The sequence below is a fragment of the Pristis pectinata genome, chromosome 4 (genome assembly GCF_009764475.1).
Source record: "Pristis pectinata isolate sPriPec2 chromosome 4, sPriPec2.1.pri, whole genome shotgun sequence".
Taxonomy (NCBI): domain Eukaryota; kingdom Metazoa; phylum Chordata; class Chondrichthyes; order Rhinopristiformes; family Pristidae; genus Pristis; species Pristis pectinata.
In genome coordinates, this window is record NC_067408.1 from 67,657,175 (window position 1) to 67,945,532 (window position 288,358).

General features: G+C 43.9%; 1 protein-coding gene across 2 annotated transcripts; it reads right to left on the reverse strand.

The window, feature by feature from the left end:
- Positions 1-71,930: 71,930 nt before the first annotated feature.
- mid1 (midline 1) lies at positions 71,931-231,006 on the reverse strand. 2 transcript variants are annotated; one of them, XM_052014851.1, is made up of 10 exons: positions 230,796-231,006; positions 185,487-186,202; positions 127,746-127,841; positions 115,189-115,296; positions 111,404-111,552; positions 101,788-101,915; positions 95,761-95,904; positions 93,664-93,825; positions 81,416-81,623; positions 71,931-76,397 (listed from the first exon to the last, which is right to left on the reverse strand). In XM_052014851.1, the coding sequence occupies exons 2-10, from the start codon at positions 186,144-186,146 to the stop codon at positions 76,049-76,051; spliced, it is 2,004 nt and encodes a 667-aa protein (XP_051870811.1). In that variant the 5' UTR covers positions 186,147-186,202; positions 230,796-231,006; the 3' UTR covers positions 71,931-76,048. The 2 variants fall into 2 exon arrangements, with proteins under 2 accessions (XP_051870811.1, XP_051870812.1); XM_052014852.1 differs by lacking the exon at positions 230,796-231,006 and adding an exon at positions 198,119-198,166.
- Between the last annotated feature and the right edge of the window lie 57,352 nt (positions 231,007-288,358).

Here is a 288,358-nt window from a genome sequence, read left to right on the forward strand (position 1 = left end):
CTTATCAGTACCCCCTTCGTTCTCCTGCCACACCTCTACACATCAATTTATAGTGCCCAATTAACATACCAACCAGGACGTCTTTGGGAGGAAACCAGAGAACCCAGGGGAAACCCATGCTTTCACAGGGATAGCGTGCAAGCTCTACACAGACAGTAACCGAGGTCAGGATTGAACCCGGATTGATGGAGCTGTGTGGCAGCAGCATTATCTGGTACATCACACCAAGAAGAACAAAGGCAGCAGGTGCCAGGGAACGCCACCACCTCCAGGTTCACCCTCGAGTCATATACATCCTGGCTTAGAAAGTAGTGCCTGTCTTCCACTGACACCAAGTCTAAATCCTGGAACTCCCTACTGATTAGCACTGGGAGTACCTTCACCAAAATGACTGCAGAGGTTGAAGAAGATGATTAACCGTCAACTTCTCAAGGGCAATCAGGGATGGGCAATAAGTGCAGGCCTTGCCACTGATGCCCAGATCCTGAGAAATGATTAATTATAAAGAAGAAATATCCACATTCATTCAGGACCCAGTCTTGTACATGCCTCCCTGGATGAATTTTAGGGAGGCAAGTGAAGACCAGCATGGAATGTGAACTGTCAAGACAATTCCCAGGAAACCTGCATTAAGGCTTCAGGTGCCAACTCTGACTCAGTGTTGGCATATTTGTCCCTGAGTCACTAGGTTGTGTGTTCACGTCTCAATGCAGAGACCTAAGTACAAAGGTTTACTGCTATGCAGTACTGAGGGAAGGCTGTACTGTCGGAGACACTCTCTTTCAGAGGAAATGTTCAACCAAGGCTCCAACTAATCTCTCAGAAGGATGCAAGTGACCCTGCCTGGATCTATTTTGAAGAGCAGAGTGTTATTCCTACAATCCATGGCAATATTTATTTATTTCTCAAACATATGGTCATTTTTACATTGCTGTTTGTGGCAACTTGTTATACACAAATTGATTGACAGGTCATCTACATCACAATGGTAACTGTACCTTTTAGGTGTTATGTCATTGGTTGTAAAGCACTTTGGGATGTTGTAAATTCTTTTGTCTAATTAGTATCCCCCAGTTGACAACAGCAAAAAAAGGGCACAGAGAGAGGGAGAGAACAAGACATCTAAGAGGGAAGGAGAAGGAGAGAAAAAAATAGAAGGGGGTACAGAGAAAGTGAGGGGAGTGGAGAGAGAAGAGAGAGAAAGAGCGAGGCAGAGAGACATATAGATGATGAGGCAGACAGAGAGTAAGTTTGTGCATTTGCATCATCATGTATGTGTTGGAGGAAGGCCAGATTACAATGGTGCATTCTTCATTTCTCACAGAAAGCTTTCAATGAAGACAGAGATTATCCTTTCCTCAAAGACCCAGTAAATCTCCATTTTCCACCACCAGCCTTTCAATAGGTACCCAAATGTCTGTTCCACGTCTCCATGGTAACCATTTATGTTAAGCTTCACTGGAAGCCGTTTCTCAAATAAAAAGCTTTTTCAAAAAAAAAGTCTTAATTGTGGTAATTCAGACTGAGCCACACAACTGCAAGTGGCAGAGCTATAAAACGCGCTACTGTTTAGGTACCAACATCAAGAATCGGACGGGATTTAAATTTTGCAATGGCGAATTGCCAGTGGAGAACTAATTGGGAATGCTTGCAGCTGAATAGGTTAAACTGTGGTTTCAAAGTTTTAAAGACTCTTTTCACGTTAATTTTCTGTATTTTATGAATGTTTCAGTTGTAAACAGTGAAATAAATTGATGGACTGGTAAAATATCAGAAAGTGTTCATGGTATCTGAATTTAACATTAGGGTCAGAGGTTTGGTGTTGGGGAGAGATGAGGGCAGGATGGTAAACAAGAGTCCAGAGAGGTAGGCAGAAGAGGAGCAAGCAATGAGCCCCTTTCTCCATCAACCTCCATGTGTATTTCAAAGATCAATGAAATCTGCTTCTCCCCAAGCAAGTTTTGAGAATGACAGTGCAGCTTTCTTTAACCACAAACATTTAAGAGGAATCCTCTGTGGAATGGACAATTGTCCTTTCTAAACTTCCAGTACAACAGCAGTGGAAGATAGATTATTTCCATTTCTGTTCTATTAACAGCTACCAGGAGTAAACTAAAAGTATCCAGACTTTGGGCTAATTTTCCATCTTGCTGCCTGTACAGAAATCTGGCACACAATTTATTGCCTGGTTCCCATTACTTTCAAATTTTGTGACACCCAGGCAGCAAGTGGAAATGGAGCCCAGTTAAATTTTCTTCAAAGATTTCACTGTTTCTTATTTTCCCTCTCTGGGTATCTGCTTCCCTTGTTGAAGTGATCACAGTTAAGACTGACAGCTAGGTGGCGGGCCTTTCTAACGCTTGCACAGTTTTTAAGAGATTTTTTGAAACTTTATTGGGCAGATAGGTGGCGGATGAAACGTAATACTGAGAACCGTCAAGAGTAACATTTCGGTAGGAAGAGGCAATATAAACTACGAGGCACCATTCAAAAAGAACAGAGACATCTGGCTGAGAGAGTAGTTAAAAAGCACAGGGGTTCTTTGGTTTTATATGTAGAGGCATGGAGTACAAGAGCAAGGAAGTCACGATAAATCTCTGTAAAACACTGGTTCAGCCACAGACAGAGTACTGTGAGTAGCATGCTTTAAGAAAAGAGTAAACTTTTTGGAGAGGCTGCAGAAGAGATTTACTGAAATGATTCCAGCAATGACAGACTTTGGTTAAGCGGGTAGACTGGAGAAGCTGGGGTTGTTCTCCTTGGAACAAGAAGGTTACAAGGGGAGGTGCAGGAGATTGCAGATGCTAGAATCTGGAGCAAAAGAACAAACTGCTGGAGGAACTCGGCAGTACATCCATCCAGGAATGAAATCAAGGTGCAACTTTTCACACAAAGTGTAGTAGGAATATGGAACTCTCATCCTAGGAATGTGGATGCTGGAGGACAATGAAAATTTTCAGGATAAGATAAGATAAGATAAGATCTTTATTAGTTACATGTACATCGAAACACACAGTGAAATGCATCTTTGCATAGAATGTTCTGGGGGGGCAGCCTGCAAGTGTCGCCACGCTTCTGGCACCAACATAGCATGCCCACAGCTTCCTAACCCGTACGTCTTTGGAATGTGGGAGGAAACCGGAGCACCCGAAGGAAACCCACGCAGTCACGGGGAGAACATACAAACTCCTTACAGAGAGCGGCAGGAATTGAACCCGGGTCACTGGCGCTGTAATAGCATTATGCTAACCGCTACAACTACCATGCCTGCCCCACGAATGAGTTCAATGGACTTTTGAAGGAAGAAGGGTATCATATCCTGGGACCTGCAGGTGATTAATTAGACAATCTCACCACTGCACCACATAGAACAACTGGCTGCTTTGTTACAACACCCAAGTGGAAATACACAGCATTCTTACAAAGGAAATGTGCTAACACAGTATAACAATGTGACAGGTGTCATGAGTTATGGAGCAGAGACAGGTAAATGGTTGGAGGTCGAATTGAATAACAGAACAGGCTTGATACTCAGAGGTTATGATCGAGCTTTTTTAAAACCATGAAAGGTATAGATAGATAGAGGGAGAGAAACTGTTCAAATTGACAGAGGCCTCAAGATTCAGGGGACATGGAATAAAGGTGATTGGCAAATGAAACACAATTGAGACAAGAAACAGTTTTTTTACACAGTGAGTGGTTAGTGTCTGGACTGCACTGCCAGGGGCAGTAATGGAGACAGATTCAATTGCAGCATTCAGAAAGGAAGTAACTTGCAGGGCAACGAGGAGAGGGCAGGGAAGTTGAGCTGGCTGGATTGCTCTAACATTGAGCTGATACGGGCTCAATGGACCAAATGGCCTTCTCCTGTTCCGTGATTCTTTGTTCACCCCTCTGGTTGGTTAAGTGTCAGTGACCCCATGACCAGAACAATTTCTCCTGTGTTTTTTTCAATATTTATCCCTTGATCAGTGCCTCCTCATAAACTGGTCCTATATCTCATTTGATCTTGCTGCCTGTAAATTGGTTACTATAGGCGAAAATCATCATGAGGCAATGAAAAGTGATCTTATACACATCAGTTCTCAATCCAAATGTGCAATAAATGTTGAGAGGTCGGTTCTGAATGAAAGTTATATATTTGTTTTAGAACGTAGAACATAGAACACTACAGCACAGTACATACCCTTCGGCCCACGTTGTTGTGCCGACATTTTATCCTGTCGTAAGATCTATCTAAGCCTTCTCTCCCACATAGCCCCCTATTTTTCTATCATTCATGTGTCTGTCTAAGAGTCTCTTAAATGTCCCTAATGTATTCGTCCCCACAATCTCTGCCGGCAGTGCATTCCATGCACCCACCACTCTCTGTGTAAAAGACTTACCCCTGACATCCCCCCTATACCTTCCTCCAATCACCTTAAAATTATGTCCCTCGTGTTAGCCATTGTCGCCCTGGGAAAAAGTCTCTGACTGTCCACTCAGTCTATGCCTCTTATCATCTTGTACACCTCTATCAAGTCACCTCTCATCCTCCTTCTCTCCACACAGAAAAGTCCCAGCTCACTCAACCTATCCTCATAAGACATGCTCTCCAATCCAGGCAGCATCCTGGTAAATCTTCTCTGTACCCTCTCTAAAGCTTCCACATCCTTCCTATAATGAAGCGACCAGAACTGAACACAATACTCCAAGTGTGGTCTAACCAGAGTTCAATAGAGCTGCAACATTACCTCATGGCTCTTGAACTCAATACCCTGACTAATGAAAGCCAACACACCATACACCATCTTAACAACCCCATCAACCTGTGCAGAAACCTTGAGGGATCTATGGATGTTTTCTAAGCTTAGCTACTAGTGTACTTTATGCACTTGCATTTCCTACTTTATTTTTAGATTTTTAGTGCTCGCGGTTCAATTTGCCGTTTAATATAGGAGTCTAAGATCTGACCTCCGTGCTGTCTGTGTGGAGTTTTCACATTCCACCTGTGAGCGAATGGGTTTCCCCTGGATGCTCTAGTTTCCTAGATACGCCTACTCAGACTCATGTTTAACATTCGCTGGTCGTAAGCTCTGCTATGTGTCAGCACAGGAGTCAAGGAGGAATGAGCTTGGGCTGCAATGTGCTGGGTCTGGGTTTAGACACCATCCCAGGGAGATGAACCTTTACAGGAGAAAGACCAAGCTACTTCTTAACCTAAATCAAGTCTAAAAAAATCTTGGAACCTTGAGAATTGGAAGAACATGACTGGAAGGGGCTCCTTATCAGGGAATTTCCCTCCAGGGCTTCTCCTCCCACATAGTGGGAGGAAGTACAGGAAGGAGATAGAAAGCTTTGTGGAATGGTGTCATGACAACAACCATTCCTTCAATGTCAACAAAACTAAAGAGCTGGTCATTGACTTCAGGAAAGGGGGCGGTGTACACGCACCTGTCTACATCAATGGTGCTGAGGTCGAGAGGGTTGAGAGCTTCAAGTTCCTGGGAGTGAACATCACCAACAGCCTGTCCTGGTCAAATCACCTAGATGCCATGGCCAAGAAAGCTCACCAGTGCCTCTACTTCCTCAAGAGGCTAAAGAAATTTGGTTTGTCCCCTTTGACTCTCACCAACTTTTACCAATGCATCATAGAAAGCATCCTATCTGGATGTATCACAGCTTGGTACGGCAACTGCTCTGCCCAAGACTGCAAGAAGCTGCAGAGAGTTGTGGACACAGCCCAGCGCATCACGGACACCAGCCTCCCCTCCTTGGACTCTTGTCTTTACCTCTCGTTGTCTTGGTGTAGCAGCCAGCATAATCAAAGACCCCACCCACCCAGGACATTCTCTCTTCTCTCCCCTTCCATCGGCTAGAAGATACAGGAGCCTGAGGGCACGTACCACCATACTTAAGGACAGCTTCTACCCCACTGTGGTAAGACTATTGAATGGTTCCCTTATGCAATGAAATGGACTATGACCTCACGATCTATCTTGTTGTCACCTTGCACCTTATTGCACTGCACTTTCTCTGCAGCTGTGACACTTTACTCTGTACTGTCATTGTTTTTACCAGTACTACATCAATGCACTCTGTACTAACTCAATGTAACTGCACTGTGTAATGAATTGACCTGTACGATCGGTTTGTAAGACAAGCTTTTCACTGTACCTCGGTACAAGTGACAATAATAAACCAATACCATTACCAATACCAATACTGCTCATCATGTCTGCGATATCCTGGGGCTGAATAAACGGGTTACATTAGCCACTTTCAGCAAAGTTATGGCAGATGAGGAGAACTTGGAAATTCTCTCATTGACCCACTCCACCATCTCCAGTTCAAAGAGTGGGATTGCAGTCAAATGAAAGTCAGAACAAGGGTAGGACTCCTTCCATGGAGAGTATCAGTAATACCGATGGCTTTTCACAACAGTCGGAAGATTTCATCGTCAGCAGGCTGCCCTCAAAGGACCAGATTTATTTAACTCTTGTCGTGTTTGTATTAGCTGGGGTGAGATACCTGATTAATGCTGTGACAATGGGGCTGCCAATCACTCATAACTGTGTTTACAAGCACACTGAGCTCCTCTGTCTTAGTGTTCTCCCTGAGTGCTAAACTGCACCAGAGTTTTGAATTGTTAATCACTCTGGATACTCAAGTACTGAAGCGCAAGGTGAAGGAACTGCAACACCCGTCCTCACGCCCAAACCACTGCATCCAGTGGTGCAGCTAGTAGAGCTGTTGTCTCACAGCTTCAGTGACCTGGGTTCGATCCTGACCCCCGGTGCTTTCTGTGTTGAGTCTGTATGTGACTGCGTCCCAAAGACTTGCCACATTCCAAACATGTGCAGGTTAGTAGGTTAATTGGCCAATGTAAAATTCCCCAATTGTAAGTTGGTGGTAAAATTGTTGGGAATGTGAGGAGAATAGTTTGTGGGCAAAATTAGTGAAGGAATGAGAATGGGATTGTTCTGAGAGCCAGAGTATCCTCGATGGGCTGAATGGCTTCCTTTTATGTTGTATGGAATTGTTTAGTGTCACTTGTGTGTTTCAACATGCATGTTCTATTGCACACATCACCTTAGGCTTCGATTATAAGTACTTGCTGTCTCACACAAAACTGGATGGTAACTTTTCAGGTACCATTCAATGTCTAATCCATTATCTGCTCCCCGTCTCGCTGCTGTTTGTGGGTCTTGCTGTCTGAGAATGTGTTGCTGTGTTTCCTGTATTATGGCATTGTAGCATTTCAACAAATGATTCATTGGCTTTAAACCATATCGGGACTTCTGAGGCAACAGTTTTTTTCACTTTCCCCCATGCAATAAAAGCCACAAGTGGTCTTCTCTATAGGGAGGGGCGAATTGGTACTTCCTGTGAACTATTGAGTGCAGGAACTGAAAGACAGTGGGAGACCTATAGGATCATATCCAATTTTTTCTAGCTGTCAAATGTATGGATGGGTTCTGCTCATCTCTGCTGTGCTCTTCATCCATGCCAGCTCTGTTTCTGCTCTTCTCTCATTGCACTGTCAACTGAAATCAACTTCCATCTAAGGAACACCACCATTTGTTCCCCTGACCTTTCAACAAGCCTCTTGCCGGGGTTAGGTCTTGTAATAGAAAGCCTTATGTTCCCTTATAATACTGACTTGCACATTGAGGGCTTTATGTGTCGAGGGCTCCACATAAATGTAATTCTTTCTTTCAGTATTAGGATATTGGCTCCAACTACAGCTTTCACCATTATCAGACCCTATAAACAACCCTTGGGGATGATAACTATGGAGGTAGAGCATAAACAGATTGCCTTGAAATCTACTTATCAATAATTGAATTGCACTGTGGGATGGAGAGAACTTTATGTCCTATTGACAGTCTGGAGGGCAATAATACTCATTAATAAGAACCCTTGGTGCGTTTTATTACTGTAGTTGGGAAAGAGATTTCACAATTCAACAATTTAGCGTCAGTTGAATCCTTTGAGGACTGATGAACTCCTCAGAAAACAAAGCTTCTCTCAACTGAAGTGGGCTCTCTTTTACTGCACTGAGATCCTGTAATAAGATTGGAGATTGTTATCTTAACTATTTTAAGTCTGCACCATTGACCATAAAGGAATAGACCTTATTTTATTAGAAATTTCTTTCAACTGGATGCACTTTGATAAATTTGCAGATGAATTTAAGAGGATCCTTTTATAAAACTTAATGTTTACATGAAATAACTTTATTACCGCCTTTGAATGAAAACACATGACTTCTGATCAACATGGAACCGGAATCTCTTCGAAATGTCCTAAACTTGCTGGATAAATGTCTGTCCTTTACTTTTTCTTTCTGAAATTGGAACTGTGGGCATATCTCTCAGAGTCAAAGCTAAGCCTTCCAGGACAGAGAAGAGAAGGTGTGTCTTCACTGAGAAGTTTGGGATCTTTTGGAATTTCCTGGTCTGGGAGGGAAATGGACATGTGGATGGATTGAGAAAGGTGAATTGAGGTTGATGGACAGGATCTTACTGAGGAGCATTCGTGCCCTGTTCCTACTTATTATGGTCTTATGAATTCATTCATTCTAAAATAACCCTTTATTCATACCCTGCCCAATTTGCACTCCTTACCTTGTTGTCTTTAGATTATGCACTGAGGTTACCATTCAGCTTCTGGTGAAGCCCTGGTTTTAGCTGACAGATACACAGCTGGTTCAGGAGATGGGGATGGGGGATGGTCAGATGGCTTTCTGGTCGAGGAGGGGGAGATGGGTGGTCAAGCATCTGGGAAGCGGAGGGTTGGTGAATGGTGAGGCACTAGATGGCCAGGAGGTAGATGGATGGGTGAGGGGTGGTTGGATGTCCCAGAGGTGAGGGATGGGCAGCTGGTGGGTGGTCACATGGCTGCTTTACACAGCACCATTTTTTCATGCTAATCCCCGTGGTGTAAAATCAGGAGGGACGCAACATGAACTTCCAACCCCAGACCCAGCCCATTCTAACCTGATGGCTTCTCCCAACATCCAAGCTGCACGTTCTTCAGCAGTGTGTCGGCATTTCACCAGGACAAGAGCAACAAACCTCCTGAACATGCTGTGCCTTTGCTTCCTGGGCTGCTTAAATATGATTAAACATCAATCTGCAATTACTCTGCAGTTATTCTGTCAGGCTTCTCTTCAATGTATCACAGATAAATGGCCCTCAACTAAGTGAGCACCACTTTGGATCGTATAAATCTACTTGGGTATAGCATCAGCACCGATTAGAGAGGCGGATATTTGACAAGGTCTTTAATCACCAAGTATCTGATATGGTTCACAGCAGCTACATGGAGACAGGCTTGCCCTTAAAGGGGCAGAGACTGCTGTAGTTACCAACACCCTTACCTCTGAGTAAGGGAGGTTCTTGAGTTCAATTCCCCCACCCCATCCCAGAGACTCGAGGTGAAAAATCCAGACTGATTCCTACATTGTTAGAGAGGCTACTTTTCAGATCGCCAGTTAAACAGAGAACCTGCCTACTTCATTCTGTCAGGGAATGGAGACGTTACCCTGAATGGCCTGACCAGTATCTGGCACTTACTCCAGATTACTAAAGGAAAGATCATTTGGTTATTATCACCTAACTCTTTGTAGGATCCTGCTGTGTGCAGACCCAGTATTGTGTCTCCAGCATTGCAACAGCACTGGTCATAACCCCCTCTGACATATGCTGAAGGAGATGTGAAAGGTGCTATATAAATGCACATCTTTTTTTTTGCAGAGTTACACAATATGTCACATGAGACACGTTCAGCCTTGCAGGCTAGAAATAAAGATGTCTAAATAAGTAGCTGCAAAGCAACTTCATCATAAATTTTTCATGGAAGCATTGATCTGATGCCCTTTTTTGAGCAGCAATATTAAATCCAAAGTCAGCAGAGGAATCATGTGCAAGTTGTATTTCCTTGGAGCTGATTTATGGTGAGGAATTAAATCTCTTTTGTTGTTGGCTGTCACACAGCACTGTCAGAGTATGTTCACTAAGCAGATCCTGAAGGTTTGCCATCACCTTCTCAAGGAGCAATGAAGGATGGTTAACTGAGTGGGAGCCTTGCCAGCAGCCCTCATGTCCTGCGCACGAATGCAATAAAAATCTTCCATTGTTTTTTTAGGAAGGTTGTTCCAATGAGCTCCTATTGATTTCTCGTGCATCAGTTACCAATGACACAATGAATTTCTTTCTCAGTGTATGATTTACAGCAAAGGCATGGGAGAGCTACAGTGCCGGCCATTGAGAAGGTTTAAGCTGGCTTGCCTGGCACTTTAATTGGGATGTAACACATGTTGCTGGCACATGAGATGCTGCAGTGAGTGGCGTAACAGGGAGATCTGCTGCCTCACAACCCCAGCGACCCGGGTTCGATCCTGTCCTCAGGTGCTGAGTGTGTAGAGTTTGCACGTTCTCCCTGTGACCATGTGGGTTCCCCCGGGTGCTCTGGTTCCTCCCACGTCCCAAAGATGTGTGGGTTGGTGGATTAATTGGCCACTGTAAATTGCCCCTAGTGTAGGTGGAAGGTGTGTATTGTCTGTGCCTATATGTCTGTGATGCTGCTGCAAGCAAGCTTTTCATTGTACCTGTACCTCACTGTACTTGTGCACATGACAATAAACTCGACTTGATTTGATTTGGATACTTGAGGCCAAATCAACTTCTGTGCACTGTCATTCCTGACATCTCCCTGTGTTCTGGGGAAGAATCCCCCACATTAGCCCAGTGACAGGCTTGGTGAGGAAACTCTAGGCCTGCCCAGCTGTGCTCCCTGTCCCCGGGTCCCCAGCACTGAAGCACGGATGTATCGGGCCCCATCCTCCTGCCAATTTGCTGCCCTTGCATGCAGCCCCATGTCAGTCCTGGGGTGGGAAGTGAATATTTACTTGAGGTCTGTGAGTTTGAAAGGTTTGAGCTTTGAAGCGAGTATCTCTCCTGCCTGCATCATTTGTCCCAAATCTAACCTACTTCCCCACATCCCACACCCAACCCCCAAAACCAACAGCCTGGTGCCTAACAAACTTCCAAAGGAAGTGGAATTTCTGCCTCTTCTAACTTTAACGTGAGGGATTAATTTAAAGAAAAAAGCAGTACACTTTTCCTGCCCTTCTTTCTCCAGCTGTTGTCTTACCTGGACATTTATGGGCTTCCCTGGTTTTGAAATTGCACCCCTCCGCTAAACAGTCGGGTCAGGTAAGAGGAAAACAGGAAGGTCTTATGAACCAGTGATGGTGTTGTTGTCACCTCTGCGCAGCAGACTTCAGGGAAGGATGACAAGGCCTTGGAAAGGGTGAAGTGGAGACTTACTAGAATAAGATGAGATAAGATAAAATATCTTTATTAGTCACATGTACATCGAAACACACAGTGAAATACATCTTTTGCGTAGAGTGTTCTGGGGGCAGTCCACAAGTGTCGCCATGTTTCCGGTGCCAACATAGCATGCCCACAACTTCCTAACCAGTACTTCTTTGGAATATGGGAGGAAACCGGAGCACCCGGAGGAAACCCATGCAGACATGGGGAGAATGTACAAACTCCTTACGGACAGCGGCCAGAATTGAACCCGGGTCGCTGGCGCTGTAATAGCATTATGCTAACTGCTACACTATTATGCCTGCCCACTACTGTGCATGTCCACTAAGGTTTTCAATCTTTAACTCTGTTTTTCTTTCCACAGATGCTGCCTGACCTGCAGAGTATCTGCAGCATTTTCTGTTTTAATTTCAGAGTCTCAGCATCTGCAGCTTTGTGCTTCATTTTTTGGACGGGTGCTTGGGTAAGATGGGGGTTACTCATGGAGAAACTGATGAAGCTGAGCTTTCCTCATCAGGGGAGGGGAGGTTATGGGGAGATACAGAGGCGAGCTGTGCAGGTCGGGATGGCATGGAACGCAGTGCCTGATGGGCTGAAAATTCAATAGTTACTTTCAAAAGGGCCAAAAGTAGTATGTACCTGACACAAGGGAAAGAGCAAGGATGTGGATGTGATTGGATGATTCCTTCCTTGAGTCAGTACAATCGCAAAGGGACAAAGTAGCCTCTTATTGGGCTCTAAGATTTAATGATTTTGTGAGTTACAAAGAAACATCCTTGGTTAAACCACCACAATTCATCTGAATGTAAGTCAGTGGAAAATGAATCAGGCCAACTGTTGGAGGCTGAGGCTGGGAAAACAGCTGGAAAAAACAAAAGGCAGGAAATCTGTATTGTGTTACTTTTTAAATTACTCTGTCAGCTTCATAATTTGAAGAGGCTGAAATTCAACTTGCTTTGGAGTTCTGTCAGCAACAGTGCTTTCACAATAATATAAAATGCAACTGTTTATTATTTCAATGGAAGCATTAACTCTTCACACTATGCCCACACTGAGGGAGTGATTCAGTTTGAGAAGTGGCAGGAGTTATACACCCTAATGCATGCCCTAATCTCAAGATCTGTGGGATCCATGTTAACAAGTCACACCACCCACTATTTTTATTCCCATTACTGAACATGAAGCACTTTTAGGGGTGACCTGTTGACCGTTCATTTTTTAAAATTTTGTGATCACTTTGACTGATAATTTCTTTCTAAACTTGGATCCAAATTTTCCAATTATAATGGAGTGATTGGGAGTGAACTTTAAAAATGGTTCTCAAAGGCATTGGCAAAGCTGGCATTAATTGCCCATCCCTGGTTACCACGTGAATGCTGGGGGTGCACCAGGTTCATAAAGAGCTGAAACAATTTGCTACAACCTGCCTGACCACTTCAGAGGACAATCTGGATTTCAGGGTCACTTTGCCTCAGCATCCTTGCAGGCTGTCCCTGCTGGGAAACTCTGCCTTTTAAACCCACAGAACTCAAGTAAATATTCATTTCCCATCCTATGACTAACATGGGGCTCACACAGCACTCTGCAGCATCATTGGTGGTTGGGAGAAAACCCAACCAGCAAAGTGGGGAACCTCCAACTACTGAAGAATGCGACTTTTGCAATCACCCTTGGAGGGGGCATTTGGCTGCAATGTAGAGCTCCCAAAGATAGATGCATATATGAAGGGTGCTCTTGGAAACTTCCTGCCATGAATGCTAACTCTTCTGTCAGCTGCTCAACTGCTGGTTTTTGCCTGTTTCTGACTCATAAATGAGGAACCACCTCTGCGCTTGCAGGATTTCTTCGGGCTTTGTGACCCCTTTATTTTGGGAGGCCACCCGGAGATGTGTGCTCGGGGTCCTAGTTTGGGTCAGACTGCTGGAGATATGCTTGGCAGAGATATGTTGCACTTAGCCTAATAAGAGAGAAGCACCCAACCCTTTAAGTAATGCTTGATTTGAGCTGTCAATATTATTGAAAGCTGATTCTTCAGTGAGAGAGCAGTGCTAGTCATAATGCAGGCAAATCTCAGAAGAAATAGGCAAGGCATAGAAGATGGGATTGGTGTAGATGGACAAAAAGATTGTTATGGCATGGTGGGCCGAAGGACCTGTTTCCATGCTGTACAGCTCTATGATTCGAAATGAATTTTGGACATGACACAATTGCACCAGAGAAACAGGCAGATATTTCCCCAACAGCTAACACGAAGACCAACCTAACCAGTGAATAACATTGCTGATTTTGTGGGAGCTTACTATGTATAAATTGCTTCCTCCTTCCCATTAATAAAGACCCTTGAAAAAGCACTTCACTGACTGAAAAACAATTTGGAACATCCCGAGTTTGGCAAGGATTTCTTTTTTCTTGTCACTTGCATGAATTCTGAAAGCGATTAAACAAATTAACATTAAAACTGTGCAATGTGCCCAATTTATTTACAGATTCGACAATCTGACCACAACCTTGAGGATACTGGATATAAAAAAAGAAAGCAGTGGAAATACTCAGCAATGTCTGTTTTTCTTGGGTATTGCACAGACAAATTTTTAGACCATTGATGTGAAGTTGACAGATGCCTCCACAGCTCCAGGGAGCCAGGTTCAATTCTAGCCTCCAGTGCTGTGTGTGTGCAGTTTGCACATTCTCCCAGTGACTGTGTGGGTTCCCCCAGATGCTCTGGTTTCCTCCCACATCCCAAAGGCGTGGAGGTTGGTAGGTTAATTGGCTGCAGTAAGTTAGAGTAGGAAAGTGGCAAAAGAAGCAAATGTGAGTTGATGTGTATGTGAGAGAGAATAAGTTGCAGAGCTACAGGGAAATAACAGGGGGGATGGGATGGATGGGATTGTTCTGCAGGAGCAAACATGGATAAGATGGGCTGAATGTCCTCTTCTGTCCTATTCAGAGATAAGTCCTCTGCTCTTCTCTGAAGTAGTTGCATGCACCTGAGATAGCCTCGGTTGACATAAGACAACAGGTCCATCAGTGTAAGCACTCCCTCTCTATTACCGTGGAAGGTCAGCCTAGATTTTTGTGTTCAGGTCTCTGGGGTGGGACTTGGACCCAGGGACTTCTGACTCACAGGCAGATGTGCAGCCAACTGAACCACAGCTGCCATGAGTGCTACAGTCCCATGGAGAGCTTATTTCAAACATTAAATAACACCATCTGAATTCAGTTAAAATTATTAATGCAGTCTGCAGTGACAGTGCATCACAGAGTGATGTTTTTTAAATAATATCATAATTCATTCCCCTTGAACCACTTTTCAGGCAGGCCCATGTGACCAAGAACAATACAATGGAGACATCTATCCCATCATTTAACTCACTGCATTGCTGAGCTGATGTCTCTCTTCTGCAGAGCTCGGATTTGTTTGGTCAGCCTGTGCAGAGATTACGTAGTCCAAAGTTGACACCATGCAGAAAGGGGAGTGTCTTCTTAAATGAAACATACAATCCCTGGGCCTGACTTTGATCACCTAACAAGCCATCACACAGGAATTTTGTGTGTTTTTTTCTGATATTGGCCTTGTGTTCTCTTCCCTTTGGCTTCTCCCTGGCGATTCCATTGCTGGAGGAGAGAGTGTGGTGGAAGGCACAGAGAAATTAGGAAGTGGTGAACACGTTGTGCATAGGATTGGCTTGATAGACCAGCAGGTCTCATTGTCCCTGTTAATGTTACATATCAGTTGGTATTGATTCAATGATATAAACCTCTATTATTAGACCAGTGAGATGCTGGGTCCTTGGAATAAAATGATTGCACTTGGATAACATAGTTAATTCTGACATTATTCATTATTTCAGCCAGTTTGCTCTCATGGAGATGAATTCTTCTCTGCTGCTGTTTGAACATATGTTGCAGCTGGTGTACGTCATACATCTGTTATTACTAAAGCTTGTCGCTGTCCTATTTTCAGTTCGGCAAGAGTTCAATGAGGGAGGAAAGAAAAGAATGAAAGGTTATGGCTGAACCTTCCACTTTTACTGGTGTTCCATGTCCTGCAAAGAACTTTCATTTGTAGTGGCTGCCATTTGCTGCATTGACTGCTCTTATGATGCTGCCTATTCTGCTCTTTTTATTTGCCCTCTACATAGCTGTAACCACCTTCAGTCTTACAACCCTCTAAGGTCCCTACAAATCCTCCAATTATCCATTCTTGGGTGTCACTTATTTCCTTTCCTCCACCATTGGCTGCTCTGCCTTGAGTTGTCCAAACCCTGGAATTCCCTCTTTAAATATCTGCGCTTCTATCTCTTTGTCCTGGGTCAACTTCAGATGGGAAGCTGCAGGGATCAGTGCTGCGGCCTCAGCTGTTTGCAATCTATTTCAGTAATTTGGATGAGGGGATTAGAAACCAAGCTTGCTGATGACACCAAGCAGGGTGCAGAGAGGCTTCCGGGGCTTATAGACAAGCTAAGTGACTGGGCGAGGACACGGCTGATGGAATATGATGTGAAAACTGTCAAGACAAACATTTTTAGTACAAAGAAATAGCAATGTAAAGTATTGTTAAATCATGAGAGAGACCTAGGTGTCCATGTACATAAATCAATGAAGTTAACCTGCAGATAGAGCAAGCAATCAGGGACGCAAACAATATATTGGCTTTTATGGAAGAGGATTTAAATATAAGAACAGGAATGTCCTACTGCGATCATTGATTGAACTACATCTGGGACATGAAGTAGAGATCTATTCTCCCAACATTTACCCCTCAGACAATATTACTAAAAATAGGTTTTCTGGTCATTGTCATGTTGGTTCTTTGTGGAGTCTTGCTGCGTTAAAGTGACTGCTGTATTCTCTGCAGCACAATACTGAAGAACCCTCCCATTTGTCTGCCATTCACAGAGCTATAGAGCCACAGAGTCATACAGCATGGAGACAGGCCCTTAGGCCCATTTATACGAACCCTACACCAATCCCTCTCTATTCTCCCCACATTCTACCACTCGTACAAGGGGCAATTTATGGTGGCTAGTTAACCTACCAACGTGTGGGATGTGGGTGGAAACCAGAGTACCTGGAGGAAACCCCAGTGGTCACAGGGAGGATGTGCAAACTCCACATAGACAGAACCAGAAGTCAGGGTCGAACCAGGTTGCTGGAGCCATGAGGCAGCAACTCTACCAGCTGCCCCACCGTGCCGCCCAGTATTAATCTTCATAACAGAAGACGTCGGACCCAGCAGCAAGCTCCATGTTCCATAAACATTCTTCAAATGCATTTCAGATGAACTAACATGGTGATGATGTATCAGCTGGTATGGGCATGGATGATGCCAGACATTACTGCAGGAATGGCGGCCGTGCCCTCCTTGAGCTGTGTTAATCTCAGTGTTGGGATTGTAACTAGAGGAGTTTGGTAGTACCGCATTCATTGTTTGGGCATAAGTGTTGCAAAACACGCCAACTTAACAGTAGGACTGACTCAGGTCAACTTGCACTTATTGCTATATTACCAAGAGCTTTAGGCACTACCAACGTAAGCACCTGAATCAGACATCCAGTCCCATTACCATGTACATCAAGGGTGCAACCTGCACCAGGACTGAGAGCTGCTGCTTTTCCCTTGAGTGAACTAATGTCCTCCTGCTGCTGACAGCTCCCTTCCAGTACACTAATTGGGCTTTAGCACTGATCTCCATCCCATTCTCCCACTCTGGGCCCAAAACCAGGTCCCTGGAATCATTAGCAGAGGAGGCCAGTTGGGCTGCTGAGCACGTGTCAACTTTGTGGAAGAGCAATCCAGTTCATCTCAACCCCAGGCTCTTTTACATCACCCCGTTTTCCGTCTTTGCTTCCCCTCCCTGCTGCTCTATTCTGATACACTCTGCCCTGCACATGGTGTCTTCTCACTTCATGCACAGGAGTTCTCATTGGTGGGTCAGAGGCAGAGAGAGTCAACAGCTTCAAAGTCCTGGGTGTTGACATCTCAGATGACCTATCCTGGGCCCAGCACATAGACTCAATCACGAAGAAGGCTCGCCAGTGCCTCTACTTTCTTGGAAGCTTAAGGAGATGTGGCATGTCACCAAATACTTTGACAAACTTCTGCAGATGTACTGTTGAAAGTATCCTGACTTGGTTGCATCATGGCCTGGTATGGTAACTTCAACGCATGGGAACGCAAGAGGCTGCTGAGAGTAATGGACACATCCTGGATCATCATGGGCACAGCCCTCCCCACCATTGACAGCCTCTACAGGAGGCACTGCCTCAAGATGGTGACATGGACTTGTCTCTGATTGTATCTTTTTTTTGCACTAAGGTCTTGTTTTTGCAGTCTTTTTTTCTCTCTCTCTTCACTATCTTGTATAATTTATGTATAATTGATATTCTGGGTGTTCTTTATATTCCGTTCTATAATTTATATTTCATTATACAGGTAATTGCAGCAAGAGTTTCATTGTACCTGTACCTCACTGTACTTGTGCACATGACAATAAACTTGACTTGACTTGAAAAGTCTACACCATAAATTAAAGTACACTGATGTGTGTGGAAAGATAAATGATAATCTCTCCTGGTCAGATCTTCTTACCCATCCATTTTCTGGTGGACGATATCTTTATTCTTCTCTTTCAAGATGTGGGTCTTAATGGCAGGGTTAACAATCCTTGTCCATCCCCTAATGTCCTTGAGAATATGGCAATGAAAGGTCACCTACATGGAACTGTAATAGTTTCGTTCTCCACAGATGATGCCTGACCTGCTGAGTGTTTCCAGCATTTGCTGTCTTTATTATGGCATAAAGTGACTACCTCTTGATCTTTTTCCTCTTGTGGAAAACCTATTGTTCATTCTACAATTCAGACAGTACACGTTGAAGCATTCATGCTGAACCTGATTGAGGTAAAAATGAAATCAAGCATTTTATCTCCCCTGGCTTTTTGACTTGAGTCCTTTGGGGAGTCCTGAATATATTACCAGTACATCTTCAAAGGACCATTAATTCATGGGACACACATGCCAGATTGGACAACAGCAGAATGTCAGCAAAAGGGTTAACATTTCCACATCATTACAAACTGCTTTGCATTCGTATAACATAATACTTCTTGCTATTCAGATGCTAAAATTTCTAACACACCCCTGGATATTTTCTACCTCCTTCGGGTAATTTGCCAAACCACAGAGACTGGTCCAGATCAGCAAAAATCAGAAATTCTATCTTGCATCCTTGCATTCTCATCTTTAATGAGAATCTTGTATAACTGCCAACTAAAGCCATATTTCCTGGGGCTTCATTAACAACTGCCTCCCCAAGCAGAAAAACAATTTTTATTTGGATCAAACTTTGTCAGTAATTACAAATGTTAAATTGATTTTAAACAAAAGTAAATACATTAGGAAAGTAACAAAGACATATCTCAAAATGGTTTTCAGCAAATGAATCTCATTTGAAATAAAGTCACTGTTATTATGTTGGCAGACGTGACCATCTGTTGATGCAGAAGAAGGACTGACAAGCAGTGAATGAGATTAAAGTGCAATGAATCTTTTCTTTCATGCCTTGGTGTTACTTGAGGGATGAATGCTGGTCAAGGCAATGGAAGAATCTTTTGTCTTCCACCGATCTCTTCAGGTATCACTTATATCCATCTAAGTAGGCAAACTGAGCTTCAGTAAGAAAGATCCAATGTGCAGACATCAAGCTCCAACAAGCAGCAGTGAGATAATGATCTGCTTTTGGAGTGGAGATAAAACCTCTGATGTTCTTCAAAAGAACATCTGCATCAAAGCAAAATTACTACCTCAGTAGTTGTCACTACTGTAGAGTTGTAGAAGCAGAGTCATAAAAGGGCATTAAAAAAGGCCCTTTGGCCCACCATTAAGTTCTTATCGACACTCACCCCATTTACCAGTACCTGCTTCGTAGCCTTCCATGCCTTGGCGATTCGAATGCTTGTCTAGAATGGTGTGAAAATACCTGTCTCCACCACCTTCTCAGGCAGTGTGTTCCAGGTCCCAACCCCCCTCTGGGTGAAAAAGTTTTTCCTCACATCCCCTCTAGACCTCATATTCTGGAACCATAAACCATAGAACCTGTGGAGATTGACACACATTTAAATTACAAAAGGGTCCAAGGGTATAAGGAGAGAGTGCAAGGTGGTGTTGAGGCCAAGGCTGGACCAGATATGTTCTTTTTGAAACGATCTTCATGTATCACCAGCAATCCCATCTCCCTCCAGGTGGCAGGGGTGCCAACTCCTGGTGCCTAAGCACTCAGGTGTCCACTTTCTCCCTGGCTTAAAGACTTCTTGACCCTGATGTTGCCTTGAGAAGGATGTTGATAAGTCATGAGGTGAAGGTTTGGTGAGAATGGAATGAGAGACCTGAGCTTTTGTCTTTTCTCACCTGGTTGTCTCCAGTTGGCTGTCAATGAGTACAAGGTGAAATATTTTGCTTTCCATTTAGTTCAGCTCCTTGGACCAGTTTTGTACCTGTTTTATTTCAATGACTAAGCAGCTTCAGTTACACCTGAGTGTAGATGTTGGTGCACTGAAGTAACACAACATTGGGGTTATCATATCAGTGTCCAAGCATTGGATCACTGATCTGGAGAAATTAATTTAAATTTTCCAGGGCATCCAGGGAATTTAAATTCATTTAGTTAAATAAATCTGGAAGAAAAGTTTACTACTGACAATGGTAACTACTGAATTACCATTAAAAACTAATTTGGTGTACTAATGTTGTTCAGGAAAGGAAATTTGCCATCCTTACCCAAGACAAACTATAGGTGACTCCAGACCCACAACTATGTGGTTGACAACCAAAAAAAATACAGAAGCTGGAAATGTGCATTAAGGAGTGAAAGTGCAGGAAACACTCTGCAAGTGAGGCAGTGTCTGTGGAGGGATAAGCAGAATCAACCTTTCTTCAGCTTGTTTGGTTGACTCTGCCCACTAAAATCTCACTTATTTCTGGATGTGAATAAATGCAGCCTGGCCTGCAACACTGACATCCCATGAATAAATTGAACAGAACAGTTGGGGGTGGGGGGCAACATGAATGGAACAGTGGTGTGGCTCACTTTGAGAAATCTCCCACCCCTTATTAATGCAAGGTTGCATCTCCATGTGGTTGAGCTTTAGTGTCACTGAAGGTCATAAGTTGCCAAGCCAACAGGGGGCAGCACCATGCAGACAGGAAGCATGCAGCAGCTCTGTCCAAATGTCACCGATCTCTTCAGAATCAATTATAACCTGGCTCTGTGAACACTGACTCGTTTGTCTTTTTCTGGCGCGGATATTGAAGCAAAACCTTCACTACATGATACCAAGAGGGACGCTTATCCACAATTGCAACTGCTCAACCTTGCAGCAGTAAGTGGCTTGTGAACAAAATAATTTACCATGCAACTTTACTCTCCTAATCGTTACTGCACAAAGTAAATGACAGAATTGTGCTGTGATTGGAGTTCTCTAGATACCACCTCCACTGAACCTTGCCCTCTGTTTAAGTCGCTGGGGACAGAGGGGAGGTAAATGAGAACGAGAGGAAAAATAATGAATTTCTTTTGCAAGTGTATCACCACACTCAAAGCACCAAAAGAACATCTCTTAAAGCTGCGATCATGAATACAACATTGTAAAAGTGTAATAGCAAGCATGCTAACTGATTGCTGAAGTTTTAACTATTCATAGTGCACTCTGAACATTATGAAACAATAAATCTTAAGTAGAATATTTGTTTAAAGTCTACTTGCTGGATATTTTTAGAAGGTACTAAAAAGAAACGGTGTTCATCTAATAAAATTAAGCAGCAGAACTCAACTTTTATTTCTCAAAGCACTGCTTACTAATGTCTATATTTTCCTGTACTGTGCATACTAAGCTTTGTTTAAAGCAGTGAAATTATAAAATTTAACATTATTAATGGAATAAATAGGGTTCAAACAGAAATTGTTTTTTTATTATTGATCACATAGGAGGAAAATGAAATCATTTTAAACCCAAGGAACATTTTTCCCTAAAGATGGCCTCTTGGTTTGCTTGGGGAGGATAGGAAATGGTGAGGTGGGGGTATTATTAATGTTGTAGAATGACTTATGCACCAGACTGACTTTAATTCCTCATTCTGCAGTATATTATTCTCTTATTCCTCTGAGAACTTAAAACATTTTCCAATGAGTCAATAGTAGTGCAACAGCAACTTGTGTTTACGTAGAGTCCTTAATAGAATACAGTCTTCCATAGGAACATAATCCAGCAGAATTTTGCACTGAGCTGTAAAAAGAGTTTGTGACCAAAATCAGGGTGACTAAGGAACTTTAAGGAGCACCTTTAAGGGGTAATATAGAGGTGGGGGGTGCATGGTAGAGAAGCAGAGTGGTTCAGGGAGGGAATCCCAGTATTTTTCAGCTTGAATTGCTGAAGGCTCCAGCAGCAATGAAAACTAGAACTGGTAACCTAAGGATGAGATTGTCTAATACTCAGTGAAGCAACAGAGAGGAATTAAAAGGCACTAGGGCCCTTGTTTGCAGAAAGAAAGAGGATTGGAGAAGACTGATTTATTAATGCATAAACCGAATTTTTTTCAACAATGTGTTCTGACAAAGCCTCATTTAATAACAATATTTTGGAGACACAAGAGACCGCTGGAATGTGGAGCAGCGAACAACCTGCTGGAGGAACTCAGCAGGTGGAGCAGCATCTGTGGGAGGAAAGGAACTCAGCATCAGCCATATCTTATTGCTCTGACACCTTTCTCTATACCTTGGGATACTTCACTTGCAGAGGTTCTCCTGATTGCCCACCACTGGTTTGATGAGATGGGAGTAGGATTACCACTGGTCGTTTACCGGTATTTGGAAGGTATATTGGGAAATCCCAGTCTTTTAACTTAGATGTTAATGCAGCCACTCTTCAGGTTGGGAGACTAACTTCCCATTGGTGGTTGCAGGGGGTGTCGAGCCCTGAAGATTCACCTTTTGATCTCCATGACTTGGACCTGGAACTGTTCCTTCAACACATGCAGCAAAAGAAACACAACGTGAAGTGTGAGAACTCATTAACTCTGTTGGGAATGTTATTCTCAATTGCAGTATAGCAACTATTGCCATGGATACCATCGTTAACCCACAGCCACTGCATTATTGTGCATTATGCTCTTTTTCTCTCAGCAGTAATTCATAAGGCAGACAATAAATTTGACCGCATGTCCTCTGTCTTCAATTTGCTTTTACTATAAAATCTCACAGTAACTTTGAGCTGCAGGCAAATAACAGCAAAGAGTTGAACCTTAACTGTAAAGTTTGTGCACCAGTCAAGTTCCTCTCTAATGTGAAATTTGATTTATTGTCTCCAGTGATTCATGCAAAAAAAAATACCACTTTGACGTGTTACAGGAAAGCGTGGATTCACATAAAAATAAAACTCTGCAGTTGTTATCTAACTTCTCAAATTATGCAGGCGTTATTGTTCAGGCATACAAGCTGGCTGCCCCCATATACTGAATGAATCCTCCATGCATAATGATGCAAGTGGACATGTAACCTCCTTGACAGCTCTTCTTATAATGTAATTTAGGTTTGCAGAGATCCTGTTGCTTTCTCGGGTATTAGGGTGGGGGGAAGGAGGGTGGATGGCTGTCAGTGTGTGATGGTTGGTGGGGGGGGGGAGGGCTGCATATGTCAGGGGGGGGAGGATGGAGAGGTGGGGCAAGGTTATGGAATGGTGACGGTGAGTGGAATTGGTCTTGGGTAGACAATGGCAAATTGCCCGTTCTAAATTCATATTGGTTAAGGGAAACAGCTTTGTCAGGGTACCAGAGGAAATACCCGTGCTCTTGGCTGAAATAAGACCTTTAGCACATCCACCTGAAAGGGTTCAACACTACATCCAACAGATGCCACCTCCAACAATGAACCAGCAATCCAGGTAAATGATCCATTACTTGAAAGCAACAATGACAAGCAATCAAAAAGCAAAAAGAAAGAAGATTGGAGAAGTCTAATTAATATCTGCGTAAACCTAATTTTTTTCAACCATGTGTTGCCTCATTTATCAGCCACATCTTATTGCTCTGATACCTTGCTCTACACCTTGGGGCATTTCAATTGCTCTGCACAGAGTTGCGGTCTTAGGCTGGATTGTATTTCTCTGGGATCTGAATTCTCCTCTTCACATGGGGGTGAGACCTCTGAACTGCAGTTAGCAAAGGCTTTTGAGTTGTGTGAGCATAATTCTGTTGCTGACTATCCGGTTTACATATTGTCAATGGGATTAATCCACCAGATATCACTTTGCTTAGAGTGGACAGTTTTCTATTTCTTATCAAGCACATTAGGGTCTTTATGACCAGCACTCTTCATGAGTTGTGCTGCAGGCACCTCTTAAGTGTGTTCACTCGGAGAGCAGATTATACTTTCCATTTACAGTCTGTGAAAAGGCAGTTACTTTAAGAGGCCGATGAAAAGTTTGGTTTAAGCGGTGTTAAGACTGTTTCTGTGTCATTGGATACCTTTAACCTTGAGGCTATACAATGCTTTGGTCCCGATTAGCTTCACATTAGTTTTATGTCCTACAATTCCTCAGTAAATAATTATTCTGCCTTCAAGGCTGGATCTTGGCAAGGCATTTTTACAATGCTCTTATAAAACTGTTTTTTTGCTCATTTATCAGATGGTGCAAGTAGAGAAAGAGTAGGCCAGTTTTCACTTCCATTGAGTGTGAGGATACTGATTAAGCAGAAATCAGCAGTTTTTCTGAGTTCCCTCTGTAAAGGAGTCTCCAAAAACCCCACAAGCTTTCGCTCAATTTAGAGCAGCTAATTGATCTCAACTGAGAGAAGTTCGTTTTAAACTGATTTGTTTCAAATTGTTAAATTGCTATGATGACATTTGAGTTCTGATTCTCTGAACTGTGGTCCAAAACATAGTGTTGTCTGTTCTATAATAGTCTCTGCTTCAGGTGTAAACAACAGGAACCTCCTTTGTCTTGTCATTTGCATAGATGCTCTTGTTGTGATTCTTCCATGAACGCATAGGATTTCACTGGATAGGATGGTTGTCTGGACCTTTGTCATAATCTGGCATGTTGCCCTCAGTCAGATTATGTGAGCTCATGCCAGTTCACCTGCTGTGGCCACTTAGACAGAGATAGAGGCACTTCTTGGGCAGAATATGCAGGATAGGGAAGGCGCTGCAGACCCCCACATTCCAGGGAGACACTGCTAGTCACTCCCATTGGCTTTACATTGAGAAAGCTTTTACAGTACCTGGGGTGGTTTAAGCCAAGATCCTGGGCTGGATCTCCAATTATGGCCACTTCTAACAGACCAGGAGAACACCATCAAAATTAGGTGCAGGATAATACAATAGTGACTGCATGCCCCACTCCTGGGTCTGGGACACAACATATTGTAACAGTGCTGATGGACAAGCTGCCTTACTGCAATGGTTTTAAACTACTACCTTATTTGCCTTCTCAGGTGGATGTAAAAGATCAGAGGAAGGGCAAGTTTTCAGTGTCTTGGTCAATATTTATCCCTCAGACAATAACAATAAGAAAAAGATTGCTTGTTGTCTGATTTCTGTTCTGTGTCCACACAAAACAGGGACTGTACTTCAAAAAGTACTTAAGGAATATGAATTGGTTTATTATTGTCACATGTACCAAGGTGAAGTGAAAAACTTGCATGCCTTTCATACAGATTAATTCATTACACAGTGTATTGAGGTAGTACAGGGTGAAACGATAATAGAATCCAGAATAAAGTGTAACAGGTACAGAGAAAGTGCAGTGCAGGTAGACAATAAGGTGGAAGGTCATAATGAGGTAGATTGTGAGGTCAGGAGTCCATTTTATCGTATTCCTGGTACGATAAGATGGACTCCTGACCTCAGCACCACTGATGTAGACAGGTGCATGTACACCACTCCCTTTCCTGAAGTCAATGACCGGCTCTTTTGTTTTGTTGACATTGAGGGAAAGGTTGTTGTCATGATACCATTCCACTAAGCTCTCTATCTCCTTCCTGTACTCCGACTCATCGCTGTTTGAGATACGGCCTACAACGGTGGTATCATCTGCAAACTTGTAGATGGAGTTAGAGCAGAATCTGGCCACACAGTCATGAGTGTATAGGGAGTAGAGCAGAGGGCTGAGGACGCAGCCTTCTGGGGCACCAGTGTTGAGAATAATTGTGCCAGAGGTATTGTTGCCTATCCTCACTGATTGCAGTCTGTTGGTTAGAAAGTCAAGGATCCAGTTACAGAGGGAGGTGTTGAGTCCTAGGTCTCGGAGTTTGGTGACAAGATTACTTGGGATTATTGTATTGAGGGCAGGCTTTTGTATCTTCTGCCAACTCACCAACTTTTACCGATGCACCATAGAAAGCATCCTATCTGGATGTATCACAGCTTGGTACGGCAACTGCTCTGCACCAGACCGCAAGAAACTGCAGAGAGTTGTGGACACAGCCTGGCGCATCACGGACACCAACCTCCCCTCCTTGGACCCTGTCTTTACCTCTTGTTGTCTTGGTGAAGTAGCCAGCATAATCAAAGACCCCAACCATCCAGGACATTCTCTCTTCTCTCCTCTTCCATCAGGTAGAAGATACAGGAGCCTGAGGGCACGTACCACCAGACTTAAGGACAGCTTCTACCCCACTGTGATAGGACTATTGGACGGTTCCCTTATACAATGAGATGGACTATGACCTCACGATCTACCTTGTTGTGACCTTGCACCTTATTGCACTGCACTTTCTCTGTAGCTGTGACACTTTACCCTGTATTGTTATTACCTGTACTACCTCAATGCACTCTGTACTAACTCAATGTAACTGCACTGTGTAATGAATTGATCTGTATGATCGGTATGCAAGACAAGTTTTTCACTGTACCTCGGTACAAGTGACAATAATAAACCAATACCAATACCAATATCATTATGATCTTGCACCTTATTGGTGAGGGTCAACGGGGACGTGCCAAATTTCTTTAGCCTCCTGAGGAAGGTCATTGACCTGAAACGTTAACTCTGTTTGTCTCTCCACAGATGCTGCCTGCTGAGTATGCCCAACACTTTGTGCTTTAAATTTCAGATTTCCACCACCCACAGTCTTTCGATTTTCCAGAAGCACTGCAACGATCATAGGCACTCTGATATGTCCTGATGTTGAGGAAGGGGTTGTTAAAGTGGCACATGGGAATCAGGGTCCTGATGGTTGTGGCCTTACCTTTGGTCTGTGCCTGTGTTTTATCACAGAATGTCACTTCACATCTTCTCATTTGGGTTTTGAGAGCTCAGATACCCAGCACTGTATTTATATAATTCATATAGTTTGTACAGTTTTTATATAGTCAGCCTACACATTACACAGACCACACAACATTAGCAACCTATTACACAGACAAAGAAGATTAATCTTATCTTAACTGCCACATTATTCCATCCTATCAGAACAATTGCCTTTGTTCTGCGCATCACGGTCCCTACCCTTTCTGCTACCTAAACTGACCTGTTTCTCTCACAGTTCCAATGAAGGGTCGCAGACCTGAAACTTTGACTGTTTCTCTTTCCACAGATGCTGCCTGACCTGTTGAGCTTTTTCAGCATTACTTGTTTCTTTTTATTTCAGACTTCCAGCACCTGCAGTTTTTTTTTATTTTCAGTTGACATTGCCTCTAGGTTTGAGACAAATGTGGCATCTAGCTAACTAGCCATCTTGAAGAATGGTTCCATTTCCCCAGGAGGCATGAAGTCTAATGTTAATGTTACTGAGGTTCGACGGACAATTATTTTTGCATTAGGTCGATTGGATACTTTCCTAGTTTGCAAAGCTAATTTCCTACCTTTGGCATTCTGCAAACCTCAGTAGGTCAGATACAGGATTGAATCAACCGTAAAAGCGATTCCTGACAAGACCATTCATTATTTTGGTGGTGAACCAGATTTATTGTTGGATTAGTAAAATTAAAAATGAATTGTGACAGAGGAAATGCATCTTAGAAAGTCTGCAAATTAAAAATATACTGACTGTGTTCCAGGCAGAAGGTTTGCAGGGACATGCCAAGTTTGTATTTTGTTAGTTATCAGATGTGGCCAAGGCAGAATTAGTTTAGACTTGGAATGCTGCAAAGAGGAACTCACCGTCAGACACCGTCTAGTCAACAAGGCAAGTGTTAGGGGTGCAAGGCAATGCTCTCTGTTCACCTGGAGGAGAGCAGGTTCAACAAACGACACCGTCCAGGACAAAGTGGCTCTATGGTTGACAACTCAGCTGCCACACTCAACCCATCCAATGCAGGGGGGTGGTGGGTGTAAACCAGAGCAACAAACCAAGGGTTCCTCAACAGGACCCACAAGCCTGCAGCCTTCAGCCCCTCCAAGGACAAGACCTTGAGTGAAGGCTAGGACTAAAGGCCACCTTCCTCCATCCTCTCTGCCTCCTCCATCCACATTGTCTCCTCTACCACACATCCCTCCACACCCCCCCTCCAACACCCCCTCCTCACCCTCCACCCACATGTTCCTGCTCTGCCACTAATTCCCTCCCCACATGTTCTCTCCTACCTGGTTCAATACCCATATTCATATCACCACAGAGTGTTCCCATTCTCTGCCCCTCATCCCCTACGCTACACCTCCCTCTTCTTAACTGTCCCTCCTACCCTTCACCGCCCCTCCACTATCTCTCCTTCCCTTCACCACCACCCTCCCCATCATTGCCCCTCCTCCTCCTTGCCCCTCCCTTCTTCACTGACCTCCATCACCTTCACTGCCTCTCCTCCCCTTCACTATACCTTCACTGCCCCTCTTCATCTTTTCCAACCTCATTCCTCCTCTCTCCCTCCATCCTCCACCTCGTCCATCCATCAGCCCCTGCACGCCTGCCATCTCTTGTCCTCCTCCAACATAACAATCCCCATCCTACCTCACTCCACCCAGAACCACCACCTCATCAACTCCCTCATCCCCCATCCTGCTTCCTCTATTTCCCATCCTCCTCTCCATTCTCCTCTCTTCACCAGCAACTTCCTCCCTTCTTCCCCATCCTTCCCTGTCCTCTACCTCCATTCAGTCTGTCCACACTCCCATCCTCTCCCTCCATTCCTTTCCAAACGTCCACACCCACACACCCCTACTTCATTCACATCCACATGTCCGCTCTGGATTCATCATCCTTCCCCCTTTATCCCCTGAATTCACTCCTGCACCTTCCTCTTTCCACCGTTCATAAAAAAAACAGATACCAGGATTTTGTTTCAGTCCCCACAAGGATCTAATTATCACTGGTCAAGTTGGGGATTGGTGGGCCAAGTTTATTCCTGTATGGACTAATAGTCCCCAGTCATCATTGGAGCAATGTGACCGACTGCTTGCGAATCATTTATCAATGCTGTTACTTTGTGATTGGTTCATTAATAAGGTTACATTTTAATGAAGACAGCAGCAAAATTACAGCTTTTTATCAGTATTTCATATTTTGTTCCAATGCACAGATTAGAGCAGGTGCACATTAGAATGACTTCCTTCCAAGTTCACTACTTTGTTATTAGTTCTACAATTGCATTGATCCAAGCAGCAGCTACACTGATAAAGTTGCTTCATAACCACAGGAGGGGAGTCAGAGACCACTGCTTGGATTTCCTGTGAGATTTCCAGCAGAACCACTCCCATCCCTCCCACCTAACTCTTGCCCCACCCTTCCCAAACCCCACCCTGGACAAAGGTGTCAAGGAATGTGGCACAAAGGTGGTTAAATAGAGCTGAGGCCATGGGATTGAGTAATTGGATGGATGAGCAGGCTCAATAGAATGAATGGCTTACTTATATAAATACTAGCTGTGGCTCAGTTGTAACGCTTTCACTTGTTAGGATGTAGATCCAGCCTTTTTACCAGAGAACTGAGCGCAAAAAAAACAGGCTAAACCTTCAGTTCAGTATTGAGGGAGTGCTGCATTGTGAACGGTGCTTGTTTTCAAGATGAGATCTTAATCTGAAGCCACATCTCAACAGTGTCAGAAAGGTTCTGCAGGCAACATTCGATGAAGGGCTAAAGGGTCCTCCTTGTGAACCTTCATCCCCCCACCGACACCAAAAATAGAGCAAAACCCAGTCAGTTGACTTTCATGGGAGCTTACTGTATAAATTGTTTGCTGTATTTCCCACATTGTAACTATGACTACACTCCAAAATCATTATTCATTGGCTTTGGAATGCCTACTGCTGGTATGCAAAACATTCTCTTTCATTTTATTCTAGTTCCCATACGTGAAATGGATCGATGTTTATGAGGACCCTTCAGCTGGACTGGTTACCGCTGGCTGTGAATGTTACAGCCGACATCACTCACTCACAACAACCACAATTTAAAATATATATTAAGTGCAAGAACTTTATCAACTGCAACCCTTCAGTCAGTGCCAGAAACCATTAACTCAGCAGGACAAACAACAAAAAATGAGGTGTGGGTCTGGACTCTGTCATGCAGAAGGGTGCCATGTTTAGTCACATTCCCTACGATGTAGAAGTGCAGATATGGAGACAGATGTTCAGCTCTCAGAACAATGCTGAGATTTAGATGATTAAATTGTGATGACAGGTATCATTTGCTTGGCTTGTATTCCATTGAGCTTAGGAGCTGGGGAAATGATCTGATCAAGGTGTTTAAAATTTTAAAAGGATTTCTTGAGACAAATGTAGAGAAACTGTCTCCTGTGGAGGAGGAATTCCTGGGAGCTCCACTGGGCAGTGCAACATTCCTGAGTGCTGTCTGAGAGAATTTTCTGAAAAATCGATCACTTGAAACTTGTTCCCACATGACACCAAAATGCCGCCAGGTTTCTGCATGTGTGGAATGGTTATTCATAGAGGAAACTGGACGTAAGTGGCCCACGATTGCAACAGGATGTTGGTGCAGAGGCACACCTTCACTACGACAGTGAGATTTAAAGGAGCTGATCATGACTTGTCTGAGCCTGGGGTCTCTGATGCTTTCAGAACCCTTATGGTCAGGACCCTTTTATGTTTTATACTTACCTCTCATTCCAGGTGTCCATGACCAGCGTATGATAGTGTAACAGTTAGTGGAACGCTATTACAGTGCCAGCGATCGGGATTCAATTCCTGGCGCTGTCTATAAGGATTTTGTACGTTCTCCCTGTGACTGCGTGGGTTTCCTCCGGGTGCTCCGGTTTCCTCCCACATTCCAAAGACGTACAGGTTAGTAGGTTAACATGGGTGTAAACTGGGCAGCACAGCTTGTTGGGCTGGAAGGGCCTGTTACCGTGCTGTATAAATAAAGTTTTTTTGAGAAGTATCTCAACCCTAACCCCTCCACTATCTGACTGTGACACTGACCCCACCCCAGCTGACCGTGACCTCCCCTGTTATGACCCATGACCCTTAAACTGGGACCATCCTGAGTTCCTCACTCCAGAAGGGAGGGAAGGCCATTGTGCCACTATTGGTCTACACTGTTGCACATAACGCATTGGATGCTGCATGGGATCGTGCAGAGAGTGGCCCACGCACAAAACATGCACTGGCCCATTCTGCATGGCCAGGTTAGCCCACTTTGCCCAGCGTCCGCCAACTTTTGGGCAATAATCTTAAAATTATAACCAGACCTCTTGGGACAGAAGCCAGGAAGCACTTTATCACACAAAAGTTAGCAGAATTCTCTTTCTCCAAAGGCTGTGACTGTTCTTAAGCCTGCATGTAATGAAATTTTTGTTGCGAGAGCTTGTTTAATGATTTTAATTTGAGCCTATGCATTCTTTTTCTCTGGAATTTCAGAGTAATTAGTCTGCTTCGTGTCCTGGCACTCTTCTTGTCTCTGCATTCAATCCCCCTCACTTATAGAGGTGAACGTAAGCCGTCTGTGTTCCTTCACCTGAAGCAACATAAGGGTTATGTTTATCAGAGTGAGTGTGACTTCAAACCAAGCATCAAAGCTCAATTCAGTTTCATACAAAACTCTGGAGATAAATAGCTGGTACCTGGAAACAGTTATAGTGAAATGGCAGTGAGGTGACAGGTGTGAAATCCAACTGGTTCCCTAATCTCCTCACCACCCTGACCTGTCCCGACTCCACTCCCGGCAATAGCCTCTGAACTGCTCCCCAGGTGTGTGCAAGTTATTGGAGCGCCAAGTACGAGCCTTGCCAGTGATCCTCGTATCCCAAAGATTAACTTCTTCCCTCATAATTCCCGAAATGAACTCTTGATTTCACAATCTACCTCGTCATGGCCCTTGCACCTTATTGTCTACCTTCACTGCACCTCCTCTGTAACTAACACTATATTCTACATTCTTTTACTGCTTTTCCCTTGTACGACCTCGATATCCAGTACTTATGTTTTGGAATGATCTGTATGGATTTTCACTGTATGGCTTTTCACCGTATCTTGGTAAATGTAACAATAATAAACCAATTCCAATTCCAATTCCAATTCAAACTCCACAGGTTCATTTCACTGTTGTTTAAGAGTATGAAGAAATACGGAATCGAAGTGGAAGGATTTGGATCAGCCATGATCCAACAGATTGTCAGGACAAGTTTGAAGGGCTCAATGGCCTCCTCCTGTTCTTACTTCCTGACACTAAAAGGAGCCCATTCAAAACAAATTCCTTGTTTTGAACATCCAAGAGCACTGATGTTCCTTGAGAGCCAAAGTCAATAAAATTATTGCTTGTCTTATATAATCTTGTTACTTTGATATTTTTCTTCCTCCTAATCACTCTCCATACGTACTTCTCACCCCAATGAGCACGATGAGACCCACCGGATGCATAATGCACGTACTACAATAAATGAGCTAGGTCTTACACAGTCAATGTACTGGCAGCGTCTATGCCGTCAAGTGGAAACAGCCCATTACTGTCATTCTAGGGTGAGTGCAGGCAGTAATTATACCCTTCTGATCAAGTCACAGTCCAATGCTGCTGCTACTTAATCTTACCTGTGCGTGGGGAGCAGCTTTGTTTTAGTACCAATTGTGTAAATAACTGAAGCAAAATGTGGTGAAGAAACAGGACTGTTGACAGGAAAATGCACCCATGGCGTTTCCCTTGTGAATTGTGCGCAAAGGTATTAATCATTAGGATATAAGGGTCTTTTGGGTAATGCTCGTACTTACTGTTGCAGCACTTCCTCAATAGTTTGCACTCACACACACACACGCACACACATTTGGAGGCTACCTGTGGGAATGGAGTCGGAACAGACCAGAGTGGTGACGTTAGTGAACAGGTTGGATTTCACAACCTCCAACTCCACTCTCAGTTTTTCCCAGATATCTGTTATCTATTTCCAGATTTCTTCACAAAACTGAATTGAGATTTTATTTTGAACCAGCATGCTAGCATTTGGAATCACACTCATTGGATTATTTTAGTCTAGCCTTGTGCTACTGCATGCAAGTGAACATATGAACAGAATACATTCACCTCTGTAAGTGAGAGGGATTGAATGCCGAAACAATTACGCTGCGGGGTCTGGATGCAGACATCGCTGTGTGTTAATTACCCTGACATTCCAGAGAAAATGAATGCACAAGCTCAGATTAAATCATTAAACTAGCTTTCACTAGTTTATTATCTGATATATTGGAAGCTTTTATTAAATTTCACACCATAAATTAAAACTAAAAATGGTGTTTATTAAATAAAGACCACATAATGATTTTGCCCACCAGGGCAGCAGGATCTAAACAAGGTGCCAAGTGGGAAAAAAAATTAGAAATAGTTAATTAGCTGTAAAATGTTTTGGGCCAAGCTAGCTGATGAAGGACAGTGTACATGGAATTCCTTTCTTTTCTCAGACCAATGGTTGACATTGAAAACTCTGGGAAGATCCCTCCTAAGAAACCATCTCCAGTTATGTTATATAATTATGGCAATGCATCATGTCTGTCTCTGAAATTTGTTCCATTGAGGCCAATGGAATTAAATTTGGAAGCGGAATGCAACACATGGACGTGAAGTTGGCTAAGTAACAGACAACAGAGGGCCATGCTTTATCAGGCTGGAAGAAGATGAATAGTGGCAATCCCCAGGGATCTGTGTTAAGGCCTTTGCTTTCTTTGATGTTTATTAATTACTGAGCTTGAGGGTGCAAGCCAAGATTTCTAAATGATAGTATTGTGAGCTACAAGGAGTAAAGTTGGATTACAGCAGGATATTAACAGGCTGCTGGAATGGGCAGGCGCATGGCAGATGAAGGTTAATGCAGAGAAATATGAAGTGATGCACTTTGGTGGGAAGAATAAAGAGAGGCAATATAGAATAAAGGATTCTGTCCTAAAGGGGGTGCAGGAGCAGAGAATATGTATGCAAAAAGCATTGAAAGTGACAACAAACAATCTGTCGGTGGAACTCGGCTGGTCGACAGCATCTAGAGAAAGGAATTGTCAATGTTTCGGGTCAAAACCCTGAATAGGGACTGCAGATTCCAGCATCTGCAGTCTCTTATGTCAACCCTGTTCCCCCTACAGATGGTGCTTGACCCACTGAGTTCCTCCAGCAGATCGTTTGTTACTCCAGATTTTAGCATCTGCAGTCTCTTGTGTCTCCTTGAAAGTGACAAGGCAGGTTGAGAAAGCATTTCAGAAAGGCACACACAGTTCTGGGCTTTATCAATTGAAGCACAGAATATAAAAGCATGCAAGTTGTGCTGAACACTGTTCCAGCCTCAGATGGAATAGTGTGTTCATTTCTGGCCACTACATTACCGCAAAGATGTGAGGGCATTAGGGAAGGTCCAGAAAAGATTTACAAGAATGTTTCCTGAGATGTGGGACTACAGTTACACAGATAGAGAGACTGGGACTGTCTTATCTGGGGAAGCGAAGGCTAAGGGGAAATTTGATAGAAGTGTGCATAGTGATGAGGGCTCTGGACAGAGCTGTTTGGTACAAGGGTTGAAGAACAGATGTCAGAGGTTAAACTAAAGGGGAAGAGAGTTAAGAGTGACATGTGGAAAAGCTTTTTTACACGGCTTGGTTGGACTCTGGAACGGACTTCCTGCAGGTTCAAGGAGGGGGAATAGATAAATTGACAAGGCAATGGAAGTACAGAGCAGCTCTGGAAAAGAGCCATCACAGACATAATAGGCTGAATGGCCTCCTTCAGTGCTGTTGTAACTGTTCTATGATTTTATTTATGTGACTATGCAGTATATTCAGCACTAAGCACCAGGTATGGATTTCACGACTTCCTTCTCACAGATCAATAAGTCCATTGAATACTCTGATGGAAGTTACAGCTCAAAAGCCAAACCTGTGCTCCTGCCGGTATGCGGTAGTGCTTGTGCTCGACATGAGCCTCATCCCTTCCTTCTTCTCGTTCTTCCCCCTCCCCCCACATGGAGTCACACATCTGCTCCTTGTGGAGGCCAGTCCCACATCATAAGCCCTCTCTGCGTAAAGAAGTTTCTCCCAAATTCCTTACTGGATTTATCCATAATTATCTTATAATTCCGCCCTCTAGTTTTGGATCTCCCTACAGGGATTTGCTCCACTTCCACCAACACCTTGCAGGATTATAAAAATCCTTCGCCTCTTCTGCTTTAGAGAAAAAGAAGTGCAACCTGTTCAGTCTCTTTGGTTGGAATTGAGTCATTGTGTACTGGCTGTAATCTCTACATTCATCCTGGGCAGTTAATGAATGAAGTTTAACCCTATCCCCAAGATCAAGATACAGGACAGTAATAGCTGGCTGTCGTTTGGGACCTATGTTGTTTGTCATGTCCCTTTTACTTCAGTTATATTCAGTTAAATGACAGGCTGCCTTTTAAATTAACCATACCAATTTGAAGTTGTAACACAGCAAGTCAAAGTGTTAGGAATTTAATGCAGGCAGCAGAACCATTTTCCTCACTTCATGCAGAGGTATACAGGCCTATTGGGTGTGTACAGTTGTATACAGGACAACAGTGGATTAGTGGTCTGGTTTCCAGTTATATTCCCATTATCTTCAACATTAAGTAAGCTGAGGATACAACTGGGATGGAGCTGGCAGTTGGCCCGCCTCCTGAAACACTGCGGTAGAGATTGAATGTCTAGCTACTTGGGTCGCTGATGTGGGACTAGAGTCACGTAGAGATGAGGAGAGTAGATATCCTTCCCTCGGGGGACAGAGTGAAACAGCTGCCACTTTTGCTTATGCCATATCTGGATATTTTATATTCCCATTCTCAATCTATCACAATGGGATTTAAAGCATTCCATTCTGCTCTAAGATTGCTAATGGAATATATATAACTACTACACTGTCTATCCACTGACCAAATGGTAATACATAGAACATAGAACACTACAGCACAGTACAGGCCCTTCAGCTCACAATGTTGTGCCGACATTTTATCCTGCTCTAAGATCTAGCTAACCCTTCCCTCCCACATAGCCCTTCATTTCTCTATACATTTGATATATTTTTGAGCTTTCTGAACACCAAGAGAGGAAAATTAGTCTTTGTTCACCAGCGCTAAATGAAAGCAAGTATATTGCCTGCCAGTTAAACTTAGCTCTGCACATTTGTTCCTCTGACCTCAGCAACACTGGACATACGGACATGAATACAACTGATGGCTCATACTCAGGTGTGTGTTTAACATTAGGGAACAAAAACAAATTTCCACCTCCCCAAGTTTCTCTTTTTCAGCTAATATCTCCGAGAAACTGAAAATCAATCCCCACCAGCCTATTCTGAAGTCAGTTAATAAAGCTATCGACAAATTTGCGAAACACAAGCCTGCAAGAGGCTGCACAGAGACCAACAGAACCAGTTTCCCTTGGGAGCCCGTCGTAAAAATGTTCCTCCCTTCTGTCTGACCCACATCAAAACACAGGTCCAGGAGCTCCTGAATAATTTAAATGCATGCCACTGCGGCAGTACCTGGTAGACATTTGTGTTAAGTTATACCATGTCATGTTGCATAATAGCAGCTAACTCTGTCCCTTATTGCTTCTGCTAAAGGGGTTGCCAGATAAATCGCACTGACCATCTGCTCCCACTGCATGCTTAACTTTTCTGTCAAGGGGGAATGAAAAAATAATAAGTTCTGAATGAGCAGATTATCCTGCACTTTGCATTTTAATCCGTTGCACAGTAGTGCACCTTTAAGCATGGCTTATGTAAAGCAAGTTGCTTAAAAGCATGGTTGAGGGAACATCGGAGAGCGGCGTGCAGATAATTACAGTCAATCTTCAAGCACTTCTGCAATGATTTTGATTCTTTTGCGTTAATTCTCAAGCCCTTTGATTACTTTCCTTTGTGCCGCAGTGGCAGAGGTTCGGTTTGGCTGAGGTACACTGAAGTGCTCGAGGAAGTTAATCTGACACTGCGAATGTGCATGACTTCAATGGCTGTCGGAATGTGTGCAGAGCTCCTTAAATGGCGGGTCAAGTGCTGTCTTCACTGAGATTCTTCTTTTTCACTGAGCCACCTTCATTTGCTTATCCATCCGTGTAGCAGGGTATAATACGGGTGATGACCTCTTGCATTGCTTGATGTTCCTGTGGCAATGGGTTGCTTTTCGGTACCAATTTTTCCTGCTGTCTGTTAGTTCTGGTCGTAAGATTTTCTTGGCACATTAGACTTCCTGCAGTTTCCCCCCCATTTTTCTCTGACTTTGTGGAGGAGACAGAGTCTGCTGTTTATACCATGTGCTCAGAGCTTCCCTACAAGTGTTTTCTGGTTAGCCAGTGAGCGGTGCCTGCATGGTTCTGAGACTTAGATGACCTACTGTAGGTACCTCAAGGCATTGGAGAGGCCCCACCAATTCCATCTCTGCAAAATCTCTCACATTCACTGGCAGGATCAGCAAATCAATGTCAGTGTCATCTCCTCAGTCAACATCCCCAGCAACGAGGCCCTAAGCCAAGTCAAGTCAAGTCGAGTTTATTGCCATGTGCACAAGTACTGTGAGGTACAGTACAATGAAAAACTTGCTTGCAGCAGCGTCACAGGCATGTAGGGTACAGACAACACACGGGATATAGATTATACATAAAATTATACCATACAGTGAAAGAAGAGCACTCCTTAATTACATTCCTTCAGCTTTGTCGGGCAGGCCAAGTCATTCTCATGGCAATGAAAATCAAAAGAAAAACTGCAGATGCTGCAAATATGAAATAATCTGAATGAAATAAATGAACATTCCCAGTCCCAAACCTCAAACATTAACTGTCCCATCCTCTCACCAAACTAGTTTAACCCTGTTCAAAAGCACCAGCCAACCTCCCAGTAAGGATATTGGTCCTGGCCCTGTTGAGGTGTACCCCATCTGGATTGTACAGGTCCCACTACCTCCAGAACCACTCCTGATGTCCCAGGCATCTACAATTGCTCCCTCCTGCCCCATCTCTCCAGTCACACACTCAAATGCACACCTGTGCTCACCACCGCAATGCATAGGGAGTAATTGGATATTATTAGCAAGAGACATCTGACCTTGCTATTACCTGCACTCTGTTCCAATATCTCCTTCACACATGGAAATAGGGGGATTGTTTTTTAAAAAAGAGCATTTGAAGATATAGTCCAAATTCTAATTCATCTTCATTTAAATTGAGATTTATCATGACCCTCGGGGAAAATAGCTTTCTTATTCATTTATTGGGGGAAAATTCAATTTTTCTGGTCTGTTTCCCTGACTGGCCTGAACATTTTGCCTTTTTTACTTCATTTGAAAGAGCACATCATTTTCATTGTTCTTGCACCAATTTTTGAAAAAATATTGCCGTAGCCTCAACAAGTTCTCTTTTGCAAACTTATCAAATTCTTTATGTACATAGCAATTTCTAAAATGAAACTTTATGAGTCCATTCTTTGGGTATAAAAGACTGTGCACTTCATTTTCCTCGAATGTGGTTGTAAAGTGTTTTCTTTCCCCTATTGTCTACCTAAATAATTCTCCCCCTCACCTGCTCTTCAGGATAAAAACATTCAAAGCACAATGGAGCGCATCCAGAAAAAACTCAGAATCAGACCAACCGATCAAAACTTGGGATCTGGCATATAAATGAATCAGTCCGAGAAAGTAGGATGTGAAACTACTAAGTAGCCAGACCTGGCTAAGAACCACATATGGTTAAATTGGAACCATGAGTTTGTTAATCTTAGCAAAGATATTGGAGAATTCTAGGTGAAATTTGAACGGGAGCGACACTCAGTGGAAAGTATGAGCCAACCACCTAGCCTGAGTTATACCCACTAATGGCTGGGTGGAATAACTAAAAAAGGGCTGCAGCCTACACTTGGAAGTGGATGGCTACCTTAAGGTGAGGGGCTGTGCACAGGGGAGAGAAGATGATGGGAAAAAGGTGAAACTCATGGATGAAACTCTCAAACTCTATCTACACTTTTCACTGCCTCGTTAAAGCAGCCAACATAATCAAAGACCCCACCCACCCTGGGCATTCTCTCTTCTTCCCCCTCCCCATCAGGCAGAAGATACAAAAGCCTGAAAGCACATACCACCAGGCTCAAGGACAGTTTCAATCCCAAAGTTATAAGACTATTGAATGGTCCCCTAGTATGGTAAAATGGACTCTTAACCTCACAATCTATCTCGTTATGACTTTGCACCATATTGTCTGCCTGCACTGCACTTTCACTGTAACTGTAACACTTTGTTCTGCATTCTGTTATTGTTTTCCCTTGTACTACCTCAATACACTGATGTGATGAAATGATCTGTATGGATGGCATGCAAAGCAAAGTTTATCACGGTACCTTGGTACATGTGACAATAATAAACCAATTTACCATTTTAATTTACCAATGATGGGAAAAATGTTGGTGAAAGGAAACTGAGTTTCTGGAATTGAAAATGGTTCTTCCTAGCTGATAGCCTGAGGCTCGAGGCAACAGAAATGCATTTGTTTACACTGTGTGGCACTTTCCCCTTTGAGTGACTATACAGAACACCTGGGTCAGTTGGGTCACCTGGAGCAGGGTCAGTTCTGGATAACAAATTCCCAAACTTCCTGGAGAAGATGGCAGATCCTTGGGAAAGTTGCCAGAGAATGGTATCTTACACCCATTGAAGAAAGAAAGGACATAGAGCATTTCTCTGTTCTTGGAACATACTATGTGGTTTTGCAAAGTGCAGTCTCTGATGTAGAATAAGAAATATGTGGGCAATTAACCCAACACAAGCCACTAGTAGCAACAACAGAATAATTAATAGATGAGCCTGTGAAATATTTTGCTCCCTTCTGCAGCTCTCCCACAGTGACTCCGATAGTAGTTCCAAAAAGGAATTCCTTCCGTAAAGTGTCTCAGACCCTTTTTGAAGTGTGCTTTTGTGGTGATATTACACTAATGAAACTACTACTGACACTGCTGGAAAGAATTGATAACGTTTTGTTGTGCAAACCAATTGGACCAGTTCTTGGACAATGGGAATGGCTTTTCAGTGGAATCTTGTACTGCAAATGTTGCAATTTCAACCAGCAAATTGTGCCCAACGAAAGCCATGCTCTCCAAACTATGCATTTATAACTGAGATGATGTCAAACTCAAATGAGTACATATTTGACTCTGAAAATCTGGTCAGCTGTTCAACGATGGAAACATTTTGTTGAAGCCTATTAATTGATTTCAGTGAAAAAAACCTGGCCAAGTAACAAGGGAGCCAACTCCTTGGCACAGACTTTCTGGGTCTAACCAGCTACAGGGACGTGGCATAGAAACCAAACACATGGTCCTACTTCTGCAAGTATATCAGTTGCAAGGCACACAGCCCGCTACAAGTGTTGGAAGAAGTGAGCAGTGGGCCAACTTTGTATCAGTCAACAGGTGGAGGGAGGATTTTATGGGATCCCACAATCCGGTTGATGAGACTATGAGTGCCCATTGGACAAGCATCCCACTAGAGGACAACACAGAATTCGGAGCTGCAACTCTGTCCTACAACAAATGAGGCTCTCTATCATGGGTTCAAACCCTGCATCATCGGAGTCAGAAGCACTAAGCTAAAGGCTTGAATCAGCTCTAATGACATATATCAGAAATGAAACCATGTTCCAAACACGGGAACAAACCACGGGCAGTTAATCTCAGTTTCCTCTTTGCACCTCCATTATCTGTCGGGACTTTTGCGGACAAAATCACTTTTGTGCGCAATTTTATCATATAATGCAGTCTGTATTACAATGGTGTAACCCTATACATTGACAGTGGAATCTAGAATGGGGCAGCACGATGGTGCAACTGATAGAGCCACTACCTCACTGCTTCCAGCAACCTGGGTTTAATCCTGACCTCCGGTGCTGTCTGTGTGGAGTTTGCACATTCTCTCTGTGACTGTATGGGTTTCCTCCTGGTGCTCCCGTTTCCTCCCCATCCCAAAGATGTTTGGGTTAGTAGGTTAATAGGGTGCTGTAAATTTCCCCTTGTGTGTGGGTGAGTGGGAGAATCTGGGGGTAGTTGATGCTAATATGGGGAGAATAAAATGAGTTAGGATAGGATAAGCTTAAATGGGTGGTTGATGGTTGACATGGATCAATGGGCCGAAGGGCCTGTTCCTGTGCTGCATCTTTTTATGATTCAATGACATGAGATTGTGAATTCTCCTTGCAATCAGAACAAAAGCAAGGTAATAAGATTCAACGCAGGCGAACAATGTTTTGAATCAAAGAAACATAATTTGTCTCTCTGATTTGAACAGTCAATGGGTATGAAAGTGTTCTCCCATAGATGGAGAACAATATACCTTTTAACATGAAGCAACAGAAAGCAAAACAGATTGTACTGTATACAATTCTCTGTTATAATATTTTCAATTCATTTAAATTGTTTCAAATAGAATACTTCTTGATTTCAATCGCTGTGGGACAGATGAGGGTGTAAGGTTCATCAGGGGTTATAGAAGCCTTCAGGCATCTGAGGACCATTATTATCCCACCACTGTGCATCAAAAGTAATGTTTTACCCTTTAGCCTGCTGTTTTACAGTTTCTTGTTTAGTCTTCAAATATAGTTCTGTTGGCTCTGCAGCAATTTTGGATTTCCAGAGGTGATGAAATGATGTAAATAACTTTCTTTCTCTTGAATTTCATGAAGGTGTTTCTCCTGATGTGGAGGAGTGTTGGAGTCTTGTCTGCACTGAATATCCACAATGCACAGTGGAAATGTTCCTTTCCATTTCACAACAGGCATTTCATGGCTATTTGTAATAATGAAACAGCTAAGCAAAGCAAAATTGACGCCAGTGGGAGATCTTGCAAAATCAATCGGGTTCTATCAGTCTGTCGGAAACCATTATTTCAACACACTGGATAAAAAGCTGGATCATGGGGTGTCAGACAAACAAAATGATCCTCTTCCCGCTCTGAGACTGCTGTTCCCAAGGTGGGCGTAGACTCATTTTCTGAAATTGTTTTGACAGCTCGTTCTATCCAGAGCTCGCACGATAGAAGGAGTGGTGCAAAGTGTCCGTCTCTTGCGTGAGGGCATTCGAGAATAGACTACGGTTGAGAAATTCCTTGAGGGGACACTGGCTTCAGGGAGGCCAAACACAAGCTCCACTGTGCCCACACCCAGAACAGGGCCAGGAGATGGGAGGGGGAGGGACATAGTGGTGCACTGACCACGGCTCCAAAGCTAACAGGTTCCTTCATCACCGACCTTCTCCCCATCACTGACCTTCTCTCCCCATCACTGCTCCTCTCCCCATCACTGACCTTCTCTACCCATCACTGACCCTCTCCCCATCACTGACCCTCTCCCCATCACTGACCTTCTCTCCCCATCACTGCCCCTCTCCCCATCACTGACCCTCTCCCCATCACTGCCCCTCTCCCCATCACTGACCCTCTCCCCATCACTGACCTTCTCTACCCATCACTGCCCCTCTCCCCATCACTGCCCCTCTCCCCATCACTGACCTTCTCTACCCATCACTGACCCTCTCCCCATCACTGACCCTCTCCCCATCACTGACCTTCTCTCCCCATCACTGACCCTCTCCCCATCACTGACCTTCTCTACCCATCACTGACCCTCTCCCCATCACTGACCCTCTCCCCATCACTGACCTTCTCTCCCCATCACTGACCCTCTCCCCATCACTGACCTTCTCTACCCATCACTGACCCTCTCCTCATCACTGACCCTCTCCCCATCACTGACCTTCTCTCCCCATCACTGACCCTCTCCCCATCACTGACCTTCTCTCCCCATCACTGACCCTCTCCCCATCACTGACCTTCTCTCCCCATCACTGACCCTCTCCCCATCACTGACCTCTACCCATCACTGCCCCTCTCCCCATCACTGACCCTCTCCCCATCACTGACCTTCTCTCCCCATCACTGACCCTCTCCCCATCACTGACCTTCTCTACCCATCACTGCCACTCTCCCCATCACTGACCCTCTCCCCATCACTGCCCCTCTCCCCATCACTGACCCTCTCCCCATCACTGACCTTCTCTACCCATCACTGCCCCTCTCCCCATCACTGACCTTCTCTACCCATCACTGACCTTCTCTACCCATCACTGACCCTCTCCCCATCATTGACCCTCTCCCCATCACTGACCTTCTCTCCCCATCACTGACCCTCTCCCCATCACTGACCTTCTCTACCCATCACTGACCCTCTCCCCATCACTGACCCTCTCCCCATCACTGCCCCTCTCCCCATCACTGACCTTCTCTCCCCATCACTGACCCTCTCCCCATCACTGACCTTCTCTACCCATCACTGCCCCTCTCCCCATCACTGACCTTCTCTCCCCATCACTGACCCTCTCCCCATCACTGCCCCTCTCCCCATCACTGACCCTCTCCCCATCACTGCCCCTCTCCCCATCACTGACCTTCTCTACCCATCACTGACCCTCTCCCCATCACTGACCTTCTCTACCCATCACTGCCCCTCTCCCCATCACTGACCTTCTCTCCCCATCACTGACCTTCTCTCCCCATCACTGACCCTCTCCCCATCACTGACCTTCTCTCCCCATCACTGACTCTCTCCCCATCACTGACCTTCTCTCCCCATCACTGCCCCTCTCCCCATCACTGACCTTCTCTACCCATCACTGACCCTCTCCCCATCACTGACCTTCTCTCCCCATCACTGACCCTCTCCCCATCACTGACCTTCTCTACCCATCACTGACCCTCTCCCCATCACTGACCCTCTCCCCATCACTGCCCCTCTCCCCATCACTGACCTTCTCTCCCCATCACTGACCCTCTCCCCATCACTGACCTTCTCTACCCATCACTGCCCCTCTCCCCATCACTGACCTTCTCTCCCCATCACTGACCCTCTCCCCATCACTGCCCCTCTCCCCATCACTGACCCTCTCCCCATCACTGCCCCTCTCCCCATCACTGACCTTCTCTACCCATCACTGACCCTCTCCCCATCACTGACCTTCTCTACCCATCACTGCCCCTCTCCCCATCACTGACCTTCTCTCCCCATCACTGACCTTCTCTCCCCATCACTGACCCTCTCCCCATCACTGACTTTCTCTCCCCATCACTGACCCTCTCCCCATCACTGACCTTCTCTCCCCATCACTGCCCCTCTCCCCATCACTGACCTTCTCTACCCATCACTGACCCTCTCCCCATCACTGACCCTCTCCCCATCACTGCCCCTCTCCCCATCACTGACCCTCTCCCCATCACTGCCCCTCTCCCCATCACTGACCCTCTCCCCATCACTGCCCCTCTCCCCATCACTGACCTTCTCTACCCATCACTGCCCCTCTCCCTATCACTGACCCTCTCCCCATCACTGACCTTCTCTCCCCATCACTGACCCTCTCCCCATCACTGCCCCTCTCCCCATCACTGACCTTCTCTCCCCATCACTGCCCCTCTCCCCATCACTGACCCTCTCCCCATCACTGACCTTCTCTCCCCATCACTGACCCTCTCCCCATCACTGACCTTCTCCCCATCACTGACCCTCTCCCCATCACTGACCCTCTCCCCATCACTGACCTTCTCTACCCATCACTGACCTTCTCCCCAGCACTGACCTTCTCTCCCCACATCTGAACTCCTCTCCATCATGAAGCCACTGATCCATATTTCCATATATTCTTAGGACTTGGAACGAGACTATTCAGCCCAATGGCTCACAAAACTATTTGATTGCCCCACTAATTTTCCCAGTAAACTATTCTCCAGACATCACGCCTACATTCAGGGTTATTTACAGTGACCAATTAACCTCTAAACTCACCCATTTCAGGGATGTGGGAGGATAATAGAGCACCCATGGAAAACTCATGTTCCTCACAGGGAGAAAGTGCCAACTCCACAGAGAGCAGCGGAGGGCAGGATTGGACTGGGATCACTGGAACTGTGAGGCAGCAGATCTACCTGCAATGCCATCCATTTTGTGTTTTGTCTAAGTGCCATCAGAAATCAGATTGTGTGTCAGCCTCTAGTTAATGTGAAAGTGAAAGGTAAAGGAATAATTCCATTTCCTTCACACCTTCAAAAGCAACTTAAAATGGATGAAGGTCTTAAGAACGTTGTTCCTGAAGTTGGCCTTACAATCTTTGGACTCAGAGTGTTTTTCTCTGAGCCAAAGCTGACAGCACAAGGACCAAAAGCGGTAATCAGCTTTGTTCTCTGAGAGAAAAAAAATCAGTGCCACGCAAACAATAAATGAATAGCATTGATGCATGTGAATGCAGTAACCAGAGACTGCACAGTGGTGGGTGAACAGGAGCTATTATCTTCTGCCCTCCTCACCGAACCCTGCTTCAGTAACATATTAATAGGTCCCCACATTCAGGTCACACCTCCAGGCAAGAAATACACAAGACAGCTCCTTTATTATTTAATTATTTCATAACACGCTTACAGTCTATGGTGTGTAATACTGATGGGAATAGGTTAGGAATACCCATGGGGACTGGTTGGCTGGAACAGCCGACATGCTTTGAGTAATTGCTGTCAACAGTAATTCAGCAGGTGTAAAAGCCAATACACATGTGACATCTATCAATAATAAATAAACTGGGAGTTATTCTGTGGCAAAAATTAAAACATATTTCACTGTCTGATCAATATTAAGTGGCTAGTTCTTGGTATATTCTGCAATGCCAGAATAAGAATTTCTGGCGACTGGGCACCAAGAGTAGTAAGGATCCTCTTATAACCTGCACCCCTTCCATTAAATAACAGGCCTGTCTGACCTCTCCACATAAGACAGCACACCCTGTATTACCAAAGGGTATACCTTCAGGGATGTAAAGAATATATCGAGGAGGGTGTTGAAAGCCACAGATTTGGGGTGCTGGTAGACAGGAAAGGTTGGGCTCATGTACCTTTCAAAGTTGGTCTGCAAGTAAAGTCACGGTGGAATAAAGTAATGGTACAAAAGTTGTTGATAACAGAAGAGTCCGTGGAGACCACCCTGAGACTGAGACACAGGCCTCCAAAATAACATAACAAGCTGGTTGTAGGATCAAACCAGGGTGCAACGTCCCAGCAGAGAAGGTGGTTCAAATCCAGGGCCAGCCCACCTTGAGTGGTCCCATTCAGAATGATCACTTTGACAGAGATATGGCAGTTTCAGAACAATGGGTCCATTCACTAACCTCAAGCATACTCAGCTCAGAAAAAGAGTCTGTAATCAGTGTGAAGAGCAGCAAAGAGCCAAATTCACAGAAGTTTTAAAAAAGCAGCTGTGCCATGACAAAATTCATAAAATTTTGAGAATTTTAGTAACAAGAACATCGGGCTCAGTGAGGTGACCTTGACTGGATCTGGCAAAAATCGTCACGGACACAAGAGTTGAGACTGCATGTGTTCTGGGGAAGGGCTGTGCCTACTGGACTGTCGCTACTTACAGAATGGCCAAATAGACTGAAACAAACTGGGCGAGATGCTTCGAGACAGGACTACATTGTAGTTCCAAAGTTCTGAATATCATCTGTCAGCCCAATATAGTGTGACTGGACTGACTGAAGACCAGCTCGTCAGAGTTGGAAGTCTTGGTGACAATCCAGAAAAAGGTCAGAGCTAGTGGCTTTGTGACTTCAAAGTGGCATCAGGAAGAGGAAAGGGCACAAGAGACTTCTGGAATCTGGAATCTGCTGGAAGAACTCAGCGGGTTGAGCAGCATCTGTGGAGAGAAAGGAATTGTCGACATTTCAGGTTGAAACCCTGCATCAGTCCTTGGGTTTAGATAGCCTTCTCCCCAAATAAACTGGATCCTCAGGTGTCTCATTTCTTGGATAGGATTCTTCCATAAATATAGAGTTGCTAGTTGGTCCTCTGACACTGCGCCAGCTGTTGAAGTGGTTGGTTCCCCAAAGTGTTTCCACCGTCTACAAGGCACAAGTTGGGATTGTGAAAGAATACCTCTCCACTTACCAGCACAAGAAGCTTGACACCATCCGGTACAAAGCAGCCACCGGACAGGTACCCCTCACACAGCTCGAAACCTTCACTACCTCCACCACCAGTGTATCGAGGCTGCAGCACATACCACCTACAAAATGCATATCCTGGCTTCTCTGACAGCACCTCCCAAACCCGTGACCTCTGTCACCAAGATGGACAACTGCAGCACCGCCACCTGTAGTTTCCCTTCCAAGTCCCACGCTATCCTGACCTGGAAATATACCATCAGTCCTCCATGATCACTGGGTCTAAATCTTGAAACTCCCTACCCAACAGCACTGTGGGACCATCTTCACTAGGAGGACTGCAATGGTTCAAAGAGACAGCTTCCCACCATCTTTTCAAGGGTAATGAGGGATGATGATAGATGCTGGAGAAACAAAGGACTGCAGATGCTGGAATCTAGAGGAAGACACATGAATGATAGAGAAATGGGGGGCTATGTGGGAGGGAAGGGTTAGATAGATATTAGAGCAGGATAAAATGTCGGCACAACATCGTGGGCCGAAGGGCCAGTACTGTGCTGTAATGTTCTATGTTCTAACACGACGATATTGGAGGAAATCAGTAGGCCAGGCAGCATCCATGGAGAAAAGCAGGCGGTCAACGTTTCGGGTCAGGACCTTTCTTCAGCACTGAAGATAGGAAAAAGGGAAGCCCAATATATAGGAGGGAAAAGCAGAGCAGTGAGAGGTGGACAAAAGAGGGGAGGTGGGGGTGGGCACGAGGTGGTGATCGGTAGATGCAGGTAAGGGATAGTGATAAGCAGGTGTGGGGGAGGAGGGGAGAGCAGATCCACCAGGGGATGGGTCAAAGATAAGGAGAGAAAAAAAGGAGGGGGTAGAGAAAAGAGAGAGAGGCTAGGAAAGGGAAGAAGAGAAGAAACATGGTGGGGTGTTGGGGTTGTGGGGAAGGGGGTTGGGGATTACCTAAAGTAGGAGAATTCAATATTCCTTCCATAATATTCATGCATAAATGCTGGTCTTGTCAACAAAGCCTAGATCCGGTGAAAATTAATTCTCAGAAGTGCTGTTTTCCCACCACCAGTCTCCATTTCACCACATACAGGATACCACTGATTGGCATCATCACTTTGGTTAGTCCAATATCTTGATGGGGTGGTTGCCTAGAATGGCCACAGTCTCTACATGTTTGTAGTGTTCAGTTTTCTAAAGAAGTTTGCCTTTTAATGCAACAAGCATGCGGAGATCATCAGGCAGAAGAATGGTTGAAGTAAATGAATTTGAAACATTTGGCAGTGTAGGGTGTTCTGAGCAGCACATCAAGATGATAAATGGCAAGAGTGGACCACACAGTGCTTTATAACTGGGAAAGCACAATGAGCTTTTCCCCATTAGTTGCCTATAGCTATTTCTTGATAAATTGCAAACACTTGGCGTGTCCAACTCTTGATCATTATTTGCAGCCTTTGGCCCAATTGGAAAATGCAACATCAATCTCACTTTAGAAAACATTGACACCCATTCATAATACAATTGCTCCTGTGTTATGTGATGTTGAGTGCATGATTAAATAATACAACATGTCATACCTTGAGTACAATGGCTGTCACGGGATACCAGCTTTTATGTTCATTCTTTAAGTATATTATTAATGATTTCAAAAACAATACAGGAAGCTCCTCAAGGGTTTTAGGTCTGGGAATAGAAAGGGGTAACAATTAGAACTGTCAGTACTCTTATCAGAGATAAACCTATGACACTGAGTTTTTATTGCAATTAATTAGGAAAACTGCTTCAGTATTGAAGAATGTGGGCTTTTGATACTGGGGGAAGATTGACTGATCTGTTGGTTCATCCCACGTTACCTCTAATCTATGAGCAGGGAGACGGGTCACAAAATTCTTTCTGCAATGGAATTATAATCCAGGGAAGTTCGAGCAGAGGGGAAGGTCCTGGGGACAGGATCACTTTCTTTTCCTCAGTCCTATGACTGTGAACCAACCACCTCATCCCAAAGTCAACTTTTGTGGCAACTTTGGCAGAATCTGGGGCTTTCCTTCAAATGGAATTGTAGAATCATTGCAACAAGAGTGTGGTCAATCTGCCCATCGAGCACATACCTGCTCCTTGCAGACCATCCACTTGGTCCTCGGGCTCAGTAATATAGCTTGTCCTCACATCCCCCCTGTACATTATGCCTTGTCCTGTGATCATGTCCCCTGTAGGATCGCCAACAGATGGGACTGGTGGTGGATGGGGCTTGTTTTTGAAGGTGAGGCTTCTTGCTGGGAATGGGGCCTGTTGTAATGGGCAGGGTTTGCACTGCCTTTTCCAGGAAGGATTCTGGTATTCCCTGAATTACCTGCTGGGAGGATCACTCCATGGGTTGTCTCAGTTAATTTGGGGGGTGTCAGCAGTAACCCAGCAATGTCACCAACCACAGAATCCTGCACCCTTGTCTTCATTAGGAGATATGGAACAAATAGTATCAGAGTTATTCAGCAGGCATGGTAGTGTAGCGGTTAGCATAACACTATTACAGTGCCAGCGACCTGGGTTCAGTTCCCGCCGCTGTCTGTAAGGAGCTTGTGTGTTCTCCCCATGACTGCGTGGGTTTCCTCTGGGTGCTCTGGTTTCCTCCCACATTCCAAAGACGTACGGGTTAGGAAGTTGTGGGCATGTTATGTTGGTGCTGTAAGCGTGGCAACACTTGCGGGCTGCCCACAGAACATTCTATGCATAGATGTATTTCGCTGTGTGTTTTGATGTAGATGTGACTAATAAAGAAATCTTATCTTACCTTGTCAAAACCCAACCAGGATCCAAGCCTTCTAGGTTGGCTATCCAGATTTGGGAAATTATGTAGGAAAATGGGCATCCTATACAGATATGTGGGGCAGCCAACTTCCCACCTAAGTACTGGGCATCCTGTCCAATATGGGACTGTTGGTAACCCCAGTCCCTGGGTCCTTAAATCATCCGCTAATGAGAACAGCTGTTCTCTTTTTACAGTATCTAAATCCATCACAATCTTTTATAATCACAGCAGTGAGGAGCATTTTAAAATCTTGTAGCTTAAGGGAAGACATTTGGCCCATCATTCCTGGGCTGATCCTTGTACAGACCCCTTATCCATTTGACCATGTGTAAGTGCCCAGCAACTGTTGAACGCATAATTCCTGCAACAAAGACATTGGTACTTAAAGGGCAATGTCTTCTGGGGAAATAAGTAAGTAAAGCGGCAAACTTGCCTTATGCAAACCGATGATGAAAAATGTTCAGATAGAATGAGTTGTATCCCAAGGCTGTTGAAAAACATTAAAGCTTTAACTGTTAAAGAACATTTGAAATTGGAATTGTACAATTAGGCTATGATTCAGAATCACACTGAGCTCCATGGAGTCTTGACTGACTCATGAACATTGCTCAGAACATTATAAATGCTGCATTAAAATAGATAAAAATACTGGGTCTGAAATATGCAAGAAAAAAGCAAAAAAAATTGGAAAAACAGCAGAAGCTAACTTTAAAACATTAAATATGGAATTTACCCAGATCAAGGTAAATTAGGTTAGATAAACTGGGTTAGAAAACAGAAAATGCAAAAATACTCAGCAGCTCAGGCAGCATCTGCGGAGAGAGAATCAGAGCTAATGTTTTAGGTTGATGACCCTAAGTTCTGAGTTGATGATGACCACCCATTTGCTAACCCACTTCCGATGGTACCCATCTGTTTTTTCTTTGCATCCTTCAGGTTATTCAACTACATGTAGATTGCATGCACTTAAATAATGAATTATTATTAGAAGTCTTACATATTGGGATACAGCATGTTTATTTTTGTTCTCTCATCAATATAGGCACCTTTGGCATTATTATCAGATGTCCAGTTGAAATAATTCAGAACATTATGTAAGAACTCTGTGCACTTGGTAAGGATTCCCAATAATTTTTATTAATTGTAACAAACAATTTGTGTTAAAGATTCTCCTTTGTTTCAGGAATTGCACAATGCTTTACCTGAGTTTATAACTTTGAAGAGCCAGTGATTCAAGGCAACGGAGAGGGACAAAGAGGACTTAGAGAGTAAGATGGGAGCATAGTAGGGAAATCTTATTTGGATACACTTTCATTGTATCAAAAGCTCCGTTCCAAGGGTGAGGTGAGAGTGACTGCCCTTAATGTCAAGGCAGCATTTGACCGAGTGTGGAATCAAGCCACCATGGTAAAAATGAAGTCAGGGGGCATCAAGGGGAAAACACTCATAACTGACAATAAAGGAAGATGACTGTGGTTGCCAGAAGTCAATCATCACAGCCCCAGGATATCACTGCAGGAGTTCCTCAGGGCAGTGCCCTAGGCCCAACCATCTTCAGCTGCTTCATTCTATCATAAGAATATAGAACATAGAACAGTACAGAAACAGGCCCTTCACCCATGATGTCTGTGCTGGCCATGATCCCAATTTAAACATCCCATCAGCTTGCACATGGTGCGTATTCCTCCATTCCCTGACTGTTCTCGTGTCTGTCTAAATGCCTCTTAAATGTTGCTATCGTATCTGCATCCACCACCTCCCCTGGCAGCGCATTCCAGGCACCTAGCACTCTTTGTGTTAAAAAACTTGCCTCATAAATCTCCCTTAAATTTTCTCCCTCTCACCTTAAACCTATGTCCTGTAGTATTTGACACTTCCACTCTGACTCTCTATTATCTATGCCTCTCATAATTTTATATACTTTTATCAGGTTGCACCTCAGCCTCCAACACTCCAGAGAAGACAATTTAAGTTTCTCCAACCTCCGAGTATAGCCAATTCTCTGTACTGCATGCAACGTACTGGTGAACTTCTTCTGTACTCTCTGCAAAGCCTCCACATCCCTCCTGTAATGCAATGACCAGAAATGCACACAATTCTCCAAATGTGGCTGAACCAGTTTTGTACAGCTGCAACATAACCTACTAACTTATATATTCAATGCCCCAATAAAGATGTTAAGTACCAGCAACAAAAGAAACGCACATGAACAAGTGTTAAAAACTATTTTATTAATAACTACTTATGATAATAAGAAAAGTAAAAATGTTAGATATTAAACATTAACCCCCAAAACTAAACTCGAACTGTGTGTGTGGCAAATTCCCAAACTCCAAGTCCAGGAATAGTTCTCAAAGTTCAGAAAGTCATAAGGTGAAATGTGAGCAAAGGCTTTTGCAAAACCATTGTTGACTAAAGAGAAAATGTAGAGCGAGAATAAAGAGGAATTACGAAATCCAAATGTTCCACAATGGAGCCCATACAACACCTCAATCACTGTTGATCTCCACTGCTTTGTTCCGAAGTATCTGCCGCCCCGAAAGGCACTCGAGACGTGGCCACCCACAGAAATACCTGTTTCCCTCTACAAGTTAACAACAAAGTGGACTCCACTGGATTGCTCCAATAATCCATACGTGGATTGTAGTGACAGACACAGTTATTGTTCTTCATCCATTGTTACAGAGACCAGCAGTCAGTCTCTCTCTTTCTCTCTCTCTTCTCACTGACTCACTGAGCAAAAAACGTCAGCACGTTATCTTTCTGTAGTGACGACACCAACACACACACTACTACCCTACTGTACTATATTTTAAAGGGACATTCACCAAATAGCAACCTGATCCGTAACCAAGGCAAGTATACCATATGCCTGCTTTACCATGCCATAGGCAGGGATTTTCACTGATGATTGCAAAATGTTCACACCTCAGTAAATGAAGCAGTTCATACCTGCATGCAACAAGACCAAGACAACATTCAGGCATGGGGTGATAAGTGGCAAATAACATTTGAGCCACAAAAGTGCCACCCAATGATCATCTCCAACAAGAAAGAGTCTAAACGCTTAACCCTTGGTATTCAATGGTACTACCATCATTAAGTCCACGGCCATCAACATCCCAGCAATCGCCATTGACTGGAAGATCAGCAAGAGCAGCAGGTGAGAGGCTGGGTATCCCGTTGGGAGAATCTCACCTCCTGGCACCCAAGGCCTTTCCCCCACATTCAAAGCACAAGCCAGGAGTGTGATGGGATACGCTCCATTTCGCTGGATAAGTTCAGCTCCAACGCCTCTCAGGAAGCTCAACACCATGCAGGACAAAGCAGCCAGAGTAAAGGGCACCTCATCCACCACCCTCAACATTTAAACATTCATTCCCTCCACCACTGGTGCACAATGTCTGCAGTGTGTACCAACAACAAAATGCACCACAGTTACTCACCCAGATAACTCCGGCAGCACCTCCCAAACCAGCAAGGTCAAGGGCAGAAGTTGCATGGGAATACCACCACCTCTTAGCTACACATCATCGTGACTTGGGAATAAAAAAGATCTCAGTTAAAATAAATCTAAAACTGAAAGGCACCGTTAAGAAACGAGCGGTGGATGAAGATTGACCAAAGCATTCTTTAAAGCAATCTGTCACAGGCAACAACTGGAAATTTAGTTCATGCCTTTCAATCCCAAGCATCAGTCATTCTAGGTCCAAAGCCACCTGCTCTTCCCAAGCCTGCTACCCTTAGCACAAGGCTCAAATTACTGGTAATTCATATTCTTGTCCTAAATGTTGGTCCAGTCACTGTCTCCCAATTGGTTCTGTGTTAAGGAAGGTTGGATATTTGCAGTGCACTGCCAGATTGACGTTAGTAGTAAAGTTGTTGATGATTAGCTCCAGAGGGATTTGAATTGACCCTTGAACTTGGCTGACTCTAGCACATCTGCAGGAATTCGGATTTTATCCTTTCAACATAAAGCCTGTATTACTTACACTGTAAAACTGCCTTGTGGCTAATCTATTATAAATCCATTTTAATATATCGTTAATAAAGAATGATCTATCTATAAATCTATCTGCTATACATTAGTTATAGCTACACTGTACCTTATAATGTATTAAATTGATGTGACATTTTGTTCTCATGAAACATCATCTAATCTGAGTATGTCTAGACCTTAAGCTTTGGAATTCCCTCTTTAATCTTTTATAGCACCCACCTTTCTAGCCTTTATTAAGTCTTATTTCCATGATCAAGCTTGTGCTGGTTTGTCCGAATACCATAACACTATTTGTGCTTCCAAGGTGAGAAGCTGCTCTGTACCTCCCACCTCTGGTCTGCTAAGTATCTCTCAATCTCTTCTCTGCTGAATGTGACTGTTCTTCTTTCTCTTTCCCTCATTCTCTCTCTTGCCCTGACAGCGAGACCTTGCCCGTTCTGGCCCTGGGTTACAGCTTGTCCCAAAATTGCGACCATTTCCAGGGATCGCCAACTGTGTTCTCCTGCTGTTTGTTTTCACCCCGGCTGGAGAGGTGCAGTGATGCAATTGTGCTATTATATTCCTCAGGGATGCCTCATTTCAGCCCTGCTGGAGACCCTCATTGCTCCATGCTCCACCTCAGAGCCTGTGTGAACATGGGAATTGATTTATAATGGATCCTGCGAGACAAACAGGAAAAGAGACTTTAAAATAGAGACAGCAACAAAATCTGGGCTGTGGTCAAGAGCAGCAAGGAGGATGGAAGGGAGGGTCAGGGAGTCGGGGTGTTAGTTACATAAGAACAAATGTCCCACTGATGTGGGACACTGAAGCACCTTTACTATTTTTATATCATATGAAAACAAGATGCAAGGCTAGAAATATGAAAAATTACATAGGGTTCTGGTAGAGGAAGATAAGAATTTAAGGAAGAGAAGCATAAGAAGACCGTTCGACCCTTCAAGCAAGCTACACCATACAGTAAGATCATTGCTGATTTTTCTTAACCACAGCACCATTTTTCTGCACCAACCCCATATCACTTATTCGCTTAATATCCAAAAATCTATTGACCTCTGCCTTGAATATGTTCAATGGTTCCACCTCCACAGCCTCTTGGGTCAAGAATTCCAAAGATTCACAAGCCTCCAGTTGAAGACATTTCTTCCCACCTTAGTCCTGAGTGGGCGACCCCTTATTTGGGGGAGATACAGAGAACGTTTACAAAGGAGAGACTAGGAATACGAGGAAAAGTCACACAGGTTACTTCTCTTGAGAAAAGGCAGCTGAGGGATGACCAGATGGAGGAATTCAAACAATAAAGGTTTTTGATAGGGTGGATATGGAGAGGATGTTTCCACCAGTGGGGAACAGTATAACTGGGGGCTCGTAATCTAGGTTGATACCACTGTGGTATATGAAAAATTGTTCTTGTTAGCAATGAGTTTGAAAAGCTATCTGTACTATTTAATACTAATACCGCTGTCAAAATTGAAAATTCAGAAGAAACTTAGTTCCCCAAAGAGCCCCAAAGAGTGGTGAGAATGTAGATCTTGACACCACATGGAATGGTTGAAGGATATGGATACATTTAATGATGGCTGGACAAGCACATGAGAGGGAGAAGGGAATGGAGGGTTGTGCTGATAGATGGTGAAAGATGAGAGGAGATTTGAGTAAAGCATTAATAACAGCATGGACTGGTTGGGCTGAATGGCCATCTGTTCTCTGTAATCCCATGTAATCTTGTGTGATGATTCCAGCTACCTCTATGTTCAACTGTTCAGTAGTTTCAGTGTGGAATAAAGAGGTTAGCCACACTTCCAAGAAAAGCGGAAAGAGCAGGAGGCAAGTGTGAAGAGAGAAATAGAGTTAATGTTTCAGGCCCATGGCCTTCTATCAGAAATTGCATCTGCAGTTTTGTTTTGCTTTTTAATTAGCAGAACGTGTCCCCATTTGATGATAATCTACCTCTACAGGATGGGAGAAACATATACAATAGAGTTGAGTTTAGTCTAGATTTCAAGGGTCACATTTCTGCCTTATGCTATCACATCAGATAAAAAGCAGTGTGAGTCAATTCCTTTAAAAAGTACAAAGCTTTAGGGCATGATTAACTCTACTATGTCCATGAAGGCATCCAGGAAGCCTGAATATGAAACCTTTCAAACCAATGATTGGGTTTTACTGAATTGTATAATTGTCATCAGTCAGATTAGTATGAGAAATGAGAAATGAGAAATCACACATCATTCCTTGGGTAACATTGCACAAGATCCATCACATAACACCTCCAGCAATGGTTAACCTTAGATATGCACTTTGAAAGCTGATATGTTCTTGTCAACAGCTTTTCTCATGAACTTGCACTGAGATTTGAATAGCTTGTCAAAGTAAGCCACTTCATCTTAAACGTTCTCATTCATTTTTGAATTTGACAGCAACATCCATACTGAAGATGGTAAATAATCTGATGAGAGAGTCTTGAGCTCATTATGAGCAGGGTCAGCTTTTCATAAATCACTGCTCCCCCATCTACCGCAATTTCCTGCCTTGGGACCTTTCTTCCAGCTAAGCCTCAGCCTGATGCTTTAGAATGTATATTCATATCCTGGGCATCTCGGACAACTACCGGTGAATCTTCTCCAAGCTTCAAGTCCCACGTTAGTAATGAGTTCCAAACACGGGGTCAATAATCCGTCCTTTAAGAGTCACGAACAAGGGGACACAGCTTCAAAATAAGGGACCGGTCATTTAAAACTGAGTTACATAGAAAGTTTTTCTCTCAGAAGGTAGTGAATCTCTGGAATTCTCTGCCCCCGAGGGTGGTGGTGCAGCAGATAAATTTCAGGTGGACATAGATAGATATTTGAGAGATCAAGGAATAGAGGGCCATGGGGGACTGACTCAGAAGAGGAGTTGAGGCCAGTGTAGATCAGCCACGATCAGATTGCATGGCAGGGTAGGCTTGCCTCGTGGCCTACTCTTGCTGCTATTTTCTGTGTTCCTGTGATGACATGAAGTTTGCTCTCTTGCATTATAGAGCACTGAGCCTTAAACAACAGGGATTTGGACCCAGTGGCTTTCAGAGAGAGCTGGGTTGGCAGTAATAGTTGCTTAATGAGGAGTGGAAATAGTCTGACAATTGACGTATGTCCAAAGTATTTTGTGCTGGATCCTGACGGATGTGCTGCGGGGAATTAACATTTTCCTAAGAAATGTAGCCTAATCGTGGGAAGAATGCATGAAGCCTCACCAAAGATTAAATCTTGGAAGCAAACGTGCTGATGTGTTAAGTGCGATTTTTGGGTAAGTGTGCTCTTGTGCTAAGTGTGCTGATGGAGTAAGTAAGCTTGTGAAGTAACTGTGCTGTTGGGTTACGTGTGCTCAAGGGGCAAGTACATCATGAGGTAAGCATGTTCATGTAATAAATGTGCACATGACATAGTTTGCTGAAGTGTAAGTGTGATCATGGGGTGCACACTCCAGGGAAAGGCGTGAAAGTATTTTGGTATTTCTTTACAACACAGAGTAGGTCATTCAACCCATTGAGTCCAGTCCGGATCTCAGAGAAATTCCATCAGTCGCAATCCCCCACTAATTTCCCCCATGACCTATTCTCTTCCACAGTCCCATCAACTCCCCACAGACTCTACCACCTAGCTACACACTTGGGGCAATTCACAGTGGCCAATTAACCTACCAACCCACACCTCTTTGGGATGTGGATGGAAACGAGATCACCCAGAGGAAACCCACACGGTCACAGGGAGAACGTGCAAACTCTACAGAGGCAGCACCAGAGGTCAAGATTGAACTCGGGTCACTGGGTCTGTGAGGCAGCAGCTCTGGTGATTGTGATGCCCAGGGCCATGCGGTAAGGGTGATCATGTCTAAGTGTGACCATGGGGTAAGTTTGGTCATGGGAAGAGTATGTTCATCTGCAAAGTTTGTTCATGGAACATGGACTTATGAGGGACAGGGAGAGTCCAATGAAGTTCACCAGCTTTTGTTATAATACAATATTATCAGTATTAAAGAGATCTTATTTTCTTTGCCTTTTCTCTCCTCCAGCAACTCAGAGTGACCAAATATGTTTACAGATTTGGTGTATTTTCTCTCTCAGCAAGTAATGAATCAGAGTTTCCATTTCTATTTAACACAACCCACCATCCCACTAACAGGGACACCACAGCACAAAGACTGACAATGCTCCATTTAGGAATATAAACTGGGAGGTATCCTTATAAGATAAGATAAGATATCTTTATTAGTCACATGTACATCGAAACACACAGTTAAATACATCTTTTGCATAGTGTTCTGGGGGCAGCCCACAAGTGTCACCAAGCTTCCGGCGTCAACATAGCATGCCCACAACTTCCTAACCTGTACTGTACGTCTTTTGGAATGTGGGAGGAAGCCAGAGCACCCGGAGGAAACCCACGCAGACACGGAGAACGTACAAACCCCTTACAGATGGTGGCTGGATTTGAACCCGGGTTGTTGGTGCTGTAAAGCGTTACGTTAACCACTACACTACTCTGCCTGCCTGTGCTTTGAAGGCTATCAGCTGGAACTGAAGTGGTGGCACACTTGTCTTGGAGTCAGAAGGTCACAGTTGAAGCTCAGACTCCAGGAACTGAGTATATGCACATTTCAGTGTGGGAGAACATATCCAGAGTGGGTTCTTTCACGCCCCTGTGTTCTTTATCAACTGGAAGGAAAAGATTGCAAGGCAGTGTTCAATATTGGAAGAGCAGGCGATTTCCTCCTGGAGTCCTGAGCAGTGGATGATCTGGTCTTCACCTCGCTTGCTGAGCCTTGCCACTTGCAGACTGAGACCTGAGATTGTAAAGGATGCCACATGATGACATTTAAGTAATTCTCCAGGGCAATGCTGCTGACCTTCCTTTATGGGTTAGTATGGAAAATGCTGCTGAAGTCTGTACAGTAACACTTAGCACATTCCTCTGAACGTACCAGGCAATGCCTTGCTCCTTGATGTCTTTGCATTGACCTTTCCAGTCTTACTACAGGTAACTGTCAAACTGACCTTCAGAGTTTCCCCACTAAATATTTCAACAGGTTTCTTGGAAACACAAGCAAAACAAACAGTGAGCGGGTGAGCTACCAATCAAAGGAAAAATGGAAAGAATCCAGAGCTGCAAAATGCTCACTGATCTTCTGCAGACGCAACTCTCCCTTTATGAGTCTGCACCACACCCGATTGTTTAACGTTCTCGGCTGACACTCTGTAAATCCTAACCCACAGGTTCAGGATGGGGTGGGGAGGAGGGATGTGAACAAGATCCTTTGTACACAGGAAGTTGGACTACAATTGGGAAGACATAATCTCTCATTACAGCCAGAATTATTATAGTCATTTTCATGTTGTTGCTAGCCCAAATCCCCGATTGCAAATTGCCTCCTGAATTTGCTTTGCACCCAATGTCACACTCCATCCACTGCCCCCACCATAGCTGCAACACCTGCCCCTACATCACCTCCATCCAGGGACCCAAACAGTCCTTTCAGGTGAGACAGAGATTCACCTGAACCTCCCTTAATATCATCCACTGCATTCGGTGCTCCAAGTGTGGCCTCCTCCACATTGGCGAGACCAAACACAGACCAGGTGACCATTTTGCAGAACACCTGCGCTCTGTCTGTAGCCGCGATCTGCATCTCCCTGTTGCCAGTCACTACAACTCCCCCTCCCACTCCATCACAGATATGTCAGTCCTCGGCCTCCTCCACTGCCAGGAGAATTCCATGCGCAAACTGGAGGAACAGCACCTCATTTGAAAAGTTCCAGAGGAGTTACCTGGTGTTCTGGCAAATATTTATTCAACGATCAACATTGCTGAATATCAGTTGTCATATTCATTCAGGCAGCTTGTTGTGCACCAGTCTGCTGCCGTCTTTCACTAGATTCCAAGAGAAACTACCCTTCGAAAGTAACCAATTGGTTGTCACAGAGACACAAGAGATTCTGCAGATACTGGAAACCTGAAGCAACACACTCAAAATGCTGGAGGAACTCAGCAGGTCAGGTAGCATCTGTGGAGGGAAATAAACGGTCGACATTTTGGGTTGAGACCCTTCATCAGGACTGGAAAGGAAGAGGGCAGAAGCCAGAACAAGAAGATCGGGGGAGAGGGAGGAGCACAAGCTGGCAGGTGACAGGTGAGTCCAGCTAAGAGGGGGAAGGTAGGTGGGTGGGGAGTGGGGAGATGCAAGAAGCCGAGAGGTGATAGGTAAAGGACTAGAGGCAAAGGACTGAAGAAGATGGAATCTGGTAGGAGAGGACAGTAGAGCATGGAATAAAGGGAAGGAGGTGGGGAACAGATGGGCAGGTCATGAGAGAGGGGGAGAGGAAAGAGAAGGGGTGAGGGGGCCACAGGAATGAGGGAAAACAAAGAGGGGGGAAGGAGGAAGTAGAAAAAGAAGGAAAGGGGGGGAAGGGGAAGGGTTACCGGAAGTTGGGGAAATCGATGTCAAGGCCGTCAGGTTGGAGATTACCAAGGCGGAATATGAGGTGTTGTTCCTCCAACTTGCGCCCGGCCTCAATGTGGCAGTGGTGGAGGCCATGGATGGACATGTCAGTATGGGAATGGGATGTGGAGTTGAAGTGGCTGGCCACCGGTAGGTCCTGGCTGTTGTGGCAGACAGAGCGAAGGTGCTCGATGAAGCAGACACCCAATCTGCGTCGGGTCTCACCGACGTACAGGAGGCCGCACCAGGAGCACCAGATGCAATAAATGACACCCTCGGACTCACAGGTGAAGCGCTGCCTCACCTGGAAGGACTGTCTAGGGCCCTGAATGGTGGTGAGGGAGGAGGTGTAGGGACAGGTGTAGAACTTAGTGCGGTTGCAGGGATAAATGCTGGGAGGGTTATCCGTGGGGAAGGACGAGTGGACAAGGGAGTTGTGGAGAGAGTGATCCCTGTTGAAAGCGGGGAGGGAATGGAGATGTACCTGGTGGTGGGATCCCGTTGGAGGTGGCGGAAGTTGCGGAGAATGATGTGTCGGATGCAGAGGCTCATGGGGTGGTAGGTAAGGATAAGGGGAACCCTGCCCCTGTTATGTTGGGGTGGGGGGAGATGGGGTGAGGGCAGACGTGCAGGAAATGGAGGAGATGCGGGTGAGGGCAGCATTGATGGTGGAAGGGAAACCCTGTTTACTGAAAAAGGAGGATGTCTCAGATGTCCTGCAGTGGAAAGCCTCATCATGGGAACAGATGAGATGGAGGAACTGGGAGAAGGGGATGGCATCCTTGCAAGTGACTGGGTGGGAAGAGGTGTGGTCAAGGTAACTGGGAGTCAGTGGGTTTATAAAAGATGTCTGTGGTTAATCTGCCTCCGGAGATAGAGACAGAGAGATCCAGAAAGGGGAGAGAGGTGTCAGAGATGGACCGAGTGAATTTGAAGGCAGAGTGGAAGTTGACGAGCTCAGCAGGGGTGCAGGAAGCAGCCCCAAAGCAGTCGTCAGTGTAGCGGAGAAAGAGTTGGGGAGTGTTACTGGTGTAGGCTTGGATCATGGACTGCTCCACTTAGCCAACGAAAAGGCAGACATAGCTGGAGCCCATGCGAGTGCCCATGGCTACACTTTTGGTTTGGAGAAAGTGGGAGGAGCCGAAAGGGAAGTTGTTGAGGGTGAGCACCAGTTCCACCAGACGGAGGAGGGTGGTGGTGGAGGGGAACTGGTTGGGTCTGTTATCGAGAAAGAAGCGGAGAGCCCTGAGGCCTTCCTGATGGGAGATGGAAGTGTAAAGGGACTCGACGTCTATAGTGAAACTGAGGCAGTCAGGGCCGGGGAACTGAAAGTTGTTGAAATGATGGAGGCCATGAGAAGTGTCACAGACATAGGTGGGAAGGGACTGGACCAAAGGGGACAAAATGGAGTCAAGGTATGAGGACACGAGTTTAGTGGGGCAGGAGCAGGCAGAAACAATGGGACTACTGGAATAGACAACAATTGGTTGTCAGATGCTCTAAACCATCAAGTCATGAAGGTATTCAACGCTCTTTCTTGGATTATTTTGGAATCCCATCAGATGTTCTTATCACAATGGTGTAGGTCACATGAGCATTCATACTCCCAGGAGCATTCAATGTGAACCTGCACTCCCCACTTCTGTTCAGATTATCTCTAGGCATCAATGATTAACCTCTCCAAATCTGTTGCACGCATCCAGAAGCAAACTAAAGAGGCAGAGTTTAAACAAAACAATGATTTCATTTTCTTGACTCTTCTGTTTGTTAATTGCAAAAATATGAAAGGAAAGATTGCTTGACCAATTGTCAAGAATCAAATTATTTGGGCGACAGAAGGTTGATTTTCTTTCCAAAGGTCGAGGGAACTCAGAGTATGGTCAGGATGGACAGATGGGATGGAGAGCAGCAGAGAATGTGTGTTGGGGGGGGTGGGGGGCGGTGGTTTAGTCTGGCTGGAGGTGGGAGGCAAGGTGATGAAATCTACCCAAGTACCTCCAAACAGATTCAGTATCCGTACTCCCACTATGGCACCTTTCCCATTGGGAGCATCTATCAGTTAATCAGAGGACTCCTGCAGCACACACCATCCACTATATAGGACTGCAGGGGGAATGGTGGGGTGTGGTAGGCACTGAGGGGGGAGGAGGTCTTTAAAAATGTATTCTCAGAGGTGAAGGAGCACTGTGACACACTAAGAAACACAAGCAGGTGACTTCTGCTGTAGGAGCTGAAGCTATATAACTCACCCAACAACACTCAAACCAAGTAATTCCATAACCCTTGCTTGACCCTCCCCACCCCCACCTTCCCTGTTACTGAAAGAACCAGAGTGGGTACTCTGCTTGTTTTCTCTCTGTCCCGGTAAAGGGCCTGAAATATTAATTGTTTCTCTCTCCGCAGATGCTGCCTGACCTGCTGAGTGTTTCCAGCATTGATGTGTAATATTGCAGCGTACAGTTCCTCGTTCAGTCTCTGTGTGCCTCATTAAAGATTCTTCAATCTGATTTGTTCGCATTTCACCTAGACCCTCAGTGAACTGGAATGCACCAAAATGTCTTCCAGTCGCAGTAAGTTCCAGCGCTAATCACAGTCTGTAGGCCAGTGTGAATTTAATGAACAGTCATCACTGATACCAATATATTCCTCAGTCACTGAGCTGGATAATGCTCACACCAGCGATGAGGTTAAGAGCAAAAATATGTTCAATTAGTCATGAAATTGTGCAGTACAGAAATGGGCTTGTCAGCCCAACTTGACCATGCCAACTGTGCCAACCTACACTAATCCCATGTGCCTGTATTGGGCCCATATCACTCTATTTCCCATTCCTTTCTAGGAGGTTTAAATGGGCATGTCGAATTGGCATGCATCTTTGTATCAGCTGTGGTGTAGGTGGGAAAATGCTCATCACTGGGTCACTTGTCAAGAGTTCATATTTCATTCCTGTAACCCAAGCACCTCAAGAAAGCTGGAGCTATCAGCAGTACAGTCTTTCAGACTGGAGGTCAAACCAAGGCTTGGGAGATGGGATGACACCATGAAGAAGTGCAAGTGAGTCTGTCCTGGTATTCTCGTCCAATAAGACATGCTCCATTGATTATTTATCTCATTATTGTTTCTGGGAGCTTTCTGCAAACACATTGGCTGCTACAGTTTCCTCCAACAGTGGCCACACTTCAGCAGCTGCCACAGTGACTGCAGTGAAGCATTGGGGCATTCTGAGACTGTGAAAGTTGCCATATTCTTTTCCGCCATCACTATTGGAAGTGTCAAGCAGACAGGATGTAAAACAATCAGTTTTGCATGGTCTGTGTGACAGCCAAGATCAATTTCTATGCCACAATCTGTTTACTTTAACATAAATAATGGTTCAAAAACATTAATCAGCAAGTGAGTTTGAATTTGTTCCCAAAGAGCTAATCTGCACAAAAATAGCAAGTCTAAGCCCTAGGTTTGAGGGAGCCAGCCTTGCATTGACTTTCCCACGTGTAGCTGCCAGCTCTGAATATAGAAATCCAAGGAAAATGTTTGCCCTTCTACCACTGTTGGTCCTCCATCACCATGAAGGTGCTTCTCGAGGGAATAGCCACTCACACCAACAGAGTGACTTACATTGCAACAATTACTTTCCCCATTATCAGGGAGAAGTACCCAGTGTAGAGTCCAGCGAATTCAGTCAATGTGTTGAACTATTCTGCTGAGACCTTTCCGGAGAGTTAGCGGAGGAATATCCTGGGAAAGCAAAGGTCCCTGGAAATGAAGAGGAGGTAAAAGATCTATCTGTGGGACCTTCAACCAGAATTTTGAGGTCCAGACAGTTGTGTGTGTGGCTCAGTTATTTTCCACATTTCCTTAAACAGAGAAGGAGGCCATTTGGTCCATCATGCCTGTGCCAGCTCACAGAACAATCCCACCCCCCCCCCACTAACCTTTCCTGTAATCTATTCTCCCCACATTCCGATAAATTCCATCACCCAATTTTACTGGGGACACTTTACAATGGCCAATTAACCTACCGACCTGCACATCTTTGGGATGTGGGAAGAAACCAGAGCACCCGGAGGAAACCCACAGGGACACTGTGCAAACTCCACACAGGCAGCAGCTGAGGTCAGGATCGAACCCGGGTTGCTGGAGCTACTTAGTAACAACTCTACTAGCCAGGTCATTGTGCCACACTGTTCATTGCTGAAGGTGTGTATCAATGACAGTGTGCTGTCCACACCTGATGGACCCTTAGAACATAGAACATAGAACGTTACAGCACAGTACAGGCCCTCCGGCCCACGATGTTGTGCCAACATTTTATCCTGCTCTAAGATCTATCTAACCCTTTTCTCCCACATAGCCCTTCATTCTTCTATCATTCATGTGGCTATCTAAGAGTCTCTTAAATGTCCCTAATGTATCTGCCTCCACCACCTCTGCCGGAAGTTCATTCCATGCACCAACAACTCTCTGTGTAAAAAACTTACCTCTGATATCTCCGCTATACCTTCCTCTAATCACTTTAAAATTATGCCCTCTCGTTTTCACCCTGGGAAAAATTCTCTGACTGTCCACTCAGTCTATGCCTCTTATCATCTTGTACACCTCTAGCAAATCACCTCTCATCCGCCTTCACTCCAAAAAGAAAAGCCCTAGCTTGATCAACCTATCCTCACAAGACCTGCTCTCCAATCCAGGCAACATCCTGGTAAATCTCCTCTGCACCCTCTCTAAAGCCTCCACATCCTTCCTGTAATGAGGTGACAAGAACTGAACACAACACTCCAAATGCTCCTTGAGTTGGCTGACCTTCTGGGCCATTTCAGGGACAAGCTCATCAATGAATCTGGAGTTACATAGGGAGCAGACTGGGTAAAGATGGCAGGTTCCCTTCTCTGAAGGAAAGCCAGATGGGCTTCCACAAAAACATACTAGGTTCCTGGTTTCCATTACTATTACTTATTAATTCCAAATTTATTCCATTAATTGAATTCACACATGCCTGCTGTTGTGATGAGATTTGAACTTATAACTCCAGGTCAGTTGTCCAGTTTCTGGATATTAGTTGAGTTACTTAACCATGAAGTTACCATACATTTAATTTGCTAACTTGAGCAAGTGGTTCAAATCAGCCTTTGAAGGAAGAAACCCAATCTGGCTTGCACTAGGCTCCTAGGCCAGGATAATGTAGTTGACTTTACACCTCCCTGTAGTGGCTTAGCAACCACCCAGCTGCATCAGAAAGCAGCACCAGTTGTCACCACAGCTCCAGCGACTTGGTCTCAATCCTGACCTCTGGTGCTGTCCGTACGGTGTGTTTGCGCATTCTCCCTATGACCTCATGGGTTTCGTCCAGATGCTCCAGTTTCCTCCCACGTCCCAAAGGTGTGCGGGTAGGTGGGTTAATTGGCCAGTGTAAATTATCCCGAGTGTGTAGGTGTGTGGTAGAATTAGGGCAAATCTGAAAGGAATGTGGGAAGAATAAAATGGGATTCATGAAAGATTAATATAAATGGGTGCTTAATGGTCATTGTAGGCTGAGTGGGCTGTGTTAGAGTCCATGTGCGTGTGAGTCTCTGTGCGGGTGCTTGTGAGCTTCACCTTGCAAGAGTCTAAGTGAGGCACATTTGCAAATTGCTACCAGTTGATTGGCTGATTAACAGCAACAAATAGAAGGAAGGTAGGTATGGCCATTTTGGGAGTGGTCATTGTGAGAGTGGGCCAGTGTTGGAGTGGGGGGATTGAGGCTTTGGCTCAAGAGACTTCGGCGAGAAGAGGTGAAGATAAGTCTCTGGTAAGTTCCTTTCTTTCTTGCTGTGGTGTTTCCTTTAGTGCCAGGCCAGAGTTACTTAGAATGTCTCCAGGGTCAGTGGTGTGTTCATCTTGCAAGATGTGGGAGTTCTGGGAGACCCTCCAGTCTCCCTGATAACTACATCTGCATGAGGTGCATCCAGCTGCAGCTCCTTACAGACCACACTAGGGAACTGGAGCTGCAGCTGGACGACCTTCAGCTTCTATGGGATAACGAGGAGTTCGTAGATAGGAGCTACAGCGAGGCAGTCACTCCTAAGCTGCAGGTGGGTGACTGTCAGGAGAAGGAAGGAGAACAGGCAGGTAGTGCAGAGTTCACCTGTGGCTGTTCCCCTCAATAACAGGTATACTGCTTTGTATACTGTTGCGGGGGGGGGAGGGGCGCGGAGGAGCGACCTACCAGGAGAAAGCCACATTGACCAGGTGTCTGGCACTGAGCCTGGTCATGTGGTACAGAAGGGAAGGGGGAGAAGAGGAGAGCAGTAGTGATAGGGCATTCCATAGTAAAGGGGGCAGACAGGAGATTCTATGGACATGAGACTCCCGGATGGTATGTTGCTTCCTGGGTGCCAGGGTCAGGGACGTCTCGGATCAGGTCCACAGCATTCTGAACGGGGAGGGTGAACAGCCAGAGATCGTGGTATATATTAGTACCAATGACATAGGTAGGAAAAGAGATAAGGTCCTGAAGAGGGAATATAGGGAACGAGGTAGGAAGCTGAAAAGCAGGACCTCAAGAGTAGTAATCTCTGCATTGTCGCCTGTGCCACACACCGGTGAGGGTAAGAATAGGATGATTTGGCAGATGAATGTGTGGCTGAGGAGTTGGTGCAGGGGGCAGGGTTTCAGATTTGTTGAGCATTGGGATCTCCTCTGGGGATGGTACGACCTGTACAAAAGGGATGGGTTACACCTGAACTGGAGAGGCATAGTGTCACAGCTGTAGAAAGGGAGGATGTCCTGGGGGATCGTCTATTGAGTCAGTGTGGATGGAAGTTAGAAACGGGAAGGGAGCGATCACTCTATTGGGAGTATTCTACAGACCCCCCAATAGCAGCAGAGACAATGAACGGATCAGGAGGCAGATTTTGGAGAGGTGCAAAAATAACAGGGTTGCTGTCATGGGTGATTTCAACTTCCCTAATGTTGATTGGCACCTCCTTAATGTAAAGGGGATAGATGGGGCAGAGTTTGTTAGGTATGTCCAGGAAGGATTACTGACACAGTATGTGGACAGACCGACTAGAGGAGAGGCCATACTGGACCTGGTACTAGGCAATGAGCCTGATCAGGTTTCAGATCTCTCAGTGGGAGAGCATTTTGTGGAGAGTGACCATAACCCCTTGACCTTTACCATAGCCTTGGAGAAGGATAGGAGTAGACAATATTGACAAGTATTTAACTGGGGGAGGGGGAATTATGATGCTATTAGGCAGGAACTTGGAGCATAAATTGGGAACAGATGTTCTTGGGGAAGTCCACAGTGAAAATGTGGAGGTTACTTAGGGAGTACTTGCATGGGATTCTGGATAGGTTTGTCCCATTGAGGCAGGGTAAGGATGGTAGAGTGAAGGAACCATGGTTGACGAGAGGCGTAGAATACCTTGTCAAGAGGTAGAAAGAAGCTTCCCTAAAGTTTAGAAAGAAAGGATCAGAGAGGGCTCTGGAGAGTTACAAGTTAACCAGGAGGGAGCTTGAGAATGGACTTAGGAGAGCTAGAAGGGGGCATGAGAAGGCCTTGGTGAGTAAAATTAGGGAAAACCCCAAGGCATTCTACATATATGTGAAGAATAGGAGGATGACTAGAGTGAGGGTAGGACCAATCAGGGATAAAAAAGGAAACGTGCCTGGGGTCTGAAGAGATAAGGGAGGTCCTTAATGAATACTTTGCTTCAGTATTCACCAGTGAGAGAGACCTTGACATTTGTGAGGATGGCGTATGACAGGCTGATACGCTAGGGCATGTCAACATGAGGAAAGAGGATGTGCTGGAACTTTTGAAAAACATTAGTATAGATAAGTCACCGGGGCCAGATGGGATATATCCAAGGATATTACAGGAAGTGAAGGAAGAGATTGCGCCGCCTTTGGCAATGATCTTTGCATCCTCACTGGCCACAGGAGTAGTGCCAGATGATTGGAGGGTGGCAACTGTTGTTCCTTTGTTTAAGAAAGAGAGTAGGGATCACCTTGGGAATACAAATAAGTGAGTCTTACTTCAGTGGTGGGCAAATTACTGGAGAAGATTCTTAGAGACAGAATTTATGGGCATTAAGAGAAACACCAGCTGATTAGGGACAGTCAGCATGGCCTTGTGAGGGGCAGATTTTGCCTCACGATCCTGATTGAATTCTTTGAGGATGTGTCAAAGCAAATTGAAGGTCCAGCAGTGGATGTGATGTACATGAATTTTAGTAAGGCATTTGATAAAGTTCCTCATGGAAGGCTCATTCAGAAAGTCAGGCGGCATGGGATCCAGGGAAACTTAGCTGTGTGGATTCAGAATTGGATTGCCCATAGAAAACAGAGGGTGGTGGTAGATGGAGTGTATTCTGCCTGGAGGTCGGTGACCAGTGGTGTTCCGCAGGGATCTGTTCTGGGACCCCTGCTCTTTGTGATTTTTATAAATGACTTGGATGAAGATGTGGAAGGGTGGGTTAGTAAGTCTGCTGATGATACAAAGGTTGGTGTTGTGGATAGTGTAGAAGGTTGCTGTAGATTACAACAGGATATTGATAGAATGCAGAGCTGGGCTGAGAAGTGGCAGATGGAGTTCAACCTGGAAAAGTGTGAAGTGATACACTTCAGGAGATCGAATTTGAAGGCAGAATACAAGGTTAATGGCAGGACTCTTAGCAGTGTGGAGGAGCAGAAGGATCTTGGTGTCCATGTCGATAGATCCCTCAAGGTTGCTGCGCAGGTTGATAGGGTAGCTCAGAAGGCGTATGGTGTGTTGGCCTTCGTTAGTCGGGGTACTGAGCTCAAGAGCTGCGAGGTAATGTTGCAGCTCTATAGAACTCTGGTTCGACCACACTTGGAGTATTGCGTTCAGTTCTGGTCGCCTCATTATAGGAAGGATGTGGAAGCTTTAGAGAGGGTGCAGAGGAGATTTACCAGGATGCTGCCTGGATTGGAGAACATGTCTTATGAGGATAGGCTGAGTGAGCTGCGGCTTTACTCTTTGAAAAAAAGGATGAGAGGTGACTTGATGGGGGTGTACAAGATGATAAGAGGCATAGATCGAGTGGACACTCAGATTTTTGTTTCCCCAGGGTGAAAATGGCTAACACAAGGGGGCATAATTTTAAGGTGACTCAGTTCTGGGACCTCGACTTATCATGATATTTATTAATGACTTAGATGAGGGGGTGGAAGGGTGGGTTAGCAAGTTTGCAGATGACACAAAGATCAGTGGTGTTGTGGATAGTGTGGAGGGCTGTCGAAGCTTGCAGAGGGATATTGATAGGATGCAGAGCTGGGCTGAGAAGTGGCAGATGGAGATCAATCTGGAGAAGTGTGAGGTGGTACACTTTGGAAGGACTAACTCCAAGGCAGAGTACAAGGTTAATGGCAGGATTCTGGGTAGTGTGGAAGAGCAAAGGGATCTAGGGGTTCATATCCACAGATCACTGAAAGTTGCCTCCCAGGTGGATAAGGTAGTTAAGAAAGTTTATGGGATGTTAGCTTTCATAAATCGTGGGATTGAGTTTAAGAGCCATGTGGTAATGATGCATCTCTACAAAATTCTGGTTAGACCACACTTAGTACTCTAATTGTGTCCAATTCTGGTCGCCTCATTATAGGAAGGACGTGGAGGCATTGGAAAGGGTGCAGAGGAGATTTACCAGGATGCTGCCTGGATTAGAGAGTATGGATTATGAGGAGAGACTTAAGGAGCTAGGGCTTTTCTCTTTGGAGAGAAGGAGGATGAGAGAAGACATGATAGAGGTGTACAAAATATTAAGAGGAATAGATAGAGTGGACAGCCAGCGCCTCTTTCCCAGGGCACCAATGCTCAATACAAGAGGGCATGGCTTTAAGGTAATGGGTGGGAAGTTCAAGGGAGATGTCAGAGGGAGGTTTTTCAGCCAGAGAGTGGTTGGTGCATGGAATGCGCTGCCTGGGGTGGTGGTGGAGGCTGATACGTTGGTCAAGTTCAAGAGATTGTTAGATAAGCATATGGTGGAATTTAAAATAGAGGGGTATGTGGGAGGAAGGGGTTAGATAGTCTTAGGAGAGGTTTGAAGGTCGGCAACATGGTGGGCCAAAGGGCCTGTATTGTGCTGTATTGTTCTATGGTTTTATAGTTCTATGGTGACTGGAGGAAAGTATAAGGGGGATGTCAGAGGTAAATTTTTTACACAGAGTGGTGGGTGCATGGAACGCACTTCTGGCAGAGGTTGTGGGGGCAGATACATTAAGGACATTTAAGAGACTCTTAGATAGCCACATGAATGATATAAAAATGGAGGGCTATGTAGGAGGGAGGGGTTAGATGGACCTTAGACCAGGATCAAATGTTGGCACAACATCGTGGGCTGAAGGGCCTGTACTGTGCTGTTATGTTCTATGTTCCTATAACCCACTTCCACCTCATCAGAGCACAGGAGTTTGGCAGCAAGCCCTAGCCCTACCTGTGAATGAACTTTCCATCTCAAAGTTTAATTTTCAAAATAACACCATTCCTTATCAGCCCTCGTGAACTGCACAATACCTTAAAGAACAGGATGTTACTTTGAAACAGCATGTTGTTAAATACAATGCCTCATTTCCAGATTGCCCAACCAGAAGTAAGACTCACATTCGACCATGAGAAAAACTGAACCATTGAAATCAACACAATAGCCAGCACCCATTCACAGAGAGGTCAATTCGAGGTAAAAAGAATAAAGCTTTTTTCATCTCAGTCCAGAAGACTTCGGCTGTGACAAATCAGGTGACATTCTAGCTATTTTTCATTCATACGGCCAGGCTTCTGGATCCAGAGTATGGAATTTTCTTAAAATTAGACAGCAAGCCCTATTTTGCCAAAGGCCATGTATCAAATAATCATTGGTGGGGGAGTGGGATTGTTCTGTGAGTGAGCATAAACTTGATGGGCTGAACGCCCTCCTCCTGTTGTAGGGAAATATGCAGTTAACCAGAAATTGAACTGTCCATTAAAAAGAGGTTCTTAGGATTGATAATAAAGCATTGCTTTGGAAGTGTAACAAAGAACTTAGAAACGAATATCAAAAAACTGCAAATCCTGGAAAACTGAAGCTAAAACAGAAGTGCTGAAAACACTCAGCAGGTCAGGCAGCATCTGTGGAAACAGAAACAAGAGTCATTGTTGAAGGTCCTTCAACCTGAAGCATTGACTGTTTCTTTTTCCAAGGGTGCTGCCTGACCTGTAGAGTATCTCCAGCATTTTTTGCTTTTATTTAAAAAAACTTTTGTAATCACTTTCCCAAGCTTCCCAAAGCACTTTTGCAACAACCACAATATCTTAAAGATATAACAATCTTGATGAAGGAGAAATCTCAGTCTATTTTACACACAGTTGGAGTCCACATACAGCAAAGAGAAAGTGATCAAATAATCTATTGTAATGATTTGGGATCACCTACCCCACCACCCCCCCCCCCCCCCACCTTGACCCCACCAACAGACACACACACACACACACACACACACACACACACACACACACACACACACACACACACACACACTTTTCTTCAAATTGGTGCCTTGGAATTCTTTTTGTGAGGGCAAAGAGGGTCATAGCTCACAGTGCATCACTCCTTCAGGTTCCACTTGTTCCTGAACTCCTACAGTTCAGGGACAAGCTGACAGTTCAAGACTTCAATTCAGTGTGGCTTCAATTAACAGCTCTCTGATTCTGAAACAAGTTTGCCACCTGTGATTCAAGAAATGTAAAACTGCACCTTCCTCTGATTCTAATCCTATCAGTAAAAAATCCTGGGTTGCTGGTTCAGTGTTGAGAAATAAAACCCAACACGAAGAAATGTAAAACTGCACCTTCCTCTGATTCTAATCCTATCAGTAAAAAATCCTGGGTTGCTGGTTCAGTGTTGAGAAATAAAACCCAACACGAAAGTCTTGCTTGATGTGACTAGTTCTTTATTCTGGAATCAGGCATTGAATTCAGTACTGCAAAATATTTTAAAAAAAACAGGCTGCTTCATTAAAATCATAAAAGAACAAAAACAAAGTCAATAGCCAGGGTTGGAGAGGGGTGGTGATATGTGGTGGTGTCTGTCAACATTAATACAGTACATAGAAATGTCCATCCATCACTGCGCATTGCTTCCATGCCGATAACAAGGTGAGGAGCAGCTTTAACAGTTGAACTGTTGAATGTCGACTGAATGACTGACTATATTCATAAAAGCAATTCTTAGAAAGGGATGGACTGGCTCAAACTGAATGGCTGACTTCAGAGTCCAACTCTTGCGCAAAGTCACTCTCCAGTTTACTTTCCAGAGGTAATATGTGATAGTGAAGGATAATAAGTCTTTAAGCAGAGTTACTGACACAGTTCAACAGTAGTCTCTGTGGCACTGTCCTTTAACAGATCACATTACCTGTTCCCATGGCATATCAGAATGCTACAGTTCATTCTCAGGTGTTCAATGACATGCAGGATTTGTAACTGGATATTTGAAGTCATTTGCCTTGACCTTTTGACACCAGTTTGTAAAGAGTTCTTGGACTCCAAACAGCCTTTTCTAGTGTCCAAGTCACTTGGCAGTCTTCCTCAGTCCAAAAATCATTAATAAAGAACTACCATCTTCGAAATGTTGTCAGCATTCAATGGTGGATGTACAGCTTTTAATAAAAACTGTTCTCTGTGTATTGACGACAACAAAACATTCCTCTGATCAGAATTCCTTGTGTGGCATCTCAGTCCCTGACACCACCATTCTGGAGTTCCATTTCGAATTAAGTACCTGCGTGCTGGAATCAATATCCATGGTCCGTAACGGACAGGCTTAGTTTTACTAAAGTCATAGTCACCAGGCTCTTGTTGCTGTTTTTGAAACAGAGAGATCATAAGGCACAAAAATGTGCTTAATTCTCCAGTGAGGATTATTGCATTTTCATGCACATTCTTACTCCATTTATTAACCGGCTCATTTAAAACAAATTCCTAAATGAAATGAAAAATTATCTGCACATGAAACTAGCAGTAGGGTTACAGGTGAACATTGGGCTGATTTAAGCTGATTGAAAATCTAAAGAGACAATACCCCTTCTTAATTTCTAGCTGAACGGTTTACACACCATATCCAGTTACAATTTTCGAAGACATTGTAATAATGTATTTAATGTACATGAGAACTGGAGAGAACCAATTAGACCCTTGGGCCTGTTCCCCCATTTGGTTAGATTATGGTAAATCCATACTGTAACTCCATTTAACTGTCTGACAAAAATCTATTGATTTCAGTCTTGGAAATTTCAACTGACCCCAACATTCGCATCCCTTTAGCCCATGAATGAGAGAATTCTGGGTTTCCGCTGCTTTTTGTGTGAAAGAAGTACCTTCTTATTTCACCCTTAAACAGTCCCAGGTCAAAATTTCAGATTGTGTTTGCTTGTCTAGGCATCCTGACCAAAAGAAATAGATCTTCCAATATCTACCCTGAACTGGTTACCCATATCTACCCTGAACAGATCAAATCCTGTTATCTTAAAAGTCACCATATGAGCATCCATAGCACTCTATATTCCTAGGGAATACAGATCATGTTTGTTTAATCTGTCTTTTACCTTTTCTGAGGTCCCAAAATGACTAAGTGTGCCTGCAATAGCAATGAGCTGACTTACGGACTCAGGAAGTAGATTTCTTTTTATTCTTGTCCCTTTCTCATGTAGTTAGCCTTCTGCGTCACAATACAGCTATTTTACCATCCCTGTGATTACCTGTTCCACCAGTCCTCATCTAGATTGAGGCCTACTGAATTTGAGATTGATCGTGTTCCTCACTCAACTTCCAAGGATCATGTCTGCGATAAAGCTTCCATTCACACCTACCCACATTTCCACTTCTGGTTTGTTTTTTATCTAATGCATACCTATGGACGGTTTACCACATTGAAGGGGCTATGTAAGTGCACCCTGGTGCAAAGGCAATAAGGTAAAATGGGTGGAGCTGTCAGAAGGAACAAGAAACTGCAGTCAGAAAGGAAGGCCACAATCTGCTACTTTCCAATGATACTTTAGGAGAAATACTATTGCAAAGTTAGAGGTATTTGGATCTGATTGACTAACCCCCATTGCCCATTGGAGAAAGGCTGGTGAAATACTAATGTCTTATTGAAGGACAGCTTCAACCCAGTTAAGTACTCTGGTCCATGAGAAGAAATAACCATTTAAGTTTCTTCCCTCTACACAATTACACTATCAAAGTCCATCCGCTATGAGCAGTTGTATAGAAATGGGATGTTGTCTCCTTAAACTCAGTTCAGTGCAGTTTACTTTCTATTTAGGGTAGATAATTTACACATCAACTGAACTATACAATTCACTGCACAGTCTGTCCTCAACAATAGCTTCTTAATCAATAAGATTTCTTAATAGTCCTGTTGGGAAAACCATAACTTTCTCTTTTTTTCCACATATATCTCAACTTCCCAACAAACCACCTATGCATAAATACAATAGTAAACATTGAATGTGCAAAAGCAAAAGGATTCTAACAATTTTAGTTAAAAAATCATTTTATATAAATAACTTATAAATTCCCCTATATAAGAAAGAGTAAGTACAATGCAGAAGAGAGTTAGAGCCAGATGATGAACACTAACAGGTTTATCTTCCTCTGGGTCTAAAGTGTAATGTAAAAGCAAACATTAATGTGCATATGGCCAGTACAGGTAGGTAACTGGATTAGACTAAGGGGTAGATTTTCATGGGGCAGGGTCAACGTCCACTGTCAATGGATGACCGGGATCTGAATGGATATCAACCCTTTCCCCAGCCATTTTACAACCTGATAGCTGTGCACGGAACTGTAAAGAGTGAAGTCTCATCTCTGCATGGAGATCGAGAAAAGCTAAAAGGACTTAACAAGGAGGAAAAACCTTTGCCAGGACATATTACTTAGTAAGGAAGCTATGTTAAAGTCTCAGTGTTGGCACAGCTGCAAAGACTTGTCAGGCGACCAGTGGGGAAGGAAGTGTGATTTCAGAATTATCAGTTAGTATAGGCAATTGGTCTCATCAGTGAGATTTGGACAGCCCAGCCAATACCGTTCCCAAAAGTAAAGATTCAAGAAGTACACGAATTAAACTGAATTCAATCCACTTTCTCACTTACTTGTGTGCACTTACAGTTGACAAACCTAGAGATGGCGAGGTGCATGTGCAGTGGTTATAGTGGTCTTCCCCCCACCCCCCCAAAAGGAGATGAACAGAATAAATAAAAACAAGATCGAAACAAATGCACTAAACAGCAAGAAGTCCACATGGGTCTATGAATGGAAGAGATCACAGGAGAAGATGATCTGAGTTAAGCTGGGAATGGTTCAGGAAAACAGGATTTAGTTTGGATCTAGCCTGTGGAATTTGAGATCAATTGGGACCCTACTAATGTATTGGAGCCATTGGGAAAAAAAAGGAGACAAACTATCAAACTTCAAATTCTAATCCTCAAAGCCAATTTCCCAAAATCCTCAATGGACAATTGTGAGTACAGCTTAGTGCATTCCACAACATAATCGAATATTCACATTTACGATGAGCACAGTGAACTCCGTCTGCCCAAAATGGCTGAGGGGACCCTTTAGCAGAGCACAGCAGCAACCGAACAGCTTCCTCTTCTCATCTTCTGGCTTAGATCAGCCTGATATCGATCAAGGCATGCATCACCTTAAGTGGTGACTGAAACCATGTAGAAATAATGAACTTCTTTTGATAAAAAGAAGAAAATACATCGACAAACTTGGCTGGTGTGGAGAGGGAGGGGTCCATAAAATATGGAGACACAAGAGAATGCAGATGCTGGAATATGGAGCAACAGACAATCTGCTGGAGGAACTCAGCGGGTCGAGCAGCATCTGTGGAAGGAAAGGAATTGTCAACGTTTCGGGTCGAAACCCTGCATCCATAAAATATGTTTTAATTCCAGCTCAGATTGGACAGTGAGATGAAGTCTGATTGGATAAGGCAGTTCCAGTCAGCTGTGCAAAGCACTCCCACTGTAAAGCCAGGAGCTGAGGTCCTCATTTCCCCCTCCCACATGCTTCTTAAGGTATCTGTTCTGTGCAATCCAGGTGGTCCGGTATAGGGAGACCAGTTAAGACTGTGAGGGCTTTATTCCACACAGTGAAAGTGGGGCACACAGGCTGAACAAAGGCAATGTCAAAGGTGTACAGCTGCTGAGCATTAACCGCATCGTAGAAGGACAGCGAGCCATTGTCGTAGTCCAGCAGGAGGCCCAACCTTCGGAGGTGAGGGGACGGCTCCACCGGGATTTCCTTGCTGTTGTGCCTTGCCACCCAGCTATTGTTGCATCGGCAGAATACCCAGGAGAAGGCATTCTTCCCAATCCACTCGTGCTTCGGTGCTGACTTGTAGGCAATCCCGATTGCATACCTAGAAGGAAACAGTAATTATTTTACTGCCTACACCCTCAACTGTATGAATCCATATTAAGTCACCTTGCGTAAAAATCACAGTACACAAACCAGGCACTCATCACACAGACCTCACCTCAACCTTACCTCCTGCCAGGATTTACTTAGTTGGTAAATGTGTTAATGAATATGGAACCACAGGGATAAATTCTACAGCATTTTACAGCTGGAATATTTGATAGAATGACTCCTGGACATCAGGAGTGATATAGGATCAGAGACGCTGGAGTTTAGAAGAATGAGAGGAAATGTCAGTGAAACGTATGAACTGACAGGGCTAAACAGGACGATGCAAGGAGGATGCTTCCCCCGGCTGGTGGGGAGGGTCTAGAACCCGGGGTCACAGTCTTAGGATATGGGATAAGAGGTTTCGGTCTGAATCAAAGAGACATTTCTTCACTCAGAGGTGCCTAACCTGTGGAATTGTCTACCACAGAAGGCAGGGAAGGCCAGGTTGCTGAATATACTTAAGATGGAGATAAATAGATTTTGAGACACAAAGGGCGTCACGAGGGATGGGGAGAGAGTGGGAATATGGTATCAGGCATTGTTGTATCAAATGGCAGTGCATGGTCAAAGGGTTGTATGGCCTGCTCCTGCTTGTATTTTTCTATGTTCTAATGTTTTGCTACAAAAGAATAAAATCATACATATTAGAGGCAGGAATAGGCCATTCGGCCCACTGAGCATGCTCCATCATTCAGTGGGATCATGGCTAATCTAACTAGAGCCACAACTCTGCATTCCCACTTGCTCCCAGTAACCTCTTACCCACTTGCTTATCAAGAAACTCCCTCTGCTTATTGTTATAATAAAACCCCGGCTTGCCCATGTTTGGAGAACCAGGCACAGCTCTGGACACTATATTTCAGGATGAATATACTGGATTGTAGGAGGCACAGAGCGGTTTACTATGAAGTGTCCAGAGCACCAAGGGTTAAACTCTGAGCAGAGAATACATGAATTTGGCCTGTCCTGCCTGGAATGCAAATTCGATTTGATTGAAGATATTTAGGATTTTGAAAGGTTTGATGGACGCTTTTTCCGGTGGCAGGCAATCTAAGACAAGGGGTCCTAAATCATAGCTAATGTTATTCAAGTTAGAAAGCATTAAGCAAAGGACTGAAACACAGAACTCCTGACAAAGATTAGTTACTTTGATGGATTTCTGTGAGGCAAAGATAATATGGAATTTGGAGACGAGGCTTTTTTACAGAGTTATGACACAGATTAGCCACAATCTTGCGGAGTGGCTAGATTGGCTCTAGTGACTGAATTAATTGTAAAATAAATACAGAGACTGGGATGACATAGCTGGGTTAACAACTCAGCACTGCAGGATATCAGGCACAGAGGCCAGTGGAATCCTTTGGTTTTCCTGCCATGAACTATGAGGAATGATTGAGAAGTTGTGGGACCACCAATGTCAGGACACCAACTCTGAGTCAGACAGGGAGCAGAGCTTGCCTGATGGAAAGCCTTCTCTATGGTGCAGGTTTTCCCATAAAGGGAAAGGAGCAGATTCAGAAGAAGCAGGCAGATCGTTATCTGCTGGAAGAAAGCCTCTTCCAACATCAGGACTCTAGTTATGGGGAGAGATTGAATAGGTTGGTTTTGATTTTCCAGGAGGAAAGGAGACTGAGGGGTGACCTGATAGAAGTGTGTAAAATTATGAGAGGCACACATGGGGTAGATAGTCAAAATCTTTTTCCCATGGTGGGGATATCAAAAACAAGAGGGCATAGGCTTAAGGTGAGAGGACGAAAAGTTAAAGGGATCTGAGTGGATGAGTTTTTCTACACAGAGAGTGGTTGAAATCTGGAACACGCTGACGATACATAAATAGGCAAAGTATAGAAGGATAAGGTCCAAATGTGGGCTAATGGCATCAGCGTAGATAGGCGGAAGGGCTGGCATGGACGTGGTGGGCTGAAGGGCCTGTTTCTGTGCTGTACAACTCTATGGCTCTATCAGCTTGCAAACTGGAAGTTGTCCTTTTAAATTGTTCACATCTCCCTTCAGTGCTGTCCATACAGGTCCAAAGAAAGCATTGTTTGTGTTTATATAGCACCCATAAGATAGTAAATCACCATAAGGTATGTCAGCAGATAACATCTGACACTAAGCCAAAGGACATACTTGGTCACAGTGGCATAATCTTGATCTGGGGGCAGATTTAGAAGAGACCCTGTGCCAGCCTGGGTTTCTACTCAAGTCTTATACCCTCAACCAGCTTCTCAGAGGCCAGAGGGGCACTGCTGTTTCATGGCCAATTGCGCACAATACTTAGGAAATTAAGCAGTAATATTGAACCCACAGTCATTAGTGAACTGTCTAACTGAAGTGGTGCGGGAGTGGAGTAGGGGTGGAGTGGGTCTTGGAGAGGTACAGTAGGGGATGGTCAGGAGCCAAACGTGATAAAACAGCTTAACCAAAACCCTTTGGATTACACAGGAATGCTGAAACTGGGCATCAAAAATGAAATATACTTTTAACAATCAGATCTGGAAAATGCGTAAAATGAAAGGACTAACTATCCAGGACTGCTTTGAAATCAGCCAACAGACTGAGGCAACGCCACCAGAGGCTGAACCAAGCCTCAGAGGCATCGAGTGGAACATGTAATGTTCCAGCTGAAATTCCATCAGCTGCAACACAGCAATATGCAACAATACTCCAACAACTCCCAAACAGCAAGACTGGTGTGTGCCCAGACACATTGGTGGGAAGGTGAGGGGAAGAGCCTGAGGAGGTACTCTCATGTTGGCCCGGGCTGAATTCACACAGCAGCTTTCCTACCTATCCTGACAGTTGTGTAACAACATACTTTATCCAGATTAGACAGGTTGGTATCCTGAGACAATATTTTGGGTCGGTCAGATAATCACAACTCTCATTTCATGCACACCTGTCCCCTTAAGGGATGGGTTACAGTTTCATAAACATGAAAGAAGGAGCAAAGAGCTTTTCAAAGGCACTTGCATTGTTTTAAGGATCGTCATGTATTGATACAGCTGTTTCCAGTTATTGCAAAGGCATTTTATGTTCTTGGCTTTATAAACAGAATCTGCTGCCCAGTTTTAGCAAACTGCTTTTGGTCCAAGTCCTTGTTACTTTTTTGGATCCAACTAGTTATATCCTCAGAACAGAATGTGTATAGGTCAGCATGATACCATATAAGTTAATCTAGTATACTTCAATTGGTCTCAACCTGACTGAGGTCAGACCTTGTCATGACCTAATGACTCATGGTTCTTGAGGCTGGCTGGAATGGGGCAGCCTGAAGAGGAGATTTGGATTCGTAATCCCTCACATGGTCAACTAGCTGTCAAGTATGTCACAGTGACACAGCTGGGGGAGTGCTGCCTCACAGCTCCAGTGACCCCAATTCAATCCTGACCTCTGGTGCTGTCTGTGTGGAGTTTGCATGTTCTCCCTGTGACTGTGTGTGTTTCCCCCAGGTGCTCGGGTTCCTCCTGAATCCTAAAGAAGTGCAGGTTGGTAGGTTAATTGGCCGATGTAAATTGAATCAAACCCTTGGGAGGGTGCTGAGTAGCATGCCTGGAGAATAGGTTACAGGGGAAATTAATGGGGAATAGGATGGCTCTGTGAGCCAGCACAGGCTCAGTGGGCTCAAATGGCCTCCTATATTGTAAAGAAATATAGTAAATATATCTGAGACTGCAGATGCTGGAATTTGGAGCAACAAAACAATCTGCTGGAGGAACTCAGCAAGCTGAGCTGCATCTATGGGGTGGAAGGAATTGTTGAAGTTTCTGGTTGAAACCCTGCATCAAGTCTAGGTGCAGGGTTTTGACCTGAAGCATCGACAATTCCTTTCTCCCAAAGATGCTGCTCAACCTGCTGATTTCCTCCAGCAGGTTGCTTTGCTGCTTGTAAATACAGCAACATGAAAACGGTTAAGGGGGCTACCACAGGATTATACCACTGTGTCAGTCAGTGCACTCAGTGAGAGGAGGAATGGGATGGGGTCAAGGTCAAGGCTGGCTACTGGCTTTGTCAGAGAGAAGTAATGAGTTTGTTTCCATGATTATCAGGAGCGGGAGTTCATGTGTTTTCTCATTATTCCTCTTGGAGGACTACAAGGCAGTGGGAGGATTAACAATCTGTCAGGCCAGATATCCCTGGAACCATTTATGGAGCAGCTGACAGAGTGACTGGTCCTCTGCAACAGGAGGGGATTACGGGATCTCAGAAAGGATGACAAGTGGGGCCATCCACACCCACTGGAAGCAAGTATCCCAATGGAGTTGAAGGTGCCATCCTGGTTTCCACTCACCAGAAGAGTCGGAACCTTTCGGTATTTCTTTAAACACTTCCTTGTGGGCAGGCTGGGATCCCCCACCAAGCCCCCCAGATCTGGGGCCCTTCCTGTCCTTGCCTTGCACCAAATAACACTACCTCCCTTTCTGTCAACTGATTGTGCAGAACCTCAATGACCTGGGACCACCCGCACCTCATCTGAACCCCCTTGCCAGCCCCACTATATCTCTGCCAGTGAGACCCAGCAATGCCCAGGCCCCTGGCTTATGCTGTCACGGGCACCCCTTCCCGCCTCCCCCCAGGTTAAGTTACACCACATCTTTTATATCTTCCTTTGTTTGTGATGTGGTTGAGGGGCAAGGGCATCATTCATTGCCCATGTCTAATTGTCCATGAGGTGGTAGTGATCCATGTTCTCCCGCAGTGCTGCAGGGTAAAAGAGTCAGGAATTTCATCCAGGAGATGTATCACTTTCAGGAATTTCATCCTGAAAGTGATACATCTCCTGGACCATGTTACTGGAAGGAAACTTGTAAGGAATGGCATACGATTGCAGTATTGTGCCCCAGCATCAGTGAATGCATGGATCAGTCATCTTGAAAAGTGAGGTCGAACCTGTTATTGGATTTCGGCAAAAATATGGAAGAACCTAATTGCACTCTTGATCTAACAGGATGTAAGTCCTCCTCTCACCATGTGCTTCCTCCAATGAGGATCTCCCAGTAATGTCGGCCACTGTCTATGTAGACATTGCCAGTTATGCCATAGCTCCCTTGGCTGGTGAAACGTTCTGGGGTGTGGCTCTTCTTCGAGGCAGTCTCATCCCGTTCCACACTGAGGTTGTCATGAGAGACCTTCAGCTTCCTGTGTGCAGACTTGGGATCCAGCTTGAAAGGCTGGCCTAGGATTGAAGGCACAAAGAACAAAGTTGTCATCGCTGCAAGAACATGGAAGTGAGGAACAGCTGGGATATAACAGGCAGCCAATCCACTTCTCCCACACTAACCTCCACCCTACTCTGGTTTCTCTCAGGACATATGAAATACAAGCATTGGCTGATAATTGAATGGGAGGCTGCCTAGCAATGGTAGGCTGACCAGGAATGCCAGGAGCTGCAGAATTTCTCGAGCACCAACTCCATGAATGGCATTCTCATCTGTGAAGCAAAACAGACAAAGCATCTGGAATGAGTCTGAATCTCAGACACTTGAGCTCAAAGTCTACGCTGTCACTTAATGCAACACAGAGGGATTTGGGCATGCTGGTTTTGTGATAAATATTAAACTGAAATGTCTCCCCTGTCAGGTTGACACAAAAGATCGCATTACACCATCGGAAGAAAACAGTGGAGTTCTCTCTGGTGACCCAGAAAGAGCCAACCTGGAGAGAACTCCCAGGCCCTTATTGCTTCTAAATATTGGATTAACTGGTAACTTCCTCATTGCTCTGAATGTGAGTTTGCTGATTGTAAACTGGCTGCAATATTTTCCTAAATTACAAGGGTGACTCCACTTTCCTCATTGATTGTACAGAGTTTTGCGGTTGTGAAAGGTATTGCATAAACATGGTCTTCTTCGATATGATGAAAAGCATAAAGCTGCAGATGCTGGAAATCTGAAATAAAACAGAAAACGCTGGAAACACTCGGCAAGTCAGGCAGCATCCGTGGAGAGAGAAACGGTTCTAATGAAAGATCATCGACCTGAAGCGTTAACTCTGTTTCTCTCTCCACAGATGCTGCCTGACCTGTTGAGTGTCCCCAGCATTTCTGTCTTGTATTCGCTGATATGTTGAGTTTTACTGCTGGCCCACATAAACTGCAGGTAGCTCACCAGATAAAAGATGTGATTAGCAGCAATTTTATCACTCCGGAGGAACTACATGATCAATAACTTTCACTTGCTTATGTTGCAACAAGGCTGTGCCATTGACTGGAAGCCTGTGGGCACCAAGAAAAATGGATCAACAAATCTCTGTCAGGTGGGGGTTGTTGGGTGTATGGAACAGAGCAGGGAAAGGAGTAGGGCCTGCTGGAACAGAACTGCTAAATCTGATCGCAACTTATCACAATAAATCAAACAAGCTACTGGCTTCATCCTGCCCATGTGATGACTAGGGTGGGTTGGCGCAAGGGGGAGACACTATGTTCCCAGTTTTATTGGGATAGGAGGATGAGTATTTCCCTTCTGATATCACAAGGAAAAGCCACAGTGAGACAGTTCTGGGGTCTTTCAGAACAGCCTTTGTATACTGTTGGTTTGAAACCCCAGCACCCACCCACGCAACAGGGACCATCCACAGTCGCCAGTCAAGCCGTGCTGGGAATGCGTAGGTTAATTGGCTGCTGGTGTGTGGGTGAGTGCTGGAGTCTGGGGGAGCTGAGGGATGTGCGGGCAGTAGGTAGTAGGATCAGTGAAAAAATGGCTGCTTGATGGTTGGCATGGACGCTGTGGGCCGAAGGGTCTGTTTCTGCACTCTGAGAATCCTGCACATTGCAAAGGCTGACTCGTGCAAACCAAGTTAACAATCTGTCCGAAATCACCAGATTATTGCAATGAGGCTGTGCTTATCCCAAGACACCAGAGCCATATGAAGAAAGCCCTGACCACTTTAGCCCAAATGCCAGCATCAGTTGGGCAGCAAATGGTTAAAATTGGACCTTTTTGAAAAAAAATGAATAGTTCACTCACTACAGAATAGTTTTATTATTTTCTTAACTAGCTCTAAACACACGGACTGGCTGTAGTCCAGCAGAATTAGAAGCACAGCTGCAGATACAGGAGAAGTGGGCTGTTTCAGATAATCCTGGAGATGGCTGAAAGCTCTCCGTCAACAGGTGGAGAGTTCAGCTTGTCGGAAGGCTGGTTGGAAACAGTTCCACCTTTTTGCTGCTCGGATCCTGGATGAGGGTGAATGGAACATCAGGTGAGATTGTGCGGTGATGAAGCTGTCAGTTTTATACTCTGCCACAAACTTTGTTCCCTCATCACCAGCTCTACCTATCTCCCCAACCACCACTCAGGGTGAACTGGACTGTGCCAACCTCTTAACCCAGTGTTGAGTTATTCCCTCTAATACAAATTCCTCCATTCGCACTGTCATCCCAGTCCATTTGAAGCTGAAACCCTCAGCTGTATTTCCATACATCCATACTGAACTATTCCAATATTCTCCTGGCTGACTTTCCTCCTCCACACTGAGCTCATCCAAACCTCTGCCACCTGCATGCTAACTCGCCAAGTCCTGTTACACTGTTCCCACTGGCCTTCCTGGGGCCAAGGGGTCGATCCTCTCTATCTCTTGCCCTACGACTCCAGCCTTCTCCCCTCAACCCAAATTCTCTGATTCCCTTATCCTGGCCTCTCACGATTCCCTCATTCCCTTTGCTCTGTGATCGCTGGCTTTGTCTTCAGCCATTTTGCCTCCAGGGTCTGAAGTTGTCTCCACGAACCTTCCCCACCCTGTCTTCTCCTCCTGCTCTCAAAAAAACCCACACCTAATAAAATTGGAAGGAAGCAGCCCAAGTCACAGGGTGGAGCTGTGCTCCGGGATGTGGAGGCAGTACATGTATTCTGATGTTTTACGGTCAGCTGGGGGAATCGTCTCAGGAGCCAGGTTGTTGTTTGGTTAGGATTCTAAACTTTGCAAGGGTCTATACACCACAGCGGGAAAACAGTTTTAATCCTGGAATGCGACTGGGAATTTGATTCCTGTTTTCACTGGAGTTCACCTTGCCGTGATACTGCCCACGTACAGCTCTGAACCTTGGGTTAATGCAGCAGTTCCTTTTTAGTTAACTCTCTGTTAAAAATCTATTTACTACTTCTTTCACCCTGCTCCGCCATCTGTTCTCTCATTTAATCTCTCTTGTCCTCAGCCACTTCACAGGCCTTCCCTTCAGTTCTCCCGACCCCTCCCCTTTCTCTGCTTGCTTCACCTCTCACTCTTCCTAGTTCTAATGAAAAATGCTCAACTTGAAATGGTAGCTCTGTTTTACAGATGTTGCCTGACCCGTTGCTTGGACTTTTGAGTATGTCCTAGTTTCATGTTGTTTTATTTCTGTGTCGGAAAGGTTGTGGGTGGTTAATGGATGGATATGTCCTCTGCATGAATCTGAAAGCCAGCAGACACACAGCACAGGGCTGGAGAGCTTTCACTCTGGACCTCTGACTATGCCCTTCTCCCAACCTACTACGCTGCATGATATCCAGGGCTTCTTGCAGCTTGTTGGGTGGTTGGTGTGGTTTGGGGAGAAATATCAGGAGGGAGGTGTGTCTTAGCAATGGTAAAGGGAGCACTTTAACTGAGATGGGATGGGGTGTTGGTGGCCCTCTCACCTGTTCAGTAGGATTTTTGTCAACTGAGGGGTTGGTGTTGGAATCCTTCCAGATGCTGGCTTTGGGCAGCTGGGAGTTGTAATGTCTTTGCCATTGCTCAGGGAGACAGGAACAGGGAAGGGTGGGGTTGGGGGTCGAGGGTGAAGTGGGTATCAGTGCTACCTGGGCTGCACAATGAGCTGAAAGGTGAAGGTGAATCCAGTGCAGGTCAGGTACACTCCACCTAACAAACGTTCAGACTCAGGGTCCCAATGAAAACCACCAACAAAGAATTCCCAAAATAACGGAATATGTGTGCCTACCTGAAAGAGAAGAAAAGGCCTTAGCTTACCATCTTATCCAAAAGACTACCCTTCTGTCAGTGAAGCCATCCTTCAGTACTCCATTGGTGTGTCAGCCTTGATTGTTGGCTCATGTTTTCTGCCTTAAGAACTCATAACCTTCTGGCTCTGAGGCCAGAGTACGACCACACCATGACTGACTCAGTATCAACCCACAAATTTAAGATAGAGTGATATCAGGGCTCATGTCTGGTAATGTGGAAATAAAAGCTGCTCAGGAAGTTAAGTAAGAACATCTCATTTCAAATCCCAGTCCAGTTTACCATTGAGCCAATGTGCCTGTATTGCTATTTGGCAAGCTTGCAGTATCACATAAGTATGTCACACCTGGAAGTTTTATTCCCCTGGTTCATTATAAGCAACACAGGAAAGCAAAATTCCCATCTGTAGCTTCAATAAGAATGAGATTGGAATGTATGTCATACTATTGATCAATCCAAATATCTGGCTGCCAAGGTATATCTAACTTTGCTGCAATCCTTCAAACAAACTGATGGCAAGAGTTTTGATGTTCAAATATAATAGTGTTTGAAAATGAACTCTGCCATTAGTACAAGCATTTACATGGGACACTTGCCAGTCACAAGTCTTGAACTACAAGTGATTTTTAATTTATATCCTGAGAAGAGTGATCCTATTTTAGTAGTTCCACTTTCCTCTATCTGTATCCAACTTGCAGGCTGATCTCTGGATTTAACTGTCCACATGCCAAGAATAGGGTATTTGTATTGTCGAGTTCTTCTGGAAGGAAGGTGCAACGTAACACCTGGGTAAGATCAGCTACAGGCTATAGTTATCGAATTTTCCAGACTTCCATGCTCTGCAGGAGTGAGCAAAAGTCACTGGGAAGTACATGGGAGAGACAGTCAGAACTAACATGCACAGAAGTTACAGTCTGGAGACAGACCATTCAGTCCCACTGGGCTGTGCTGGTGTTTACATTCCACAGGATCATCCTCCTACAATTACTTATTCCCACTCTGCCCCAATGTCTCTCTTTCCTTTCTCCCTCACGTAGGATCCCCTGAACAGATTATCTGGTTATCATCCTGTGTATATTTGTGGGACCTTGCTGTACACAAAATAGCTGCCCCTTGTTTCCTGCAAAACTTTTACCCCAAAATTTATTCTATGTTGCAAAGTGTTTTGACATATCCTGAGGTCATGAAAATTGCTATATAAACACATTCCTTCTTTTGAGAAAATTCTTGCTGCAAAGGAAATCCTTTATTTGATTGATTTGTACATTCTGGTTAATGCTCCATTGTTTCAGACACAAGAGGAAAGAGTTTCTCTATTTCTGTTCTATCCAACCCTTTCATAATTTCATAGATTTATATCACATCTTCTTGGATTTCTCTCCCCAAAGCAAAGCATTCTCTCAGTCTCTTGTCACATCTATGTAAATCTTTGTTGCATCAAAACTTCAGGGAAAACTGTAACTGTGGTCTAACCAAGGTTCATGTGTAAACTTGACATTATCTTTCTAGTTTTACAGTCTAATCCTGGAAAGATAAATCCCACTCTTTATAGCGTCATTAACATATGTGGCTCAATGGACCAGTATTCTCAGATTTTTTTGCTTCTCTACCCCATTTTGACTTTTATCTTTCAAGGATCGTTCCTTTGATGAAAATGAACCAGCCAAATATTTCCCAATCCTGAATTGCATTTAGATTCATAGAGTTACACAGCATGGAAACAGGCCTTTCGGCCCAACTCATCCATGCCAACCAAGTTGCCTACCTGAACTAGTCCCATATCCCCCTCAACCATTCCTATCTATATATCTGTCTAAGTGCCTTTTAAATCTTAGATTTGTACCCACCTTTACCACTTCCATCGGCAGCTCGTTCCACACACCCACCACCCATTTGCTGCTGTCCATCCACTCATCCAGGCTCTTTACCTTCCCATTCTTTGGTGTCCTCCTCAGTTTTATTTCAGACTCCAATTTGACACCCCCACAAATTTCAACATCTCTAATTTCTCAGCTTAAATCATTTACATATTTGGTGAACAATTTGGTTCCCAACACAAGGCCAATTTTCTCTAGAGATCTGATGAAGGATCAAGGATCTGAACTGTTAACTGTTTCTCTCTGCATAGATGCTGTCTGACCTGCTGAGTGTTTCCAGCATTCTCCATTTCCATTCCACTTTCTCCCAGTCTAAGAAGCTTCCTTAATTTATACACACCGACTTCTGTGCTGCATTCTTATTTCAGCCTAACCTGCTACTTACTGCAAACTCCACATGAAGCTCTTATGAGAGTCCTTATCAAATTTCTTCTGAGAGCCCAGGTAAATTCTATATTTTATCCTTTACCATATTTTCTGATATGTCTTCAAAAAAATCATTAAAATTGGTTAAAAATAACCTTTCAGGAATCCAAGCTGATTAATTTTATTATTATCTCCAGCTCAAAAGATTTTATTATTTCAGTCTTCAGGAAAGTATTTGTCCTACCCTGACCTAAAGCTAACTAACGTTTACTTCCCCGGATTAGTTCTATCTCCCTTTTTGAATGTTGGGATTCACTTGCCGACCATCAGTTTCCTGGCACTTCCATTTTCTGTTGAATATTTGTGTACATTTCCCTACTCCCCTCTCCCTGGCCTTTTTGCACTCATAGATGAATTCCACAAGGACCCAGGGCCTTGTACTTCAATTTGCCTCAGTTGTCAAGTATGTCCTCTCTCTCTGTTGACTCTTTCTATTGTCATTTCCTCTGTCAAACTCCAGTGAAAACTGAAGCAAATTAGTTCTGCAATTTAAGTATCATTTCCTGTCAGCTAACAAATTGCAGATACTAGAAATCTGAAATAAAACCTGAAACTGCTGGAAACACTCAGCAAGCTGGGCAGCAGCTATGGCGATAGAAACAGAGTTAACGTTTCAGGCCGGAGACCTTTTGTCAGAACTGGAAAAGTAACAAAGCAAACGTGTTTTAATGTACATCTGTAAAATGGTAGAGAGCAAGCTATTGCAGGTGACACAGTGCTCTGATTTCATCTGTGGATACAAACAGGCCAGGTGGGGGAGAGCAGGGAAATGTGGTTACTTCTCGCATTACTCATGTACCTGTGGTACATTTTGCTAAATGACAGCTGTAGCCCAGTTGCTTGTACTCTCACTGCTGTGCCATAGGATTATGGCTTTAAGAACAAATTCAGAGACCTGATTACAAAACTCTAGATCAATGCATCAGTGCTGCCTTCACTGGAAAAGGTGTGCTTCTGCAGGTGGATTTAGAAGATCCCATAGGACTATCCACAGAAGCGCAGAGAAATTAGCCCTGGGGTCCTGGCCAATGTCTGTCCCTCAATCAACATCACAAAACCCAGCTTCTCTGGTTATTACATGGTTGTTTGTGGGAGCGTGCTGTGAACAGAATGGTTATTATGTTTCTTATGTAATAACAGTTCCTACACTTTAAAAGCACTACCTTGGATATAATGTTCTTTGGAACAACCTGAAGTCATAACATTGTGACAACTTTGATCACTTTGTACTGAAATAGACTTTGTTTTTTGTTGTTCTAATGTGTTCTTTCTTGTAAAAATTGTGTATAATTTATGTTTAATTTACGTTTTCCTTGTGAATTCTGTTTATACGATGCTGTGCCTGTGATGTTGTTGTAAGTAAATCTTTCATTGCAGCTGTGACTACATGTACTTGTGCATATGACAATAAACTCGACTTTGACACGACTTTACATAAATACATGTTTTAATTTCTTTTAATTCTATTTAATATTTTCATTTCAATCTCTCTAAGAACAGCAACCTCTCTTGTGTCATCGCTTCTATTGTATATGCACGTGACATATATTTGTCCTTTGACATCACCTTTTATCCTCCTCTTTAAGTATAGCCCGCTGTTGCTCACCCTCTCTGACCGTCAATACTTCTGTCCATTTTGTCTCCCTTAGCTTCATCTTCATCCTCTCATTAGTGGCTTGCCCCAAAGCAAATGAGGCAACAAAGTCAAAGGGCACGTGTGCGCTGTAAATTCATGATGACATCTGTTTCTCTTTCTTTGCCTGTCTATAGGACCACACATGCCAGTCAGAAAGTTACATCATGAAGACCTTATGTTCCTCCATATGCCGCACATCACACATCCTTGCTCCTCAGCTATTTCCTCTAGTGAGGAAATCCTGAACAAGGAGGTACAATATTAACAATAGAGCCAAACCATTTCAGAGAAAACGGCTGAGAATTTAAATATCTTAACCCTTAAGGTTTTTGTTAGGTAAGAGCAGTTAAAATGCAGACTAATCACGATCTGATAGAATGACATTGCAGTCTTGAGGTGCACTGGCAGTTCTTATATCTTTTCCCTGTGACATAGAAGGAGGCCATTTGGTCCATCAGGTCTATGCCAGGAATGCCATTCCCTTAATTACTTCCCCGTAACCTAATTTCTTACACATGCCACTGAACACCCCCCTAATTCTCCCACATTCCACCTACACTAGGGGTAATTTTTACGTCAGTCAATGAACCCACCAATCTGCATGTTTTTGGGACGTGGGAAGAAACCAGAGCACCTGGGGGAAACCCACGCGGTCACAGGAAGGATGTACAAATTCCACATGGACAATGTTGGAGGTCAGGATTGAATGCGGATCACTAGAGCCGTGGGAGATCTGCACTATCCGCTGCACCTTTGTGCCATGCAGGTAGTGCTGAAGGAATAATGGTTAAAATTAAAGATAAGGAGCTCCTCATGTAGATAAAGGTATTGGAAGAATTCAGCAGATCAGGCAGCATCCCTGGAGAGAGAAGCAGTTGACCCTTCATCAGATTTGAAATATTAACTCTGTATCTCTCACCACAAATGCTGCCTAACTTGCCTAACACTTTCATTATTTTCTGTTTTTGTTTCATATTTCCAGCATCTGCAGTGTTTTGCTCCAATGGATCAAAATAATGGTTGCTTTATTACACACTTTTTTTATATTTCTTAATAGTGTGCAGATGACGATTGAGAGGATGAAGGACCTACTCCTTCCTTTTATTGGTTACACAATGAGGCAACACCTTTTCTAGTCTTTCAGACTGGTATAGTTGTAAGAGGTACATTTTGCATGTGAACTGTGTAAAGCCATGGGCTCTTTAAATAACCACCTCAAGCCCCAGTGACTGCATTAACCATTTGTTGATCACTACAGCTGAAGCCTAAGCTGGAGAGTTCTACGGGGTCACTGCTTTGCTAGACTACCAGCCAACTGAATTCAGGACCAGGAGAAACCCAGGCAAGATGGATTCAGGGTCAGGAGAGGGTTAGGAGTGGAATTTCAGCCTCTTGTTGATCAACAGTAGGGACAACCCTGGGAATTACAGGCCAGTGAGTCTTACTTCAGTGGTGGGAAAATTACTGGAGAAGATTCTTAGAGACAGGATTTATGGGCATTTGGAGAAGCATAGGCTGATTCAGGACAGTCAGCATGGCTTTGCGAGGGGCAGGTTGTGCCTCATGAGCCTGATTGAATTCTTTGAGGATGTGACAAAGCACATTGATGAAGGTAGAGCAGTGGATGCAGTGTACATGGATTTCAGTTAAGGCATTTGATAAGGTTCCTCATGGAAGGAGGCATGGGATCCAGGGAAATTTGGCTGTGTGGATTCAGAATTGGCTTGCCCATAGAAAACAGAGGGTGGTTGCAGATGGAGCGTATTCTGACCGGAGGTCGGTGACCAGTGGTGTTCCACAGGGATCTGTTCTGGGACCCTGCTCTTTGTGAATTTTATAAATGACTTGGATGAAGATGTGGAAGGGTGGGTTAGTAAGTGCGCAGATGACACAAAGGTTGATGGTGTTGTGGATAGTGTAGAAGGTTGCTGTAGGTTACAACAGGAAATTGATAGGATGCAGAGCTGGGCTGAGAAGTGGCAGATGGAGTTCAACCTGGAAAAGTGTGAAGTGATACACTTCAGGAGATCAAATCTGAAGGCAGAATACAAGGTTAATGGCAGGACTCTTAGCAGTATGGAGGAGCAGAGGGATCTTGGTGTCCACGTTCATAGACTCCTCAAGCCAGGTTGAAGGATTGCTGCACGGGTTGATAGGGTTGTTAAGAAGGCGTATGGTGTGCTGGCCTTCATTAGTCAGGGTATTGAGTTCAGGAGCCGCCAGGTAATGTTGCAGTTCTATAAAACTCTGGTTAGACCACACTTGTTGTGTTCAGTTCTGGTTGCCTCATTATAGGAAGGATGTGGAAGCTTTAGAGAGGGTGCAGAGGAGATTTACCAGGATGCTGCCTGGATTAGAGAGCAGGTCTTATAAGGATACATTGAGTGAGCTCGGGCTTTTCTCTTTGAAGCGAAAGAGGATGAGAGGTGACGATAGAGGTGTACAAGATGATAAGAGGCATAGATTGAGTGGACAGTCAGAGACTTTTTCCCAGGGTGAAAATGACTAACATGAGTGGCATAATTTTAAGGTGCTTGAAGGAAGGTATAGGGGGGATGTCAGAGGTAAGCTTTTTACACAGAGAGTGGTGGGTGCATGGAATGCACTGCCGGGAGAGGTGGTGGAGGCAGATATATTAGGGACATTTAAGAGACTCTTGGATAGCCACATGAATGATAGAAAAATGGAGGGCTATGTGGGAGGGAAGGGTTAGATAGATCTTAGAGTAGGATAAAATGCCAGCACAACATTGTGGGCCAAAGGGCCTGTACTGTGCTGCAATGTTCTATGTTCTAAAATGCTGCTCCTCTCCATGAACCAGGCACTGATTTCTACTGGAGACACAAGAGAGACTGTGATGCTGGAATCTGGAGCAAAAAACAAATTGCTGTAGGAACTCAGCGGGTGGAGCAGCATCTGTAAAGACGAAGGGATAGTCGTCACTTCAGGTCGAGACCCTGCATCAGGTCTGAGAGTGTAGAGGGAAGATAATCAGTATAAGGGCTATCTTCCCTCTGCCTCCACAGATGCTGCTCGTCCTGCTGAGTTCCTACAGCAGTTTGTTTTGTTTTGCTCCAGGTTCCTGCTGGAAATGAGTGAGAGCCTAACTTTCCAATTTAAAAGTAGACTTAGAACATAGAAAATAGAAGGTAGAACAGTACAGCACAGGAACAGGCCCTTTGGCCTACAATGTCTACGATGACCGTGATGCCAATTGTTCAGGCATAGGATCAGACAGGGGATGGAGTGATATGGACCTGCACATGTTCATGTGTCTGTCCAAATGCCTCTTAAATGTTGCTACCGTATCTGCTTCCACCACCTCCCTTGGGCAGCACCTTGCAGGCACCCACTACTCTTTGTGTAAAAAAATTGCCTCATAAATCTCCTTTAAACTTTTGCCTCTCACCTTAAAGCTAAGCCCCCTAAGTATTTGATATTTCCACCCTGGGAAAGAGACTCTGACTATCTACCCTATCTATGCCTCTCATGCTTTTATATATTTCTATAGGGAATTTATATACTTCTATTAGGTTTTATGTATTTTTATCAGATGTGAGAAGTAAGCATCTCACTGTGGCTCCCAAGGTGCTGGGACAGGATCTTGCTGCTTGTCCCTCACCCCAGTCCCATTTCAGTTTAAAAATCGGTTCCAGGTTGTTCTAAACCTGATTGTAGATCTGGACTTTCTCCTTCCATCACTCCACACATACTGATTTCTCCACGAACGTGCTTTAACAGCGTGGTGACGTTATCAGCGTTCAATAGAACAATGGATCAAATTGCAGGCTTCACATTGCTGTAACAGGGGTTACTGCTCTGGGAATTGAGGTTTCTTATAATGGGGAAATGCAAACATAATGCAAGTGCTCTACTAGAATCCCAGCAAATCAAAGTGCAAAAATATCATTCCAAGGGAATTCTGTCATTGCAAGACTTTCCAAAGCCAACACGACTTGCTGTTTTCAAAAGCAACTGCAGTGCTTTATGTCCCACAGCATGTACATCTTCTACAGCTCCAACAGTGTTTTTTTCTCTCTCTCCTCTATCCTCATTTGTCTTCTATTTGCACCTTCTCAAGACAAATCAGCTGCGATTAATAAGCCTTCACCGCCCTCTATTAGGCAGCGTTATCACCACTTGCGTCATCCATTTTCCCTTGGTCTCCCCCCTCTCACAGACTTTGGTTCTCATCTTTCCCCACCACTTCGCTACAACTTAAAGCATGTCTGATTTCTGATGGTTCCTAGTTCAGATGAAAGGTCGTTGATATAAAAGGTTTACTGTTTCTCTCTCCACAGCTGCTGCCTGACCTGCAGAGTGTTCTGTTTTTTACAACTTACTGTTTGTCTTTAGCCTGGAGGGTTCACTGTTTTGGCTGCCAGCTTGGTTAATGGCCTTGACCACGAAGATATACTTGGTGCCACTCTGTAGACCATGCACCGTGTAATGGTTCTGCTTGATGTTCGGGACAATCATCCAGCTGTCTGCCGAGCTACACAAACCTGCAACAGGACCCCAAGGAGTTCTGTAAAGGTCTTCTGCATTCACATCAAAAACAACTTAAACACTTATTGTGCAGAATAAATGTAACGTGGCTCAAGAAATGGTAAACGGGAATTTAGCAATTACTAAAGAACAGAGAGAACAAAGCTGTCTTGAATTCATTCTGGCTACGAGCCTGAGAAAACTCTGATTCTCAAACAATGCTGTGGAATTATTGGGATCTAATGGGTGCCTGGTGGCTCAGTGGGAAACACTCTCAGGTGGGAGTCTAAGGTTTGAATTCCCCTTCATTAGATTTAATAATTGAGTGACATGCTGTTGAAAATGCAATCTTTCAGCTGGGACATTAAATCACCAAGACCAATCTTTGGCCAACATAAAATAATCCCATGGTAATATTGGGAGAAGAACAGGGGAATTTGGTCATGTGCTGGGGAATATTCATCACTCATCCAACAACAATTGAACATGATCTGGTTAATATTTCAGTGATATTTTATTCCTTCTAGCTCATGGATTTTTATCTTTTCCACCTTTCATATATTGAGGGTCGTTACTCCTGACTGAGGTGCAGCCTGTTGGGCACCAGTTGCTTTGAGGTAGTCATCCAAACGTGCGAGCCTCACTACAGGTAATGAGACCACGCTCAACATGAAACAATACTCTTACACCTCTCTACTGGGAATAGACACGCTTGTTTAGAAACTCAACTGTGGTTGGTAGCATATTCGTGTGTAGTGGTCACAACTGATCATGGTTCACAGGGTAATGAATTGTGAAGTCAGAAGAGAACACACTGTCCCTGGTGCTACCAACTGCGGATGAATTTATCAGCAGTAGTGCCTCTTTACCCTTTCAGAGGTGCACTTCTGACAAAATGCTGCAGATTTTTAACAGAAATTTTGTGTATGCTCAACGAGCTTTGTGAAGGTATAATTAATGTATGGTCAGTGAGTTGGAAAGACATAAGGGAGGGAAGGGAAAAACTGAAAGGAATACAGAAATAAAAATCAGGCCAATAATGTGAAATGTATGGATAGAGCAATGGAAGCTGAGCACCATGACACATGCAGAACCCAGCTGAAGCAGACTTGGGCCTAACACATTAAACACAGTCTTCACATGGAGGCTTTGGTAGAGAACATCCTTGTACAAGCATATCTTAAAACAAGTGATCATAAGATCTTGCCATGTCAACTTTAACACATGGATCCTCTATCCACAAGTTTGCCTTCCCTCAGCAATTTGTAGATTCTTTCCTCCTGACTGGGCGATTCTTGATGAACAAGCAGCCATTCTTTACCCACCCTGCCCCACAACGTTGTTTCTAATAACCTTGTAACTCATAAACAATAGTGTTCACTGTGAGTGGCAGAAATAATCCCACAATTACCTTAAGTGCCCCTCTGATTTTTCTCCAAAGGCTGCTTGATGTATTGTCCAGGGAAATTTATCTTTGATTCAGAGAGACTCCGGGGCAATTTTGGAGGGTGGGGAACCTTACTAGGGGCCCACAACTGCATAAGGAAGCCATGGGGCCCATCAGGTCCATGCTGGCTCCCAGTGGAGCAATTCCATCAGTCCCATTCTCTCTCTCCTTATTCCCCTGTGGCCATGCAACTTATTCTCTCTCACACCTGCCCATCAACTTCTCACAGTTTCACACGTACACTTGGAGCAAATTAACAGTAACCAATTAACCTACCAGTTTGTTTCTGGGATGTGGCAAGAAACCCACACGATCACAAGGAGAATGTGCAAAGTCCAAAGAGACAACACTGGGGGTCAGGATCGAACCCAGAACCCTGGAGTGGTGAAGCAGTAGCACTAACCATTGTGCCACTCTCTACTTGCAGGACATAACCACGACTGCATTTCTCCTGAACTCTGAAATGATAACATTCAACTAACGCTACCAGCAACTGTGGACTTACTAACTACGTTGGCGAGTCCAGTGAAAATGGTGTACTGCAATTCATAGGATACCACACTGAATTCATCGTCAGAAGTCCAGTGAACTGTGATGGTGTCATGCGATGCGGTGCACAGCTCCTCTCGGATTGCTGGTGGATTTGGCGCTGCAAAGGCAAATTTAGGTAAATGCTTGACCATTCAGTTAGCTGCTGAAATAACATTACCGTCCACTCATCTCCCAGTCCCAGTGATCACTCAAAGTAGAAATCGTTTTAAGCAGTAAGTAAATGTGCAAACTGGAATACCTTAGGATAAACTTACTCTAAAATTTTCTGAAAATAGTGACAATTCATCATCATTCAAGTGATTCAGAAAGCTGAACACGTCACTATTAATCAGTACATTGTTGGGCATAGAATGCAGCTGTTGTTTGAGTTTTAGGAGAGATGATATGATATTTACTTCTTTTTCAATCTTTTTATTAGTTTTCAAATTAATACAGATTAACATATAACATCAATGTTTGTACAAGTAATACAAAGAGATCAGGAGAACAATCATGGCATAGATAATCATAAAGAACAATAAAATATAAAAAAAATCTGTAGATCCCATGATTTCTCAGTAAATGAATATAATATAAAAGAAAGGAAAGAAAAAGATTCATTATATATATGTAAAAGAAAGAAAAAAAACCCCAAATCCATAAGAAAAATTATAAACAATATATCAAAGCAAACTAAACAGAAAAATTTCAAAAAAGAACAAAAAAAAAGAAAAAAAGACTGGACTGAAATTTCTTAGTAAAAACAGAGCAATATTATGTCATCAACTCCGATCCTTTAAATCAGAAAGTTATTGAAAGGGAACCTATATCATGTGAAAATATTGGATAAATGGACTCCAAATATCTTCAAATTTAAGCGAAGTACCACTCCTGATTTTTTCCAAGTTTAAACATGATATAGTTTGAGAGAACCATTGAAAAGTAGTAGGGGGTATTAGATCCTTCCATTTAAGCAAAATGGATCATTTGGCCATTAATGTAACAAAGACAATCATACGGTAAGCGGAAGCAGATAAATGGCCAGACTCTATCCTTGGTAATCTAAAAATTGTGGTGGTAGGGTGAGGTTGTAAATCAATATTCAGTACAGTTGTGATAATGTTAAAAATGTCTTTCCAATATTTTTCCAAAAGAGGACAGGACCAAAACATGTGTCAAAGAAGCCACATTCGATTTACGTCTGTCACATATAGGATTTATATGATGATAAAAATGGGCTAGCTTATCTTTTGACGTATGGGTCCTGTGAACTACCTTAAACTGTGTCAAAGAGTGTCTGGCACACATTGAAGATGTATTAACTAAATGAAGAATTTTCTTCCATGTCTCTGTAGATAAAGATGTCTGGAGTTCACTTTCCCATTCATTCTTAATTTTGTCCAGTGATTCTGGACGTATTTTCATAATTAAATCATAGATTATTGCTATCAAGCCCTTCTGATAAGGATTAAGACCTAAATTTTTTTTCCATAATTTCAGTTTTGTAAGGTGTCGGAAAAGAGGGTATAGTAGCTTTTAAAAAATTTCTAATCTGCAAATATCAAAAAAAGTGTGATCTGGACAAATTGTATTTGTTAGACAGTTGTTCAAAAGATGAAAAACAGTTATCAATGAATAAATCACGAAAACGTACTATTCCCTTCCTTTTCCATATGGAAAAAGCTGAGTCAACTCTGGATGGATGAAAGAAAAAATTAGATTGAATGGGACTTGACAAATTAAATTTATTCAATCCAAAAAATTTACGAAATTGAAACCATATTCGTATTGTATGTTTAACAATTGGGTTAATCATATGTTTACTTAATTTGGTTAGTGCAAAAGGGAGTGAAGCTCCTAAAATAGAAACTAATGAAAATCCAAGTACTGATTGGTGCTCAAGGTGTACCCAGTTGGGACATTGAATTACATCTGAATCTTGTATCCAAAAAATTAAATATCTGATATTAATTGCCCAATAATATAATCTAAAGTTAGGCAGGGCCATACCACCATCCTTTTTTAGTTTTTGTAAATCTTTCTTACTTAGCCTTGGGTTTTTATTCTGCCAAATATATGAAAGAATTTTAGAATCAATGGTGTCAAAAAAAGATTTTGGGATGAAAGTTGGAATTGCTTGAAATAAATATAAAAATTTTGGTAAAATATTCATCTTAACCACATTAATTCGGCCTACCAATGACAAAGACAGTGGGGACAATTTAGTAAGTAATTGTTTAACATGGTCAATTAAAGGCAATAGATTAGCTTTAAATAAGTCCGATATGATACTTAATGTGCACCCTTGCATTCAGTCTCGAACAGCATCAACAGTGTGAGTCATCAATGCAGACTTAATGGGAAGGACATTGGCACGTGAGACGTTGATACTGGCTGCATGTTTTGTGAAGCAGGCAGATTATGATGCCAGTCAGCTTGCATGATAATTTTTGCCTGTGTTGAATTTTTCGAGGTAAATAATGCAGAAAATGCCATGTGTTCAGACATGGAGGATCCAATAAAGCACTAAAAACTTCCTTAACTCCACCCGTGCTACTTAAAGCGATCCTCAGGCTAGATAATGGTTGATTGCCATTGCTAATATAAAACCAACCTCCCAAAAGGTAAGCAATATCAAATACCCTGTATTGTCAAGTAATCTCCCTTGTGCACACCCTTGGTGCTTTTCTTCTGTGTGACTTTTGCTGTCCTTGTAATTTTACAGCATGCTATCCCAGTGGCTGTAACAAGGCTGTGACATCTGAATGGCTGTGACTTTGAGCAACCCTGGATCTAGAAGGCTTGGCTTAGGACAGCACCCTTTTGGCATGAGCGGTGGCAGTCCGGGCTGATGGGTGACAGGGAAGGGACTGGCGGCTGCTGTGAGGATTTCACACACACTGTCATCCTGACACCGAACAGTGGAATCATTCCCCACAGCGCCACAGCCAGTCCTCTAGAGGGTCACCTCGGCAATACTGGAGGACGGGTCACTGTGACACCCGGTTAGCTCCCATGCACAACGTAATCTACAGCCATACAGACACTGAATGTCTTTGCATGATAATTGTCTGACCTTCTGTTGCACGTTGGCTGGCTGCTGGTTTTACTTCGATGAAAGCTGCCACATTGGCTGCCAGACACTACCTGATGATGGGGTCCGTTAGTGTGCTATGGTTTATTTAGTGACCATTTACACTGTGGTGAACATTGTCTCCAAGCTCTGTGCAAAGGCCTGTGCAAGGCTGGGGCCCAGCTCCCAAACAGCAGCTCCTGACCGCCTGAAAAGAGAAAGGCTCGAGGGCACGGAGCAGAAGTAAAAGGCACCAGCAGCAGCTTGTGGATGAAAACAGGCCAGTGGATGTGAGCAAGACGGCCAGGTATGAAGACACCCTGTCACATTCATAGGTCTCTTTCCTTCCTACCACTGATTCTGTAATGACTGATACAAACACACAAGCTCTTGCTCCTTCACTGGAGTAAGGCCATGCCAGTACTCTGCTAGGTACCCACTGGCTCCATCTGTCCACCAGAGAGAGAAATCTGACCATGGGTGTTGTGCAATGAATTTGATTGGCTCGGGTTACAACCAAATAGTTAGGAGTGTGTTCATGCTACGAGATAGGAGTAGTGATGGGTGTGTGAATGTCTACTGAGCATTTACAATGAGCCTTGATTGATAGAGTTTATTGGTGAGGGAGTGATGGGGATTTATTGCCTTGGGCTGTGTGTGAGACCAATGACACACTTGCTGGGATTGGCTGATCTATGACATGTGTGAGGGCACTGAACATCTGATACAATGTGTCCAGGTCCTCGGGTGCTTGACCCCTGACACTGACCTCCTCACATTGACTCTGCACTGTGTGTTTGGAGAGCCTCCTGAGGATACAAGTTATTTCTTGCCTCCTCCTCTCTCACCAAAGTCTGCCATACCTGCGTGTACTCCTCCCCCTCCCCCACCTTATTCTGGCTTCTGCCCTCTTCCTTTCCGGTCCATTGAAGGGTCTCGGCCCGAAACGTTGACTGTTTATTTACTTACATGGATGCTGTCTGACCTGCTGAGTTCCTCCAGCACTTTTGTGAATTGCTCCAGATTCCAGCATCTGCAGAATTTCTTGTGTCTCCTGACTGACATATCTGCTCTCTCCCAGCTGTGCCACTTGTTCCCTAACAATTCATGATCACCTTCACAACATCTTCCAGCACTTGCTGAAGGTGAAATGGCTGCCCTTTACACAGTGCTCACTACCCTTGAAGCAAGGCTAACCTTCCAAAGACAGTGGCTGATCCATCCTCCTCTTTCATTGTCTACTGAGCTCCATAATGGAAGTCAGGACGGTAGTGAGAGACTGTGTAGTCTGGAGACTCTGAGTTGTATCATGCAAGTCTTGCTGGCCCTCCTCCTGTCAGACCTTCCCAGGCTACTGATCACAGAGCTCCCTCAGTGCAGTTTCTGCTCCACAGAGCGGACACCAGACCGGAGGATGACCTCAGAGGGCTTGAAGACCCTCCATCTCCCCACATTCCTCAGATGTTTGTTTTATATCTCTGTCACCTTTTGGAAATGGCCCCTTGCTGGCATGGTAAGGAAAGATAGAAGACTGGCAATGAGCAAGCCACAGGAATATTTCATGATGCCTGTGCCTGGTTGTACAAACATGGGGTTATCCCACATTGTGATACCCATGACTATTATCAGGAGTTTTCCTGTTTAGCTCCCATAGGCGTGCAGGAATAGACAGCCAACCCTTCCATCACTGGTGAACTAAGGCTGCTCTGTAGTAAAGGACAAGGGAAGTAAGTGCATGGAAACAACAGTACTTTCAAGCACCCTCCCAAGTCACACACACTGTGTTGACAGGCACATCGCTTTCTTTAATGGCTGGACCAAAGTACCTAGCAGCACTATGGAAATACCCTCACCACACAGATTATGGTTCTTGACTTGCCAATTTATTTATTTAATTTTCAAGATCTGGACATTGCTGGTAAAGTCGGCATTAATTGTCCATCCTTAATTGCCCATGAGCCACCTGCTTGAGCGGCGATATATTCCCAAGTCAGCATAGTGCGTGACTTGGAGGGGGGCCTGCAGGTGGTGATACGTCTAGCTGCTACCCTTGTCCTTCTTGGTGGTAGAAGTCATGGGTCTGGGGTGGGGGGGGCAGTAAATTTCTCCTATTTAGTGCTAAATAATGCCAAAGTAAAATATGAAAATTACAAATGGAAGCTGAATTATACGTCGTGATTGTTTTATCCACATGTTCCTAACACTGCTTCTAGTGAAAGCTAGAATTGACTGTGACTCATGACTCTCCAATGTGAAAGTCTGAGATCAACAGATTGTTTTGAGGGCTTTAAGCCGGATAACTGGAGTCATATTGAGCTAAATCTAGCTATAGAGAGCTTATATCTACATATAATCATCTCAACATGTTCAACAGCTTAACAGGTGCTTAATGTTCCTGACTAGGGACACGCATAAGGGGTGGAAGACAAGTTGCCACACAGTCCCAGCCTAATAGTCATCAAAGATGTGCAAATAGTGAAAGTTCGTGGATGCCACCCATATGTTCACTCCATAATATTAAGGATCTGCAAGTGTTCCTCCAAAAGTCAGCAAATTAAGACATTTCATGTACTTCTTGTTTCTAAACCCATGGGAGAATGATCAATACCTGTGAAGCAGTCATGAACAAGAATTACTATTAGCTGCTCGAAGCGTACATGATGACCTGCAGAAGAGGTGGCAGAGATGAAAAGACAGTCCGGGAGACTGGATTATCAAGATCAGTGAAAGAGGAAGCAGCATATTTCTGAATTTGATTTGACAGCCATCCTGCCATGGGTGAGGAAATTTGGAAGGGATATGTCTCACCACTTTTCCATTGTTACAAACCCAATTTCCACTGATGGGAAAAGAAGAGTGGATAAGGCACTCCTAAACTCACTTCTCAAGGGTGAGACTCACTACTATGAGACAAAATTCATCTCTTACCTGTGAGGTAATCGAGGTTTTCCAGCATCTTCTTCTCCCGGGAGAAGTCCAATGCAAATGTGTCAAAGGTATCGGTAAGGTTGATTTCTGGAATGAGCACTTGAGAAGATGCTGTTGCCATGGAAACTCTGCAAGCAAAAAAGAGCAAAAAGTTTTTATTAATTTGATTTCCCTGCTGATTTCTCAAAACTACATTTAAGAAGAATGTATTCTGTTGAGTGTAACATGTTTGGATAAACTGAGATTGTGTAAGTCTTTCTTCTCTGGGAATTGGAGATTAGAGGGCTACTCTTCTGAGGTAGAGAAAGTCTTCCACATCTATAACATCTTGCCTCACCATAATTAAAAGCCAACAAAGTTAAGGTGAGAGGGGAAAGATTTAAAGGGGACCTGAGATGCAAGTTTTTCAAACAGAGGGTGGTGGGTATATGGAATAAACTGCCAGAGGAAGAGGTAGAGTCAGATACAATTACAATGTTTAAAAGATGCTTGGACAAGTTCATGGATTGGAAAGGTTTAGATGGTTATGGGCCAAATGCAGGCAAATGGGACTAGCTCAGGAAGACATCTTGATCAGCATGAACAAGTTGGGCTGAAGGGCCTGTTTCCGTGCTGTATAACTCTATGACATCATGACTCTTAAATCCTTTTGACGATTAGTCACAATCATATTGCAAGGAAACTTTTGGAAATTGCTTAATCTGGAATCTATGCCATTCTGAATCTCCATGTGAAGCATTGTTGATGTTTATTTTATATTTTATTACAACAGCAACCCTCAGATTAATTGCTGAAAAGAGTCGGAAAAGATATTAGATGAATAAAAGAATGTGTTTTATGTTCAACCATTTCAAACCAAAGGAAACATTTGCAGACCTCTGGAGAATGAGGGAAGTGGGTTTAATCTGTTAGCTGAATGGATCCTTTTGCATCATAAAATGCTATGAATTCACCCTTATGCACATAAGTATAGGTGTGAGGTCTCCTGTTATTTTCAGAGAGATGAATTATAGTTGTTGTTTAAGTTTCATGCCGAAGAGAATCAAACTAAATTCCCCCTTCGGGGTTATTCTGGATGTATTACTCTTTGAAGCAGCCTTCCATCAGACTACTGGACATCCTGTTGCAGTTGCCCAAGTGATAGACATCAATGAGTCGGAAGTGGAGTCAGGCAACTTGCAGTAAATTCGACTTGACATTAATTTGTGGCTCCTTGTGACTTCAGGCCTCTTCACATAATTATGCCTTGTTATAACTTGCTGAAGAAACCAAGAACTCCTAATTCTCTGTGACACATCGCTATCCTGAAAGCGCACTGACAACACACATCTTCTCACTTTGAAACATGAAACAAAATGAGAGCAGGTTCAACAGTTCATCATTAAAACTGTGAGGCTTCTTTCTCCTGACTCAGCAGGCTAATTTCCATGCTGACATTTATTGTCCAACCCCAAATGTCCCCTGAACTCACTCCCTTTCTAGGATGGTCTTGCAGGCAGCAACAGGTGCATGGTCGGCATTACCAATAACTGGAAGTCAATGACTTCAGCTCGATCTGCTGAATCTCCTCACTGATCAAGCAAGTGTTTCAAGCCTTCCTGAGATTGAGAAAGGACCTACATAATTGCATGGTCTCTCCTTCCTTCATAAACTTTTCACTTCATTAGCAACCCCTCAACAGTATGAGATGCATGTACTGTGGCAAAGGACACATTCATTCCACACTGCAAGTTAGACAGCAATGTTCAAGCAAAGAGGAGGGTGTGATGCTTCATTTATAGGTACTTCCTGCTACAGTCCCATCTGCTCTTAGTTTAGGACACCTCACTTTGAAATAGATAAACCATCCTTGGAGATAAGACCACACAGAGCACCCAGAGTTTATGTTTTATATTTATTAGTTCATGGGATGTGGATGTTGCTGACGTTTATTGTTCATCCCAAATTACTTATTGACTTATTGCTTAATTATTTAGTGACTTGTTATGATGGTTGAAAGGGCAGCTACGAAGAAACCACATGAATGGGTTGGAGTCACACATAGGCCAGACCAAATGAAGGCAGCAGATTTCCTTCCCTGTAGGATATTAGTGAACCTGCTGCATTTTCATAATCCGGTAGTATCATGATCACCGTCACTGGTACCAGTTTTTTAATTCCAGATTAGTTAATTTACATTTCTCAGCTCCGCCAGTGGGATTTGAACTCGTGCCTCCAGATCAATAGTCCCAGCATCTAAGTTAACCACTGGGCTACCTTATGCTATGGGCAACTTGGCTACTGCATTTCCTATACTACGAGATTTCAACCCTCTTTAATTCCTTCTCTTCCACTCCCACTCATTTTCCCATTGTTTCCCTACTCTGCACCAACTGTTTGTCCCACTCTCTAACCCTGTCCGACCTCAATACCAAACTCGTCAGTAACTCCACAGCTAGACATCACCCAAAACAGGAGACAGCTACTAACAAAGCACCAACAGGTACTGGTGGAACAGGAGTAGCTAAGTCAGCCTCTCCCTTTAAACAGGAGTGTGTTGAGCCCAACTGTGAGAAGATTAATAAGGAAATCAATGTCTGGTGTTGGTGATTACACATCCGCAAATGCTGATGCAATGTCACTGCCTAGCAGGCCAAGACTGCACAGCAGAAAGTATGCACAAGAGACTGCAGATGCTGGAAACTTGAGCAACACACAAAAAGCTGGAGGAACCCAGCCCCTGTCACCCCGTTTCTTTCCGCTCCTCCGCCCTCTCCTTCTGTCCGTCACCCACACACTCCTCCCACTGGTTCCCTGCCCCCACTGCTCCCATCTGCCCTCCCTATCTCCATCCTTTGCTCTATGCTCCACCTTCCTGTCCTATCAGATTCCATCACTTCGTTGATTCCACCTATTACCTCCCAGCTTCCAGTGTTGTTTCCACTATCACCCCTCCCCATCGACCGATCAACACTCTCACCTGGATCCACCTATCACCTGCTAACTCTTGCTCCATCCCTTCTCTTTCAGCTTTTTATACTGGCTTTTGCACCACTCTGTCTTTCAGTCTCAACCCAAAATGTCGACTATCCATTTCCCTCCGTAGATGCTGCCTGACCCGCTGAGTTCCTCCAGCTTTTTCTGTGTTGCTCAAGACTGCACTGCAAGCTATTAAAAGGTTAATGTGATTTTTCATAACTGTTCAGGTTTCAAAATGGCATTGACAGTGGATGTGTGGATGTTCATCTAGGGCCAGAACTAGCCATAGTTTCTCTAGCAGCTCCATCGTGAACTCAACCTTTTTACGTGCCTGTGTTGTCCTTTGCTTTTGAGAAACTATTGGCCTGTTGCTCTACATTCTACTTTTTAACTGTGGTTGTTATTCCGCGAACAGGTCATTAGCTTATTGACTGGCTTTCAACCAGATTCCACTGGTGCTGGGTATGGTTACCATGGATGTTCCACCTCATTTGCAGCAGGCAATACTTGATTGAAGAACAAATCTTGGCTTCATGCATCAGTCACTTTAAAGCAGCCTGTAACTTTTCTTATGAGCCATAAGTAGTTTTAAAGTTCCTTTCACAATTTCAGCACATACCAAAGGATATTGATGTTCAGCACACAGACGGTGGCTTGAAGGTCCTGTTTCCATGCTGTGTGACTTTATGACCTATGGCCAATGAAGTGCTATTTTGCTTGAAGCAGAGCAAATGCAGGAACCAACAGCCAATGTGTGTACAGCAAGCTCCACTCAACAGCAAATGACCAGATATTCCCTGTTTTAAACACAGAAACAGAGGACAGAAGGCCATTCTGCCCTTCATCCCTGCTCCACCTTCACCACCATCATGGTGGATCATCCACTACTGTACCCTGTTCCTACCTTCTCCCCAAATCCTTGATCCCTTTAGCACTAAGAATTGTATCTACTCCTCCTTGAATATGTTCAATGACATTGTCTTTTCCACCTTCTACAGTTCACTACTGATTGGGTGAAGGAATTTCTCCTGATCTCAGTTCTAAATGGATACCCTGCACCCTGAGTCTGTGACCCTAGACTCTGGCCTCTCTAGCAAGTGGCAACATCCTGCCTGTATCTAGTCCTATTAGGTTTGTTTACAGTTGCTATGGATCCCCTCTCATTCTTCTGCAGTCCAGTGAAAAGAGGCCTAACTGCCCAAGTCTCCTCACACATCAGTCCTGTCATCCTAGGTTTCAGTCCACTGGTATTGGTCGAGGGAAAAACATCTACTCCAACAACCACACTCCATTAAAGCATCAGCTTGGACTATGGGCAAGGCTCTGGAATGGGATCTAAGCCCACAAAAATCTGGCCCAGAGGTGAGACTGAGACAAAAGTTGCCAGGAAGTATGTTAGTCCAGCCAGAAATTTCATTATCCTTCTGCTGCTCCATTTGAATGCAATCTCTCATGGTGTTCTTTATGAAATGAGGAGGTGTGGCTGGCAGCAGGATGGCTGAGCATGTTTGAACATTTAACTTGCATTACTGTAAGCCTGCTCTGCCAAATGGATTAGAGGCAGCTCAGTTCTCCAATGGCTGATAATCAACAGCCGTTGGAGTTCTGGAAATCGGATTACAGGGATAAAAGTGCTCTTCTAGTTTCAAACTGGAAAGGATTGCAGTGGGATTTTGGAAAATTTAGCCCACTGTTTCTCCAAAGCCCTTCCTTCCTCATCCAGCTGGGTGTAGATTGGTTGGGTTGTGTTGGTTTGAAGGTGGGTGTGGGGATGGGGTAACTCAGTTCTCCAGTTTCATGCCAAGCTATCCAAGTAGAACAGACTATCCAAGCCTGACCTGCAGAATTTTCTATTTTTATTTCGGATTTACAGCATCTGCAGTTTTTTTGATTTTCAATCATCTGCTTCTCTTGCTAGTCCTGTCCCATTTGGAGTCTTCCAGCTCTTAAAGCCTTCCTATTTCTCGCCCTTGGCAACAGCATCAGCATTAGTTTCTCACACATACGTTGGCAGCACCTGGCCTTCCCACCTCACTGCCACCCCCTGATCCATCACACTGCTTCCCTGACATCTGGGTGAGGAGGAATTTGCTCCAGTTAAATATCTGGAACACCAAAGATATTGTTTTCAGTCCTGCTACAAATTCATCCCCCTGGGCACTGACTCAGGCACAGCCCGTGGCAGCTATCCAAGGCTGAAACCAGACTGTTCACGGAGGGAAATGAACAGTCGACGTTTTAGGTCGAGACCCTTCATCAGGACTGGAAAGGAAGAAGATAGAAGCCAGAATAAGAAGGTCGGGGGAGGGGGAGGGGGAGGAGCACAGGCTGGCAGGTGATGGGTGAGGGGGGAAGGTAGGTGGGTGGGGGATGAGGGATGAAAGGGAGTGATGTAAGAAGCTGAGAGGTGATAGGTAGAAGAGGCAAAGGGCTGAAGAAGAGGCAGACATAGATGAGGCCCATGCGAGTGCCCATGGCTACACCTTTGGTTTGGAGAAAGTAAGAGTTGTTGAGGGTGAGCACTAGTTCTGCCAGACGGAGGAGGGTGGTGTTGGAGGGGAACTGCTTGAGTCTATTGTCCAGAAAGAAGTGGAGAGCCCTGAGGCCTTCCTGATGGGGGATGGAAGTGTACAGGGACTCGACATCCATGGTGAAAATAAGACGGTCAGGGCGAGGGAACTGAAAGTTATTGAAGTGATGGAGGGCATGTAAAGAGTCACAGACATAGGTGGGAAGGGACTGCACCAAGGGGGACAAAATGGAGTCAAGATATGAGAACACTGGTTCAGTGGGGCAGGAGCACGCAAAAGCAATGGGCCTACCAGGACAGTAGGGTTTGTGGATCTTGGGTTGGAAGTAGAAACAGGCAGTGCGAGGTAGGGGAACTATGAGATTGGAAGCTGTAGAGGGGAGATCTCCAGAGATGATGAGGTCAGTGATAGTGTGGGAGACAATGGTCTGATGCTCCTTGGTGGGGTCCAGGTTGAGGGATAATTAAGAGGAGGTGCCAAGAGTTGACGTCTGGCCTCGGCAAGGTAAAGGTCAGTCCGCCATACTTCAATAGCACCACCCATCTCTGCAGGTTTGATAGTAAGATTAGGATTAGTACGAAGAGAGTGGAGGGCAGTGTGTTCAGAGGGGGTGAGGTTGGAGTAGGCGAGAGGAGTGGTGAAGTTGAAACAGTTAATGTCCCATCAGCGGTTCGAGATGAAGAGATCCAGAGCGGGCAGAAGGCCAGGACGAGGTGTCCAAGAGGAGGAAGAGGGCTTAAGGCGGAAGAAGGGGTCACCAGTGGGGGGTGGGGAATCCTTGCCAAAGAAGTAGGCCTGGAGACGGAGGCAATGGAGGAAGAGCTCAGTGTCATGGCGGGCAGGGAACTCGTTGAGGTGCGGGTGCAGGGGGACAAAGGTGAGGACTTGCTAAGGACGGAATATTCTGCCTCAGAGAGGGGAAGATCGGAGGGGATAGTGAAGACATGGCAGGGGTTGGAGCTGGGGCCAGGGCAGGGTAGAGGGTTGAAGCTGGGATCAGAGGAGACGGGAGAGTTAGAGGGGTCAGGGAAGGTGGGGTGGGAAGAAGATGGGGGCTCAGAGGAGTGAAGGGGGGACGAGGGGTACAGGGAGGCTTGAGAGACCGGGGGTGGGTGGGGAGTAGTGGTGGAAGCAGAGGAGTAGTAGGACCAGCGGCGGTGTGAGAGGTCTCGGCCTGGATGCGGGTGGGGCTGAGGTCGGAGGCAGCGGGGGGCCGCGGCCTGGAGGTGGGGGGGGGCCATCGGAGGCAGCGGGAGCCGCGGCCTGGAGGTGGGCAGGGCTATCGGAGGCAAAGGGGGGCCACGGCCTAGAGGTGGGCGAACTTCTGATCCTTCCTGGAGATGAGGAAGGTGAAGAACCGGCGGTTGAAGTCATGGATCCAGCGGAGGACGAAATGTCAGTGGAGGTCCGTGGCAGGTTGCCGAGAGCGAGGCCCGGAACTGTGGCGGAGACAGAGACAGGGCCCGCAGGTACCTGCGCATGGTGCAAAGGTGGCGCATAGAATCTGGTGGGAGAACCGGAGAGAGTGGCATTCAATAGAATGCAGGTATCTGGGATCCTTGTTGGGGCCAAACCAGGAGGCCTGGAAACGGAGCTGGAAGCCACGTAGCACAAGATGGCGGCAGAGACAAGTGCCCAGGAAGGACACATGGCTGTGGTAGTGAGTCTGGGTGAACACATGGTCGAATAGCTGGAGAGCAGCAGAGATCACAGAGGGGAAGCAATGTGAGAGGGTCTCACAGAACTCCCTTTGAAGAGAGGAGGAAAACTTCTCCAGGATAGGCATACCACGCAGTGGAGCAGCAAAACAGAGAGACAAGAGGTTCTGCGGATGCTGGAATTTGGAGCAACACACACAAAGTGCTGGAGGAACTCAGCAGGTCAGGCAGCATCTATGAAGGGAAATAAACAGTCGAGGTTTCGGGTCAAGACCCTTCATCAGGACTGGCAAGGAAGAGGGCAGAAGCCAGAATAAGAAGCTCGGGGGAGGGGGAGGAGCACAGGCTGGCAGGTGACAGGTGAGTCCTGGTGAGGGGGGAAGGTAGGTGGGTGGGGGAGGGGGATGAAAGGGAGTGATGTAAGAAGCTGAGAGGTGATGGGTAGAAGAGGCAAAGGGCTGAAGAAGAAGGAATCCAGATGGAGAGGGCAGTAGACCATGGAATAAAGGGAAGGAGTGGGGAATAGATGGGCAGGTCATGAGGGCAGGGGAGGGGAAGAGAAGGGGTGAGGGGGCCACGGGAATGAGGGAAGACTCTGACTCTATGCATGCGCTATCCACAAAATGTAATGCAACTCCTCCAACAACACCTCCCAAACCTGTGACGGTTTGGAAATGTATCGCCTTCATCATCACTAAGTCTAAATCCGGGAACTTCCTGCCCAACAGCACAGTGGGAGAACCTTCACCTGAAGGACTGCAGCAGTTCAAGAAGGTGACTCGCCATCACTTTCTCGAGGGGGTTTAGTGATGGGCATTAAATGGTGGCCATGCCAGCGATGCTCACATCTTGAAAGATGAATCGAAAAAAATCTCATGCCTCCAGCTCTAGACTCTTGTGTGTCTCAGTTCTAGAGCTCCACCATTGGTTGCCCTGGACCCAAAGCCTTGGAAGTCTCTTCCTAAAATTTCCTAAAATCCATTCATGAGATGTGGATATTACTGGCCATCTCTAATTGCTGAGGAAGCTGCATTTGATTGCTAAGATTTCTAAGTGACAAGATTATCTGGGTGGAAGTGCTGACCTGTCAAAAATGCTGTACTTCAGGTGAGATTCTGACCCTAGGCCCCACCTCACATCGCAAGTAGACATTTAACTTTCCAATAACATCATCCGAAGAGTTCTCCCGGTATCCAAGGGCGTAAGCAGCTGCCGTATCCCTCTGGTTGGAGTATACTGCCCATTCTTAGTTGCCCTGATCTTCTCAATGATCTGTTGAAAACAATGAGTGACTTGCCAGGCCACTTCAGAGGCACTTGAATCACCAAGACATACAAAGCGATGGGCCAAGTGCTGGAAAATGGGATTAGTATTGGGTAAGACTTTGATCATCCATCATCTGACTATTTGGAAATACCTTTGGTTGAGCATCTGACTCACTGGGGCCCCAAGTCCCACACTCCCTTTAAACTTACTGAGTTCACTGCAACATATGTTATTCTACCATGTAACATCTTTAAAAAGGTGAACTAAAAGTGTGTTGAAGTATTAATAGGATAACATCCGATAGTCAGGAAAATCTCCTTGTCTGTTACCACTGAAGTCCTGAGCCGCATTAATGGAGTTTTACTGTAAATGGGCATTTGCTGTTCAGCATGGACATGGCAGCCTGAAAGGCCTGTTGATGTGCTAAATGACTCCATGGTACTTAAGTGCCAACCACACTGGTGTGGAACTCAAGTCACATGTAATTCAGACCAGACAATGGTAACAGGTTTCCTTCCCCTAGAGAAGTCATTTGAGATCTTATGACAATTTCCAGAAAACTAAAATTTCTAGAAGTAAAAAGCATTCAGCTAAATTCAAAACTTACAAACTGGTGACGTGGGATTTGAACTCGAGGCATCTAGATCACTACTATAGAACACATAATCTTTAAACCACTGCAGGCCCTCCCCCGGGTTACAAACGCCCGACTTATGGACATTCATACATACAAACAAGCTGCAACAATCGGGGGCTGGGTTGAGCCAAGCAGAGCTGGGAGCGCTGAGCAGACTCACTCACTGAGTCAGTGAGGCCGGCTGGCAGCCACTCTCCCATCACAGCTGTTCCTGTGATCCTCTCCCACACACTGTTTTTATTCATTTACGACCTACAAAAAATTTGGGTTACAAACAGTTCTCAGGAATGGAACCTTTTTGTAACCCAGGGACTGTCCATATAGCCATAAGGAACTGGGGAGGCAGTACTAACCTAGAAAATGAAATCCTTTCAGCATCCAACACTCAACAAGAAGATCGCATTATTATAATGAAGACAAGCAGTTAAGATCAAGGCTTGTAAAGGTGTGAGAGTTCCCCGGCAACGATAACAGAATGCTGTTGGCGTTGTGAGTCTGTGAGGTACCAGTCAGTCATCGGTCATTAGGAAGCCAAATGACAAGGGACTGGCACTGTGTTCTCTTACCTTTCAGAGATATTTTTAGCTGTCTGCAAGAAGCGAGCGTGATCATTCTCTTTCAGCGTCTGCTCTGCTTGAGTGATGAGGGACCCAGATCGTTCAATAGACTGCTTGCAGTTGGCGATCTGCTGGGCCAATTTCCGCAGCCGCACAACCTTCAAAGGAAGTAAAGGAGCTCATGCAAAGGGACATGGGAGTGCTGCACACACACAAACACAAACACACACACACACACACACACACACACACACACACACACACATTTTTCATTGCATACTCTCTGTTCAAACAGGGCAGGATGGAGAGAAATCTTTATCCATGACAAGTTATGTCAAACCAGCAAGGGTGATGCAAGCAGGTTCAATAATGGATCTCATATGGGAACTGGAGAAAGAGTGAGGGAGTGGGGGTGGTGCAGATCTTCTTCACAGTGCTGGCACAGAGCAGGTGACAATGTGCCTTCCTCCCCTGACCACATCATCAGGAACTGGATCCTGGTAAGGGAGGATTTTGATTTATTTTTGCTTCCCAGTGGGCGAGGAAGATAACCAAGCCTCGGGCCTCCCTTCTTCTGGCGCGTTCCTCTCCCACCTCAGTCTTTACATTCCTTCCCCACAAGGAGCAGAAGCTGCTCGCAAGGCTCACACTGATTGCCTGTTCCATCAGAGGGTGATTGCAATATCATAGATATGGACATGGGGGATGGTTGCTTGGCTCAAATAATAACTAGCGTGGAATTTCCAGGGCTGGCTTTCAGTTTTCCTTCCTGCTGGGGAGCTTTAATTCCCAAAACCTCTTTTTGCTTTTGAAATCATTTGCTCCCCCTAACCCCAGGCATGGACCAATCCCACGACCTCAGGGCTGGTAGGTCTTGATGAGGGACCTGGAGAGGAGGCAACAATATGAGTGCCCAATGACAAGGGTGGTTAGGGGAGGCTTTAAACAGCGTAGGTCAATATTGTGATCAGGATGGGTTTAGTAGTGACAGCGGCCGCCAGTAGATTTGTGGTGTGGCTGGAAGGAGCACCCTGGGTATGAATGGGTGTTTGACGGTCAGCATAGACAGGGTGGGATGAAGGGCCTGTTTCTGTGCTGTGTGATGAGCAGTGGTGCCTGTGCCAATATGGTGGGTTATGTGGCCCTTTAAAATGGGAATGATGTCAGGTCTCCAAGAGAGATGATCTTGGAATACTCATGGATTCATAGTGCAAAGGTAGCATCATGCATGTGGGGTTTTTTTGTGATGTGGAAAGCAACAAATGGCAAACAAAAGACCCAGCAAAAAATCCATATTACTTATACCCTTTCACCCATAAATTACAGTACGTTAACCTCTTACAATCAAATCATTTCCACCACAAACTGCATTGCAGCAGGGAAATTGTCATGTTTTGGGATTGCTCTTTGTTGTGCTGCTGTTCGATTCCTTTGGGCAACAACCATTTCCTTCCTTCCTGTTCCTATTACTAGAGCCCTGGACAGGGTGGGAGGTGTCACAGCAGAGAACTATGTAAACTTAGTTCCAAGGTGCGAGTTCAGGAAATCACCCATTAGCTTGCTGACAGAATAATCATAATTTGATGGCATTGATTAAAGTTTCTGAGAGGCCCCCAGCTCATAACTCATTACGCATGGCAAAAAAATACGCCTGCCTCATGTGTCAGCATGTCCAACTGATTTCAGCAAAGTGTTTGGGCTGTCGTGGTTCGCTCTCTGCCTCCCCAAATAGTCTCTGGCCTGGAAGCTCAGCTGCACAGCTCCTTCAATGTATGGGAAGAGCTCAAGCTGCCCCTCAGAAACCTGCCTTCAAACCACCTAATGTACACCAAGCCTCTCCAATGCCCCTATCTCCACCCAGCATCCAGAGGGATATTCTTCCCCTACTCCATCCCAATCAGAATAGGAAGTGCAAATCTGAATCTCCCCTCCCCCCCTCAAAAAAAGCTGGGTGTCATTTGCAAATTTTGTGATGGGGAGATGGAGCTGAGGCATGCATCAGCCTTAATCTAAGTGCATGGCAAACAGAAGCTGAACAACCTTTGTTCTAATAGTCATCTTAACCTCTCACCTTCTAATTTATCAATATTAGGAAATTATCCTCCTATATTAATCACTTGTGATATATAATTACTGAATTAGCAAGTTGAATGGTCAGACTTGTACACTCATCAGAACCTCACAAACAGTGTCCATCCGCAAATACTGCTAACGTCGACCCCAGGCTTTTGTTTCTAGCTGCAGGGATTTCCTGCTGCACTGTTTTAGCACATTCCTTTCCATTAATTAGGTTTAAATTAATTAATTTTCAACTCATTTCCTATTCTCACTCTGCTGTGGCCCAGTGGCAGTGAGTATTCTCAGCACGAGGCTGTCCTCGGTCTAGGCTGCTGACCCACGCAGTCATGGGAGTGGCTACCTGAAGGTCTCCTCCCACCTGGTGCTGGGCACCTTCAGTCAGCTTGCTTCTCCCGGTCTCCTTTGGATATGTTGTGTTTCTACCTTTATAACAGTGTTCTCACTTACTCAGGACCTTCCAATCCATCAAACCTCACCTTGTCTGGCCCTACTAATCTCCAGTGTCTGACATGTCCACCAGCAGCTGGACTCCCTCCTCACGAATTTTGATCAGGGTCTGTCTGATTCAATTCACACCAGAAAGCCATCAAACTTTATGGAATGGACATCCTCCTAACCAACTCTTTCCCTCTTCTGGAACTCATTACCAGGCATATGTCCTCTTGTTACCCCATTCAAGTGAACATTATTCAGGTACGGCTCTTTGACAATGGGTCTGGCAGGCAATTCAACCACAGAAAGTGTCACAGCAGCATTAACCTCCTGCTATCCCATCTCCTTTGTCTTTACTACTTTCAATGGGGATCACCAGCAAACAGCAAGAAACCAGCCAATTTGTAACTTGATGATTAGTTTCAAGTAAATCAGTGCAGTCTGAGAGTTGAACCTTGGTCTGTCTAGCTCCGCCCCTCATTGGTGGATCCGGATATTGATGTGTTATAACTAGTCCCCAATCTGTATACTAGTCTCGAGGTTTTACCACATTTAATGTAATAACTTTTGTACGTCAAGGTATGTCCCTCTGTACAAGAGCAAGGGAGCCACTGGTATTTTGTGTGATCTCAACCTGCACACAATTAGCAATTAAGGTAGTACTACTGCTGATCTATGGAAAGAGAGACAGGATAGACCACTCAGATCCTCAAGCCTGCTTTGTCAGGCATGCCATAGAAAGGACCTAGTTGTCATAGGGGGAGTACAGTGAAGACTGGTTCCGGGGCTAGCAGGTTTGCTGCATGAGAAGAGACTGAATAGACTGTGACTGTATTCCCTAGAGTTTGGAAGAATAAGAGATCTCACTAAAACTTACTGAATTCTTAAAGGGCCTTACAGGCTGGATGAAGGGAGGATGTTTCCCCTGGCTGAGGAGTTTAGGAGCCGGGGGGGGGGGGGGGGGGGGGGGGGGAAGGTCACAGATTGAGAATAAATGATAAATCATTAAGATTGAGATGAGGAGAAATTTCATCATTCAGAGGGTGGTGAACCTTTGGAATTACCTACCCTAGATAGCTGTGGATGCTCAATTGTGATGTTCATTCAGTGCCTTGGGATTAATATTTTTCTGGGCATTAACGCAATCAAGGGATACGGGAATGGTGCTGGAAATTGGCACTGAGTTAGAAGATCAGCCATGATCTTGATGAATGGCAGACCAGACTCAAAGGGCTGAATGACCTACTGCTGCTCCTAGTTATCAGTAATGGTCTGGCTCTTACCTTTCCTTCCTTGATTTGCGTGCTAATGATTTGTCTTCGTTGTTGAATGATTTCAATCAGTTGGTCGCATTCTTCTGTAAGTTTGCTTTCTTGCCTTGTTGCATTCACCTGTAAACAGACAAAAAAGTCTCCTTTAGTACTGTGCTGACACCATCAATTTCTCAAGGACTTCTATGGATCAAGGAGGTTGGAGGAAAATCACAATAGCTGAAAACTGGAATTGGATTTCCATTTGGATTGCAGGCATATCCAAAAGAAGACTGAGGAAAACTAACCACAGCTTTATAAAAGCTGTCACCAGCTCAGATATCGAACTTCTTGGGGCAGAATCTGCTGGAATCCCATAGACCATGTCTGCCTTGGGTACCGACAAAGCATTTTTGACTCTCACAAGGCTTGTGGATCCTACAGATCAGGCCTGGGATTTAATGTTTCCCTCACCTTTTCTACACCTTCTCCAAGGCAAAGTCAAGGCTTAGATTCAAGAGAAAAATACTGCAGTTTCTGGAAATTCCAAGGTAAAAACAGAACATGCTGGGTTATTTGGCAGGTCAGGCAGCATCTGGGGAGGGAGAAAGCAAGTTAATGTTGCAAGTCAGTGACCTTTTAGATCACTGAAACATCATGGATCTGGATTAACTTCCCTCTGTAGACGTTGCCTAACCTGCTGAGTATTTCCAGGGTTTAATGCTTGTTTATAGATCAGGAATGAAATCTTTGTGCAAATTTTCTTTTCCTAAAGAGGCATGCATGTACATGTATGTTATATAATATGTCCGTATAATTATATGTGTAAGCTACCAGGCTGAGAGAGAGCCAGAAGAAAACATGCTTTATTGAAGGTAGCAAATTGCAACTGAACCAGTGCCTGAGAACAGCAGTGTATCAAAATCATATCTTGTAGCACACTCAGTTCTGAAGTGTACCCACAGAAAAATACACTACATTGAGCCATCTTTAGAAGGAAATAACTCCATGGAATCAGCTAAACTATTTATACATGAAAAATTATACAAACATAGAAACATTGAAAATAAGGGCAAGTATAAGACATTTGGCACTTCAAACCTGATCCACCACTCATTGTGATAATGGCCATTACTGTATCTCAAAACCATATTCCATATATTTCCATGGTTCCTTAAGATTTATTCCTCTCTCCTCATACCCCTTGAAGCTTTTGCCTAGAAATCCACCTCCTTCTCAAATATATTCAGTGACTTGGCCTCCACTGCCTTCTCTAGTAAAGAATTCCACAGGTTCCACTGGAATTTCTCCATCTCAGCCCTAAATGTCTTACCCAATCTCCTTGTTCTAGAACCCTCAAGCCAGGGGAACTATCCTCCCCACATCCAGAATTGTCCAGCCTTGTACATTTCCATAAGACCATAAGGCATAGGAGCAGGATTAGGCTATTTGGCCCTTGGAGTCTGTTCTGCCATTCGATCATGGCTGATTTATTTTTCCCTCTCAACCCCATCCTCCTGCCTTCTACCCGTAACCTTTGACACCCTTACTAATCAAGAACCTACAACCTCCGCTTTAAATATACCCAATGACTTGGCCTCCACAACCATCTATGGCAATGAATTCCACAGATTCACTACCCAACAAGATCCCTCTTATTCTTCTAAACTTTAGTGAATAAAGGCCTATTGGCCTGATGTCTCCTCACACAACAGTCCTGCCATCTCTGGAATCAGTCTGGTGAATCATTGCCACACTCCCTCCATTGCAAGTATATTAAGAGAAGGAGGGAACTACCCATAATACTGCAGGTGTTGTTTCACTGACACCCAGTACAAGTGTGGTTAGACAACTTTACTCCTGTACTTGAAACCACTTGCAATGAAGGCCATTTGGTTTCTTAATTGCTTTCTCTCTGCTAATGATTTGTCTCCCTGTGATACTCTCTCTGCCTGCGGCGCACTCTCCCCATGAGAGTCCTTCCTTGTGATACTCTACCCTGCAATACTCCTCTCCCCTCACAATACTCCCTCCCCCTGCGAGGCCTGAGAGACTGTCTCCCTGTGGTACACTCCCCTCATGGTATTTGCTCCCTGTGTTACTTTCCCCCACAATACTCCCTTCATCCCCCAGTGATGCTTTCTACCTATGCAGAAGCAGTGAAACTACTTTTATAGTGGGTGTGTAGAAAGCCATTTAACAAAACACTAACACAGAAATTGCTTCTTTCCTGGGTTTGCTCTTCCACTCCCTCTACCCTATTACCTTGGTCATGCCTGCTAATTCATTTCTCCACATCCTCCCCCACCCACTTCCCCATGTGATTCTCTCTGTCTGTCTGTCTGTCTCTCTCTCTACCCTCCTGCCTGAGACTTCCTGAACAACCTCAGTCAGCACTCCTGTTTGCAACCCCGACAATGGCAGCAGCTTGTGGGGATGAGGCCAATGTGAAAGATTTCTTGTGCATCAACTTACAATTATTCTTTGTGCACACATGCATAAGTAAAAATATGACGTCATTGAATGTACAATGTTTGACTATTTATAAAACTGAGGTTAAAAAAAAACAAGGACGTCTGACTAATATGCTGTATTGATGACATTTCTGGAACACTTTCCCTTTACTTTGAACAAGGTCCAAATCACCATTATCATTGAAGTCAGTTTTCCTTCTCATTTACACTCCTTGTTAAATCCCCTGTCAGACGTCCCAAATGGAGTCTAACATTGAATTGTACACTACAGCAAATTAATAAAAAGCAGATGGACAAAACTAGTTACCCACAAACTGATTTCATGGTCCAAAAATAAGTAAATGAAATCTTCCAGACCCATGGGCCCAGTAAAGGAGGTGATTGCTATGGTTACTGGTGCCCAAATAGTACAGACCCACTGACATGTTCCTGTGCTTCTGGGCCTGTTCATTGCCTTTCCTTCAATCACGGAGGAAGAAGCAAAATTGCAAACCTTAGTGCAAAGCCAACGACAGTTTGTTCTGGTTGCTATGGAATCTGACCTCTGACATAACCTGGGAGGTTCTCACAGTGCTGGGTTCAGAGGTTGCCATGTGCTCACTCTTAACAAACCCCCACTTTAAACAAGTCTCACTATTTTTCAGTCTAGGCTGCTAGAGCAAAGTATTTAATCTTCAAGGGACAAACCTTCATGTCCTTGATAGTTAGGATTTGTTGCACATGGAGGAGAACATTCTGTCAGAAAGATGGTCACGATTGGAGATGGGTGGCGTGCTGGTGGTGGGGGAAATAATTCAAAAACATTCATCTTTCCGAACCACACACAAAAAGAAAAGCATAAATCACTTCAGTTCAGGGTAATGAATAGTTTCCACACCACCGGTGGGAATAATGGTGCAGTGGGCCAACAATAACATAACCCCACCTCTAACTCATCTGGCCAAATATGCCTGAGCAGAGAGGTGTTAGCAACGTCGGTGGACCCCATCCAACATTAACACTCCAAGCACTACACCAAGCTTCCCTGCTCTAATTAAAGGCTTTCTTAAGGAATTTGACAATTAGAAACTCTGCTCGGGGCTTAATATTGACTCATCCTGCCTCTGAAATAGTAAGTCACATGTAATTCCTAGCACTTTGCATATGACACTGTTCCGAAAGAGCTTTTAGGCAGGTGCCGGGCATTGATCATAAGTTATTAAAGTTGACCTCCTGTCAGTTGTTGTTAACTGCTGATCTCCAATGGAGGTGTGCTACTACTAGGCTGGAGATGAGCATGGGTAGATGCATGTTGGACGATAAGGAAGAGCCAGTTTTCTCACCTGACAGTCTCCAGCATGCAAACTGAGCCCATTGGAGCTTGCATCACTCTACAGACATGTTTAGGTGCAGAAACTCAACAGGGAGTTTCCAGATTAATACAGACTGACAGAGGAGCCTGTTCCTACTTGGCCCAACTACCAGTGGACTTACCTTCCAGTCGTTGCAATCTTAAGCACGTCTAAATCCCTCTGCCATCTTCTAGCTCATGCCAGGCTCTATACACCGATCGTCCTCTGCTCCCTGAACTACTTTAATTCCAGGTCCAGGTCATCTCAAACTCTAAAGCTTTCACTCTGCTTTCAAATCCCTTTGTGCCCTCACTGCTCCCTAGGTTTGTAAGCTCCTCCAACCTTACAATCCTCCAGAACAAGCACTTCTCCGCTTTATGCACCTGTACACTGATTTTAATTGGTCCACCGCTGTTGGCTGTATGTTCAGCTGTCATTCATTCCTAAGTTCCCTGCTTAAGCTTCTCTCCCTCTCATTAGCTCTGTGGCCAAGCAGTCCTAATATCTCCTTACGTGGCCTGGTATTGAGCAGTCTGATAAAGTATTGAGAAGCACCTGGGAGGTTGTATTATGATAAAGGTGTTATGTAAATACAGATTGAGAGCACACTTCTCATTTCAGAGCAATCCACTGTCGTTCAAAAAAAATACAACTGGCTCACTTGGGATAACCAAACTCCAGGAAAAGTGGTTCACAAATGATTTCCCAAGAAATAAATCGCTGTGGGAAGCCCAACCAGATGTGTCCATCTCTCTGCCAACAGGATCAGATGTGGTGCACATCTGGCCACCATGTCCAGCACAGTTTCAGGAGGAAATGCTGACACTCATCAACTTATTAATGTCTCCATATTGGAATTTTTAGTTCCACCAGGAGCAGACTTTTAATTTATTGAATAATCAAATAAGTGAAAGGATTGTTGGGAGATTTTATTTACTATTTGCTGCCTGCTTCCATTGAGTCTCACATGACTTGGACTAAGCCAGACTGGTAGATATTTCAGAGCTAAAGGTAAAGGTAAAAGGTAAAGGTCCTGTAAAATATTTTCCATCCTTACTCTTCCACTGCTGTGAGTTACAATGAAATGTATCAGTTATACATGAGCACTTATTCTTTGAAATCTCCTGCCTCAACTTATCCGTCAATGAAAACTTCATGCACATCTGTAACCTCCAGGGTTAACTCCTCCAATCCTTGACTGACCGACCAATCATCTTCCACTACCCATTTCATCCAAACCTTGCTTCCTGATTTCTGTCCCCGCCATGTCTCTCTACCTATGCTAAGTAACAACAGAAAATGCTGGAAACACTCAACAGGCTGGGCAGTGTCTGGGGTGAAAAAGAAACAGAGTTAATGTTTCAGGTCTTTCTCTCCCCACTGATGCTGCCTGACCTGCTGAGTGTTTCCATCATTTTCTATCTTTGTTTCAGGTTTCCAGCACGTGCAGATTTTTGGATTCCCTTCACTCATCACCCTTGTGTTTATTGGCCCACACTGGCTCCTTGTCCAATTTAGAATCATCAGCCTTATGTTCAAATCCAATCTTGGTCTCACCCTCCCCCATCCCTCTAAGCCAAACTTCCCCAACATCTGTGCGCCTCTTGTACATGCAGGATTCCTTTTGCCTCCCAAATGCCCGTGATATCTTCAAGTACCTTGTCCTAATGTTATGAACTCCGTTAACTTCTCTGTCCTCTTCTGAAATGGCCTTTAGAACCAACTCCTCCTCTGAGCTTTAGGTCACCCATTTTATGTTCCTCAGTGTCCATCCCAGTCTGATTACACTGATGCCAAGTCTCTTGTGACATTAAAGGTACCCTATAAATGCCGGTTGTTACAGATATAACTTTGTACTGAAACAGATGATCATTCCTACTGCTGGTTAAGCATCCATTAACCACCAGAACATCCTTCATCTAATTTCTAGGTTTTAAGTTTGATGCAGCAAACTGCAGCCATGCTTACAAATGCAGTTTTTGTTGTGCAGCTTTGGGATTGGTTTCACTGGATCATAAGGCAGAGGAGAAAATTAATACACATTTTGTGCCAGTTACCAAGGCCTTTGTAAGAAGCTGTTGTCTCAGATTACAGTCGGATCCTGCATCCCTTCCCACATCTGCTTTACACATTGCATAAAACTAAATTTTACCAAATGTCTGGGTTTTCTTTTTGGATTTCAGGTTAACCCTCAACTGTGACTCATCTGTGGAAAATCAGTGGTGGTAACTGTTGAAACAGAAAGAGGGTGATCACTTTGCTGGAGTGTGTGTTACAGGTCTCCAAACGTTCAGTGGTAGACAGATGAAGGCAAATCACAGAGAACTGTAAAAATATTTGGGTAACAATAGCCAGGGATTTCAACCTCCTCAATATTAACTGGGACTGCCGTAGTGTGAAGGGCTTTGAGGGGGAGGAATTTTTAAAGTGCATCCAGGAGACCCTTTTATACCAGTGTGTAGCTAGTTCAATTGGAGAAAGTGCAGTACTGGACCTAATCTTTGGGAATGTAGCCAGACAAATGGTGGGAGTGTCAGTGGGAGAGCATTTTAGCAACAGTGACCATTAATGTAAATTTCATTGTCGTTATGGAGTAGAACAAAGAGGGCCTGAATTGTGGAAAGGCCAATTTCAATATGACAATTCAGGACCTGGCAAAAGTAGACTGGGAGCAGCTATGTGCGGGTAAATCCAAACATGACAAATGAGAGTGATTCAAAAATGAAATCATGAGAGTTCAGGGCCAATGTCTTTTCATAAGAGTGAAAGGTGACACTAATAGGTCCAAGGCACCATGGAGGTCAGGAGATATGGTGATTGGATTCAAAACTGGCTTGGCCATAGAAGACAGAGGGTAGTGGTGGAGGGGTGTTTTTCTGAATGGAGGTCTGTGATCGGGGGTATTCCCCAAGGATCAATGCTGGGCCCTCTGTTGCTTGATATGATTTGAACAAAAATGTAGGTGGGCTGATTAGTAAGTTTGTAGACAACACAAAAATTGGCCGAGTTGTGGATGGTGAGGAAGGATGTCAAGCAATTCAGCAGGATATAGACCAGTTGGAAACGTGGGCAGAGAAATGGCACCTCGAGTTTAATCCAAACAAGTGTGACATGTTGCACTTTGGGAGGTCAAATGTAAGAAGAAAGTATTCAGTAAATGGCAGGAACCTTAGGAGCATTGACGTACAGAAGGATCTTGGGGTGCTAGTCCATAGCTCCCTGAAAGTGGCAACAGGGTGGTATAGAAGGCGTACACCATGCTTGCCTTCGTCGGTTGGGGTGATGGGAATAAAAGTTGGGAAGTCATGTTGCAGCTACGTAAAACTTGGGTCAGGCCATGTATGGAGTGTTGTGTGCAGTTCTGGTTGCTGCAATACAGGAAGGACGTGGAGGCTTTGGAGAGGATGCAGAAGAGATTCACCAGGATGTTGCCTGGATTAGAGAGTATTAGCTATAAGAAGAGGTAGGACAAACTTGAATTGTTTCCTCTGGAGCATTGGAGGCTGAGGGACGACCTGATAGAATTATATAAAATTATGAGAGGCAAAGACAGGGTAGATAGGTGGAGTCTTTTTCCCCTAAGTGGAAATGTAAAATACGAGAGGGCATTGATTTAAGGTGAGAGGGGGAAGCGTAAAGGAGATTTATGAGGCAGATGTTCTTACACGGAGGTAGGTGCCTGGAACACGCTGCCAGGGCAAGTGTGGAAGCAGGTACAATAGAAATATTTGAAAGGCGTTTAGACAGGCAGTTGAACAGGCAGGGAATTGGTCGATATAGATCATGTGCAGTTTAAATTGGCATCATGGCCAGCACAGACATTGTGGGCCAAAGGGCCTCTTCCCATGCTGTACTGCTATACTATGTTCTAAGTATTGAGGAATAGAGGGACCTTGATTTTCATGTTCAAGGATCCCTGAAGACAGCAGCATGGGCAGATAAGGTGGTTAAGAAGGCAGACAAGACACATTCCTTCTTCAGCTGGTGGATAGAAATAAATTCAGGAAGGAACTACATTCCTTATCACGAACTGTGTAATCAAATTCCAGCAGCAAGTACTTGCATTGAAATTTCTTTCATTCATCATGCCTTTATCTACTAATGGAGTGTGACATCGAGCCATGTAATAGGACCTCTTTGAATAAATATCAGTGCCAATAGTTTCTGCCTAGGGATCTGCTGGGAATGTGCACTGCAATCTAAAGGAAGGCCGGGACTGATTTCCATATGTTGGGGAATATTGTTAATAGACTGACTATTAATGCGCATTAAGTTATGCTAAAAATTCAGTGTTATTCCAAAGAATGCTACAGGCCTACGAAAGGTCCTTATTCCCAATTTGGTGCTGTCACCTCCACAAGTTCAACCTTACACTAGAGAATTCCTTCGGTGCTTCTCCTCCCCCACAACCCACCAGACTGTCACCCCAACTCCTGCAAGTGCTGGCTTACTCACGGTGGGGTTACCCCTGCCCTGAGCAGTACGCACCCTCCCTGATGTTGATATTAGGGCTGCCAACAGTTCTGTGTTGAGAGTGATGCTTAATACTCAACTTGACACGATCACCCTACTAACACAAAGCCCTAGGGCTTTGCAGTGACCCCCAAAGTAAGCAGAAAACTACCCTGGAGTGACGTTCCAAGTGCAAACACCTGGGAAGCATAAGGCACTTACAGTGAACAATGAGGTTGAACCAACCCCACCTACAAGAGCAGAGGTAGCAGCTGACATTACAGGCCCCGATCCCAAGCTCCAGTGGAGGTCCCAATCACCAGCAGCCTTGCCACAAAACACTGGTCTCTGACCATAGAATCTTCCATCCCAGGCCCCGAGCGGCCTTGGAAATAAAAGCAAAAAAATGCTGGAAACACTCAGCAGGTCAGGCAGTGTGTGTAGAAAGAGAACCAGTTAATGTTTCAGGTCGAAAACTCTTTGTTGGAACTGAGAGAGAGAGGGAGAAAGCAAGTAAGCTTTCAGTAGCACAGAAGGTGGGGAGGGATGAGTAGGACAAAGGGAAGATCGCTGATAGGGTGAAATCAAATGAGTTAATGTAGCAGTTAGGACCAGGTTATGCTGCTTTGTCTGTGTAATGTGTTGCCAACAGCAAAGCTGTGAGAGGTTCCCAGCAGGCCAGACTAGACAAATAGAAAAAAACTAAGCCAAAATGATGAAGGACAGAGATGGCCAGTTCTGATACAGATAGAAAGGAAGAGTTAAGGTGTTGTTCCTCAAGCCTGCAAGTGGGGGCTAAGTGATTAAGACCACATTATCCTGGGAATGAACTACAACAGGAACATGGAGGAATATGTGCCCCTATTCCCCTGCACTGCTCCATCAGGAATATTGTGTGGTGCATGTGGAAGTCATGTGAGCATAGTCAAATTTTTGATTCACTCGAGGATGGCTCAGTGGCACATTTGGAAGAGCTGCTGTCTCACAGTTCTGACCTCCAGCCCTGTCTGTGTGGAGTTTACACGTTTTCCTTGTGACCATGTGGGTTTCCTCTGAGTGCTCCGGTTTTCTCCCACATCCCAAACTCATGTGGGCCGGTAGGTTAGCTGGCTGCTGTAAGTAGCCCCTGGTGTATGGGTAAGTCATAGAATCTGTGATGTGCCCATGGGAATTTGGGGAAACAAGGTCACAGAGGAAATTAGTGGGGGATAGGAGTGCTCTGTGAGCCGGCATGGACTTGATGGTCAAATAGCCACTTCTATGTCATAAGGAAATATGGATTTGACTAGGAAATCCTTGTAAATGTGATGTATTCCAGATTAAATGGATGTTCAATTGCATATTACTGAAAAATACAGGGCTGTGCCATTGAATTTTTAGGCAAGCATAGGTCTGGACACCAGAAATAAGTCTTGCTTAAGTCTGAGAAAGACAACTAAGAGGGTCCAGATCAAAAAATAGGCGGGAGCCTCAAGCAAGAGAATAAGTGGTAAGATGACGGGGTAAAGTTGAAGAAAGAGAGAAAGGGTCAGGACACTAACTTTGAATTCCTGCAGAAAGGTTCCCTGGATGCTACCTAGAAGTCTGCAGAATGTGCCCAAACAGGAAATGATCCAAAAATAATGGAAGATGCACAACTGCTTGAAGCTTGCTGCTTCTATTAATAGCCATAGAAGGTATACGTACGTTATACATCACTTATTGGTGCACTATTCACCAGTATCTGCCAGTTAGTAACCAATTCAAGTGACCTTTTAGCAGAGAATGACATGACATAACTCTCTCTAACTGTTGTCATTAACCTATCACCAGATAACTTCATAATAGATCATCACACGGCAACCCTGGTCCCACCCTATCAGAGATATTCCTTTTGTTCCATCCATACCCTCCTCTCCCTCTCTGCAACAAAACAAACTTGTTTTCACTCTTTCTCAGTTCTGATGAAGAGTCTTCAATCTGAAACAGTTCACAGATGCTGCTAGTCTTGCTTCCAACATTTTCAATTTTTGTTACTGAAATGTGAGCCTGTTTATAAAGTTGGCTGGGTAATCTCAGATGACATGTTCAGACCTATTTATTCAGAGAGTATTGACACATACGCGTTGTGTCATGGGTTACCACACTTGGAGATGGAAAGTGAACAGGCAGCCCAGAGGTCACTGCAGATTTTACTGCAGCCCTGACCAATACCAGGCAATTCCCCACTGAGAAAGACAGCTAAGAGGGTCCAGATCAAAAAATAGGCAGGCGCCTCAAGCAAGAGAATAAGTGGAAAGGTGACGGGGTAAAGCTGGAGAAAGAGAGAAAGGATCAGGACACTAACCTTGAATTCCTGCAGAAAGGTTCCCTGGACTCTACTTAGAAGTCTGCAGAATGTGCCCAAACAGGAAATTATCCAAAAATAATGGAAGATGCACAACTGCCTGATCAGGCTAAACCAGAAATCAGACAGCAGAGGTATCAGCTGACAGTGGAGACCCAGGGAGGCGAGATTGTGGAAAGCAAAGCACCAGAACTTGAATAAGAGTTGAAGCTTTAGAGTGTGTAAAAAAAAAACAAATGCTTTAAGCACAATGCAAGTTTATCCGGTTTGGCTGGAAGAATAGAGAAACAGAGTATCATTGAACTGGAGAGAAACTACGAAAATAAACCAGGGATCTGGGTGTTTTCATGTATGGGAACAGGGGGTTAGCATGCAGCTCTGGCCAGTAATTAGGAAAGCAGATGGAACGTTGACCTTTATTGCAAGGGATTGGAATATAAAAGTCAGTAAGTCCTGCTGAAGCTGTACAGGTCTTGCGTGAGACCACACCTGGAGTACCGCGGACAGTGTTTGTTCCCTTATTCATTGAGAGGTATAGTTGCAATGGAGGCAGTGCAGAGAAGGTTCACTGGGTTGATTCCTGGGACGAAGGAAGGTTGAGCAGTTTGGGTCTATACTCATTGGCGTTTAGAAGATTGAGAGATGATCTTATGAAACGTATAAGATTCTGAGGTGTCTTGACAAGGTAGATGCCACGAGGATGTTTTCCTTCAAGGGATAAGTTAGAACCTGGGTTTCAAATTAAGAGGATGTCTGCTTAAGGCAAATAAGGAATTTCTTCTCTCGCAGGGTCATGAACCTTTAGGATTCTCTGACCCGGAAACTGTGGAGGCGGAATCAATGCATATATTAAAGACTGAGATGGACAGATTTTATGAGGGAGTTAAAAGTTATGGGGAACCAGCAGGAAAGTGGAACTGAAGCCAAGATTAGATCTGCCATGATCTTACTGAGCAGTGGAGCAGGTTTGAGGGGACAAATGGCCTACTCCCGTTCTTAGCTTTCATATTCATATGAACTGTAGAAATGGAGAATGATTATTGGAAAGTGTGGAGTAAAATGCGAACTCAATGTATTTCTAGCCTATGCAGAATCAAGATTTTGATTTGATTGTTTGGAATTTATATTGTAAATTTGAAATCAACTATAGAAAATAAAAATGAGAGAACACTAAAGAAAATAATCGATTGAAATACTACTTCACATGCACTCATGCACTCCTTTCACACTGGAAACTGGATAGATAAATTGGACAGAAAACAGGCCCTTCAGCCCAACTTGTCCATACCAACCAAGTTGACTAACTGAGCTACACCCATTTGCCTGCATTTGGCCCATATCCCTCTAAACCTTTCCCGTCCATGTAATTGTCCATATACACACCACTCCCTGCGTGAAAAAGTATCCTCTCAGATCCCTTTTAAATCTTTAGTTCTCACTTTAAATCCATGTTCTCTAATTTTGGACTCCCCTATCCTGGGGAAAAGGCTGTGATTCTTCACCTTATATCTGCCCCTCATGATTTTATAAACCTCTACAAGGTCATCCCTCAGCCTTGTTCGCTCCAAGGAAAAAAGTCCCACCTTATCCAGTCTCGATAACATCCTCATAAATCTTTTGTGCACCCTTTCCAGTTTAATTATGTGGAAGATAAACCATTTTTTTTGGTAATAAACACCACACACTAACATAAAACAGATGAAACCTCCAATCTTGTGATAATTTTTACACAACTCTTTAATACTTGTTAAATTATGTGAACCTGACAGCTCCTGTTACTCAGCATTCCCCTGTGGAATCCTTAAAAGCTTAAACTATTTGTTTGCCTCCATCACAGAGATCACATTATCAAAATACAAAACTATTAATACTTTGTGATGTATTGCAAAGCTACTCTTTCTATTATCTCACACACTATCTTATGCTTTGAAATCCCATCAGTGCAGACTTTATTTAGTGCCGCTCTTCACACACTTATTTCTTAATGTTATTGCAGAAGGCACTCACCTCGACATGCTGACAAGTCTGGATTAGTCTACCCATTAGTGTTTCCAGCTCATTATTCCTCTTGATTAGACTGGCCAGGTTGGTCTCCAGACTTTGCTGTTGGAGGAAGAAATGCAATGCAGTTACAGGCATAAGGCATTTGGCTGTCAAGTTGAAAATGAAAATTACGAAGACATTGCAAAGAAGATTTGGATGTTTGAAACTACGATTGTGCTGGGTAGCTTTATTCATAATGGGCTTCCTGCTATGGATGTTGGGCTAGAGGCCATACTTCCATGTTTCCTTAAGACATGGAAGGAGTCCATCGAGTCAATGCCAACTCACGGCAATCCCATCAATTCCATTCCCCCACTAATTTTCCCTGTAACCTATTTTCTCCACATTTTCAACAATTCGGCCACTCACCTACACACTGGGGGCAAGTCAAAGTGGCCAACTAACCTACCAACCCACACATCTTTGGGACATGGGAGGAAACCAGAGCTTTCAGAGGAAACCCAGGGAGAACATGCAAACTCCACACAGACAGCACTGGAGGTCAGGTCTGAACGCAAGTCGCTGGAGCTGAGAGGCAGCAGCTGAACCACTGTGCCATCATGGCCACGCAGTTGATGCCTGCCATCCTCTTCATACTGCAAAGTTAAAGATGGATGAATTCAATCTACTCTCTGCCCTAAATGTTTTTGTAGGATGCCTCACCAGAACTTAACGCCCCATGACTCACCACTGTGAGGCACATCGTCTTATTCTGGATAGATGAAGTGAGTGGCCTTCTTCATCTACTAATACTTTGTATCTTGTGAACAGCATTTTGGGGAATTACTAGAAGTAAAGGGGTGAGTTTTTATTCATTACTTGCATTATAATTGTTGATGCATTTTTCACAGGTACGTTTGTAATTTTATTACACACCTTGATGTATTTTCCCCAAGGGCATTTCAGGGGTGCTTCAGGGTCTTATTACCTCTGAATATAATTGGATCAGTCCATTAGACAACTCCTACGCTAGAATGAACATAGCTCCATGTATGGTAGAAATTCATTCACACAACTTTGTCAATAGCAGCATGTGCTGTTGAGAACTAACTTAACCCAAAGTAAAGCGATTTTGTGCAAATTTCTGGGCATCTTATTGTCTGTTAGGGAATTCACCTCCACATTTTTAAGTGGGAATATCATTCTCCATATTTAGTGTAAGGCACTCCCTAGTGACATAAACACTAGTGGAACTCACTAAATTCATTGGTGGTGACATATTCAACTTTACAGGTCTTAAAAACAGTTCTTAGTTAATTGTAGAACAGAAAGGTTTGACTGAACACAACAGAAAATGCTCAGCAAGTCAGGTGGCATAGATGGGGAGAGAAACAGGGTGGACATTTCGGGTCCAAGACCCGTCAATATATCTGGAAAAGTCCCAGGTCCTAAAGATGTGTGGGTTGGTATCCCAAGGACTGTACTGTGCCCACAGTGTTTCAAGTTGCAGAGAGGAGGCTTTGGAGAGAACAGAAGGAATATCTGTGGTAGGATGCAGAGCAAAACTATCCACTTACAAGCCATCCCCGAATAATGAATGGGTTCCATTTTTACAGACGTCCCATGTGTTGATTTTGTCCGTGTCGGAAAATACACAAAATCACTCGATATATAACCATACCTCCACAATATTGTAATGAATGGCATCAAAAATAGATAAGTGATAAGAAAGAACAAGTATTAAAAGTGGAGAGAGAGGGGAAAATAGTTCTGCCTTTGTCCATAACCCAGGAAGGACCTGCATTTTAAAAACTGACAGATGGAGACAGCAAAGAAAATTAAAACAAACTGAAACAAAGAGGTACAGCACATCTGTAAAGAGAAAAAGAGGGGTGGAGGGGCAGTCAGATATCTCAGGGTGTTAAATTCAAAATGAAAAATCCAAAATGAATTCATTTTAAATTAAATTCAAAATGATAGCCATATGAATGATAGAAAAATGGAGGACTATGTGGGAGGGAAGGGTTAGATAGATAGTAGAGCAGGATAAAATGTCGGCACAACATCATGGGTTGAAGGGCCTGTACTGTGCTGTAATGTTCTGTGTTCTATGAAGTCCTGAGAGTTGTACTGTGCCCAGACAACACAAGTTACATTCCTTCTGCAGCCACTGATCTTCACCGGGCTGTGCAATTGAGAGCAGTCTCCCTCCCCTTCCCTTTGAGGCAGTATCCATTCATTTAGCAGCAATAACCCCACCCCTCCCTCCCGCCCCAGTATCCTGGGTAAACTGTTGCATATATTGTGCTACGTCCCTTTCAGAGCTAGCTGCCAAGACTGCGACGTCACATGGTAACAACTGCAAGAACTTGCAACACATCAACTTAGCAACATTCTTCTGCAAACCCTGAAGCTAAAGGTCCTGCTCTTTATGCCACTTTCTTAAACAACATTAGGGTGACTCACAATGCTCCCTTCATGCCAAAATAAGGGTGAAACAGTTTCTGAGTGACTGTTTTATTTGAGGCAAAGACATGGCCTTAATGAAACAAAAAGAGAAATGAAACAGGAAAATCACTACATTTTTGTATAGTGCCTTTTGCAATTTCCAGGTTAGTTTCAGAAAATGAAGTACATTTGATGTGCAATGCTTGCTGTATTATAGGATTGAAATCATGCTGGACAATTTTCACAGAGCAAGATCCCACAAGCCGCAAGTAAATAAGCTAATGGAAAGGAACTCGCGGGTGTACTCCGGACTGTGTCATGGTTTAATTGCAACCACCTGAGAGGGTGGACAAGCCCTCAGCTTTACCTCATTCGAGAAACGCCGCCCCCAACAGCGTGACAGTACTGAATAAAAAATCTAGCTCCCACGGAGCTGTCTATATTGGGCATTGTGAGAGAATCAAATTATTGAAGAGATATTTCATGTCTGCAAAGGGAGCTTCAAAATATAGCACCAGAAAACATTTTCGCCATACTCAGATACTCGCAGATGTGACCCAAAAGCTATAGTGTTACTTATTCTTTTGCCTTAAATTCTGCTTTGGATAATCTGGAATGTATTGCAATGATGTTATTTACTGCTTGTTAACAAACAGGGAAAGTCTGCCTTAAATTTTGCACCCAAATCTCTGCATTAGGACTTGAACCTGACATTTTTTAATGCGGATATGTGAGAGCACTACCATCTGAGTCAAGACTGAAATAAGGAATAATAATCTCTGATGTTTGCATCAGTAGAGAAGACAGCTACTGCTGTAATTTAGTCAGATGGATTCACTGAATCAGATAGTCATACAGCAAGTAAAAGAAGGCTGGCACTTTGAATGAGCTCCATTCCCCTGCTCAACCACCTTCGTACAGCAAATTTGACCTTTTCCCAATTTAGCAGCACTCCCATATCCCAATTCTCTATTGAAAGTTACTGTGGAACTAGTCTCTACCATCCTCTGTGGCATTTCAGATCACTTGACCTGTTGTATAAATCAATTCCTCCCCATTCTCATTTTGTTCTTGTGCCAGTTCCCTTAAATCTACCAAGACCCCTGCCAGTGAAAACAGTTTCTCCTACTACACTCTCATAAAATCCCTCAAAATACCACATAAACTGCTCTTATCCTCCTGTGTTATTGGGTGAACAAGTGCACATCCTCCTAGTTCCCCAAACTGCAAGACCCAGTGCCCAGACCAGTTCTGCTAAATATAGTGATTGTGCTGAAATACAACAATCCTGATTGGCACCAAATTGGAAAAGAATGGTGGCCATTTATCGTGCTTCTTCTGAATTAAAATTATTTTATATTACATATAATATATAGATATATATTATAATATTTATGCACTGACCTTATAATGGTAGGGGAGCTACACTCTTACAGTTAAAGGGAACATAGTCCCTTTAACTCTAAGGGTGTAGATCCCTTCCCATTATAAGGTCAGTGCAAAGTACTGTTGCATGCACACACTGCAAACAGATCGTAAAGGCAGCCTGAGTCTGGAGTAGGGTCCAGATAGGATACTGAGGGGAATAAGAACATGGCGTTAACAAAGTGGTGCATCAGGACGGATGCAGGGTTTCAACCCGAAATGTCGACAATTCCTTTTCTTGCACGGATGTTGCTTTGACCTGCTGAGTTCCTCCTGCAGATTGTTTCTCCAGATTCCAGCATCTGCAGTCTCTTGTGTCTTCATTAACAAAGTGGTAATGGCCTCGCAAAAAGTTATTGCCATCCGCTGCAGTAATACCTGCTGCTCGTATGGTCGCAGCTTGAAAAGGGGCAACTACTCCGGCTTTTGGGGCACAGCTCAGAACAGAATTGAGAAGGAGCGCATTTGGAATGAGCTGCCAGAAACAGCGGCTGAGGTGGGCACATTAGCAACGTTTAAAAGCCATCTAGATAAGTACATGGATAGGAGAGGTTTAGAGGGCTATGGGCCAAATGCAGGCAGAGGCGACTAGCTCTCTGGACAACACAGACAGTGTGGACAAGTTGGGCCAAAGGGCCTGTTTCCATGCTGTATAGATCTATGACTCTATGAGAAGCACAATTTGTGAATGACAAAAATGTGATCCCGTGCTTTATTTGAAGCTCACTTTGCTGACATTAAGTATCTCATCAATAGTCTGACCCCCTCACAATGAACAATATGGATAGCTTCCAGACAAGAAGATTCTTTATTTCTTGTGTGGTCCCTGTGCACAGCTGGGGGTGCCGTTCCTTGGATGGGATTAAATTTGTCTGCCCTCTCGGGTAGTTGCAACTAAATCATGTTCAAATCTGAAATAGAGCAGGTGAGTTCCCTTCATCCCTCAAGCATCTCCAGGCCATGCACTTAAACGCTGCTTGTGAGATCCTGCTAGTCAACCACTACTTGCACTCAGCAAGTTGATTGATATCAAAAACTCTTTGCACGTATCTGATGATAAGCTGCTTTTAACTTAGAGCTCTGGATCCTTTGATGTTAGTATGCCTCGATCAACATTTTGAGTCTGAATTGGTCATGGTCCAGAACTCTAGATGCCCTGCATGTGAGATTAAGGATCCTGGCTACTGGGCACCAAAGCTACAGATTAGAAAAGCTCAAGCTAAATTTGCAGGTGCTATGGAGGTGTAACAGCCATTTTCCATGCAGGAGCAAGACAGGAATAGCAATGAAATAAACTATCAGATGATTCCCTTTCTGATGTTAGATGATGGATGGACATTGACCAGAACAGTAGGGAGAACTTCTCTGCAGATTTGTGTTGTTGGATCTTCTGCATCCAGTTCAGATGTCACATTCAATGGGTGGCACCTCAGATACAGCACTGGGTCAATGCAATAAGTCCCAGCCCCTGGAGTTTGCTGACTTTGCTGCAGGCCTGAATGCTTTTTATTATGTATATTTGCACTATTTTATGGATAAAGTATATAGTTTGAGAGGAAAATGATCCAGAGGCAAGAAAGTTAACAACTAATCAATCTCTAAAACAGGTCATCTCCAATTATTTTGATCAAGGCATACAAAGTTGGGAAAATACGCCTCTAAAACTGAATCATTACAAAATCAATTTATCAATCAATCAGTTTGACCCTCTCAATGTGGGTGCAAGAAGGATTGGGAGGGGTTTTAAGCTACAGAGGTGGGTTTACTAATTAGAGTATTTAAACAAGGCTTCGTGTCTCATCGATTTGGATTTAATGACTGTCACAATGCTGGGGAACTGTGGTGGCAAAAGGAAACTAGAGCTGCTGGATTCAACTATTAGGCTTCATTTCCAGGAAGGTTTCTGGCCAGGAAGTGTGCTTTGACCAGTCCCCTCATACAAACCTGCCACAATATCTTATCTGTCTTATCTCTCTCTCTCTTTCCCTCTCCCCTGTCAGTTTTTCTTTGCACCACCATATCTCTTCCCTCTGCATCTCCTCTTTCTCCAATATCCCTTTGACCCCACAATCTCCCTTGCTTTCACAACTTCCCTCTTCCTCAACTATCTCCCTTTTGTCTAATAATTTATTTCCCCTATTATCTCTCTTCACCATGCAAGCTCTCCCACTCACACACTCTCTGTCTCTCTCTCTCTCTTCCATTCCCCCTTCCCTTACCTAGCCCTGATCCTCAGACTGTAGAAGACTCTCCCTGGTGATCTTATACTGTAGGTATCACTGCTGGAGCCCTGCAAGCCTTCAACCAGGTCAGCTGCTGGGTAGCTTATGGTCAGGATTTTTACCTCATGTATGCCCCTTTCTTGTGGCAGCAGGAGGGGAGAGTGTGGGGAGCTAAGAATATAGCTACAGCTCAGTGACAAAAACTCACTTCAAAAGAAAGAGTTTTGTCCCTCACAGTGCACCATCCCCAAAGCTCACTTGACCCAGCTCCATTGCATTTCTCCTTAGGGAGAACTGGAGCAGATGAAACATGACACAAGATAGCAGCTCAGAAAATGGGTGCATGAACACAGGCTTGAGTAAAACCTCTCTGCTTTCCTTTAATTCATTCTCAGCGTACAGAGTCACAGGTAAGATTGATGTTCCTGGTTTTCTAAGAAGGTGATAGTGCCACAGTTTGTTATACTTTCTCGCAGATTGATTAAGCAGTCAAAAGCAAAATACATGGAACTCGGAAATTAAAGAAAGTGTAGTTAATGCCATCAGGTCAGGCACCAACAGTGTGGAGAGCAATAGATTTAATGGTTCAGGCCAATGACTTTTGTCAGAAAAGATTTCATTGATCTGAAGCATCAAATTTGTTTCTCTCTTCTTGGATGCTGCCTGATGTACGATTTCAAGCATTTTATGATAAATCTTGGCTTCTGACCCACAATTAAGACTGAATCTGTTTCAGGTGATACCGAGGCCATGTAAAGAGCCAGGTTAGAATTTTCCAATGGACTTTTTGAACTGGATAAGTTTTTAATGACAGCTTGACACTATCATGGTCACTTTTACTGAGATGAGCTTGCTTTTAAAACAGGAATTCACATTCCTCGACTGGCTCCAGCACAATTCGAATACACTTTCTCTGGATTGGTCACATAAATGCTATTATGAACTAAGCAAAAGAACTAAGAGAATTAATAAACACCTCCAGATGAGACTCAACACCTTCCTTTGCAACTGGATCCTTGACTTCCTGATCAACTGACTGCAATCAATAAGGACAGGCAGCAACACCTCTGCCACAATTATTCTGAACACTGGTGCCCCACAAGGCTGCGTCCTCAGCCCTCTACTCCCTATACACTGACGACTGTGTCGCCAGATTCTGCTCTAACTCCATCTACAAGTTTGTAGATGATACCACCATAGTGGGCCCTATATCAAATAACAATGAGTCAGAGTACAGGAAGGAGATAAAGAGCTTAGTAACATGGTGTCATGACAACAACCTTTCCCTAAGTGTCAACAAAACAAAAAAGCTGGTCATTGACTTCAGGAAGGGGGGCAGTGCACATGCTCTTGTCTACATCAATGGTGCTGAGGTCGAGAGGATTGAGAACTTCAAGTTCCTTGGAGTTAACATCACCAATAGCCTGTCCTGGTCCAACCATGCAGATGCCACGGCCAAGAAAACTTCTCACCAGCGCCTCTACTTCCTCAGGAGGTTAAAGAAATTTGGCACGTCCCCTTTGACACTCACCAATTTTTATCAATACACCATTGAAAGCATCCTATCTGGATGTATCACGGCTTGGTATGGCAACTTCTCTGCCCATGACCACAAGAAACTGCAGAGAGTCATGGACACAGCTCAGCACATCACGGAAACTAGCCTCCTTGCCATGGACTCTGTCCATACTTCTCACTACCTCGGTAAAGCAGTCAGCATAATCAAAGACCCCACCCACCCGAGACGTTCTCTCTTCTCCCCTCTCTCATCAGGTGGAAGATACAAGAGCATGAAAACACATACCACCAGGCTCAAGGACAGCTTCTATCCCGCTGTTATAAGACTATTGAACAGTTGCCTCGAAAGATAAGATGGACGCTTGACCTCAAAATCTACCTCGTTATGACCTTGCACCTTATTGTCTACCTGCACTGAACTTTCTCTGTAATTGTACACGTTATTCTGCACTCTGTTATTGTTTTACCCTGTTCTACCTCAATGCACTGTGTAATGAATTGATCTGTATGAACAGTATGCAAGACAAGTTTTTCATTGTACCTCGATACATGTGATAATAATAAACCAATACCAATTCTACCTTATTGTCCACTTGGCCCTAACCCCAAGTCTCAGATATTAAAAGACTGCATTTGATATGTTTCAAAGACTCAGTCAGAGGAACGGCAATATTCATTGGATTAAGACTACCAGCAAAGCTCACATGTGTTGATCCAGTGTGCTGCTATTAGCAGAGCTGCTATCCTCCTGTTGGGTATTGGAGACTGAATTGTGAGAATGGCCAGACCTGGGGTGTCGACTTTCTTGGCCTTCCCAGTATCAGTTAAAGACAGGAAATACAGCCAGTTCCTGTGTACCTTCTAGTCAGTAAAGGATTACTGAGACCTAAACAGGAAATACCAGAGACTTTCAGCAGGTCAGGTGGCATCCAAGCAAAGTGTTTGAAAAGGAGCAGAACAAAGAGAGGGGAGCCCATGTACACCAGGAGCCACACAGATGCACACAAATAAACAAAGGCACGTTCAGCCACACACGTACATACAAATAGGAACACAGACACATAGACATGCACACATAGACGTACAGACAAAGACACAAACAAGCAGACACCTAGAAGTCATGCACAGACATACATGACTAATGTATGGTCATGGTGAAGGAAATTATACATTCCTCACTTATTCCAGCATGAAGGCAGCTTGAATATATTATAGAAATATTCATCAGCCCAGACAGGGTCTGTTGGGAGAGAAACAGAGCCAAGGCTTCCAGCTGTATCACTTCACAAAACCTACCTGATGACAGGTCACTGACCTGAAGCATTGACCTCATCTCTCCCCACAGATGCTACCTGGACTCTTATGTATTTCCAGCTCTTTCTGTTTTGTTTTGGCATTTCCAAAATCAACCATATTTTGCTTCTGAACAATTTTCTCCTCAGTAATAGTTTCTCCTCAGTAATATGGATTCCCATGCTTTTGATCCCACAACACAAATGCTGTATCCCCAGCAAACTGCTTTCATAGGAACAGGTTTGGTCAGTGGAACTGTCACTGACTTGCATTTGGTCTACTTGAACAAAGCTGAGATGGATTAGGCTGGGAATACTCAGGGACAGGTACAGCCAGCTCCTCAAACTCCTGTGTCATTTAGTTAGACTATGGCTGATCTGTACCTTCCTTTACTCTATGTCCATCATGGGCACAACCCTCCCCACCATCGAGGACATCTTCAAGAGATGGTGCATCAAGAAGGTTGCATCCATCATTAAGGACCTTCATCTTCCGGGACATGTCCTCTTCTCGTTACTACCACCGGGGAGGAGGTTCAGGAGCCTGAAGACCCAAACTCAACGATTCAGAAACAGTTTCTTCCCCTCCATCATCAGATCTCTGAATGGTCCATGAACCCATGAACACTATCTCATTATTCCATTTTTCTTGCACTATTCATTTATTTTTGTAATTTATAGTAATTTTATGTCCTTGCACTGTACTGCTGCCGCAAAACAACATACTTTATGTCACATAAGTCAGTGATAATCTGATTCTGATATCTCATGTTACCCCTATCCAACAAAAATGCATCAATCTGTCTCCATTCTTCCATCGCCCTCTTGCTATATTTTCTATATTTAAGCAACAGGTGGGCTGCAATAAAGCATGGGGTTGGATAAGGAGCTAGAAGCAGCTAAACAACTACTGTGGGCGGACTGATTCCTGGAATGTGGGTGGGTGGAAAGAATGGTTCCATAAGGAGAGATTAAGCAGACTTGACCTGTACTCTCTAGTGTTCAGAAGAAGGAGAGGTGGAAATGTGGAAAATTCTTCAAAGGTTTGACAGGGCAGATGTGGAGCTGATGTTTCTCATGGCTGCATGCCTAGAACCAGGGTTACACGCTCAAAGTAATGGGGGAGCCAGTTAGAACAAAGTTGAGAAGAAATCTCTTCACCCAGAGAGTGGAGAATCTTTATAGTTCTCTTTGAGGATGGCTGTGGCGGCTTGGTCACTGAGTATTTCAAGACAGAAATCTACAGATACTGAGTTATTAAGAGAATGTCAGGAGATGGGATTAGTGCAAGAAAGTGGCACTAAGGTAAAAGACCAGCTGCAATCTTACTGAACGTGGTGCAGGCACAATGGTCTATCCCTGCTTCTATTTCTTTTGTCCTTATGTGCATTGGTCCCTGACTGGACAATTTTTTGATGACTGTATTTATATTTAGAAACAACCATTTCTTACTAGCATTATTTATGTGGAGGACAATAGCTTTCAACACCAGCTGGGGAGTTAAAGGGTTAGAAATCCATCCTCAGAATGTAATTGCACAATGAAGTAGTTGTATTCAGCATCAGAAACCCAACTTCATTAACTTCAATGGGATCTCAGAAGTGGATATTAATTTTAATCACCACTGTTAAATATTGAAAATATAACATTACAATGCCCTTACCAACCTTTCCCAAAGACGTGCTTCCAGCTAGGCAATTTTGACCCTCAGATGTGGGACCGCAGTTGTGTCAAGACAGGAGAATCTGGGACTGGTCTCCTCAGAACAGGGATGGTTAACGGGGCACTTAATAATTCAAAATTAAGAAATGTTTTGATAGAATTGATAATGTTGAGAGGGAAGGCTGCTTCCATTGGGTCAGCATGTTTGCAGTCATTTAAACTACTTTTGGAATTGCACTTTAAACAAGTACAAATTATGTCGACATATGTTTCCATATTATTGGTGGGGAGGTGTGGGGAAGTCATGATCCTGATGCCCCTCTTGGTCCCCACCCACCCCGGGCAACCCACAAGCATGCCCCATCATAGGGTCTGTAGCCACAGGTTTATGATTATTGGCATAAGAACCAGAGAGATGATGAGAAGATATTGATGAATACAACAAAGTTGTTTTGAGCTGAAAAGGACTGCCCTAATAATGCAGCAGAAACAGACTAAAGAGCAACTTTCAGAAGGGAAATGGGCGTCGGACAGTTGCATAGGAAACATTGACAAATATTGTAACTGGCCAGCTCTTCCTCAGTTTTTCATAAAAGCTGGAACAGTTGCTGACTGGAGCCCATGGTGATGCAATCCCTCTGCTCAGCTGGAACCAACCCTGCTCCAGTTTCTGTCCCTGCCAGGCCAATGTAAGACAATTCATCCTGCAAAACCCTGCTGACTGCCTGGCCCCTGGGCTGTTACATGCTTGAGAATTGCTGAAGCAAACAGCAGCGAGGCTTGTTAGTGAAACACAGCTGGGATAACATTAACAAAAAGGGAAGGGCAGATGATCAAATCAACCCAGATAGCTGTTGTCAGCCAGACAGAACGTTTAACAAGACAACACTTCATCACGCTGCAAGTGTTAAAACACATTCTACATAACGGAGATTCTGCAAGCCTAGCCTTTGCCCGCAGTGTACACATTACCCTCCAGAGCTTCCCAAACGTGGCAGCATGCTCAAACTGAATGCAAGGCTAATTCCTGGGATGATAGCATTGTCATTTCACGAGTGGCTAAAGAAGTTGGGTTTGTATTCTTTGGAGTTCAGAAAAACAAGGGGTGATCTTACTGAAATGTATCAACTTGGAAGCATGACAAGGTAGATGTTGAGATATTTTCACTAGTGGGAGGAGAGTCCTGAACGAGGGGACTTTAGGCGACAATCATTTAAAACTGAGACACACAGGCATTTCTTCTTGCAGACAGTTTTGAATTTCTGGAACTCTCTCTGCAGAGGGTTGTAGAGGCTGGATCATGGGGGTATTTAATGAAGAGGGGGTATTTGAAGATCAGGAAATTGAGAGCTACGCGGAACTGGCACACAAGTGGAGTTGAGGCCTCGGGCAGATCAGTCATGATCATATTGAATGAAAAGGCAGCAGGCATGAGGTGGCCAAATGGCCTCCTCCTGCTCCTATTTACTTGTGTTCCTGAGGGGCTGTTTCCACCCACTGTTGAAGGCAGTCTCTCTCCATAAGCAGATGGATTTATACTGAACATCCAACTCTTTCACTCTGCAAATGTTTGGCTGGATTATACAATTTTATGGTCTTAGTTTCACCTGAAGGTAAAGCATTGTGTTTACAGAGAATTTATGAGATGATTTAAGAGCTGAGTGCACTTTAATTGCTTGTTCTTTATGTTAATAATTATACTCACTCTTTAATCTTACTCAGCTGCATTTTAACCTGGTTTCCCCTTTATTGTTCCTGACTGCATTGGTCCTTGCCCACGTTTGCTATTTCTTCTCTCATATATTTTTGGCTCAGACTTAACGGGGAACGCCAGCAGTTCTCTGCCAGCCTTTCTTCTGACTGCATTCCAATGCCAGAAGTGGTGTGTGGTCGCAGTCTCCCAGCAATTACATGGGGGAGCTCCACCTGGTGTACCTGAGCCAGGCTAGATCTGATGTAGGAACGCATTCTCCATCCATTTGAATGGAGAAGAACGGCTACAAGGGTCAAAGGTGAGTTTCTGAATTGGTTTAGTTTTGTTAAATTTTTTTTATTGTTTTAAGCATTCATTAGTGCTATTGTACTTCACTTTTAAAAATTATTAAAAATGTAAAAAATAATGTTTTAATTATTTAATTGATTTTTCACTCTTGTAAATGTTTTTTGAGTATCAGAGATATTCAGATACACTCCGTTTTTTGACAGATGAGTGAGCCTGAAGGCCCAGCATTGTTGATTCTGCTGTTTTTGTGGACATGTCTTGTTCTGTCTCCCAGGCCCTCAACACATCACAGCATTTACATGTCCACAGCTCTGCCATTGTGTCAGCATAAGCAAATGAGGATTAAGTGACCTCCACACATACACAGAAATGTTTGTACTTATTGCATAGGTCAGTGGTCCATGCCAGCAGGAAGTTCCAGAGCATCATATAGCTGAATAAATGCCAATCTTTTAGTAGCATTTATATATTGTATCTATAAATATCAATATCTATAAATAGTGATATCGCAATATAGAGCCTGCATATACAACAATTTCCAAATATGGCAGCACATTTTATAGGTAACTTCCATACATGGTATTTGTACATCAGTATATTTACAGTACTATCAACCTCTGCACGTCATTCATATTTCTCAGCATGGTAATCCTCTGCAGATCTGATGCCTTGATCTATATATTCCTGCAGTTTCTCTTCCTCTGTGACCCTGCAATGACCCCCACCTGATGACATTCTATTCTTGTTCAGCCCCTGGGGATGAGCAGTTGGCTGGTTTGCTCTGAAGACAACCCTTTGGTATCTGCTTGTATCATTAGTAACAAACAGGAGATCTTGAAATGTCAGTCTCACTATATTGCCTCCTACAATCTCCTTCCTATTCTGATTTCAACAACGCAAAGTGAAATGGAAGTTGAATTCAATTCAATTTCTGAATTAATTGGATTATGTGCTGCTCCATGTGTGGTTGCCGTCTTGCCTCAAACTTTACGTGCTGTGCATATGTAACTTTTGATTTGACTCACCATGATCTCCACATTGGTAAGGGTAGTGACGCAGCTGAGGCTTTGGTGGCTGCAGAGTAGGCAGGCAGGGACATAATCAGAATCCAATCCTAATGTGAAGCCCACACTCCCAGATTGGACCATGGCAGTCCCTCAGGATCGAGGATGACTTAGTCAGATTGGACCTTGCCAACATAATAAAGAACATGTGTCAAGTATGCATGGGGAATGTAGCATTTAGCAGCAAGAAGACCCCCAGACCATTTAAAGTGATTATCAATAACTTGCAGACTTGGTGCTGACTGAGTGGTTGAGCTTTCAGTGCAGAGGACCCCTTGGGGAACCAGCCACTGAGGTGCCTCAGTAGGAGGATTGATCCACAAATGCTGTACAGCAAACGAACAGAAGAAGTTCATGCAGGAAGAGACCATTCAGCCCCTCAAGTCTATTCCATCATTCAGTAAGATTATGTCTGATCTTTTACCTCAGCACTGCCTTCCTACACAAGTCCCTTGACTCCCTTACAAAAAAAGCTCCCAAGCAGTTCTTTCAAGTGCATCGCAGCAAGAAACAATGCCTGAAGGCAACTTTTTTCCAAGGAGGTATTAATAAAAATGTGTCACATCTTGCAGAACTGAATCCACAGAATAGGGCCAGAACTGTTTTGCATTGAAGGTAACAGTGAGCACCATGTTCTACACCTCCAGGGCTTTCCAGGCTGGTGCAAGCAGCAGCAATATTCAGCACCATCGTGCCAGGGAAAAGAGTTTTTCCAATTCATGATATCCAAATTCATCTCCTTCCTTGAAGAAAAGCAGCAGGATCCAAAAATGTGTGGATTTGCCAGGATTGCTGGCTTTCTGACTAGCATTGTGGGCCTTACCTGAGAATCCTGCCACAGAAGATTCCATTTCTAGTCAACAGCAAAATATCAATACTGATGCTGGGGAACAATTGCAGCTCCTTCATCTTCTGGTTGAGCCCCTTCAAATTTGAATCACTGCACCCAACCAAAGAATAGCTACTGGGCACAAGGGTTGTACTCTGACCAGCCACTTCCTGATGCATCCCAAAGGTCAGGGACAAGAACTCTCCTACTCAAAGAGTCATGCTGTCACCCACAAACTGACTGACTGAGTGGCTCAAGAAGGCGGCATCCATTAAGGACCCTCACCACCGAAGACATGCCCTCTTCACGCTACTACCATCGGGGAGGAGGTACAGGAGCCTGAAGACCCACACTCAACGTTTCAAGAACAGCTTCTTTCCCTCCGCCATCAGATTTCTGAACGGTCCATGAACCCATGAACATTACCCCATTATTCTTCTTTTGCACCATTTATTTATTTTTGTAACGCAGCAATTTTTATGTCTTTATGTCTTGCACTGTACTGCTGCCACAAAACAACAAATTTCACGATATATGTCAGTGATAATAAACCTGATTCTGTTTCTGTTCTGAATCAACGTCTCTGCTGTCTGGCCCACGATGGGGGTCCCTTGCATATAGAGATTCTGAGCTTCCTGTCCCTCACCCAGACACTGGGTGATTCATGACATCCTGCACTGAAAGCTGATACATCGGGCAGTGAATACTGGTTGAGTTGCCGATCACTCACATACTGGAAAGGGTGGGCTCCCCGCACCCAACAAAGATCACGGCAGGTGCTGACACCTCTCCTCTCTGTAAGTTGATACCTCATGCACCTCAATGTTTTCTGATGGCCCCCCCTCTCCCCATTAGTACCACCATTCTCTCATCCAGTTGTCCCTAACCAGTTTGCTGCTGTCGTGTGCCGGACTGTCCTGTAAGGGAGAAGGAAGTGCATTAGTGAGTCTCTGATAACGTGACTGACCTATGCACCTGCCAAGATTAAACAGCCTGCAGTGCATGTAGATGGTGAGGAGTGGGGTTGTGGTAAGTGTCTGTGGGTACAGTGCAATGTTTGGATGTTGGCATCCTACCGGATTGATAGGAGTTGTCAGTAGGTGAGTAATGGAGAATATTTTTCATTCATCAGCATCTAGACACGGTGGGAGATAAGATATCTTTATTAGTCACATGTACACCGAAACACACAGTGAAATGAATCTTTTGTGTAGTGTTCTGGGGGCAGCCCGCAAGTGTCGTCACTCTTCTGGTGCCAACATAGCATGCCCACAACTTCCTAACCTGTATGTCTTTGGAATGTGGGAGGAAACTGGAGCACCTGGAGGAAACCCACGCAGACATGGGGAGAACATACAAACTCCTTACAGACAGTGGCCAGAATTGAATCTGGGTCACTGGCACTGTAAAGCGTTACACTAACCGCTACACTATGAGTTTGATGTCGTATTCAGTGACTTGGTCAAGCGTGAGTTATTGAAACCCTCGCAGCACTGCATCAATGCCCTCTGGACTTTGCACCTTGTATTTACCTCGGTTATTGCCTCCTCTCATTGGCCCTTCACTGTGGGCCTGGAGGGCTTCCTGGTCCCCAGAGGGATGGACATCTTTTTCCATTATTTCCACTTGCAGTCACAAGGAGTCACTCATGACATAGGCAAGAGTGGCCTTGGTGTTCTGAGATGAGGAGGAAGTCACGCGGAAGGGAGGAGAACAGAAGAAACTGGCTGCTCAGTTGTGCGTTACTTTGAGTCACGGTAGTGCACAGATACTTTCAGATGACAGGGCCGTGAATCATCTGAGGGTGCAGAGTACAGGGCAAAACCTACTAATTTCCACTCTAGGGCGCAGGAGAGAATTCCCTGGTGTGGGGATCAGACCAAGAGTAGAGCAGGTAGAGGCATGACAGAGTTACAGAAACGGCTAGACATAGAGAGGGCTGTAGGCTGGATGATTTGAGAAAGATCAAGGCATCAAGCACCATTGTTCAAGAACTGGGCTATCCTGTAGCCCAGCATAGGTATGTTCCATATTGTATGTACAGCTGTTTTCGTTCTGATTACAAACAGAAATCCTCTGGATGAGATTGTGTTGTACTTTCCACGAACTGTAAAATTTGATTGGTGAGTTGTTTAACAGGGGAGTACAAGAGACGCCCTGACATCTTTTGGGTATCAGAATCAAATATTACAGCTTTGTTCAAAACCCCCTACTTTGTGTTCCATATGGACAAAGTTCAACATGAGCACAGGCTGGATCCTGTTGCATTTTAGTCTAACAAAGCCACAAACTGGTATTTGAAGTATTTTGCAATATTATTCCCACAGGGGCTGCAGGAATGTTGTCCGGTAACTTGCTCACCAGTGTGGTTGTGATTCAAGAGAAGTTTTCTCATTGAAAAAACAGCATTTCTTTTATTTGAGTAAATGAAACCTCTTTGAATTCAGTTTATCCTTGTTTATAACAGATCCAATTTGCTAAAGTAGTCTATAAGCTTGGCTGCCTCTGGGTATCATCTCTCTGCTTGTTCTATTCCTGGAGCTGTACTGGGGATAAATTCCTTCTCAACCACATCCTTTTTCCAACGGATCCTATGAATTATTTTTGATTTGCTTTAGAAACAGTTTAGTCAGCTGTTATCTATTTCTTCACATTTAGGATTAGAGTTGAAGGATTAAGTAAAAGTTTCATCTTTTCAAGGAGTGTACATGGATCGTACATTAATACTATAGCTGTTCGACTAACAGGATACGGATAGGACTCCCTCAGTTGGCTGTGCTCCATTAAGTTAAAGGTCTTTGGTTTGGGTGAACTGATGCCTTAATGTGGCCATAATTTGAAGGTTTAGAGCAAAGTTGTTCAAAGATGACGACAGTTAGAAAGCACTCTTTCAAGCATGGGGTAGTACAATTCTGGACTCTCTCTCCTAGACTGCGTCAATTAACTGAGGATGATCCAAATTTGCTGGGTGAGGGTATTCAAGCTTATAGAACAAAGGCAGGTAACTCAGTTTGAGGCTGAACACAGCCATGGTTTAAATGGCACAATGGAACTGAGGGCAGAACAGCTTGCAAGACACTGATCATCACGTCCTGCCAATTTAAGTGTTAACCATTAGCCCTGCTCTTTGCCTCCTACCTTCTAACATATCCACTATCCATGTTAATATGCTTCCTCCAAATCCATGTGCACTAAATGTTGTTGTTATTTCTTTACGTGGGGTGTGTAGCGGTTAGCATAACTCTATTACAGCACCAGTGACCTGGGTTCAATTCCGGCCACTGTCTGTAAGGAGTTTGTACGTTCTCCCTGTGTGTCTGCGTGGGTTTCCTCCGGGTGCTCCGGTTTCCTCCCACATTCCAAAGACATATGGCTAGGAAGTTGTGGGTGTGCTATGTTGGCACCGGAAGTGTGGCAACACTTGCGGGCTGCCCCCAGAACTCTCTACACAAAAGATGTATTTCACTGTGTGTTTCGATGTACATGTGACTAATAAAGATATCTTGTCTTATACCCTGTAAGATTCCACATATTGATAACCTAAATTACTGCGCAGGTAATATCTCCAAGAGATTCTGCTAGCTTCATCAGACATGACCTATCCTTTAAGATCCATTCTGGTTCTCTATGAGCAGTTCATAGTTGTCCAAGGGCTAATTCACTTTGTTGCTAATAATAGGTTCAAATAATTTCCCCTCAGCAGGCATTTGACTATTAGACCTATAATTTCCAAGCTTTCCTTCTTAAGTAATGGGTGATACCAGCAATTTTCCAATCCCATGGGCAACTCCTGAATTAAGATCGATAACTGGCAACACCCACATCCTGAGAATGACGTTTTTTTTTAAACTGATATTGATCTGAAGCTCTCTGAGGAAGTTCAAGGCCAATATACAGCATCAGAAAGATACAATGCACATTGGAAACATTGCCCTGTTGTTAAACTACCTGTATTGTGTTGGCTGGTCTGGAGAACTGGAGATTTGGAGTTGGTTCAATCAGCTTTGTCATTTGTAACTCTCAGCTGTATCAAAATGGAATAATCACAGCTGTCAAATTATTGCCGGCCTTGCTTGTGACACCAACATCCACAAAACAAATAAAGAAAAAGAGTCCACATAACTCTGGTTTAAACAGTTCTGGTGCTCCCATTGGAGGGTGCTAAAATGGCAAACTTACCAAAGGCCATTTGGTGGTTGTTTTCTGCCTAGACCCAATTTTTCATCCATTCCTCCTTTCCCTGAGGCCAGGCTTAGGAGCACATGCTCGATCAGGCCTGTAGCCAGGATGTTAGGGGACAGGAGGGGTTTTGACTCCAGGGATTGTTGGAGATTGGGGTGGGGGGGTACAGATTCAGATGTGGAAAGAGTAGTGTTTCGTCTTTGGGGATTAGGGGAGAACTGGTCAAGTTTTAGGAGATGGGTGAGGGTAACCAGCAGTGTTGTTGGGGGAGGACTGGGAAGGGCTGCAGTGTTTCGTGTGAGCAATCTGCAGTGCTTTTAGAGGATGGGTGTAGGACCGGTAGTGTTAATGGAGATTGAGGAATCGGGAAGGATTACATGGTCTTAGGTATGGGTGATTTGCAAAAGCAGGACATGGGGGGGGGGGGTGGTGAGGGGGGTAGTTTCAGCACTTGGGGTAGGGAATGATAAGCACTTTGTGGGCTACTTGGGCCGACAGTGCTGAGTGAAGACCATGTTGCCTAGGACTACCTCCAGCCTATTGTGGTCCAGTTTCCCTCAACCTGATCCCAAAGGAGCATTTTACTAGAAATCACAAATTCCTTTGGGGTCGCAAGGTGACTGACAACAGGAAATGTCTGGGCAAATTTTCCTAGTAACGCAAAACAATTCCAAAATTATTGTGAATATGCTTCAATCCGGAAGAAAGCAATTTTCAAAAACACAACACTGATAAAAAGACAGCGTTGTGCAATGAATTTCTGGGCAAACTTCCAATCGAGGATTTGCACTCATGGTCTTTGAAGACTTAAACACCAATAACAACTTCAATAAAAGCATTTCAGTGTTATTGGAACTGAGGGCTATAATTATTGAGATATTTCTCAATTTAACACATAAAAAAAACCAGCCCTGTGGCAGCAGACAATCCAAGAAGTGATTCAAACTTTGCATGCTTTCTAAACCTTTTGTTTTAACTCCAAGGAAGGAAGGGCCATAGACGACCAAGGAAATTTGAATGTAAAGTGGGAATTATTTGAAAAGAGGGAATTTCAACATGCCAATTTTCCCATTGCCAAAATGTTTTACAAGATCTGGGAGAGAGCCACAGTAGCTGGGAGTTCCTGAAGCCAAAGGATGTGAAGGGAATCTGTGGGTCAGGTAGAACCAGGGGAAACAACCAAGGGCAGGAGTACCTTAAGGATCTGGAGAATCAATCCTGCTCCTTCCCATGGGCCACAAGGCACTGTTAATGTAACCACTTCTCTGCTTGTTGCCCTCTTGGTAATAGATTGCTGGTGTTCCTCCTCATGGAAGCATGACACCAAACCAACATGCTCTCACCTCTGTGGAAAACCGTCCATGGCACAGGTAAATGGATTGATATGCAAAGGGGTGAAAGGTTACCATGGGTAGAGTTAAAATTACAATCAGATCACCTGTGACCTAATTGAAAGGTGATTTGAGGGGCCGAGTGCACCCAATTTCTATGCCCCCCCCCCACAGGGGCTATTCCTCCCCAGCAACACCCACATCAGGGGCATTACGTTGGACGGCGGCCCACCTGCCCTTCCGATCTGCTGACTGGAACGTGCTTCTTATCTGGACCCTCACTTTCACGCCAATCGTGAGAGTCATGTGATGCCATTCATTTGAATGGGGTCACCAACCTTGATTAAAAAAGATGAACACAGATAAACAGTTTATCTATTTTCTTTATATTTAAGAGCAACAAACAATCTGCTGGAGGAACTCAGCAGGTCAAGCAGCACCTGTGGGGGAAAAGGAATTGTTGACGTTTTGGGTCGACAATTGCTTTACCCTCACAGGTGCTGCTTGACCTGCTGAGCTCCTAAAGCAGATTATTTATTGCTCCAGATTCCAGCACTTGCAGTCTCTTGTGTCTCTCTTCCTTAGATATGTTCTATTTCATTTTAGCAGCATAAGTAACTTAAAGAAAATTTTGTTTATTTTTTAAAATTTTCTTTCAATTTTTTTTAGTTATTTAAGTCAATCACATCTATTTTAAGAGTATCATCAAAAACACTTAAAAAGGTGTTAAGAAGGGGGTTGCCAGAGGCCAGCTGTCAGAAGTCCAATCGGCTGCGGTGGGGGCAGTGTTCCAGGGGGCTCTGCCCAAAGACCAGTCACCACTCATGGCTCCATAAGTACCCCGCAGAGGTAAAGGCAGGAGATGAGCGCGGGCGGTGGGCCAGTTCAATCTCTTGTCACTCCAAGACCCTTGCACTCACCGAGTCACTGTGGCCCAGGCTGGGCTAGAGCACAGCTCTCCGCGTCTCACCTGGCACCCATGTATCCGAAGCGCGTAAGCTCACAGGTTGTGCTGGAAATCTCGGCCACTGTGCTAAACGACTGGGATTACTCATCACAACAGCAAGCAGCCAGCAAATCAGCACACACCCTAACTGCTCAGGAGCGTGGGTTCCACAGAAACAACAAGCATGTGGCTGAAACTACAAGGTTAGGTCATTCTATAAGGGATTTTCCACTCTTGGGAGAAACAGGCAGTGCAGACAGAAACTGGCTGTGTTATTGAACTGTCAGTACTGCTGAAAGCATCGGCTTTGGCTCAGTTGCTAGTAATGGAGTCTGAGTCACAGGATCAAGGCTTCACATAGGAGCAGCTGACATTCCACTGAAGTACTAGTGGGGAGGGTAGGAAGGGCTGCATAAAACTTTACTGGACTTCAGGAAATTGTGGATTTTGCAATATCAGGCCTCAATAGCAATGGACTGCTCGACCCACTTTCTCTCCTGGGGTCTCTGACCTCCCTCTTGGCCTTTCCAGGGCTTGCCATCTTCTCACCCAACACCAGACCCCAGACTGGCCTGTCCCTGCAGCAGACCCCATATTGGATTGCAGCAATGAACTTCAGTGCAGAAAGGATTGTGTACTGAGGGAAAAAAAGGGATTACCAAAGGCAAAACACTCCACAGAGGTGAATTCATGGAATTAATTGTTTTAAAAAGAGTATAAAGTGTGCTTAGGCTGTGGCCAGCCAAAAACAAATATACTTCCCGACTTTTGCAAATCATAACATTTAATAAAAGTAAATGTTATTTTTCCACACTTTTGCTTATCTCGCCTATAACTTAGCTGTAATTTTTTGAATTTCATTGCATAAGTTAGGTAGGGTCTTACTGATAGCTGAAACGTTGAGGACCTGGCTTCTCTTTTCATTACAGTTTGTGGGATTCACTGTTGGTATTGGTATTGGTTTATTATTGTCACTTGTACCAAGGTACAGTGAAAAACTTGTCTTGCATACCGTTCATACAGATCAATTCATTACACAGTGCAGATACACTGAGTTAGTACAGAGTGCATTGAGGTAGTACAAGTAAGAAAACAATGACAGAATAAAGTGTCACAGCTACAGGGAAGTGCATTGCAGGTAGACAATAAGGTGCAAGGACACAACAAGGTAGATTGTGAGGTCAAGAGTCCACCTCAACGTACATCACTGTTATGCATTTCACTGTTTATAAGCTAGCTGCAGAACTTCCCTCTTACGGCTGGAAAGGTCAGGGACATCCTGAAGTTATGAAAATTGGAGTATAAATGCAAATGTCAGGTAAATCCCCTGAAGAAAAGGAATGGTTAAATCACAAAAGAACAAAGCATATAATCTGTCTAAGTGGTGTGATTGAAGGGTAGATGATGAATCCAAAATGACTCAGAAGGCAAAAGCCTCGTGTCTGCTGTGTATATATGAGCTAGTGATGAGGCATGGCAAGGAAAGTAGTCATCACTGCTGTTTCGAAGCTGCAGAGACTGTTGTTTGATCTTGACCTTGGGTGCTGTCTGTGCGGAGTTCTCCTTGTTTCCCCCGGATGCTTTGGTTCCCTGCCACATCCCAAAGATGAGTGGGTTGGTAGGTTAACTGGTTACTGTAAATTTCCCCTTAACATAGGTAGGGGGTGCGTGAGTTGGGAGTTGGGGGGGGGCAGTTGATTTGAGAGAGTGAACTAATAGGGGGAATGGAACTGATGGGTGTGGACCAAAGATTGGCATAGACTCAATGGGCTGAATGGTCTCCTTCTGTGCTTTGAGAAAATATGAGTGAACAAATCAATTTGAGTTTGCAAAAAATAGAGGCGTTTGCTTTTTTTCTGTGGCTTCCCAAGGGCTACCTGCATACTCTTCTTGCTGCAGGTACAGCGAGTCCCTGCTGAACTGAAGCACAGTGTGGTGACATAGGAAGAAGAGATAGAAACCTGAGAAAGGAGGATGCAAAATAGTCACCCTATCCATGTCAGACCAAAGGGTATTGCAAAGTTGTCAATCACGTGAATACAGTTCAACAGAACTATAAAAAAATGGGCAAATTGTAATAAGAATTTGTTTCAAAAGGTTGAACACTGAGCTCGAAACATTAACGTTAATTCCTCTTTTTTCAGCAAATGTTATTGTAAGTGTGCTGCTTAATAAATCTGTGAATGTCTTGCATTAATGGTTCAAGAATGTATCTGACTATGAGGAACAGATCATCTAATCATAAACAGATGATCCCTTTGGCGACCAGGCCAAGTTTGGTAATTCACCAGGTTAACATCAGCAAATGGAAATTAAAAAAGTGCAACACAGCCTGAAACCCCAAATTTTTGCACCAGTCTTCACCAGGGAGGACACTTCAAATCTCCCCAATATAAGAGATGGGTGAATTTCAAATAACAGAGAGGAATTTATCCCATTCATGAGGGATAAAGTACTGGAGAAGCTCATGGGGCTAAAGGCAGACTCACTGGGACCCACTAACTTGGATCTAAAGGTTATGAAGGAAGTGGCTGCAGAGACAGTGGGGTCATTGTTTGAAATTTTACAAAACTTGCTAAATTCCAGGGGCTACGGCACAGAAACAGGCCCTTCAGCCCAACTCATCCATGCCGACTGAGTTGCTCAACTAACCTAGTCCCATTTTGCCTGCTTTTGGCCAATATTCCTCCAAACCTTACCTGTCCATGTCATTGTTCAAACGCCTTTTAATCATTGTAATTGTACAGGTCTCTACCACTTCCTCTTGTTCCATATGTACACCACCCTCTGTGTGGAAAAAGTTGCCCCTCAGGTCCCTTTTAAATCTTTCCCCTCTCACTTTAAATCTATGCCCTCACCCCTCAGCCTCCTAAGCTCCAGGGATAAAAGTCCTAGCCTAACCAACCTCTCCTTATAATCCAAAGCCTCCAGTCCTGGAAACATCCTTGTAAGTCTTTTTTGCACCATTTCTAGTTTAATGACATCCTTCCAATAGCAGGATGACCAAAACTGTATGCACCACTCCAAATCTGGCCTCACCAATGGCTGTAACATGATGTCCCAACTCCTGTACTCAATATCCTGACTGATGAAGGCAAGCGTGCCAAATACCTTCTTCACCGCTCTGTCTACCTGTGTCATCACTTTCAAGGAACTATGTACCTGCACCCCGAGGTATCTCTGTTCTACAGCACTCCCCGGGGCTCTATCATTTACTGACCAAGTCCTGCTTTGGTTTGTCTCACCAAAATGCAATACCTTGCATTTATCTGAATTAATCTCCATCTGCCATTCCTCAGCCCACTGGCCCAGTTGATCAACAGAGGGTACCAGAAGACTGGAAAAGAGCCGATATGGCTCCCTTGTTCATAAAGGAAGGCAGGGAACTATAGGCTATTTGTAGTCAGATTGCTGCCTGTTGGACAAATGATTCATCAGGAGTGGGAATTCCGTAAGGATTTCCGGACATTACACATGCTAAAACAAATGGCCACATTGCATTTTACCAGCTTCTGACTATTCCCAGTTTTGATGGAAAGTCATCAGCCTGAAACACTAACTCTGCCTCTCTCTCCACAGATGCTGCCTGACCTGCTGGGTGTTTGCAGCATTTCCTGTTTCCATTTGATATGAGGATGGGTGACCAAAGGCTCGGTCAAAGCATTGGGAGTAGCTTAAAGGAGCAAAGATGGATGCAGAGAGGATTACAGTGGGAAGTCCAGGGCTCAGAAGCCAGGCATGGCTGCCAGTGGAGGAGGAGAAGCAGTTGTGGGTGCATCAGGAGTAGAGGGGAGCCAGACTCCTACAACCCCTTCTCTGAATTATGACTTTTACTGTTACCAATTTTTACTTCTTGATCTTTCTCATTCTCAGATCAGATTCTCCACCTGCCACAGTTGGATTTGAACTCTTGCTTTCTGGATTACAAGTTTGGTAATGTACCCATGGAAATCTTGGGACCCCAGAGAGTGAACTCACCAGCGAGGGCTGCTTCCACCCCTCTTCCATCTGAGAATATTGTGAAACAGTGGAATGCCTCACAGGACCATTAACACTCCTTCCATGGCATTAACCACTTCACAATCAGCCAGTTAGTACAATATGATGGAAGGACTTTATGGACTTATCAAATCCAAAGGGGCTGCAGGCACCCATATATTCCAGTTGCTGGCATTTCGCTTAATCCCTACCCAGAGCCAGTGACCTGGGTTCGATCCTGATCTCCAGCACTGTATATGTGAAGTTTGCACATTCTCCCTGTGACTGTGTGGGCTTCCCCTGGGTGCCTTGGTTCCAGCTACATTCTGAAGACATGTGGGTTGGTTGGTTAATTCACCACTGTAAATTGCCCCTGATGTAGGTGAGTGGTAGGAGAATCACAGTGTAGTTAAGGGAATGTGTGAGTGGACATGTTACAGGGAAATAAGTGGGGGAATAGGACTGATTGATTGCTTTGAGAACCAATATAGATTCAGTGGGCTGATTGGCCTCCTTTTATATTTACCTGAATGCAGGGCTCTGGTGTCCACTTGCGGGAATAGTTGGGGGTTGGAATTGAACCTTGCACCTTCTAATTCAGAGAAGGCTTGCAGGAGTCCAGCTCTCCTCTAATTACAGTACACCTCCACTGGCAGCCATGCCTGGGTTCTGAGCCCTGGACTTCCCACTGTAATCCCCTCTGTACCCATCCTTTCTCTTTTAAGCTATTCCCAACACTTTGACCAAGTCTTTGGTCACCCATCCTCAAATTATTTAACATGGTTTGTTCAGAAATGTTCCTGGAGGGCATTTTGCAATAGAACATAGAAAACTACAGCACAGTACAGGCCCTTCGGCCTACAATGTTGTGCCGACATTTTATCCTGCTCTAAGATCTATCTAACCCTTCCCTCCCACATAGCTCCCTATTTTTCTATCATTCATGTGTCTATCTAAGAGTATCTTGAATGTCCCTAATGTATCTGCCCCCACCACCTCTGCTGGCAGTGCGTTCCATGCACCCACAACCCTCTGTGTAAAAAAAACTTACCCCTGACATCCCCCTTATACCTTCCTCCAATCACCTTAAAATTATGTCCCCTCGTGTTAAGTCATTGTCGCCCTGGGAAAAAGTCTCTGACTGCCCACTCAATCTATGCCTCTTATCATCTTGTACACCTCTATCAAGTCACCTCTCATCCTCCTTCTCTCCAAAGAGAAAAGCCCTAGCTTGCTCAACCCATCCTCATAAGACATGCTCTCCAATGTTCATGGCTCGGTACTGTCACTGGCAGCACCGAGACAAAGACCTGCTGCAGCATGCCCCACCCTGGAGGACCCTCTCTGCTTGGGTGTGGAGGTCCAATCCATGGGGAAACAGAGACAGGAGTGCCACCATTCACACACAGCTCCTTTGAAGTCAGTGATTTATTTATCTGTACATTGAACTTCATGACCACAATACAGCAAGCTTCTCCCCTGCACTCAACTGAACCTCTGCTGACCCTCTGCAGAATGAGTTTGATTGAACACTCATTCGCTTATACTGTGCAGACTAGTCTAAATTCATTTTGTATTTGTTTCAATTGTGCTTCAAGCACCACAGCACTTCAGAGCTTGAGTAGGGTTTTCATTCCTATTTACATAATTCAAAAGATAATAAATCAAAGATATTCAAGATGTGCTCACGCTAATTTAATGAAAACTGAATTCTCACACAGCCTGCATTTGAACAGCAGGACAGAAGGACAGTCTTTAATCCTGGGTGTGCTGGTCATTATTGTAATTTAATGTTGTCTGCATGAGCTGAAAAGCTGGGTAGGATTGGGAGGAGGGAATGAATAAATTTAGAACTAATTTGCAGAAACAATATTTGATTGAGTGAGCACTCAATGTATGGAACAAGCTTCCATAAAGATTAAAAGATTTATTTCAGAAAATATTTTGTGGAACTGTGTATGAGTAATTTGAGGCATGACGAATGATAATTGTGGTGTGGCTGGGAGGAGGAATTGACTTTTTGTTTATGCCTCGCTGTCACTGGGATCTTTTAATGACCTTGTGACAGGTTAACTGATAAGTGATTGATCCCACAGAAACCTAATGCTATAAAATGCCTTTAGCACTTTTTAGAGGGTTGTTAGAACAAAACTGACACCGTGTCACATACGGAGATACTGGGAAAAATATTATCATAATAACATCCATTATTACACAGATTTATCTCATGGAAACAGGTCACTCCGTCCAAAAGACCAATGTGTTTAGTGCTGGATCACGTGACTTGAAGGTCAACCAGAGATTCTTTAAAAATGTCATAGGATCTGCAAACAAACAAAATGCTGCAGGAATTCAGTGGGTCAGGCAGCATCTGTGGAGGGAAATGGACAGTGGACATTTCGGGTCAGGACCCTTCATCTGGGCTGGAGCAAAATAAAAATGCTGTAGGAATTCAGTGGGTCAGACAACATCTGAAGAGGGAAAAGGACAGTCAATGTTTCCAGTTGAGACCCTTCATCAGTCCGGATGAAGTCTTCTGACCTGAAACGTTGACTGTCCATTTCCCTCCACGGATGCTGCCTGACCCACTGAGTTCCTCCAGCAGTTTGCTTTTTGCTCCAGGTTCCAGCATCCGCAGTGCCTTGTGTCTCCATGGGATCCACTAGATTGGTTGTCTGACCTGCTGAGTGCTTCTAGCATATGCTGTCTTTATTTCAGATTTCTTGCATCTGCAGTTTTTTTTATTTTCAATCAGAGATTTGATCACTTTTTCATCTTGTAAACTGGGGTTCTTACTTTAGAATTTTCTTGGAAAGCACTGAGTCGTAGAATCATGAAGCACAAAAACAGGCCCTTTGGCCCAGCTGGTTCATGCTGACCAAGATGCCCATCTAAGCTCATACCATTTGCCCGTGTTTGGCCCATGTCCCTCTAAACCTTTCCTACCTATGTACCTGTCCAAGTATTTTTCAAATGTTGATATTGTATATGCCTCAACCACTTCCTCTGGCAGCTCATTCCATATACATACCACCCTCATGTGAAAAAGTTTCTCCTCAGTTTCCCCTCTCACCTTAAGCCTATGTCCTCTGGTTCTCGATTCCCTAACCCTGGGAAAAAGACTGTGCATTCACCGAGCTAGAAATAGCCTTAGTATTGCTGCCCTCAATCTACATCCATGAGCAAGCACCAGGTGGACAGGTCCCATACAGGACACACGATGCGGTTCCCACTCTTGCCTGGGCAGAATGTCAACTTACTGACCTTCCTGGAAACCTCTGCCTCCCAGAAGCCTGGAATAAACCCCCTTCACATGGTGCACACCAGGTAATCGGGCATCCTAATGGTGTTAGCCTATTCAACTACAAGTAGGCAGGGCAGCATGGTAAACTGAGACCCATGTTGTCAGCCAAGTTGAAGGGGAATGGGGGAGGTGGGGGAGCTGGTTAATTGAACAATGTTGCTAACTAAAGAAGAGCACAGGGGGTCTGGTAAATTCACCTCATTGGGAATGATTAAACCCGGTTTCAATTTCAGGTTAGTTTATAGTCATGTACACCAGTGTGCAACGAAATTCCTTGCTTGCATGAAGCTCACAGAGGGCAAGCTGTTTGTGGAATGGGTCCATCCTAGTGTTACGGTACACCACCACTTGTATGGATCAATTTCACCTTATCTCCACACACCCATAGCCTGCTGCCTCCAGTTGGTGAGATTTAAACTTTTGTCTTCTTTCTTATGTTGGATGGCTACAAATCCAGTAACGTTCCCATTCTCCCATATAATGCAGTTCAACATCTCCACGTAACTCATCCAGGAAGAGTGGCTGGTTTAACAGCTGCACTCATTCCAGTTAGGCACCGGGATCATTTTTCCCACATAGCGATGCCAAGAATAAAGCCACCTCATTTCAGATGTCCCTCTGAAAGATCAATACAGGCTCATGCTCAGTGTCCTTATTCAAAAGACTGTCACCTTCTTTGGCACTGGGCTGAAGTTCCCATTGTGAAGCTAAATAAAGACCAAAGGCACCAGAAAGGTGCTCACAGCTTGCTACTCAGCTCATTAACTGCAGCAGGGGAAAGTTGACCTTCCTCAGGTTGGAGATAAATGTCGGATTTCCTGAGAACTCAGAAACTTCACAGAACGCCTTTTCCATCATTCTAATTTTTTTTTGTTATACACCATCCTGCAATGACCTTCCGAGTGCTGTACCTCACATTAAACTAAGATGCCTCCCAGGACAAACTTTTGCACAATTCCACATGTTAAGGGCTGACTGGCAACGTCTACTTTTACTCCCTTGAATTATTCAACATTTGGTATGATTTCCAAATATCGCAACCAAGGCAGAGTGGTAACACGTTGAAGACATGCTGACTAAAATACCTATTACCCAGGGAAATTAAAATAAGAATAAATACCATTTTCTCATTGCCAACAAACCACTCTGAACCTCCATTCTCCCTGTCTAGTAGACCATTGTTGTGTCTGCAGATTATTTTATATGCATGGGGGCCCCAGACTTCAGTCTCTATCCCTCCCAGATTTGTGCCTCTCTGTCCCAGCCTGCAGCTCTCTCATCTCCCGGTCTGTCACACTCACCCTCCTAGCTTTGTTTCCTTCTCCCTCCACCACCCCTCCCTCCCTCCCTCCTGCAGCTAACACCCTTCTGGGCAGCTTCTCCACCTCCCTCCAGACCCATTCTGTGATAGGTCCCACTCTCCCAACTCTTTCCCCATTGCTGCATTGAGCCTTTCCTTCCCATCTCATCTACATCGCTGCCTGGGCTCCAGTGGTCACCACCCTGCTCGTGTTTCTCCCTTCCTCCCAACCAGTGTTCCTCTTTCCCTCCCTGCCTGTGTCCCTTTTCCATCCACACTGTTTCCTCTCCCAGTCCACCAGTGCCCTTCTTCCTTATAACAATGTCCTTGGTTTCCCAACCTGCATCTTGCTCTCTTTCCCTGCTGAAGTCTCTCCTTCTCTCAGCATGGGGTACACTCACTATCCCAGCCTGTCTCTATCAATCTATCCCAGTCCTTGTCGCTGGGACCCTCCATCCCTGGTCTAACCATCTAGTCTAATCACCTTCTCCCTCCCCTGTAGTTTGTCCCCATTCCAGCCCACACCTTGGTCTATCCCCCAGCCTGTGCCTCTTTCCTCTCAGTGTGCCTCTCTCTCCTTCTCTGCTCCTGCTTCCTCTCCTCTCTTCCTCCTTTAACCCACATTTCCCCTCTCTCTCCAACCTCGTGCTCAGCTGTCAGAACTCAAAAACAAATAAATGCTGAGATACGTTCCAAGATCCATCAGGACAGACCAGTGTGCCCAACTGACCAGAGACAAAAATGTATAATGCTCTTACATAAAATTTATGAAGTTGTATTTTTAATGAGTCCATACGAAAATATTTTTAACAAATTTAGGTACAAGAGGACTAATTTAGAATTTCCAATATTTCACTGACCTTGTAGTCATTAGTTATTCAATGTTTTAATCCAGTTCAGAAAGAAAGCTCAAATGGTGTACTTTTTCACAAACATCTCATCTCTGAAGTAGCATGCCAGGTGGAAATGTTTCAGGCTCTGCATACGAGAGGTGATGGTATGGATCTGATGCAATCCCAGGGAGACTGACAACAGGTTCAGACCAAGGAGGAACTTTGCTGTAATCAACACTATCTTACCATTTGGAATGTCCCATGTGCTCAATTGTATTACAACTGGATTGGCACTTCAAAGAAGGGAAGAGTTGACCACATTTTTGTGGAACTGGAATCACAGGTCAAAGTCAAGGTCAAAGTCAAAGTTGAGTTTATTGTCATATGCACAGGTACATGTATGCACAGGTGCAATGAAAAACTTACTTGCAGCAACATCACAGGCACATAGCAGTATATAAGCAGCATTCACAAGAAAAACATCAATTATACATAATTTTTGTAAGAAAAAACACAATTAGAACAAAATATAAACAAAGTCCATTATAGTGTGAAGTGATCAAAGTGTTGGTAAACTGCAATGCTCACGGTTTTGCCAATTGGTTCAAGAATCGTGTGGTTGTAGGGAAGTAGCTGTTGTTGAACCTGGTGGTGTGGGACTTCAGGCTTCTGTACCTCCTGCGCACTGGTGGCTGTGAAAAGATGGCATGGCCCAGATGGTGGGGATCTTTGATGATGGATGTTGCCTTCTTGAGGCAGTGCCTCCCGTAGATACTACTGATGGTAGTCCAGACCCAAATAAGAACCACAGTCTCTGCCTTTCCTCACTCACCATAGAAAGGAAAGATTTGTATTTATATAGCATCCCTTTCAGAACATTCCAAAATGAGTTAAAACCAATGAAGTACTTTCAAGAGTGGTCACTATTGTAATGTAAAAAAACAGTGGCCATTTTTCCAATACAAGCTACCACAAAGTGCAATGTGATAATAATTACACAACCTAGTTGTTTTTGGATTTTGAGTGAGGATAAATATTTGTCTCCTCTACTTTTGCATCTGTTGAGAGAACTTACAAGGCCCCTTTTAATGTTTCATCCAAAAGACAAACCGTTTACACTGCTTCACACACTCAACTGTGCATTGGGTCCTCAGCCTGGGTAGCTGTAGTCTCTGGAGTGAACTTGTACTCAAAACCTTTCGAATTGGATACGCAAATATTACCAACTGACTGAGCCAAAACTGACTCATCACCCACTAAGAGACTCTTGAAATCAAACTCATTGACTAAGCGTTTGGTCACCTGTCCTAATTATAGTTAAACTTAGATTGAAAATGCTCCTGTGGAATCTTGGGGTACTTATTACATTAAAAAGTGCTATATAAATGTAAGTGTCATTGTTAATAATTTTCCCTAAAGGACATTGATGAAGCAGTTGAATTTTTTTTTACAACAAGTACTAAGAGTTTTGAAAAGAACTAAATATATTTCAGGCATCACCATGGAGAGTTTATAAGTCTTGCCCCTCAGCTTTAATGCTTTAGTAACATAAACCTTCACAGTTGAGGCATTGAGGTCCAACAGAATATCCCATCCACCTTGGAAAGTGAATTCTGAAGAACCTACTGCCCACCTATCACTGCATGTTGTAATCAACACAATGGGCTGTTATAGCTGACTAAAAGTGATACAGTACAACAAAATCACTTGTCCTCAATATGGTGATCCACATCAAAGCTTTGTTCTCTTGCCTCGAATATTCAGGCCAAAGTTGCACCTTGAAGATGCAGGCCAAAGCTGCACCTCAGCAACTAGCAGTTCCATGGACCTTTTCAAATGCCCAAAGGTCAGTGGTTAGGAAACAAAATGGGGAAGCGATTATAGATTGACAACCTATTGACATAATATCTCTGTGCCCAAGAATAACCATTGAAACACCATTTGTTTCTCTCATTGCTGGCTTACACAATTGTTTACTTCTGCAGGAGTTTGAAGTCAGTAGGCAGAATGCACTGAGGTGAACATCACAGGACTTGTAACTCAGTGCTCGGCCTTGCTCCTTGACAACATTGTTGGGGGTACTTGTTGCAAATGCAGGCCTGGATGGAATGAAGTTGCATTCATTAAAATTCCAGGATGCAAGAAACCTCCACTCTGTTCTCCAACTGACCGAAGCTTTATTGCTAACCTTGAAAAAAGTACGTCTATCAGATGTTCTGTTGTCGACACTTCATATTTTAGGGATGACAGCTAGGCCGGATGGAATTATCATTATCTGAATTCATGTATTTCAGTATTTAACTTCTGACGCGAGTTCAGCACTCCAGCTCCAGATATTTGAGATGTTAATTTGTATGCATCAAGGTCCCACACTGCAAGGTGACAAACGCGCAGATGAAGAGGCTTTTCCTGGTGAAGGTATTTAAGTCCAAGTCACCAACGGTAAATACCCTGGTCTTCTTCAAACTGTGCCATGAGACATTTTATGTTCACATTATGAGTACAGGCAAGACGTGGGATTAACGCCTCGACCTAAGGGTGGTACCTCTGACAACACTACACACCTTCCACGCTGCAGTGACAACCCTAATTGTGTGCTTCGGTCTCTGATATGAGGCTAGAATGCACAGCTTAAGTGCTACCAACTACATCATTGCTCTGAGGTACATGGGCCATGCAGCACTTACTACTCTATCTGCACCAACAACTCAGAGACCCAAGCTCAAGTCCCACCATGACAGCTGTAGGGTTTATATCCAATTAATAATCTGGCATTTAAAAAAAACCTACAAATGTTGACCACAAATTACTGTTTTGTCATAAAAACCTATCTGGTTCACTAATAATCCTCAAGGGAGGAAACCTGCCATCCTTATCCCTTTTGACATATCTGACTCCAGGTCCATCAATGTTGTTAACTCTGGAAAGGCTACAAAGCTACACAGTTCAAAGGCAGTGTGATTCTAAATCAAATCCCTAAGGATGAGCAATAAATGCTGGCTTCATCGGAGATACCCAGAGCCTGAAAAAAGAAATTTAAAAACATGGCAACTCTAAAGTGAATGTTGACCCATGATTAAAAGGCTCCACCATTATCTATTTAGAACTTCCCTCTGGAATCACTGCCTACATATCTCCACCTCCTGCTGATCCTTTAAGAGCCTCCTTTAAACACCCTTCTTTGGTTTAGTTATTTATCTAACATTTGCTCGATTAAACTCTTGCGCAGGGTCTTGAGATATTCTCTTGCATTTAAGAAGCAATATAAATTCAAGTTGCTGCGCTGATAATGCCTTAAAGTTTCCAGTCAATCTGCTTCACTTTTTGAAAATTGTTTTACACAAATTTCAAAATAACTATTACCAAGAACGCTTTAATGTGATATGGGAGGGGACTAAATGGAACCAAACTGTGCTCTGTTGGGAGTTTCCATACTGTGCTGTGTTGGAACATTCATTGTGTACTCTTCTCCAGAACCACCAACAATGCCATTAGAGAACAATTGCAATTGCTTGGAAGCAGCAAGACTTCAATGTACTGCCAGACATGCTCTTGTTGCACGATATTTTTCCTTAGTGACTTTTTCTTATTGTTTGAGATAGTTAACTAATTGCTTTGTAATTCTGTTCACTAAAACACAAACAGTAATTCCAGCTGAGGGCTTGTTTCAGTTTGTTGCCATTTCCAAGGAAAGGCTGAGAGCACTGACCCTTCCTTCCTCTCTTGTTACACAGATGTTGCCAGGATTTGCATGATATTTCCAGCAATCCTGGTACTTGCTTTACTTTTCCAGTATCTGCATCATTTTGCTCTTGCTTCCTGTGGTGGGAGTGCACCGAAGAACTGCAAGTCCTCAGGAAGTGTGTCACTGAAGCTTACCTGCAATTTCCAATTATCCCAGCTGTAAAATCAAGGTTTGCCTTGAGGCACAGGGCAAGCTCCTGCATAGTCTTCTCAGAGGTATCTTAGTTTTCCAGGATGGTCCTTGTTGGATTCCACTGTTTTAAGTTGGTTTTTTAACATGTATAGTGTTTAATACACCTCAAGTGGCTGCACAAGGAATGGCTGCTTCCTAGTTTATTGGTTCATCCATCAGGTGAATAGGTGTTTTCTCACTGGTTGGTTTTGCCACAGGTATCTAATAGGTTTCCTGATTGGACTATTGTTAGCGAAGGAGTACCTCTTATCTCAGGTATAAAAGGTGTCATTTTTTGTTAATGTCTCTCGTGCTCTCTTCCCCTCCCGCACACCCCCCCACCCAGCCCCCAGCTCACCTTTAGTTCCTTTTGTCTCGGCTCATCTCCTAGTAGTGAAGCTAGTGCCATGTGCTCTGTGACTGTTTCTTTGTTTTAAACTTTTCCAATAAAACTTTGTGAAACACCAAGTTGTTTTCAACTCATGCCTGGACTCCTGAAAGAACCTGCGGATTTGAAAATAACCGGATCCAACATCTTGAAGTAATAAGGGACAGAGAAGTAGAAGGCTGGAATACCACTATCTGGCAATAGCTCAACAACTGTGCACCAGAACACTTAATTCCAATCAGATTAGTGGTAACTAGCAGGAACAAGGGGAGAGTTAGAAACCAAAAAAAAAAGAATCTTCATGATTTTATGACACCCCAAAACTCTTCATAGCCATCAAGTACTTTTATAATGTGGTCATGATTGCAATAAGGGATATGTGGCAGCTAATTAGTGCAGGGCAACACTCTACAAATAGTAATGCAATGATGATCAGAAATTTAGATCATTATTTTTGACCAAAATTACAATCAAAACATTTGTCTGTGATGATTGAGGGAAGGATATTGTTCTGGACACTGGATGAACTCCTGTTGTTTTAAAAGAAAAGTCATGAGATCATCTAGACTGGATTTCAGATAGAGTTCTGTCAGGAGACCTGCCTTTTGGATGAGTCTTGGAATGAGGCTAGTCTGCCTTCTAAGAATGGTGCAAAACATTCCAAGGTTATTTTGAAGAAGAGCAAGTGAATGATTCCCACTGTCTGGCCAATAGTTGGCTGTATAGGAATTGGCTCCTCCATTTTCTATGTTACACTTCAGAAGTACTTGAATGGCTATCTGGCCTAAGATAGTAAAAAATGCTATATAAATACAAGACCTTTGTTTGGTTTACATTTATATTCTCAAATTTGCAATTTGATTTTAGTTGATTGCAAATTGCTTCATTCTGTCGCTTGAGGAAAATGCTGTGAGATCTCCCTGCCAGCACACATGCTTGCTGCAATGTGGCTCAACTGATCTCGTACTCTGAACTTGGCAGGGCCCCTTGCTGGGAAACTCAGCTAATAGCCATAAGACTTAACATGAGAAAGCTCTCCTTCTATCAATATTCTCATCATCTCAGTGCAAGAGTCTGGAGGGACAGGAAAAACTGAACTAATCTGACAAAAAAAAGTGCTGATTACCAGTTCGAATCTCTGATCTTCTGAACACTTCGCTGCCATATCAACACCTTGGAGCCCCAGGGAAGCAAGAGGCATGCTACTTGCTATATTTACCACTGCAGTTTTAGCAAGGTATTTCTTCTTTGCTAATCTTAAATTTCTTTTGAGGTTAAAATTTAGAAACATCAAGGGTTAAAACTTTGCCACATGCACTACACATGATGCAGTAACCTACAAGTGATGAAGTCCACTTTTGAAATTTGGCTCCTCTGACATTTCCCTTCCCCTGAGTTTCTCCCATATGTACTTACAAAGCTACCTTTAAATGCATCAGTGTTATTCACCTCAACAGTGCCAGAAGTAATGAGTTCCATGTCCTCACCAATCTGAGTAAATAACTTCCTTGAGAATATATTCCTGGATTTATTGGCAACTATCATATCTTTATGAAGTCATTTTGGACATGCCACAAATGGAAGCATCTTCTTTTCTGTTGACTCAATCAAGCCTCCGCACAAGGTATCATCTCTCATCCTGTTCCTTTGCAACGGAAGGCATTGAAAGCAGATTCGAAAGAAGAAAGGTGGACGTTGATAATGATGTGGAGGTGACTGAGGAAAGAGATGATGTGCAATTTCAACATTTTCATGTTGCATGTTCTGTTAACATTGGATTTTCCATCTGCCACCAACATCCAGAAGGACAATAAGCACATGGGCACACTATCACCTCCAAACTGCACACCATCTTGGCGTGGGAGATCTATCACCGTAACTTCATCATCACTGCATCTAACTCCTGGAACTCCCTTCCTAACCACACTGATGGAGCACCTTTGCAGATGGACTGCAGTCATTCAAAAAACAGCTTCCCCTCACCTCAAAAGCAGTTAGACTTGGTAATAAATACCAGCTTTGATAACGATACCCACAGCCCAAGCATGAATCAAGAAATGTGTGCAGCAACACTTTCGAAATTGAGTTAGTGGATTACTGACAAATGCAGGAAGATTGTCCTTCCAGTCCTAATTTAGGATTATCAGTCTTAGATATATTACAAAACACAAAGCCCTGTCAAAGCCCTAATTCAAAGCACTGTCATGGCACACGGCTGATTTGATACTATGCAGACAGACAGTGACATTCTACTGTACAATACGCTCCAGTCCACCTTTGCTGAGAGAGTACAATTATGGAGCGGTCTGGGTCACCAAATCTGATGGCACGGATCACAAAGGTAAAGGAATGACTGATCACCATGCCTTTTCGCTCATGGTCTGGTAGGATTTAAGTGGCAGAGTGTGCAGGAAAGCAGGACCGGGTGATCACCAGCCAATGGAGCTAGTACAACCAAGATGTCCCCAACCAACCACTCCAAAAGGCTTGGCATTCCTGATCTCACTGCAGCCATACAGAGCCTTTTTCACCAGACTGTGCAGGATGTAGAGCCCTGTATTCAGCGACTTTGCAACAACAACAACAACAACCAGCGTCTACATAACATCCAAACTCGGTAAAAGCCACTGTGCTTCACAGGAGGAATATCAAACAAAAGGGAGAAGTGACCAACTGCTTGATCAAGGCAGTAAGTTTTTAAGGAGTATGTTTCAGGGGGAAAAGGAGATGGAGGGACAGAGATGCTTAAGGAGAGAATTGCAGAACTTCCAGTCAGAACAGATGAAGACATGGCCACCAATGGTGGGGCAAAATATACCAGGGAGATCTAAGAGGGCATAATTGGAGGAGCCCAGGGATGTTGATGGTGAAACAGGAAGGGATGAGATTATGGATGGGGATTTGAACACAAGGATGAAATCTTCACATTTGAGGCTGTGTTGAGCCAGATGACATTGCTGATCAGCAAGCATAGGGCTGCTGAGAAAACAAAATGTGAGTTAAGATATGGGGAGCAAGCTCTGCATATACTGAAGTTTACCTGAGGTGGGAGTCAACCCCGGAGAGTGTTGGAATGGTCAGGAATGGAGGTAACAAAGGCATGGATGAGGGTTTCAGCAACAGGTGAGCTGAGGCAGGGGTGGACCTGGTCACGTTGAGAAGACGGAAATGACAGCCTTCACAATGACAGGGAGAAATGGTCAGAAGCTCAATTAGGGCTAAATACTGGATGTGGCGGTGATGCAGGGATAGATTGCAGGACTTGTAACCCAGAGGCATAGACTAACAGTTTAGAAACCAGAGTTCAAATCCCACTGCATCAGCTGTGGAATTTTAGTTCAGTTAATATTCTGGGATTTGAGGGGAAGGAGGGGTGAAGGGGGGAGGAAAAAAAAGCTGATCGTTAGAAATAATGGCCACAAAACTATCGTCCTTCAGGGGAGGAATTCCTTACCCTGTCCGGCCTACATGTGTCTTCAGACCCACCAAAAAGGGATGACTCTAAATGACATGGCTAGCCACACACTTCGAGGAGAACATAGGGATGGGCGATAAACACTGACCTTGCCAGTGATATCTGGAGCCCGAAAAAAAATTGTAAGAAATAGTAATGGAACTGAGATCAAAAAACTGCAGATGCTGGAAATTCATCAGAAGGTCAAGGAATCTTCATCAGAATACACCATCATGAGGAAGGCTCTACTCTCCAAAACCCTTGCAAATACTTTCTCACAGATCTAATAAAGGATTCTTGACTTGAAACTTGACCTTATTCTCAGCCCTTGCAATGCTGTTCGAGAATGTGGAGTGTCTCCAGCAGTTTCTGCTTCTGCAGACAGATGGAGTTGATAGTAACGAGACACGATTTGTGGAGAGGACCAAGGAATTGGTTTGTCTCCCCCGTTTATTAGTTAATAATGTATCCAGTAGTGGTAACAGCTCATGGGTGCCCTTGAGCCTCACACACTTCCTTGCTGGCCTTTGCCATTCACCACCTGATCAAGCTACTTCATTACAACTTCAGCAGCTGTTGGACTTTGGCTTCCTTTCCCACAACTTTTCTTCAGTCTCTTCTGATTTTATTCAGCCCTTCATTATTGTTCAAGGCCAACAGTGGGTTTCAGAACTATTTAAAGGCTTGCAAAAATTTTCTCCCTCTGTTTTGTGAACTCACTTTAATTGCCATCACTCCTTTCCAGTTTGTGTACAAAATCCCGTTCCTACACAGTCAACACCTGAGAACTCGAAAAGACTTGAACTGTGCCTCCTTGGGTATGGGGCAAATCATTCCTTCTCATCAGCCTATCAAGCAGGTGGGGTTGGGAGGGAGGACACAAACACCTCAGTAATCATCCAGGAATTGTGGGGCTGTGGATACGTACACAGACATTGGCTCTGTAACATTAAGGACGAGGGTCAGTGTGGCTCCAAAAGCTGGTAAACTTGAATTCCAGCACACGGCCCTGTCCCAGAAGCAATAAATGGCAGCAGATGCAATGCCTTCATAGATTGCAGTAGACGCCACTCAGGAAGGACCCTCAGACTCACAGGAAGCTGGAGAGGTCCTCTGCTTGGTAAGTAAAAAGACACTAAATTTAGTACTTCAGTTCAATAGTTTATAATTCTCAGTTACATTTAAATTGGTATGTTTAAATAATAATAGTTACAATAATTATATAATCATGCTTAATTCTCCTATTTTTAAGAAGATTTAAAAATTCTTAAAATGAAAGCACATCTACTCCATCAGAATATGTATGGATAAGCAGAAACAGAGGCTGATATTCTTGCACATTTTAAGCTCTGGTGACCAAAGATGAATCCCTCCTCCCCTGTTACCTTTAAGATGTAAAGTTTCCAATGGGCAGCCAGACTAACCTCAAGGAGTGCGGCTTCGAGTACTGTGAGATAACAGCAAAATACAAACAGCGCCTCTGAGCTTTGTTGGGTGTTGTGCATGAGCTTTCTCTCATGCTGGGAGCTCACTGGGTTTGCCTGACTCCTTAAAGGTGCTATATAAGTTGTTGGTGTTGCCACATCTGGAGCCTGTACAGTTATGGTTCTCAAGGCCTGCTAAAAGGAATGGTTCCCAGATTTCATGGGGGCCTTTGAGCTGTTTCGGCTATAACACTTAAGAAGAAACTAAGTAGATATACTCAGCAGAAAAGAGTAGATTGTACTGGTAAATAGTGAAGAAATAAAATGGGAAGAGACTTAAATGGAGCATAAACAGTGGTGAGGATCAGTTGATCAGGCTATTGAACTAACCTTGGATGAACTGTTAGGAGTTATTGAACTAATTATTGGATGAAAACACCACAGCTCTATTGGAGTGAACCTAAAATGTCTAAGTCATCAGTTGTGGAAAATCATCGCCCTTCAGCATCTTCTCCAGACTCCGTCGAGCACCTTCGCAAGTAAAACAAAGACGTTGAGCCATCAAGCCATGACAGACTGCTTATTACAGACTGCTTCTAAGAATTGATGCCTTTAAACAATTAACTGCTCTGCTAAAGAAGTGAGCATGCATAAATTGAAAGGAGAGACAATGTTGCCTTTGTAGCAGCTTCAGGTCTGCCTTGTAAGAGGGCACCTAATAATGCACTGATTTGCTATTAGTCCTCCAATATTAAGCCAGACAGACTGAAAGGATGTTATCAAATTACGACATCACATTGACAGAAGGTTACTTGTTTTTCCACAGGAATGAGACCACAGAAAATCAGGAATTGAACAGAAGCAAGTCTTGCGGCTTCCACACTCTGATCTTCTAGATGAACCTGTCCTGCTCACAAGGAAGTGCTTGACCCTGCATGTTTTGACCTACGTGGCCAACACTCAATTCTGTGAACATTTCAACTGTCAGCATGGGATCATGTGGGCAGCTGTCGGGGAAATCTCCATTCACTGGAGCAAGTTGCTGTGCAAAGTGACTGAGATCAATTTAACATACATTATTTATATACAACTATTCTCCAACAACAACATTTTCTGCAGATTTTAGCTTGCTTGTACTGGAAGAAGTTGCTGTAGCTTCTCTTTGAAGGGACTGTTTTCTGGGTGAATTGATTTTGTTCAGTGTGCAATAGACTACTTGCCATGAGACACAGACTCCTACGTTCCCCTCCACCCCCAACCCCAAGTCTGGCTGATGTGACATTGTCAATAACCATTAATCATAGAGTCACAAAGCGCAAAAAACAGGCCCTTCCTAATAACCATCAATTACCCATCTATACTAATTCGTCACACCAGTATTCGGTCTGTAGTCTTTCATGCCTTAGGAATTCAAGTGTTTCTCTAGATGGTTCATATTGTTAATAACAAAAAAAAATTAACAAGCATCTCATTGCATATCTGACCTCTTTGCTTGGTCTGTGCAATGTTGGACAGATTCTTGTGAGTGAAAAACACCATGATGCTGGAGGAACTCAGCAGGCCAGGCAGCATCTGTGGAGAAAAGCAGGCAGACAAGCTTCTGGTCAGGACCCTTCCTCAGGACTGAAAATAGGAAAAGGTGAAGCCCAATATACAGGAGGGGAAAGCAGGGCAGTGATAGGTGGACAAAAGAGGGGAGGCGGGCTTCCCCATTTCCTATCTTCAGTCCTGAGAAAGGGTCCTGACCCAAAACGTTGACTGCCTGCTTTTCTCCACGGATGCTGCCTGGCTTGTTGAGTTCCTCCAGGATCATAGTATTTTTCATCTAGATTTCCAGCATCTGCAGTCCTTTGTTACTCTAGATACTTATGAGTCACTTGCAGTTTGTTGGACCTTGCCAGGCATTAACTGACTACAAGTGACGGCTCTTCAGAAGGGCTTGTTGACAGTTTGGGGAATTCCAGAACCACTTTCACTTATAGGTGCGATATTTTAATCCTGACACAGAAACAAGAGGTCACTATCTTTGTGCAAGGCTCGCCTCTGAAAGTCGTTGCATGGTTTGGCTTGGTGAGAAATATCTTGCCCACTATCTTGGTATTGGTATTGGTTTATTATTGTCGCTTGTACCGAGGTACAGTGGAAAAACTTGTCCTGCATACCGCTCGTACAGATCAATTCATTACACAGTGCAGTTACATTGAGTTAGTATAGAGTCCATTGATGTAGTACAGGTAAAAACAATTACAGTACAGAGTAAAGTGTCACAGCTACAGAGAAAGTGCAGTGCAATAAGGTGCAAGGTCACATCAAGGTAGATCTTGAGGTCATAGTCCATCTCATTGTATAGTCTTATCACAGTGGGGTAGAAGCTGTCCTTAAGTCTGGTGGTATGTGCCCTCAGGCTCCTGTATCTTCTACCCGATGGAAGAGGAGAGAAGAGAGAATGACCCGGGTGGGTGGGGTCTTTGATCAAGCTGGCTGCTTCACCAAGACAGCATGAGGTAAAGACAGAGTCCAAGGAGGGGAGGCTGGTGTCCCTGATGCGCTGGGCTGTATCCACATGACCCATGCAGATATTTTTTCACAGATCTGATACGTAATAATGTCTGGCTGGCAACAAAGGTGTCATGACTGGCAGATATTTCAGGAAAAGTATGGTACAAACCTGTCAGGCAGCTCTTCCAGTCATCCTGCTTGAAAGCCGAGCAGGTTTATTTTTATTTCAAAATTAGACTTTATTCATAATAAATATATACAAAGGAAGAAACAGTGCAAAAAACTTTCACATTCATGGTCGTTATATTTAGTTTAAACTTTTAAAGAAAAACACAAACATAGCACCATTGCCATTCACATAGATCCCTGAGGTGATACCCCTTTTATTATTTGAGGGGCTTCCTCACCCACCTCTTCCCCTCCGTGTGCGGTGGCGGAAGGGGCCTATACTGTGGTCCTTGCCTACAGAGCCTCTGTGTTGGCTGCCACCGAGCTTCAGTGTGTCCTTCAGCACGTACTCCTGCAGCCTGGACTATGCCAGTCAGCAGCATTCCCTTACCGACATCTAGCTGTGCTGGAAGACCAACAAGTTTTGGGCAGACTAAAAGGCATCCTTCATCAAGTTGATGACCTTCCAGCAGCCCTCGATGTCTGTCTCAGTGTGTGTCCCCGGGAACAGCCCATAGATCAGAGAGTCCTCTGTTACACTAGGAGGCGATTAAAGCAGCAAGAGTCTGATCAAGAATCAACAGTAACAAGCAAACCAAAGCATCTGCTGCCTGGCACTCACCACACCATAGTACAGTCAGGCATGGCTCAGTGGGTTGCACCCTTGCTTCTGAATCAGAAGGATGCTGGTTCAACATTCCTCTCTAGATATTTAAATAAAATATCTGGGCTGAGCCAGTACAGCGAAAGTGCTGTGCTGTCAGAGGAGCCATCTTACAAATGAGGCATTAAACTTAAGGCCCAGATACATTTTAAAGTGTGCTGGAGGTTTCCCAAAATCTCAGCAAATATTTACCCCCCAACTGACATCATTGGAACAAATTATTTAGTCATAGTGTTTTTGTATGTAGTAGCTTGTACAATATCACACCTTAACTTCACTTCAAGAACAATAGTAACTTCAATACAATTGTGGCCTGAAGATGTGAAAGGCACTACAAAAATGGACAGATGAGGATCAAATATTTGGCAGAGATTGGAAACTGTCATTGCCCAGTGAACCATAGAATTGTACAACACGGAAACAGGCCCTTTGGCCCATCTCATCCATGCTGGCCATCTTTACTAGTCCCATTTGCCTGCATTACACCTGTATCCTTCTACACCTTTCGTATCCAACTACCAGTCCAAATGCCTTTTAAACATTGTAATGGTGTCTATCTCTACCACCTCCTCTGGCAGCTTGTCCCATATACCCATCACCCTCTTGTGTGAAAAGCTTGCCCCTTAGATCTCCTTTAAATTTCTCCCCTCTTGCCCTAAACCTAAGCCCTCTAGTTTTGGACTCCCTTGCCCTGAGAAAAAGACTCTGATTATCTATCCTATGTATGCTCCTCATAATTTTATAAACTTCTGTAAGGTTATCCCTTGCCCTCCTACCTTCTGACCACCTGGTAAGGTAAGGATCATTTTGCTAGAACCAACATTGTGGGCTGAAAGGCCTGTTTCTATGCTGTACCTTTCTATATGTTCTCTGCTGGTGCACTATCTGTGCAGTGCATGGAGAAGGACAAGTATCCAATCTCTAAGCTGTTCACATTTGTAAACATAAACATAAAATATAACCCTTGACAGTACAATGAGGAGGTTGTTTCCCCCAACTAAGCAGTCTAGAACTAAGCCTCAGTCTCAAAATAAGGGGTGAGCCATTTTGGACTGAAATGAAATGTGAGGAAATTTATTCACACAGAAGATAATGAATCTTTGGAGTTCTCCACTCTGGAGGGTTTGGAGGCTCAGTCACTGAATGTTTTCAAAATAAAGATCGATAGTTTTCTAGATATTTGAGGAATCAAAAGATATAGGGAGAGAGCAGGGAAAAGGTCAGCCATTGTCTTGATGAATGATGGGGCTGACTCAAGGGACTGAGTGGCCTACTCATGCTCATTTTTCGCATGTTTTTATGTACATTTCCATCCAACTTGGGAATGTTTTCCTGTATCTCAGGGTGTTGGTGAGTTGGACCAAGCATCTGTCTGTTATTTAAGAAGAAAAATAATTGGCAAGTATTGATCACATTACACTATAGTGCTATGCATTAGCAAACCAATTTTATTCCTTAGCTGGGGCCTCCTAAAGGGAGTCTACAGAATGGAATGTACAAGGTCATAAAAATTCCTAGATAACCGCAATATCTAGTGCCAACCTATAATGTCACACGAAAGGTAAACAGGTAAATGTTCAGCACTCAAGCTGAAGACTTCAGATGACTGTAACACCCTTTCAGTTTGGGAATCTCATTTCAGGACTTTCCATTATTCTGCCAAGTTTTCTACTAATTTACCATCACCTTTGCTGCCTGCATACATTACAAGGTATACTGCAGAAAGACTGCAGTGATTCAAGGAGGCAGCTCACCACCACCTTCTCAAGGACTATTAAGATATGTGCAATAAAAATAGGCATTATCAGGGATGCCCATACCTTAAAAAGCGAGTAATTAAATAAATAAAAGCAGTCTGGTATCCCATTTGCGCTGAAAGCTATCACAAAGCACAAATCTTCCAGGATTCTGTGGTTGCTTAGCAAGGTGCAAATTCCCCTAGACATTTACAATGTTGTTAGATTTCTTTTTACAAGTAACCTGGGTCTGCTGGTAACCTGTCTTGAGTACATCATTGACTTCCCCCCCAACTAACATCTGTCTTCAGAATGAGTTGGTAACCCGACACCTTCCCAAGACTATATCAAAAGAGTCATGATTGTGTTCTGGGGAACAGCAGGAAAATTCTCCCCAGAGTCCTAAACTAACCTACAGAGTACTAACCTAACCTAACTCAATAAATAGCGCTAATAATAGGAATTACCTGACCATCAACAAATTGATGCTTGTGGGATCTTGCTATGCTGAAATTGCTATTTTTGTTTCCCTACATTAGAGCAATGACTACACTTCCAAGGTACTTGATTGGCTGTGAAGTGCTTTGGGATGTCCCAGAATTGTGAATGGGGCTTTGATAATTCAGGTCTTTCTTTTTAACTGCCATCAAAAATCTTCCCGTACCCTTGGGAAATGTTTCAACATGGTCAAACATACTGAGGCACTTTAAATCTATCTGACTGATGCGCAGTTTCCGGATATAAATAGAAATGCTGTCAAATCTGGTAAAGGGTTAGGGAAAAAATTGAGCTGTGTTTCGGTGTGCTTTAATGCACTTGATGAATTTTTCATAATCTTGCATGTAAATGATGCTCCTATTTATCTCAGTCTGATGCCAGGAACTGAGGGGGGTTGGTTAACTAACCAGAGTTATATCCATCAGGTGCCAGCAAAATTCATTCAAATCAATGGGGTAGAATTTACCTGTACTAGCCTACTGACTTTCTTTCACCTGATGAAGTAGTGAAACGGACTGCCAGGTGGCTGTTACTACTGCAATAAGACCTCCCCACCTGCTTCTGAAGTTCAGTAGATGTCGGTTTGGGTGCTGCAGTGACTCTGCTAGTTGACCTGCTGTCTCATGGCTCCAACGACCCGGATTCAATCCTGACCCATGTGGAGTTTGCGCGTTCTTCCTTGTGACCATGTGGGTTTCCTCCCTGTGCTCTGGTTTCTTTCCACATTCCAAAGACATGTAGGTTGGTAGGGTAAATGGTCACTTAAATTGCCCCTGGTGTGTGTACATGAAAGGTAGATTCTAGGGGAATGTGGGGAGAATAAAAAGGGATTAGGGTAGGATTAGTGTAACCGGGTGCTTGCTGGTTGGTGTGGACTCAGTGGGCTGATGGATCTCTTACCGGGCTGATGGATCTCTTACCAAGCTGATGGCTCCTTGACTCTATGGCCTTAAAGTAAGAATTACTTAAATGTTGTGTACTGCCAACTGATAATCTGCACAGCACTTGGAAGCTTCGGCAATCAGTCAGGAGCTATTGACTTCGTCAGTAAACGTGTCCATGCACCACCCTTTCCACAGAAGATGACATGCATCATAGGGAAGCAGGCATGGAGCAGTAAAAGGCTGCCAGAACAATGCACAAAGATTACATTGTGCTTTTACAGGAAATGAACCTTGTCGTCCATCTGAACATTCACTGCGTTTACCATGGTCTAGACTTCCTCTCCCACTAAAGCAAATGCTGTGGTACATTTGAATAATCCCCCCCTTTGGTAGCCTAGTGTCTCACATTGCTAGCCAGTGATCCCATGACACATTGCAGCATCTTTTATCTTGTTGAACACGCCATACAGATGCCAGTTGTTGAAATGAACCATAGAATCATGGAATACCACAGTCATACAGCCCTAGAGCCCATGGAGTCCACGAGACTGTCACTAATCTGACACTAATCCTATTTCATTCTCCCACATTTCCATCAATTCCCCTCCAATTCTACCAGTCACCTGCACACTAGGGGCAATTTAACCTACCAACTAACACCACTTTGGAATGTGCGAGTAAACCAGAACACTCAGAGGAAAGGCGGACACGGGGAAAACATGCAAATTCCACACAGACAGCACTAGAGGTCTGGATCGAGCCCAGGTTGCTGGAGCTGTGAGGAAGCAGCTCTACTTGCTGTGTTCTGAATGGTCCTCTGTACCTGCAGTTTATACAGTGGAGACTGCTGCTCCACTCACCTGCTGAGGCAGCACCTAAAAATACCTGAAGTTAACACTGCCTGAATGCAAAGCTCTTCTTAGCCTTGGACAATTAGCCACTAATTCCTGCCCAAGGCATTTCCATATTTCAAATAGGGGAAAAAAAACACCACAAACCCCTCCCTTTTCCTCTGAAACATTACTAATTGCTTATCAGTTTTCAATTAGATCTTTCTGCTTGAGCCAACATTTTCACAATGTAGAGATAAGCTTGGAAAGTGGCAATAGCCCTGACTTGGAGGAACACAAACTGCTTCATCAGTTAGTGCTGGCTGAGGCTCTAATCATTCTTTAACAGACCCCCACAGGATTCAGAGACTGAAAGGCATGTCAAAGGTATATCATGTTGTGGCGACTCACCGTTTAGTCGGGCGAACCGGCTCGGCAGTCGGGTCGCGCGGCGTCGGAGCGACGAGGCCCAAGATGGCAGCAGGCCTCGTCTTTCCCGAGCGACGGGGAGAACCCGCGCGCGGGAAGGTCTCGATGACGTAGTACTTACGTCATTGCCGGTTGCTTTGGGCGGGAACAGTCTCCCTTAAAGGGCCCGTGCAAGGTGGGAAAATAAACCACTTCTTGTTCGACAATCCTCCGACTAGCGTCTTGCTTTATTTCGCGGTAGCAACCGCTACAATGTTTAATTAAAAGCTTGCAATTTCTTTTTTGATATGTGTATCGGGGGTTTATTTAAGAAGCCACTCCACCTTGGAGTTTGGACAGCAACAGCATAGTTAGGAGAGTGTTTCCATCGGAGTACATATACCGAAAACCTCACAAATTCCACTGTAGTTTCACCAATCTGCAGGAACATTGAATGGAATCAGGAATCACTGAAATACTTGACAGTTCACGCAGCATCCAGGGAGAGGGAAACAGACTTATGGTTCCAGCTTCAAGGCGTTGGCCAGACGGCATTTGGAATATTGTGAGCAATTTTGCGCCACATATCTAAGGAAGGATGTGCTGGCCCTGAAGAGGATCCAGAGGAGGTTCACAAGAATTATCCCGGGAACGAAAGGCTTAACATACGAGAAGCATTTGATGTCTCTGGGCCTGTACTCAATGGGAGTTCAGAGGATGGGGGGGGGAGATCTCATTGAAACCTACAGGATACTAAAAGGCCTGGATAGAGTGGAAGTTGAGAGGGTATTTCCATTAGTGGGAGAGTCTATGGTCTGAGGGCACAGCCTCAGAATAAAGGGACGTCCCTTTAAGACTGAGATGAGGAGGAATTTCTTCAGCCAGATGGTGGTGAATCTGTGGAATTTGTTGCCATAGAGCGCCGTGGAAGCCAAGTCACTGGCAGAGATTTAAGGCAGAGATTGATAGGTTCTTGATTGGTAAAGGGGTTAAGAGTTATGGGGACAAGGCAGGAGAATGGGGTTGAAAACAAAAATCAGCCATGATTATATGGCAGAGCAGACTCGATGGGCTGAATGGCCTAATTCCGCTCCTGTATCTTTTGGTCTTCATGACTTTTTAAAATCTGAACCAGAAACAATAAGAGATTTAATATATTTCAATAGGAAATTAAAAGACATAAAAGAAAGGACGGGTGGGTAAGGTAGCACCCGAAGGAGGCACACAATAGGGTCAAATGAGGAGAAATTAAGACAAAAGGAATGTAGGTGAAAGGCAGAAGGAAGTGGCTCCCTTCCTACCCAGCTTGTTTCTGAACCAGCTGAAAATTCATTACATCTACAGCTTTTACTAGTTTTGACGGAAGTTCACCAACCTGAAATATTGACTGTGTTCCTTTCTCCCAAGATGCTGGCTGACCTGCTGAGCACTTCTATCATTTATTAGTTTAATCCACATTTCTAGAATCCATATTATTTTGCTTTTGTACCGGAATGCTCTTGCAGAGTGATCACTTTGTGTGCAAAGAGAAGCAGTTTACAAGTATGAAAATGGTTGATGCCAAGTTGTCCATCTGGTTTATGTTTTTTTTCTCAGTTTCACCATAATGGTTATGGTTAACAGCCCACTTGCTAGGCACCCCATCCACAACCATTCACTCACTCCACCGCTGATGCACAGTAGCAGCAGTTTGTTCCATCTACAGGATGCACTGCAGCAAAACCCACTAAGACTTCTTAGCCAGAACCTTCCAAGCCCACAATCTCTACCAGCTAGAACAAAAGAGCAACAAAAAAAAATAGAAGGGCAGCAAAGCCACTGGAACACCACCACCTGGAAGTTGCCCTCCAAGCCACATATCATCCCAACTTGGAAATATATCGCCGTTTCTTCACCAGCGCTGGGTCAAGATCCCGGAACTCCCTCCCTACCAGTGTTGTGGGTATACCCACGCCTCAAGGACTGCAGCAGTTCAAGAAAGCAGCTCAAGGCATACTAGGGATGGGCAATTAAATGCTGGATCAGCCTGTGAAGCCCCATATCCTTTGAATGAATAAAAAAAATGGTCCAACTGGAAATCAAAACTGTCCACTAAAGCCTGTACATTTGCAGTAAGACTTCGCTGCTTTTGAGCTCCAAATCTTTTGCAATAAAGCCTTATAATATCCCACTCCACAACTTTCTAGCAGCACCTTTATGTCAATATTTATAATAGAAAGTCTTTATGCCAACATCTGCCTGTCCCACTGTAATCAGAACTGCTGCCACCTCTAATTTGTAGAGGACCTGTACAGGCTATAGAGAGTGATGGTGGGAGAGGGCTCACGTGGAATCATACTGCAATAGATCTGAAGGGTTAAAAAATCTGTTCATATGCTATAACATAATAGATAAGTAATTTTTTTTATTCAAGCATTTATTCTCGCTGCCTCCGTAAAGCAGCCAAGATAATCAAAGACCCCACCCACCCCAGGCATTCTCTCTTTCTCCCCCTCCCATCAGGCAGAAGATACAAAAGCCTGAGGGCACGTACCAGCAGGCTCAAGGACAGCTTCTATCCCACTGTTATAAGACTATTGAACAGTTCCTAGTCTGATAAAATGGACTTTTGACCACACAATCTACCTCGTTATGGCCTTGCACCTTATTGCCTGCCTGAACTGCGTTTTCTCTGTAACTGTAACATCTTATTCTGCACTCTGTTATTGTTTTCCCTTGTACTACCTCAATGCACTGATGTAATGAAATAATCTGTTTGGATGGCATGCAAAACAAAGTTTTTCACTGTACCTCAGTACATGTGACAATTATAAACCAACTTACCAATTTATTTTACAGGCTGGTGATGAGAAGATGGGAAGCCAGCTGAATTAAGTACTGAAGAGAGTTGGACAGTGGGGTTCGTCAGAGAAAGGAAGGGAATAGGTAGGGTCATGGAGTTATTAAGAGATACAGAACAGAAATGGGTCCTTCAGCCTACCAAGTCCATGGTGACCATCGATCACCCATTTACATTAATCCTTTAGTTTGTTCTCCCCACATTTTCTTTAACTCTCCCCAGATTCTACCACTCACCTACACACTGGGGGCAACTTACAGCGGGCAATTGACCTACCAGCTTGCATGTTCTCGAGATGTGGGAGGAAACCCGAGCACCCAGAGGAAACCCTTGCGGTCACAGGGATAACAGGCAAGATATACAGACAGCACCAGAGGTCAGGACTGGACCCGGATGACTGGCGCTTTGAGGCAGCGGCTCTACTAGCTGCGCTACTGAGGCAGCCGAGGAAAGGACAGGAAAGGGAAATCCACTTTTGGCTCTTTATGAAATGTGGAAGTGATGCTGGAATGGACAGTGACAACGATATTTTGAATTGGAAAGGATAGGATGGAAATGGGGTCTGGAATGGGGGTGGAAGCAAAATGATAGAGGCATTACTGCAGCAGCAGGTGAAGGGGAGATTTAATAAAATCATTCAAAATTTCAAGGGGTTTTAATAGAGTAATTAAGGAGAAATTGTTTCCACTGGCAGAGGGATCAGAAATCACAAAGTTTATTTAATTGACAAAAGTGCCTGAAATCAGATGGAGAACGTATTTAATGCAAGCTGTTTTGATTTGGAAACTCTGCCTGAAAGGACAGTGTGAGCAGCTTCAAAGTAACTTACAAAAGGGAATTGGTTAAATACATGCAAAAGAAAAAATGTATAAAGCTATGGGGAGCTGGTCAGCTATTTTGAATACCCAAAAAGGGCATGATGGCCAAAATGGTCCCCAACATACTGTAGATTCCCATGAAGATATTTTGAGGTAATGATGAGCAAGACTTCATATTTTTGTTTATCAGCCTTACTCATGAAAACCTCTTGCACCATTTCATGCCTCAATGACCAAAATACAGGCAGCTTTACTTATTGAAGAAATCTTTTCACACTGCCTTCTGGGAAGGCTGTACTGTATGTTTTTATCCAAACTGCGGCCACGTGCAGTCGGCAAGACTGCAGGAGGGAGGGTCATGAACTCATCACATTTCTAGTCCATCAAAGCTTCACTCTTGGTGGCCTGGGAACAGATGGTTTTAATGTGCAGATGTCCAGGGGGAGAATGAGTGTGGGAAAGGAAAAGAAACAGAGCCACTTCTGTGTTGTAACATGCGTGCATGTGTATTTATTATGGAACAGAATGAGGCCATTCAGCCTATTACCATTTCTGTTTTTCCCACAGCCTTACAAATTATTTTCCTTCCAGTGCCAATCCAATTCCCTTTAAGGTCCTGATTGACCCAGTTTTTACCACCTCTACAGACAGTGAGTTCCACATCACAAGTTTTTTTTTCCCCACATCCCTTTATACATTTTGGCCAAAATTTTAAATCTATTCCTTGGTTCTTATACCTGTAGCTGATGGGGGGGGGGGGGGGGGGGGGGGGCAGCTTCCCGCCACCTCCCTGTCTAAACCAGGTGAAACTTTGATCAAATCTCCTCTCAGCCTTTGCTCCAAGGGCAAAGATCCCAGCTTCCCCAGTCTAACCATGCAGCTGAAGTAGCTGTTAGTTCAAGCCTTAGGCTTGAAGCGTTGACTGTTTTCCTTCTCGTAGGTGCAGCCTGACCTACTGAGTATTTCCGTTTTGTTTCATTGATAATTCATGCCACTTCAGTCAGTGAAACATTAATTCCTTGTGTGAAGGCACAAGACTCCAAACAGTCTGCTTCCTTCAAAGAATCACCCAGTAAGATGTTACTGTAAATCAGTACCATTGATGTGGCCATTCTTTTATTACCTTCTTAGTGTTCCTGGGAGAACAGGGTAAGGCAGTAGAAAGACTTGGCAGGCCATGCTGTGAGCGTCCTTGCCATGGGTCTGTGTTCCTTGGAGTTTAGAAGAATGAGGGGTGACCTTATTCGAACGTACAATATCCTAGAGGGAGATGTTAAAATGTTTTCACTAATGAGAGAGTCACGAACAAGGGGACATAGTTATAAGATAAGGGGCTGGTCATTTGAAACTGAGCTGCATGGAAATTTCTTCTCTCATATCTCTGTAATTCTCTGTCCCCGAGGGTGATGGATGCCATATCATTAGATGTACTAAAGGTGGAGATACATAAATATTTGAAAGAAAGATCAAGGATTTGAGGGTTATGGGGAACTGATACAGATGATAAGATATCTTTATTAGTCATATGTACATCGAAACACACAGTGAAATGCATTTTTGCGTAGGGTGTTGCCACGCTTCCGGTGCCAACATAGCATGCCCACAACTTCCCAACCCGTATGTCTTTGGAATGTGGGAGGAAACCAGAGAACCTGGAGGAAACCCACTCAGATACGGGGAAATCATACCAACTCCTTCCAGACAGTGGCGGGAATTGAACCCGGGTCGCTGGCGCCGTAATAGCATTGTGCTAACCGCTACACTACTGTGAGGCCAGCCATAATCACACTGAATGGTGGGGCAGGTGCGAGGGGACTGGTGTCCAACTCCAGCTCCTACTTTCTTGTGTTCTTGGGCCTTAGACACCTTTGTCAGGTGCTTTGCCCCAAACCAAAGGGATTCGTGCAACGTACATAACGAATGGGATGGAGGGGGCTGGCATTCACACCCACCAGACACATACCCCTTCCAGAAGTCAACCCAGCATTCACAGATGCTTCAGCTTCCATGCACTGAAAGCAGTGGATTCCAAACCTTGAACCATTCAATCAAGAGGCGGGTAAGATTCCACCCAAAGTCTGGTCCTGTTGAGAACATGGGTTTTCTCTCTTGCAAAAAGGATGAGCTATGGTTGGGCTCCAGGAATATTAAATTTTTCATCAGTGCTGTTAGTCAGAACTGAAAATACCTCCATAATGACTTACCATGTTAAAGTTTTTTCACTTATATATAAAAATATACCTCAGCCTCTTAAAAAGCTTTTAGTGCACTCTAACGTGGACAATCTATTCAAATGTATCTGCTGCAGTACTGCATCTATCACTGACGAACTTCCTATTACTTTCCAAGTGCAATTATTGATGATTATTTTCAATTCCCAATTACATTCATCAAACCGAAATGTGAAAGATTATGATAAATGTAGAGTGGCCCTTCGGTAATTAAGGGATCAGCCATTTCCCAATGGTAGCATGTGTGTCAGAGCAATATAGGTTGAAGTTCGCTCCACAGACCTGACCGCAGAGTTGGAGACTGACACTTCTGACCAATACTGAGGGAGAGTGGACTCTTGGTGGTGTTTTCTTTCAAATGAGGACTTGGCTTTGCTCTCAGATGGAAGTACAAGCTGCTACAGCAATAAGTGAACAACATCTGGGGAGGTCTCCTGTTTTATTAATTCCTCACCCAACTGAAAGAGATAACTTTGTTTGTTATGTTATTGCTGTCTGTGGGACACTGCAGTGTGTAAATTGGCTGCTGTGTTTCCTACCTTACGTCAGCGCTGTATACCATTACAGAACTATACTGAAGTTTGTGGCGACTCACCGTCTAGTCAGGCGAACCGGCTCGGCAGTCGGGTCGCGTGGCGTCGGAGCGACGAGGCCCAAGATGGCGGCGGGCCTCGTCTTTCCGAGCGACGGAGAGAACCTGCGCGCGGGAAAGTCCTGATGACGTAGGACTTACGTCATTGCCGGTTGTTTTGGGCGGGAACATTCTCCCTTAAAGGGCCCGCGCAAGGCGGGAAAATAAACCAGTTCTGTTTGGCAATCCTCCGAGTAGAGTCTTGTTTTATTCCGCGGTAGCAACCGCTACAAGTTCAACATTAATTGCAATGTGAAAATCATTAAAAACTGCAGATACTGGACAGATGAAATAAAAACAAAATATGTTGGAAACCCTCAGCAGGTAAGGTAGTACCTGTGCAAAGAGAAACAGAGTTAATACTTCAAGTCTGTGATCCCTTGTCAAAACACCTGAAGAAGGGCCTCGAACTTGAAGCATTAACTATTTCTCTTTTCACAGATGCTGCCTGACCTGCTGAGTGTTTCCAGCATTGTCTGTTTTTATTAACTGCTGTGTGCCTTTGCACTCGTGAACAGCATTAAGTACATAAATCATGTGTGATTTTGACTGTTTCTCTCCCCACAGATGCTGCACAACAAACTGAATATCTCCAGCATCTGCTTTTTTTTCTAAATCAAGTCATCATTTGAAATAAACTGAAGGAAGATGGCAAACATAGAAACTTGGCGGTGGCCGGAAGAATAGAGAGAAGAAAAATAATTGGGAAAAGATTTGAGGGGGAGGGAGATAAATATGCATAGAGAATGCGAGAAAGAATGTTGGAGAGGGTATGAGGAAGAGAAAGATACAATGACATGGAAGAAAGCCAATCAGTCTATTAGATCCAGGGGAGCAATTCCATCAGGTCCCATTCCCACTCTGCAACTTATTCTCCCTTACATGTGTCCTACGTTTGGCGTCATTTTGGAGGAGCCAATTCACCTTCCATTTATCTATGGGATGTGGGTGTCACTGGCAAAGCCAGCATTTATTCTCTATCCCTAATTGCCCTTTGCAGATTTTGGCTGGCTATTCAGGGAACAACTTTGGGCCTGGGATCAGATATAGACCTGACCTAGTGAACCAGATGAGTTTTAGTCACAATCCAATTGTTTCATGGCCACCACGACTGAGACTTATTCTTCAATCGCAGATTTATTAAATATGTGAGTTTAAATTTCCCAAGTGATGGTGGGATTTGTCTCATGACTCCCAATCAATAACCCGGACCTCTGATTGCTAGAACAGTAACTTAATAGCAATGCTACCACACCAGGTAACAGAGAGAAAGAGTGCAAGTGTCAACAAGACAGCAATAATCACAGTAGAGGAAAAACAGGACAGTGAGATAAAGAAGTGGAAGAGGGAAAGTGTGGAAAGAGAGATGAAGTCAGGAAAGAGATTGGGATAGAAAGAAACAGAAGTAAACTAACTGGGCACAGGGGTAGGTTTGTCTATCTGGATGTGTGCAAGGCTGGCATTCGTTGACCACTCTTGGATGCCCATGAGATGATGATGATCCTGCCTCTACAGCCACTGCAGTCAGTGAGGGATTTTCTTTGCAGCAGTCTGGCACAATTAGGTCGGCCACTTCATGGGGTATTAAGAGTCTGGAACCACACACAGGCCCAGCTGGGTACAACTGGAAAGGAAGAGTCAGGTGGGCAGCTGCTTCATTAGTGTCCTCTTGCCACATCTACCCTAACCCTTGGAGCAAGAGAAGCAGCCACAAAGGAAGATCATGCATGGAGAAAGATTCACTTATTTTTAAATATTAAGAAATCAAGGGATATTTGGATTTGTGCAAGAAAATGGAGCTGAGGTAAGAGATCAGCTATACTCTTATTGAATAGTGGAGCAGGCTCAAGGGGCAGAAGAGCAGCTACCACTGCCATTTACATTCATACATAGCGTCAACCATACCTAGGGGCACCTTGCTGTCTGAAGCAGTGCACCATCAAAAAAAAAATCTTTTTCTTGTAATGTGCTGCCAAGTGCAGTTCCCCAAGAGCAAGACAAAGCAGCAAAATGGGTGGCTGTGGACTGGTGTACATCTCCCTGGTCTTTGTCCCTGCTGAGCTTTCTGCTAGATGTGCTGACGAGGAATTGTTACCAACTCGGTAAACCCTCAGCCACAGGGGTCGTAGACTACAAGAGAAAGTACAGGTTGTCGTACTGGGGAATGTGGGAGAGACCTCATTACCCAGAGACTGGTTAGAATGTAGCAGCCACCACCACAGGGAGCAGTGAAGTTCAATTGCATCAATGATAAAGGGAAGCTGGATACACACGAGGGACTTAGGGGCTGAAGGTTATGCCGACAGTGAGATGAAGGAGGGTAGGTTGCCAGTACTTGTTGGATCTTTTACTGGAGGTTTGATAATGCTAATGTTTTGCCTCTGTAACATCTGATCAGAAGCTTGCATTACTCAGTCTCCATCTCTCATTTATCCATATTAAACATCCGTTCCACACACTCACCCCCTCATCTAGCCCTTGTTCCTCAGTGTCCATCTTTCCCGAATCGCAACACGCAAACTCTGAAACAAAAATTCCAAAGCCACAATCGACCAACAAGGCCCAATAGTCATCAGTTCCCAACACTTCCCAAAACAGAGACTATTCCAAAGACTGGCCCTCTATCTGAATGTGAGGGCTCCCAATAGCCGGCCATTTGATGAAATCCCAGAGCACTCCAACAGCCAGTTGCTGAGGCTCATCAACAGCCAGCCTGAGGCCCATGAGTAGCCAAGTGAAGTCCATCGACAGTCCATTACCAAGACCATGTCTCCACACCCAGTGATTTTGGGCCAACTACTCCTGAACCACCATCTGGGCCCAGTCTCTGCACCATTTGGTTTGGTGCAAGGTTGCCAGCCTGGAGGTGGGATACTACATCCTGCAGTGTAACCCAGAGCTACTAGTAACTGCATGCAATCCAAAAGGGAGTTAGAGGATGTGCTAGCAAATTTTCAGTCTGTGCGTGGACAGGTAGCAGGGATGACAGGCCTCTCTCAGAGTCTCCACACTCCAGAAAAGAACAGATAGTTCCAGGAAATTCCAGTCAAAATTGGGTGCATTGGAACCCTAACAAGATGGGGGAAGAGGAAGCTCGTGTGGAACATAAACACAGGTGCAAGTCATCAGTGGGCGATTTCTACAATGCTGATTCAATGCATAACCTGAATGAATGTGGTCAATCCCCATACCCCACCCACCATCCCCACTGGGGGCTGTGCAGTCAGCAAGCACTACAGACTGGGCAATAAATGGTGGCTTTGTTGGTGACACCCATGCCCCGGTGAGTGCATCGACAAACGGGAGAACGCTGCCCTGAACGAGCTCTGCGCCCTGGGACACAAGCAATTGCAACATCACCATTAGGAAGAAGGTATCAGGACTTTAAGGTGGAGATATCAGGGAAAAACATGGGGATTGATCTTCACCAAATCACCCAATGAGTCACGCAATACAAAAACAAATGTTATAAGACAGAATGAGTGCATAACTAGAGAGAGAGAGAAAAAAAAAATCGATTAACAGCTAAATCCTATGTTTTTTGCAAGGTAGATTTATGGCAATAGCATCCATTTTAAACTAACATACTTGGGGGGGGGGGGGGGGGGGGGGTGATGATATTTTTGTTGCCGATCCCACTGCTTGCAAAAGAAGAATGTCTGTGTCTCAATAATCACAATCTACATTTCCAGCTCTAAATCAGTATTAGTGTGAAAGGGTGGAATAAAATGGACCGAATATTATCAGCTGAAGCATCTTTACATCTGCCTGGCTCCTGGTTTTTTGCTCCAGGTCTTTGATTACCAAGGGAAACACCTTTCCATTGGTCAGGGATGCATGTTACACGTCAAGCCTGTGCTTGTATAAAAGCTTGTTGCCTCTACAGGGATTTGGCTGCACAACAACATCAGATTGCATTGATAGAGCGCCACTAATGCAATGCAGCGTCTCAAACAGATTAAGATTACGTTTGACACAATCCACCCAGTAAGAGTGCTCCCCCTCCCGGGATACCCAGAGGGAAGGTCATGTGCGACGTACCTTAATCTTGTCGAACCTGTCGGCCAATGCTGCCACTTGGTGGTCTCGATGGCGCCCCACCAGTTTACACAGGGCGCAGATCAGCTGCTCATCCGTCACGCAATACATGTTGACCTTCTCGCTCTCGTGCTCCAGGCACATCAGGCCACGGAGGTGGGAGTCGGGGACGGGCTCGATGAGGCGGTGCCCAGTGAAGGGCTTCTTGCTGGGGTGGGTGGCCTTCAGGCAGCCGTCACAGTAGGAGACCTCGCAGGTCACGCAGGTCTTCACCGCTGCCCGCGGCGGGTCCTGCTCGCAGAACTGGCAAGGGACACGCTCGGCTGTCGTCATGGCGCTGCTGTCAAGGGCCTGTTCCCGGCGGCTCTCGCCCGGCGAGTTGGGCCCGCTCACCGAGGCCTTCTGGAAGCGGTCGATGATGTTCTGCAGGGTGACGTTGCGCTTCAGCCCCTCTAAGCCACGGTGGTTGAGGGCGATAACATAGCGGCACGTCGGGCACTGGAAGGCGGCGATGGATTCTACGCTCTCGTTGGATGCACAGTGAGAGACCAGGATGCGGTGGGCGCAGCTGAAGCAGAGGCTGTGGGCGCAGGGCAGAAGCAGCGGATCCTCGAAGAGCTCTAAACAGATAGGGCAGGTCAGTTCCGACTCCAGTGTTTCCATCTTCAGGCAAAGCAATCCGGTGTCGTCAGCAAAATCCAGGGAGGCTGGTGAGCTATCTGGAAAGGCAACACAGGATTCGATTAGACAGTTGCACGGGGAGGGAGGAGGGGCTCAGCTGAGGGAGGTTGTTGACTTACGCTGGAGCAGTGACCCATTCCTCCCAGTCGTCTCCTGCCTGCCGCTCAGACTCAGCCACAAACTGCAGGCAAGTGCCCGCGCCTCCCGAACGGCTGGGGGAAGGGAGCCTTCCCACGCGCCGCGGACTCAGAGGGAGAGGCAGGGCCGGCATTGCCTGAGAGTCGGCCGCACGGCAGCCCCTGCCCCGCTCTCCACTCGGGGACGGCTCTGTGCGGCGAGCAGACAGCCCAGTGAGGCGGAAGATGCCCATCTCCGCCACATGATGCTGCGGGGGACGAGATAGTGGGGGGGCAGCGTCCCACTCATCTCCCCGTGGCACAGCTGCACCCACTCTCCGCTCAGAGGTCTCGTCCCATCGCCAGACCTCCCGACCTTTCCCGAAAACAAAACGCTGGCCCGTTCCTGGGGGGTTTCCACGGATTCATTAGCGAGCAGGAGGCGGCTGCAAGAAAAAAAATCAAATCTAATCGTGTCCATCCAACTAGCTGCGGGCTTCATTAATGACAACTGATTAGCTTTAGTGTTGCAAGCACAGTTGGCAAGAATTTATTGAGGGGAAACATGACAACTTGAAGACAAACCAACTTTTTGAAAAAGTACTTGACAAGCCTTTACTATTCCAACGAATGTAGTTGACACTAGTATGAAGGTATGAAAGCAACCTATGGGTTTAAAGAGTCACAGTGCTCATTAAAATCAGCATGGGGTCAGGGATGAGGGAGGTAGTGGGGGCTGTGAATGACAGGACACTGGAATGACAGCTGCTTATCAGAATTTTTAGCTGCACTGACCCTTCAGCTTGTAGACATTACCAGCACGGCAACAAATCCTCATTCAGGGCTCCCATCAAGCAAAAAAAATCACTTCCTCAACCGGGAGTCACGGTGGAACTGATGCCAAAGGTGGGCTTTAGATGGAGACAGTGGACGGGGGCTGGCAGGGCCTCTTGTTTAATCTCTCTGATAGAAAGTGACTCTGACAGTGAAGCACACCCACTGCACTGCACTGGAATGTCGGCCTCGAGTTTTGTGCTCAAGTCCCTGTGTGGGGACTGGGATTCCTCTCCCACACTTCCTAGCACCTCAACTATGAAAAAATAAAACATGCGATTAATGTAGGATTAGTGTAAATGGGTGGCTGAAGGTTGGCATGGACTCAGGGGCCAAAGGACCCATTTCTGTTCTATCTCTCTCCACGTCTCTGAAGCGCCCAACACGACCTCTGATTAATCGGTGATGAACTGCCACAAACCCCTCCCTCATTTCTGAGGGTCCAAACAATCAGCACTGGCAGCAACTTGTTCTGATGGTGGCCACCGGCCTTTACAGCAACACCAATAACAGTTGTCCAAAATATGGTGTGACATCGCTTACAACTTAAAGAAGGGCCACCTGCACAATTTAGCAAACTTGCAATGACTTGAGAATGAGAGACAGGAGGAGCATAATGAGGAAGGAAGGAAAGAAGAGTGGGAAGGGAGAAAGAATATGAGGCCTGGATTTATAGAGCAGCTTTTTGTCAGCTGGGTATCCCACACAGCAACTCCCTATTAGCACAGATGAGATAATGAATGCAGAGTTGTTGGTTAAGGGATAAGGACACCAGCGAGATCTCCCCTGCTCTTCCTCAAGTAGTGCCTAGGGATCTATTACCTGAATGAGCAGGTAAGTCAATGATTTAAGATCTCATCTGCTGATAGTGCAGCATTCCCTCCGGGTTCCAATGGAGAACCAGCCTGGATTTTGGGCAGGTCTTCAATCTAGACTTGAAGTCACGGCCTCCCGGCTCAGAGCTGAGAGTGTTGAGTGAATGGCTGGCAGCACACTCCTTATGCCTGCTTCCCTGCCCTCCACCCACACAGAAACACGACTTTGTGCAACACCTCCAACATGGGCAATGTTACGAACTTGTCTGCCCAGATGGAAGAACCTCTCTGGTTCCATAATGGCTGATGCACGATTTCTCTGGAGATAAGGTTGTCCTCTGACAACAACAACAACAAACACATAGTCAACCCCTACTTTTAAGAACAGGAGTGGGACAAATAGGCGCACAGTCTTAAAAGTGGAGGTAAATAATTTTTTGAAAGATTGGAGGATTGAGGGCTGTGGGGATCTGTCTCAGAGAAGGAGTTGAGACCTGGGGTAGAACAACTGATCATACTGATTGGGAGGACAGGCTAGAGGGGCTAGGTTGTCTACTCCTGCTTCTATTTTCTTGTGTTCTTGCTTACTCCATTCAATCAGATCATGGCTGACTTCCACCCCAATCCGATTTACTTGCCTTTGCTCCATGTTCCTTGATATCCCTACTGTGATGATATTGAGTGTACTGTCCGAGAGCTCTAAACTTAAGGCTTTAAGTTCCATCTGGCATAAGTACCTATGAGTACCCTCACTATAGGGAGATTATACTGTATCAACCTACACTTCAAGGACTAGTTTACTTCACTACATTAGTCTCTACGGAGAGGTCTAGCCGTCAATAATCACCATTTCGAGCAGTGGGTCCCTCCTCCCAACCAAGGATAAGATACTTCCAGCTAATGAAGCAGTTTAAACACCGTTTATTTTATTCACAGTGAGACACATCTAATTCCAATAAGTAATTCTTAACAACGACTTGTGACTTACAAAGGATTTCCAAACACAAGTACAATTCTTACAAGCTGAAAAGTCATACCAACAAGTTGCAGATGAACAAATCGTCTGTCACAAAAACCAAAGGCTGAGGAATGAATTCTATGTCTTCTTTCTGTAACCCTTTCTCTGTCATTTCCCTACCATGACTGCTTTCTAACATTTATACTGTTTTTTTTCCACTTAGTTGACATCATTGGCATGTGATGTTTTTTCAACCACATTTTCAGGCCAGGTGACTGGCGTGTTTAATTAAGTAAATGTGGATCCCATTGTTCTCTTGTTTATGTTAAGAGACTGAGCAGGGAATATTGGTTAGAAGTTTAACTTAGCAAACAAGAAACATCTTGGGCCTTGGACAATTTCTGCTGTTTTTGCAAAAGGGATTTTAGCCTAATGAGCAACCACTTCTTGACCTTTGGACAGGTCATGCTGCTGTGCTAAAAAGCTGAGGTTAGCAATAAGCCTTTTTGGGGCCTGCAGTGAATACCCATCACACTACCCAACAGAAGACTGTCAAACTCAGAACCACCAGCTTACCTGTAGCATCCACAGCCTTTTGGGGAAAGTGTTCCTGATATTTAATACATTTTGACTTCCAGCAACATCTTCACATGTTACAAAAGTCTGGGAATGTGTGGAATTAATTATAGATGGCTGACTTAATCTCTAGAGCAAAGTAAAATCATGAAGATTTGGATGCGATTTATCCAAGCTCTAACCTTCCATTGGGCAGAAGACACAAAAGCTTGAGAACGCGCACCACCAGGCTCCGGGACAGCTTTTATCTCACTGTTACAAGATTATTGAATGGACCTCAAGTATGATAAAGGTGAACTCTTGATCTCAATCTACCTTGTCATTTACCTTGCACTTTACTGTCTACCTGCACTGCATTTTCTCTGTAACTGTAACATTCTGCTATTGTTTTTCTCTTATACTACCTCGATGTACTTATGTTGTGAAATGATCCAAACGGATACCATGCAAAACAGAGATTTTCCACTGTATCTTGGTCATTGTGACAATAATAAACCAATTCCAATTACTAATTACTCATCACCTCTGCGCTTGCTGACCTAAACTGACACCTTGACTAAGATTTTTGGCCTTGTTGTCAAATTCTTCTCCTGCCCTTTAGTCCTCAGAGATCTTGGCATCCTTCCAACTCAGGCCTCATTCTGTTTTCTGATCACCAATGGCAGCCATAACTTCAGCAGGTAATCTCTTGCCTCCATTAAGACTCCATAAACTCAATCTCCTTGACCAAGGTTTTGATCATCTTTTTCCTCTGTTTATGAGGCTTTGCTTGTTCGACTAAGGTCCTGTAAAGCTCCTTGGCACACTAAAGGTGCTGTATAAATGCGAGTTGTTGTTGTTTAAATTGAAATGCCTTCTGTTCAAATCAAAACCTCATTGATGCCATGATGAGAAGAAATAATTTTTCATATAGGTAAGACACAATGCCAATTTTTTTTTAAGACAATGAAATGATTCACGTTTGGACCCATGGAGTCAGTCATTAGTTGTTTCCTTGTGGGAGCATTTTCTGACCCATTCTCTTGTTGTTCTATGTGTTCTATGTGTACATACAACATCAGTTCAAATAAAGGACAAAGACACGGCAAATTACCCCTGCACAAATCTGCTATGTTCCAGGCAATAGCAGTGCTGCCGTCTTGCTGTTAACTTCTGTGATCCTTATTAAAGCTGACACAAGCCATTAACTGCCCCTTTTCACAAACGGAGGCGAATGATTGACTGGGTTAAACATTGCAGGCATTTGGTAGATCCTTGTCCAGGGAGATGTGTTATAGCATATTCACACTTTCACAAGCTGCGGAGTTTCCAAGACTGCAACAATTTAATTTTAAAATATGCTACACTACACTCACTGGTAAACAGCAGCCTGGTTAACCCTGCACTGCACTCCGAAGAGGTCTACCAAACCAGTGAGATGTATCTAAAGCCACAATTATCAGGGTTCCCAACCCTTCAAAGGGATATAATTAATTCCCTCGACATTAAGGATCAGCAACAGAGGAGAAAAATTGTATGTGCTTTCGAAGAGGTATCCTTTTTTAAAATATTATCTTTGAAGAGTTTTTCCCCCATTGGCAATAAAAGATGCTGGAGAAGAGATAAAGGGGCAGCTGGAGGCAACAGATCATGTGACCAAATCTCCATGACTGTGACCAAACAGAGTTGGCAATCCCTAAGCTATTAGCAGTTTAAAATAAAGGCCCCGATGGAGAATCTGCAATGTGACATTAGAATTTGCTAAATCAGATAAATCAAAGATCATCTCAGCAGCTTAAAATGAATTGCCTGATCTGTCGGAGGCTTTTCAAACCAAGGGAAATAATCCTAAGGCAGAGAGTGGAGGGAACCAAGGGGCTAAAGTGTTGACTATGGACACTTTGTAAGACCAGAACAATATTACAATTGAATAACGAGGACAGAAGAAGGGTGAAGGAGATAAGGGGAGACTTGTATCCAGTACACCATGTACACACACTATTACAAATACAAAAACACACATGCATACAAGGATACAAGCATACAAAAGGTATAGTCATGTTATCTTGGGAAGGGAAGAAGAAATAGAACAACCTGCAACATGCTTCAGGAGAGAACTGTAAATTCTGTAGTCTTTACTTATTCACAGGACACAAACGTATCTGGCAAGATTGCCATTTATTTCCTGTCCCTAGTTACCGGGAGACGGCAGTGGTGAGCCAGCTGCTCAAGCCCCTGTTACTTGTGTGGGGAAGTACTCCCGCAGTGCTGCTCAAGGGTCAGAATTCATTCTGAGACGAGGAGATAAATCGAAGAAATAAAAGATGCTTATGAGGCAGAAAGAGTGAAATTATGTAGGCAATGAGGCAGAGAGAAAACGAAAGCACACAAAACTGGCACCACGCAATAAGCGTGGCCCATGGTCCAGTGGTGGCACTCCTGCCTCGAAGACAGAAGGTTGAGATTGGAGTTGGTTTCTGTACTGCAGGTAATATCTTTCTATAAGACATTAAACCTAAGCCCTGCCCGTCCCTCTTAGCTTGATATAAATGAACCTCCAGCACAGTTTGAAGAACAGCAGGGCGATTATCCCTTGCGACCAGATCAATATTTATTTGTAATTCAATCACTAAAATACCTGGCAGTTTATAACCCTAGTTGCCTGTGGGATCTTGCTGTGTACAGATTGGCTGCCACATTTCCCACAACATTTACACTTTAAAACTACTTTGTTGGCTGTGAAGCATTTTGGAGACATCCCGATGTGATGAACAGAGCTACAGCAATGCAATTAGTCTTCAATGCTGGTATCCAGAGTCGCATGGCCTGACAGAAGAAAGGAGCAGATGAACACCAGTGACATTGACCATTTCGGATTCATTGAGTCATACAGCATGGAAACCGGCCTTCAGCCTCTGAGTCCACACTGACCATCAACGTCCCATTTACACTAATCCCATTTTAATCTCCCCCCACTCGCATCAATTCCCCCTAGATTCTACCATTCACCTACATGCTGGGGTAAATTACAGCGGCCAACCTACCAACCACCACATCTCTGGAATGTGGGAGGAAACCAGAGCACTGGGAGAAACCCATGCAGACAGGACCGGAGATCAAGATTGAATCCAGATCGCTGGAGCTGTGAAGCAGCGGCTCTGGCAGCACAGTAGCACGGCTACCATCACCCCACCTCTCCCACACAGGTCCCCATCCCAAGTACCTGCTCTCACTTTTGCCCCATCAATAGAAGAACATCAGAGCACTCATCAGCAGCACCTTATGCTTCAGGGAAACACTGACCTATACAGGTTTGAAGTTATTAAAATTAGTGCAATTGGCAAGCTGAAAAGTGGTGAATAGGAAGATAATGTGCTGTTCCTCCAAGCCCAAGAGCTTTACAACTTTTGCAGCACACAAGCAAGACGTCAGCCGTGCCCTGGTTGCTGGCTCTCAGCCTCTAAAACTGAAGGTCATGGGTTCACATACTGCTCTAGAGTCTTTTTTAATTTCAGAAATAAACTTTATTCATAAAAATATACAAGAAATACAAAAACAGTGCATTACTTTCTTTACATTCATACCCATGTGGCCTCCTTGGACGATACAAACTTCAGGTGTGTGAGAGGCTTTTACACACCGTTTCGCTCCTCGATGTCCAATGGCAGCAGAACCTCAGACTGTGTCCTTCCCCACAAAACCTTTGCATTGGCTGCACTAAGCTTCAGTGCATCCCCTAACATGCATTTCTGTAGCCTAGACTGTGCCAGTCAGCAGCATTCCCTTACAGACATCTCATTGTACTGGAAGACCAACGTGGTTTAGGCAGATCAAACCGAGTTAGTCAACTTCCAGCAGCACTTGATGTTTGTCTCGGAATGTGCCCATGCTGTAGAGTTTTGCATGCACAATCCAGGGTAATACTTCTGTACGAAACTGAGGGAGTATTCTATTAGCAGATGGCACTGTTGAGCACATCACCTTGTTAGATACATTAGACGTAGTTCCTATCTGTTCTCTCAAGAGAAAGTAAAATACATCATGTCTTTTTATTTTAAGTGGAGTGAGAGAGCTTCCTTGCCAATACGTCCACTAAGATTTCAAGAAAAGTTAGCCGGTCATTTACTTGCAGCATTCAAATTAGCTCTCATGTTTCCTATCACATCAGTGACAACATTGGCAAAGCACCTTGTTGTCTGCAAGATACTTTGGCATATTCTGAGACAATGAAGTTACATTTTCTTATACCTGTAACATGTAACTTCATATTTTCTTATGACAGAGAAGGAGGCCGTCAAACCTTTGCCAGTTCTCAGAGCATTCCGCTCAGTCCCATCCTCTCCCTTATTTCCCCGTAACTCTCTCTCTCACATGGACAACTTTGTTGGTGAATTATTTTAACTCTATGAAAGGAACCAGAAGGTGGTGTACAGTGGGTTCAGGCTAGCGTTGGGGAGTGAGAACATGAATGGGACCTGTCTCTTGTGATGAGTAATGTCTGTCACAGCCAGAAACAGATCCGATTCTCACTTGAAGGAACCCAACACGGAGCAAGGTCAGAGTGCTCCTGAAATTCTAAAAGAAAGGCGCGTATTCTGGTGGGGTTATTATGGTCAAGATTGAATCCTTGTTCCTGGCAGACAACAGGGGTAAAATGGACCTGTTTGACAGAGTTCCATTCTGTGTGCCAATGCCTCAAGTTTTTACTCCTGGTTGGAAAAACACAGGAAAGAATGACAGTGCTCCACTTGCAACTGAATGTTTCAAACTCACAGCTGTGTGGACTTGCACAAGTCCATAGATACAGACATCACTCACACACAGGTACTCAACCGGTGTGGATTGGTTGGTTTGGAAATATACTTAACATAAACTTCCCAGTGCGCTATAAATAAAGCTCAGTTTTTAATTATAAAAACATTTTTAATTTCTCCTCTTCTTTTTGCTTTCTATAATTAATTTTGCAGCATAGAAAGTCCAGTTTCTCTTTCGTCAGACTCATTTGCCTTCATCCTGTGTCCAAATCAGGTCAAGTTACAAACACATACAGTGAGTCAGTCTGGCACATGGACCTTTGCACCTGGTGTAACCTGAGAAATGTGGGCAGGAAATATACAGACTTGTTCAAGCCACAGACTGGCACTACAAGATGGTAATCCTCCAATAGCAAATCTGGAAATTGTTTTTATTCCTTTTGCGAAGGACAGTGTCAATTAAACAGAACTTGTGGGGAGCTGCAAGAGCCCCATTGATCATATCTGGCCCAAATTATAAGCTCTCAGTGGGGGGGAGGCAATGTGAGTTTTCTGCCCCTTCAAACTGCCTCTCCAAGAGCAGTAACTCATGGCCCAAGACTGCACCCATTTCAATACAGTAGCTAGCAGTCTCGTTCATTGAAATCATGTGGAGGCGTTGCACGTGCAGGGCAGCTCGGACTTCAAAGGACAGAGCTAAACTACATGGATGGGTGAAAAGTAGCTGTGTCTAGCCAATCTCACAAGCACTGTGAGCTGTTCTTACTCAGTGCTGGCTTGACCCCCACGCTTCTCAAAGTTAAAGCAGTTCAGCAAATTACAAGGAACATGCTGCAGGGGGAAGTAAAATGGACTGCAGTTTGGGTACCAAGTCTCCCCCCACCCCCCAAATTACAAGGTCTTTTGGGGGAGGCAAGGGTATAAATCAGATAAACACTCAGGCTACCCTCTTGACCACCTTAGGCAATCAACATTAGTCCAGGAGACCACTCTTACCCTGATTCACGTCACATAGTGCCCATCTCTTGTGAAGAGTGACGCAAGAGTGTTAGTGCCAGACATGGATCCAGTCCTCACTTGAAGCAATTCAGAATTCAGAACACAGAAACAAAGTTAAAAGTGATCCCTAAATTCTAAAAAAAAGTACTCCAGCAGGTTCACTGTGGACTAGATTTGACCCAGGGCAAAGAAGATGAAAAATGGACCAATTTCACAGAGCTCCATTCTGTATGGTAAGATGCCTGAAACAGGCTGGGAGCTATGACGGACCTTGGGCAGTGGTCAAGCATCATGAGCTTCCACCTTGAGCATGAGTTAGACCACATGAATATGCTCTGTCCAAATATTCGTACACTGACGTGGCAACAAGGCAACTACACGTTTTGTATCCTACCTATACATGGCGCCAGCAGGAAATCAGTGCCTTTCTCCCAGCTCAGCGCATTCCCAAAGGCCTTCACTCATGCCATGCACAGTCTGCATCTCAACTCTCATCATCCTTATTTGTTCCATTTCTTACCACCAGACCCACCAAAAGTGATCCATCTGTCTTAGATGCTGAGGTGGACTCCCAGCATATACAAATGCTTGTGGTTACAGAGTTGTGTGGTAACAGTACAAACTCAAGAGCCTAGAAATTGCTTTAATTCCTATTAACAGCATTAAAAGAGCATTGCTGGTCACCCTGATGCTGCATGTAGAAGCCCATAAAAATCAAGACCTTCATTTGAAAGACTCACAGAATAGTGTTGTTAGGTTATGTCAGTTTCAGCGCTGGCCTCTGTATTGATTACAAGTATTTCGCCTGGCAGCAGCAAATCTTGCACAATCTTTTAAAGGAATTACCACAATACAAGCAGTCACTCTTCCAGCTACAGAGAAGTGTTTCTACTTAATGAATGAATGGACGCTGCAATGATGAGAAGGGAGTGGAAGGGTGCTTCCAGAGAGACCGTGACCGGCTGGTGAAGAACAGTGCCTGTCCTTTGTCTAAGGGGGTCTCAGTGATCTTCCAGGACCATAGCAAAGTGCTTCTGGTAGGAGATTACCAGGGAGGTCTCTGTAAGGATACGAGAGCAGTGTCTGAATGCCGGCACTTTGGGGAAGCTTGGAATGCAGGCAACAGCTAGAGCAAAATAAGACAGTCTTTTTCTCCCCCTTGTATATGGAGTTTGGTTACTGTCCTCCTGCTCCTTCCCCTTAACTGTACCTCCCCACCACATTTCCCCCAATATAGCAGTCAGCAGCAAACTGTGGGATGTGACAGATCAGCAACAATTAGCCTGCAATGGTCCTGAGGCTTGGAAGCTGAGCGTGATCAGGAAATCACAATTCTCAGCAAGGATGAGAACTGCAGTGTGATTGCTTCGGGGAAGCAGCATCAGTAAAATCAAGCTGGAGATAAATTTTTTCATTTTATCACTTTATGCCTTTTTGTGGCACTTTACACTGGGAAAACATTCTAGGGCAAACAAAAACCCTGCTGCGAAGTCAGAAGGCAAATTTCCCAGTGGTGCTAAGACATCCAGAAATGAATGTAATATTATTGTACTCAAGGCGGAGGCAATTTTCCTTCGGGAGTTCCAGTTTCCTCCCACATCCCAAAGACATGCCAATTAGTAGGTTAAGTGGCCACTTACATAACCCATCATGTGCACATGAGTAACAGAATCTGAGGGGAGTGGATGGGAATGTGGAGAGCCTAGTTAGGATTAGTGTAAAAACGGGTGCTTCGTGCTCTGCACAGACTCAGTGGGCTGAAGAGCCTGTTTCATGCTGTATCTCTCTATGACTATGAATACAGCATCAAGGGAATACAGCAGTACTAGAGGAAGGGCCAAAATGTCAAACTAATATCCTTTTTACTCTCTTTGTGGCCAAAAGCATTCTATGGTATTATTTTAAAAAAAACAAGTATTGAATCTCCCGCCTAACATCTGCTCCTCAACCAACATCACCAAAGCCAACCACCTAACCATTCCTGGTTTTGAGACATTGCTTTACACATTTCCCACATTAAAACATTAGATGAAGTTCAAAAAGGTACTTTGTTGTCTGTGATGTGCTTTGGCACACCTTGAAGATGTTAGTGGTCCATTGAGATCACAAGGGGAATATTTCCGTGACTCTCATCAAATTAGACATTACAGGTGTTGTTGAGTAACAGCTTTTGCTGCCACTTTTGAAACAGTAACCATGGAAACAATTGGTTGTTAATCAGTGAGGCAATCTCAAACAGAGAGGGTTAAAACTGCTAATGTGATCACTACGTCTTTTCCAAATTATTACCACCAAATAAACCAGCCTGTGTAAAACTCAATCACCTCACAACACTGGATCATTGTATTAACCCCTCTATCAGCTAAGCAGCTACTGAGTCCCCAAAACAATGTGAACACAAAATAATCCTTGCCACACACAACCACAGACATCCCAAAAAAGCAAGCGAAGAAAGAAATCTCCATTCTAAACAGTGCGATCACTCTGAACCAATTATAGCCACGTCAAAACTGGGGCTTCACAAGTAAATCAAATAATGCATTTATTAGCAAGCTACAGTAATCATAGACCACTGGACACTTCCCAAAGAAAAAGGAAGACCCATCCAAAGAAAACTGACCCCTGCTTTTCTGCAAGGCTTATCCCTATAAGGTATACGGAAAAAGTAATACATTGCATTGTACATCCACAGGCATCATACACACAACACACCGCTTTATAAATCTTCACTCCGGAGGTCAGCTTTTTTTTTACTGTGTTCTTCTATATACTCCAAAAACACTATTTAGTATTTTTTTTAAAAAAAGCACAAGGGTTCCTACAAGTTTGACTGAAAGTGCACGAGAAGGTGGAACCTCCCACTGTCTCCACTAATCCGGTCCCACAGCTGTCAGCAGTGAATAGGCAGCCATTTGATACCCACCAGTGGATTCCAACCGGGCTCTGATTGTCTGGACATAGCTGAGAGAAAGGTCACCATCACAGCACTATCAAACTGGAGGTTTTAGCAGCAGTGATCCAGCTGCCAGTAGCCCAAGTAGTCCAAGCCCCACTCTCTATCAAGCTAATAGGCACTCCTGAAGCAAACAGGAAAATCGAATATACAATGACAGGAAAAATCAGCTCCACCTAAAACCACCTCCGTCAAAGTGTGGCAAAGAGGGGAGGACTGGGCGGGACCTCCAATCTTCAGCCAGTCTGCCAGTGACCCTCCAGCTAAGTCTCTGCTTTCTGTCTCCAGTTTCAGCCCGAGCTCACTGAATAAACAAGGAGGATCAGGTTCTACTCAAGAACGTCTGCCTAACAATAACTTCTTGTCAACAGGACTTTTGGAATTTTCATCTTAGACATGACAAGGAGAAATGGCGCAATCTGTAATGTAATTAAATACTCAGCAGAAAATAGGGGCCCTGTGATTCCCAAGCTCCTAATGGGAGACAATTTCTTTCCCACAAGCAAATATCAATTTACTGATTGCAACCGTGACATCACCCAGAGCTGATTAATGTGGAACATCCCATACTGAAATCCCTGGATGTGTTACAGCCCATAACAAAACCATGTAGTGTGTTGCGGCTTATAATAAACCGCTTTAGTCTGTTACGGCCTATAACGAACATGGCCTATAGTATGCTGCAGTCCATAATAACCCCCTTGTAGTAGGTTACAGCCCACAATGAAACTTTATAATCAGTTACAGCCTACAATAAACCCTAATAATCTATTACAGCCCATAGTAAACCCCTATACTGTTACAGACTATACTAAAACACTTTAGTCTGTTACATGCTACAATGAACCTCATTTGTTACAGCCTAAGAAGAAAATCAATGCTGTCTGTTACAGCCTATCTTGAACCTCCATTGTCTGTTGCAACTGATAACAAACCCCTGTAGTTAGTTATTGCCTATAATAAATGTATGTAATATCCTACAGCATATTATAAACCCCTGTGGTTTCTCATATTCCATCATAAACCCTTGCAGTCTCTTACCATCTATAATGCACCCCCGAAGTCTCTTATTGTCTATAATAAACCCTGTAGTCTGTCACAGCCCATAATAAACTCCTGTAACCTCTTTCAGCCTGTTATAAACCTCAGAAGCCTCTTACAGCTTCTAATAAACCCCTCTAGTCTGTTACAGTCCATAATAAAGTCCTATAGTCTGTTACAACTTTTGATAAACCACTGTTGTCTATTACAGCCCATAACAGACTGCAGTGGTCTCTTACAGTCCCTATAAAACACTAATCTGTTACAGCTACAATAACACTGTGTTACATTCTATAATCAATGTGTTGCATGCTATAATAAACCCGTACAGTCTGTTAAAACCTACAATGAACCCCAAGAATGTCGTGCAATCCATAATAAAACTGCTCATAATTAAATTCTATACATTGTAGCTTATAATTAATTTCTACAGTTTTAAATTTAAAAAAAAATCCCTATATTACAGTCCATAATAAGCCCCACAGTCTGTTACAGCCTGCAAAAGTACATCTTTTGCTTCCACAGATGCTGCTTGACCTGCTGAGTTCTTCCAGTGTTCTGTTTATTGTTCGATGCTTTATGTAATTGGGTTCTAAAATAGCGCTGCTTCCATGGTTCTACAACAAAGCATTGTAAGCACCCCAATGCCAGAGGAGCAGCCCACACCCAAATTTCATAGCATTTTAATTTCCCATACTCACCAGCTTCGAGCTGTTGAACTTTGGAGTGCTGGCCTTTCAATTCGCTCCCAGGTAGCATGTTGTCAAGATCAAGAACAGAGTGATGTGGGGTTCTAACCAGTGGAGTGTTACAAAGAACTTTTTTCAAGTTGATTGACTGCAGAGAGTAACCGAAAGCACCACAGTGTTGGCCTCCGGTAATCCCAAGGCAGCATTCTCACCACTAAGCCCAAAGGCTGTGGATTCCAGTCCCACTCCTGATACTTGAGCACGAAGTTTAGGATGACAATCCCAACTCAGCACCAAGGGGTGACCGCACTGTCAGGGATGTCATCTATTGAATGAGATATCGAATGAGGACCACATCAATTCACCACCTTGGGTGGACACTATTTCAAAGATAAAGATGCACAATAGCTTGTTTTCTAGGTTATATCATCATGCTATGTGCCATAGCATCTGGTAGACCAGAGCTGTTATGAGAGGGGCCGAGGTCAGGCCAGGAGAGCCCGAGGAAGGTTAAGGTGGTAAATTAATGGGTGAGTGTGAATCTTGATATGGGGTGTTAGAGAGGGATATCAGCAGCAGGATTGGGGCAGGAGCTTGGTAGAGGGATCAAGATGAGAGTCATTAGATGTGATGTGGTATGTCAAAGGGAGCTCTGGATGAAAGATCAGCTCTGAACAGAGGTGAGGGAGTCACAAGCTAGGGAAATAGATGGTCACAAAGGAAGAGTAATGTGGGGTGAAGCACAATGTAGAATCACTACAATAGCTTTGTATTTAGCAGAGGACCAAGTTGAGGTGGGTTCCTGGCTTTACAGGAGCACATGGCCTGTTCTCTCCTTGGTGATGGATCTCAAAGTACAGGTGAACATAGAACATTACAGCACAGTACAGGCCCTTCAACCCACAATGTTGTGCCGATATTTTATCCTGCTCTGAGTGGTTCTCTTCATTGCTCATCACTGTACACATCTGGATTTCTTCACATGTTAGGGCATCAAACAGAGGAACTGGACAAAAATTCAGACTTGTGGGACTTGCAGAAAGTCCTCAATTTTTCTTTGCAGTTAGGTTTTCAGTGAAATTGGATTGGGTACCACACAAACATATGGCCCTACCCAATCCAATTTCCAGACTGTAGTCAATGAGCCTGTGGTCTGGTCAAGAAGGAACCCTATGCATAGCCCTCGGCTGCCCACACAAGGTGGTCCCTCCTGCATCTCAGATCACAGGAGGAAAATTACTGCCTTTCCTTGACAGAGTGGAAGAATACAAGTTTTCAACTTGCTGTCAAGATGATCACTTGAGAACATGTGAGGAAAATGTGGCCGAACTGATCATTTCTTTTAGTCAGAGTCAAACTTCAGCCTAGGTGTTGCTCAGAATGCCATCTGCTGCAGTCCTGTTTATCTCTGTGGCCCTTTAATACCTGGTGGAAGTCTCATAGGAATATGATTTTATTTTTATTTCCTTACGATATGGAGGCTATTTTGGCCCATCGAGTCTATATTGGCTCACAGGACAATCCCGCTCCCCACTAATTTTCCCACATTACTATTAACTCCTCCTCTACTTCTTCGCATATTCCCATTAACTCCCACCAGATTCTACCACCCACCTACACCCAAGGCAAACTACAGTAGGTAAAAACTCGTATTTACTTTAACAATCTCAGGAAGTACCAAAGCACTCCAAAGCCAATGAAGCACTCTTTAAAAACAAATGCTGTTGCTGTCGAAACACAGTGGCCAACTTAGGTAAGGCAAGATCCCACAAACGATGAGATGCTGATCAGAACATTTTCTTTTATTTTGCTGATATTGTTTGAGGGATAAATATTGACCAGGATCCTGGGATTATATCCCTTTGTTTCATCCAATAGTACTGTACTTTCTTTTACGTGCACTTGAGGGTATACAGGAACCTAGCCAGCTGCACTCTTACTTGCCCACTTCAATACAGAAGGAGGTCATTCAGCCCACTGAGTCCATGCCAGCTCCTAGCAGAGCAATCCAATCAATCCCACTCCCTCTGTAACTCTAACATTCTCTCTGTCCTATCAAATCCCCTTCGACTTTTTTTTGGTCATTTACCTACACGAAGGGATAGCTGTGCCACCATATTCAGCAATGAATGAATATGACCTCCAATGTGAAGCTGATTTTGATCTAGGATATCTCTCCTGTTTGGCCTGCTCCTCCTCTAGTTACAATGGCAACCTCGTAGGGAGCTGTTTCTGCTGGAGGCTGAAGAACACAAGCAAGGTTTCATGCCAAAAAATATCCACTTGATGCTCCCGTCTCTCTGGGAGCCTTCACTTATGCATGGAATTAAAAGGGACAGGAACAGGTGAGAATGCATTAGTCAGAAGTGATTACTTGAGTGAAGTAGTGTGACAATACAGTGATCACATCCAATTGCTGTGAACAGACTGAAATGTGATTCTTCTCCCACGAGACCTCATCAGTTCTTCCCCATTGCCTCTCTTGGAATGGTCAATTAATTTGATGGCTTAAAATGATTCTCACTTGGAGTTCTACTCGTGATTTCTCATCATTGAATGAGCATTCACTTCATTGGCTTGAAATATTAGCCCCTCAACGGATCTGAATTACCAACTGCATGATAATCTGCTCAGTGTATTACGTTTTGTGCCTTGCTCCAAGCTGCATTGGCTGCCATCAATGTTGATCAGCTGATCACAGCGTAAACACCTGTGAAGTGTAGCTCTAACAAAAGTGTATTTTGTCTGGAGGTCAGTGCACTTTAAGGGAAGTGTCACACATCAGGGTTCCTCTCGTGTCGCAGCAAACACAGACAGAGCATCCAGAATCAAAGGCCACAGGTCTAGACAGAGTCCAGCACTAGAAGGCACAAAGTTGAGGTGAGAGGGGAGAAATTTAAAAGAGATGGGAGGAACAAGTTTTTCCACACAGAGGAGGGTGGTTATCTGGAACCAACTGCCGAAGAATATTGTAGAGGCAGATACAATTACAAGATCTGAAAGGTGTTTGGACAGGTACTTGGATAGGACAGGTGTAGAGGGATACAGGCCTAAAGCGGGCAAATGGGAATTGTGTAGATAGGCATCACAGTCGGTGTGGATGAGGTGGGTATATTTCTATGCAAAACAACCTTTCCTGAAGGCTGTGACTCTGCAATGTCTGGTGCAACAATTTTTCCAAGTGTCATATCACATGATACGAACTAGTTCTTAATGGCACCCTGCACATAAATATACATTACACTACTTCTGCTTAAAAAGAAATAAACCTATGCATTCAATTAAATTATTTACACATACAAATTCAATTGCTACTTACATCAACATATAGTTCACCTGATCTTTTGTTATCCATCTTCACTGAATACTTTACTGCAAGCAGTACTTGCTATCTTTGAAGTATCCATTCCAGGAACCAGGAATTCTAGTGGATCACTTCCCTAGGTGGACCCCTGGTCCCACATTCTGCTCTGTTATTGTTGTCTCAACTCAAGTTTCTTCATGAACTTGAATACTTTGTAATATGTATTCTGGATCACCATCTTTTTGAGTCACCTGCATGGCTTATCCAAACAAAGTCCAATAACTCTTCAAAAATCAGAGGACTTAAGCTCATACATCACTGGATTCCATGAACTCAATTGCAACCACCTCTAGTTTGATTGCTTCTTAAGGCTCTCCATCTTTGTGCCTCTGCTTTCGCAGCACCTTGCATCCTGTCTACCACACTGACTCACAGTAGACACTGGACTTTTCTTTCCTATTGAAGTCTCCAACCTTCCCTTTCAAGATTATCGCCGAAGCTTTCAGCTCTGATTGATGTTCTTAGGTGCATATTTCACTCTGGGGAAAACATCCCAATGCGGATCATGGCCCCAAATCCAATTTCCCAACTGGTATGAGTTGATACAGAAATGATCGCTAACATGATTTACTATGGGTAAAGTCAATGTTGGATCAGACAGTGGTGGAAAAAGCAGGACAATGCAAACCACACAATGTGAAATTGCTGAACATGTGTGAAATGAGAAAGCTCACAAACAAGATTCAAAAACTTTTCCTCTCCTCTTTTGCTTCTCCTCATGGTCTGATACCCGGCTCTAGTGTCTGGGTCATGAACTGACCATGGCCTGCATGACAGGATGTGTCACCTACTCCAAAATCCATCCAAGCTGACACTTTATTGGGGAGCATTGCAGTCCCAGGGGTGCACACTTTCAAAAGGCCCTCTCACTCTGATTGACTGCTTCAAATCTCCAGTGTCTTGATGAATATTTATTCTCTAGTCAACATCACCATAGAAAAGGATTACTTTGTCATCACCACACTGCTGTTACTTGGAGCCTGCTGTGAGAAAATTGGCTGTCATATTTTCTACACCACAACAGTGACCACATACCAAAATACATCATTGGCTGTCAAGTACTCTTAGACTTCTTGGGGTTATAAAAATTGCCATCTCAACGAAGTTAATTATTTCTTTATGGGGTGCTATAAACCACATGAGAACACCCTGGTTAGTGTGACTGTTTGGAACCTGCGAGCTTAGAAGGGAACTTGGTGATGAAAGGAGATCGACTGGAAACATTAACTCTTAGATGCTGTCTGACCTGCTGAATATTTCCAGCATATTGTTTTACCTTGATGAACATAATGTCAGTCATGGTCACATTCTACCAGTCTGTGATCACATCTTTCCATTCTCCTTAATCATGCTGCCACCAATCAGAACAAGTAACTGCTTTCTACTTACACCATGGCAATTGCAATAATTCTGCTACAAACAAGCAGCAGATGTAAATTTGTGAAACAAAATATGAGATGAACTGGGTCTTCTCCCTCTTTGTGATGTCTAGATTAGCTCTCATTTCCTACAGGTGAAAGACATGTTCCCAGCTGTGTCACATGGCTCTCAAAAAGACCCTGTGGGGAAAATGCCTTCCTCATTTTAGCAAAAATAGCAAATCTGAATATGAAACAGATTTCATACCTGTGTTAGATTAACACAAGGAATTTCATCCCCTTCTTAGTCTGTTACTGTCCTTGAATCCTTTTGTTTGTTTTAAGACTGAGGCACCCTGTACTGAGATCAAGACAGACAGCAATTGCATTGGAGTGGAGGAGGGAGGTCTGTGCCCTTCCACCTCCAATCAAGCAGCTTTTCCCAACACCTTCTGCCCATCCCTGATATTTTTATTACTAATAAACAGATGTGCACTGAGAAAGTTTCTGTTATCCGTCAGACACTGTCATCCCTTCAGAGATCCTTCCCTTTTTATTTCCTTTAAATATCTTTGTCCAGTTTTACTTCATAACATAAAAGTGGCGGGGAGGTGACAGTTCATGAACTAAAGACAAGTGGAGTCCCACCACCAAGCAAGGGCAATCTGCATGAGTGCTTGCTCAGTCCACTGTCTCTTAGACAGATAAACTGCCCGGAGGCAGGAACTGCCTGCAGGTGAATGTAAACATCTCAAAGTGAAGGCACCTCAAACTCTGAGCAGCTTCTAAGGAATGTTTAGAATGCTTGTCAGAGAGCACGGGGAAAAGTGCTTGAAGTTTCGGCATTGAACCAGACCATTTGACCCCAAATAATCCATAAGGCTCCTCCCAAGCCTCCTCATCTCATTGCTTTTTCCCTTACATACAAACTAGAAGAGGAAGGCTGTTGGCCCCTGGAACTGCTCCGCCATTCAAAAACAATCGTGCCAGACCTAGTTGTAACCTCATCTCTGCATTCCTGCCTACCCCCACTAACCTTTCACCCCTTGATTATCATGAATCTATCCAGCTGTGCCTTCCTAAGGCTCCGCTTTTAGTGCTTGGAGAGTTCCAAAGATTCATGACACTAAGGGAAAAAAAACTTCACCTCATCTCTATCTTACATGGATGGCCCCTTATTTTTAAAATGGTGGCCCTGATTCTAGATCGTAGCACAAGAAACATCCATTCCACATCCAACATGTCAAAACCTCTCAGGATCTTGTGTATTAATCTAGCCAGGAGCAAAGGTCGACATGCCACTGAGGGAGTAAGCCCCCACAATAATCATTAGGCATGTTATGTATACATGGACATCCTCATATGTGATTAGTATGTGCATGTTCAATGTGTTTCCTCAAAATTTAAATGCAAGTGTCAGTGCAGACATAACACCTAGCTTCCCTTCGAGGCATTTATATCATGTGCCTGAGTTATCAGTTTCACGGTCTCGTCACTCCCCAGGCAAAGAAGTTAGTTTTGAACTCCCCTTGGATTTAATAGTGACCAAGCTATACTTCTGACCCCCTAGTTTGATACCCGACTTAAATCTTGGTTGGAATGAAAGCAGAGTATACTGGAAATACTCAGTTATGAGAAAAAGATTCATGTTTCAGCCTGGTGACCCTTCATCAAAACTAGAAATTTGAATCTAAAACTAGTTTTAGATTCAAACAAATTGTGTGTGTCTCTCTCTCTCTCCATAAATGAGGTTTTTTTTTTTGCAATTTATTTTTTTTTAAAACTGCAGGTTAAGTAGATAACTTATCCGAACACAAAGGGACCAAAACTAGGTGTGGTGCTGAGTTGATCCCTTGAGTATGTAAAAGCAGTGAGACGTTTCAAGTAGGGATGTTTATTTGTTGTTTTTCATAAACAAAATTGAGCCTTTTTGTTACGAAAGAAATATTGTTTGACTTTCAGTTTCTACAAAGCATAACCAAATTGAAATCAATAACAACAAACTAGTTCAAACCATTAATTACTCAGTAAAACCTTCAATTTCTTTCACATCATCATAAACACCTTTGAATTTTGCTCCCGTTCCACCCACATTTTTTACTCTTCTGCCTTTTCTCACAACAGTCACGCCACAGACCCACACACCCCACAGACCAGGACACTGCTCAGTGCTCTACACCAGCATTTTGAAAGGCATTCTTAAAGCAAAATGAATGAAAATATAAAATCTACAAGCCTGATCTTCAATTTAGGTGCAGGGTTTTATTGATGAAATAAACAGGATCTTCTCGATAGGCTTTCCAGGGTGGGAATGTGGAGAGAGGCATTTCTCAGTTAGACTTGGAAATATCAGGCTCTCTTTATGGGATGGAATGGAAGACTGAAGACGGCAGCTGGAGAGAGTTGGCAAAGGGAGGAATAATGCTAATCTTGTTTGAAATCTGGCAAGTATGTGTCTCCACAGCTTGTCTAATCAGGAAACCACCTCCATCCAAAACGAGTCCTTCAGTGGAATTTCCTAGTTTCTGTGAGTGCCTGCTGAAGATCGTTTCTGTGTAAAGTATCATTTTAGGGTGCATTATAAAGCCATGGAACTGGGTGTGGCGTAGGAATCAGAATCTCATAGTGCTCTGTTTTATGGCTATAAATGAAGAACAATCTATAGCACTAACGCACTGCAGTCAAGTGCACCTGAAAGGCTTTCAAACCAGGTTAACTTTAAAGATTTCCCTCCTCCCCTCTGTTGTGTCCTCATTCATCTTCTACCTACACCTCCTCCAGGCAGCTGAGCTGTGCTTCACAAGTCATTCACCATCTTCTCTCAACTGGCACCATCAGCACAGGGGTCATTTGGTGACTCTTGATCTCACCCTATAATGGACATCCCCTTTATTTTCTCCACCTCTCCCCTTACTTAAAACAGGCTGAAGGGTCACCAACTAAAACGTTACCTCTGTTTCTCTTAACTGAGTTTCTCCAGGGCACTCTGCTTTTATTCCAACCGAGATTAGGGTCAGTTATCAAACAGCACTGGACCCCTTCCAATATGCTATCGAGAGCTGACTGTCTTCTCTGACATTCATAAAGACATCCGGCATAAGGAGTGAGCTGCCAGAGGAAGTGGTGGAGGTGGGTACAATTATAATGTTTAAAAGATATTTAAACAGCTACATGGATAGGAAAGGTTTAGAAGGATAAGAGCCAAACATGGGGAGATAGGACTAGCTCAAGTAGACAATTTGGTCGGCATGGATGAGTTGGGCTGTCGGTCCTGCTTCTGGGCTGTATAACTCTATGATCCTATGACATTTATGCTATTATTGCTTCTGGGTACTTCTTACGCACAGGTTGGCTTCTGCATTACAATGGTAACTACACATCGGTATTGTGTTAGGCAGGTGGTGAAATGTGCTATGGAAATACAGATACTTCCCTATTTGGTGACCCAGCTGCAGGAAGGAGGAAAAAGCAGGTGGAGAACAGAAGTATCAATCATCCCTCTGACCCAGTGTCCAGTGGAGGTCCCCACCCCAAACACTTATTCACCTCTGCCCCTACTGACAGTAGGGCTTGAAAGTCCACTAACAACTCAAGCTCAAAGGAGAATGGGACACATAAAGTAAGATTTTTTTTAGTTCAGTGCACTTCATCGACTGCAATGTGCTTTGAGATATCCTGAAGCAGTGAAAAATGCTTTATATCTGCTAATTCTTTCTCTTCATTGTAAACTGGGCATGAATATCAGGTGTGTAATATGTTTTAGTGTCACGTTCCGTGGAGACATAAACGCAAATCGCATGTTCACTGTTAATTACACGCACTGCTCGTTCAGTTCAACACCAGCAGTTAATAAACATTGCCATCTGGTTGCCTCAGTGACCGTGGATGATTAGAAAGAACTATTCGTAACAAGATACGGCTTTCTTATTTAAAAAAGCATTAATGGACTGTCACGCTCACGGATATCCTGGTGAGCTAATCATTTGCTTGCACCTCTTGATAAATACCACACTAGCATAGCTGACTGTAGCTATACATCACTGCCGTGACTGAATGATTAAAGAGAAAGGCAGATGACATTGTATGAACACCTTGCTTCAGCAGAGCTTTAAGTTTTATCTTTGGTTAGAAACCTGCCCCAACAGCCACACATCCTGCCAACACCACCAGGGAATAAATCCCAAAAAGCATTTTCTGGAGAGAAATGACCCACACTATGACAGAAAATTCTTAGAACAGAGTTTGCATATATTTTAACCATCCCTCCATGCACCAGAGAATGCAAAACCCTCCAAGAATCTTCAGGAATGAAAGTCGATCTCCAGGAATGTGCTATACCTGGGGAAAAAGCTCTACCACCATTTTGCTTGTAATAAAGAGATATTGGAAGAGTTTAAGAACTCTTTTTGGATGATTGTTGATATTCAATTAATCAAGTAATAAATAGTTTACTTATTATTGAAATAATGCAAAGAAGTACACTTGTGAGCACATTGTGCAACCCACAGGAGGCCCCTTGCAGCTGAAGATGGTGGATCCTTTGATGAAACTTTTCATTCACCCAACAAGATCTGGCAACTCCAGCACCAATGGCAAAGTAAATCTCAAAGTGTTGATTCTCACACTTACTTTGTCATGTCCATGACTTAGGAATCTAATGGTGTCGCGTATGTTTTCCAAGTTTCACTGGATTGTACTGAACTGCAGCGTAAAATTGACTGCTGACTGCTGTTGGTACAATGTCATGCATGTGGTCCATGATGGAACTTTGATCATGTTGTTTACAGCATATGGCAAGCTTAAGCCCCAATAATGTTGAACATGCACGGGTGGTGTTTGCTGTCACTGCTGCTGTATTGGAATGAATATGTGCAGCAAAGAAACACAACCGGCCAAGCACAGGAAAGCAGGTTTTAACAGACGACCCTGTGCTTGTGATGTGTAAAGGGATAAACTATTAATTACAGCTTTGCTGGGAGTTTGTTGCAACATACGTCAAAATGGGCTTAGCCAAATTGTAACAATGGAATGAATTTAATCCTTCAGTTGATGCCTTTTAGAACATGAGAAGTAGAAACAATAGGCCATTTGGCCCCTCCACCATTCAATAAGATCACAACTTATCTTTCACCCCATATCCCTTGACATCCTTGTTATCCAAAAATGTGTCAGTCTCCGTCTTGAATATATTCAGTGACAGAGCCTTCACAGCTTGGTTGGGTCAAGTTTTCTAACAATTCACTACTCTCTGGTTGAGGGAATTTCTTTGCATCTCAGTCCTGCACAACTGAGTCCTTATTTTGAGACTGGTTCTGGTAGAAATATCTCTGCATCTAGGCTCGTAACAATTTTATGTTTCAATGAGGTCATCTCTCATTCTTCTAAACTCTAGAGAGTATGGGCTATCATCTGTTTTATCTCTCTTCATAGGACAATCCTACCATCCCACGAATCAATCTGGTGAGCCTTTGTTACATCCCCTCAATCACCATATATCCTTCCTTGGGGAGACCAAACCCACAGAATTTTCCAGATGTGGTCTCACTAGGGCTCTATATAATCTCAGGGTGACATCTTTCCTCTTGTGCTAAAACCTTCTTGCAATAAAAGTCAACATACTGTTTGCCTTCCTAAAGCTTCCTGTACACCTGCCTGTTAACTTTGTGATTCTTGTACAAGGACAACCAGGTCCTTCTGAACACCAACATCTTTCAGTCTCAGTCTCTCACCACTTCATAAATATTCTGCTTTTTTCCTTATTTTCTACCAAAGTGGAAGACTTTCACATTTTTCTACACGATATTCCATCTGCCACATCGTCACCTATTCACTAAACCTGTCTGTATTCCCTTTAAACCATTCTCCATTCTCCTTACAACTCACACTGCCACCCAGCTTCATACCTTATTTTTTCAGGGCATGCCTTTCCTTTGAGTGCCTGTCCGTGACACCATGCTCTCCAGCCCTTTGCTCAAGCTTGAGTTGCTGTCTGTCTACATCAATGGTGCTGAGGTCGAGAGGGTTGACAGCTTCAAGTTCCTGGGAGTGAACATCACCAATAGCCTGTCCTGGTCAAATCACGTAGATGCCACGGCCAAGAAAGCTCACCAGCACCTCTACTTCCTCAGGAGGCTAAAGAAATTCAGTTTGTCCCCTTTGACTCTCACCAACTTTTACCAATGCACGGCTTGGTACGGCAACTGCTCTGCCCAGGACCGCAAGAAACTGCAGAGGGTTGTAGACACAGCCCAGCGCATCACGGAAACCAGCCTCCCCTCCTTGGACTCTGTCTTTACCTCTTGCTGTCTTGGTGAAGCAGCCAGCATAATCAAAGACGCCACCCACCCAGGACATTCTCTCTTCTCTCCTCTTCCATCGGGTAGAAGATGCAGGAGCCCGAGGGCACGTACCACCAGACTTAAGGACAGCTTCTACCCCACTGTGATAAGACTATTGAACGGTTTCTTTATACAGTGAGATGGACTATGACCTCACAATCTACCTTGTGGCCTAGCACCTTATTGCACTGCACTTTCTCTGCAGCTGTGACACTTTACTCTGTACTATTATTGTTTTTACCCTGTACTGTTATTGTTTTTACCCATACTATATCAATGAACTCTGTACTAACTCAATGTAATTGCACTGTGTAATGAACTGACCTCTACGATCAGTTTGCAATACAAGTTTTTCACTGTACCTCGGTACAAGTGACAATAATAAACTAATACCATTGATACATGATACACACACCATTTGAGCACTGCTGCTTTAAGGGATCCAACCATTAGGTTAAACAGCTCAGATTCTTTCATGTGAGGGTGTGACTCCCAAAATGTGACAAATATGCAAAACCATAGAAAGGACTGCAAATCTCACCACTTCATTGCGCGAGGCTAGATGGCTTCTGGACAAACTGGTGAGGGATGTCCACAGAGATTTGTAGCTCTCACTCTTGTGAATGAATGTTAAGCCTATATTTCCAATGCATTAAGCAGAAGCAAATGATCGACAGCCTTAAGGTAACACGTTCTATTCACTTTCTGACTCCATGTTTGCATATCTCGCACTTCAATGGCTGAAATATTTGATCTGATTTTAACCAGTTGGTGGGATAGAGTTCAAGGGCGTGGTTTGACACGTTGATGCATTCTTAACATTTCAGTCTTGGATATTTCTGGCATGAAAGAGTCATCCATTAAGGGAAAATGAGGGCCTTCTTCAGACCTTATGGTGCCACTGTTGCTGGATATCGTGGAAAGCCCCCACAACAGCTGGCCTTCCTGCGAAACACGCTACCTTGAAAATGGTGGCAGGCACATGCATGGTAAGTTTGGATCCTTGTTTTAAGATTTCTAAAACCCCTCCCAGTACCAACCCACCCCATCCCAAGAACAATTCTTCAGTGAACAATTTATGGAATAGTCTCTAGGACAAGTAATGGAAACAGTTTGTGGTGATTCATTGCAATTAAATAGTTTCCATTCAAAAAAAATCATATTTTGGTACAATGCAGGAGTTACAGTTTGCATGTGGTCACACGGAGATTGTGCAAACTCCACTAAGGCAGCAGCAGAGATCAGGATTGAATCCAGGTCACTGGAGCTGCGTGCACCTGCTGTGCCAGTGAGTCTTGATGAAAGACTATTCCAGCCATCTTCCTTTCATGTCTAGCTGGAGAAGGGCCAGCCGGATGAGTCACAGTGATGGCCTGTGCCCACCCATGACATTGTTTCTCTCCGGGGTTTACGTCAGCCCGTCTGTGTGAATGAGGAACAAAGGGTTTCAGTACAAAGAGAAGGAAAGACTTGCATTTATGCAGGACCTTTCACAAGCTGTCCCAAGGCACTTTACAGCACTTCTGAAGTGCAGCCACTGTTGTAGTGCAGAAAAGATGGCAGTCAGTTTTTGCACAGCAAGCTCCCACAAGTAGCAATGATATACCAGCCATTGTTCTGGCTTCGACTTGGAAAAATATGAATAAACATTTTTCACAATGAGCAAACAGATCCGTCTGCCAAAGCAGGCTTGCAAGGAACAAATTTCCTTTTCAATATTTGCCAACCAAAATCAAACAAATGTCTCTGAGTCAGTGACAGTTAGAGTGTCCATTTTCCAAGTGGGCATTGTGATGCACTGTCAAACCGCAGAAAGTTTCCTGCACTCCCTGTCAGTCTCTTCATTCACTGCTGAGCTTATGTCACAGCGCCCAAGCTGGGCCACGTCAAACTCAATCCCCTCGCAACACAAAACCTTCTCAAAGGCACCATCAAACCCTTGAAATCAGAATTTCATGCACCACCCCCCAATAGCTTCGAAGTATGCCTTTACCTTCTGAAAACACAGACACTCTGCTTTGTTCCAAGCTTGCACTGCAAACAAATAAACTACACTCATTGATGGGCAAGGGCAATGGAGCCAGCTAGCCAACTAAAGCGAAGGTTTCATCCACTATGCTTTGGCTAAAAATGCTATTTAGTCAATGGGTCAGTGCCTGAGGGTACAGCTTAATGGAGCTTCTAAGTTGGTGCATGCAATTGTATAGTTAAATTTACATAGGAAACAAGAAAGCTCATTCAGATACATTTTCATTCAGATATACTTTCCTTAATTGGACGGTGAGTGTGTGTGTGCGTGCATTTCCCCATTTCTTTGCACTTGTCTCTCTCAGTATCTATTTCTGTGTGTCACTGCCTGTGTGCCTCTCATACTGTGTGTGTCTGCACTTGTCCCTCTCACTGCCTGTTTGTGTGTCACTCTCTCCATATCTCTGCATGGGTCATTCTCTTTCTGCACCCCCCCCTGCCTGTGTGAGCACCCCTGTGTGCCCATCAATGTCTGTGATCTGTGTGTGCACACCTTATGTGCCTGTCTGTGCATGCATGTGTTAAAGTGAGGAGATGGGGTCAATGTGCAGTCCTCACTAAAATTTTCCAGTCTTTAATCATACTCATCTGTCTAAAGATCCTAGAAGGATGATTAATACTAAAACCACCCAAGAATATTAAAAATGAGGTCTCTGCACATCTGGCTGTCAGAACTTAAGCAGCTCATGCCTACTTGTGGTTAGATTTCTTACTCCCTGGTTTGTCCTGGTTATACTTGATGCAACATAGTAAGTAGAAGCAAAGTTAGCCTTTAGAAATGGAGCCTGGAAGGGTTTTGTCCAAGTACAGTTGCCTCCTTGGTAGATAAACACTAAATCAGAACCTCATTGAAATCAGTTACCTGCAAAGGAAAGGAAGATGTGCAACTGCAACCATGACAGAGTTAGAAGGAATGTGTTCAATCCCCATTCTAGAGAACCAAGCAAATAATGACACAGCTTTGAAGAGAGTCAGTAATTCACTCAAGTATTCAGAAACAGGTTTGGAATCAGATTTATTATCACTGACATATGTCATGAAATATTTGATGTTTTTCAGCAGCAGTGTACTGCAAGATACAAAAATAAATGATTTTTTTAAATGTCTTTTGTAACATAGTAAAGTACAAAAGAGGAATTCCTAGGTAGTGTTCACGGACCATTCAGAAATCTGATGTCAGAGGGGAAGAAGCTGTTCCTGTAGGTCTTCAGGCTCCTGTACCTCCTCTCCAAATGGTAGTAACTTGAAGAGGGCATGTCCTGGATGGCGAGGGCCCTTAATAATGGATTCCAGCTTCTGGAGGCAACACATCTTGAAGATGTCCTTGATGGCAAGAAGGATTGTGCCTGTGATGGAGCTGGCCGATTCAATATTTATCCTCAATTAACAGCATTAAAGCAGTTATTTATCTCAATGCTGCTTGTGGAGCCTCACGGTGCATCAACAATCTGTTGCATTTTGCTGGATTAAGTGGCATTGCAAACTGGCAGTGTTGTCCAGGACTCATGTCAACTTGGCCCCAAGAACAAAACAGCACAGGAACAGGCCCTTCAGCCTGTGGAGAGATGTGGAGACCTCAGCACATAATCCAGGCTGGCACCCCACAATGTTGAGAGAATGCTGAACTATCAGAGGTGCAGACTTTTGACTGAGATATTACACCAAGATGATCAGCCTTCTCAGGAGACTTGGTCAACATGTGTCCCTCAAATGGATCTAGGTTAACAGTTTATTTATCTCTGCCTGGTTCACAGTAGCTTGTTGTACAAATTTACTTCATCAACTTTGGCTGTAATCCTCTATAGCCCTGCAAGGTCTAATGGGTGGTCTTGAATATCCTGAGTAGATTCTAAGAATGTCTGAGATACATAGAATAAAACATGCATTCCCCCATTACTGCTAGATCAGCTTACTTTTATCTGGAAACTACTGGATTGAGTTAAACACTTTATGACACTGGTTTCTAAGCACCACGTAACTCAAATTCATTCTTCCCAGAGTGAAGCACAGGAACCACCATTTCCAGGTTGTTCTGCATTCCTGGTGCCCCTGATGTGATTGCCTTTTGGGGCATTATGGCTGAGCCAGGACCACACCACCCTTGAACTGGGCACTTTCTGGAAACCTGTCCTGCCAAACACAGCCTCGGACTAGGAACCAAGGTAGGCAAGTCAATTACTTATCTTTCATCCCTCCCTCCAATCTTCAGTATCCTAGGCCCTGGTCTGCCACCCATTTGGTATTCTCATACTGCAAGTCTTGTCCCCAACTATTCTGTTCCTTTCTACACCACCTAATAGTCCTTGTATCCCCGATTCCATCACCTGTCCAACTCACCATTCATCAGTATGCCATTATCCCACACCAACCCTAACCATCCAAGAGTATACCAGCCTCAGAAACAGTAGTGGGTGGCACATAACCTAATCTGAAGGTGTGTAACATCTGGTCAATTACACTCAAGGCCTTGGAAACATTCATTTGCACCTCAGTGCACTAGAAGTTCAAGTGCACTGTATGGATGTTAGATGCAGTTCTTTCAATTAATCAGGCCAATTTTCAGCTCAGTTGCTAAGTTTTAATTGCCAACAGTAAAAATTGATTTCAGTCATTTCATCAACACCAACTGTTGGCAAAAACAGTCAGTGCATCTGAGAGATGCATGGAATCAAAATCTCTGCTTCACCAGCAAAACATTACATACTAGTGATGAATTAAAGTTGTCAGCAGCTATACACTGAGAAATTAGATGTGTTCTGTATAAATATTACAGTGCAATTTTTTTTAAGAGAATAGTTTCAACAGAAGATGATTTTGTTTTTAGGACATTACTGGTGGTAGGGCACTCAACTGAGCCAGAAATTATAGGTTCAGATTTTTCACTCAGAGTGCTGCATTACCAGAGGTGCTGCTTCAAGTGAAACAGAGTCTGTCTACTCAGAGAACCTTGGCATCCTCTGAAGAAATGTTACCTAGTTCTCTCCAATGTTGTTGAGCCAGAGTTGTACAGCACAGAAACAGGCCCTTCAGCCCACCACATCCATACCAATGTTTTCACCCATCTGCACTAATCCCATTTCCCTGCTTTGGGACCTTATCCTTCTATACCTTGCCTATTTAAGTGTCTGTCTAAGCATGTGATTGTATCTGATTCCACCTCCTCCTCCAGCAGTGCATTCCATATAATCAACCACTGTGCAAAAAAAAAACACCCCTCAGATCTCCATTAAAACTCCTTCCTCTCAACTTGAACCTACACCCTCATTTGTGATACATGGAATTCATGCCCCTACCCTAGGTAGGATATCCCAGCCAATATTATAATTAACAACCACTCATTACTATCAAGCCAGGGCACCTGAATAATGATATCGGACAGGTATTACAGGCTATAGGGTTACAGATTATGGCAGAATCCAATCCTGACGCTACTGATGATCCATAACCTCATGGATCCTCAGGGCCGAGTTGCTGCATCTGTTCTAAATCTATAATTTAGCAGAACAATGGTAATACCAAACACAATGGAGAGTCACAAGACTGTCTCCATGTGGACTGTGCAGTGGTCATTCCATGGAACAGTACAGCACCATACAGGCCCTTCGGCCCACCATGTTGTGCTGACCTTTAAACCACACCCAAGACTATCTAACCCCTTCCTCCTGGGGAATCTCCTCTGCACCCTTTCCAATGATTCCACATCCTTCCTGTCAATACTCCAATGAATTATGCATCTGCAGCAGGCAGTTTGGTCAGGATGAGGCAAGCTACCTTTTCTCTCATTGAGAGTTTGACCTCAGGGCCAGACTGGCAACTTGGCCGGCTAATTCAATGCAAATGTTACTGTATCACTCTTGGTGGTAGATGTTAAAGTCCCACAAGTTCTATGCCCTTACTGCCTTAATGACTTCTTCGAATTAGTGTTCAACATTGTCAGCTGAGAGAGGATAATCAGCAAGAGGTTTCTTGGCCCATTTTGACCAGATGCCATAAGCCTTTAGCAGAGCCAGAATCAATGTTAAGGGTATTTGTGAAGGTGGCTAATGGGGAGCCTGAGTTCAGTATCAACACTAACGAGCTGAGAATGAATCGTGCTAACACTGAAATGAGCTCAGACACACATAGCATTGTGTACACATAAGTGAAAAAATTATGTGAATGCACAGAAATAACACTCAAGTTCAGCCAATAGATTAATACAGAGTACCAAAAAAATCATGTTCAGAAAAGGCAGCCTATAGTGACAATACCATACCTTGGCAGAATAGATGACTATACAATTCTCCTCCCAGTTATTCTTGGTGACCATAATACTGTAATATCTGAGAGTGATTTTAAGCACATCCTTTACAGGTAACTGTCCTCCACTCACCAAAATTCTGAGGAAGTTTATCAGGAAAAGCTACTGTAGTTTCTTTTCTCTTGGCTCTTCAAATAGGATCTATTTTCTGAGTAACACACACACACACACACACAAAGTGCTGGAGGAACTCAGATCAGGTGGCATTTAAAAAGGGAAATTAACAGTCGAGGTTTTGGGTCAAGACCCTTCATCAGAACCAGAAAGGAAGAGGGCAGAAGCCAGAATAAGAAGGTCGGGGAGGAGGAGGAGCACACGCAGGCAGGTGATAGACGAGTCCAGGCGAGAGGAGGAAGGTAGGTGGGTGGGGGAGTGGCGAGATGCAAGAAGCTGAGAGGTGATTGGTAGAAGAGGCAAAGGGCTGAAAGAATCTGGTAGGAGAGGGCAGTAGACCATGGAATAAAGGGAAGGAAGTGGGGAATAGATGGGCAGGTCATGGGGGGGGAAGGGGGAGGAAAGAAGGGGTGAGAGAGCCACAGGAACAAGCAAAGACAAATGGTGGGGGAGGAGGGGAGGGTTTACTAGAAGTTAGAGAAATCAATGTTGAAGTCATCAGGTTGGAGACTACCAAGTCAGTAATATGAGGGCCAACCTCTCTAACTTCTGGTAACCTGCCCCCTCTTTTCCCACCCCCTCCCTTTGTTTTCCTTATTCCAGTCACCCCCTCACTCCTCTTCTTTCCCCTTCCCCACCCTCATGACCTGCCCATCTATTCCCCACCTTTCTCCACCCCCCCCCATGGTCTCTCTCCTACCCCCTCTCCTACCAGATTCTATCTTCTTCAGCCCTTTGCCTCTACTTATCACTCCCTTTCATTCCCCTCCCCCATCCACCTTCCCCCTCTCACCCATCACCTGCCAGCCTGTGCTCCTCCCCCTCCCCGACCTTCTTATTCTGGCTTCTGCCCTCTTCCTTTCCAGTCCTGATGAAGGGTCTCGACCCGAAACGTCGACAACTGTTTATTTCTCTCCATAGATGCTGCCTGACCTGCCGAGTTCCTCCAGCATTTTGTGTGTTGCTCCAGATTCCAGCTTCTGTAGAATCTCGTCTGTTTTCTGAGTAAGTTGACTTACTGCACCATGAACTCTGATGCAAGACACACACACCACCCACCTCCAATACATTGATTACATTGCAACAGCCAGTAACTATTCTGTTCAGATAATGCATTGTGGTAACATTCATAACATCAGCCAACATCTATGGCCAACACATTGAGAACACAATGCACTACTATTGAACACAAGGTCTCATGACTTTAGATAACAGAATGTTATGATTTCAGATAAGGTAGAAAGCTATCACTTCCGAATTCAGGATGCTCAGCCTCAATACTAGTGACTTCAGATAACCCGTTGTAATAACACTGGTGAGTTCATAATTAGCACTCCAAGGTTTAGATAAAGCAAGCATACAAACCGCTAACATTTTTAAGTGATAATACTGGAAGTGGTAATGCACAATGTTCACAGTAGGGTAACCAGCATGATTACATATAGAAGGAAAAAACCAAATGAATCAGAAAACAAACTACCAATACTGTTGTTGATCCATCCATCAAACTGAATGCTAAGTGAGAAAGTGGTCATGACTGATGCAGTATTGATGCACAATTCTTCCCACAACATGTTGATATAAAAGCATTAAAACAAGCCTGGGGGTAAAACTACACAACTCAATGAAATAAGCATGTTCTACAAAGATAGTTCAGCCTCTCATATTTTCATTCATAATTTTAATTATTGATTGGCAAATGTCCTGACTTCTATTGGCTTTACAGACCTTCTCATCACTTCCATTTTCCATCTGAGGTGGATATGAATACACACGTCCTTTCCAGAAATCAGAAAAACTATCTGACAACAGACCACAACATCTAGTAAGTGTCAATGTTACCTAACCACAGGCTAAGTGAATTGCAGTGGATCTTCAATACTCAACTGCTTAAAAGAAGGGTTGCCCATTTAAGAGAAGGATGAGGGGGAAGTTTTTCCTCAGGGAGTCAAGAGTCTCTTAAAAAGTGATGGAAGCAGAGTCTTTGAATATTTAAAGCAGAGGTTGATGAATTCTTGATAAGGAAGGAATTGAAAGATGATCAGGAATAGATGGGAATGCTAAGTGAGGTTACAATCAGACCAGTCTTGATCTTTGCCTGGTGGAGCAAGCTCAAGGAATTGATTTGTCTGCTTTGTGAACAGAGATCAGGAGAATGGGCTCCCACAGGACCTACTTATAGTCAGGTCTGTCAAAATTGAGAATCAGACAGTGTAGAAAGGGAGCTTCTGCCAACTCAAGGCACGAACACCACAATGTGCACAGCAAACACATTAGCATACACCTCCTTGGGCACTCTCCCACACACCCTCAAACCTTGCCCCCACCCTCTCAGTTCCCCTGGAATAGTACAAGACAGAACTTGCATTTAAATGATACTTTTCACATTCCTGGGCCCCTTTCCTATACCCACTAAAGTGCCTTTTAAATTAACTTTTGTGTAGTCATTGTTTCAGTATTGGCAATTGAACAGTCAGTTTGCCTCCTGCAAGCTGTCACAACTACACCATCTGATTTAATGGTGTTGGTTGAGGGATAAATAATAGCCAGGACAGAGAGGAAAACTTCCCTGCTCTTCCTGGAATTTTGCTGTAGGATTTGTTTTTCTCTAGGTACACCTGAGGGGCCATTTGTTTACAGCAACAATCTGGCAGAGGAACTCAGCAGGTCGAGCAGCATCTATGGGAGGAAAGGAATTGTCAATGTTTCAGGTCAAAACCCTACACCAGGACATTTTGCCCACCCTCTCAGCCTAACAATGTTACCTCTGATCCTGCAACATCCCCTCATCACTGCACTAGGGTGGTAGTTAGGACTTAGCACTGAAGGTCCATGGTGACATGACTATATACTGACTGTTACTGTATATTGGACATGTTCCTACTTTAGTTGTAGCCTAACTAAGAAGGGGCAATTTACAGCAATGATAGTGAAACAGAGTGGCAAGCCATCTCTGCTGCTCTTGCAGAGAGAGTGTTTCAAGATCTGAGTACGAGACCATAGTTAGTCTCAGTGGCAGTAGAGTTGCTGCCTCACAGCTCCAGTGAACCAGGTTCAATCCTGCCCTCCAGTATTGCATGCGTGAAGTTTGCACGTTCTCCTTGTGACCATGTGGGTTTCCTCCAGTTGCTCCGATTTCCCCCATGTCTTAAAGATTGGCCACTGTAAACTGCCCCTTGTACCTAGGTGAGTGCTAGAATCAGAGGAAGCTGATGTGTGGGGGGAGAATAAAATAGTGATTAGTGTAGGATTAGCAAAAATAGGTGCTTGATGGTCAGCATGGGCTTAATGGACCGAAGGACCCGTTTCTGTGCTGTACGACTCAATAATTCCAGTCAGGACTAACCAAGGGGGACAGGGCATTAAACTAACAGATTGTATGTCCACTTAGTACCCTCTGTGGACTTTCTTCCATTCATTTAACCTCTCAACAGGGCTTGATATAAAACTTGCAATGTTTCACCTCCTGCTTCCAAGCACCTTCCCCAGGCTCTCACCATGCACCTTAGTTCACAGTATTCCCTGTTCCAGAGCCAATATGAAAGCAAACAGGTTCTTTAATACCCAATAAGACAACTCTGAACTGTCACTTAGTCCCATCTTCATAATTGTCAATTAACACAAACAACCTAATCTAGTCTTAGCAACCAGGAAACCACTGGATTGTCATAAAAATGCACTGGATTCAAAGCTCTGCAGGGAGAAAAATCTATTATCACCCTGTTTGGCTTACATGTGACTCCAAACTAACAATGTAATTAGTTCTTAACTGCCTCCTGAGCACAGGGCAGTTTGGGACAGACCATAAATGCCAGTGTTATCAGTGATGTCCACTTCCTGTGAATGAATAAATATTCAGAAAAGCTTAAAACAGAACTATAACACATGTATATGGGATGCAGAACATTTACTCCAAAATCAACAATTGATCAAGGTTTTAATCACCTGATGTAATTATTCAGTTATCCATTTTGAAGTCACAGACATATAGGGCTATAGTCACTATTCTTCCTGGGTTACCCTGGAGTCTCCACATTAATAAATGACTCACCAGGACACCACTGGGTACAATGCTTCAGCATGAGTATAATCTCCAGGACTCTGCTGCAGTAAAAAAATTACCTCATTTTGCTTGAATACTCAATTATTAATTGACAATTATGAAGATGGGACTAAGTGACAGTTCAGAGTTGTCTCATTGGGTATTAAAGAACCTGTTTGCTTTCATATTGGCTCTGGAACAGGGAATGTTGTGAACCAAGGTGAGAGCCTGGGGAAGGTGCTTGGAAGCAGGAGATGAAACCTCTTGGATAATATCCAACAGGATGCTGCAGCCCAATGTGAAAGTGAGGCTCTTGTGCAGTTTCCCTATCCTGTCATTGAATGACATTGATATTCACTGGATTCCGAGGTCTGCCTCAAACAGTGGATTGAGGCTTACAAATGCCTGGTGATTACAGAATCATCCAAAACAACAGCAGGTAAGAACATCATTCCTGTAAAGACACATCACCTGACAATCCTTCTTACTGAAGAAACATCAATGGGTAAAATCAGGTTCATATTTAATTTTCACTAATTACTGTAGAGTTAAATTATAATGATTGAAAAAAGCTATTCACACTTGTGCTTTAAAGTATGATCAAGAATACAATTGCCTCAGTAATTTAGTGATAGCATTTAAAAATGAATGCAGTTGCATCAGAAAGATGCAAGTTTGTACATCAACAATGCAAGTAAATTAGTTTATTTGTTGGTAATAATTGTCAAGACAAAGAACTTAAAAAGGGTACACAATTTCTACCATACTATCCTGAAGGAGACAAACTAAACCCCAATCAGTTTCCATTTATGTAACTGATTATCTGACCAGAAGTTGGAAATGGGGCCATGGTGGGTAGTTCAGTCATGCAGTGGGATTATGTGCGAGGGGAGCACTTGCTGAGGTTTGGGTCAGGTGTGAGAGAGATAAACCTGTGTAGGCATTGACTGAAGCCAAACTCTGGGCTGAGATCTGGCTAGGCTGGGAAATAGTTGGGCTGGGAAAGGGCTGCCTAGACCTTGAAAGAGTCCAAGAACAGATGTAACTCAATGTGGAATTATACACATGGAGTGGAGATTATGAGCAGAGTTAGAAGGGAATTAGTAGATGTTGCTCATGGACAATGATCCAAAATGTGGTTAACAGGACCAATGAGAAGAGGTTTGGCAAGTTTCTGATTTCTACAGATCAGCAAAACAAGTGAACTAAATTGACAAGAAAATGAAACAGAAGCTGTTGGAAGTCAAGTGTAAGCAGGAAATGGTAGCAATATCTAGCAGTCAGACAGTATCCTTGGAAAGAGAAACTAAGTTAATGTTACAGGTCAGAAAAATTAGTCATTTCTGCCCGTCATCTGTCTGATTTTGGCTCAGTGTTTCTCCTTCATTAGTATAGTCTGGCCTGAAGTATGTCCCACATCCCTGCTCTAAGCAAGAGCTAACACAGACAAGGAAGCATAATCTGATTCTAACCACCAAACTGATTCACTTGGTCTCACCCTATCGGAGGTATTCCTTGTGTTCTACCTACCTTCTCTGCAACTGAAAACTAATTTGTTTTCTCACTTTCCAGTTCTGACTAAGGGTATCAGACCTGAAATGTTAACTCTTTCTCCCCCCACAGATGTTGCCTGACTGCAGGGTGTTTCCAGGATTCTTTTTTTTAATTTCATACCTGAACTTTCATATCATAATTGCTGATATCTGCAGTTCTTTTGATTAATGTTTCAAATAAATACCTCCATCAGAATTGGGAGAAATTAGAAATCAAACATTTAAAGGTGCAGAGAAGGGACAGAGGTGGCGAAAACAGAGGGAATCTCTGCAAAATGACTGAGAGAGACATTGTTAATTCAGTCTGCATCACACTATGCTAAAGATTTAGAACAAACATTCCTCAGGAGTCTGGCTTTAGCTGTGAATGTGAAAACACAATACATTCCAATATTAATAACAATCATTTTGCTTTCAATTACAAATTACAACTTAGTAGTATTTTTCCAAGACTGTACATGCCCCTTTAAAGAGCTGGTATTGTATTTTTAATGTCACTATCAAAATTTAGCTGCAGCATTCTTTACAACAGCATGAAATTTTGGACTAAGACTCCCAGCATCTGTCCTAATGAACTACAACCTAATGAACCCATTTCTGAGTAATTCTCTGCTTCCTTTCATCAAATGGTAATTTGGCCTGTCACAGACTGGTATTATTACTATAGGGGAGTAGGATGGGGCGCCATTGTGTTGTCAAGAACTTGCAACATATTCACAAACTCCTCATCCAGTGGGCTCCTGAACCACCCCAGGTGACCACTAGGGGGAGGCCAATACCAATATCATCCCGCACTACCCCCCTCTCCAACTGTAAACTCCTCAAACCCACACACTCGAGGCTTATGGGGAAGCAGTCTTGAACACTTTCCAGTAACAATTTCAAAGAAGCCCAACTTATACCATGTGGTTCACAATTGCCTCTTTTCACCCAAAGTTTGGAGGAGCGCTGTGTGAATGCGGCCATAGGGAGAATTAGGAGATGTCGGTTGTGGCCCAGCCCACTTTCTCACATCAACCAGTTCAGATACAAACGGCTAACAGTCTGCCCTGACAATTATAGAGCCAATTCATCAACAAGTCAACAGTCCCACTATTAGCTTATAGACTTACAAGAGCCAAGTAGAGCTTTACAAATTTTATATCCATCTGTATTTCCTTTAAAAGTTGACATTTGAGCTCAGAAGAAGTGTATTAATTAATTTTAAGTGTAGTGTATCCTCTGGCCAAGTACTTTTGTTTCTGATGCATGTTTGTCTCCTCAAGTGTATCTTAATATTCCCTGCAGATTTCTTTAATATTGTGAAGATCATGAGCATAACATATGGAACACATAAAATGTTTATAGATGTCTGTATTAAATAATATTCATTTCACTTGACAAGCAAACTGCCAAAGTTTTCAAAATTGAGGACAATTTATTTATTGGAAGCTTTGGTTATACAAGTGTTATGCAGTATGTACGCAACTGTCAGGCTACAAAAAAAAATTTCCACAGTTGTGTGGGGTGGTACCGTGAGCTACCCAGTGGAACTCTTCATTCATTCTAAATGACACCTCCATTTTGAGATCATGATGCCCTGTCACCATTGGTGATTTATCACAGGAAAAATTACTGGCAGCATTTGAGGGACAAAGGTGGTATTCAATGTCTTTGAGTATCTCCCAACAAGCTCTGCATGGACCATGCTTGGTGTGGGCTAGAAACTGAATCAATCATTGGCTGGAGATCCAAGCAGGCTTCATGATGAGACAATTGTCTAATGCAAATGCCGTGGCAGGATTCACTATTTCTTTCCCTCTGAAAATGGACTCCATCACAAATTTGACGATCTCATTTAAAGGGAAACAAGAGAATATTTTGCAGAAAGGTTAATGAGACACAGTTGCATCAAACAAATAGAAGATTCAAGATGAAGGCCCATCACCATGTGATGAGGGGTCATCAACCTGAAATATTAGTTGTTTCTCTCTCCACTGATGCTACCTGGCCTGCTAAGTATTTCCAATATTCTGACTCCAGCACCAGCAGTTTTTTTTTGCTTCAGTTCCCATCACCATCCCTGCAGGACAACAGGGGATAGGCAATACATGCCAGCCTTGCCAAATAATTTTTGGAAATGAAAGTTCTTGCTTGAGCTTGCTAGTCAGAAAAGCAATGCTTATAATGGCTTTCAGCAGACATGCTCATTCACCATCCATTTACAACTACATTCATTGTTACTTGTTAATGTAGGATGGAACCTCTTTTACACCTCATCCATGTTATATTATTAATCCTGACAGAATTTCTGGTTGTTTACATCTGCAATCGAATTGATCAAAAGTGCTTTGAATTTGTTAGCCACTCATGGGTTTAGAATTGAGAGATAAAGACTTATTTATATGGCATGACTTCAAAGCATTTGACAGCCAATGAGGCATTTGTATTGTAGTTGTAAGGTAGGAAATACAGCAGTCAGTTTATGCACAGCAAGATCCCATAAAATCAATGTGACATTGACTGGCTCATCCGTTGTGGGGATGCTGAATGAGGGGCATGCTAGAGTAAATATTCCAACTCTCCTTTCAAAGAAACCATGGAATTCTTATGTCCCAGTGGACATAACTGGAGCCAGTTTAACCAGACGATTTCACATAGTAAGCTTGTCGAGGGATAAATATTTGAGCCAGCCTGGACAATGTGACCCTGACTCTGGAGTGCAGCATTCTTAAAATATTAGGCAGCCTGTGACTTTAAAGGGAAATGACTGATTCCCCCAGAGACAGCTGAGGGAGTCTGCCCTCTACACGGCTTTGAGTTACAGCTGCAGTCAACAAGATAGTCACATCAGCCCGATACTAATCTCCCACTCTCACTCCTGTTGAGTTGGGAAACAAGAGATGTCTGATTTCAATCCAATCCACATGAACAAATCCACATTGTTTATGAAGAGCTGTACACTTTCTGAGAAACAGGGAAATGCATGAGAAGAGCCAAGCTCCTGCTTTAACAGATAAAATGATATCGCTCACCCTATGTAGGCAGCCATCCAAAAACAATAATTGGAGCTTTCCAATACATCCTGAATTTCTAGCTGCAGAATTTCTCCAAAATGGATCACGTGAGGGGAAGCAAAATTAGATTACATGGGAAAAAAAGAGCACATTGAAAAAACATTCCATTTTAACTTTGGGCAGACTAATTAAAACAAAATCCACAGATTGAAGAAAGCACAGTTTGTCTGAGGAAGGGGCAAAGGTTAAAGAATATGTTGTTGAATGTTATGACGAGCTGAGTCAATGTGGTTGTATGCATGAGATTAAAGCCTGTAAGGATTGTGCAGATTCCTCTACAGTGTCTATATGCAGGTCCATCTCCATTCGGGGCTATTGTCTGGCGTGAATTCCTCAGACTTTAATCCTAAAGAAGGAAATCCGGGACAGTTGCTGAGAATGTGTCAGATTTGAGTTTCCTCTCACTGCGGTCTTGTGAACAAGACCATGCAGGAAATCTCCACTCCAACCAAACAAAAAAAAATACCTTAGGGCAAAGTTCTCAAACTCTGCTCTGCAAATGAAAGGTTCTGGTTGGGAGGTTTCAGCCTGTAAGAATATTTCAATGGAGACCAAATCTATTATGGGCAACATGGGAATGCTTCGAAGAAACTGCAGGCCCACTGTGGATAGAGAGAAAATTGAGCAAGATCACTCTGAAAAGACCTGGGAGCACATGAGGAAGTTGTAACATCCCAAGGAAACCTGCAGTCCTGGTCCGTTGTTCACTTTCTAGGCTCTGTAATATGAGGGCGTAGCCCACACAGCTAATTTCCTGCTGTTTTCTATTGCACAATTGTCTGCCTTTCACCCTCACTCAAAAAATATTGACTAAACAAAAGTAGAAATTGTTGGAAATACTCAACATCCGTGAAGACAGAAATACCCAATGCTTCCAGTCAATAACCTATTATCAGAACTGTTATGATGCAGTTGCCTGTTCCTCTCTCATGGATGCTCAATGACCTGCTGAGGGTTTCCACCATTCTCTTTATTTACAATACTCACATGCAGTATTTTGCTTTTGGGATATCAGAACTGGTAGGGTTTGTTTGGAGCTTTATACATCCAGTATTAGTGAAGAATTGGTACATGGGTACATCAGTTAGTGTTGCTACTGTACAATTCCAGTGACCCAGATTTGATCCTGACCTCAGGTGCTTCTGTGTGGAGTTTGCCTGTTCTCCCTGTGGGTTTCTCCTGAACGATCTGGTTTCCACCCACATCTTGAAGGCATGCTGGTCGTTAGGTTAATAATCCCTTGATGTCAGTAATGGCAAAAAAATTATGGGAAAGCTGAGGGGTACATACACAAGAATAAGTAACAAGGGAGTAAGTGGGGAAACAAGACTGAAGGGAACACCCTGAGAACTGGCATTGACTCGATAGGCTGAATGGTCTCTTATGTCAAGAGATTAAAAATGAGAAAGAATATACAATACCTTGAATCACATTTACAACACAGGAGGAGTCCAGACTGGCTTCAAGGGGAACATCCCATTAGTCCCATTCCCCCCTCTCCTTAATTCCCTGTATCCCTGCAACTTACTCTCACACATGCCCAACAGCACCCCCTTGATTTTTTTTGTCATTAACACTGGAGTAATTTATGCAGTGAATTAACCTACCAGCATGTCTTTGGAATAAAGACTGAAACCTGAGCTCCCAGGAGAAATCCAGAGAATATGCAAACAAACACAGACAGCACCTGAGATCAGGATTGAACCCGAGTCACTGGAGCTGTGAGGCAGCAGCAGTAACTACTATGCCACCCTAAAGGAACAGCAAACAAACCTATATATATTGCAAGGACATCTATATGATTGTGTAAAGCACTTATGAGTTCAGTACAAACAATGATGTTGATTGTGCATCATACATTTTGAAGTGTACTCACTGATGTAACATTGGAAGTATGGTGGTAACCTATGCTCAGTGTAGTCTCAAACAAAAATCAATAGTGATTGGTTTTAGAAATTAAGATGGAGAGATAAATCTTGACCTGAACAGTGGAAAGTGTTTCCTTGCTCTGCCTTGAACACTGCTGTGGGATCTTTGAGTCCACCCAAGGAAGCAGGTTGGGATCTCCACTCAATGTCTCACCTGAATGGCATCCTCTCCTGATGGTGTGGCAGTCCCTCATTACTGCACTGACCTGGAGCCACAAACAATCTGCTGGAAAAACTCAGTGGGTGGAGCAGCATCCACAGGGGGAGAGGAATTGAGGAAAACTCTCGTCCCACAGATGCTGCTCGACCCACTGAGCTCCTCCAGCAGATTGTTTGTTGCACTAGATTTCAGCATCTGCAGTGTCTTGGGTCTCCACTGCACTGACCTGGAATGGGCAGGTTGTCTTTTGAGGAAAGGTTGGACAGACTAGGTTTGTCTGCTGGAGTTTAGAAGAGTGGGACATAATCAAGACATACAGCCTTGAGTTGTCTTGACCAGGTGGATATGCAGAGGACATTTTCCTTCGAGGAAGAAGCTAAAGGAGTCACAATTTTAAAATAATTCAAGACCAGGGTGAGGCACAATTTTCTGAGATCACAAGGCTTTTGAACTCTTTTCCTAAGAGGGAAATGGGAACAGAATCTTTGAATATTTTTAAGCCAGGGGTAGATAGTGGATAGTCAAAAGGATGAAAGGTTACTACAGGTGAACATGGAACATTACAGCGCAGTGCAGGCCCTTCGGCCCACGATGCTGTGCCGATATTTTATCCTGCTCCAATATCTATCTAACCCTTCCCTCCCACATAGCCCTCCATTTTTCACTCATTCATGTGGCTAAGAGTATCTAGGAGTCCCTAATGTATCTGCCTCCACCAGCTCTGCAGGCAGTGCATTCCACACGCCCACCACTCTTTAAAAAAAACTTACCTCTGACATCCCCCTATACCTTCCTCCAATCACCTTAAAATTGTGCCCCTTCATGCAAGGGATTTTCACCCTGGAAAAAGTCTGACTGTCCACTTGATCTATGCCTCTTATCATCTTGTGCACCTCTATCAAGTCCCCTCTCGGTGGTGAGTGTTTCTCCTGCTCTGCCTTGAACAGTGCTGTGGTGGGTGGGGAGGGAATTTGGAGCTGAGGTTACAATCAGGTCTTATTGAATGGCAGAGCAGACTGGGGGGGCTGAGTGGCCTACTCCTGGTCCAAATTCATAAGCTGCATGATTTGACTACCTGGATTATCAGCAGAACCCTCTAAAGTGGGTTCAGATCATAAACCTCTAAATTTGGGATGAGATTGAGCTGAGTAGTGGCAAAGAGCATAGCACCACATGGATTCAATGAAAACTAATATCTGGATGAAAGATCAGTCCAGATTTATGCTTCTCCCTCCCAGAAAGAGGGAAAATAAGCCAATGCTTAGGATCTCCATCCAGAAATACACTTGTGTAGACATGCAGAGACTTTTGAATTGTGTTTGAATCTCTCAACTACAAGACACTAAGTCTTATAGATGTTTCTGATGTGCTCTTGATTTCTTTCCTCCCTCATCATAAACTCAGACCGGCAGAGATGAGCTCTAAGTAATGTGTTGGGGTGGAAGGAGGGGGGGGGGGGGCGGGGGTGGTGCTGGGGAGAAAGGGTTGGGATGAAACTAACTCGAACGCTGCCGCATTATCCACTACCTGACCTCTGCAGGTTACTAAGAGAATCACACACAAACTGTGCTCAAGACTCAGGTGCTGAAAGACAAATGCAAGAATCCCACTGAAATTAAAAACTACGAGCCGTGGTTGAATAACACTAGTTTGAAACACATGCATGGAAGGTTCACAGAATGACGGTTCCTTCAACTCCACTCAGCTTTTAAAGCAAAAAAAGTCTAAGATGGTGCACTTCTTAATTCTGCAACTACTGCCAAGCAATTTGTCAGCTACATTTTACACAAACTAACAAAAAGTGTTGGGATTAGACACGCATTATGATACCTTTGATTAAAGATACCAGAAATAAGTTACAATTACCCTTTAAAGGAGGGTGAGGTATGTCGAGTGGAATGAATACCGGTTGCACTCATGTTGGATCTAGTCCGTAGGAGTGTGCCTGGTGCTGAATCACTGCCAGTAAAATTGGTGTTAAGTCAGCCTCATAACTGGACTCAAACTTCATCAGTACAGTAATACTGAAGCACCGTCACTCGCTGTTCACTTGAGTGAACCGACACCTTCCTGAAGCTAGCGAGGAAGAGTCACTTGCTCTGTGGGTAACTCTTGCATTATGCGATGGCGGCAGTACAGACACTTAGCATTTCTACCGATAAACCAAGGAAGTGACTGCTCCAACCCATCCTCCAGCCCTGAAACGCAGGAACAAAGTTGGGTCTCGCAAAAGAACTGTTAACCAGAATCCTTAAAACTCGCAGCTCTAATTTAAGTACTGTAAAGTGATTCACCTTCTGTTCAGCGCTGCGCTGCTGTTTAAAATCAAGTATACTAACAAACTGCTCTTTGTCCATGCTGAGGAATCCTTTCTGTTCCCACCAACCTACAAGCATAGGTTGCCATGGAGACACTGCACGTCTATTTGCTATACAAATGATCAAAGGGCCCAGACAACACAAAAAAAACTTGCCAGACTTCCTACTGGCAGGGCACTAATTAACTAACAGAGACTCAGGCCAGTGATTCCATTCACTTACTGCAGTTAACAGCAATGTTCAGGACGCTGCCAAAGTTCTGCATTGGCAAAGCCTGCGAATACCAAATCAAATGGCAAAGCTTTCAACCAGCCTCAAGAGCTATGCCACGGTAGCAGTTTGTTTAGGATAGTCATACCTGCTTCATCTTCAGAATCCCATTATCCGCAGTGCATGAAGAAGTCTGCAAAGCCACAGTTAATAAAAACTTGGCACAAGTGGGAGGTTTATATCCACTCACTTCCCCCCACACTGAAGATCCATCAGACCCTCACACGTTCTTTGTTTAAACTTTGCGCTGCCTACTTGCTGCCGCTCCTGCTCTGTGAGAAGTCAGGAAGAAGGGGACATAGCTGGCTGCCCTCCTCGTTTGAAACCCAAGATCTGATCAGCTGCAGCGAGCCGAGGGAGGTTCTGCCTAAGTCTCGCCAATCAGGCGCAAGGGGAGGAGACTAACATGTCTACACTAGATTAGGGAAGGTTTTATAGGTATTTCAAGATAAAGGGCAACTGAGATCAAAGGCACAAGTTAGCAAAAGGGGAGGAGTCACTGTAAATTGCTGCATCCCTGCTTTTAGTTGGGCAGTATTTCAAAACTAGCTCCAAAACCAGACTGGCCTGGTACAAAACTTTGAGAGTCCCAGTGTAGGGGTCTGTCAGGAATTTCACTGAGGCTCCTTGCTCCTTCTTGCAGCAGCATATCTCACCCACTTGACTAAAAGCAACAAGTAAAAAGCTTCAGCAGGTGCTTGCTCAGCGGAGGTGGAACTAAGTGACACCCTTATGCTCACAGGAGGGATGTTCAAACCCTTACAGGCTGCCCCCAGTGAGATCACCAGCTCACAACTGTTAACAGCCACAATCCACAAAAGTAATGAGAGACAACTGTTTGATTGCTTTATGTTTGAGATCCAGATTCTGTAATTAAGAGTACAGAATAAAGCTGTATTTACATAGCTCTAATAATGAACTGGAGGTGCTTCATAGCCAATAAAGTACATCTCAGCCATGTCGTAATGTGGAAGATTGGGCAACCATTTTATGCACAACAAGGAAATTAAAACCAGTTAATCTGTTCATGCATGTATGTTGGTTGAGGTATAAAAGTTAGGTGGAAGAACTCTTTTGCTTCCTCAAAGGAGCACCTTGGGATTTCTTACGGACACCTGAGGGACAGATTGGGTCTTGGGTGCTGCATTTCATCTGAAAGATGCTCCCTCTGAGAGTGCAGCACTCTCTCAGTTCTGCAGTGGAGTGCCAGCCTGAATTACAATCAAAGCCCCAGCACAGTGGCCAGAGTCAGCCCTGGCTGATTCAAATCAATCTGAACTCAAGTCACTTTAATCACTGAGCATCATCTAAGAAACTTGGTCTGGCAACAACTGGTCAAATTGGAGACACTTCGTTCATTCAGGTCTATAAAGGAATCCTTTTGTTTATGGGACAATTCAAGCATGGGTTTGCAAAGACAAAGTCATACCTTGTGATTTGATTTGCTTGCTAATCCCTTGCCAATGAGCTTAACATATTCTATTCACGTCTTGAACAGAAGGGGATTGGTATGTCACCACCCACCCTGACAGCCTCCAAAGAACCTGAACCCATGGTCACCGTTGAGGACGTAAGATCAGTCTTCCGGAGAGTGAACCCACAGAAAAGATCTGGCCCGGATGGTGTCCCTGGCTGTGTCCTCAGATCCTGTGCAGCTCAGCTGGCAGGGGTATTTGCAGACATTTGTAACCTCGCCCCGCTTCAATCTGAGGTTCCCACCTGCTTTAAGAAGACCACTGTCATCCTGGTACCAAAGAAAAGCAAAGTAACATGCCTTAATGACTACCACCTTGTGGCTCTGACATCCACCATCATGAAGTGCTTCGAGAGGCTGCTCAGGTCATGCATCAGCTCCAGCCTCCCAGACAGCCTCAAGCCTACTGCTGAAACAGGTCTATGGCGGAAGTCATCTCCCTGGCACCACACTCATCTCTGGAGCATCTGGACAGTAAAGACACCTACATTAGACTATTGTTTATTGACTACAGCTCTGCCTTCAATACTATAATTCCAAGCACACTCATCACCAGACTCTGAGACCTGGGACTCAACACCTCCCTTTGCAACTGGATCCTTGACTTCACTCAACAGTGAGGATAGGCAGCAATACCTCCAGCACAATTATTCTCAACACTGGTGCCCCACAAGTCTGTGTCCTCAGCCCCCGACTCTACTCCCTATACATTCATGACTGCGTGGCCAGATTCTGCTTATCTTATCCATCTACAAGTTTGCAGATGATACCACCGTGGGCCGTATCTCAAATAACAATGAGTCAGTGTACAGGAAGGAGATAGGGAGCTTAGTGACATGGTGTCATAACTACAACCTTTCCCTCAACGTCAGCAAAACAAAAGAGCTGGTCATTGACTTCAGGAAAGGGGGTGGTGCACATGCACCTGTCTACATCAATGGTGCTGAGGTTGAGAGGGTTGAGAGCTTCAAGTTCCTAGGAGTGAACATCACCAATAGCCTGTCCTGGTCCAACCATGTAGACACCACAGCCAAGAAAGCTCACCAGCGCCTCTACTTCCTCAGGAGGCTAAAGAAATTTGCCATGTCCCCCTTGACACTCACTAACTTTTATCGATGCACCATAGAAAGCATCCTACCTGGATGCATCACGGCTTGGTACGGCAACTGCTCTGCCCAGGACTGCAAGAAACCACATAGAATTCTGGACACTGCTCAGTTCATCACGGAAACCAGCCTCCCCTCCATGGACTCTCTGCCTCGGTAAAACAGCCAGCATAATCAAAGTCCCCACCCACCCCAGACATTCTCTCTTCTCCCCTCTCCCATCAGGCAGAAGATACAAAAGCCTGAAAGCATGTACCACCAGGCTCAAGGACAGCTTCTGTCCTGCTATTATAAGACTATTGAATGGCTCCCTAGTACAATAAGATGGACTCTTGACCTCACAATCTACCTCGTTATGACCTTCCACCTTATTTTCTACCTGCACTGCACTTTCTCTGTAGCTGTGACACTTTACTCTGCATTCTGTATTGTTTTACCTTGTACAACCTCAGTGCACTATGTAATGAATTGATCTGCATAAACGGTATGCAAGACAAGTTTTTCACTGTACCTCTGTACAAATGACAATAATAAACCAATTCCAATTCCAAATTCCAATCGGCGTTGCTTTCTCCAGTAACTATAAAGACTTTCAACTGGCTTGGGATAACCAGTATACACAGCCCTTGCCTAGAACAGGGAAGTGGTATGACACTGGTGCTGACTGGGGATTTCTGCACATTTTCATTCCTTCCTCCCCAGTTTCTCCAGTCCTCACTTGAAAGTATTGATTCTAGCCAGGGTTACAATACAGATTCATACCAAGTTTCAGCTGTACTGCGGCACAGTCATTTGCACACGTCCCTACCAAAGAAGAAGCTTATAAACACTGACACATGTCAGAATGCTGTCCCATGGGCATTAATACTGGACTACAGTCAAAAAGATCATTGATACTTGCTGAAGTATGGGCCCGGTGGTGCTGATTCATACTGGATTATGGGCCCATGGACATGATTCATAATAGAAGGGTTCCATGTGGACTGATTCATACTAAACCATATTGAGATCAAGTTGTACTGTTACTAATTCAATCTTGTTTGATGTTTTGGAACATACAGAGGCAAGAACACAAGTATTTAGAAACAGGAGTAGGCCACACTGCCTCACAGGCCTGCCCCACCATTCAATATCATCATGGCTGATCTACACTGGCCTCAACTCCTCCTCTGCACCAGTTTCCCATAACTCTCACATAGGCACCAAATCATGACAGGCTGGCACGGTAGTGTAGCGGTTAACATAACATTATTACAGAACCAGCAACTTGGGTTCAATTCTGGCCACTGTCTTAAGGAGTTTGTACGTTCTCCCCATGTCTGCATGGGTTTCCTCCGGGTGCTCCAGTTTCCTCCCATATTCCAAAGACGTACAGGTTAGGAAGTTGTGGGCATGCCATGTTGACACCGGAAGTGTGACGACACTTGCGGGCTGCCCCCAGAACACTCTACGCAAAAGAAGCACTTCACTGTGTGTTTTGATATACATGTGACTAATAAAGATATCATTTTAATGTCCCACAATCACTGGCTCACATTGAGCTACTGTTCTATTGATACTGATTAGAACTAGAATACATTTTCCTGGGCACAGGTTCATGTTAGGAATGGAGTCTGAAGGGCAATTATTCATGCAGAGTTGAGTACTATGGGACCTAATCCACACCAGTTTACAGTTTCATTACAATTGACTGTTGCCACTGACTCTTATTTCAGCAAAGTTGCATGAGTAAAGATGCATTGGTACAATGCCATGGGCACTTATACACAGGAGAGGTATAGATCCCCAGTGGGCATTGATTCATACCAGTTTGCTGTTCTATCAATATTGATTCATTCTAGAGAGCAGTTTCATTAACACAGGGTACAGCATACCCTTTCTTCACGACCCTGTCTACCTGCATGGCCACTTTCAGGGAATTATGTACTTGTACCCTTAGGATCTGAGGGGCAGGTTTTTCACACAGAGGCTGGTTGGTATATGGAAGGGTGCAGAAAAGATTTACAAGGATGACACCAGGACTGGAGGGCTTGAGTTATCAGGAGAGACTGTATGGGATGGGGCTTTTTCCTGGGAGCATAGGAGGCTGAGGGGGTGACCTTTCTGAAGTTTATAAAATCATGAGTTGAATAGATAAGGTGAATGGTCACAGACTTTTTCCCACTGTAGGAGAGTCTAAGACTAGAGGGCAGAGATCTATACTCTAAGAGTAGACCATACTCTAGAAGACCAGAGATTTAAAGTGAGAGGGGAAAGATTTAAAGGGAATCTGAGGGACAAGGTTTTCACCCAGAGGGTAGTGGGTATGTGGAACCAAATGCCAGAGGAAGTAGTAGAGGCGGGTAAGTTACAACATTGAAAGGATACTTGAACAGGTATATGGATAGAAAAGTTTTAGATCACAAGATCACAAGACAAGGGAGCAGAAGTAGGCCATTTGGCCCATTGAGTCTGCTCCAAAGAAAAGGGAAAAAAGAAAAAGAAATGAGAAGTTGGGGGGGGGGGTGAATATGGAGGGTGGGGGGGGGAAGGATTTAGAGGCATATGGGCCAAATGCAAGTAAGTTTGACTAGTTCAGGAAGGAAACTTGGTCCGCATGGATGAGTTGGGCTGAAGGGCCTGTTTCCGTAACTCTATAAATCTGGACTACCTACAAGCACTTCAAGGCACTGGAAAGGTATCACCAATGCCGTCTCCATAAATTCCTCCAAATTCACTGGAAAGATAAGTGAAGCAACATCAGCATTCTCTCCCAAACCAACATCCTCAGCCCAAGGTCCTCATTTTCCTTGGTCAGGTACTTTGGACTAGCCAAGTCGTTTGCATCCTTGACACCAACCTCCCAAATCAAATATACTATTCCAGCCTCTGTCATGGAAGTGTATCAGGTGAACTGAGAAAAATATTCAAGCTTCTAGAAGTGCAACAACCCCACTGACTCCTCATATCTTTGCCTCATGTCCAGTCAAAGTGGAGAAGGAGCACTCGGGATGGTATTGAGAACCTTGAGTCCATGCATCAGAAGAACACAGAGGCCCTACCTAAGCAGCAGATGGTGCACACACCTCACAATATGCTCACCTACCTGCCCCATTAGCCATCTTCTGCCCTAACTGTGGAATAGTCTATGGTTCACAGATTGGCCTTGTTAGCCATCACAGAACACACAGAACCAGAGTGGAAGCAAGTCATCCTCGAGGGACTGCCTAAGAAGAAGAAAAATGCTGCACCCACACTGCTATAAGGGTAGGGAGCTCCAGGTATTAAGCCTAACCACAATGAAAGAACAGCCATTTATAACTAAGTCACAGTGGCGTGCGACTTGGAGAGGTACCTGCAGATGGTGGGATTGCTATGTGGTTGTTATCTTGTCCATCCAAGTGGTGGAGGTCTCAGCTAGTGGTGATAATAACACTATTGACTGGCAAAGGAGCCTTGGCGAGTTACTGCAGTGCATTTGTAGCTGGTGTCAGCTGGCAAGAATTGGTGATGATTGAACTGTACTCCATCATGCAGCATACAGTATCAATGTATACTGGAGTATAGTTCCATGGTCAATGATCCAAATTGGAGTATATTCCACAGGGCACTGATTCATGCCAGGAGCACAGTGCTTGCTGAGGTATAGTTCCCTTGTCGATGATTTATACCGGAGAACAGGTCTACTGATTTTGAATCTGCAAATGTTGGAATAATATTCAAATCCAACAATTTCACTATTGTCTTTCAGTGATGGATACTGTCATTCCTACCCAACCTAACTGTTGTGTGTCTCTGAAACCCATACTAACCACTCAACTGTCTCAGCAAGCTTCTACTATCCATTAAATATCTACTTAAAAATTGATTATTACGGTACAGATGAAAGTACAGTGCATTTGTGCTGAGTATCACAGTCTGGAATAGGATCTGTTAAAACTTGGAGTGACTTTGGAATTTCCTTTCAATCCCAGCGTAGTCAACAGTTGAATCTCTGGAGTGATTAATTAATGGAGCCTGGATTCCAATCCTGTTTTGCAGATTAGGTCACTGACATCAGACAAGAGAATCATTGCTTAAATTGGTTTGTGGAAAGATTCCAAAGCTACCTTCTTCTGAAAAGAGCAAGTCTGATTCACCAAAGACCATCCCAGTTAAGAGAGGAAATAGCTTAACATTCTGTTTACATTCCCATTTGATACCATTACTACATGCAGTGCGATGTCACTGTATTGGTAAGTGAAACAAGGTTTTTGAAACCTTCAAATGTCAAACTACTCATCAGTAAAAGGGGGCAGTTTGAGGCAGCCAAACTCGTTTCTTTTCTAATATTCATTCGCATGGATGCCAATATTAAGCCTGTGGCTAACTTGCCCCTTCCAAAACTTGCCTTGTTGTACTGAGAACCCTACCCCCTTTCTTTCGCACAGATAGTTTCAACATTGGTTTTTCCTTTTAATGTACTACAAAACATGTATCCAAGCTATCTGCATTCACATTAGTGGCCCTGTGCAGCAGGCTGCGTATGGCTACACAAACAATATTTTAAAATGGAAATGTTGAGAGAGATTGAAAAAACAGTGTGCAAACTGTACCAGATGGAATTCAGAAGAGCAAGGAGTATTTCACTTTTTATAAAGTTTGTCATCGCTTCTATTCTGTATTAACAATCTTATGCCCACAGGCAGATTTCCTGTCCATAAAACTGCACATTCTCCCATCATGTTGACATGTCTTTGAGTCACATATTCAATTTATATATAGGGTGGTTAAGAAGGCATACGGTGTGCTGGTCTTCATTAGTCGGGGGATTGGGTTCAAGAGCCGCAAAGTAATGTTGCAGCTCTATAAAACTCTGGTTAGACCGCCCTTACCAACTATTGTGTTCAGTTATGGTCACCCCATTGTAGGAAGGATGTGGAACCTTTAGAGAGGGTGCAGAGGAGATTTGCCAGGATGCTGCCTGGATTAGAGAACATGTTTTATGAGGATAAGTTGAGCGGCTGAAGGCTTTTCTCTTTTTTTTAATTATTGCAAAATATACTTTATTTATCATAAAAAACAAACTATATACAACAATAAAACAATGCAAACGTTTATATTTGTGTATGGATCAATCATTAGTGTCACCTTTTCTCTTTGGAGCGACATAGGATGAGAAGCGACTTGATAGAGGTGTATAAGATTATGAGAGGCATAGACAGAGTGGACAGTCAGCACCTTTTCCTCAGAGCGGCAATGGCCAATACCATAGGACACCAGTTTAAGGTAAGAGGAGGAAAGTTTAGGGGAGATGTCAGAGGTAGGTTTTTTACACAGGGAGTTGTGGGTGCCTGGAACGCAGTGTGGTGGTAGAGGCTGATACAATATAGACATTTCAAAGACTCTGAGATAGGCACATGGATGTAAGAAAAATGGAGGGTTTTGGGCTGTGTAGGAGGGAAGGGTGAGATTGATCATAGGGTAGGTTATATAGGTCGGCACAACATTGTGGGTCGAAGGCCCTGTACTGTGCTGTATTGGTCTATGTTCTATACCCATGTTTGTACAATCAATGGAAATTGGCTATGTAAACATGTCACAGTGAAATTGCATCTTACTGCCAGTGGTGGTGCTATAGAGCCTTGGATTTCTGTTTCTCAACAACTTGGCTTCTGTTGCAAAGAAATCAGCTCCATAGGACCCATCAACACACATAACGCCTAGGGGAGGGGGGGCTATCTTCCCAAGGACCTCAGTAAATACATTGTTTCTGATAAGGGAGAGGACTTGTGTCCAAACCAAGGAGTTTAACCTCAGGGAGCAAGACACTGCACATCAAAGTTGCCATCCTGGAAAGCAGGAGTCCTGCCTTCTCCATTAGGGTAGAACTTCTGATTCACGAGGATTACTCTGGATTCTACAGAAATGTTAATTTCTGTAGTTAATTTCCAGAGTTAATTTCACAAATAATAACCTCAGCATCTTGTTCTGGCTCCTTTGTCAGGCAAGAAATTATCAATGCTGACTTGCCCCATGCTACTACTCATGACCTGCAGCTCATCCACCACCTCAAACATTCAGTCCCTTCACCACCGGTGCACAGGGGCTACAGTGTGTACCGTCTACAAAATGCACTGCAGTTACTCACACAGGCTACTCCAACAGCACCTCCCTAACTTACAACATCTACCACCCGGAAGGACAGAGGCAGCAAGTATATGGGGACATCTATGCTAAATATTACTACTAAATTTCCTCCTCAAGTCACACACTATCAGTCCTTTATTATCACTGGGTCTAAATCCTGGAACTCCCTACCCAACAACAACATGGGAGTAACTTCACCAGAAGGACTGCCCTGGTTCAGTAAGGTAGCTCACCATCACCCTCTCAAGGTCAATTAGCAAGGGGCAATAAACATCAACTCTGTCGCCACCCTGACGGGGTGGTACAGACAGATACAACATTTAAGAAGTATCTGGACAAGCACTTGAGTTTCCAAGGCATGGAAGGCTATGGGCCAGATAAATGGGATTAGTATAGATGGACACATGGTGGTCAGCATGGACACGATGAGGCAAAGAGCCTGTTTCTATGACTCTACAACTCTGTATGATCTCCCAAAAAGTGAGTTAAAAAATATATCAACTAGTAAGAAAAGTCAATGCAATAAAGTTTGGGTACTTTTTGACCCAGTTGTTTGTTAGTTATACAATGTTTTGGGCATGAGGTAACAGGTTGCTTGACTGACAAGTTAGTGATGGTCTCTTTGGGTGAAGAACTTGCTTGCATCTCCACGGCATGAAAAGATGAGGTGGTGGTGAAGGTATTATAAAGATGGGCATGCAGGGTGATTGTTGGTGGGTGCATGGAGGCAAGGTGGTTACAGACAGGAAGCTGTAGGGTCAAGCCTCTAGTCAGATATACAAGCGGGGTTCGTAACCCATCGTGGAATCAGTACTTAATGGCTCGGGGAGGTGAAGAGCATGCAGGAAGGCCAAAGGAGCCGCCTTGTGTCCAGAGCCCCACAGACTCGTCACTTGATTCTGCAAGGTGAGAGAGAAGTTTTAATAAATTACTCACTGAGTTCCATGCCAAAATGCCAAGTTATCAGTGGGAAGCAACAGTCAAAAGGGATGGCAGGAGGATATCATCTGAAATCCGGAAGTCCGGAGTATTGGTGACAGTTGCTTGGGAGAACTGGAGACCATTCCTGCTCACTGGCAGGAAGGAAACAAGGTTATTGCAGGTGTAACCGTCACACCAAAGGGTCTTCTGGCCCTCAAGTCTTGTTCCTGGCGGGTCTCACCCAGTGGGAAGTCAACAATGCTACCTCTGCTCAGACTTCCAATCGAGCTGCAGATCTCGAGGCTGAGAACGCATCATCAGAATCTGATTTGCATATTTAAAGAGGACCTAGTGGCTTGGTTCAGGACCCCTTACCCGACAGCAATTCAAAACGCAGTCAAAAAGATAGGAGCTGGAAAGGAGTTGTTGAAATTACTCACTCAATCAATTTAAAATCAAACTCCAAGGCTCGATGCAGGACTCCCTTTGGTCTGCCTGAAACTTGTTGGTCTTCCCATTGATAGAGCTTTCCACAGCCAAGTGGTGCAGAATAGATCTCTCCAAAGGCAAAGGATACATACTGGGGGATACACGGAAGCTTGGTGGGAATATTCTGTGCAGGAGAAGCTGTAATTTAAATCCCTCCTGCCACTGCATTCTGAGGGCAGGAACGCACAATGGAGCATTAATTTAATGTGATGTTGATGTAAGATGGATCTTGTAATATATATATTACACATGTACTATATATTACATATATATGACACAGCCATTGTGTGTCATGTACTGTAGATAGTGAATTTAATCTGTGATGGACTATGAGTGCTGACTTTTTGAAGGTATTATAATACATACAAAGCATACTTTGGGGAAATGTCAACCCCCTACACTTTGGAAAGCGCATGGGAAGAATCAGATAGGACAGGATCACTGCAGCAGAAAAGATATTGTAAATGGAGAGCCAGTACAAACCTCAAGAGTTATTTTACATCAAGGATATGAAAGGACCAGGACTTATCAAGGCCTACCTTAACTGCTGGCTTTGTCTATCCTCATATACATACATTAAAAGGGAAAGAACTTATGGCACCTATCACAACTTCAGGACATCTGGATTGGCTTATAGCCAATAAATTGCCATTATTGTTGTACCAAAGACAATGTGGGACCTAAGTGGCATAGAGCACTCTGAGGTAGTAATGCCAGTTGAGGGTTAGATGCTGGCCAGGAAAACATAAGGAACTCCCTGGCTCCTTAAAGCAGCATCATTTTATGCCCAGATGTTAATTAAATGGGACCTTTAGAATGATAGAACTTTAAGGCACTGATGGATGCCATCCAGTCCATTATATCCATGCTGGCCAAGAAAAGACTTTAGGTTAATCCTACTTTCCAATCCTTGGTCTGTGGCCCAGCAGCTTAGGCCTTTTTAAGTACTCATCCAGGTGGTTTTTAAGTGAGCTGAGGCTTTCTGCCTCCTCCACCTTTATAGGCAGTAGGTTTTGTGTCCCCACCACTCATTGAATATTTTTTTACCTCAACTCCTCCCTAATCCTTCTATCAATGAACTTAAATATTTGCCCTGAAGTATTGCCTTGTGTTCAATGCCTCATCCAAAAGGCGAAACCATAGCCAATACAGTACTCTCTCACTCTGCCATCTCTGACGTGATTTGAACCAACAACCTTCTAACTTGGTACAAGGAAGCTACCACTGAGTCTTGTCTCTTGCCTACCTCAAATTCATTTCTTGTTTCCTCAGTAAAAGTTCTGAAATGTGCTGAGATTTGAGAGAGTTAGGAAGTGAGCCAGGGCCTAATGTGGAACAAAAATTTAATTTCCAATGTCAAAGGTTGCAATATGTAAAGAGAAATGTCTAATCGTTGCCAGAGATCAAAAATTCCCTCTTTCAAAAAGCATATACCAAGGAGATAAAACAAAGATAAATACAGATTAAATCCACATGTGGCCAATGTACAAACGTGTCATGACCATTTCACTGAGAAAAGGTATGACAGTAACACATGCAACTTGTTCCATCCTTCTGTATGAGAAGTATTAAAGGTAGTTTTAGAGGTTTTTTGCATTAAATCAAGGCATAGATCATTTCCTCAGATTCTTTATCACTCACATCTGCCTTCTAACAGCCACACTCCAAACTGCTCCCCACCCCCCGCCAGCCTGATCCTATTCCCTTCTACGTCTGTGCCTGAAAACAGCTCTTGACCAGAAATTGGATTTCCCCAATTTTAGTGCACCATTACCTCAGGTATTCTCTACCACCTCCAGAGTCTATGCTTAAACACCCACCCCACTACCCCCATCTCTCATCTTCATATTACCCGTTCAGCCCCAGATTCCAAATGTATGCTGACAACATCAACATCTTCCCCACTACTACCTCCCACAGCCCCTCCAAAGCCACTGACAGGTCACACTTCTTGTCAACATCCCGCAGACCTCCAAGCTCGTTGACCTCCAATGTCTCCTCAGATTTAAAACTCTTACTTTGGATTCAGATCCCTGAAGAATCTTGCACACCTTGTCTTCAATAACCTCCTCCAGCTCTTTGAAATTCTATGCATCCCAATTTTAGCTGCTCTACCCAACTGGGAGCTAGCTCCTTACACCCCAAGCTCTGGAATTCCCTCCCTGAACTTCTACTAATCTCCCTTCCCTTTAGATGCTTTTAAACCTATCCCTTTGGCAATCTTTTGGTCACCAATCCTCAAATAGTGCGACATGAGGCACTGTGACTACCTCACATCTCCAACAACCGGGTTCAATCCTGACCTCCAGTTGAGGGTCAGTGTGTCTGTGTGGTTTTCCTCAGAGTGCTCCAGATTCTCCCCATATCCCAAGAACCTGTAGGATGTTCGATTTACTGACGACTGTAAATTACCTTTAATGTAGGTGCTTAGAAATATAGAATGACTATGAACAGTTTATTCAGCCTCAGAAAGCATCCGAAAAGAGGACTGAAATAGCGGTAGAAAATGGGTTTGTGACATGCACTGCCAACTAGATTCTAGCCTGGTGGGTTTGGTTAAGACTAGGAGTGCAAGATAATGCACATTAATGATCCGTTAAAATGGCATCAGAGGTTTCAGACTTGTAAACTCATTTAAATGGTCATGGGTTGAGAATCAGGCTTTAGCAGTGTATCCTGTAATTAGAGGTTTCAAGGTAAAGTTTCAAGTCCTGTAAAAGCTGTTTTCTTAAGTTGGAGACTGGTTTCACAGAATAAACTCTTCCAAGCTCTCAACATCATCACTCTGCTCACAGACAAGACAAATTCACTTATTGTCTGGATGGTAAAACTCATCTGTATTGGTTTCAGTAAATGGAGAATATATTGATGCCTCAGTAAATCTCATCTAAGAACATCTGACACCAATTTCCAAGCCATCACCACTCCATTATTTAGGAAGTTTGGCCAATTTCGCTATCACTGGTTGTCAAAAAGCCAGAGAGCCATCCTGCAGGTGAAATGTTAAAAGCAGGCCAAGTCTACAGATGACAAAAAATGTCCTTTGGCAACGTATGAAAAGAGTGTGCTGTTCTCCCAGCGATCCTGTCAGTGGAACTCTGACACCACGTACCTCAAGACTATTTGTATCAACCTGGTGCATTATTCAGCCTTCCTTCTTAATAATGATAGCCCAGGGACTCCAGTATCTCCACCAGATATTCCTTTGGCTGTAGGCCCTCAACTACACATTTCAATAGTCCCTGAGGCCGACATCCTAGTGGGCTCTGAATGGATGTTGCACTTCCTGCATTGGGAAATATGGACCATGTGGCATCCAGGGTCCTGGCCAGGTCTGTGGGTGCTGGAGCAGAGGGTGGGCTAGCAACAGGTGGCCAAGGATCATGGCCTGGAATCGTATCCCCTAGGAAGAAGTGGGTGTGGGGTGGGGGGAGGTCTTTGATTGGACTGGGGGTCAGGGATGACATAAATGGCTAGGATGGAGTTGGGGGGGAAGATAGCAATTGGAAGGGGGAGGGTCCTATAGTGTGAGGGCCTTCTACTGGGGCCCTTGGTGGATCTCTGAGTCAGAGGCAAGGGCAATCAGGGGTGAGAATGGGTGGCAGGGGATGAAGTGGGGGAAGATCATGACTTCAAGAGACTTTAAGGCTGTGGGGTTGGGAAGGGACCAGGGCCTCGAAGTCGTCATGGCGGCTTGAGCATGGAGGGAGTTAGGAGGCTGGGCACTGAGCTCTGCGGGCTTGGAAGTGAGATTAGTGGGTTGGAGTGATGGGGAAGAGGGGATGGTGAGTCAGGGGCGTGTTGGGGTGGGGGTACCTGAAGAATCAAAACAGGAGGCCATTGTCACTGATGCATTGGTTGTGCTAACATCTAAGATCAATCTGACCTATCCTCACTAGCACGTCTGATGAAGTGGCACTCCCTCGTGAGTTTGTGCTCAAGGCTATGGAGTGTGACACAAACCTGCAACCTTCAGGTGTGAAGAACATCTTTAACACCTTTGATGTAGTAAAAGACAGCACTGTGACTGCATTGATCGGGACATGTAAAATGTGTATTGGTATTGGTATTGGTTTATTATTGTCACTTGTACTGAGGTACAGTGAAAAACTTGTCTTGCATACTGATCGTACAGGTCAATTCATTACACAGTGCAGTTACATTGAGTTAGTACAGAGTGCATTGAGGTAGTACAGGTAAAAACAATAACAGCACAGAGTAAAGTGTCGCAGCTGCAGAGAAAGTGCAGTGCAGGTAGAGGCAAGGTCACAAGGTAGATCGTGAGGTCAGAGTCCATCTCATCGTAATTGGTCTTAATAGAAAGACTGTACAGTATGTCAGAAATAATTCAATTCACTGGGGATGTTCTTCTTGTTGGGACAGAATGTCCAGAGTGTAATTGCTATAATGCTAATTCCCATTGTTGCTATCCTCCGGTGTTCGATGTGCAAGTAGTTCCTTACATGTACTTAAGATTTACAAAGGTACAACAAGATTTTAAGTTTCTCTTGCCTTAACCCTTGGAGTGCTGCATTTACTACTCTCCTCAACCCCAGCTCATGGGGGAATAACTATGACTGTGCCTCTTTGGAAGTCAACATGAATATTTTATCTCTGTGTTCTTCCCGCTGCCTCCAAAAAGGGAGGTGGATACGAACCATAAAATCTGATATATACTTTGTTGGGACATGAACCAAACATTGCTGCTTTATGTTCTGATGTCTGTTTTTGGGGTATGGGCTGTACAAAACCTTGCTGCTTAAATGATTGGTTTGAAATTCACGACAGCATACCACTGGGACTAATGCATGACTGTCACTATTATGTTTAATATATGACCCATTTCAAATATAAGAGAGGTCCTGGATATCTTCCCACCATTGTGGGGTTAATTATTCATATTCACACTTCCTACTTCTATTTCATTCTATTAAATTAGCCACAAACAATTCTGTACAATTTGGAAGTAACTTGTCAGTTGTCGGACAGAAGGTAACCAGGCCCCCCCCTAGTGTCTGGAAGAATATACTGCAGTTATTTTCACTTCTGGAAAATACTTGCACTGATAGAGGGGCCAAGAAATTGCAGTGTAATGTACAAGGGTCATCAATCCATGGTACACCAATAACTATCTCAGCTGAGGGCCTGTAGCAGTGAACTTCAGGAGCATCTGGGAAGAGCGCAATTAAATTTCTGAAGGGGGTTACAAAACGATTTTGAATGTTCATAATCAAGTTTCACTCTGGGATAAACCCAATTTCGATAATGTAGCACTCACTAATGTACACAGCATGCCTTATACCGCAGATGCTGGAAATCAGAGATAAAGTGGAAAATGCTGGAAATATTCATCAGGCCAGGAAGCATCTTTGAGAAGAAGACAGAGCTAATGTTTCAGGTTGATAACCATGGCAACCAATATATGCACAGCAAAATCATATGGGATAATGCCCCAATAACCTGCAAAAGCAATGGGATAATGCCCCAATAACCTGTAAGTAGCTATTTTGATTAAAGACACTGGAAACAAATCCATCTGCCATTTGATTCTTTGCATTCGCCTGATAGATTCGACATAGCTAAAACCCATAGTTATAAATAACTTGATGGGCTCATAATATTAAACATTCTGTAAACAATAAAGCACCCTTGGTGATGAATAAACCACCAGCACCTCTACTGGTTGTCTCCAACACTACCTCTGACACAAAAGCTTTACAAAGTCAGACAGCGTTTCCTAAAATAGGACCTAATCCATGAGCCCACTGCCTGGCAATTTATCCCCAATCAATAGTACTAAATGCACTATATAGATGCATCACCACAGTGCACTCTGCGTCTAAGGTTCGTCCACTGAAATCAATGGGATAGATTTCAGATGCAGGGCATGACATTGCACCTTCCATTACTGGCCGGGCATAAATTTCTCAGCCCATGTGTACTCTGACAATGCCCATCTCTACTTCATCATCTCCCCTCTAATGTCTCTAAATCTAAAACCAGATGAAACCAAGGATTCAACTCCCCTGGGCCAGATTGGCAGACGTTAGGTGAATCTTGGCAAAATTTCATGGGAAAATGAGCAAACAAGGCAGCTGGAGAGGCAGGTCATTATAAGTGCCTTCCCCTCCAATGAGATATCAAGGTTTAGGACTAATATGACTTGTTCAGGGTGGATTCCCAGTATTGCTGCTATGGTATATTTACGTCAGCTATGGCTCATATTATGGCATCTTTACCTATGAATCAGATTCAAGGCTGAAGGCAGTTACGGAGATAAGGAGGATTAAGACTATGGATTTGAACTTGAGTTGAGAAGATATAGTGGTGCTTAAACATTAAGCAATGCAGATCAGCAAGCAGAGGGGTGGTGCTTGATGGAGACTGCGCAACATTGGATGCCAGCAGAGCTTTACATGACCTGAAGTTTATGGAGGCCAGCCAGGGCGGCTCTGCAATTGTCATCCAGACATAACGAAGGCTTGAGTGAAGGTTTTCTCAGTTGGTGAGCTGAGGAAGAGCAAAGTCAAGTAATGTGATGGAGGTGGAAAGAGGACCTCTTCTTGGTGGTGAGGATTTGTGGTCTAAGATTTACTTTGATGTTAAATGTGGCATCAGGATTGTGAGCAGACGATTTCAGACAGAGGGATGGAGTCAGACGATGGGATTTGTAGAGGAGACAAAAGGAAATGTTTCCAGTATTTAGTTGGAGAAAATCTCTGCTCATCACTGGATGTTGGACAAGAAGACTTATTATTTGTAGGCAGTGGCAATGAGGTGGATCTGTGTGTTGGGAGTGCACCAGGGGAAACTAGCGGCTTGCTTTCAGACGATGTTGCTGAGGGGCAGGATGTAGATGGGAGCCTGGGGCTTCGAACCTCAGATACTATCCACAAAGTCCACCTTCCAGCAGGGCTGACAGTTTAGCAGGAAGACTAGTATTGTACCTTTTCGAGTCAGAGTGTTGAGTCTCGCAGCTGTCCAGAATAAGGATTGAACATCCTGCACTTCTTAACCATACAGTTCTGCCCCAGTCACTGAACCAGCAAGGAATGTCCACATTTTCAAAAGGACAAGGATTATCCCAACTGGGATTTGGAATGTTGACTGAGAGGAAAGAGAGAAAGATTTTGTTTTGCAGGATCTCTCCATGAATTACCCTGAAAGTAACAAATGTGTCACAGCAAAACCAGTCATCCTCTCCAGCTCCCCATAACAAGACTAGCTTAAACAGCTGCAAGATTCAGTAATACGTATCATACTCCCCTGTCAAACGGACAAGGAAATAAACAAATCCAGAGAAAAATACAATGAGTTGTGCAGCTCTCTCCTAATCTCATTACTTTATCCCCTTGGGGTACCTATCCAGCTTCCCTTATTGCAACCAATAACTTTGCCATAAAAACCAAATTAATAGTTTTGATTCATTCTCCTGCTGTAAAAGGCATCAAGGACACTCTTCATCACTGTTCATTTCACATCTTCACACGCTGGGAAGAGAGTGTGAAGTAATGAAAGGATTTGCAGGTTGATTAACAGCCTGACACTGTTTCATGTGTAATTCAGTAACCTCAGTCAACAAGCAAGACAGGAGACAGGATCAAGCTAACAGAACAGGTGCACAAAGGTGAGGAGAAATCGGAACCCAGAAGAATGGGGAGGCTACAAACAACATTGAAAGAAAATGATGAGCTGCAAACAGGCAGGATGAAAAGTAATTATAAATGTAGTGATAGTGTGACCATTCACAGGCTGATTAATATTTGGTAGGTCACAACTTGGCTGCTCTTTCCATGGCTACACTATTTCTCTTCAGGAGAGATTTAAGATATCTTTACTAGTCATATGTACATCGAAACACAGTGAAATGCATCTTTGCGTGGAGTGTTTGGAGGCAGCCCGCAAGTGTTGCCACATTTCCGGTGCCAACATAGCATGCCCACAACTTCCTCACCCGTATGTCTTTGGAATGTGGGATGAAACCTGAGCACCTGGAGGAAACCCACGCAGACACGGGGAGAACATACAAACTCCTTACAGTCAGAGGCCGGAGTTGAACCTGGGTCACTGTAATAGCATCACGCTAACCATTACACTACCATGCTTTTATGGGTGGGGGCTGGGTTATTCACATCCATCGGACATAAACATAGATTCAACCGAAGCTCTGATGTCCAAGCACCAGGACCTTCCAGACTGGCGCTTGAATAGCGCACCTTCTAACTCAGAGGCACAAATCACCGACTTATTCTCTGAGCAATCCACTCCTTGTTGCCAGAGAACCAACCACATGCTCTCAGCCCTGTCAATATAGAGGCGTCACTTTCAGAATAAGTGCCAGCCCCACAATGCCAGGCACATCTACCTATGCCAGCTGTGCCTGTGAGATTTGGAGGCCACCCTAAGCCAATGATAAATTACTTGAGTTGCTGTGTATGCATTTCTTCAGACAAAGCCCTAGTGGTACAATAACACAATCACAATGCTCGCAGTTGGTCTGACCCCCTTCTCACTTTGTTAGAGGCAGTCACATTGCACTCCACTCACGCCCTCCAACCCCAGCCTATTTTCCCATGTCCCATCTTCCCCTTGATAGAGTGAGAGGGGTGCTTATTGCTCCAAAATATGTGTACTGGCCCTGTTGTGGTGACATTTCTGATTTTGCAAGCTCAGAGAAATCCTTGAGACTTTATGGTTGTTGACAAGGTGAATCTGATGCCAAACCGGTTGAGATTAGTTGAATACAATTTCCTACCACATATCTATTCCTCAAGGTCTGAAAGCCAGGTCTCTGTATATTCATAGGTCCACAGGAAAGGGGAACAGGTCATGCAGCCCTCATGCCTGTTCTGGGATTCAATCTCACCAAGGTGGATCTGTAACCACCTTTGTCCCTCACCTGCTCCGTTTCTCTTGATTGCCATCCATTAAGATCTATTGATCTTGTCTGGAAAGCTGTTATTGGCAGCAAGCATCCCTAGAGTTTTGGAAGGTATAAATCTAGACCTCCTTCCTTTATTTGTGCATGATTTGTCTCAAATTTTAACATGGCACCACTTTGCTCTCATTTCCCCCACAAGCCGAAGGAGTTTCTCTGGATGAACAGCAATGAATGACTTTCATCATTTTAAACCACTCCACTAGATCGTTATTTACAGAGCCCCTGACCACATCTCTCACCTTCCCTCCTCTTGGACAAGACAAGGACAGAGATCCCCTGGTCCTGACGTCCTTTGTTATTTCTGCTGGGTCGAACAGGATTCCACTACCAGTCACATCTCCACCTCCCATCTGTTTTCTGCATTTCAAAGGGATTGTTCCTTCTGCGACTCACTGGTCTGCTCTTTCGTTGCCCCCCAGACAATCCACGTCTAACAGCACCTTGCAGGAGATGCAACACTCATCCTTTCACCTCTGTCCTTCCCACCATCCAGTGATCCAAACTGTCCTCCCAGGTGAAGTAGCGATTCACTTGAAATTCTTACAATCTAATGTATTGCATTTGGTGTTCACAATGTGGTCTTCTTCACATTGAAGAAACCAAACAATTGTGTGATCGCTTTATGGATCACCAGCATTCAGGCTGCAGGAGAGACCCTCAGCTTCCTGCTTTAATTCTGCATCCCACTTGGAGACTGTACTGAGGGAGTGCTGCACTGTCAGAGGGGCAGTACTGAGGAGTGCTGCACTGTCAGGGGGCAGTACTGAGGGAGTGCTGTACTGTCAGAGGGGCATCAGAGAGGGAGTGCTGCACTGTCAGCGGGGCAGTGCTGAGGCAGTGCTGCACTGTCAGCGGGGCAGTACTGAGGGAGTGCTGCACTGTCAGAGGGGCAGTACTGAGAGAGTGCTGCACTGTCAGGGGGCAGTACTGAGGGAGTGCTGTACTGTCAGAGGGGCATCAGAGAGGGAGTGCTGCACTGTCAGCGGGGCAGTACTGAGGGAGTGCTGCACTGTCAGAGGGGCAGTACTGAGAGAGTGCTGCACTGTCAGGGGGCAGTACTGAGGGAGTGCTGTACTGTCAGAGGGGCATCAGAGAGGGAGTGCTGCACTGTCAGCGGGGCAGTACTGAGGGAGTGCTGCACTGTCAGAGGGGCAGTACTGAGAGAGTGCTGCACTGTCAGAGGGGCAGTACTGAGAGAGTGCTGCACTGTCAGAGGGGCAGTACTGAGAGAGTGCTGCACTGTCAGAGGGGCATCACAGAGAGAGTGCTGCACTGTCAGAGGGGCAGTACTGAGGGAGTGCAGCACAATTGAAGTGGTATATGAGTATGTTCTGTACCGTCCAAGGGTCTGTTCTGAGGAAGTCCTGTACTGTTGGACAGTCATATGAGGGAGTTCTTGCAGTGTTGCACTAAGAGGCTTCCACATCATCAGAGAATCAATATTAAGCGGATGCTGCCCTATCAAAAAGTCAGTACTTTGGGAGTGCAGTGCTGTCCAAGCATGTGTACTGAAGGAATGCAGCACCGTCAGAATGGAGCATCCCTCTGTACTGATGCTTTGACGGAGCAGCACTGCCTCAGATACAACCTTCCAACATGGTAGCACTCCCTCAGTACTGATGCTTCGACAATGCAATGCTCCCTCTGTTCTTTTCCTCTGAAGATACAGCGCTCTCTCTGTACTGTCCCAGGTGCCTCAGCCTAGGTTTTCTGCCCAGAGATCTAACTTGCACCACAACTGTGGAAGATTTCAAGTCGTTGAGTTTATTGTCATATGTACAAGTACAATGAGGCACAGGTACAATGTACAATTGTCGGCATGGACCGGTTGGATCAAAGGGCTTGTTTCCATGCTGTATAACTCTATGACTCTACTGAAGAACTTGTCTGCACCAGCATCATAGGCGTGTAGATTCAGACAACACATAGAACATGATCAGCAACAGAGTCACTGGATGGATAGACACCCAAAAATATGGAGCCAGGATTTAGATCGTTCAATGTCAGTTACTAATAGACATCATTTGATGTGTTGAGACAAAAATAATAAGACTAATATACATTTATTTATAACATTACAAAATATTAAAACTGCAGGAATAAAATAGAAAAATTAAAACTAACGCACTAAAATAACTAACATGCTACATGTTGAAACAACCACAAGGAAAACTAAAACACTGAAAAATGCCACAGAAAAACAATCAAGATCTAAATTATACAGAAATTATAAGATATCTTTACTAGTCACATGTACATCGAAACACACAGTAAAATGCATCTTTGGCGTAGAGTGTTCTGGGGGCAGCCCGCAAGTGTCACCACGCTTCTGGCGCCAACATAGCATACCCACAACTTCCTAACCCGTACGTCTTTGGAATGTGGTAGGAAACCAGTGCACCCGAAGGAAACCCACGCAAACATGGGGAGAACATACAAACTCCTTACAGACAGCGGCCGGAATTGAACCCGGGCATTGGCGCTGTAATAGCATTACACTAACCGCTACAATACTGTGCACAAGACAGTGAAGAGAAAAAAAAGACAGTGCAAGACAAGTCATGAATGCAAAAAGAAACACGAGCCCCTGATAGTGCAAGAGGTGGTCCATGGAGTTACATTGCTGAGGTAGGATTAAGATTGCACAGGTCAGTTCATGAACCTGATGGCTGTAGGAAAGAAGCTGTTCCTGAACATGGTGGTGTGGGACTTCAGGCTTCTGCACCATTCCACATTCCCTGGTCACTGCAGGAGACACTCTCCTCTTGCGTCTTCCCTTCCCCTTCCCTCTGTGACTCTTTCCACAATCCTGCTTGGTTCCAGATTTAACGGGCTGTCGTGACAGGTACCGACACCTCCCCAGGATTAAGCAAAAGAGGTCCCCAGAGCAGCTTGCCGAGGACCAGCTGCAGCCTCAGCAGGCTCCTACACTCAGAGCCAAACCCCATCGAGTTAATGAGTCACAATCTGGCCTGCCACTACTAGGTCAAACCCTGCTCTCCACTGCCATCATCTGTCATAAACATAGAAATATATTTACAACTCATTTAGCTCTGCAGAGTCAGTGATCGGCATGTACTTAGGCAATGAGATGACATTATTTGCAGCATGACCTGGCAAATTGCAAAACCTCTCCATTTACTTCTCCACACACAATGACCAATATTAGTGCCCAGCCCACACACTCTGTCTGTTTATTTGTTGCACTGTAAAGGAGAGCAAATATTTTGCTTATGTGCTGCTTTTGCATCAAGGTTTCTTGCCTGGCCATCTGTCTTTTGGATTTGATTCTCCCGGCACTCTGTCTGAGTGGCTCACGGTCACTTCCTTGACCCCGTAAGTGCTTTCACATGTCAGTGCTGAAGCCACAATTACTCACTTGTTTCCAGTGTTTGACAAGCAGAGATTCAGCCCTCACCCAGTTATGATCCTCACTATGATATCTTTACTCATTTCAGCGGCTTTTCCAAGCACCCAAGAATACGAGAAGTTTGTCCCTGTTTGCTGTTTCAGACCATCATGGAAAATACTACTTGACTTGAGATTAATCTATAGTGAAATAAAAAATTGGTATCGGCTATTCCAAAAGATCGACTGAAATTTGACTCTTACTGTTCAGTACATTCCATTAAAACTCGATGGATGGGAATGGGCTATTTAGTCCTTTGTGCTGGCTCCGCTGTTCAATCAGAACATGGATGATCTATACTTTAACTTCATTTATCTGTCTTTGCTCAGCATCCCTTGATACCCTTACCCAGAAGATTGATTTCAGTCTTGAAAACATCTATTGATCGCCATCATCCATTGTCTTTTGAGGATATAGAAGGTGAAGGTTTAATGAAGTGTCACACATAAAACCATAAACATGTTTCTCTGTTGCAAGAACTGATAAGCAGGCCATATGTCAGTGCAAACTAAAGTGGAAGTGGAAGGTCACCTGACTGCTTCAAAGGATTGGCTGCTCACCATGTGGTGGCATTCGTTGGTTCAGAGCACATCCCTGTGCCCCATCACTGTGCACCAACACTGTGCACCATATCTATATGCCTCATCCATGTGCCCAGTCACTGTGCCCCTTCACTGCACTCCATCATTGCGCATATAGAGTACATCATCACCATGTACCAATTTGTTGTTTGCAGCATTTTAAGCAGTTATGCATTTCACATTAACTCTCACTCCTGATGACACATTTTGATTTAACCTTAAATCTCCCATTATTGAAAATTATTTTTCATTAGTGGTAAACAGAGAGGGAATTCCAGTTGTTTAAAGCTACATTAATACAACTCTTCTAACAAGCTCAAGAGCTCTACAACCAACGAAGTATTTTTGAGCACAAGAATCTATTGCAGCACAGTAAAACAGAGCAGCCAGTTTAACAGAACAAGGTCTCACAAACTGAAATTGAATAAATTACTAGATATTTAAATGATATTGGTTGAGGGAAAAATATTTGGTCAATGTAACATGCTGATCTCTCCTATTAAAGTGTTGCTGGATCTTTTGCAACCACCTGGAAAGATCTCATCCAAAAAACAGCATTTCTGACAGCCTCACATACCCTCTGTACGACACTGATGTACCAGCTCATTCAGTGCCTCTGGAATGGGACTTGAACTCATTTCTTCTTGCTTCAGAGGTGAAAACGATTCCAACCCACAGCCTCACAGTTAAGTCTCCCTTTCCAGACCTGGTGCATTTCAGGGAGAAAGTTAACTCTACAAGATGATTTATTCCTTTGATTTTGACTAAATATTTTAATGTAAAATCACCATTCTTTGGAGGTGTGCAGCATCACTACTAAATCTACAAAATGGGGTTTGACAGGGTAGATGGAAGGATGAGGTTTCCTCTGCCTGGACTGTCTACAACCAGGGTCACAGTCTCAGAATAAGGGTTCTGAACAGAGAAAAGAAGAAATTACTGCATCCGCCAGGTCATGAATCTGTGGAATTCTCTACCCAAGAGGGATATGGAGGCTCGGTTCTTGACCATATAAAACACAGAGATCCAGAAGACTTTTGGATATTAAGAGAATTGAGGGATATAGGGTTAGTGCAGAAAAGTGACATTAAGATCGAAGATCAGCCATGATGCTGAATGCTGAGCAGGCATGAGGGGCCAAATCTGTTTCTTCTGCCATTGTGATCTATCCTTGAGCTATGTTGCTTCTCAAATCATCTGCAAGCCGTGGCAACTTGCACATAAAGCACAAGTTTTACTTTTGTTTAAGCCCAGAGGCCTTGCTGAGTGACGTTGACTGCCATTGTTTTCCTGGCACTTGAGAAACACTCTGTTCTTGCAACAGCGCTGTTGTAAGCTCATATGGTGTGACACTGTAAGGTCAGCTCATCGTGAGCATGCATAAGGGTCTGCAACTTTAGCTTGCCTGGTTTTAGAGGGATACGCACGCATGTCCTCAATGTCATGCTACACAAGTGCGTATGTATGTCAATGACACTTTATTATGTGATCACTTGAGAGGAGGCTGAGCCCCAGGTTCCTCACGACCCTTGTGGAAATCTCGTCTCATATTTCGTCATGATGTAAAAGGAGGCCATTTGGCCCATCCATGTTGGCTGCCAGAGCATTCCCATCAATCTCTTCCCCTTACCCATTTCCCTGTAATCTATTCTCTCTCACATGGACATCAACCACCCCCACCACCACCCCTCCCCCCCACACCAACTCACCTATCACTCACCGACCCCAGGGGCAATTTACAGTGGCCGATCAACCTACCAGCTTTTGGGTGTGGAAGGAAACTGGAGCATCCAGAAGAAGCCCACAACCTCACAGGGAGAACGTGCAAACTCCGCACAGACAGCCCCTGAAGTCAGGATTGAACCTTGGTCGCTGGAGTGCTGCGGCACCAGCACTACCTGCTTCACCAAAAAAAAACAAACTGCTGGAGGAACTCAGCGGGTCAGGCAGCATCTGTGGAGGGAAACGGACCGTCGACATATTGGGTCAAGACCCTTTACCTGGACTCCCTGCTGAACCACTGTTCCACCCTCACAAGACTGCTGCATAAGAAGGGCAACCCCCGTTAGCCAGACTCCAGGACCTTACACCTCCATCCACCTGATGTTGCCCGAAGCTTTTTCCAAAGGTTGTCCTGCATGTCCACCATTGTCGCACACTACCCTGCAATACCCACCTGAGTGACCCTTAATTGTCAGTCAAACTGTCCTCACATCAATACTTTATAACTAAGAACAAAAGAATTCAAAGCTCACACATTATTTTGAAGAGCTCTGCATCTTTTCTCTATGATTGCTCGTGACAGTGTCCTGGAAATTAGGGTTTAAATTCCTGAAAACTTCAAGACAACCTTGGAGGATGCTGACCCTTAGGAAGAGCCTGTTTATGGGAAGACCTGGTGCTCCCGTGCCATTAAGTGCACGAGGCCAGGGAACACTCACAAAGGTTGCAATATAAAAGCAGTTTCAGTAACTCAGGCCTGACTTTAGATTGCCTGTCAGTGAGGTTGAAGAGTGCTTACCCCTTGTAAGTACTGGTTGATGACCTTTGTCGTGTACACGTACATGGTTCCTATTCATTCAGCAAAGGACTAAAGCTCAACAGTGCCATAAATCTATCACACACACGTGCACAGCCGTATGCCTCCCCCCATTCTGTCCAAATCCCACTCATGGAATAATTTACAAGCAGATTCTTGCTACCTATTGTTTGCAGACCTGTTACATAATCAGGGAGGTGTCACACCCTAGGGGTGAGAGAGGGCACACTCTACTACAACCTGTCTAAGATGGCGGTGGAGTGAAATACTCTCTCTCCCACAGGATGAATCTGCCTCCGTCATCTGGGACACTGATCTGCTGACACCGGGCAGCACTGCATGAGTGGCTGAGGATTCTCCTGAGGTTTGTCTGGGAGAGGTCTTGGGCTTCTGTGCTCGACCATGCACTAAGCAGCCAACAGCTGGAAGGTGAGTTGGGGGGGGGCGGGCAGGGTAAAGAGCTGGGGAATCAGGAGGGAAAGGTGGGGAGAAGGGTTTAAGAGGAAAGGGAGTGAGTGAAGGAGGAGGGAGCAAAGAAGAATAGGACCCCTGCCCCATCCCCCCAGTTCGGTCTTTCCTCTGTGGGCTTCACTCCACCATCATGCAGCCAACACCGCTGCCCTTAGGACCTGTCATAGCGCCAGCCCACCAACATGAGGTCACTGCCACTGGGCACTCCACACTCTTGCTATTGGTTGTCCTGCATGTCCATCATTCTGGCACACCACCCTGCAATACCCATATGAATGACGCTGAATTGTCAGTCAAACTATCTTCACATCAATATTTTACAACCAATAACAAAAATATTCAAAGCTCACACATTATTTTGAAGATCTAATGGAACACTGTTCAACAATGGTCCATGGGGGAGGGTGGGAAGGGTGGGGAGGAAGGGCGGAGGGGGTGGGGCGGTGCCTCTTGGAGTTGCAGAGTGGGGAGGGCTTTGGGGTGTGGAATGGTGAGGTTGGGGAAGGGAAGGTTTGAAGAGCAGTCAGGGAAATGAGGGGGACAAGTGGCAGGGATGGGGAGTAAGGGAAGGCTTCTGAGGGAGGGTGGGGGGAAGTAAGGGAATAAAGGACAGGAGATTCAGGGGGGGAGGGGTGATCAGGGCTGAGAGGGATCAAGGGGATAATGCAGGGGGGACGCGGTGGTGTAAGTGAGGAGGCAGCAGTGGGTAAGGACAACTATGCCTGAGTCCATCCATGTGTATGCGTGAGTGTGTGCCTACTAACAAGTGCCTATGTGTGCGGAGTAACAAACAATCTGCTGGAGCAACTCGGCAGGTCGAGCAGCATCTGTGGGAGGAGTGGGATTGTCAACGTTTCGGGCTGAAACCCTGCATCAAGACATTGCTGCTCGACCTGCCGAGTTCCTCCAGCAGATTGTTTATTGCTTCAGATTATAACAGCTGTAGTCCTTCTTGTCACCTATGTGTGTGGTCCATTTACATCCATTACTGCCCTTGCAGCAGAACCTAGTCTATGGCTGCCTTGGTCACCTTTACCACTGTATCAAGACCTCATTCTGTCAAGTCCATGTGGTAGCTACCCCATGTAAAAAGAAACCACACACAAGAAAATTCCACTCCACAATATGAAGCTAGGGACCTCTGGGTCCTCACGCACAGCCCCAACAGTGCCAGAGCTGAATGCTGCTCTGCTGTCATAGCCCAGGAGCTATGTTTTGATACCAACGTTGCCACTCTGAGTGAGACATGCCAGGCAGGAGATGGTTCATTCAAAGAGCAAGTCAACAGGTGCACTTTCTTCCAGAGGGGCAGTCGGAAGAAGGCGGCCATCTTCATGCCGTCAAGCATGAGTTAGTCTGATGTCTCAGTGAATCCCCTGTGGAGTAAGTGAGCCCTCTGACTCACTCCAATATGGAACCATTATGCTGGGGTCATCAGCTCATACTGCCCAATCCTTAAAGCTATAGATGTGGTCAAGGATGATTTGTGCCCTGACCTTTAAAAAGCCCTGGCCCAGATCCCCAAGGGAGATATACTGATCCTCTTGGGAGACTTCAGCACCAGGGTGAGAGAAAAATAAACAATCCTCTGGCTAGGATCATTAACAAAGGGAAAATAGGGGAAAACTAATACCAGCGGGGTCCCTCTCCTGGTTGGAGCACATTCTTACATTCTTGTCTTAACTAACACCCTGCTTCATTACAGAGACAAGCACAAGACATTATGGAAATACCTCATGGTCCAGTCCAGTTATGTTATATCAGCACCTGAGCAAGAGATCACACCAAGTTCCACATCTCCTGTGCCAGGACAGGTACGGATGGACTGATCGCTGCCTAATCCATAGGAGGTCCACCAAATCTCTGATAAACACGACATGCACCAAATGTCATTGCTCTCAAGACTATCAATCAATGGCCCACTCCACTGAGAACCAAGAGCAGAGGAGAAACTACCAAGGACAATCTACTGGAAGAAATACTTTGAAGAACTCCTCAACCATGACTCTGTTCTTGATGTGAGCACCTTTGACTGCATTCCACAATTTGATCCAAACTTGCCACCATTCCCGGCAGACAAGAAATCAAAAATACTACATGCCAACTGACAAGCAACCAGGTCTCAGGAGCAGATGGTAAAGTTCTAAAACTTGGCAGAGAGGAATCCCGTCACAAATTCAAAACCTCATTTCCCACAACTGGGAAGAGGAGGAGATGCCAGGGGACCTCAGGGACAAAGTAATTGTGATCATCTTTAAGAAGAGGCAAATCAGATTATGGTAGTTATAAAGGGGTCTCCTTGCTGTCTGCCAGGATCTTTCTCAACTGCGTCCTCACAACATCCTCCGTGAATCGCAGTCCATCTCAAGGCACAGTGGAAATACCCCTCGCTTTGTGACAACTCAAAGAGAAAAGCAGAGAACAGTAAAATAATACACTATACGTAGCCTTTTTTTGCTTTCATGGAAGCACTTGGCTTCATCAGTTGAGAGGAAATGCAGCAAATCCTTCTCAAATTTATCTCCATCTTGCCTCTGCTATATGATGGTGGACAGGCCAGGATCCTAACCAACACATACACAGCAGAGGCAATCATATTGACATGCAAAGTTGTACCAACACTCTTCTCAATCATTCTCACAAGAACTCAAGAAAAAAAGAGCAAGAGTAGGTCACCTGGCCCCTCAAGCCTGCCCTGCCATTCCACATGGTCATGGCTATCCTGCCCAGGACTCAACTTTACAAAGCTGCACCTCACCTCCAATAACCTGCTGACTGGAGCTGAGCTAAAAATGGATAGGTGGGAAATTGGGCAACCTAGTCTCCACTCCAGAGGCAGGATCACCCTAACTTCAATCATCAAGCTGCAGTGCAAAAACAGGGCTTGTGTAGGCGCGTGCTTGGAGGTCGAGCTCCTGGTCATTGTCGACTTATTCACTGAAGCATACCAGAGAATGGGCCTAGCAATTAACATCTGCAAGACAAAAGTCTTCTACCAACCTGCCCCTGCTATAAAATACAACAAACATCTTTGGTGAGAACACAAACAACTTTTCACATTTTACGAGACACTTTGCAATAAATTGCTGATGAAAGTCACCATTGCCCCCACTGCACCAGCATAACTTTTGGCCCCTGAGGAAAAGTTGTTTGAAGGTCAGAACCTCAAACCTAGCATGAAGCTCAAGGTCTATCAAGCAGCAGTGATCCTTGTCCTTCTGTGCACTTCTGAGACACAGATTCATTTCAGCAGAAACCTCAAAGTGCAAGAGAAACACCACTGATACTGTCCCAGCAAAATCCTCCAAATCCACATGCAGGATAAGTAAACCTCTGTGGGTCCCAGAGTCATTTTTGCTCCTCCTAGCTTTTCAAAGCAAGCAAATAAAACCTGTTTGAACCCCATCCAACCTAGGCTTGAGTAATATTGTAGCAGGTGGTGATGATATAAAAATGAAAGAAGTGTCCTGCCATCTTAGGTCCACATGTCCAAGCAACTTGCTCAGTCAAGCAGGCTAAATTTGGGAATCCTCATCTCCCAGCAACTTCAGGCCAGGTAGGTATAAACTGGATTTCAGTTGCCTCACTGATCCTGAGTTACACTGAGTGGATAGGGTAAGAATCATACAGGCAACCAACCACTTCAGCTCCGCCCTCTGTCCCCATCCCAAAACAGTCTGTCCTGTTTGTAGCCGGAAAAGGCACCAAAGGCAGCTGCAAAATTGGTCCTGTCTTAGATTTCTCTGTAATCTAATGTAACATGTCCTCATCTTTAATATCACACAACTTCAAGTGAGACATACTGACAAGCCAAAGTAAAAGGATTCAGTGCTGTGCTTTCACAATAGGAATACAACTGGGAAACCTGACATTTTGGCTGAACACATCAGCCTGGATGATATTTCACAGATGTCCTTCTTTGATACAATCTCTTTTAGCAGGCATGGCAAGCATCTGAACTTTTAGTTCAATGTACATTTCATTAACTATTTAACTTGCTTCACGGCTGCAAGAAGTAATCTGATAAAGTATTTGTCCCTTTCAACCTCATCTTGGTTTGAATTCCCACATGTGCCCTGGTCGCATGTCTCCTGCCTGCAGATTTTGTATTTGCCTACTCACAGAATTAACGCTGACCTTTCAAAATGACGGGGCTGACCCCGTGCTAGAATATCAGAGAAGGTCAGAGCTTTTCATGAAATGTTTTCAGCTTATTCCGTGAAAGGCTGAGTAAGAGGGAGAATAGTATTAAGTGAAGAATTTTTAGAGGTCGTGAGGCCCACTGTCCTTGGATTACTTTGACTTAATAGAGTCCATATTCCTCATTCTCTTACCTGTGAACCTCAATCCATAATGGGTATTATATTAAGGGCTATCATTGTTTAGTTGCCAGCAGCTTCTCTCTCAGCCCTGAGCCAGGAGATTGCAATAGAGTCACCAAGCCTCCTGAATTGTCTAGGCATCTCCTGTACTTAAAGGTTAATCTCCAGAGAGAAAACCCACAGGGGCATTGCGCAAATGTGCACGTCCTTCATTTTCTCTAGGCGCTTCTGTTTATTATTTATAAGTTAATGGAGCTGCTGGGGATTAGCTGTTTCACGGCGATGTAAGCAGTTAGATGTGGAAACCAGGAAGGTACTGTCCAGTTTGCCTTGCTCTTCCGGAACCTTTATTGTATTGTTCCACTGGTATCCAACATAGGAAGGGCAGAAAGTTGAGGTTATTTACCACAAGAGCATGACAGAGAGGTAAATGCTTAGAAATTGTTCAGCACCTGTACCGCTTGCACGTGACTGAAGCAACGTTTGTAAATTGAGTCTGAGGCTCATAAACTGCTGTGTGGCCTTTCCAGAGAGACAGTTTATTTCCATACTTGCATACGACATAGAAGCAGGCCATTCGGTCCACTAAGTCTTTGCTGCTTCAAAGAGCAATCCCATTCCCCCACTAATTTTCCTTGAGATATATTCTTATGTATTCTTTCCCAATTCCCTAGATTCGACCACTCACCTATACTAAGGGGAATTTATAGTTGACAATTAACCAACCAAATCTCTTTGGGATGTTGGAGAAAACCAGAGAACCCAGAGGAAACCCACGCAGTTGCAGGGAGAAGGTACAAACTCCATACAGACATTACTGGAGGTCAGGATTGAATCCAGGTTGCTGGAGCTGTGAGGCATCAGCTTTGTTAACTACATCACTATTCAATACCTGCACCACTGTGTCACCCCTATCTCAAAGATATCTCCATGAAATTTGCATTAAAGGCTGGATATAATTCATTGTTTGATTTGGTTGCCGCATTAACAGGCAGAAGAAGGTTCAACGCACCACCTATGCATTACATGGCCACATTGCCCATACACTGTTCAGATTCTGTTTAGAACTGCTGACATCCTTCAAGGCAGGTGCAGCTCAAAGAGTCCCGGTGAAATAGTTTACTACTGTGGAACACCAACTGCTCTGCCCAGGATTGCAAGAGACTGCAGAGAGTTGTGGACACAGCCCAGCGCATCACAGAAACCAGCCTCCCCTGCATGGACTCTGTCTTTACCTCTTGCTGCCTCGGTAAAGCAGCCAGCATAATCAAAGACCCCACCCATCCAGGTCATTCTCTCTTCTCTCCTCTCTCATCAGGCAGAAGATACAGGAGCCTGAGGGCACATACCACCAGGTTCAAGGACAGCTTCTATCCCACGGTGATAAGACTATTGAACGCTTCCCTTATACGATGAGATGGACTCTTAACCTCACAATCTACCTTGTTTGACCTTGCACCTTATTGTCTACCTGCAATGCACTTCCCTGTAGTTGTGACACTTTACTCTGCATTCTGTTATTGTTTTTACCCTGTACTACCTCAATGCACTGTGTAATGAATTGATCTGTATAAACGGTATGCAAGACAAGTTTTTCACTGTACCTCGGTACAAGTGACAATAATAAGCCAATACCAATACCGATGACAAATGTCATCAAATTGCTGACTGAGTGTCAGTCCCTGTAAAGACGGGTTAGTTAGTTGTTGCGAGGTGGGCCAATTAATAGTCTGCTTGGAGAGTGCTACTGGGAAACTCAGTGCCATGCAGAACATAAAGTGTCATGTGATGTAGAATTAACCCTGCCTGATGAAAGGGCCTCCTCACCAGTGCAGAGCACACAAAAGAAGTCTGGCAAGTCCAGGATTGTCACTGTGAAGGGAGGCCCACAGATCATGGGGAATTGGGGGAAACTCACTGGCCAGAGGCTGGAATCATATGTGTCAGTGCAGTCTGCTGAGTGGAGGCATTGGTGATTGAGTCTGCTGGGGTTGTGACGACTGGTTCTTGTATGGGGGTCAATATTCAGAGGAGAAGTCTTTGGGTGGGGGCAGGTAGTAGGTGGCTGGGTTGGTTGATCATTGACATGATGTCAGATCATATTACAGTAGCAGATAGTTGTGTGAGAGGGTGCAGTGGATTGGGCAAGAAGCACAATCATTGGGTTGGGTTAATGTGGATTGCTACAGAGCTGGGGTGCTACAGGGGTAATTTTGTTTCCATGTCCTCTATGTGAATGAGCATTAATGCATGGGACAATATGTGCAGTGGGATCTAATGGTGGGCATGACAGGACTGGACACCACTTCCATGACACTCTCATGCACATGCATTGCCTGCATGGGTCCTTTATGCAGAAGCATACCTTCACAACCGTGAAGCTTGTCCAGTGCTGTAAATCAGCTGCTGTTAGATCCCCAAATGGTAAAAAGTTATCCCTCATTGTGGCTCTCCCTTGGCTCCATACTCAACCTAAACATGCCCCAACCCAACTGTGACTCCAACCCTGTCCTCACCAGCCAACCCTGACCCAATGATGCCCTAACCTGACCTACATTGAGGTCTCCCTATTCCATTCTCTCTACCGTTACTGCCTCTCCTCATGTCCCACAAAAGAGATCAGATCTGTTTTCCTCTTTGGCCCCGTTTTATGAAGGAAGCTGAAGAATGGCCCCTAAACACATTCAATACACAAGTGCATCACACACAATAGACTTTTGCAGCACCAGGCTCCGATACAAAGGAGATCAGCCTCTGCACATTTAAGGCAGCTTTCCCAGCACCAAAGAAAATTGATTTTATGGTCTTAAAATCTGACAAGACAACTTGTTGCCACACTGTGTCAGACTCACGGCAACCAGAAGCTAATAGGAAGTTATAAAATCAATGGACGGTAAATAACATTTATTCACTGCTGGCCATCAAAGCCCTGCCCATTATTTCATTATGTTGTGGGGTCTTGCTTTACACAATTTGGTTCAAGTGTTTCCTACTATGAAACAGAAAGACAGTAATTCATTGGCTTTAAAACATATGGGACATTCTGTGGTGCAGAAAAGGGTTGTAAAAATTCTTATCTTTCTTTAACTATTTGAAAATGGAGAATGGAAAAGGTATTTTCAACTCTGAGTTACACTTTCAACATGCTTCATGTGTTAAAATATTTACAGGGCAAAGCAACTGTGTGGAAGCAAACAGGTTTGATCTCTGTTTTAAAATCCATTATTTTGCCACTCGTGTACTTTATTTTCTCCTCAGTGGCCTCTGGTCGATTCAAGAATACAGACAGTGTAGGCTCTTCAAAGACCCGGTCAATAGCCCATGACTAATTTATAAACACCAAGAGTGCAAACATCAGGCACAAAAAAATCTCTAGTCCAATATTTTTCTTGTGGTGTTGCAGCTGCCTGTAGCGAACAATCAAAAACAGTGGGAGCTAATTCAGGAAATATGAAAGCACTATATCAGTTAAAGTCACATTTCAGCAAACTCTCTCATTGAAGGTTATTTGTTCCAATGTGGACAAAATTGGAAGCTATATGAGATTCAGAGTCTATTTTACAAACAGACCAGCTTCCTTGAGCTAGTTCCTGAAGGCCAAGTTTAATTGCAAGGGATCTGAGAGAGGATATTAACTTTCTGCAAGTGCTTTATATGATGGACAAAGAAAAAATGTTTCCTTCTGTAGGTGCTGTAAGTACAGGCGACCCCCGCACTACTGCCATTTGGGTTATGGAAATTCACTCTTACCAAACTCACAAATCACTACCCAAAAATTTGAGATACAGAATAAAATTCACTCCTATGCTTGTTTTTTTTTCAACTCGCGTTTCTTGACACATGCACAGATGACACAACTTCACGTTAAGGAAAATCATGATACGGACCATTTTCTAGGAATGCAACCCCACCTTGTAACATAGGGGTCGCCTGTATAAGAAAGATGCCAATGAACTAAGTAAAAAAGTCAGCAGAAACCACTCTCTTCACGTAGATGGAACGGGGAATACTTTAAGAGATGGTTGAAATATCAAACACTCCAAGACTGGCTGGAATATTAAATTCCCAAAGTTAAAGCATGGAATATCTCTAGGAGTAAATAGAATATGGAATCATTAAGGAGAGTTAGAATATGGAGTTCTCAAGGAATGGTTGGAATATGGAATCCACATAGAACATTGATATCTCAAGGTGCATTTGAGGTGAATGGTGGGGATGCAGTTAAGGAATGCTGAATAGACACAGGAACAGGGTGAAAAAGGAGTAGAATAAAGTGATGGTTGTGAAATGAAATAGGGTATTGAGCTGGGGTTTAGGCAGGGAGGTTGTCTCTTGTGGAGCATAAATACCCGAGAGATCTGTGGTGCTAAATGGGTTGGTTTCAATTAAATCCTGAGACATATTTGGATGCCATGCAGCAACACCTACTGAAGCACCTTTTGCCACAACCTGAACAGAGCAGTGGGTGCTCCTTGTCCTGGTCTCCAACACTCCGCCTTGCCAAACCTCCCACCTTACTTGAAAAGCACTTTCACCCCTAAAGAGCTATAAGGGGTCTCACAATCGACCATAGAATCGAGGCATCATCCAGCCCATTGATTCCAAAGTCATCTGGCAGGCGGTGCATTGAATCACCTGTCAGAAAGCTGCAGAGAGCATTGACAGAAATATTGCCAATGAACAGGGAGGTAGGAATAAGCAAAATTACATAAAGCGGACATTATAGAAAAGATGAAGTAAATGCCACCCCTCCCTCACATTGGAAAACTATCTGCATAGAGATGGAGTTCCATCCTCCACATCTTCTCACACAATCAGTTCTATGTGTTGTCCAAGTTGTAGGCAACGGTCACTGAAGACCATCGGATTGTTTGTTGAAAGGCCTTCAAGGGGTTGAGCTTTCTTGCCCCTTTTATATATAACAAGCACCCATTGAATTAGCCGGCGGAATGCTGCTGAGAGCTGCGACAGAACTATTGCCAGTCCAGCCACAGCGGACAAGGTGGCTCAGCTGTTTTGTTGGCAGGGCAACAGATGCTGCTTTGAACGTTGCAGCCTGCCTTGGCCGAGCTCTTCCACCATTAAGTCTCCACAGTAGAATGGCTTGCAGGGAAGCGGTGGGGATAAGTCAGGGGTTGCAGTGTCTGGATGCTCCACGTGAATTAAATAGAAGTAAAGACTTGAATTTATATGGAGCTCTTGTGACCTGAGGACATCCCAAAACATCTTCCAGCCAGTGAAATAATCTTAAAGTGCAGTTACGGTTGTAATGTAGGAAAGCCTGTCATTAGTTTATGCACAGCAAGATCCTACCAAAGGCAGTGAGACAATGACCTGCTATTTTATTTGGTGGTGAGAAGTTGATGCCATAAGGAGGTTTTGAAGAAAACAGTATGGGCCAGCTTTGACAAGAGCCCAGCAGAGGACAGTGAGATTTTGAGCCTTGTTAGTCTGAACAATGACAGATATTTTTATCCCCAGAGCAGCCAATGTTTACTCACCCTACTTCCCCTGAAGCTGGGCTTAGTCTATACTCTTTGTCCTCACTGAGATCTGTGACTTCTTGTGACACACATGCGAATAGACTGCTTTGCCCATGGAGGTCAGGGTCACTTTAACTTTCAGTTTCAGAGCCTCAGAATCATTCCAGGCTACTGCTCCTGATTTCTGCCACATCTCACCATTTGCTGGTCTGGTGAAGCCACACCAGCTTCATACTCAAGAAGAGGAGACTTCATCTACTTTCCATTCAGCTCACAGCAGCAACATGGGCATTTGCCTCATTGCAGACTTACCCAAACACACATATTCAGAGACTGCATTCATGTCCTTACAGAGACCTCTCCAGCAACCTGCTGCCAGGAATGTCTGACTGTCACCCTGGAGGGTCTCTGTGCCTTCATGCCTCCTACTGGCACTCTCCAGGTCCTTCTGATACCCTGGGAGCAATCTCCCATCCCGCACTCATAGTAACAATCCTTTGAAGTTGGTAGAGTACTGCTTGTCAGCCCCTTTAAGAGCTAACCACAGACATCGTACCTGTTGAGAGAACCCGCACTAGATCAATAGAGGAGGTTGTTACCTGACAATACTGTTATGTGAACCTCAATCTTTACAGGACTTTTACAAACAGCTCTAGGGTGACCCACAATGTTGTTTTAACAACATTAAATCAATTTTTAGCCCAGAAGCTACCTTTCTGGCCTTTTTTTCATTTCTTTCACAAGATGGGTGCATTGCTGGTAATGACACATTTATTGCTCGTTTCCAATTGTCCCTGAACTGAATGGCTCATTAGTCCATTTCAGAAGGAATTAACATTCACCCACATTGCTGCAAATCTGGAGACAAACAGTGCAGAATGAATGAAGAGGAAGATTTGCCTTTCAGAAGACATTAGTGTCTTATCATTTTACCAACAAAAAGTTCACGTTCCAATGTACATCTCAGTGTTAAGGTCAGTGCCCAGAAGCTGGCCTGCAGAGCACTGTCTTTTCTAGCACAATGCAACTGAACTTGCTATATTGTTGTGTGAGCCTTGAATCCCAGTCATTCGACAAGGATCACCTAATTTGTGAAATTAGACCCACCACCTCCTGTCGCGAGTGTATGCTGAATGTTTGAGGCCAAAGATGTGCACGGAATGGCATCATGCACTGTGCAATGTTCAATCAGGGTGCTGCCAGGAGAAACTGGACCACGACTTTCTGCTTTGGACCAATTGTTGGCCACTCATAAGTCAACGTGTCTCCATGGTGTCTCTTCAAGTTAGCTGCATGGTTTAAAGGTGCCTCTCCCACAACCAATACCTACTTCTGCAGTCTGCTGCAGGACTCTCAGGACTCCGGGGGTTGGGCGGGGAGGGGGGCTACTACTTTTGGCTAGTGATACTGGGTGACTTAATGCCATTTCTGCACTTAGACTGTGGGTGCTTCTGTGGTCGAGCAGCATTATTGACATCAGAGGCCGCACAGTCAATGGATGTGACGGGATAGGGAGAAAGGCTCACATCAACAGATTTAAGTCCAGGAACAGGGTTAAAGATAAAAGACTGATCATGGGGCTTGGGACACTCTTGGCCATGAAAAGCCATCTTATGCTTTAAAATTCTTCAATTTCTCTTCCTGCATTAAGCCTACTAAATGTGTTCAGGAATTAATGAAAAAGCTTCCTTCACTCAATAACAGCAATGGCCACACTTAAAGGCTTTTGGGACTTTAAAGACTCTCACTTCTGCAATCTGAGGTTCCCACCTGCTTCAAAGAGGCATCTATTGTACCAGTGCCCAAGAAGAGTGCTGTGACCTGCGTCAATGACTACCGTCTAGTAGCACTTACGTCAACCATAATGAAGTGCTTCGAGAGATTGGTTATGGCGTGAATCAACTCCTGCCTCAGAGGAGATCTGAATCCGCTACAATTTGCCTACTGCCACAACAGGTCAACAGCAGATGTGATTCCTCTGGCTCTTCACTTTGCTCTGGACCATCTGGACAACAGGAACACATACGTCAGGCTACTGTTCATTGACCACAGCTTGGCATCCAACACAATTATCTCATGCAGACTCATCATCAAGCTTCAAGACCTGGGCCTCTGTACCTCCCTCTGCAACTAGGTTTTCGATTTCTTCATCGGCAGATCTCAATCAGTGAGGATTGATAACAACATCTCCTCCTCACTGACATCAAGGCTACGTATTTAAACCCCTGCTCTACTCTCTATACACACACGACTGTGTGGCTAAGCACAGTTCCAATGCCATATACAAATTCACCGATGGCGTTATTGTTGTTAGACGAATCACAGGTGGTGATGAGTCTGCTTACTGGAGTGAGATAGGACACCTGGTTGAGTGGTGCTGCAAAAACAACCTCTCGCTCAATGTCAGCAAAACTAAAGAGCTGATTGTTGACTTCAGGAAGGGGAAGGAGGGTGAACATGCACCAGTCTACATTGGGGGATCGGTGGCGGAGGGGGTTAGTAGCTCTAAATTCCTGAGTGTTAACATATCAGATGACCTGTCCTGGGCCCAGCACATAGATGCAATCATAAGGAAAGCAGCACAGCATCTTTAGGAGGTTAAGAAGGCTCAGTTTGTCACTCAACACTCAAACAAACTTCTACAGATGTGCTGTTGAATTATCCTGACTGGGTGCATCGTGGTCTAGTACAGCAATTCGAATGCACAGGAACATGAGAGGCTGCAGAGAGCAGTGGACTCTGCCCAATATTTCACAGGGATATCCCTCCCCAACACTGGTAGTATCTACAGGAGGCGCTGCCTCAAGAAGGCAACATCCATCATCAAAGGTCCTCACCATCCGGGCCATACCATCTTTTCGCAGCTACCATCGGGCAGGAGGTACAGAGGCCTGAAGTCCCACACTACCAGGTTCAAGAACAGCTACCTCCATTCAACCATACTACGAGGTTCAAGAACCAACCAGCAAAACCCTAATCACTACAGTTTAGCAACACTATGATCACTTTGCACTAAAATGGACTTTGATTTTTTGTTCTAATTGTGTTCTTTCCTGTTAAAATAGTGTTTAATTTATGTTTACTTTATGTTTTTCTTGCAAATGTTACTTTATATGATGCTATGTGCCAGTGATGCTGCTGCAAGTAAGTTTTTCATTGCACCTGTGCATACATGAACTTGTGCATATGACAATGAACTCGACTATAGACTATGGACTTCCTGAGACAGACGCCATCAAACATTGAGTAAATGTCAGCCTTTCTTCCCAAGCGTGAGACAACCATGCCGAACATGGACACACTGGGATGAATCAGTCTTCCGGGAGAATGAGTGTGCCCCCATTTCATCATTTCAGGTCTGGGACCCTTTGTCAAACCTCAGATGAAGGGTTCTGGACATAAAACATCAACTGTTTCTCTTACTGCAGACATTACCTGACCTGCTGAGTGTTTTTGGGTGTACCATTTTCTGGTTTCATTTCAGATTTCCAGCATCTGCTATAATTGGAGTGAGGTGGTGCTAGTTCAATAATAGACTTACAAAATAACAGGTTTCACTCTATAGCAGGTTGTTAGATGTAGGACTGGGAGAAATGGGTTTGTGTTTTAATGCTGTGAAATTTTAGCTTACATTAGTGGATGAAAGCTGAATAGAGCACAAACATAAATGTATTCGGTTCATAGACAATGACGTATCACTATTTTATCATCGATGAGTATTTTGTCCATTATTCAGCCTCCCTCAAAACCTTTATTGCTTTTTCTAGTTGGTGTTGCTTGGCAGAAAATATTGATAATTCACTTTGTCTCTTACCTCACTGTCCTGCTGCTCTCTGCGTGCTTGGGTGCACCATCGACTGTATTGGAACAATCATTAATCAGGCAATCCATGCTCTCCAAACACCAACAGCCATTAGTTGGTCATTACCGTGCGGTGGTGCCCCAGGTGCAACTTGTATGTATACAGGATCTTAATTAATTGCCCTGCCTATCCCAATTAGTAAAATCAGCCAGCGTAGCTGATGTGAAAAGTTCACTGTCTCCATCTGACCCCACACACAGCACTAACTGCCCCTGGGTTTGGTAATTACCTCTGCATCTCAGGTATGTTTAGAAAATGGAGATATCCGATGAATCTCCACTAATTGTTTCTTTTGATTATCTGACTTTAGGCCGACAAACATAAATGAGCATATCCTTTGTCTATTACGGTTCAGTAGTTGAGGGCCTTTTAGTGCTGGGACAATGACAAAGAATTCTGCCATCTTCAAATAAATATTACTCATAACCACACTGGAAATCAGTTCATGGTTAATTTCCAGCTCTTACTCTGTGGAAAATTAATTATCCAGCTTCTTACCAGGCAACAGAAAGCCAATTAAAAAAAGGGAATTAGAAAATAGTGCTCTTCCATGGCTTCAGGTTCAATATTCTGTGCTTGTAGAGGTACACCTAAGTAGATAAGCTGGGGTGAGTTAAAGCATGAGTGGGGAACAGAGTGCAGTGAAAGATCAGAGGAAAGACATGCATTTTTATAAAACAGCTTCCAAGCCGTCCTGAACAGCTTCAGAGCTCAACAAGGTGAATGCACATTGGCACAGCAGTTAATGATGCACAGCTCCTGTGAACTGGATTTGATCCTAATATCTGTGTGGAGTTTTCACGTTGTCCTTATGACCCTGGGTACTCTGGTTTCCTCCCACATGCCAAAGACATGCTGGTGGTTACATTAATTTGCTGCTGTAAAATGCCCGAGTGTAGGTGAGGGGTTGGAGGAGGGAGTTAATGGTCATGTGAGAGAGAATAGGTTATAGAGGATAAAAATGGGAAATGGGGCTCGTGGGAATGCCCTGAGAGCTGCCATAGACTTGATGGGCTGAATGGCTTCCTTCTATGTCATGAGAAATATGAGAAAAACAATATGAGGTGCCATTATTTGTGCAACAACCCAGGAATTTTCCAGGCAAGAAAGTAAGCCACTGGTAATTAAACATAGCCCCACAGTTAAACTCCTCATGGAGCTTGCTGCTGTCAACAGGCAGGGGTTGAATTCAGTGGCGGGGGAGTGGATTAAAGGTGCTGTTTGACCACTGTAAGAGCTTACTGTCTGCGGATTATCTGACCACTTACCCAAAATTACAACAATGTACTTAATTGGCTGGAAGGTGCTATGGGGTGTGTTGACATTGGGAAAAGAGGTATATACATGCAAATTCTTCCTTCATTTCTGTGATCATTCTAAATTCTTTCTTTCTTTCCACTCTAAATTAATAAATCCAGCCCATAATTTTGGGAAAACCGGAAACAGTTCAGTGCACTTATTCTTGTAGGGTTTCAGCAGGGAACAGTCACAGAGGAGCTGGGATTGTCACTGTGGACCTGTATTTATCAGCACGTTCCCTTTGGTTCCCCCTTCTGTTTGGTGTTCACCGAGGCAGCAGCTGTGAGGTGCACTTTTTAATGATCACCTCAATAAGGCTACAGTTGAATGGGCTTATCTCCCCAACATAAGCAATAGGACGTGAATTTCAAACCATTTCCTCAGGGACAGTTCAATTTCTTCAGCATCACTGGCAGGGAATTGCAATTTGTTTTCAAGTTACCTCATCCAAAAAGCACAGTGCCAATGCTGATTAATTTATTGATAAAAATATTTCTAAATCAATCCACTTTTGTAACTCACTCTGCAAAAGTTAACAAATCTAGTGGATTACAGAGGGATTGACACACTGAGATGCTATCTTTTGCCATGTTCAATTGAAACAGAATCTTCCACAACACTATTCAAAGGGCAGAAGAATTCTGATGCCATTCACAATATTTAGTTTTAAACTGATATCTCTTAAGTGAAACAACTATCACACTGTAATTTATCTATGCAGGCCACAGTTCTAATGGTCTTCAACCTGAAACGTTTCTTTACCCACAGATTCTATCTAACTTGCTAAGTCTTTCTAGCACTTTTTATTACAGTTTTCCAGCATCTGCAGTCCTATTTTGATTAGTCTCAGTTGTCCTGGTCAATATTTATCCCTCAGCCAACATCACTAACAGCAGGTTACATGCTCAATATCAGATTGCTGTTGGTGGGAGTTGTTGTGTGCTTGCCAGGTGCCATGTTTACTGCATTATAACAGTGATTAAAGTTCAAAAGCACTTAACTGCAAAGTGCTTCGGTGTGCCCTGACTGGGGGTCATAAAAGGTACGACATAGATGTAAGACTCTGCTTCTCTTTCCACCATCCTGTCAGCACTGAATTCCAGATCTATCTGTATTAAACAAAATCCCACCCTGTTGAACATTTTAACAGAGTAGAATGGCCTGTGGTGAATTTTTAATCTCCCAATTTAAAATGGTATTTCATGTACAAGCCACACATTAATATAGTTGGGTATTGTGTTAGTGCATATTAACATCCAATTAAATTTACCTCCAATGGTCTACTGCATTCAGTTCTCGTGATGTGGCCTCCTCTATATTCGTGGGACCGAGCACATACGAGGAGACTGTTTTGCAGAACACCAGCATTCTGTCCACATGGACATCCTGAGCTTTGGTTGCACGTCACTTCAGCTCTCCTTCCTTCTCTCGCACTGACCTGCCTGTCCTTGGCCTTCTCCATCGCTACATAGAGGCCAAACACCACAATGGAAGAACAACATCTCATATTCTGCTTGGGTAGTTTACAACCCAGTCGTATGAACATGGAATTTTTCCATTTCTGGTAACCCACACCCCTCGTGTTCTCCTCCCACACACACTCGCCTGTCCACATAGTTTTCTTCTCCCTTCCCCCTCCCCTCACCTGGTTCCATCTGACCATCATCCCCTCCCACTTAGTTCCACCTATCACCTACCAGTCTCTATCCCTCCCCCAACCCCACTCATACTGCTATATACCAGTAATTTTTCCTCTTCCCTCTCAGTCCTGATGCAGGGTCTCGACCTGAGACATCGACTTACGCCTTTTGCCTCCACATATGTTTCCTGACCCCCTGAGTTCTTCCAGAGTTCTGAGAAAACTGCCTTCCTTACCTAGTGTAACATACATGTGATGCACAATCTTCAGAACTTTTTAAATAATTACCAAATGATAGAAAATACACCCACTTATATTGTATCGTTCACAATCTTGGGACACACCAGAAATCCGGAGAAGAATTTATGAAAAGATATGCAGAAAAGACACTAGCATATTGGTACACACTGTTCTACAAACAAGAACGTGATAATGCTCAGTTTTAGTGTAATTAGAGTGAGACAATCAACAAAACTGCAGATGCTGGATATCTAAAATAAAAACAGAAAATACTGGAAATACTCTGTGGGTCAGGTTGCATCTGAAGGAATAGAAATAGAATTAATGTTTCAGGTCAAAGACTCTTTGTCAGAACTGTGAAGGAGAGAAAATAATCTTGTTAAGCTGCAGGGAGGGTTGGGATATGGGGTCATGTCTCTGATGGAGTAAAACCAGAGTGACCATGGGGATAAACTGTAACCTCAAGCTCAAAGTTATCAGGTCAATGAGTGAATGGGAGCAGTTAGAGAGGGAGAACATAGACAGAAGAACATGCACAAAAGAATGTAGGAGTTGTGAAATGCAGAGCAGGAAGATGTGCCCAGCAGATCAGGCTGGACATGCCCTCCACTTCCAGAGGGAAAAAAGAAAAAAATAGGGTAAAGTAAAACAAGCTGAGCCAATATCACAGATGGATGACTGATACAGATAAATGAAGTTACCTGAAGTTGCTGAATTCAAGATTGAGTTCCCCTTTATTTCATTTTTCTCTGGAAGTGAAGGACATGAGTTTGGATGGTAGCTCTTTCAATGCCAAGTGCCTGATGAGGGTACTGGCTGTAGGCAAGGTCAGTGGAACAGATAGCTTTTGGGGTCTGGGGAAATGAATTCTTATCCTCTTAGCCCTCTACCTCATCTCAAATGGCTTATTGCCCACTAACGTCATCTTCACTTTCCTTGAGCTTCTAGGAAACCCAGGCAGCCAGCATTGGACCTTTAGGAGGGGTCAGATGGGTGGCTTTCAGTCTCGTCATCAGTACTTCAATGTACAGCCCATCTATTGGGAGGGTTCTGTTAAGCCTGGAAGTGTGTGGATTAGAAACAGTCGAACAGAGTTGGAGACATTCCAAAATGTTCCATTTATACCTCACCTGACCCTTGTGCCACCTGACCCTTGTGCCACCTGTCCATTGAGTTTAAAACTGACTCCATAATTGCAAAAGACAAGTGTATCTCCCCAATCTCCTTCATTAAAGTGGAATTATAGAGATTTCACTTATTTTGATCATTGTGGGTAACAACGTAGTCATTTTTGGAAAGGGTGCACAGCTTCAATGGGGAAACAGAGTTATAATGCACAGAAACAAGTCTTTTGTCCAACTATGTCATCAATTACCCATCTACACTAATCCCATTTACCACCTCTTGGTCTGTAGCCTTCTATGCTTTGGCAATTCAAGTGCTCATCTGGATTCTTCGTAAATGCTGTAAGTGTATCCACTTCCACCACCCCCTCTGGCAGTGCATTCCTGATTCTAACCACTCTCTGGGTAAAAATTCTTCCACAGATACCTTCCAAATCTCTTCCCCCTTACCGTAAACCTGTGTCTTCTGTTTTCTAGTTTGGTTTTGGGGAAAAGTTTTCCATAGAACAGTGCAGCACAGGAACAGGTCCTATGGCCCACCGTATACGTGCTGAAATGATGCCAATTAAACATCCCATCTGCCTGCTCACGGTCTACATCCCTCTATTCCCTGCCTCTCTATATGCTTCTTAAATGTTACAATCGTATCTGCTTCCTCCATTCCCTTGGCAGCACGTTCCAGGCACCTACCAGTCTCTGTGTAAAAATCTTGCCTCATAAATCTCCTTTAAACCTTCCCCTCTCACCCTAACCCCTTTAGTATTTGACACTTCCACACTGGGAAAAAGACCCTGACTATCTATCCTACCTATGCCTTTCATTATTTTATATACTTCCAATAGGTTGTCCCTCAGCCTCTGACACTCAGGAGAAAACAATTCAAGTTTGTCCAACCTCTGTTTATAGCTAATATTCTCCAATCCAAGCAACATCCTGATGAACCTCTTCTGCACCCTCTCCAAAGCCTCCACATCCTTTCTGTAAAGAGGTGACCAGAGCCGCACACAATACTCCAAATGTGGCCAAACCAAAGTTTTATATAACTGCAATATGACTGTCCAGTTTTCATACTCAACACCCTGACCGATAAAGGCAAGCATGCTGTACACCTTCTTTATCACCCTATTTACTTGTGTTGCCACTTTCAGGGAGCTATGGACTGGCACCCCAAGATTCCTCTGTAAATCAATGCTTCTAAGGGTCCTGCCATTTACTGAATACTTTCCTCTTATATTGACCTCCCAAAGTGCAACGCCTCACATTTCTCTGGATTAAACTCCGTCTGCTATTTCTCTGCCCATATTCCCAACAGATCTATATCTTGTTGTGTCCTTTGACAACCTTCCTCACTATTCACAGCTTTGCCAATTTTCGTGTTGTCTGCAAACTACTACCTACTCTGTCTATGCCCCTCATAGTTTTGTATACCTCTATCAGGTCACCTCTCAACCTCTTCTGCTACAAGGAAAACTAACCCAGCTAACTCGCTCTCTCATAAGTGAAATGCCAAGCAACATCCTGGTAAATCTCCCCTGCCTCCTCTCCACTGCAATCACATCCTTCCTGTAGTGTGGTGATATAACTAGTACTCCAATTGTGGCCTAACTAATATTTTATAAGGCTAAACCAAAACCTTCCTGCTCTTTTATTCAATGCCCCAGCTAATGAAGGCGAGTTTCCCTTCTGCCTTCTTCACCACTTGTGCTGCCACTTTCAGGGACCCATGCCCTTGTACACTCAAGTCCCTCTGTTCCTCAGTATTCCCTAGGCCCCTATCATTCATTGTGTATGTCCTATTCTTTTCCTCACTTTAACTGGAAGAGAGCAGATTCCCTCACTGAATACTAAACAAAACCATTTTTTATACAAGAGGGCAATGTTACTGAACAATACTTGTGCAGGTGCAGAGTAACTTGCCTGACTAAAATGGTTGTTAAGTAATTTGTAACTGAGTTTCCAAGTCTTCAATGAACGAGGCTAGCAGCCTCAGGCTGGAAAACAACTCCATCTCTTCTTTAATCTTTGCAATTCCTATTTTTACAAAAAAACCGTCTTAAAGGAACAGGGCAATTCAGATACTTCAACAAATTAACAAGCCAGCACAACCACTGAGCACTCTTGGACTAATACACCCGGACATGGGAGCTATCTTTCAATAACAACAATGGATGTTTGTTCAGTGACAAATGGAACAGGTGAAATATTTCTTTAAGGTGTGCTGATGTATAGGGAAATAGGGAAAGCTCAGTTTATATTCTCATGGGACTGTCAATTTAACATATCACGTATCTGATAAAGGATTTAAGAGGGTCTCTCTGGCGATTTCAAAACTCTCCATTATCGTGTCACTGTCCCTTTAAATAGACAAAGGCCTGCTCTGTCCTGGGAAATAAACCTGTCCACTAAATAAAATGTGAGAAGTGAGAGAACGAGACATCTAATAAATAATGTTAAGTTGATTTATTCTTCACCCTCCAGGAATAAAGAACTTTTACATATACAGAACCTCGAAGAACAATATTCTATAAGAAGACCAATGTTTTTCCACTGTTGTTGTCATGAGATGAAATTATTTAGCGTACACTTTACAGGGTGTAAAGAACCCAAAGACGTGTGAATTCCAAATCCCATAAGGAGAAACTTGCATTTATGTTAAAATGTTTCAAAGCACAGCAGATTTATTTTATCATCCACAGTAGTGTGAGGAGGCACTTGGGATTTATATGACTAATGGACAACATCATCTTCTAAAATGTGAACAGTATCTTTGTTCTGACTGTCATATTATCACTGAGTTACACAAAGGAAGCTAATACAAACCACAAAACCACATGAAAGTATTCTACCGAAAGTGCAGCAGGAAGCACTCAAACAATATTGTGGTCTCAAACAACAGCTTTACCTTTCCTTCATCAAACGGCAAATTCTGTATCTTAATAGACAGTGCAAAACTGCTTTCTGCTTCTCTTGCTCCCAGTTTTAACTTGTAAAATGCTTGCTTTAGATTTTACTTCCATTGTTATAGACTTCTTATTCGGATATTTGCTAGGTTGTGAAAATCTTATTCACAGCAAAACCTTCCAGAAGAAGCAATGCCTTGTCCGGTGGACATTAAATCCATGCGACTGAGCAAGGACAACACAATGGACTAGGCTGCTTGGATCCTTTGCAAGAATGAAACCAGAAGTCATTGGACTTTATATATCACAGTGACCTTTTAGACAAACATCTTACCGGCTTTTAATCTGAGCGCAGTCCAGGCACCCTGCAAGATGGGGAGAAACCAATCTGCTGTCAGGAATCTTAGGAAGTGAAGCCTATAGTTCTGTGATCACCACACTGTGTAGTATGTCTACATTCTAATCTCTTTTTTGCCCTCTTGGGAGAATGTGTGTGAGAGAGACAGAGACAGCGTGCACCACTAAATGACTTCAGCAGACAGGAGTCTCCCTGGGTTCTGCTGGAAATAGGCCACTGCTCATTAAATCTTTAGAAAGCTTTGGGAAACATATCCTATCTGGTCAGTGGGGCTTAATAGTCAGGTTGCCAGGAGGCTAATGTCTGCTGAATGAAAACAACTTTTCACAAGCCAAGAATCAGTTACTAAATAAAATCATACTTAGGCACTAGCTCGCTGTTGTCTTTGCTCAGTTCATTATACCACATATCCCAGTCTAATTTTTGCCCACACATAAGGATTAAAGGACTGGGTCGAGGTGAAAATACTGGATAGAACACATATTTTCACTCAAAGTCGGGACTTGACATCTTATTCATCAAGGACCCCGACACTGCAACCCCAGTGGTGACAGGTTGATGGATGAGTTTCCAAATAGACAATTAAAGTCCCGACATCACCAACTCCTGCTTCCGAGTTCGATTCTCATCAAATCTGCACTATGTGACCAGTGCCTTTTAAAATCAAACAATGAGAATTGAAATGGCATGTAAAAACAAAACTGGTGTATAATACTGCACCTCTGACACACGAGCAAAGGTGAACCATCAGTGTATTAAACAGTGATCTGCTTTGAAAAGGCTTCAAGACTTACTGACCTGTATAAGGCTTTGAAAGAGTTAATAATTGACCTCCTAGGTTTATATGACCATCAGGAGACAAAAAACTTTAGCTAAGGATGAGAAAAGCTCATTTTTATCATCAGGCCAGGTGTATAGTTAACAGGCCGGGGAAATCCCATGTTTGTGTGGCAGGTTACACAGTGAGAGCTGATCTCACTTTGGTCACAATTGGCCTCTTTGGCACTCGGTTAGGAAGGGTAAATTGGCTGAGTTTCTTGCCTTTGTTGATCATCCTTTGTTCTCTGATGAAGGTAAATAAAACTTGCAGAAGTTCATTTCACAAATTGCACAATTTCAATTTATTATGATGATTTTCTCCAAAAACTTCAATCGAAAACATTCCTACTATCATAATCTAACAACTTAGTTAAGCCCTATTTCTAGCACACAAATGCCTGTGAATTGTGAAACAATGCACATGCAATGAGGCCTGAGTACTGGGGTGTGCAGTTGGCATGGCAGTGAGATTGTATGGGGACAAGGAATGTGACATTACATTACAATCACCTAGCCATGAAGTCAGTAAAACCCTGTATGACTACCTGGTTTTGCCCTGTCAAAGAAATTGGGGCCATGAAGAACTCAAGCTTCACCAATCAAGAACACCCAGCACCTCTTAAAGGCAGAGAATGTTATGACTACAGACAACAGGGAAACATCCAGGTTAGCAATAAACAGAGCCATGTTGTCTGTTTCTCTGTCAAAGGCCAAGGAATGGGCTGTATAGAAAACATGTGTGATTCTTAGCAAAACAGATACCAGAAATCATTGCCCTTTCCATATCACATAATGTCCTTACAGGCAAGCACCTTATTGGCTTTCAATGTGAGAGCATTTCCACTATTTTAGTTGTCTCCTATTGGAAGCTGTGTTTGTAGCTGCCCAAGACCTTGGCTCTGGAGTGCTCGTCTCTAACCACTCCATTCTTCAAACCCTTCTCTCTTACAAGGCTTTTGTTCGTCTGTCCCAATATCCCCTTAGTGTCAAATTTTGTTTGACTGTATTCCGAAATATGCTCAAGCATATTGCAGTGGCCCAAGTTTCTCAATGGTAATGACAGTTATCAACATTTGCTAATGTTTCACAGTGAAACTGAGGGCAACTTGTGAATTTGCAAGTGGGCAATTAAATTCTGACTCCCTGCTCTTCCCCAGCCTTCTCAAGCACACTCACCAGAAGTCAGTAACTGACTGAACTATTCTCTTGGTAAAATACCCTGAAAAGGTAGTGATTTAATGCATGAGGTGTAATTGAATTTTTAATGGAGGGCTAAGTCATAATTACTGATTAGTGACTCTAAGAAACTATTTTTATGCATGGAGATCATAATTGCCTCAAATTAATATTTCATTTTAAAATGATTTTTAGAAGTGTTTTTGTCATGATATTTTAGCTTATATTTTACCATAATGTATATGATTCAATATTTATTTCCTGTTCTGTTAAATGTTTGAAATGTGAGCTTAAAATTATGCCTTTTCCTTCCTGGTTTGCTGGATATATGAATTCTTCAATGGAATTGGCTACCTAGACAGCTGGATGACATCACAGTTGCTGTACACTGGGGATCTCAGAGAGTCATAGATTCTTAGCATGGAAACTGGCCCTTCAGCCCAACTCATCCATCTTCTTGAACTAAGGACAGAATGAAATCAGAATCAGGGAAAGGAAAATGTACAGTCCAGAGATCACTCGATCTTCAGAGGTAATTTTCTTCAAAATGAGCCATCAACACCATAATCTTGCTACTAACCGTGACATTAAATGCATCATATGGAGTTGTTCCTTCTCTTGGAAAGGGGAAGATTTGACAAAGGTGTTTGAATTCTTGACATATTTCGATAAAGTAAGGAGAAGCATTGGTAACCAGAGGAATCGGTATAAAGTAACTGGCAGCAAAAAAAGTGATCGTGAGAGGAACATAAAATTATCCAAGATTTTATAGATGGGAAGAACTGAAAGAAAGAATGGTGGAATTGGATAAGTATGTGAGAAGGGAAATTTAATAGGAGCTGTGTCGAAAGAACAATGGGGTGGCACTAATCGAAGAGTTCTTTCAGAGCATCGGTTGAATGATTCTATGTCAGCATCACCCTAGTTCTGTATATATCACTTGCAGGCATTTGAGTCACCTATTCCTTTCCTTCTGCCTCTGTTGCAGGAGAAATATCCAGAGTTGAAGAAACATCAGCTCTAACCACATGGATTTCCTCTGAGTGCTCCAATTTCCTCTCACATCCCAAAGGTTTGTAGATTGGATGTCAATTGACCACTGTAAATTGCCCCTGGTGTGTAGGTGTGGTAGGATCTGGGGGAAGTTGAGGAGAATGTGAGGTGAATAATGTAGGATTAGTGTAAATGGGTGCTTGATGGTTGGCACAGAATTGGTGGTCCAAGGGGGCACCTTCTGTGCTGGATGACTGTAAGGCTCAATGGTTCCACTCCTGCCTCAGAGTCAGTCACTAGGTTCAAATCTCACTGCCGGGAGTGAATGCTTCACCTTAGCTCACATTTTTGTGAAATCCTGAAAGACTGTTGCACCATCGGAGCTGCTGTCTTTGGGACAAACTGAAGCCCTATTTTTCCTCTATATACTGTAAGGGATCAATCTGCACCGCTTCAAAGAAATTCTCCCCTACTGTTCCACCAGCCCCAACCCAGCCCCTATCCCCACCCCTACTCAGTATTCTGCCTAATAGTTATCCCTGGGTAGAAGTAAATTTCTCTCAATGACGTTATGGGATCTTGCTCTGCACAAATTAGCTTCTGGGGTGAGATTTGCCCAGCAGATGAAGAAATTTCAGGTGGAGGTATCCCAGTAGGGGTGTTAAAGCCTTACTTGTACATTTATAATTCCTAACACACACAGGTGTTGGTAGTGTTGGAACAAGTGTTGGAACAATCCCCAAACTCGGCAGCTCACTTCTAAGTGAATGGGGACCACCTTCCCTTTCACTCAAACCAATGGTGAAATGAGGTCTTTATTCTAGACAGTAAACCCCCTCCCCTCCTGACCTGACCTATATTTAAAAGAAATTGCCACTGAGATCACTTGACCTCAGGAGTGCGTTGAGCTCAGCCTGAAGAGGAATGACATGCATCTATCCTACAAAAATGAGGACAATATGGAGGGCCAGTTACCAGCTGCTGAACAACTAAAAATGCCATTCTCCTCTAATGAATGTGCAAGAAACAGGCTGCACTATAATTAAAATATTTGTATCCTCAGGCACCTGCCAAGCTATAAACATTGAGTTTTTGACACTGTGGCGACTGATGTTTAATGGCAAACTCCCAGAACTCAAATATCCACTGTCCTAAAGTTAGATGCTTGTATTTCCATGATAGTTTGAGACAATGCCTCATTTCCTTCCACTAAATGAGAATGTTGTACCTTATTTGAATATCCAGCCTATAATAAATCATATTTGTCACTCCATGGTTACAGTTCCATAGGTGGGACTGTGTTGGAGAATTCTGAGTATCAACAGCTTTCTCAGAATCAGCCTCTCTGACTCCACCCTGGCCCCTTTGATCCACAAAAAGCCTCTGGTTAGAGTGCGTTATTTCAAGACAGCTCTGTCAGTCTTGGATTAACAGTCTCCATTCCCCCCGTCCTATGCTCATCATCTATAACAAGCACAGAGCCAAGCAGATAAACAGAGAGTCACATATTCTCCCACCCCCTGGGGGAGGCAAATGATGGATAACTCCAAATAGCTTTCAGCACAGGGGCAGCTGAGCCATATTGACATGCTTTCCAGAGCCAAAGATTCTGCACACCTCATTCTTGGCCACAGCTGCTATCCACGCAGTGCCCCAGCCAGGATGGCCATATAAATCCTTCCTCTCCCAGAGGGGACTTAATGCTTGGTGATGACGATTGAAAACTTGCATTGAAACTTAACAGAAGGTATGATGGCCTGTCAGATGGAAAACCCATGTACAGCTGCAAGAAATAGAGTAACTGAGAGCTTCATACTGTGAGTAATCAAATGTCTCCTCTCACTGGATGCCAGGGAAAAAATGGTAGGTGCATCCCCAACCAGCCACTTGTAGAGTAATGGAATTATATGGCACAGTCCATTCAGCCCATCATGCCTGTCTACCTGCCTCTTTCAGAGCTATCCAATTGGTCTTAATATTTTCTTCCTCAAAGCTGGGCAAATTTTTCTTTTCAAGTATTATTCAAATTCCTTTATGTTACTGAATCTGCTCCTTCAGTTTTTATAGGTCAATATGAAAATATTATTTTAAAAAAACATTAGAACTGTGTGCAAATGGGTTCTATGATTAATAACCTTACCATTAATAGCAAAAAGTAGAAGAATGATTAACGATCAGACAAGATGCAGTATGAAGGTTCTTTCCATGGCTATTACTATAATGATACTAACCTATACAACTAGGGAGGGGTCAGGAGTTTCTACTACCCATAAGATCAGGGTTGGAAATATCCTCCTCCAACAGCCACACCTATCAATTACTGGATTCAGAGTGAGATCTCTCACCTCCACTCAATAATCTGGAGTGGGATTTGAAATCAACACTCTTTAGGCTGAAAAGCAGGAATGATTCCACTGAGCCAGAGACTTACTCCAGAAAGGCTAATTAAGATTAAATTATTGAGGAAGCAAGTTGTGATAAGAATGTATTATCTTAATGGGTGCTGGAAGCAGATTCAATGGTATCATTTAAAAGAGAATTGGATACAGATGTAAAGAAGAGTGGAATTAATTGGATCACTCTCCCATAAGGATGGGCCGAATGGCTCCTTTGTTTTACCTTTGTTTGATTCTATGGATGGGATCACTAATATAAACATACCCACTTCCAGCAGAGTGAAGAGAATGAAAGATCACTCGGAAATACTTCTCATATCCGAGCACTAAATCCAGTCAGCAGTTTTATTTTATAATCTCCTTTAAAGCTTCACTAATGCTGTGTTATAATTCCTTGTGTGCTCAGGATCACACACCAGGCAATTTAGTAGACAGAGTACTCTAGGGGACTGCAGAACTTGCCAAGAATATTTACTAAAACATAATAAATACTCAATAGAGTCAGTACAAAATAAGAGGCAGCTCAGAAGCAATTTGCATGGAGAATACCGTCAGGGATTAAGTAACCAGCTGTGCTACCTGGGGTCTCCCCTTATGTCTGTTGTCTCAGGAGTGCTGATCCAGTCTGGGCTAGAATAGAATGGAAGGATTCAGTTTACCTTCTTGTAAAATCTAAAACTGTGCTATTAAAAAGTTAAACCTAGAGTGGTCTGCGTAAATAAACATAAATGCAGAATCAGCCTCGCTTGTAAATACTGAATTGCACTGAAATTATCGTTTCTAACAGAACTGCTTGTTCCAAGCTCCAACAAGACAGTCTTTGTATAGGGCTTGAGTATTTCAATCCAAACAGATAAAGGTACCGCCAGAGACTGAATAAAAATCATTTTTACAATATATTCTATATGCCAATAAACCATGCGTTGGCAAGATAATTTATGACGTCAGCTGAACATTTTGCTTTATAAATGTGGGTTACAATATGGAGATACTACACACAAATGACGGACTAATCGTATTTGCTTGTGGGCAGATAATAATATATACTAGTCAGCTGGAAATAATTCAGGGCGAAAAAAAAGAGTAATAAAATGCAGGCGAATTAGATCATATGGGGTATTGCTATTGTCATTACCAAATTAGCTGCAAATCATTAAAGAAAACAAAAGGTGGTGTCTTTGTCCAAAGATCACTTCAATAATCTCAAATATTTGATTTTGCTGAATGATGAAAATCTCAAAAAAAACACCCCAAATTAAACCAAAAATAAAACAATTAATTGAAGCCCTATTTATGTGTGTTTAATGACTGGGTGCTCCATCTCCTTATTCCATTCCTGATTTTTTACTCAAAGAATGCAAAGCACATCAACCCAATCCAATGATTATGCTCCATAGGAGCCTCCTCCTCCCTTTCTTCACCTAACCCTATAAGCACATCCTCACTTCCTCTCCCCATCATATAATTAGCAAGCTTCCACTTAAAAACACCATGTTTTTTGCCATAATTACTCCACTTTTCACATTCTCACTGCCTTGGGAATAAAGATGTTTCTCCTGAATCCTTTACTGGCTTTATTAATGTTTACTGCTAGTTTCGGACTCTCCTCCAGGTTGAAGTGTCTGTTCCATGGCTATCCAATTAAATAATTTCATTATTTTAAAGATCATTATGAAGGCATCCCACATCCTTCAATATTCAATCATCTTTATTAGCTAAAAACCCTTCAATTCTGCCATCACTCTTGTCAATTATTTCTGTACCTCCTCTTTTGCGCACAGTGGCTTCAAGCAATACAGACACCAGGTCTACTCAATATATCACACGTTTTTTCAACCAAAACACCCTACATTCTCCACCTTGTAATTCTGTTCCACAAGAAAAAAAGAACAGATTTTCATTTAATGAAAATCAAAAAACTGCAAATACTGCAAGTCCCAAATGAAAACAAAAACGCAGAGGGACTTTGACCTGAAATCTGTTTTACTTTCCACAGATACTGTCTTACCTGCTGAGTGTCTCCAGAATTTTCTGTTCCAATTTCTATTAAACTAGTTTTTCATCCTGATTGCATCCCTCTTAAGTCTTTATTTTATTTAATTCCCTTCCCTTTCCTGCAGTTGACTAGCAACAATATGATGATGTGGGAACATAAGAGACTGGAATCTGGAGCATTAAATAAAATGCTGGAGGAATTCAGAGGGTCAGGCAGCAACTGTGGGGGTAAACAGATTGACCACGTTTCAAGTCAAAACCTTGCATCAGGACTGTGGGAACCCTGGCCTTGGACCATTTTTGGACCATGCTTGACATTGCATTTGATTTTCCCTCAGACTACTTACAGTGCCTCACTGTGACAGAGCATCACAAGGCCAGGGCTGGGCTGTGTGCAAGATCCTGACCAAACGCTCTGTGACTACAGGTGCTGATGAGGGCCACATTAGTACCCCACCACGAGTCAATGGTTTTCTATGGTGCTGCATGGCGTGGTTGCAGAGCAAAACCACTCCTATGTGCTTTCAATAAAATTTAGATTTTATCATAATTAATATGGCAACACTGAGTCAGATGGTGAAGAGTTCAAGTCTTACTTAGCCTAGAGCATATAATCTTGGCTGACACTTCACTGTAATGCTGAGGGTGAGATGTTGGCTGTTAAACTGAGGGTTCTCCTGATCTCACCGGTGGAAGAAAAGATCCGCCATATTTCTCCCTCTACCAAAACCGTTGGAAGCAGATTATCTGGCTCATTATCTCATTTTGTGGGATCTTGCTGTGCACAAGTTGCTGGCTGCGTTTTCATGACAGCACTTCAAAACTTCCTCATTGCCTGCCAAGTGCTTTTCTATGTGCCAAACGAATGAAAGGTGCCAGATCCAATTAAGGTTTAATTACTTTTTTTTCAAAAAAGTGTTAGTTGTAGTTCCAGCCAGGTTGTGCTTTCCACCTCAGTACTGTGATCTGAAGAACTCTTGCAAGCCAGCAGCCACTGGCCAGAACTTCAGCTTCTCTGAAGATGTGGTGGTGTGCCTGCTTAACTTGCTGACAGAGGTAATGGATGGCCAAATGTCTCACTGGCTCACTTGAGAGGGCAGTTGTGAGTTATTTCCCTTGCTGTGGCATCAGAGTCACACACAGGCCAGACTAGATGCTTCTTTCCCTTAAGAACATCAGTGAACAAATGATAGATTTATAGTCACTTCTACCGATAGTGGCTATTCATTTCTAGATATTTTTCTTAAAATTAATATATATGCCCAAATGGCCACAATGGGATTTGAACTCTGGATTAATAGTCTTGTAATATAACCCCTACATAACCACACACTGAGACAGGTATTTTGATCCTTCGTACATGCTGTTAGGCAGTAGTAGTTCAGTCTGAGTTATCAACAGTCATTAGCAGGGTAAGGTACTAACTCCCTCAATAGTGAACCCTGCTGGATTATGCATGTGTGTGCAGATGTAAAATGAAAATAGAAAGCTCAGGAGTGGTTTCTCCTGCAGTTCAATAACGTAGTGACGTTTAACTTTCATACTGGACATTCTTTGCTAACACCAGATGGCTGCTGAATGGTGTCCCTTGTGCCAGGGGATGGAGTAAAAAGACTCACCAAAGGATCCATGTGTTTATCCCTCAAGAAGTAGAGAGATAACAGACAGGCACACCAAGGAACTCTTCCTCTTCGATGATCCTGAGACCCTGAGATGCTACAGGCTGCAGGCTCCAGCTACTGCAATAACAACAACTTCTACTCATATAGCAGCCGTAACAGCTGACAGCAGTAAGATGCCGAGACCTGCTCCCAGTCAGAAGTATCAGCAATGCCGCCATGATGTGAGTGGGATGGAGAAGGAAAAGGGGCACTGTGGCATGGTGGCTAGATTACTGGATGAGCAGCTGGCCATCTGGACTAGTGATCCAGACACAGGAATTCAAGCCATACAAAGGCTGGGAGCTTAAATTCAAGAAATTAAATATTCTTTTTTAGATGGCTAACCTCAGCAATAGTGAGCACAAAACGACTGAGAAAAGCCCTGCTGCCTTTACTTATGCCTGACTCCAGATCCAGCAATGTGATTGACGCTGAATTGTCTCTTCAAGTCAAGAACAAATTCAGATGAACAATAAACGATGTTGTTGCCAGTGATGTCCACATTCTGTGAAGAGGTGATCTGATCACATTTTGTTTTGACCAGATCAGGCTCAGATGCGATTCAAATAGCCCACCAACATCACAAGATTACCTGCTCATTATCCTACTACGGTTTGTGTGACTTTGCTGTGTGGAAGTTGGCTACACTGCTTCCCAACATTACAATCGGGGTGACTACTTGTTCCTGGTCAACTGGGATAGCCCTGAACTGCAAAGATCCAGACCTGATCTCTTGATGAACAGCCCCAATGTCCCAGAATTTGGTCAAACCCTTCTCACCACTGATCTCAAAGAAAGCACAAGCTTACCTGACACAGTTCTTAAGGAAAATAACAAAAGAAACAGCGGGGAGGTCACTTAGCCCTTCATTCCTGCTCCCCCATTCAATATCATGACTGATCTTTAATTTTGGCTCCACACTTCCCTGCTCCAACTCCATATCTCTCAATTCCCCTCATATCTAAAAATCTATCAGTCTGCCTTGAATATACTCAACTGAGCCTTCACAGCCCTTGAGAATGGAGGATTCCAAAGGTCAACTACCTTCTGGGTGAAAAAAATTCTTCTTATTACAGTCCTGAATGCCTGTTCCCTTAGATAAAGACTGTAAGCCCTATTTCAACATACCCCAGTCAGAGGAGACATCAACTCCTCATCTACCTTGTTAGGCTGCTTAAGAATTTTATACATTTCATTAGGATCACCTCTCATTCTTCTAAAGTCAATAGAAGCCTGCTTAATCTCTCCTCATATGACAAAGACACCATCCCAGGAAACATTTTGGAGAACCTTTGCTGTCTTCCTCTATTACAAGTCTATCTTTCCCTGATAGGGAAACCAGAAA

Excerpts from the sequence above, each read along its gene's own strand:
- mid1 (XM_052014851.1), bottom strand. The coding sequence starts at position 186,146 with ATGGAAACACTGGAGTCGGAACTGACCTGCCCTATCTGTTTAGAGCTC. Across the intron at positions 101,916-111,403 it reads GCTAAAAATATCTCTGAAAG|AGTTTCCATGGCAACAGCAT; the intron begins GTAAGAGAACAC and ends TTTTGCTTGCAG. Across the intron at positions 76,398-81,415 it reads CTCATTGGAGGAAGCACATG|GTATGCAATCGGGATTGCCT; the intron begins GTGAGAGGAGGA and ends GTTTCCTTCTAG.